The 278,752-nt window shown below is 42.6% G+C and overlaps 1 long non-coding RNA gene across 1 annotated transcript; it reads right to left on the reverse strand.

Moving 5' to 3' along the window:
* Positions 1-8,897: 8,897 nt before the first annotated feature.
* LOC124788073 lies at positions 8,898-214,762 on the reverse strand. Its single transcript, XR_007016056.1, has 4 exons — positions 214,547-214,762; positions 138,676-138,713; positions 26,393-26,430; positions 8,898-9,333 (listed from the first exon to the last, which is right to left on the reverse strand). It is a non-coding gene; the product is annotated as an uncharacterized LOC124788073 (long non-coding RNA).
* Between the last annotated feature and the right edge of the window lie 63,990 nt (positions 214,763-278,752).

Genomic DNA, 278,752 nt, shown 5'->3' on the forward strand with positions numbered 1-278,752 from the left:
TCCACAACTGTAAACATGGTGGACAATGTGGTCTCAAAATTCTAGTTTTGGATTTGTTAACATACCATCTCCTCCATTAATACTTATCAAGAACATTTGTATCAACTGCCTGAGTTCTGCTTCTTTCATTTAAATTCTAAGGATCTGGATACTGATAAGGTCAAAATACAGTAACAAACTGAAATTACATCAGGGGCAAACAGCTTATAGGATACGCAATTCACGTAACAAGGATTACCATAATATGATAACATTTTAGGAAAATTACATCTTGCCTTCCAAAATTAGGTTTCCTGCAGTTCCACTACATTGTGTGTAGTTTCTTATCCTACCGTTGTCAAGCTGAGCTAGTGCTTCATTTCAGAAGGGCTCAGTGTTGATGGAACCAAATATAAATTCTCCCTTTTACAAAATGAGACAGTTTAGACAGTAACAACTGATTTTTTACTCACATATGCCTAGCACAAACACAAATTGCTGTATACAATGTTCATATTTAAACTTTATGAAAGAAAATGTTACTGACTTTTCTAACATACCACCTCAGCTTCAGTAGTAAATGTTCAAGTACAGGAGACTACTACTATTCTTGTTGAATATTTTATTTGTATTTTTGTCATTTATAATGTGTCTTAGAAAAAGATGGAAGCTTTCAACAGCTCCCCTAGTCTTAAATTCAGTGGTAATGGATTGAGCCTCTATGTTTTCTGGCTGGAAATAGTAGTCAGTCATATCTTCATATCTGGCCAATATAATCAATAAGAAGAATTCTGATCTAATATGATACCCAGGAAAGCAAATGAGCTCATTACAAAACAAAATGAAATGGTGGTATTATTTTTACTATTTAGTTTTTTATAACTTGTCATATTCACTTATCCTGATGCAGAAAGAGATACTTAATCCAATAATTATATATTAAATCATAATTGCAGAAAGATGCTTGACGCTAATTTTCAATATTTCGTGTTCCACTTGATATTGTCACTTAATTTTAGCTGATTGTGATACTTTTATTTTTTCACATTTTTAAGTCATATTTCACCATAACCATATGGGCTCTTATTACCTTACATTGTTTGTACTTTAGTGCAGTTGACATAACAGTATTCGTATGTCAATCAGTTTAATGGCAAGGATAGTAAATATAATCTTTCATCTGAACAAATAAAATTACTCAATTAATAATCATCGTCAAAATCATGATGAATGGAGCAGAAGTCAGCTGCTAGAGACAAAGGCACAGAAATGAATTGCAGTAAAAGTTCATATACTGTCTAATGCCTCCAATGCATATTTTTCTACATCTGCTTTGGTATGGTTCGGATACTGTAACTGGCTATAAGCTGGCATTAGGGATGTGATCAGTTTTCACAGAAAGCTAATGGGAGCAAACAAAACCTTCCTACAATTTTCAGAACACTAGTCATTCCAACCTAAAATATGGTACAAGGCAGCACAAATAAATAATGCCAAAACCCTTAATTCATTCCTTTAATTGAACATATGTGCTAGTAACAGGATATCACAATGTAGACTTAATAAAAGAAGCTTCCGTGTTTCAGGGTCCTCCCTGCAGAGTTGAATGGCTACATTTTAAAGGGGTTTTAAGTTCGAAGAAGTCTATCTGTCTCACCATTGTCACAATGCCAAAAGAAAACTTTTCTTCTTCTCTGAAAACAATCAGCTGCCATTTATTGTTTGCTCTAGTCTTTACTGGTTTGCATTTAACTATGGAAAGGCTACCCATTGTTGATTAATTATGGTTTCTCTTAGCTGTGTTCACATCCCAGTTGGGACTTAAAAACTATGATTCTCCCTGTCCAGTTACTCTACACTGTTACATTCATTCATTAATGAAGAGCCACTCCAGTTGCTTTCATTAGAAATTTGTTAAGTTCACAGAACCAGTTTCAGCCTGTATATTATGCAATTATCCAGTGCACCTGAAAGCTATGCTGTAGAGAAGAAAAATCAAAATTTTATGTTGCTTCTCTACAGCATAAATTTCAGATGCACTTGATAAAGGCCTAATATAAAAGCTGAAACTAGTTGTGTGAATCTAACAAAGTTCTACGAATAGCAACTGGAGTAGGTTTTCATTAATTGAACATCAGTTGTGGAATCAGCAGCAGCAGCAGCAACATCATGCAGACATGGAGAAACTAACACTGTTGCACTGTTAAAACATTCAACAAAGATTCTTAAATCTACCACTGTGAGAAACTCTCAGACAGAACATCAATGGCAGCAATGAAAACTAAGTTGCGCAACTTTCTGACTGTCTTTAACACTTAAACAACTACTGTAAAGAATACAGCACATTAGTCTGCCGCGACAACGTTCTGCACAAAATTTAAACTGGACAAATTTCACATATTGCAACTAAACTGAGAACTTTCATATTTCAACCAAACTGAGAACTCTCACTGCAGTGTTCCTCCTCTTATTGTTTCTTTCACACTAAAATTAGCTGATTCCGAGCACTGCTGAAATATGTTAATTTCTATAATGTAATAATTATAGCAAAGATTTAAACATGCATGTTGTGTTGCAGCAGTAACAGCAGCAAGCAAGCTCACTTCTGGCATCAATTAGCGAAATGACAACAACATTTGTAACATAACATTAATGAGGGAAATTCTTATCTCGTTGCTGAAGAAAAGTTGGAAGCAGCTCATAAAACTCTTTTTCTTCTCATACTTGCTCAAGACTATGCAGGGAATATAATGCCTTCTGTGGCAGACGCTAACAGGAGTGTGCAATACAATAAAAGGAATTTCTTTTTCAATTTACTAATAATAAATTAACTGTAAGGGTACAAAGTGTATGGATGAAAATAACACTAACAGTCTACACTGTGTCCTGGAAAGGCATATGGTCCACACCAAGACAAAGTATCACCCACTGGAACATATGTAAGTGAATACAACTGATTTTCATTATAACTTAATAAACACATGGACATAAGCAAGTTTTTAATATCAAAAAAACATCCAAAGTGGTGCTCAACACTGAAATATTCTTGTGCAGTGCTGGAGTTGATGACATGCTGCTGATGAAAACATGGAAGTAATTGGAAACATTAGCCATCTGAGGATGAGAATGAATGCCCAGAATCTGTTATGAGACTGAAATAAATCAATTTAAATGTACTTGTCATTAGTTACAATATTAAGCAACAACCATTAGATGGGAACAATGGCAGAAGGGTGTCCACAATGAGGAAATCAAAGAAAAACTGGGGATGAACTCTATAGATGTAGCAGTCAGGGCGAACAGGCTTAGATAGTGGGGTCATGTTACACGCATGGGAGAAGCAAGGTTACCCAAGAGACTCATGGGTTCAGCAGTAGAGGGCAGGAGGAGTCGGGGCAGACCAAGGAGAAGGTACCTGGATTCGGTTAAGAATGATTTTGAAATAACAGGTTTAACATCAGAAGAGGCACCAATGTTAGCACTGAATAGGGGATCATGGAGGAATTTTATAAGGGGGCTATGCTCCAGACTGAATGCTGAAAGGCATAATCAGTCTTAAATGATGATGAACCATTAACAGCTGTTGAGTTCATGAGACACAGAATTGATAAAAACAACACAATATTGTAACTTTTTAGGGAAAACAGCTTTAGAAAACTGAGAAATCTGTACCAAAAAGGAAAAATAAGATGCAATCAAGTTCTCTAAAGAGCAATACAGCTTGTAATGAGAATACTGCATGCTGTTAATCATTGTGGGATCAGTCCTAACAGTATCTTGTGTTGATTAGTCTCTGGAAACTATTTTTTACCTTTGAGAATACCAGTCAAACACTAAAGAAGATTACCTATGAGCAATGACAAATTATGCTCAATACAAACACACTTTGATTTTCAGGTGTATGGTCAGAAACACACAAATTAGACATGGCACCTTCAGTTGGGACTACTGACTCAACAGTTCAGTACCTTGAGACATATTAATAATCAGAGAAATGAATGAGGTATGTCTACACAATCCAGAACAAGGATGACATGTCAAGGCTTTTCAGTAATGATGCAGGACACTGACTTATCCCCCGTCCCCTCCCGTTAAGTACATGTAAAAAATTACTACTAAGAAAACTGGCACATTTCTGAGACAAGGATTGCTTTTCACTGTATATGGAATCAATCCACAAGCTACAATTAATGTAGAAACTGTGCTTTTTGATGCCTGGCAATTGATAAATTTATCAATGGCACCAAGATTTCAGTGGCTGGAATGTTTCCACCAAACTGTCTTAATATTGTGGCATATTCATTTTCCAACACTTGTACTAATGGTCCTGCAGCTTATAAATCAGTGAAGGATGAATGTCAGCCTACCTTGTAACTTCAGCTTGTCTTCTTCCTGTCTCCAGTTGCACACCTTTACTGATCCAGAGGCATGTGTTAACTTCTGATAACAGCCACTAAAACTATGAGGCCTTACAGTACCCAATATCGTACACGTGTTGTGGAATATCATTGTCACTTGTGCCTCATGAAAGTTTTCTGATAAGTGCTTTAATGTTTTTCTGGAGTATGGATTAGCCTGCACTTTCCCAATTGTGTTGGCTCTGCCAACTGTTTGGCTCTGCTGAACTTACTTCTCTTTCCTTTTTTCACTCCTTAATTTACGGCAAAAACAAGCATGTTAAAACAATGCCTCACTCACTATTTGAAAATAGTACTGACAAAGTCTTTCCGCTATTTTCAAGGGACATGCAATCATAATATTATGTTGCCTGATTTAATTAACTTCTCAGGCAGTACTGAATTTATTTTATCTTATTTCAAAATACTGATTTTGGGACATCATATCCCATCATCACATGGGCGTGGCATTATGAGTACAACAATCAAAAGTATGGCTTTTTTCACCATTTTCAGACCACATCAAACTCCATTATCTCCCATGTGCACTGCCAACAGTCTGTGCTTTCCATTCATCTTACTTAAACTACAGTGGTGATTCACCATGTATGATATTTACGACACATTTTATTGCTACTACTTCAATACAAAAGAAACAAGCTGAATATTAAAGTTGAAATGGCTCCAGCCTTTATGATGGTCACTGATGGCACAAGACTTCAAGCAATCTGAATAACATACATTGGACTAAGCATAAAAAATATTAACCCATGTAGGCCATGTCTGTTATTAATAACTGTCAACTGGTATGTATCGATTATTTATAGAGGTCAAGTGGCTCATATTTCAGAGTAATTACCAGTTGAATAACAACTGTGTATACAGGATAGCTGCATATATGCATTCATAAATGTAACTGCAATATCACACACAATTTCTTTGTCAGCCTACAATTTCAAATTCTGGGGCTATTAAACCTCTGCTGTCATACTTCAGCACTTTCACAGATAAGAATCACTCTGTTATAAACACTTAAGTCAAATGTTACAAGACAAAAATTTGTCTTCATCATGGGTTTTGTATTTCTACAACACAAATCCCTCATGTACTTTGTTACCCATACTTTGTCCTGTTCTCTGTCTGTTATCTTAGTACAAATATTGCATTCCATTATTCCAGTTTTAAAATTGGATTTTTGTTTGCCATCATCTTCACCAACAGACCACTTAACCTGCCGCAGTTACACAGATCATCTCTTTCTGGGGGTTGCCACACTGTCTTTCTGAGGGGATGTAACAGTTACATTTGGTACATAATTTTCACTTATTCTCAGTTCATGTTTCAACCATTTACATTTATATTCATTAATTTTGCCTCCTGCAGAACACATGTCTACTACTTTTCTGGTGTACTCAATTCTTATGTCGTCTCTTTTGGAGCAGCCCTTAACTCTACTTAAGAATCACTTCTGCTGCTTGGATCTGGGATTTATCTCAGAGCTTAATCTCCAATGTCTTGCTCCCACACAACAGAGTTAACACAGCTGATTAAATGGAGTCTCTCCCACAAAATGCCATGGTTTTAGTTTTTGTCATCCAGATTTTACAACCACATCTTTCAGAAATTTTAATCATCAGATGAATGGATTCGTGCAGGTCATGCAGATTGTGTTCTGGTGACTTAGATGAATCCTTGGTGTCATTCCTGCTTTCAATGCTCAAGCCACATCATCAATGTGTACAGGTAACAGTACTAGTGACAAACTGCAGGCTTGTCAAGCCGTGTGCTATGCATGGTGTTTCCATAAGAGCGTGCAAAATTAACACGACATAGATGATGCTCCAATAAACAATTTCAGGTACAAACCTGGAGTCAGATGGGCCAGCTTAAAGAGATAATAGGAATAAAATTGCATAACTGTGAACTTTTTTATTTACATCAGTTAACTAAAAATACCATCACTGACACAATGAACATACCATTTATACTACATCTTACAAAATGTACTGAAACTGATGCCCATCAACAGCAATGCAAGCATGACATCAGCAAACAAGATTCTGATGCATCCTGACAAATATCCGTGGCATGCTTCGAATCACATCATGGGCAACTACAATTCTGGCAAACTAATTAAATATTTTATACCTGGGATTCACAGTCCACAGAACTTTATAGAAGACATCATATTTACGCCAGTGACTGTAACACTTTCTTTATTTCACGATTTCAATTTCAGCCATAGGCCATTATCAAGTGAAGATGTTATGGCTATTATTTTTAGGTTGACATGGCCTAATAGCCATAACATCTTCACTTGATAGTGGCCTAAGGCCAAAATTGCAATCATGAAATAAAGAAAGTGTTACAGTCACTGGCGTAAATATGGTGTCTTTTGTAAAGTCTGGCAAACTAATTCTATTTCCGTATCCACTGGGGCCTCATACACAAGTGACTTTCCACATCCCCACAGGAAATAATCAAGGGGATCCACGTCAGGTGACTTTGCAGGCCATGGAATAGGACCTCCCCTTCCAATCAAGCAACTAGGAAATACTGTACCAGTACTGCACCACTGTATTGTACTGTATGTCTCTGAAAGGCACTGAGCAGTTAATGGATCTGTCATTGATTCATAGTATTTTCTGTCATGGGACAATGTAAATGTTACACAACAGAGTCACCTTATGGACAAGTAAAGTAAACAAAACCTGCAGCATAACCTACTGGTAATCAGGCTCATCCTAGTTTCCTTGCAGGAAATAAAGGATTTACATGCATATTAGTTGTAAATAAGATAGAAAAAAGTAATGTAGACAAAGTGGTAGACAAGTTTAATTCCATATCTCCTTAAGTTGGCTTCTCCAACCCCAAGTTCCCTGCCTCGGATTATTCAATGACGCATTCTCTATGTCTTGTTACATATTTGCATGTTCTTATGGAAACACCTTGTATTGTTTTGAGTTTATTATCCTTGTAGGTGTTATTGTCTATTAAAACAGCAGTGCATTCATAGCTATAAGCAGGTTCAACCAAGGAGAACAAGTCTCAAACAAGGTACATATGAATTGGAAGGAGAGACAGCATTGGTCGTATTTTTATGTTTTATTAACCACATAATCGATTTTCGGTCACTTAGTGACAATCCTCAGTGCTTTAATATACAATTTAAATTGGTAGGCACTGGTGTCAACAAGCTTAGAGTTTGTGATCGCTCTAAGCTTGTTGACACCAGTGCCTACCAATTTAAATTGTATATTACAGCACTGAGGATGGTCACTAAGTGACCAAAAATCGATTTTGCGGTTAATAAAACAAAAAAATACGACCAATGCTGTCTCTCCTTCCAAGTATATCCATTATCTGGTCGTGGTGCACAGGACACTCCATGGAGTCGCTAGTCAATACATATGAATTGTCTCTGACAATAGGGTAGGGAGGATATGGGTTTTTGTTTGCAACTTCTGAAATTATGAAATAATGACACACCTACAAAGCAGAGGTCACTAATTAGTGCAGTGATAGTTAAGAGAGAATATTTCTGGCTCCTGGTAGTTGATGAAATTTTTGTTATCAGTATCAGCCACAAAGGGAGGAGAGTATTAGTTGTAAAGTTTCTGATAACCATATCTTGTGCAAATGCGGGCGGTTACATTCCGTACATCTTTCAATAGTATCCTATGTAGTGAGAGAATGTGACACTGTCCATAAAGAGCCATTTGTTGGATGAGGGCATTAAACAAGGCAGATCCCTTGCCATTAAGATTTTGTACTATCATTATATTTCATCCTCACCATTTCTTTAATGACGCACTCACAAATAAGACAAAATTATCTTGCAGAAGCATTCATCACAGATATCCACCTGTTAGAGATATATTTTGTATCAGGATGGAGACAGACATTGGCCTATCACTTCCACTAGCACCTTGTCCAAGGCAGAAATGTGAAATTTCTGCATTATTCCCAGTCACTGACCTCACCGTCACTGACCAACTTTGATGAAATAACACAAAAGAAAAAATTTCTATTCACAATTCTGCATGCAACAGCTACAATAACAACTACTGCTTTTATAATTTTCTGTTAAATTTGTTGAAGGGTGTTGGAAGCTGAGATTAAACATTAAATCATTCAGAAAATTGTACCTACCTTAACTTATTTCCATTAAGCCTACTAAATATCCCCACCCCTACCCAATACTTTCCAACCACCCTCTCTCTTTCTTGGCAATATTATCAAAAATGTTTCTCCTTCAAAAAGAAACACACAGACAATGCATAAAAGTATTGAGTTCTCTCTCTTGGATTCCATCTAAACTATAAAAAATTCAAACTGGTACAGGTATCAATTTCATTCAAAGAACTCCAATACATCTTTTTGTTCACATTTGTATAGGCAGCTCTTACAAAATTTTATATTTTCCTGTAGCACTTCTGATCTGTGAATAAATGCAACTACAGTAAGTTATTAATACCACTGTATACATAGGTAAATCATTCATCCATAATTATGAACTGCTCAAAGCTCCATAAGTTCAGTTTATTATCACCATTCAATACAAGCATTACGAAGTGCTACAGGCTGATCTTACATAAAACATATTTCACAATTGAATTTGAGCACATGCAGTAATTTGCATTTTCAGATAATCTATGGAACATGGAACTAATTATAATTTTCTTTTGCAGATTCGTTACTCTCCTCCAAATGTAAATTTTTTATTTTACAATAAAATAATTATTTCTGAGTTCTTAAGCTGTGTAAGACACTGTCCAGTTATTATGTCTCTTGATAATATGGGCTCTCAATATATATCTTCGTTTGTACTTCATTCGACAGTAAGGACACGGGAACTGAGGTTCCTGCCCACATTCATATCTAATGTGCCGTATCAATGTTTTCTTTGTCATGTAAGCTCTGCCACAAATATGGCACACGTAATTACCCCCAATGTCTGAAATAAAATTAGGAAAGATAGTTAGAAAACATTTAATATCCTCAGTATTATTATAATAAGACAGCAGACATCTTAAAAGCTAGACCAACATGACAGCTGTCCATGTTCATATACTAAAAAAGCAATGCTAATACTGGTACACCTACTCTAGTCATCTCTTTGCATCAGAACTGCATCAGATAAACACGAAAATTTTAACATGATTATTAGGTCCAGACATTCATTTTCATAGGAATATATTAATGAAATTATGTAAGTAAAACACACGAATGTCCAGATGTTTAATAGATCAAAAATCTCCGATCATTGCACTGTACACACTGACAAATATCCTACATTTAAAAATTTATCAACAGACAAAAAATGTTAGCATACTTTACAGACTATACTGCCAGCTGTACCGTGAGAATTTCTGGGACAATGCACAAAAAATCGCAACAAAAAATTCTGCTAATGGATATACTACAAATGTTTGGTAAAGTTGATGACGACTCATTGTATAGAAGCCTCTTCAAGAAATTCAGCAGCATTATTGCTCTCGAACAACATTACATTTGCTTCTTAATGGCATTTCCAGTGAGTAAAGAAAGGTAGTTTCTACTCAATCATGATCACACAGTTAGAAATTATGGTATAAAAGCTGTTTCAAAAAATAATTTGCATTCCTTATTCTATATTGAAATCTATTCTGGTGAAAAAATTAAAACTCATTCACTGATTGAAAGTAGGAAACTAGGAACCCTCAAAAATTTAAAAATGTAACTGAATTTTATTGACCACCACTCTAGCAAAACCCTGGGCGAATGGAATATTCCCAATACACTCACAGTTCACAGACAGCCACTTTCCACAGACAGCCACTTTCTTTCAACAAGGAATCTTTCGTATTCATGTACTCCCGAAATATGAGTTTAAAGGCTTATGTAGCTAAATATCATAACTGGGAGGGAAGTAGATCTTTTTCTATTTATTAAATATGATATACACCTGCATCCATTTTAAGTTTAAATATAGTGAAACAATAGCACAGCAATTTTCAGTGATGGAAAACGGATGGTCTCTTCTCTTTGCATTTGTTGATCCATCTTGGGCCCTCATTGAACTTCTGCTGTCTATGCTACACAGTATATGAATATAATAGAAGGAAACATTCCACGTGGGAAAAATTATATATAAAAACAAAGATGAGGTGATGGATGTGTGTGTGTGTGCGCGAGTGTATACCTGTCCTTTTTTCCCCCTAAGGTAAGTCTTTCCGCTCCCGGGATTGGAATGACTCCTTACCCTCTCCCTTAAAACCCACATCCTTTCATCTTTCCCTCTCCTTCCCTCTTTCCTGATGAGGCAACAGTTTATTGCGAAAGCTTGAATTTTGTGTGTATGTTTGTGTTTGTTCGTGTGTCTTTCGACCTGCCAGCGCTTTCGTTTGGTAAGTCACATCATCTTTGTTTTTTGATATAACAAAGTATTTAGGATGATATTTGCATAAAAGAGACTGACAGAGTGAGATAACTACTAAGAATGCCAGTACCAAGTTTCTGAAAGCACTGTATAAAACAACTATTACTACCATTACTCAGATATGTAACAAAAAATTGTCTGTGTCACTTAAAGCTAGAAGCTATTACAACTGCAAAGCTAGAAGCTATCAGAAGGGAATTCAACAAAGAAAATAATATACATCTACAGTGAGGACCTTCTTTTTGTATCAGTAGGACATTAGCACTCCATGTTTACAATTCTATTTCCAGCACCACACGAACAATCCAATTATCTACTGCATTTAGAATTACGTATGCAGCAATTATTCCCACGCAGGCATACAAAATAAACCATACATTGTCTACATTAAAAGTATATGAATAAAACATTTATGTGATTTCTATGGGGGTCTCTATGAGCAGATTCTTTATTAAAGAAAAATGAAATATTATATGAAGAGTAAAATTTAGCTTTTAGTAGTAGTAGTAGGAGGAGGAGGAGGAGGAGGAGGAGGAGGAGGACTTCACAATACAATTACTTTTTTGCTAAGAAATCGTTTACATACATGGTGCCTAGTGAAATGTACGTGAGTATAAAAATCCAAGAGGCGTAAGACTGAGCATCAGTGCCATACTTTCACCCATGGCATGTTCAAGAGCAGAAGCAGCAACCCACAGCAGAAAATGGGCTACTCCATAAAGAAACATCTTAAACTGTGTATTCTCCACCATTGAGATAAAATGACATCAATCCGTGTTACCCTGCCAAGAGGTTTGGAGTTAAGACTTGCTTCATAGTAAAGTCATTAAGAAATTTGTTCCACAACCTATCATTCCCTTGTCAGGTGAAAATTTCTTCTACTTGGATTCAATCAGGTTGAAGTGTCATCACACTAGTGAGCACACAGTCAGTGAAGAACAATAATAAAGTAAGAACACCTGCCAGGAAACGGAGGCTATGTTTACCACTCACCACTCCCCCCACCCCATCCCCTCCGCACTCAAGGAAAGGAAGAAAATATGGTGTAGTTCTTCTTTCGAGAAAAGATTTAAAAGTCGGTATTACGTACATTTTTAACAGAGTCGGAATCAGAACATTCTTATGGCTACTTACAAGTTGCCACTAATCTTCCAAAATATTGAAAGTACTCCACATCCCCATGTCTACACCCCCCCCCCCCCCACACACACACACACACACACACACACACACACACACACACACAATGTAGGACTTGAAAATCTTGGTGCCCAATCTCAAAACAGAGTCAATCAAGCACAGACATAGGCAATTGCTTAACATACAGGACAGCTCTCAGCTGTCTATAGAATTAGAATGTACAATAATAACAACTGAAAACCATTATCTTTCTTAAGTGCAACATGCATCAAAAAAGTATTCCCTCAGTTATTAATGTCATGTATGTTCACTGCAGCAACAATCATCAGTATTACTTTAATGTAGTATTTGCTGTTCCCATAAAACTAAAATTCAAGCAAATCACCCACAACTAAAAGCACTCCACAGTCAGTGTCTGATTCCATATATTCCTACCCTTTCCTAAGTATATTTATGATTAGGTATTTAAGCTATTTATGTGCCAAACCAGACTGAATAATGCCTAGACAGGACTCCAGCTAAATTGGCTGTAATTCAAAATTGGTGAGCGCTACATAAAAGCCATAATAACCGCATAAACAAGTAGGAAAATATGTGCTGATGTATCACACTTGTATGAATTGAACTATTTACTTGTATTTCTTATTTATAACAGTTGTACACGAGGCATCATATCATGATGTTAATATGTCAAACAAAGGAAAATAAAGGACGGAATAATATTATTTTATTAGAATTATTAATTTATTATAATTATTCATTTTACACGACTGAAAACAGGCGTAGTATGGCGACAACTGCACCAAAACGCTAATAAAGGTTGCAGAATTGTTGCAACAACCATAGAAAGGTTACTGACAAGGCTTCAAGAGCAACACCCAGCAGCAATACACCAAAGCAAAACACGAAAAATGCCGACTAGCGGCAGGAGAAGGAACATCAACGACTATAACTTGTTGCTGGTGCTCACTAGCAGCAGCGGAAGGAGCTAAGATGAGTATAATTCGAATGCTGGTGCATTAATGCGAGAAAATTGGGAGACCACGTTATCTCTGGATAATATTTATCGGCAAAACAGTCTATCCTGAGTTATCTCAGGACAGACAGTTAAGAGGTTAATTACTTAATGGAAAGCTATTATATCTTTTGTATTTTGAGTGAACAATATATATATACATGTGAATTTTAAAATTGTTTGAACAATATATATACACATCAAAAAAAGTTTTGCATCACCTCGGTTCCCAGAACTTCTGAAGATAGACATTGACTGTGGATATTATATCACAGACACAGCCCCTTTGACAGTTCAGAGAGGTCACTAAAGCCGCCCAAAGATGTAAACAACCATGCATGAGCAGTGCCTATTAGACAGAGGGGGTCCGACAGCTGACCAGTTCCAGTCATTCCACCAGGAAGGAGGTACACAGCTTGTGTTTTCTGTAGTTCAACCATGCCTAGACGGTCAATATCATGATTCAATCGCATCCACATAGTAACTTTGTGCCAGGAAGCGCTCTCAGCAAGGGAAGTGTCCAGGCATCTCGGAGTAAACCAAAGCGATGTTATCCGGACGTGGAGGAGATAGAGAGAAACAGGAACTGTCGATGACGTACCTTGCTCAGGCCGCCCAAGGGCTACTACTGCAGTGGATGACCGCTATCTATAGATTATGGCTCGAAGGAACCCTGACAGCAACGCCACCACGTTGAATAATGCTTTTCGTGCAGCCACAAGACGACGTGTTACGACTCAAACTGTGTGCCATAGTCTGCATGACGTGCAACTTCACTCCCAACATTCATGGCAAGGTTCATCTTCGCAACCATGACACCACGCAGCACGATACAGATGGGCCCAACAACATGCCAAATGGACCGCTCAGGTTTGGCATCACGTTCTCTTCACCGATGAGTGTCGCATATGCCTTCAACCAAACAATTATTGGAAACGTATTTGGAGGCAACCCGGTTAGGCTGAATGACTTAAGACACACAGTCCAGCGAGTGCAGCAAGGTGGAGGTTCCCTGCTGTTTTGGGGTGGCATTATGTGGGGCTGATGTATGCGGCTGTACGATACGTGAACGCCATCCTCCGACCAATAGCGAATCCATATCAGCAGCATATTGGTGAGGCATTCTTCTTCATTGGCGAGACACTTGTCTGCATGGACGACAATTCGCACCCCCATCGAGAACATCTTGTGAATGACGTACTTCAGGATAATGACATAGCTCGACTAGAGTGGCCAGCATGTTCTCCAGACATGAACCCTATCGAACATGGCTGAGGTAGATTGAAAAGTGCTGTTTATGGACGACGTGACCCACCAGCCACTCTGAGGGATCTACACCGAATCGCCGCTGAGGAGTGGGACAATCTGGACCAACAGTGCCTTGATGAACTTGTGGGTAGTATGCCATGGCAAAGACAGGCATGCATCACAGCAAGAGGACATGCTATTGGGTATTAAGAGGTACTGGTGTGTACAGCAATCTGGACCATCACCTCTTAAGGTCTCGCTGTATGGTGGTACAACATGCATATTGTGGTTTTCCTGAGCAATAAAAAGGGCGGAAATGATGTTTATGTTTATCTCTATTCCAATTTTCTCTACAGGTTCCAGAACTCCCGGAACCGAGGTGATGCAAAATTTAATTTGCTACTGTATTAACTATATTAAATTATTTGTTACCACTAAGTTACCATTTTGTTTAACTTACTTTGCAATATATTCCAAAATTTTTGTATGTGATTGGTGCTTACCAGATAAAGCCTAGTTTAGATTGCTGGGTGCTATTATTAGCGCATATGCATAGTGGCAGACGATGTACCACTTAGGCTGCAGAGCCACACATAGCCATCAGTGTTGTTCACTTGCCCAAACTGCAATAAAATCCTACATCCAGTTTGAGAACACAGACACTACACAATGTGAAATATTTTCTTGAAAAGGTGGTCACAGCTTACTTCAACCAATTTTGAGAGGCCAGCACAAATCAAGGGTTGAGTCCAACAAATGTGCTACCTGCAAAAGGTGTTTATGAAACTCTGACAATGGTTCCCCTCACAAAATTATTCCAGTACTATTGATAAAACCTGTGCATGAGTAGAGAAACATGAGTATGCTAATAAAAATGATTGAGGCAGAATAAGATAATATATAATTGGGACAGGGCAAAAAGTATTTGCAGATACAGTGAAGGGTGCAGAGAGAAGGAACACTAAAAGACATACTTAAAGAAATAGAGGAGTGGTGGAAAGAAAAAGTTGGTGGTCCTTGACTCGCAACCAGACCCAGAAACCTGGAAATGGACAATACAGAAGAAGTAACTCTTAAAAATTAAAGAGAATCTAGAATCACATACATTAGGTTTGTGCCATCCCCCAGGGGACCCCCTTAGAGGAAAACAGGTTGATTTCATACAGAACTTTTAAACACTGTTGCATAATAGTCAACAACATCTTTCATAAAATACTTGCCTCATGTTAACTGCAAATTTATTCTTGTGAAAGATTTCCCCTTGCCTTGGAGTAACATTTATGTGACAAGTGCTCCATGATACTCTAGTACTAATCATTATTCTATAACTTCTGAATATTGGGTGTGAATACAGTCACTGCCAATACACACACCCTACAGTTGGATGTAATGTTGGAAAAACAAAATGGAAATGTTACTCATAAATTATAACAGAAGAAATAAATGAAAATTCCAGCGTATCCAAGAGAACTGATGATTATGGGAAGTTAGTATTAGTAATTGAAGGAGCAGCTAATGAAAGTATCCCTTCATGAAGATGCTGCACAGGCATGCAATCAGCAGTTGTCTAGTGGAACACAAACTGTCCCAAGACCGTAGCAAAGTGAAGATCAGTTGTTATTACAATAAAGGAAGAGACTAATGCTAGATTTTTTTTAACAATACAAACGAATAGAATTAGAAATAAAAATATTTAAAAACACCCTAAAAAGTAAATCTGGCTTCAGATCATAAGATGATATGTTCAGATGTTTTAGAAGTAGCAAATCAATTAGAGAATTCATCGAGATGAGAGCATTGGTTTGATCCATTCCTGGTCAGTATTGCACCACCTTTGACCCATAACAAAGATGCTTATTTTCATGAAATAGAGCATGAACTGTATATCCCTTTTACAGAAAGGAACTTTATTATACCTCAAAGTACTCACTCAGTACATCACCATGTATCAACAGTATACATTATATCATGATGCGAAACTTGCCATATGAGGCACTACCTGTTCTATATAGGTTACACTACATGGGTGTGAGGTCCAATACCTCAAGACTGGATGATTAAAATTTTAATTCTTATTTGTAACCAGACAAAGATCCTCTTATCCCGTCCCCTACAGATCGGTAGTTTTATCTCGAAAGAACAGTAAAAAAATATTAGAATGGTGGATAGAGAGGAATCATATTCTTTCAAGACCCAGTTTGGATTTTTAGAAGGGAAGAGTGCTCTTGATAACACAGGAATTTGGACAAATGATTCCACAGGGACATTCACAAATAAATGTCTTCTTGTTTTCAGTATTAGGTGAAATAGCTGGAGTTTATGACAATTCGGAAATCACAGTTTTGGCAAGAAAGCATGTTTCTGTAAAACATATTAGTGGCTGTCAGCAAGAAGAATCTATGTAAAATACAATGGCAATACCACTGGGGCTTGGATAGTTGACAGAAGTCTTCATCAGTGAGCAATCCTAGCCGTCTCCTATACATAGGACGAAGATCTTGATAAGTGTTTCTCGCCATGAGTAACCACCTCAAGATTCTCTGACAACCAGCCTGTATTTGACAGATTATTCCAGTGAAAGAACAAAATAATAAATTATGTATCAGGCTGTATCAAATCATAGATTTACATTGAATGGGAATGGGCTGGCAATAATGCCACAAATAACCATCAAAAATCGTCATTACACGAAGAAGAGTTCAGCACTGCTACAATATTATGAATCCTGGTGGATAAATACCCCAACTAGGAGTTCAGGCATGAGAATGGACTCAAATCTAAACTGAAGACCTCATATACTGTAAATGAATTTTCTCCTAAAGCGGAAACAAAAGATGGGTGCACTGAGATGTGTAGCTGGAATATGGTGGGGACCTCACATGAAAACTCTGCTCACTTTGAACTGAATTATTCTTGGATTATGGAGGCATATTTCATGATGATGCTGTAAAAAATATGATATCCAAACTGGACAGACTTTAGTATCACTGCATTTGAATATATACTGGAAACATTCAATCAACACCTATGAATACACTTCTTTTTCAGGCAGGACAACCTGCACCGAGTATCAAGAGAGAAAAATGTGCAAATAAATTCATACTCAAATGAATGTCACAAACCGGACACTCTTTAATCAACTGATTAATGAAATATTGATCACACATTTAAGAATAAAACAATTTCAACAGAAGCTGATGATTATGAAAATGCTTGAATGGTGGACCTGACTGAGATAAAAACAAACCAATATACTGTAATGTCATACAACATATATTCTGCAAATCTGAAAATTTAAATCAGTGTTTGGATCAGTACCATCCTCCAGGATTCAATGAAGATTTATACACATGGTTCAAAGACTGCTGATGGCAATGAAGTATGCTGTACAAAACATTTTCATGCACTATATTTACCTTTTCCATATTTCCATATTCCAACTGATAGGGATAGGAGGTTGGGTTGGGTTGGGTTGTTGGGGGAAGAGACCAAACACTGAGGTCTTCGATCTCATTGGATTAGGGAAGGATGGGGAAGGAAGTTGGCTGCGCCCTTTCAAAGGAACCATCCCGGCATTTGCCTGTAGTGATTTAATGAAATCACAGAAAACCTAAACCAGGATGGCTGGACATGGGATTGAACCGCCATCCTCCCGAATGCGAGTCCAGTGTGTTAACCACTGCACCACCTCGCTCGGTATTTACCTTCCCTTCAGTATATTCTCTACCTACGGAGACAACTATGTACTACATGGAAGCCATCGCAATTGGAGTAGCAGTAAAATATGACAGATTCTGCACACGAAGCAGTATGGTGATACAGTAGTAAAGAAATCATTACGGACGGGAAGCAGGAATAGTAATGCATTTTTTTATGGACTACAGGACACAGTAGCATTTTTCATAATGACACAATGGACAGATTAGTGAAACAAGCCACGAGCTTAGCTGAAATCTTAAATTATAGGCTTTATTGCCAAGAAATGCTGAGCTTAAATAATGAAAAAGTGAGAGACAATTATCAAACACAATAGAATCGAAAGGAATGAAAATGCCTGGCTGCAACCTAAAATAGCGTTACCTCCATCGTTTATAACACTTATGTTCCTGCTCTTCAGTCATGGCAAATTTCCAGTCCACTTGTTCCAAATAGAAATGAAAGAATTTCCACTATGTGATTTATGTAACGAAGGAGAAGACATGAATCATCTATTTTGTGCACAATATGCAAGATATAACCACAATCATTTATCCAATCACTATTTATGGCAGAGATTTCCCTTCCATCATCGGTTGCAGTCTTGCTGTCAACCAAAGAGAACTGACTTTTATTACATGTAATTTTCAACTACTTTAATACAAGGTGACTTCATGTCAAATCATACAGGTGATGTCAACTCATAGTCATGAATTTCTCCGGAAAAATATATATTAGACCTCTACATCATAAGTGCTATGAAATAAAGTACTTTCATTTTATCGTAATTTTTGTAAATGGTAAGGCTCTTTGAAAAACGTATATTTTGTAAATAACTTAAAACAGTAGAGAACAAAAAGAAATGTAACTAATAATCCGAAAGTACTGAAGACCTGGCACATGTTTTACATTAAAGCTCCCTCTTAGTGTATTGAAATTTAGTTGACATCTGCACACTTATGGGCTTTCTTTAACTTACAAATTTAAGACAAAAAAATGACATTTAAGTTAATTTTTCCACTTGAGAAATTTCTTTTTCTAATTTGGAAAGTCACAGAATGCTATCTTTTCTGTCATATTACTAGATATTACTGATGTAATTATGAATAGTATCTTCTCTGGCCAGCTAACTGTATTATGTAAACATTTATTACCGAAAATGTAAAAAAATGCATTTTACAAGATTTTATGATCATTTACTTGAAAACCCCTATCCGAAAGTTTTTAAGAATTATACAAAACATTGTTTGGTTAATGCGTTAGTAGTCAGGGCAAACACAGTGGGCAATATTTTACTGTGTAAAGTCTTAAAAATTTTTCAACATTCTTCATATTTCACATCACTGAATTTCTAGTACACATATGCATGTTGGCAACACTGTTTTCAGCACTCTCCTGTTTATAGCAAATGAGTGAGAACTTACACATAAACCATCGAGTTTTGTTTGAACTTTTTGTTAGATACTATTTCAGTGAGGAAATACAGTAGTGCAAGAGTGAGGTGTGCGGACTGTGAAAAAGACACAAGAAGGTGGTGTTTAAGGAAAATGAAAAACACTTCACAGTTGTTGGAAATCTGTCAGAGGTATTGCAGAATTATCTTGGTCCTCAAGTAACGGTATTTGCATCACATCCACATTTATGTACCTGGGTTTGAAGTTGCTGATGAATTGAATGTTAGCATTTCTGCTGCAGCCCCTACTATATCCCCCCTTAAACATCCAGGAAAGGTAAGAAGCACAAGAAGAAAACAGCATGCAAAAGTAAAGTGGAAGAAAGTGAAACAAGTTTTACACAAGCAACATCTTTAAAACTTTGTGAAGTGTATAATGTAAACGCACTTTGTGCAGAACCTGAAGACAGTGATATGTGCCTGAAATGGGATGTGTGGTTTCAAAACCTGAATACGGTTCTTTCAGCAGCCACCTATACTGAGAAAGTACAGTTACTGACACTGATACCAGGTAGCTACTCTAAGCAGCAAATGTAGAAATACATACCCACTTCCTCACATTATTTGATTTCAAAAGCTCATAAAATAAAGAATGAGAAAGGTATTTGGGAATGCCCAGATTCTTACTGTGGGCATCCGCTGCAAGATGATATGCTAACTGTTGCTTGGAATATTACCTAAGTGAGTAGGCAAAGTCCTAACCAGGCTGTGTTATCTCTGTTAGTGAAAATGGTGAAAAAGGTAAAAAGATACATGAAACAATCAATAAGAGAAACAAATCTCCTAATGAAAAAGGAGAACCCAAATTTAAAAATTGGTCTCTCAAAATTCTACTCCTCCATTATTATTATTATAATAACAGCACTAATTTGAAACTTCTTTGTTTTGCCGTAAGCAGTGTCACATGAAGGAAGTACACAGAGATGGACCTGATGTTTTTGTGTACACATCAAGAGCTGCAAGATAAATGTTAGTTGCAGCAGTATGCAATGTGTCCTGGTGCTGAAGTGATGACAGCAGAAGCATTACACTTTCAGGATACTGACAATGATGTAACCTATGCATTGTGGGAGAGAGGAGAGTTAGTGAAAAAGACAGCAGAGCCAGAGAAGTTGCTTATAGAGGTTAGGCACTGGGTCATGAAAGGAACAGCTCACTATCATATCCAGAGGATTTAGTGTCAGGCCATAGCAGAGGTAAAGTCAGCTATATCCCCAAATACTGACACATCAGTTCTTCATTCTGACTTTGCTGAGAACTGGTCTGTTGCTTTGTAGGATGAAATTTAAAGTTACCACTTGCACACTTCACAGGTATCAATATTCACATGTGTTGCTCACTTCCCTGGAACATCACACTGCTTTGCTATTGTCAGTGATGATCTCATTCATGACAGTGCATGTACAGTACATTGTCAGACTGATAATTGACGACACAGCATCTAGAGGCCGCAGATTTTCTAAACATTTGTATGTGACTGATGGCGCAGCATCTCATTTTGAAAACTGCTTTCAGCTTTATGATCTTGTCAATACTGTAGTACAAGAATTAAGACAAAAAGATTAATAGTTTCAGCAACAGGCCATGGGAAAAGTGCATGTGATGAAGTAGGAGGTCTCTGTAAACATCCTGCAACAAGATTTAATCTTCAGCATGAAGCTATTGATACTATAAGAGGTGCTGCTGGATTTGTACACACCAATTCAACATCAGTAACAAACACGAAACTCTTAATTCTAAATGGAAGTATATTAAGGGAATTCTGTTTTTAAAAAAAGAGGGACGAGTGGTCTGCTATGAAGTCTGTGGTAGGAATTCAATCAAGTCATTAGTGGGTTGCATCCTGGAGTGGCAAATACATTGCAAGAATGGTTTTCCATGAAATGCAACCTGTTACAGTGTGCGAAATGCAGAGACCCCAGTGTACATTAGAAGACTTTGTAGTGAGCCTTTCATTTCTTGTGTGTATGACAATCAGTGGTGGGTTGGACATATCACAAGTCTCTCTCACGAGCTGTAAGATAGAACCGTCTCCTTTACGACACCTCATGGTCCTGAGAATGCTTTCAAATGGCCATCATCAAAAGATCAGAGTGCAGTTCCCATTTCCCAAGTGCTGCTCTTGTTGGATCATTCTTGTCCATGTGCAAATTCAGCTCGGCTATACAGGTTCAATGAGAAGCAGATGAAAAAACAAATGAACTCTTTTCAACAGTGCAGCGTTGATTTTAATTCATGGCAAGTCACGAGGAAGTAAAATCGTAACAGAAGACAGTAATAATTTGAGAATATCATAAAAAGAAATATGGGTATAAACATTCTATATCCCATTTTCGTTATAAAATGCTTTCAAACAAAATTATGAACTGTTTTCAAACTCCTTGATAATGTTGTAAAATAATTTATTTCAATTCAGAACTACCAGTTTAACATGACATTTACTTTAAATCAGCCATCAATTTAAATTAAGTGTCCTTGAGAGTAGAGCAACGTATACCTAAAAAATTTCTCACATTTTGTACAGACAAGTACTGCCCACTCTGACTGTACATTCCCTAAGTACGATCACCAATCAGTGTACCGTGAAATTTTTAGAACATTTAGGGTGGAGGTTTTTGAGAAAATTATTTCTGAGTAACCAAAAAAATTCAGATTCTTTTATCTTTATGCACAAATATTTTGACAGTTTAAGAATTTCATGGATTAATGTCTTGGCTGACAGTTGGCAATCCTTCCACTTTACCATTTCTCAAGACAGTTAAAATCCTGTGACTATTCATATTTTGTTACAAATATTCAGCGTGTGTGTGTGTGTGTGTGTGTGTGTGTGTGTGTGTGTGTGTGTGTGTGTGTGTGTGGTGTTGTTGTTGGCAAAGGCCATTGGCCGTAAGCTTTAAGTGTGAAAATCTTTATGTTGTGCCTATCTGTGAATCTGCATCTCCGCTAATGGTGAGTAGCAACTTTCCTTCTCATAATATTGTTACATTTCATCCTGGATTTTCCATTGTTTGAGTATTGGGAATAAAGTATTTATCGAAAATAAATTCAGATCTCAATCACTTTTGGTTTCTTTATTGCTATTTTTCGATTTTCCCTTACGTTACAACATTTTCACAAATACTCTCATTTATAGAGTCTGTAGCATTTTAACAAATCATCAGAACATCAAAATATTGTAGTTCTGGAGAAGTATAGTGGAAATTCAACATATACTTCTTTTCAGCATACTTTGAAATACTGATGACACATCCACTCTTGACCTGTATGATTTGGGATGAGTTCAGCCTATAAGTGATCTGTCTACTGACAGATACTGTCCACATGATGTGTAAATCTTTTGTATGAAACTATGGGGTGTGGTTTTCATGATGAAATTACTTTATCCATAGCTTATTGGTAGTGTCATGTTTCAATAACTTATTTGTATCATTTTTTAAGGGAATTAACACTGTGTGTTTTACAATAGCTATTAAGAATGATAGTATTTTAAGTATATTAACACTGTAGGAAAAGACAGATTGCTGCTCACCGTAAAGAAGACATGTTAGTTGCAGACAGGCACAGTTAAAAATGACTTAAATAAAGTTTTGAGCCGCAGCTTTCATCAGTGAAAGAGTGACACACACTGTTCATAAAAGGTGTGTGTTTCTCTTTTGTGTCTTTTAATTGTGCCTGTCAGCAACTTAACGTGTCTTCTTTACAGTAAGAAGCAATCTATCTTTTCCTAAACTGTTGATGTTCCTCCCTGGAGTTTCCATTGTTTGACTATGTTAAGTGTGATGGGTGTGTACATTGCAGCTGCAAAATGCCAGAACAAAAAACATACATCTACACAGTAACTGGTAATTATGTTTATTAGCTACAACAGTCAAAGCGAGCATATAATGGTAGCTGAGTGTGACAAAGAGGGACAATCACTACTAACCATTAGGGTCTTTGAACAATGAATTTAAGCCCAACACAATTAATTAGAAACAATGTCTTCAGAGTTTCATCTGGCACTAAAAACAATACAATGAGGAGTACTAATGCATTGATTGAGACAGACAATCTTGAAACTACAAAGGTCCATTATCACTATAAAGCGTCAGTTTCAACTACAGTAGAGAGACATTTCAACCATTACACAAATTGTTTCTCTCATACATATTCTTTCTCCTTATATTCTGTTTTCTTTCTTGCAGTCAGTTTTAAAATAAAACATGAAAGTTGTATTTATGGCTTTTTGGCTTACGATTATGATACTACTGCAGAATATGAATTGTGTAAAACTTTGTAATCTCACCCATTTACAGATTAAAACTATGCAAAGTACATCAATGAAGCTACTATCCTCACTGACCCAGCAGCAGGAGAAGTCTCTCACACCGTACATATATCAATGATCCCAACCAAATTACCCATTCTTCTTAAGCTAGGATAATTCCCAATCAAGGATTCGTTGTCAATAGCAATAAACAATGCTCAAGATTACAGAGAGAGAGAGAAAGGGGGGGGGGGGGGGGGAGATGGGCAGAAAGTGGGGAAGAAATGGATGTAGAGAGAGGGAAGGGAGAGATGGACAGGGAGAGGTGGGAGGAGGAGATGGAGGAAGATTTGGGGGGGGGGGGGGGGGGGGGATTGAGAGAGGGAAGACAAGTTGATGGACAGAGAGAGGATGGGGAGAAAGAGGATATGGATACACAGAAATGAGAATGAAAATTAAATCGTATATCCAACTGCCATACGTATTTAGCAATTTTGATGCACTTTGAACATTGTTGTGTCATGAGAAACCTTGTAACTGTGCGGTACATCAAAAAATAAAAGAAGATTATCCACAGTAATGTAAATTATGTACAGTTTTAATCAATTTATCAATGCTCAATGACGCATGTGCTCAATAAACATGCATCGTTGTCCTGGGCATTTGACATTTACACTTTTATAGTCGTTTTGTTTTTGCACATCATCAATTATTGAATCATTAATACAATTCAACCAAAGCATTTAGATGGATTATCACAATAATCATATCTGGAAAAACACAATCAACCTCAAATGATGCACAGCAAGCTGATGAAAAGACGAAAATTCAATTTAAAGTTTAATGAAAAGTCTAAACGCAAACAAATACGGTCCTCATTAAACCTGTGGCCATATACATTTGTTGAATCCAAAATACATTGTGTCACATTTTAAATGCTCATGATGACAGTAGTAAATAAAAATGCAGCTGATGATAAAAGTTTATTGCAGTTTCGACTGAGTGTGTTGTCTTTTGAACATGTATAATCTCATCTGAATTACAAATTCAGCAGCATCCCACTCTAGTCAGTTTCATATTGTGTCATACTTTTGGAACAATAAGAATAGCTTCAATTTCAAAAAATAAACAATCAAATAATACATCTGTATGTCCTTGGACAGAGATACCACAATCTATTTTGCAACCAAATTTTTCATTCTGTATGTCTTTTCATTCTCCACATTTAATTTATCACAGAAAACATTCTAAATGAAAAGTATCTTCCACACCCGGAAGAGGTTCCATGGCGATACCATAGCCGAATGACAGTGCCAGTATCATAGATTTACATTAGCAGAATAACTCTGTCAGTGTCATCGAGACATATGCAATAGGGCAGCACCCGTTTGATGGAGAGGCAATACCTATCTATCTTCCTCAGCACTTTATTTGCTAATGGTACAGGTAATAAAATTTTTCATAAAACAATGAATGATAAATTAAATAGCAGATGCAAACACAGAGCCTGCACATTAAATAAATGGTGTCACAACAATGTAAGTTTCTCTATACAGAAATCAGAAGAACATCGCTTATACAGTAATACAACAAATATTATATTGTGGGTAGATTATTGGTGCAACAACTATCCATCCTGCACAGAAAAGTAAGTTCAAAACAACAGAAAAGTTAATATCCATATTTTCATAACAAATATACTCTCTGCTAATTGTTTTCAGAAATAGCAAAATAAATAATAATAGCAATAAGGCATAAAATGAAATATACAACAACAATAACTTGTCACATTGTTCTACTGTGGTTATTTTATTCGATTACTTCACACACATCTTGTAATATACTGTACATTATACTTGTTTGTGATAGAAATAAATGGTATGACAGTAATGTGTGGTGGGTGGGATTGGGGGGGGGGGGGGGGGGTAGTTTATAGCATCAGTAAATAAAGTGTGAAGTCAGTACTTTTACAATCAAAGCCTCACAGTACCTCCGCCATTTCAAAAATCGATAAACTCTAAGTTTACATGCATTTTAAGTCACATATTTTAGACAGATTTACAAAGCATATATAATCTAAATTATACATGTTACTGCATCACTTTCTCTGACTATAAAATCAGTTTCATAAAACAATTATACATTGTGTCAGTATGTAATGCATAAATAACTGCTTTATTACTTTAACAACTTTACAGTTTCTATTACAATGTAAAAGGTTATATTCATGCATGCAGCTACCATAAACTTTTTTTCCTTTGGCAGAATGTGTTTACTATCACGCTCTGTGAAATGAAGAAAGTCAAGGCACCGAACAGCTCACTGATGTGTTTATGTTGACTCCAGTCCACATTCTCTTCTGGCAATGCTTATTGCACAGACACAATTACACAACATAAGCTATTCTTCTCACAATTGAGAAACTAGTTCAAAAAGATTACTATTAAACCTATCTGAAACAAAAATCAACACACACACAGTGACGCAATTACATTGCTACTTTTGTTATGAAAGAACATCTGCAAGCTGATGTCAACTGTGTCTAGTTGAAAATAAATGCTGTAATGTTTCATTTCAAACCAGAAAGTAACAACTGAGTCATGCTGAACATAAGAAAGAATATAAACAACACTGTAACAGAATGTAAATCATATGTTATTTGCAACCAAAGATTGACAAATTAATGATTAACACACTATTTTGAAAAAGAACAATTATGATTTGTAATTGGCAAAAGCAAGTAAGTGTGGAAGTATGGGAATCAATAAAGAAAAATGAACTAATGAATTGGGCTTACCTCTAATAAGCTGCCTTAACCCATGACTCTCGATTGGTCTGCAAAAGAATATTACAAACATTAGACAATGTATGAAACAATACTTCAGTTGTCACAGAATTGATGCACAAGTGCAAGTAGGCATGCATCCACACACTGTACATAACAATATTTGTAATGCAGCAAATATCTTTTCATTAAAGCATTCAACAAATTCTGAGACAATCAGATGATGCAGTTTTTTGTGTGATCAAACTGACTTTTCTCTCCACCCAAAACCAATGTACAATGGACCATTACAGTACAAGCAAAGGTGTCTGTCTGTGACATAATGAAGTAATTTAGCACCCACAAAATAAAATTAATTAAAAGTAGCTTGATTACCACACTGAAAAGAGAGCACTCCTTTCATGTTGCGAAATGGAATTTGGAATGTTGCATGGCAATGGTATAATCAGAAATGGTAAGTACTGTTTCACTGACAACAGCAACAGGATGGGCCAGAAGAGTGGGAACAGTTGCAGGGGATGTTCCTAGCCCCAGTTGTACATTGAATAAGATCGTCACCGGCCAGTAAATGGGTGTATGAACACCACCTCAACATTAGCTATACTGTCACTTTCGTGATCATTAACATATTGTAAAGTGTCAAGGAAGCTGAGATGTACTTCTCATAGCCAAAGTTAGATGTAGGGCCTGATGTGCACTCACCACCTTATGACATCATGCACTGCATATAATGAACTCATCATTTGATATGGACTAAGAAAAACTTAGAGAACTTGTACTTTCACAAGTTTTGTACAAGTAGCTTTCTAGATTCCAGAATGGCACATGTGCTGCCCTGAAACCTACAGATATATTAAAACTGTGTGCCAGACCAGGACTTTAACTGATCTACCCAAGCATGACTCACAACCTGTCATCACAGCTTTACTTCTTCTGCCATACCTCATCTACCTTCCCAATCTGCAGCTAAGCCATGCCTTCACAGTGCCCTTTCTTCCAGGAGAGCTAGTCCCACAAATTTAGCGGGAGAACTTCTGTGAAGTTTGGAAGGTACGAGATGATGTACCGGCAGAAGTAAAGCAGTGATGATGGTTGTAAGTCTTGCTTGACTAGCTCAGCTGGTAGAGAAGTTGCTCATGAACAGCAGAAGTCCTGGGTCCAAATATTGGTTGGGCACACAACTTTAATCTGCCACCAAGTTTCAGATTTCAAGTTATTTTCTGTTTTTCAAATACTGTGAGTCCTCTGCAAATGACAGCCAGAGACAAGAAATTTATGGTTCATCAATTATCCTTTCAATTCAATATACAGTAGAAATCCTCCGGCATCTGCCTTATTGTGTAATTGAGGAAACTGTACAAACTGACAAAAAAATGTTGTCAATGGTCTGCTTAAAACAAATTTCTATCATATGGTTCCATAGCGGTCAATTTGTGAGTTGCACAGTTTTCATTATTTTGAGCACTGTTCTTGAAGTAGAATGACGCACTTTTCTCATATTCTCTAGAAATTAAACCTACATAGGAAAAGTTACTATATAATGACACAGTACCAATTAGAAAAACTCTTAAGTGACATTGATTTACACCATGACTTTACACTGTGACCAAAACAGCAATTAAGTGCTTGCTCAATCTGTGGTGAGTCAAGGCAGAGCTGCTGGTACAGTTGTGACATGGACTCCTGTGCCAATAGGACATTTGCCTCAGATACCAGTGTTGGAATCAGTGAACTTTAAAACAGGTTTGGATTTATCACGATAAGTGCATTCACAGACTCAAGATTCTGCACAGAGTGTTTGTGCGGTACGTTTTGGACATGACAGAATACAATTCATAAAGGAAATCATTGAGGAACTGAGACTTAAATCAATTTGCCTTTCAGACTTCCAATGTTTTCATATGTTTACTGTGAGTTGTTCATGAATAAGGGGCAGTCGAAAGAAAATCACACACACACACCGATAGGGGACCATGGAATGGTTCCATTCGAAAGTAATCACCACACTTGTTAAAACAGCTATCCCACTGGGAGACGAGACGATCAAACTCCTGTTTCGCAGAATGCGGTGAGCCGCTGATGGGGTCCGCAGCTGCACCCACATTTACTCTTCCTCGTCCGACAGAAACTGAAGTCCATGCATGTCTTTCTTCAGGTCACCACCGATGTGAGGATCACACAGTAGAAGATATGGGTTGTAAGGAGGATGCTGCAGTGTTTCCAAACAAAACAGCTGAAGCGTAGCCTTAGTCTGATTGGTAGTGTGGGGGCAGGCATTCTGACTTTATGATGCATCACAATTTCTGTAAAGTGTCTTCATTGTGCTGCGCACTGATTGTAATTCCAGGCACTAGCAACTTCACGAGCAGAGCTTCACTGCATTTGAAGGAGGTCATTATGACTTTTCCATAAAATGTGTGAACAGCTTTGCTATTCTTTGGTGGTGAAAATGTGGGATGTTTCCACTGCTGGTTTTGACATTTGGCCTCAGGATGTTGGAATGCTGTAAGACGGAACCATCCTGTTGCATGATAATGTTTGCCCCCCACAATACAAGGCAGACAAAGGCTACACTTCAGTTTTTTGATTCGGAAACACTGCAACATCCTTGATACAGCCTGTACCTACAACTCCGTGATTTTTACATCTTTGGTGACCTGAAGAAAGACATGGATGATGTCAGCTTCAGTCAGACAAGGAAGTGCAGAAGTGGGTGAAGTTGTGGAATCCATCAGTGGCCGACCACATTCTATGAAACAAGACTTTATCATCTCATGATAAATGTCTTAATGGTCTGATGATTACTTTTGAATGGAACTACCATTCCATGATCCCATTGTGGTAGGTGTTCTGTTTTCATTTGAATGCCCTCATAATACTGAGTGCCAACTGGAAACTGATAGACTAACATTTTCTCTTTTAGGAAGAGCATACGAACTTTACCCGCAATAATTTTATTTATTTGTGCTGTGCCCTAGAAACTTTCATAGTTATTGATTCTGGAAAGATACACCCACAAAGAATTAGTAAATAGATCACTGGTGTGTACACAAGCAGTTACGAGTGGAGATTATTATGAACAGAAAAATATAGTTAGTTTTTAAGAAAGGGTGACATCCTACATATCCACACTGCCCCTTGCAGGAACAGAAATCCTTGTATTTAGTTCATGGAATATTCACACTCCACATTTGTGATTACATTTGTTTGGGTGCTTGGTATGGGGGGGGGGGGGGGGGGGGTATGTTTCAGTATTCCCATTCAGAGACAGTTGGGAAGTGTTATTCATTTTTAGCCAGTTTGGAAGTAGCTCATAGAGAGGAAACAATTGTCATTTTACTTTCATATTGGTTATCAGACAAGCTGCAATAAGAAGTTCTGCATAATGTTGAAAATTTGACATTAAAAAAAAAAAAAGAGCATATTCGACAAAAATTCTAAATGTGTGGTACGCATCATTTGAATACCACATTAATATAAGGAACCTGTAATTTTATGAACAATAGAAGTTAAGCATATGAGATTTCCTACACGATTAGGCAGAGGAGGGAATCTGATGATAAATTTTCCTGGGTGATTCCACTGTCACGACAGGAACAGTTGTGTTATGTTTTTCAATGATCAAAAGCTAATACAACAACAAGTATAAATAGCAATGAAGTAATGACTGACTCATGTTCATGTTGTTTTACCTCCCCTTTAAATGAGAATATCTGAAGTTTACAAAGTTAACACTTGATCATCTTTAAATTCTAGTCATGAGTGGGACAGCAAAGGGACATAACACTGAATGCCTACCAACATTTTACAAGGGCTCTGAGAATTGTGCCCTTATTTTCTTTTGAAAACTTCGAATTCACTCTATTAAAATTATACCTACGCCATGATATATAAATAAATGTAACATAATTAATATTAACTTATAAAAATTGCAATCAGAAATCATCATGCATAGAACAGGGAATAGTCACGAGTGAGACTTATGGGAAGTAGAATCTGTTTGTACTAGCTAAAATTAATTTTATTACAACATGGGGGTCAGTCAAAAAGTAATGTGTCCAAATTTTGTTTTCTCCTTAAATAAACTTTTTTCTATGAAAAATTTGAATTTTGTGCTATTTTACAAAGCTGGTTCTCCAATCCACTGGAATAGTAACTTCAATGTCAACAGATGTTGGTACCGCAGTCGCTTGTCAAATGACTGACATCGATGGTGGTATTAGGCAATGTTCTGCGATATAATTCTTGAATGCAGAAGGTAAACACCCATTTGCCTTCACGGAAGACTGAAAAATTTGTATGGTGACGCAACAGTTTGTATCACCACATTTAGACCTCACTTCCTATTTAAACGTCCTTGTAGGAAAGTTTTGCTATCTGTAAATAAGACACATATCAGTACAGTATTACTTTGAAGTCCTGAATACCTAATTATTTTAACTTAAAAACTGTGCCACCAAAAACTATGCAGATTACTTTACATCCACTATCAAAGTGTCTAAATTTCCTGAAAATTCATAGTACAAGATGTTCCTAAAATGTTCGATGACTGGAATTGAGAGAATAGCAGAAGATATTTAAACTCAAGGTAGGATACATCCTCCTTGTCAACTCTGAATATCTTCACTGAGTCCTTACCAGATCTCATATACATAATCCGTATTTCTCAGTTTCCCTGAGCCCTCTGTGCAATTGCAGAAAATGTGTATTTGGCTGATATCTTTCTTGCAGTTTGAAACTTGAACACAATATATGTTCTCGGAAAGATCTTTTAGAGAACTGGTTCTGACCCTGTAACTTCAAGATTTTATATATGTACATCCCCAAAATATGACTGTTCATTACTTGTCATGACTGTTCATCACTTGTCCCAGAGTCTGTATGGATGAGAGATGTGCAGTGGGTTTAAGTTGAAAAACTAGATTTCAGTATCTGAATATTCTTACTTAAATAAAAAAAAGAAATGCTTCCTTAAAAGAAAAGTTTCCTGTACTGTCACATGCATGTAATATTTCTGCAGGCTATTTTCCCAGTTGCTGGGCCTACAACAGACTTGACACCTGTAATACAAGGTAACTGCCTGCTGATTTTATGGCTTGCGGAAAAGTTTTGTATTTTGAGCAGATTATCACCTGTAAGTTCACAAGATGAAATTTTCTTGTCTTCTAAGAAAGTTTGCTTTCTACCTCTTTAGGCAGGCTTTCCATGTAAACTTTTTATTATGAACTGCGGCTTTTTCCTTCTTTGTCCATGAAACAGCTTTACTGATGGCCTGAAGACATTTGTGTGATCATATCTGGAAAGCACAGGTCTCCAACCCATTTTCAGTCAGTATAGATTTTAGTTTAAGCCTACACCTTCTTTTTCTTCCAGATGTGCAATTAGAAATTTTTCAACAGGGTGATGCCTTTATCTTCATGTTTCCCCCTCTTTTTCTATCCTGTTTTCTCTCTTTTCCTTTGTGGGTACTGTATTTGCTGACATCTTTCTGCAACTTTTCTTGAAGTTGGCTATTATGCTTTGTTTTCCCATTACCTGAATAAATAGTGGGTCAAAATTCGTGTCAACCATTAAAACACTTGTTACACCAACCAATATAACTAAAAAATGACAAGAAGTGTTAAATTCTTTACAATTCAGTAATAAACCAAAAGACTGTCATGGGTGGGACACAAATCAGGGCAGGTGTGTCACAAGGGTCCTTACTTGGCCACTGCTGTATATTCCACTCACTTTTGATACTGCAAGAACACTGAGGGTTGAACTGGCATTATACAACAACAACACTACACTTTTTATATCCAGTATAAATGCACACATCATGTGACATCATCTGCAACAGGCACGCGACAAGCTCGGAGCCTGGGCTAGGAGGTAGAGGTTGACGACGAATGCGGCAAAGTGCCATGCTCCGATTATCATTTGGAAAAAAACTTCCTCTGGATTTACTTTTGGTCCATATCATGGGAGGTCCAACCACATGGTCACAAACCAGAAAATACATACATGGGACCCTTGAGAGGCATCACACATGGGGACCACATATCTGTCAGGCCAGGCGAAAGTGATGGGACAAATAAAAACCACTTTACCCCTCCTAAAACACAACTCAATGTCACCACAAACTGTGGAGTTACAATACACCTGGCCCTTGTAAGGCCAGTATTGGAGTATGCCACTGCAATGTGGCACAGTGCTGCTAACATGCTCATTAACTAACTATAGAAGGTACAAAACAGAGCGTTAAGCCTTCTCTTCATCTACCAAGGTGCTACCCGAATGCCAGAGATGTTCATGAGTAAACAGGGTCCTGTTATTACAAGACAGATTCCTACATACTGCTCACCATGTGGTTGTTCATGCATTAAAAACTCCTTTATGTGTCACTATACGTTATTCATTGGGTTTCTCACTCCTAAGTTAAAATCAACAGATTTCCTATATTGCTAAGTGACAGAATATAAGTTTTTCATGTTGTTTGTCACCGGTGGGACACTACATGCATGACTGTTTTTGTAAATGAGCTGCATACTTCATATCTTAACTTTCTTTAAAAAACTGAAGTTCGTGTGAAAAATAATGTTGTTCTTTTGAAATTTAACAACTGAAACAACAACTATGGCTGCAACTTAAACATACACCAGTATAAAAAACAAACTTTTTGTCCTCCATCCTCATCTACAGAAGTGCCGACTTCATACAGCTCTATTTCATCAAATCATTTTTGTAGCTTTGATAATTTTTTCATTACACAAAAATTTAACTTCTGTAGATTCAGAAAACTATGACAAATTTAATTCAAAATAAACTTTTAAAAATGTCTCAGCCTCAGTTTTAAATGGAATCACCTTGCTGTAAAGGTTCCAAAATTCTGTATCACAACTCAAGTAAGGCTTCAAATAGATTAGAATATCAAAACGGCAGTGCTGAATTGGCCATGGAACAAAGATAACCAGTTTCCGATTAGTGGTCTCCTTCAGGTTAACTTTGGTACTACCATGGAAGGCACCAAGCTCCTCGGAACCGGCTTGGAGCAGATCTGATTAACTGGTTTAGTTAGAAAATCTCATTAATTGGCAAGTAAATCAGAAATTCCAACTAGCCTGCTGCATTCAGTAATCTACAGTACATTCACACAATAATGCGAGAAAATGGGCAAGACTGTCATTTAACGAAAGACAGACATTGACACTGTGTGTTCCACTCTACGTAGTGTTCTGAAAAAGAGTCATCTGACTTCACAAGATATCTTCTAAATAAATGAAGATAGCAAGTTTCTATCTTGGCACCAGCTGTTGATTGCCTGCTTATGATGTTGCTGGTAGGAGTCTACCTGGTGCAGCTAGTTCACTCATTCATTACACAATTGCAGAACATGTCAAAAATTTCATTTTCCAACAGGAAGGAGAACCACCACACTGGCAACTGCATGTAAGAGCATTTTTTACAATAAGCTGTCTCAACAAAGTACTGCACCATTGGCTCCTGAGGTCACCTGGTTTCACAGAGTATGATTTATTCTGGCGGGAGAGCGTTGGGGGTGGGGGGGGGTCTGTGAGATTTTGTTCACATGCCTTCCCTTCCAACAACTTTGAGTGAACTCCAGGGGTGCACAGCAACAGCACTGAATGCGGTAACTTCAGACTTGTTCACGAACTACGGGACATGTGTGTCTGATACAGGGCACACTGAACATTCTATAGAGTAAGTGAAAACTTTGATCCAAAACATAATCGTAAAAATTATTCCAGTGTTTTGCATGTGGCCAACCTCGTAAAATCAGGTATTTTAACTCTGTAGTCCTATGGCATAGTCAGGATGTAACCCTAGTTTCCATCTTCATTCATGTAGATAATGCAGTCTTGAGAAACTGGATATATCTTTTGAAACAGTCTTTACTTTACATGTCATACAGAGAAGTTGAATTTCATATCTATTCGCGAATTCTTCTTGCAAAACTACTTAAAATATGGGACAAGCTTCCACTTATCAATGTAGGATTTGTGTGTGGCCAGGCCCCCACAACCGCACGAGTGGTCGACTGTGAAGAGCGGACAAATTGAATAGCTGGCCGGCGGCCATTACAGTGGTAAACTGACGCGCGGAGTTCGAATGTTTATACATCGCTTTTGGTTATAAAATGCCTTCCCTAGAGTTAGGTCACAAAAATAATGCCTCATTTAAATACGTTACTACAATATAGTTTTTAATTTATGAATAAACAGCAACTAGTCACTGTTTATGAATTTATGTTACGTAGTACATGGAATCTGCCGTAGCTCAAAGTTATGCACTGGACCCCTAGCATTTTTCGTAGTTCATTTACGATAGATGTACGCAAAATGCATCAAAATACTCTAAGATTTGCCCACTATGTTAATAGATATTTTCTGACTCTACCTTGCTTTAGATTTTATGATGAAAAGTGCGTTATATATGGCGTAGTGCTTTGGCAACTCACGACCAAATTATCAAGTTTCAACCTAACCTAGACCATGAAACCACTACCGATCAGCCAGCTACAACAAACAAGACTTCAGGCAGGCATCCAGTATCGCATTAGTCACAATATTTACTTTCGAATATGTACACTTCAGTTTATATGTGTGGTTTTTTCATATAATAAATAAAACTCAACAACTGTTCCAGCGAGAGAAGTTGTGAAATCAGATTACAATTACACACATTCAGTTGCATTTTATAACGATAAAAAGCCTGCTAACTCAAATTTCGTGTTGCTTGCAACTCAACTTTTATAGTTAAAATAAAATGTGGTTCACAAAGAAAAATTTATCTTCTGCTGTATATGGAAAACGAAAGATGGATGGAACAGCATCATCTTTCAGCTTTCTGCGATTTACGTAATTTTCAAGGAAACAACTTTCTTCAAAATGATCGGAACATATAAAATGGTATTCTGTCCGTCGGAAATCTTGCCTCCTGACAGCATCCTGACGTACAGACAGTAGAATTACGAGTAACAAATCCTGTATGTACGCCCCAACAAATATACAACGTTAAATCAGGGTCTTCATAAACAACAGTACTACACAAGACATCAGACTACCACCACTATAATGGCGTTCAGCCGAAAGTTCAAATTATCCTGCGACTGCAGCGCCATCAGTGAGTCTAGTTATTTTTTACAAGGTCTTTGTGTGTGGCACACACAGTAACACAAAAACTTGTGTTAACCATTTTCTATTACATATTTCTGTACGTCGCGCACCAATCCTCTATATGTAACTGGTTGTCTTTCCCTTATTTAAGTATTTTTTCCATCTAGGAATTTCCATACTTGCTAATGTTATCTCAGAATATTACTGCAATTGTAATCAGAAATTAAATACTTTTTTTGTATGTTCTGATACATAAATATTTCAGATGTGTGACAGGTTTTGAAAGAGTGTGAATGTCATGTGTGATGTGTTGAATACCCACCACCCAGAATTTCAAGCTTCCCTCAACAATAAATTGCTTTGCTGAGATAAGAGATAATGAACAACTTGTGTTTTGTCCACCTGGATAATGAATGAAGTACACTGAAATAAAAGTCTGCATCTATCAGGTATGCCATAGGCATATGGCAAAGTTAATTTAATTTGAGATGCTTCTAAAATTTTGGTGTTATTTTTAAATATTTTTAGGTCTACAATTATGTTCAATAACGAAAAAAAAAAACACACACACACACACACACATTTGATTACTGCATCTTGGTGCTTAATAAAGCAACACTGTTCAATATTTTCTGAGGTCACAGTAGCAATATTTTATAGTATCAAAAGGTACCCAACATGAAATGAATGCCTCAACTTACGTAGGTTTCGAGAAGTGATGAATCCCAAGATAATTCTATATTCAACTGCATCAATTTGGAGACTTCATTGGAATTAAGTGAAAGCTCCACCTTCAGAAGAAACATTTTGCGACCAGCACTGTATTAGTAATAAATTATAGTAGCATTCACAGTAGAATGGAAAGATGCTGAGAGGTTTGAAGCACTATTAAAAAGCTGTGGGTGCACATATATTGCTCTGTAGTGAGAGTTGGCCGATGCCAGAAATTTACAAAAGCGAGATGCGCAGAGAAAATCTAAGTGTTTCCTGAAAAGGAATGTCCTACAATACTGGAGGTGGTGTGTTTATCTCAGTAGACAATAATTGGAAAAAAGTAAAAGAGGTAGTTTAGGCAAGAATAATACTCGAAAGGATGTGAAAGTTTTAGTTGTATCCATCTACCAGACTCAGTTCCACAAGTAGCTGATTGTCTCTGTTCCTAGAACAACATACAGGAGGCATGCAATAACAGCCGCAGAAGATTTCAATCATTACACATCTCATTGGAGAAATTACAATATAATAAATAATGGCCAATTTTTGAAAGCATTTTCTGTAGAATAAAACAGTTATATCAATGGAATGTTTTAAAATTAAAATAGTCTTGATTGCAACAGAGTATTTATTAAAAATGGCAACTGGTTTTGGTCAAATAGTGACTATTTTCAGACCATATGACTGAAAAGTAAGTACAATTTAGATTTAGAGAGACAGCTATTAATATCAGTAAATGTAAGATGTGTAAAAATGACCAAAATTAAAATAAGTTATACACACGATGGCACGTAGTGGCACTGAACAGAGCAGGTATCAAAGATACATGAACTTCGACTGCTGATTAGGGTAGAGGGACTATAAGTACTGGATGCTCCATCCATCGCTTATCACATTAAGTTAGTAATTAAGAGGGATAAGAACCAATTACATGAAACTGAAAATGAATTTTTTTTAATAAACAGTGCTTAGCTAAACATGTTATATCAAAATAAAACAAAATTAATATTAAGGTCAACTCTTATGTTACGTCATTTGTGCAACATAAGGGCAGCATTCTATAGATGAAGTCAGAAATCAGGAGCACTTTTAAGAGACAAAAAAAAGAAAATAAAGATAAATGTTAAATTGAGAAATGTGTAAGTTGCATCTATTTTTAAGTAACCAAATGTCTCTTAACTTTTTCAAAACTGCTCAATACTACAGATGACTAATTCACGTTTTACAATGTTGACGTTTAAGTTGCTACTAAACATTCACATTTTAGTAAATTAGAAATTAGTAAAAATAAATGAAACAACAAATCCAAAATAGTTAAAAATTCTGTAAAGCTATTATAACAATGGCAGACAAAGGAAATACTTTAGTAGTGGTTAGTGAAGATGATTACATTTCCAAACCTTTAAAGTTTTTCAGTGAAAATTGAATAATTGAAATCAATAAGGATCCAATGCCAAAATTTCAAATGATGGTAAAAAAGCTAGTCAATGAAAATAATTTTCCATTTTTACCTAAAGATAAAATGTCACTGAAAATTGTGACTCTGCAATTGTCAAAGTTAAGATCTCAACTAAAATTACACAAACCGAATATACCAATTCACCCAACTGTCAGCAATATGAATTTGTAGGAATTGGGTAATGAATATGATGTTCATGGTGTGTAAAGACTGTCAACATTACAGATTCACACACACAATATTTATTTATACACATTACATGGACAGATACAACTCGAAACTCTTGGTGTCTCAGAACACACTACCCGAGGTGCAAAGATTATGTTTTTGCAGAGATATTTTCTTGGGGCTGGAAGTCCATAGAGCTTGTGTCCCCACATGGCTCCCCCCCCCTCCCCCCCAAAGGCATGGAGTGCTTAAGTTGTGTTGCAGTGTGGTGCAGGTCGTCTCTGGAGATGCTGTCTAGCTCGTACTCATCTAGATGTCAAGTCGGCGCAGGGGTCTACCTATTTGTGACATCAGTACTAGCTAAGGAGGTGGTACTGGAGGTGCCATCTTTAGGTCATCCGCCGGTGGTTATATGTGATCCTGTGGTGGAGGCGTACTCGAAGACTGGGTGTTTGTGTTGTCCGCATCATTTCATCATCATTCACAAAAGTGGCGAGTATGGACTGTGTAAAGATTGGAACTTTGTAACAGCTTTGACAACCACACACTTGAGCACCCCACAATCCAAATATCATCATCATCATCATCATCATCATCATCATCATCTGGTACAATGTTCGTGATGCAGTGCTATTGCCAAAGTGTCCGTTTTTGTCTGTGACAGATACCACGATCATCATGTCATGTAGAGGTAGTGCTTGACATCAACTGTGACGGAAAAGGAGGTTGTGTCATGGAGTGGGGCCAAAGGGGTGGTATTGTTCCCCAGCGTCTCCGCCAAAGTCTATGCTGGCTTCAGTCAACTGACAGACACAGTAGTGGGTTTGCCGGCTAGCATGATTTTGAATGTGTTGGGTCCCTGTCTTAGTACTTTATATGGTCCACTGTACGCTGGGTGCAGTGCTGGCTTGATGGCATCTGTGCGTAGCATTACGTGAATGCAAGTCTGTAGGTTTTTGTGTACAAACACAGTGGGTGTTGTGTGGTGCGACGGCAGTGGGACTTCGAAGCTGCGTATCCGTTCTCTGACCTGTCTATGTGATCTGGGAGGTACTCGTTGCCTTCGTCCATTGTCTGTGTAACAAATTCCGTCGGGAGACTAATCGCTTCATCGTAGATGATCCCCGCTAGCAAAGCATCGAGGTCCTCTTTGTGGTCCATTCTAATACCCAGCAGCAACCAAGGTGGGGCCTCTGACCATTCACTATCGTGGCACACCAGTGCTATTTTCAGCATGCAGTGCCACTGTTCCACTAGACCATTTGACTGTGGATGGTTGGCTGTGGTATGGAAGTGGTGGTGGCAGCTGCAGAGGCAGCACAGTTCTGAAAATAGGGTCAATTTGAATTGTCTGCCCTTATCGGTTGTAAGCGACTCAGGGCAGCCAAATCTCACTATCAATCAGTCGATGAACGATGTCGCCACTGTCTCCACTGATATGTCCCTGGGTGGAACGGCCTCCACCCACTGAGTTGTTTGGTCGATGACTGATAGGATATAACAAAATCCGTTAGCTTCAGGAAGTCGCCCCACTAAATCTACATGTGCACGGCAAAAACGGCCTTGCAGGACAGGGAAGCTTCCTAACGGCAGCTGGTTGTGTCTTTCCCCTCTGGCAAGGAATGCATACTCATGTCCAAGTAGCACAATCTCTCTTCATATTGGGCTACACATAACACTCCGAAACTTGTTTTGTCGTGGGACACACTCCAGAGTGAGCTAAGTTCTGGAGCCAAGTCGAATATTGTTCGGCGATAGTTGGCAGAGACGAAAGGTCATTGTCTCCCTGTTGACATGTCGCACCAAACAAGTTCGCTGGTTCCAGGCACTGGAAATTGTCGTAGTTGTAACCCTGTGTTGCCACCTGACAAGAATCGTTCCAGGTCCGTATTTGCTGGCTGTGCATCCACGAGGTTATCGAAATCCAGTTGAGTGGTCACAGGGGCTAGGCGAGACAGGTAGTCCGCAACCATATTGTCTGCTCTGTGATGCAGCGACCATCTGTTGTGAACTGTGGGATGTGGTCCAAGTGCCTAAATCTGCATGGTGTGGAGTTGGCAGACAGATTCTTTAGTGGGTCAGCTAATGGTCTCCCTTCAATATCGTCACAGAAGCAGAGCACCATGTCGTACACGGCCAGTAGTTCGAGGTCAAAGGTCGACCACTTCCTTTGAGAGTGTCAGTTTTCTTGAGAAAAACAGGAGAGGTTCCGTCATCCCTGGCACTTCCTGCTGTAATACAGCACCTATCACTCAGTCGTTCGCATCTGATGTAATGATAAATGAGCATCTGGTGAAGGTAGTGTGAATGTGACAGTGTGGGCTAGTTGAGCTTTAATGTCATCGAATGCAGTTTGCATCAAGGCTTCCATGTTAGCTTCCTCTTTCCCGATGCATTTTTCCGCTGTAGAGCTGCTGTGATGGGAAGTAGAGTTTCAGCTGCGTGGGTAAGGTATCGTCGGTAGAAACTGACAAGGCCGAGAAATTTATGTAGTTGCTGGTAATTTGTGGGAGGGGACCAGTTAGTGACCTGTTCAATTTTATCCTGTGTCGGCCGTATGCCTGTTGTGTCGACTAGCTGGTTAACAAATGTTATACAAAACTGTTGCAGCTGGCAATTGTCAATATTAATTTCCACCCCGTGTACTTACAGCTTGTTGTATACTCCATGCAAGTGTTGTTCGTGTTCCTCTGTGGATTTTGAGAATATAATTAAATCGTCTAAATAGCAGTAACAGTATGACACATTGAAAAACAACCCATCAATGAATCTTTGCCAGGTCCGTGCTGTGTTTTTCAACCCCAATGGCATGAAAAGGATTTCATATAAACCAAATGGATTGGTAATGGCTGTTTTGTGACCGTCCCCTGGGGCCGTAGGTATTAGGTATTTGGGAGTACGCTCTTTTACAGTCCAGTACACCGAAGATGGTTGCCCCTGCCAACTCGTGTGTGATAGCTATAATCGTTCTGGCGTTGAGGTTCTGGTAGTCGCCGCGGAGGTGCCATGTACCATCATCTTTCTTTGGCCTCAACGTGATAGGTGGTGCCAATGCACTGTCCGAAGGTCTGATTATGCCGTCCTGGAGAAACTCTTAAATTCTTCAATGGCTGCCTTGGCCTCCTTGAGTTTGTGGAGGGGGGGGGGGGGGCGTAAGGGCGGTCCCGGAGCCGTATTAATTCTTGGACGGTGTTGCCCATAACTACGCCAACTGTTTTGTTTGGTAGGAGGGATGGTCCAGGGGACCGAACCCTATTGTCTGATCTGTCTGCAGGGGTGGCAGCTTTGTCGGTGGGTAACCCGCTCTCGAGAGCATAAACTCTGTCGCTATTCGACCTGCTCGCGAGAGCGTAAACACTGTCACTGTCCAACCCAGGCACTGTACTAACTTGTGTATCCGTGCTAGCGGTTGTATAGTTACCCTGTGGCTCTCGGGTGCGCCGGGCTGACTAGTTGCTGCCGGATTCGTTGCAGATGGCTGTGCAGTTCCTGATAGCGGCTGCGTAGCTGCTCATACATGTTTTGTTGTTCTCTTTGCAGATGTTCTCGTAGGCCGTGATCTTTTCGTGTCTAGTGGTGGAGGGGGAGTGTCTGTGGTGGACGGCAGACTGTCACCGCAGACGCCCCCTATAGAGTGAAGTCCGTCACTTTATAACAACGCGGTAATGACAGAAAGTCCGCTCCGAACACCGGCTCCACCGTTTCGGCCACAAAGGAAGTCCATGGACGTGGTGTATGGTCGTGTAGTCAAAGCGTCGAGGAACTTGTCCCCATTACCGGTATTACTGAGCCAGTTGTATGGATGAGAGCTTGTAATCTCCTGTGATGATGTCCGCGCCCGTAACGACTAGCAGGTACTGGTGTAGCCAGCGGTCGTGAACAAAAATGTGCGCGCCGTTTGCCCGTGTGTGTGTGGCGTGTTATATGCTTTCGTATCTCCAGTAGAAAGGCGGCTTGTAGGGAGGCGGGCTGGTGCGCCGGTTCAGTTTGGATAGCCGCACGGCTGTCGGCAGCGGCGTGCGTTGGCGCCGAATCGCGCGTGAAACCAACAGTAGCCGCTTGTCGTTTTGTTTTGGCTGGGCTATGTTTTGGCGGCCCGCGAGTCGGCCGTCTCCTTTGTTTATTTGCTGCAGGAGCTGGGTCTGTGTGCCGTGAATGTTGCGACGTGCAGCGGTCGCGGCCACCAAGAGGGTTGGGGGAAGGGCGGGGGGGGGGGGGGGGGGGGGGAGGTGGCCCGAGGCCTGCGCGCAGTGTTTAGCGCTGTCTCTGCCGTTGCTGTATATTGTGCACCGCATCCGTCGCTGGCGTGCGACTGCCAGCATCGTATCGGCCAGTTGTAGGCGCGTTTCCAAAGGTGTGTCCGCATGTACTAGAAGTGCCGTCTGTATTTGCTCTGGGAGCTTGAGTAAGCATAATGACCACAGGGCCCGGTCTGGTAGTAGGTTGTTATCAATTTTCAGGCGCAGTTTGCGCCATCGCGCCGATGGTGTGTTGCCCAGCGTCGTCTCGTTTATGACGAGGTACAGTTGTCGCTCGTGCGTGCGTGATAATCGTTGCAATATTAGTGACTACATCGTCTCACACTTGTACACAGTCGGGGTATTTAGCAGTAGATCGCTGACGATCTCAGATTGTTCACCAAGATGGTTGAGAAGTGTTAAGAGCTTGCTCTGGTCGTCCTCGATCCCTGCTGTCATCATCATACATTCGCTTACAGCAAATGTATGTGTGAACGAGCGGCAGGTGGAGTTAGATAGATGGTGGGTGGTTCCCGTAGTGGTCGTTTTGTTTTGTTCCCACAGTTGTCGCCGTGCAGTAGTTGCTTGGCGTTGCTCGGACCGACTGTGCTGGCCTATGAGGTATGGCCATTGTTTGTTGTACCTGTCGGCATGGTGTGGTATGATGTGACATTCCGGTTGGAGCTGTAGTCCGATGTGCGACGGCCGGGCGGGCGGTGACGTCACACCCGTGGAATGGCGAGTGTTAGCGGCGCGGATAATATCTCTGAAGCATCGGCGGACTGCAGAGAAATACAGTTCCGTTTGGATATCACAGTTTTATGGTGGTGTTTGTGTCTCAGTTGTGCACACTGTTTCGTTAGTCGCTTCGCTGTTGTGGTGGCGTCGGTGTAACGAAACGTAGCGCGCGGCACGGACGGTGTAGAAAGTAACTACTAGAGTTGTGGCGATTCGTGAATGAGTCGTTCATTTGAACGACTCTCAATAAAGAATCGTAAGAATCGAATCGTGATACGGACGAATCGTCGTTCAAAATAATCGTAAGAACGATTGCGTGTTTCCGAGTCGTGAATTCCAACGATTCATCGATTCTTAGTACGCTATGCTTCGAAGGCAACATCCGAATCATGCCGAGTCGTGCCGAATGATTACGACCGCCAGATGGCAGGCAATGCCTGTGAACAAAGGAAGCAATTGCACCAACTTTCGCACAAATCGACTCCTCTTTCCTGGCATACGGAAATAAAACAATAGATGCAATCAAATCAAACGTGACCTTTCATCAATTAAGTCATTACACGTATAAAACGAGAATCACACTTGTAACGTCATATGCATGTTTACTCATAAATAAAATATTTCTGGCATATCGTATCATGACAGTTCAATTCTAACCCCACTGACAATTTCAGACATGTCCTGCCACCTGTGAGTAAGATGTAGAACTTTTTGCATTCCGTAAGAACTAGAATGAATCGTGAACGAATCGTAGGAATCGATTCGCAATGTGAGATTGAATCGTAGGAATCGAATCGGGAAAAAGAATCGTGTTGCCCAACTCTAGTAACTACGCGTCAACGGCGTCGCACCCATCGGTCGTATAGCGTGTCGCGGTAGGTGGGATGAAGTCACCGGTCGGTCGGAAGCCATTGCAGCGCGGGAGCTCCGTGCGGTGTGCCCACAGGATCGGTGGCGTGTCGTGTAATCATCGTCGGCTGGATAAATTCGTGGTAAATCGTCGGCCCATTTCGTATGGAGTTCACTGTAGGCGTGGCGGTGATGTCTGGCTCGAGCTTTACGCCCTTTGCGGGTGGTGTAAAAGTCAGGTTGTAATTCTGATATCCAACTTGTTGTAGTAAAGCTGTTGACGCCTCTATTTTGGCATCCTGGTAGCTGTTAATGTCTGGTGGTGGTAGAACGGTCGTGTCATGCATCCTAACCAGCACGTGGCGGGAATCAGCGTATGCTGGTGCGAGCTGGGGTGTGGGGGACTGGTGCGGCCGGCAGTGCCACGATGTCAACGCCCGTGGTGTACCGTGGTACGCGGCGCAGCTGCCTTGGCGTCAACCGCGTGACGTGTGAGAGCAAAAGCGGAAACGTGTGAGAGACCGAAAGCGGTTTGCGGAAATATGCCACTCTGTTCAAAATCACCGTTAACCGTCACAATCTGTCCCCGAGACCACCAAATACACTGACCTGCATGTTTGTTTGTTGCCACTGATTGTTCGGCGTTTGTTACGTCACTGTGGTAGGTGTCCGTAGTTAAGACTGTCAATGCCTGAACCTCAGTAATGGTAGAGTCACAGAGTTGATAGGGATACTTACAAGTAGCATTAGTACTAGCTGAATGTATATCAATTGGAATACTGCACTCGAGAATGGCAGGGGCGGCAGGGTAGCACCATTGTTCATTACCGGTCGCCGTTGTCCCTTCGTTATGTAGTCTGATGAGGTTAGTGTCCACATAAGCACTCGTAGAACTATTCTGAGTGTTCGTTAAAGGCACTGTGGTCGAGGGAAGTTCAATATCGTAGTCTTTATGTGTGTCCAGATAAATGTCGCAGCGCAAATGTCAAAAAATGCGGGGTAACCGTTGTAGGAATTGGGTAACGAACATGATGTTCGTGACTTGTAACGACTGTCAGCGTTACCGATTCACATACACAGTGTTTATTTAGACACATTATACGGAAAGATGCAAAATTATTTTGCAGCGATATTCGTGGGGACGGAAGTCCATACAGCTGGTCTCCCCACAAATTGTCCCTCATATAAATTACACAAAACTACTTTATGACATATTTAAAGCTTCCCACAGTTTTGAAAAAAATTTGACATCAAGAACACTTACAAACTGGCGCAATTTACAAGATGGATATTCCTCGTAATGCAAGATTTGCTTCACTAGATATTACAAATCTATACACAAACCTACTGATTAATGAAACGACTGCTATTATTAAAAACAACTTACTTCAACATAAACTTATGAGTACAAGTGAAGTGAAGTTTATTGATTAACTTGAAAGAACTCAATTATTACATTTAACAGCCAAATTTATTTTCTAAAAAGATGCTTGGAAATGTGCAACTCATTAGCTGGCACTTTAGCTGTGGCATTCTCGTCAATCGCGTCGTGCTACAATTTTTCAAGAATTACTCTCAATTTGCAAGTAAAATTCTCTACTATAAAAGATTTATTGCTGTACAACGTCTCCCAAGACTAGTGTTACTCAAACATCGATAGCTGATCTATATAATGATTAACTATCGATTGTTTTGTGCAACTATTTCAAACGAAAATAACTTTGTAAAGTTTATATTGAGTAAAAACAACAATATAAAACATGCAAATTTTGTTTTATAAAAAGTAAGGTAAAATTCTTCCCCTTAGGTCTGTTGTTTAAATTACAACATTATAATTCGTTTCATAAAATATAAGGTATTTGAATTCTGTTAACAGTTACATTGATAATTGTCTCTTCTTTGGATTGGTTTGTTTATCTCTCTCGAGGTTTCATACCTCCTGATGCAGCCTTGTCTACTACTAATTTTATTTTATTTGTTTTGTTTATTAATAGGAACTTGTGTGGGCATGCTATTCCTGTTTTGTGTTAAAGGTTTTCCTGTTTGCTCTGTTGTTACTTATGTACTGTTCAATTTTTACTTTTTCATTGCATTACCACCACACTGTCAAAGATGTAACTTGCTGTATGTTTCTACTTCAGTTTGGACGTGTTACTTCTCTTCCAATGTTGTTTGCAAACATTGTAACTTCTTTGCTGATAATAGTCAGCAAATGTCTGATGATGGCCTTGTAAGCCGAAAACCAGTTAACAATAAAAGTAATATTGTAGAACAAAAGCAAACTGGTGCCTTTCATTTATTATTTGAATTCTTCTCCTTTAGTCTGTTATTTTTTTACTAATAATTCTCCGGCCTTGGAGAAAAACCTCTCTTTAGGACCTGAAGTCGCCGGACCGGTGCTGGTCTCCCGCATTGTCCACTACGCTCTGTCAAGGGGTTTGGGACACCACCACCACCACACTCAACGTACTATTAGGTTTTGCCAATATTCTAATACACAAGCATGCTTGCGTATTACAGGTTTTTCAAAATACTGACGCAGGTAAGTTATGGAGTCACTGACTGGTGTAACGATATCGATGTTAGGCTTTTGGTGATTGGACAAAAAAAAAAAGGAAATCATCCGATTTCAACCTGGTAGATATATCAAACGGTAGACGTATTACACTGCTCATGGATGCCTCTGTTTATGGTATCATTCTTGGTGTTGATGCGATTATAGCAATTTACTCTTTCTGAAGTAACTGTGCAGTGCTGTCTGCCTCCTGAAATGTCAGGAAACCAAGTTTCTAAAATTTGGGATCTAATAATGTCGCAAGCATATTAACAATTCATCTGTTAAATTGTTTCAGTCTTTCATTGACTGATTTAATCAAGGAATCCAGAACACTTAGTTCTTCATTAGTTGTTAAGGTGCTTTTCAAGTCTGACAACTTTGCAAAAATATCCGCGTATGAGGTACAATTAAGAAAGCAGTGACGCATGACTGCCCTGAGATTATTATTATTGTTGTTGTTGTTGCTGCTACTGCTTCTGCTTCAAAAGGTTCAAGAGCTTGTACAGCTTGGTAATTTTCTGCTGTGACAGAAAGCTGTGCTTTTGAACTTTCATTGATAGCAATCGCAAGCTCACTTCAAACTTCCAAAAATCATCTGAGCATGTAGCGAACTGTTCCATCGAGTCGACACCTCTTGTATCAGTTTTTTTAAGCACTGCGCAGATTGTCACTGGCTAGTGTAGAGTTACGGAAGGAAGTCACAATAGCCTTTGTTTTCAATAAAATTTCGGAAAATGATTCTATTTGAAACAATCTTGTGCTGTTAAGTTGATGCAGTATGCAAAACAGGGTGAACGTCGAATCCTTAAGATTTCAGGAGTTTTTTTCGTGACTGCAGCGTTGTCTGTAACCACTACTACTGTCTCATCACGAATATTGTATTCTAGTCAGACTTGACCGATGACCTGAAAAAATGTTATGTTAATTATGTTAATATTAAGTGCCAATACCTCCGAAATTTTGCTTAATATTCTAAAAAAAAAAATTTTTTTTCCAGCGTTTTCTTATGTGAAATATTACTTTCACATACAAAAAATAATTCTCAAAAAAATCGGGCCAATTTACTACTTGTCGATGATAATTGAGCTTCAGTGTCTTAGACGGCTGAGTGGCCGAGCGGTTCTAGGCGCTACAGTCTGGAACCGCGCGACCACTACGGTCGCAGGTTCGAATCATGCCTCGGGCATGGATGTGTGTGATGTCCTTAGGTCAGTTAGGTTTAAGTAGTTCGACGTTCTAGGGGCCTGACGACCTCAGCAGTTAAGTCCTATAGTGCTCAGAGCCATTTTTCAGCGTCTTAGAAGCATAGGAAAAGCTGGAGGAGGAGATGATGATGGTCCCCACAATGAATAGAGGCACGAGAGGAGAAATGTTTACTGGCCTGCCATGCAATGGAAAGCGCATTGAAGACACTAGGGGGTGTTTGTTGCGTTGAGACTCAACACAAAACAATACGGCCATCTCACTACAGTAATAAAAGTGATGGCCGTATTGTTTTGTGTTGTGCTACAGCTGCTACATCGCTGAGGTCGGCGGCACTCGGGATCTAATGCGGTCGATATAAAGTGTATAGCTTGTTGAAGTTTTCTTGAGAATTTCGCCGTCCGCCGAGAGAAACTCACGGAACAGTATCAAGAGCACAGTAGTGACAAAAGCTAAGGGTAGGTGCGGGGAGAGAGAGCTGTGCTGCCACCTGCACCCATCATATCGATGTATTCCTATAATATATATAACAGGTCGTACAGTCTATAGTTGACACTCTGGTACACAGCGTTTGCAACACAAGAGCTTCCGTGCACAGCACATAGGTATTGCACCATAATTTAAGAATGAAATTAAAAGTTACAAGTTGCTTTTCCTAATTTTGTCAGCATGTACTTTAGTATATTAATGTTTAAACTCAGACTGACCAGATCAATATCTTTCCCTAAATACATGGTTGTAAGAAAAAAATAAGTGGCGCTAAATAATAGAGCCAGGAAACCAAAAATTGGTCAGAATGTGCAAATGTATGTCAAAATTAACTGGTATAAGTTTCAACTTGATCGGAACAATTTTATTCAGAATGCAAGTTTTTACGAAAAATTGAAGACGCTAAATATTAGACTCACAAATATGAAAATTTATATGACGCTTGAGTTCAACATAAAAATAGTAACTACGTGATGTCCACTGAGCTACCTCTAATAGTTTTCGAGTAATTTACTGAAAACTAAATTTGGAACAAAACCGTCCTTATTTGTAGTAGATTAAGTATCTTATATTAATGCTAGAAAGTTCTGATTACAGCACCTGATGAAACCTATTAAATAATAGAGCTATAACAAATTTCAAGGCCTGGGTGTACATAATAACAAAGATCTCTTAAATTTGTAGTTCAACTGTCAGTTCAGTTCTAAAAATTCTAGACGGCAAAGTTTAAATGCACGCGGGCTTAATCTTTTTCTGTGATTATAGCTAAGTTAATTACATTCACACAAAAATTACGAAGATTCTAAATTAATACAAAACAGTGTTATAAAATATTGTGGGTCCAAAAAAGTGGCCGTTTAGAGGCTACTACCGTGGGCATAGAGCGGATAACAGCAAATGTTCCCTTGGTGTCAGCTGCGCCCGTATATAAATACGGCCTGAAAGGCATGACTTCACTTCTTCGCGCCATCCCCACCACCGTGCGCATGCCGCCGGTCCACCGCAGCCACCCGTCTAGTGGAGGGGGGTGACCGCGCATATAAATAGCCCGCTCTCCGCGACTCTCCGACTGAACCGACGCACATTCCCTATCAGAGGGGACACAGGCCAGGCGTGGTAGGCATGGCCCTCATCAAGGGCGTTACATCGACACTCAACGTTGCCATTGAAAACGATCTCCCTCAAATCACCAACCTGTAATACTATACACAGAGGAAACACTGCAGCACATGGAACAACGCAGGATGTTGGACTACGGGCATGCGAATTGGACACTGTTCAAGGAAACGCAAGATAGCCACATTTCACCCATACACGAAATAACGAAACAGCACAATACGACGAGGCAGAAGAAACCCTCACTAACGCCGTCCAGGACGCACCCCACCCCGAAAGCACCCCACAACAATACAGTGCTGCCCTGTCCCAGGAAATCCTGGGCCTAATCTCAATGAGAAACCGCCTCAGGAGACAATGGGAACGTACCAGGCGTCAGTACTTCAAACGGCACATTAACAGGCTACAGGGTACCAACACGACAAAATACAAACATACAGAACACAACAGTGGAACCAAAAACTTGAAGGGCTGGACACCACGCGTCCTGGCGTGTGGCATCTAGCCCGACACTTCACCAGGGAGAAAATGAACATCCCAACGCTCCAAGGGCCTGACGGACCTGCATATTCAGCGGAGGAGAAAGCAGAACTAATGGCCCGCACACTCGCAGCGTCATTCACACCGAACCTGGTACCATCACATCCACTTGCTACTGACCAGGAGGTTACACGCATTTTAGCCCAAACATCGCGCGACAACATTCGCGTGCTAGTACAGCTGAAGTCTCGTGGGTTATAATGCACTCCGCTGCTAGGAAAGCCCATGGTCATGATAGCATTCAAAACCGCGTCCTCCAGGAGTTCACGGATAAAGCCATAGAATACCTAACACACATCACGAATGCCATACTAAAACACCAACACTTCCCCACCTTTTGGAAGACAGCCAAGGTCCTGGTGTTCAGAAAGCTGGTGGAAGACCACAGCCTTCCACAAAATTACCGACCCCATCAGTCTTCTGAGCAAGATTGCTGGGAAGGTGATCCACAAACGCATCACTAGGCATTGCATAGCAAATGACATCCTGAGACCGGAGCAGTTCGGCTTCAGGAATCACCACTCCACAACACAACTACTCTTACGGGACGTTGAACATATAACACATGGCTTCAACACAAACAAAGCAACACGGGCGGTGTTCCTGGACATAGAAAAAGCTTTCGACCCTCTATGGCACAACGGCCTCATCCGCAAACTCAGCGACAGACAGGAGTTTCAACACTGACATACAGGGAAAACAGTCAACACGACACGGTATACATTCGGGAGTACCCCAAGGAAGCATCCTAGGGGACCTACTGTTTAACCTCTACATAATTATCTCCCAACCACACACAACACAATGATGGCAATGTACGCGGATGACACATCCATCCTCGCGCAAGATTGGAAACCATCAGACATTACGTCACGCTTACAGACTGCACTCAGAGTGGCTGAGCCTTGGTTAGAGAAATGGCGTGTTAGAGTAAACGTCGACAAGTGCGAAGCTGTTCTGTTCACTGTAAGACCGAAGCAACTGCGCAAACCTCGAGACTGCAGACCTACAACATTACATGCACGCCCAATACGTTAGCGTGAGAAAGGCAAATACCTTGGTGTCTGGCTGGACCGGAAATTACTCTGGGGGGGGGGGGGACCACATACAACACATGACCAACAGAGCAAGCGCGAGGCTCAAACAGCTCTACCCTATGCTCAACAGGCATAGCACACTGAACAGACGGTTGTCGAGGTCCATGTACATGACACTTATTCGACCCCTGATGACGTACGCAGCTCCTGTCTAGGGATACGCTGCGCCCACACGCCTGCGCCGTCCGCAGATCATACGACACACGCCTGCGCCGTCTGCAGATCATACGACACACGCCTGCGCCGTCTGCAGATCATACAAAACAAAGTACTCAAAATCATAAGCAATGCTCCACGATACACACGCATCGCGGATCTTCACCGGGAATTCCGACTTGAGACTCTCACGGAGGTAATCCACAAACTCACCACAAGACTGTACAGAAACTACAGACATTCGCAGAACCCGTTCATTCTGAATATGGGGAACTACGACCACAACCATAGATGGAAACATAATAGACCAAAAAACATACACTCCTGGAAATTGAAATAAGAACACCGTGAATTCATTGTCCCAGGAAGGGGAAACTTTATTGACACATTCCTGGGGTCAGATACATCACATGGTCACACTGACAGAACCACAGGCACATAGACACAGGCAACAGAGCATGCACAATGTCGGCACTATTACAGTGTATATCCACCTTTCGCAGCAATGCAGGCTGCTATTCTCCCATGGAGACGATCGTAGAGATGCTGGATGTAGTCCTGTGGAACGGCTTGCCATGCCATTTCCACCTGGCGTCTCAGCTGGACCAGCGTTCGTGCTGGACGTGCAGACCGCGTGAGACGACGCTTCATCCAGTCCCAAACATGCTCAATGGGGGACAGATCCGGAGATCTTGCTGGCCAGGGTAGTTGACTTACACCTTCTAGAGCACGTTGGGTGGCACGGGATACATGCGGACGTGCATTGTCCTGTTGGAACAGCAAGTTCCCTTGCCGGTCTAGGAATGGTAGAACGATGGGTTTGATGACGGTTTGGATGTACCGTGCACTATTCAGTGTCCCCTCGACGATCACCAGTGGTGTACGGCCAGTGTAGGAGATCGCTCCCCACACCATGGTGCGGGTGTTGGCCCTGTGTGCCTCGGTCGTATGCAGTCCTGATTGTGGCGCTCACCTGCACGGCGCCAAACACGCATACGACCGTCATTGGCACCAAGGCAGAAGCGACTCTCATCGCTGAAGACGACACGTCTCCATTCGTCCCTCCATTCACGCCTGTCGCGACACCACTGGAGGCGGGCTGTACGATGTTGGGGCGTGAGCGGAAGACGGCCTAACGGTGTGCGGGACCGTAGCCCAGCTTCATGGAGACGGTTGCGAATGGTCCTCGCCGATACCCTAGGAGCAACAGTGTCCCTAATTTGCTGGGAAGTGGCGGTGCGGTCCCCTACGGCACTGCGTAGGATCCTACGGTCTTGGCGTGCATCCGTGCGTCGCTGCGGTCCGGTCCCAGGTCGACGGGCACGTGCACCTTCCGCCGACCACTGGCGACAACATCGCTGTACTGTGGAGACCTCACGCCCCACGTGTTGAGCATTTCGGCGGTACGTCCACCCGGCCTCCCGCATGCCCACTATACGCCCTCGCTCAAAGTCCGTCAACTGCACATACGGTTCACGTCCACGCTGTCGCGGCATGCTACCAGTGCTAAAGACTGCGATGGAGCTCCGTATGCCACGGCAAACTGGCTGACACTGACGGCGGCGGTGCACAAATGCTGCGCAGCTAGCGCCATTCGACGGCCAACACCGCGGTCGGTTCCTGGTGTGTCCGCTGTGCCGTGCGTGTGATCATTGCTTGTACAGCCCTCTCGCAGTGTCCGAAGCAAGTATGGTGGGTCTGACACACCGGTGTCAATGTGTTTTTTTTTCCATTTCCAGGAGTGTACTTGCAAGGACCTACCATCTATGGCCAAGTACACGCAAACACAACGGTACAGGTGAGTCCCTGTTTTCAGCCATCATTACTGGATATCCAGTTAGAACACACCTGTCGACAAACCGGTATCACGCAGGGAAGCCGTACCGTACACTACATGCAGACAAGCTATACACACCCTCCTCATAGTGAGATGATCTATGGCCGATCTCTCACTAATATATAACGATCTTGACTGCAACGGCTGCAGCAAACCGGGATACATCGCAATCGCCTGCCACGGTAATGATGTATGATACCCACACTAACAAACACAACCTTACATGAACTATCGCAGCTAGCAAGCCACTACTGCTCCTACTACCCATCCCATTGTTGAAGAGGTTTTTTTTTCCCTCGGCACGAGCCTTGGCACTTTTTTCCCCTCTGCTCTTCAAATCGCTACCCTCATTCGTGTTTCGTCCACAATCTATCATCTGATGAACCGTGTTAATGCGTAATCTTACGCAGACGCACGGAACAACATCACAGCCCAGCATCCTGTGATCCACTGATTGGACAACTAACATGTTGACGGAGGTGCCAGTAGAACTTTTGGTTTGGTCACCACGTTGGTGCGGGCTTGGAGGGACACTTCGCCAGAAGATGGGTAGTATGACACTTCCCGAAATGTCGCGAGATATCAACGCTACCACCCGGCTGGAGACCCGAGAAACCTTCATCAATATTAATAATGTGTGTTTACAAACAGAATAGGCTTGCTAAGGCGCCACCAAAGTTGATGCTGATTAAACACCTCCGTGCAATCTACGTTCCCCCTGCACTCCACACACCATGGAGGTAATAGGACACGACAATTTTTCGCCTGCCAATTTAAGAGGATTTACGTTATAAACAATACTATTGTTGATAGTTAAACGGGACTAACGATAATGACAACAGTGCAGAGGCTATCGATTAATCGATAGTCGACTCACTTGCCATCATTCTAAATAACGTTCATCCTACCCTTGTTATAACCACGTTGTTGTTGTGGTGTTCAGTCCTGCTGAGACTGGTTTGATGCAGCTCTCCATGCTACACTATCCTGTGCAAGCTTCTTCATCTCCCAGTACCTACTACAACCTATATCCTTCTGAATCTGCTTAGTGTATTCATCTCTTGGCCTCCCTCTACGATTTTTACGCTCCACGCTGCCCTCCAATACTAAATTGGTGATCCCTTGATGCCTCAGAACATGTCCTACCAACCGCCCCCTTCTTCTAGTCAAATTGTGCCACAAGCTTCTCTTCTCCCCAATCCTATTCAACACCTCCTCATTAGTTATTTGATCGACCCATCTAATCTTCAGCATTCTTATGTAGCACCACATTTCGAAAGCTTCTATTCTCTTCTTGTCTAAACTATTTATCGTCCATGTTTCACTTCCACACATGGCTACACTCCATACAAAAACTTTCAGAAACGACTTCCTGACACTTAAATCTATACTCGATGTTAACAAATTTCTCTTCTTCAGAAACGCTTTCCTTGCCATGGCCAGTCTACATTTTATATCCTCTCTGCTTCGACCATCATCAGTTATTTTGCTCCCCAAATAGCAAAACTCCTTTACTACTTCCAGTGTCTCATTTCCTAATCTAATTCCCTCAGCATCACCCGACTTAATTAGACTACATTCCATTATCCTCGTTTTGCTTTTGTTGATGTTCATCTTATATCCTCCTTTCAAGACACTATCCATTCCGTTCAACTGCTCTTCCAAGTCCTTTGCTGTCTCTGACAGAATTACAATGTCATCGGCGAACCTCAAAGTTTTTATTTCTTCTCCATGGGTTTTAATACCTACTCCAAATTTTTATTTTGTTTCCTTTACTGCTTGATCAATATACAGATTGAGTAACATCGGGGAGAGGCTACAACCCTGTCTCACTCCCTTCCCAACCACTGCTTCCCTTTCATGCCCCTCAACTCTTATAACTGCCATTTGGTTTCTGTACAAATTGTAAATAGCCTTTCGCTCCCTATATTTTACCCCTGCCACCTTCAGAATTTGAAAGAGAGTATTCCAGTCAACATTGTCAAAAGCTTTCTCTAAGTCTACAAATGCTAGAAACGTAGGTTTGCTTTTCCTTAATCTAGCTTCTGAGATAAGCCGTAGGGTCAGTATTGCCTCACGTGTTCCAATATTTCTACGGAATCCAAACTTATCTTCCCCGAGGTCGGCTTCTGTCAGTTTTTCCATTCGTCTGTAAATAATTCGCGTTAGTATTTTGCAGCTGTGGCTTATTCGGTAATTTTCACATCTGTCAACACCTGCTTTCTTTGGGATTGGAATTATTATATTCTTCTTGAAGTCTGAGGGTATTTCGACTGTCTCATACATCTTGCTCACCAGATGGTAGAGTTTTGTCAGGACTGGCTCTCCCAAGGCCGTCAGTAGTTCTAATGGAATGTTGTCTACTCCCGGGGCCTTGTTTCGACTCAGGTCTTTCAATGCTCTGTCAAACTCTTCACGCAGTATCATATCTCCCATTTCATCTTCATCTACATCCTCTTCCATTTCCATAATATTGTCCTCAAGTACATCGCCCTTGTATAGACCCTCTATATACTCCTTCCACCTTTCTGCTTTCCCTTCTTTGCTTAGAACTGGGTTTCCATCTGAGCTCTTGATATTCATACAAGTGGTTCTCTTTTCTCCAAAGGTCTCTTTAATTTTCCTGTAGGCAGTATCTATCTTACCCCTAGTGAGATAAGCCTCTACATCTTTACATTTATCCTCCAGCCATCCCTGCTTAGCCATTTTGCACTTCCTGTCGATCTCATTTTTGAGATGTTTGTATTCCTTTTTGTGTGCTTCATTTACTGCATTTTTATATTTTCTCCTTTCATCAATTAAATTCAATATTTCTTCTGTTACCCAAGGACTTCTACTAGCCCTCGTCTTTTTACCTACTTGATCCTAGGCTGCCTTCACTACTTCATCCCTCAAAGCTACCCATCCTTCTTCTACTGTATTTCTTTCCCCCATTCCTGCCATTTGTTCCCTTACGCTCTCCCTGAAACACTCTACAACCTCTGGTTCTTACAGTTTATCCAGGTCCCATCTCCTTAAATTCCCACCTTTTTGCAGTTTCTTCAGTTTCAATCTACAGTTCATAACCAATAGATTGTGGTCAGAGTCCACATCTGCCCCTCTAAATGTCTTACAATTTAAAACCTAGTTCCTAAATCTCTGTCTTACCATTATATAATCTATCTGATACCTTCTAGTATCTCAAGGCTTCTTCCATGTATACAACCTTCTTTTACCATAGTACATGAAAATAGCATAGTACATGAAAATCACAAAAGCATTAATTTTTTAGATCTGACTATTTGCAATGTTGAAGATTGTTTCACCATATGTAGAGAGAGCTAAACACAACTGATGTAATCATTAATGCTGCTTTCTGCCTCTGATGAAATCCAGAATGAAAGAAATATTTTAAAACAAATTGCCAAAACCAATCGTTTTAATACCAATGAAATTGATATTTTGTTTCAAGTGTTGCAACAGCCGAATGACACTCTTTTATTTCCTAATCGTAAATTTAGTAAAATGACCAACAAGGACACAGTATCGGATAAAATAAATAAATTGTTGGAAAACACCGACTAACCAGTTTTTACTACCAACAATCTTTAACAGGATAGGTTAAAACACTCAACTGATCAAAGCAACAGCAATCATCTAGGTTTCAGTGTTTACAAAATATCATGTGATAACTGTGTATATGGACAACAGGCCGAAGCTTTAACATCCGTTTTAAAGACAGTGCATCAGGTACTACTCGCACTACATCAGTATTTGGCCAGCATTTAACACACCACAACCATTCTGAATTACCCATTATGAATAATTTGAAAATTATCCACTGCCCCGAAATGACTTTTACTGAGTACCTTGGAAGGAATAGAAACTTATTCCCATTATAAAAATAAACCTTTGTCCTTATTGAAAGAGCAGTTGGACTTCAAAGAAAGATATTTTTCGATCTCTTTGATGACTTACTATAGAATGCTTTTGCTTTGCTGGTTTTACATCTCAACAAGCAAGTACTTCTTACTTTATATTTCTGATTTTAATTTTCTTTGTATTCCGCTTCTCACGTGCTCTTCAACTATTTCATCCCGTATGTAACTTTAGTTTCGTGCCTAATAAGGACACTGTCCATATTTTTAACTTTTGATCTGCTATTTGCTAATTTCTGAGATTTTGGTAATACGTTTCCTTGGTGCTTTTACGGCAATCTACCACCTCACACCTCAGATTATGTACGCTTTAATCGCCAGTCATCATACTCAACACTCCTTTATGCTTAATATTATGTACGCTTCTGTCGCCAGTTGTCACGATGGTTACTTCACAATGTTCTTTAGCGTATCTGTGCACATCTCTGCGTTTCTTTCCTGCATGTTGCCGCCCTGCGGCGGTCAGTTATCACACGTTTGACATCGGTCTCCACCACAAAAATGTATGTCTGAGAGCTCCACCAGCCCTGTGTGGTACATATCGATACCTTCACGCCATCTCCATGGAAACCAAAGGCGTCACATAGCTCTATATTTGCTACGATTAGGCTCTATGAGTTTTCTTCAATTGCCCATGGAGGGCAATCCGTGTGCCGACCCGATTTCAAATGGCTATTCGCCTGTATATTCTCCTGTACCTCTTTAAATGTAGCTGACAAACTGCTTTATACGGCAGATACTCATCTAGTGTTATGTAACCTTTCTAATTAATCTTTGTGCAGTTGTTTTATCTGCTCATTATTTGTAACAATGCTTTTTACGTACTGTGTGCCTCGTTGGCTGTTACTGGCGTAATGCGATAAGCGGTGGGTGGAGCATCAGTACTGTAGTCCCTCTCCCCCTAACAGCAGTTGATTTTCGCGGATCCATGATGCCTGCTTCACTGATCGCCACCACCTGCCAGCATGGGTATAACTTACTTTAATTTCGGTCATATTTGACGTATCTTACATGGCAATGCTTTGCAACTGCTAATTATGTACTGGAATTGGACATATGTTGCGATCTCCTCCTCCTCCCACCTCTCTTTGTCTATCTCCTCCTCCCCCTCTCTGCGTCCATTTCCGTCCCCCCCCCCCCCCCCCCCCGTCGCTCTCATCTGAGATCTATTTCACTGTTATTGCAAACAAAACCTTTATTGGAACTTAAGTTGCTTAAAATTAGTGGGGAAATCTGTTGTGATGATTGGCACACAGCATATGAGACAGATCTCTCCAGTTGCTGGATCTATGTTGATAGTAGCTTCAATGACAGTACTTCGCTTAGTTTTAATCCACGACTGGGTAGGTTGACGAAGTTTCGAACGATTCAGATTTTGTACTAGTTTTCTGATCATAAGCCCATAAGCCGCTAATAGAACTTTCCTCTTTTCTGCTAAAACCAACTGCGAGAAGAAAACTAAACTACACAATTTCACAGTGAAGCATCTTCTCAGTCGGTTTTGTCAGAAAACCTGTACATTGTTATTAGAGTATCGTTTAAGATTAGAAGCAAATCGTCAAGAACTTTTCGGGATTTTCTATAACAACGTTAAACAACGCCTCGTCCTTACATCTACATCTACATCCACACTCTGCAAGCTACCTGACGGGGTGTGGCGGGGGTACCTTGAGTACCTCTATCGGTTCTCCCTTCTATTCCAGTCTCGTATTGCTCGTGGAAAGAAAGATTGACGGTATGCCTCTGTGTGGGCTCCAATCTCGGAGATTTTATCCTCTTGGTCTCTTCGCGAGATATACGTAGGAGGGAGCAATATACTGCTTGACTCCTCGGTGACCGTACCGAGCTACTGAGCGTCTCTCCTACAGAGTCTTCCACTGGAGTTCATCTAACATCTCCGTAACGCGTTCGCGATTACTAAATGATCCTGTAACGAAGCGCGCTGCTCTCCGTTGGATCTTCTCTATCTCTTATATCAACCCTATCTGGTACGGATCCAACACTGGTGAGCAGTATTCAGGCAGTGGGCGAACAAGTGTACTGTAACCTACCTCCTTTGTTTTCGGATTGCATTTCCTTAGGATTCTTCCAATGAATCTCAGTCTGGCAACTGCTTTGCCGACAATTGATTTTGTATGGTCATTCCATTTTAAATCACTAATGCCTACTCTCAGATAATTTATGGAATTAACTGCTTCCAGTTGCTGACCTGCTATATTGTAGCTAAATGATAAGGGATCTTTCTTTCTATGTATTCGCAGCACATTACACTTGTCTACATTGAGATTCAATTGCCATTCCCTGCACCATGCGTCAATTCGCTGCAGATCTTCCTGTATTTCAGTACAATTTTCCATTGTTACAACCTCTCGATATACAACAGCATCCTCCACAAAAAGCCTCAGTGATCTTCCGATGTTATCCGCATGGTCATTTATGTATATTGTGAATAGCAACGGTCCTACGACACTCCCCTGCGGCACACCTGAAATCACCCTTACTTTGGAAAACTTCTCTCCATTGAGAATGACATGCTGCATTCTGTTATCTAGGAACTCTTCAATCCAATCACACAATTTTTCTGGTAGTCCATATGCCTACTTTGTTCATTAAACGACAGTGGGGAACTGTATCGAACGCCTTGCGGAATTCAAGAAACACGGCATCTACCTGGGAACCCGAGTCTATGGCTATCTGAGTCTCGTGAACGAATAGCGCGAGCTGGGTTTCACACGATCGTCTTTTTCGAAACCCACGCTGATTCCTACAGAGTAGATTTCTAGTCTCCAGAAAAGTCTTTGTACTCTAACATAATACGTGTTCCAAAATTCTACAACTGATCGATATTAGAGATATAGGTCTACAGTTCTGCACATCTGTTCGACGTCTCTTCTTGAAAACGGGGATGACCTGTGCCCTTTTCCAATCCTTTGGAATGCTACGCTCTTCTAGACACCTACAGTACACGGCTGCAAGAAGGGGGACAAGTTCCTTCGCGTAATCTGTGTAACATCGAACTGGTATCCCATCAGGTCCAGCGGCCTTTGCTCTTTCGAGCGATTTTTATTGTTTTTCTATCCCTCTGTCGTCTATTTCGATACCCACCATTTTGTCATCTGTGCGACAATCTAGAGAAGGAACTACAGAGCAGTCTTCCTCTGTGAAACAGCTTTGGAAAAAGACATTTAGTATTTCGGCCTTTAGTCTGTCATCCTCTGTTTCAGTACCACTTTGGTCACAGATTGTCTGGACATTTTGTTTTGATACACCTACCGCTTTGACATAAGACTAAAATTTCTTAGGATTTTCTGCCAATTCAGTACATAGAGCTTTACTTTCGAATTCACTGAACGCCTCTCGCATAGCCCTCCTCACACTACATTTCGCTTCGCGTAATTTTTGTTTGTGTGCAAGGCTTTGGCTATATTTACTTCTGCTGTGAAGTTCCCTTTGCCTCCATAGCAGTTCTCTAACTCGGTTGTTGTAGCATGGTGGCTCTGATCCATCTCTTACGATTTTGCTTGGCACATACTCATCTAATGCATATTGTATGAAGGTTTTGAACTTTGTCCACTGATCCTCAACAGTATCTGTACTTGAGACAAAACTTTTTTGTTGAGCCGTCAAGTACTCTGAAATCTGCTTTTTGTCACTTTTGCTAAACAGAAAAAAACTTCCTACCTTTTTTAATATTTCTATTTACGGCTGAAACCATCGAAGTAGTAACCGCTTTATGATCGCTGATTCCCTGTTCTGAGTTATCTGTTTCAAATAGTTCGGGTCTGTTTGTCACCACAATGTCTAATATGTTATCGCCACGAGTCGGTTCTTTGTTTAACTGCTCAAGGTAGTTTTCAGATAATGCACTTAAAAAAATTTCACTGGATTCTTTGTCCCTGCCACCCGTTATACACGTTTGGGTCTGCCAGTCTATACCCGGCAAATTAAAATCTCCACCCAGAACTATAACATGGTGGGGAAATCTACTCGAAATATTTTCCAAATTTTCAAAAAAAAAAAAATTGTTCAAATGGCTCTGAGCGCTATGCGACTTAACTTCTGAGGTCATCAGTCACCTAGAACTTAGAACTAATTAAACCTAACTAACCTAAGGACATCGCATACATCCATGCCCGAGGCAGGATTCGAACCTGCGACCGTAGCGGTCGCTCGGTTCCAGACTGTAGCGCCTAGAACCGCACGGCCACTCCGGCCGGCCTCCAAACTTTCCTTCAGGTGCTCTGCCACAACAGCTGCTTAGCCAGAGACATGCAGTTACCATGTCTGAGCCTGCTTTAATCGTGACCTTATCCCAAATTATTTCACATTTCCGATCTCCGTCAATTTCCTTCGATACTATTGCACTTTTTATCGCTATAAACACGCCTCCCCCTTCACTGTCCAGCCTGTCTCTGCGGTATACATTCCAACTTGCGTTTTAAATTTCATTACTGTTTACATCTGTTTTCAGCCAACTTTCCATCCCTAGTACTATGTGGGCATTGTGACCGTTTATTAATGAGAGCAGTTCTGGGACCTTTCTATAGACGCTCCTGCAGTTTACTATTACCACATTAATATTGTTATTCCCTGTTGCGTTTTGCCTACTACTACCTTGCCGATCTCTAACCTAAAAAAAATCCCCTTAGACATTAGGTGATCAAAAGTATCCGGACACCTTGCTGAAAATGACTTACTAGTTCGTGGTGTCCTCCATCGGTAATGCTGGAATTAAATATGGTGTTGGCCCACCCTTAGCCATGATGACAGCTTTGGCAGCCCATTCTTCACAGAGTGCTGCACTGAGGAGAGATATCAATGTCTGTCGACGAGACCTGGCACGAAGACGGCGTTCCACAACATCCCAAAGGTGTTCTATAGGATTCGAGTCAGGACTCTGTGCAGGCCAGTTCATTACAGGGATGTTATTGTCGTGTAACCACTCTGCCACAGGCCATGTATTACGAACAGGTGCTTGATGGTGTTGAAAGATGCAATCGCCATCCCTTAATTGCTCTTCAACAGTGGGAAGCAACAAGGTGCTTAAAACTTCAATGCAGGCCTGCACTGTGATAGTGCCACGCAAAACAACAAGCGGTGCAAGCCTCCGCCATGAAAAACACAACCGCACCATAACACCACCGCCTCCGAATTTTACTGTTGGGCACTGGCAGATGACGTTCACCGGGCATTCGCCATACCCACAGCCTGCCATCGGATCGCCACATTGTGTACCGTGATTTGCCATTCCACACAACGTTTTTCCAATGTTCAATCTTCAAATGTTTACGCTCCATACACCAAGCGAGGCGTCGTTTGGTATTTACCAGCGTCATGTGTGGCTTATGAGCATCCGCTCGACCATGAAATCCAAGTTTTCTCACCTACCGCCTGATAGTCACAGTACTTGCAGTGGATCCTGATGCAGTTTGGAATTCCTGTGTGATGGTCTCTGTTAGTCAACAGACGAGGTCGCCCTGTACGCTTTAGTGCTCTATGTGTCCCTTCACGTTTCCACTTCACTTTCACATCGGAAGCAGTGGACCTGGGGATGTTTAGGATTGTGGAAATCTCACGTGCAGACGTATGACACAAGTGACACCCAATCAGTTGACCACATTCGAAGTCAGTGAGTTCCGGGGAGCGCCTCATTCTGCTCTCTCGCGATATCTAATGACTACTGAGGTCGCTGATATGGGGCACCTGGCAACAGGTGGCAAAACAATGCACCTAATACGAAAAACGTATGTTTTGTGGGTGTCCGGATACTTTTGATCACAAAGGTTTGTTAGCAATAATCATAAATAATGTATTTGAGGAGAGACTGGGACCAGGTATCGCGATGCAGCTGTAGTAACAATAGCACCTATGTGCAAACGGCTTCAACAGTAAGCAACACAGTCCAAACATTGAATATATAAGCAGGCGAGATCTAATTTCTAAGACACGAGTAAGAATTATCTTATTTGGACAAAGATATCTAGACATCCTATGGTTCAAGTTCAAGCTAGAAGTCCCAAAGCTCTGGAAAATTATGTAACTAGCATTATAATTAAATACGAGTTCTACCACCGTGTTATAAAGGCTGTATTAGGAAGTTTCTTATGAAAAAACACCTCCAGGCCAATATGTAAAAAAACAAAGCACGAATGTCCTGATGGGGAATGACAATGTGTTAATTTTTTTTTTTTTAAAAGCAATGTGTTAATTTTTTTTAAAAAAAGCAAGGTATCACAAAATTCATCCCAAAACACCACAAAACACGAAGAAATTCTTATAATATGTTCTCAGTGGTAGACATGTAGCTGAGATAAGAACTGAGATACAGTTCGCCTTTTGTTTTGCTATTTTCTGTTCCTTTAATCAGTAGTTGTACAAGTGGTAAAATAAATTACGTAAGCATCGGTGCAAGCGGTGTTGAAAGGCAGCTTAAATCAAAAACACAAAAACGGCTCAAGTGCCGATGGACTCTCTGTAAAGTTCTCTACAGAATTTATGACTGAATTAGCTCTGATCTTGAGCGTAAGTTACAACACATTTTTTGAGCACTGATACGTTACCCATGAATGAGAAAGAGCATAGGCCACACCTGTCTACAAAAAATTAAGGGCAACTGATCCACATGACTACTGTCCTGTATCACTCTCATCTATTTGAAACAAAATATTAGAGAACATATTCACAGTTCAAATATTATTACCTACTTGGAAAAAATAACCTATTCGGTGGAAATAAGCATGGATTCCAAAACCATTGCCAATGTAAAACTCAGGTTGCCCTCAAAAATATCCTACGTGCTATGGACAGAGGAAACCAGATTGATTTTGCGTTTATTCACTTTCAAAAAAGCTTTTTGATTCAGTGCAGCGATGTCCGCTAAGGAAAACGTGTTTCTATTGGGTGTCTAACCAGCCTCGCAACTTGATAAAAAAAATTTCTGACAGGCATGGCAAAGCAAACTATTCTGTTTGTTGCAATGTCGAGTTCTTTGCGTATGAAACTGTAGTAATATTTAGATATATCTTGACAAAGTACCAAAATGGTGCAATGTTTAGAGATGTGAATTGGAAAGACAGTATACGATCAGTTGCAGATAAAGCAAATGGCAATTTACCAGAGGATACTAGGATACACGAAATGCAACATGCCCGTAAGGATGATTACAGGGAAGGCGAGTGATTCGACTTCGGTTTATTGGGAGAATTCTAGGAAATTGTACCTCATCTATAAAGGAAACCACATACAGTACTGCTCAAGTGTTTCGGAGCCCCACTATGTTGAAAAAATTCAGAGGTTTACAGCTAGATTTGTTACTAGCAGCTTCGATGAACCTGCGAGTATAATGCAAATGCTCCCTGAATTCACAGGCTGCAGAATACGTCTGACACCAGGGTACATCCTTACATACGAACCGCGAAGGTAAGAAAATTCAAAATTAACAAAAAACATGAAAATGAAGGGCACTTGAAAATAGTACTGTCTCCCTAATTTTCGTGTTTCCTAAATGTATTAATTTACTAGAATAAAATGTTAGTTTATTTATGCCATGTGAGAAATACACATCCTACAGTTAACAAGATAACTTACCTGCTTAATTCTTTGTATTCTTAATTTTTCCTGTCTTTTACGTTAAACTGAAAGTAAAGTTACCTCTGTATAGTAGTGTTGTATAAAGGCTTTCTTACACGCCATCTTTAAATAGGTTCTGCGGGCTATGCAACAGTCACTGTACTTGGTGGTGGTGTGGTCTTTGGTGCGAAGAATGGTTTGATGCAGCTATCCATGCTACTCTATCCTAGCCGAGCCTCTTCATCCCCAAATAATTACTGCAACCTACATCCTTCTGGATCTGCTTACTGTAATCACATCTTGGTCTCCCTCTACGATTTTTACTCCCACACTTCCCTCGAATATTAAATTGGTGGTCCCTTGACGTCTCAGAATGCGGCCCAATCAACTGATCCCTCCTTTTGCTCAAGTTATACCACAAATTTCTTGTCCCCAAAATTCTATTCTGTACCTCCTTACTAGTTATCTACCATCAAATCTTCAACATTTTTCTGTAGCACCACATTTTAGAAGTTTTTATTCCCTTTTTGTCTTGACTGTTTCTCGCCCATACATGGCTACACCCCAGACAAATCCTTTGAGAAAAATTCTTCCTAACACTTAAATAAATATTCGATGTTAATAATTTCTCTTCTTCAGAAATGCTTTTCTTGCCATTGCCAGTCTACATTTTATATCCTCTCTACTTTGGCCATCATCGGTTATTTCGCTGCCCAAATAGCATAACTCATCTACTGCTTTAAGTATCTCATTTCCTAATCTAATTCCCCAACATCACCTAATTTAATTCAATTACATTTCATTAGCCTTGCTTTGCTTTTGTTAATACTAATTTTACATCGTATTTTCAAGGCAATGTCCATTCCCTTCAACTGCTCTTCCAAGTCTTTTGCCGTCTCTGACATAATTACTATGTCATCGGCAAATCTCTAGTTTTGAACTTTAATTACTACCTCAAATTTTTCTTTTGTTTCCTTTACTGAATTTTCAATATACAGACTAAATAAAATCGCAGATAGGCTACAACCCTGTCTCACTTCCTTTCAACCACTGCTCCCTTTTCATGCCCCTCGACTCTTTATAACTGTCGTCTGCTTTCTGTACAAGTTGTAAATAGCTTTTCGCTCCCTATATTTTACCCCTGCTGCCATCAGAATTTCAAAGATAGTATTCCAGTCAACATTGTCAAAAGCTCTCCTCTGGAACTGGAATCATTACATTATTCTTGAAGTGTGAGGGTATTTCGCTTGTCTCATACATCTTATACACAAGATGGACATTTCTAGTAGCTGGCTCTCCCAAGGCTATCAGTAGTTCTCATCGAGTATCATCTACTACAGGGTCCTTGTTCTGACTAAGATCTTTCAGAGCTCTGTCAAATTCTTCTCTTAGTACCAAATCTTCCATCTCTTCTTCACCTAATCCACTTTTCTTTCTATAAAATTACCTTCCAGTTTATTCCCCTTGTACGGACACTATGTACACCTTCCACCTTTAAGCTTTTCCTTTTTCGCTTAGGATTGGTTTTTCATCTGAGCTCTTGATATTCATATAGCCGCTTCTCTTTTCTATTTAATTTTCCTTTTCCCCTTGTGAAATATGATTCTAAATCCTTGCATTTGTTCTATATCCATTCCTGCTTAGCTTTTTTGCATTTCCTGTCAAACTTATTTTTAAACCTTTGCGTTCCCTTCCGCTTGCTTCATTTGCTGCATTTATAGTTGAGATTAGTGAATGATGGCGGTTGGCTTTAGGTTTGTTCTGCGCTTCTACGTCACGATTTCTCCGACTGCCAATGAGCGTTCAGGGTTGTTCTCAGCACTCTGCTGTTAATGTCGTAGCCAATGCGAGCATTAAACGTGATCGTAGCGAGTTATTTGGTGAATATCTATTCCATTCCTTGCGACTTGCCACGGCTAAGCGACAAATTCTGTACAAGAAAGCGAAAGACACAATTTGCATTATACACGCTTTCTTCAAGCGCAGAGCACGTGTATGCGCTTACCACAGCCGATGCTTGGAACCAGCAACAATACAATCAGGATCCGTGTCTCAAGTTGCGCAAGACGCAATTGTTCGGAAGTGCACTTAGCTTTCAATATTAAAAGTTCGCCAACTGTAAAAGCCAGCCGGTTTTAAGCAATTAGTATGTAAAGATCATGTTAAGCAATCAATGAATAATTCTCACGTTGTCAATTCAGTTCTGGTGCAGTATTCAACTGAGTACAGTACAGCTACATACAGTCAATCATCTGCATAATTATAGACTACCATTTGTTTAATCTAGACTTCTGTAAGTCTATATTGTTAAATTATCTGTCTTGTTGCAAGTATGAAATTGATTAAAGTTTGGCATCATCTACATGACACCCTCTGCAACTCACGTTTGTGTTTGCATAGAGTTCATAGAACCACTTACAGTCTATTTTTCGTCCACTCCTATGTTGAATAGCACTTTGGGAAAAATGAACACCTAAAGCTTTCCACGTGAATTTTGATTTCAATGATTTTATTACGATGGTCACTTCTCCCTGTGTAGGTGGATGTCAACATTTTGCAATTCAGAGGGGAAAGTTCGTGATTGTAATTTTATGAGACGATCTTGTCCGCAACAAAAAAATCCTTTATTTAATGCTTACCAACCCAAATTGCTTATCATTAGAAGACCGGATTTTATGCATCATAAAAAACCTTAAAATACGCTTGAAAAATGCATGAAAAGTGTCGAAATATGCCAAATAATAAAAAGAAACAAGATAATTACAGCGTGCATTATATCTCGAAATCGAACATGAGCATATCAATTACGAGGAAGATCGCTGGTCACACGAAAAATCAGTACATTTAGAACGCTGATATTTTCTGTTTACTTTCTGTTACAGGTTAGGAAGGAGGTCTTTCAGGGACTATTTTCTAAAAATTTGCAAAATGGGGACGCATACAGTGTTTCAAGAATTGCTCCTTCTTTGCTATGTTAGTAAAAGGATCATAAAAGAAGAAAGCCTAAATGACCTTAAAATAGCCCTGTCAAGTGTAAACTAGCTGCAAAAAAGTGCAGGAATGGGGGCCAGTGCCCCATTCGAATGTCTGTTCCAATCATTAAAAGCTAAATTTGATGATTTATTTCCAGAAATCCACAAGAAGTATCCTACAGGCAAAACTAAAGGAAGGGACAAACACACTAAAGGGAAGATGTGGTATACCCCTGAGCTAAACAAATTAAAATGCATTGTGCTAATTTTCAGGGACCGTATGAAAGCAGCTAGAGATCTCCCATCTAAAGACCTGCTTCATTGTAACTATGTAAGAGCCAAACGAATTTACAGAAAGCAAGCGGAGGAGGCAAAAAAGAGATACAATGATAGAGTCATTAAAGAGGCTCACAAACCATGCAAAGCAGCTTGGAATCTGGTGCAGAAAAAACCCACCTCAGCCTTAAATTCCGGAAGCCCTGACGCCTTCAATCAGTACTTTGTTAGGATAGTGAAAGATACTATTAATGAAATAGCTGACTCAGGCTTAGTCCCCGTAAGTCACATGAGAAACATAACCAGTAGCACTTTTGAAAACTTGAAGGAAGTGCACCCTAAGGATATCGTAAAAATAGTTAAGTCATACAAGAACTCTGAGAGCGAAGATATCTATGGTATGTCTTGCACAATACTGAAGAAAATTATTCTAGAGCTTGCTCAACCATTATCTATAGCAATTAACAAATGCTTATCCTCTGGTGTCTTCCCAAAATTTCTTAAACTAGAGTGGACAGTACGAATCTACAAAAAAGGCGATCCGTGTGAAGTGTCCAGCTTCAGACCAATTTCTATCATTCCTATTCTAGCTAAAGTTACGGAGTCTGTTATGAAACTCCAGTTACAGAATTATTTTGAAGTAAATAAGCTCTTCCAGGACACACAGCATGGTTTTCGCAAGGGAAAGTCAACGTTTGCGGCAGCACTGGACTTAACCAGAAAAATAAGGCAAGGATTCGAAGACAGAGAAAGTGTGGCACAACACACTCTGTGATCTTAGCAAGGCATTTGTCTGCATTTCCCACAAGATACTGCACAATAAATTGAAGTGTTACGGTGTCGGAGGTGGTGTTCTGGCAACTCTTCAGTCTTATCTGGAAAACCGGAGACAAGTGGTATCAGTTCATGGGGCAGCATCACAAGAACAAAAGCTGGAATATGTAGTACCCCAAGGGTCCGTCATAGCGCCTGCCCTGTTCCTTATTTATGTCAATGATATGGGTTATAACAACAATATGTTAACAGTTTGCTGATGACACCACCCTTTTTGCCAAAGGAAGAACTGCTGCAGAATCACTCCAAGAAACAGATGTACTGTTCCAAAACATTAAAGAATGGTTCATCAAAAATAAAATGAAGAAAAAACACAACATCTGATATGTACCCTTAACATCGGATGCCATGATAATATGGAGGCTGTCAAACTGTTGGGCTTCATGATAGGAAACTAACAATGAACGAACACACAGTGTGCGTGTGACCCAAGCTCTCCCGTGTCCAGAAAAGGACTCCCTGATTTCAAAATTAAATATTTCGAAAACAAAGATCGATAGAGGAATGCAGTAAACAGTATGTTTATTGTGAAAGCTGTAAGAAGTTTATACAGCACTTTGAAATAATAGTTACAAAAGCTGCTAACGGATGGCGCTGTAATCACCATACGTAATGCCTAGTATAAATAGTGATCCGAAGCCCAGAGCGATCAGTTCCACTATTGAAACGTGAAAGGAGGTTAGCGTACCGAAGGAAGAGATTAAAACCATGTACTCCATTGAACAACGCGTTTTTCTGGTGCTAGAGTACCACAGGTTAGAAGAGAGTCCTACGGCAACAAGGCGAAGTTTTCAAGCACGATTTAATGTTCCAAAAGGACCCGGTGCGAAAACCATTCGTACGCTCTTCGCAAAATTTCAACGAACAGGCAGCGTAACTGATAATCTAGTGGGGCATGTTGGCCGCAAGCAAACCGCAGTTACGCCTGAAAATATCGCCACAGTTTCTGGAATCATTCAGCGAAATCCAGTGTCATCCGTCCGTGGAATTGCATCTAGGACTGGTTTGAAGCGTTCCAGCACGCAGAAAATACTGAGAAACTGTTTCCATTCAAAATTCAAACGCACCAGGCCATACCCGTACGAGCTGTGCAACAAAGGGTTGCCTTTGCTAATCAGATGCTCACAATGATTGATAGTGAAGGATTTGATGTTGGCTGCATCTGGTTTACAGATGAAGCACACTTCCACCTGAATGGATACGTGAATAAGCAGAACTGGCGATTTTGGGGTTCCGAAAAGCCATATTGGTGTGTAGCGAAACCCCTGTATTCTCCTTAAGTTACTGTGTGGGCTGCAGTATGCAGCAGAGGCATTATTGGCCCTTTTTTCATTCGAGAATCGGTCACTGGTGCACGTTACGTTGCAATTTTGAAACAATTTGTCGCCACACAGTAAGCGTTAGAGGATCGACCAGGCACTGAATGGTTTATGCAAGATGGAGCCCGACCACATCGGACCGAACAAGTGTTTCGCTTTCTTGAGGAATACTTCGGGAATCGAGTCATTGCTTTGGAATATCCCAAATTTACTGGTGCAGGCATGGATTGGCCTCCATATTCGCCGGATTTGAATCCCTGTGACTTTTTTTATGGGGCACAGTGAAAGACATGGTCTACCCGAAGCATCCCGCCACGCTGGACGAGCTTGAATCGGCGGTCTCTGTGGCATGTGAATCCATTTCGGTTGAGACACTACGAAATGTGATGGCGAATTTCATTCTTCGTTTGCGCCACCTCTGTAGTGCCGATGGTGAACATTTTGAAAACATTGTGATGTGATTGTTTGCAAAGATTGTTTTCATACGATTATTTCACTTATGTATGCTGATATGAGCTGTACAGCGTACAGCGCCATCTGTTAGCAGCTTTCGTAACTATTATTTCAAACTGCTGTATAAACTTCTTACAGCTTTCACAATAAACATACCGTTTACAGCATTCCTCTATCGATCTTTGTTTTCGAGATATTTAATTTTGAAATCAGGGAGCCCTTTTCTGGACACCCTGTACCTTCTGAGGTGGTTAAAAGGTGTATTGAGTGACCAATTTCTCATAACAGTATCTTATGCCCTATTCCATAGCCACATCAATTATGGCCTACTGTTATTGGGACATTCTACAGAAAAAAGCTCTCAGAATAATCACATCAAGCAAAAGACAGGAGCACTGCAGGCCTATATTCAAGCAGTTAGGAATTATGAGTCTCCAGCCAGTGTGTGTTTTTATGTCTCATCAGCGTGAAAGAAATCCAAGGAGTCTTCAGCATGAGGCAAGATATACACAATCACAATACCCGTAACAAGAGGAGTACCGAAATACCCGGGTGTCGACTGACGGGAACGCAGTGCAATCCCTGCCGCTAGGTACATTCAGAAGGAGAGTATCACAGGACCTGAAAGAATGACCATTGTACTCCATTGGTGAATTCTTTAATAGAGACCAAAGTGAATGGACAAACAAATATTGTTTCTGTTAAGTATAATTGTCTTAATTTTGTGAAATTTTTTTAAGCCGGCCGGTGTGGCCGCTAGGCGCTTCAGTTCTGGAACCGCGTGACCGCTACGGTCGCAGGTTCGAATCCTGCCTAGGGGCATGGATGTGTGTGATGTCCTTAGGTTAGTTAGGTTTAAGTAGTTCTAAGTTCTAGGCGACTGATGACCACAGATTTTAAGTCCCACAGTGCTCAGAGCCATTTATTTTTTTAAATGTATATATGTAACTAATCTTGACGCAGTCTGTTAGGTCATGACTGGTAAACGACACAGATCTAGTAATAGTAATAGTAATAGTAATAATAATAATAATAATAATAATAATAATAATATTGCTGTCGGTAAGAAGTGGATGCGATGCGAGTGAGTTATAGCGAAACAATCAATTGTACAGGGCCAACGTCGACATATATCGCACACAGAGGGGCATGATCGAATACTCCATCATATTTTATTTAAAAAACAACAGACAATCATGAATTTTTTTGTAAAGCATAAACTTTTAATTAATACTATTGGATCAAAGCATCATTTATAATTTTTTACATTTTTCTACGATTGTAACCATAATGACCAAGCACAGTTCCAAATGTTCGGTAGTAAGATGGTGTCTTCGATCACTCAAAACATTTTTATAAACAGAAAAGGGCTGTTCTACATCAACTGAGATATCTGGGCAGTATCTGAATTTGGGTGCTATGTTGGCACTTACTGTTTATGGTAAAAGTTCACCTGTTTGATTAATAAAATTATCAATTTGGCACAAGGGTTCAAAGCCTAGGTTATTGTTTAAAAAGTTCTCAAACGTTCTTTAAATTATCTTGGAAATACCTCTGGCCATGTAGAGTTCACTAGACTAATTTTATTTATTAACTGAATAGATTCATTCAACGTCAAATCTTGAGTCTCAAGCTTTTAATACCTGCTGGATATGGGATAAAAGGGGAATTAATCACAGCAATGTCTTTTTTAATACCGGAATCATTAAAAGCTTCCTTGCACTGGCAAACTGCCAAAGCCTCTGCACTATCGAAGTCGTTTAATATCCTTCTAATGGCCTCGAAACGTTCATTGTAAAACAACACAGTTTCGATCAGTAGGGAGACCTACCCCTGTAGGCCACCCGCACTAACAACATGCGCCAGAAGGAACATTGTCCCCCTACTTGCATATAATTTGCAGCGGGAGGTTGATCTCCATGTCTGGATAAAGTAGACCATAATTAGAGTGCTTTGGGGTGTAGTGAATGCGGAGTGCATAAGGTATCAGCTGTTGTTGGCGCAAAACTCACAGCAGTGGAATCCCCATTTCTGCGAGAAGACTAATCATGGGGCTAGTCCGGAAGGCACCAGTCGCAAGTTGTACCCCACATTGGCGAATGGGGTCTAGAATCTGCAATGACGAAGCTGACGCTTAACCATGGACAGGACTCATGAAGTCCAAACAAGACTGGACCAGTGCTTTGTACAATCGCAGTAGTACAATAGAGCGGTCTGCACCCCAGGTGGTATTGCACAGATATTTAAGAACATTGAGATGCAACCAGCACGTCCTCTTCAGCTGGCGAAGATGAGGGAGCCACGTCAACCGGGCATCGAAGACCAGAACCAAGAAGTGATGGGTGTCCACCACCTCGAGGGATTGGCCATCAAGGAACAGGTCCGGATGGGGATGGACTGTAGAGCAATGGCAGAAATGCATGACACGACTTGGCCACCAAAAACTGAAAGCCAAGTGAGGGAGCCCAAGATTGTGCCCAGTAGATTATACCCATAGATGGCGTTCTGTAGCGCCCACGACGGCGGATGAAACGTAGATACAAAAATCGTCAGCATACAAAGAGGGGGACACAGTCGGCCCAGCAGCTGCCACCAGTCCATTAGTGGCTACGAGAAAGACAGGGACGCTGAGCATGGAACCCTGTGGAACCTCATTTTCTTCCCTATGGGCGGTGCTGTAGGAGGAACCAACTTGGACCCAGAAAGAGCGACAAGAGAGAAAGTTATGGATAAAAACAGGCAGAGCGCCACAAAGGCCCCATTTGTGAAGAGTGGTGAGGATGTGGTGGCGCCAGCTGGTGTCGTAGGCTTTATGCAGGTCAAAGAAGACTGCAATAAGGTGTTGCCGATAGGCAAAAGCCGACCGGATAGCAGACTCCATGTGGACCAAGTTATCCACCGTAGAGCGGCCACAGTGGTTGGTTGCTTTGTGGGACTGAAGGGACCAGATTACTAGGGCCATCAATGCCTTTTTCCACGAACTTTAAACACCCATAAAGAATAAAAACAAACAATGGAGATGACAAGAGTTGACACAGGACAAGAAACACACAGAGACCAGAAAACAGTAATTAAAATCACAATAAGAGTGACAGTGGTTGGCCGACCATAGAAACAAAAATGGAAAAGCCAACCACCATAAAACGCACTAAAAACCCCAGTCTAAAATCATAGGCCAAAACATAAAAAAGGACAAACACTTAGATCAAGCGATAAAAACCCCCTGCACTAATAAAACTCAAAACTAAATCTGCCATCGCAATGTCATCTGATAAAAGAGCAGGAAGTGTATTAGGCAGCACAAACGTTTGCCTCAATGGAGTTAAAAGCGGACAGTCCAACAAGATGTGGACCACCGTCACAGCAGCGACATAAAGATGGCTCCTCGCGGCGCAATAAATAGCTGTGTGTCATCTATGTGTGGCCAATGCGCAGCCAGCAGAGGACAACAGTGTCCTTGCAAGAGACCCGGAAGGAGGAGCGCCACGCAACGGTAGCCTCCTTGATAGCCCGAAGTTTGTTGGGTGAAGGAAGGGTGCGCCATTCTTCACACAATCTCCAAGGCTGGTGCACCAACAGCCTGTTTGGCCAGCGTGTCAACACGTTCCTTTCCCGGGATGCCGACATGACCCGGGGTTCACACAAAGGCCACAGAGCGGCCACAACGGGCAATAGTATGGAGGGACTCCTGGATAGCCATCGCCAGACTAGAGCGAGGGAAACACTGGTCGATAGCTCGTAAGCCACTCAGAGAGTCACTACAGATAACAAAGGACTCACCTGAGCAGGAGCGGATATACTCTAGCGCGCGAGAGATGACGACCAGCTCAGCAGTGAAAACACTGCAGCCAACCAGCAGTGAGTGTTGTTCATAATGATCCCCTAGAGTAGGAGCATAACAGACACGACCAGCAACCATCCAACCGTCAGTATAGACAACGTCAGAGCCTTGAAACGTGGCAAAGATTAAAAGAAAGCAGCAGCAGGGGGCCTCAGGAGGGACTGAGTCCTTCGGGCACTGTGCCAAATCGAGCCAAAGGTATGGGCTGGGCACACACCACGGGGGTATATGCAGAGAGGCCTGGAAAACATGTGGAAGAGGGAAAACCTCAAGCCCAGAGAGAAGAGCTCTGACGTGAACCGCGATCGTACACCCTGACCGGGGCCGCTGTTCCGGAAGATGGATGGCCGACTGAGGGAACAGGAGACGTTAATTGGGATGCCTGGGCAAGCCACAAACGTGTGTAGCACAAGCGGCCAGTAATCGTTGGCGCCGGAACCACAATGGAGGGACACCTGCCTCCATAAGCATGTCCGGAAAGCTGCAGTGGCGAGTCGGATCCCGCTGTGAAGGATGGGGTCCAGCAACTGCAATGCGGAAGGGGATGCTGAACCGTAAGCCACGCTCCCATAATCTAGACGGGACTGAATTAACGCCTTGTACAGCCATAGAAGGGTAGACCGATCGGCACCCCAGCTGGTGTGCCTCAAGCAACGAAGAGCATTAAGATGCCGCCAGCTCGTTTGTTTACGCTGCCAAGGGAGCCAAGTCAACCGTGTATCAAAAACCAATCCCAAAAACCGATGCGTCTCCACCACAGCAAGATAAAGCCGTGACTCAGGGTGAACAGTGCGTCGCCGGCAGAAATGCATAACACAGGTCTTGGCGGCCGAAAACTGGAAGCCATGTGCTACAGCCCAAGACTGCGCCTTGCGGATAGCGTCCTGCAGCTGCCATTCATTACACTATTTATAACTCAAGAACGGCTGGACCGATTTGGCTGAAAATTGGTGGAGAGGTAGCTTAGAACCAGGAGACGGACACAGGATACTTTTTATCCCGTTCGACTGCTATAAACGTGGTATAACAAAAGCGCATCTGGCATGGAATAACAAAACGCAAATGTCAGGTAAACGTCGCTATAAAACGTGGTATCTTAAAATGAATGAGGAGATACATAATTGTGCTTTACTCTTGATCGAAGACATGTGTCACCTCATTTGCGGAAGTTTATTAGGTTGGGAATGCCAGCGCCAAATCGTGAAATGAATGACGCTTGTAATCGAGAATTGGAACGGGAACGTGAATATGATCACCAGGAATTAGCTTTAGTAGTTCAAACGAATGTATCCCTGTTGGCTCACACTGAACGAAAAACGTTGGAAATGGAGGTCAAACCCCAAAGAGAGCAAAAACGCCTAAAAGGAGATGGAAACCGCAAACTAGACAATAGCACATACCAAAACAATGCTGGGAGGATAGCCAGGTCGATATAAAGAAGTCCACCAAGAGGGAAAGGATAGGGCAGGGAATAAGGAGCAAGGACAGGGAAGGAGAGGAACAGGGATGGAGACTGCAATAGCTGGGGGCCCCATGCGCACCACACGTGTACCCACAAAATGACTGTGGTCCCCCTGGGGGGTTATCTGTCATTGAATCTCCTGTATCTTGTTTATGTACAGTGTGGGGGGCTAACAGTACTAGCGGCAATGCGGAGTTCAACTTGTCTTCGTTACACATGATTGCAGCTTTCAGTGTCCTGTACCAGCATTCCACCAACCTGTTACTCGCTAGATGGCAGCTGGTTGCATGATGATAGCTGAACTGCACAGCTTAGCCAGTTCTAGGAACAGTGCTGATTCGGACTGTCGCCCCTGGTCTGTGTTAACGTGTGACGGATAGCCAAAATTTGCTATCCATGATGCTAAAAAAACTTTTACTACTGTCTCCCCCGAGATGTCAGTGATGGGTAGTGCCTCTGCCTACTGCGTATAACGGTCGACTGCTGTCAACAAGCACTGGCAACCTTCTGACTCTGGCAGTGGTCCTATAATATCTAAGTGAACGTGGGAGAAGCGGTCTGTTGTTTCCGGAAACTCTCCCCCTTGCTTATGGTCGGCTGTGGAGGGCAGAACCACCTTGCATTACTGACAAGCCACACATGATTTTGCCCACTTGCAGTTATGCTTATTAATGTCAGGCCATACGAACCGTTCTGTCAGCAGCCTAAGGCTCGTGTTTGCACGAGGATGAGCTAGACCATGACATCCACCAAAAACACATTTGCGTAGTCGTTCTGGTATGAAAGGTCTCGTTTTGCCTTGTGACTTACCACACCAGATCTTTACCTTAGCCCCTACTGGCTGTGCCTGTTTAAATTGCAGTCCTGTCAATTCACTTTGTAAGTATTCTTTTAGCTGCGCATCGGTAGCCTGTACTGTGGCCAGCTGTCCGTAATTTACCATATAGGAGATGGCTCCGACCCGTGGTAAAAAAGAAGAAAAGAAATCAGGAACTAGATTTTCAGCCTCTCTTATGTGCCTAATACCTGTACTGAACTGCCCAACAAATTCAAGTCGCCGAAATTGTTTTGGGGACCAGTTGTCCTTATGTGTATTGAAGGCAAAACTTGTTTGTGGTCCGTATATATGATGATGGCTTCGATATGTGGGCAAAAGTGCCGCAATGCTTCATATTCGGCTAATAGCTCGCGATCAATAGCGCTCCACTTGACTTGGGATGCCGTAGGCTTGCGGGATAAAAATCTCAAGGGCCGCCAACAATCGTCAACATATTGGTGGAGAGCGGCACCAACTGCTTGCTGGCTGTAGTCTGCAACTACTGCTAGAGGTACGTCATGTACAGAATGGGCTAACACAATTGCTTTCTGCAAGTGGCTTGTTGAAAGCTCGCTGCATTTCCGATATCCGCTGCAGTAGCCGCCAACCTGAGGCGTGTTTACCTGCTAGAACTGCTGTCAGTGGTGCTTGTATCTCGTATGCTCTGGTAGATGCCGCCTGTAGCAATTTGCGACTCCTAGGAATCTTCTTAGCTGATGTAAGTCTGTCAGGTGAGGAATGTCCTTCAGAATCTTTCCAAGGTCGGATGCTCGACGGTGAAGCGACCTGTGACGCAGAGTACACTTTGCTTCACTGACCACTATGCCATAGCTGCATATTCGTTCTCCATACTCTGCAGTAGTTGCAGAAAATACCAAGATGCAACATGCAGCCCAGTAAGGGCTTCGCCCACAAAACGCTGCCATATCTGTGCAGCATTTTTTTATCCGAAGAGCATTCATAAAAACTCGAACAACCTACTTGGAATTATTTTATTATTTCTTGCAATTGAATATGCTGAATATTGTGGATCCAGTTAGTCCGTTTGTGAAGTCTTTAATATTTGGAACCGGATTGGGATTGTGCGTTTTTTCAGTGCCCAGTAATCCCCGCAGGGCCTCCAAGAGCCATCCTACTTTATTGGGTGTAGTGGGGATGCCCATGGACTATCTGACCTGCGGATGACGCCCATTTCTAGCATATATTTGAACTCCACCGAAACGTTCGGGAGCCATTCTTCTCGGCCGTCGTGAGACCGGTCGTCCTTGTGTGGTCTTAATGTGATGTACTGTGCTATCACTAACCAGTGATGTTTCTCAGTCAGGCCAAATCCTATTGGCAGTTTGATAGTAGCTTCCTCCCCTGCGTTGTCTGTAATGGTAGCGGAACAATTCTTCGTTAATGACAAACTGCTCTTCCTGGAATGGTTGGACTGTACCTACGTACATACCTGTATGGATGAGTTGTGGTTTCTTGTGACAATTATTGATCCAATGTTCTCACCGTCCACTTAGAAAACTTATGTTGATTGTTAGTATGTACATTTCTTTTGTGAGATGAGTAGCTTTCTGCAATCGACAAAAGATTCACAGTTTAACAGAGCACCTTGACTGACAACAGGAACGCGTCTCGTTGATGAAGGTACGATAATGAAGTCTTCAACGGCGAAACACCGATACTGCAGACCAATAACTCTACATGCAGGCCCAATACGTTTCCGCGAGAAAGTCAAATAACTCGGTGTCTGGCTGGACCGGAAATTACTCTGGGGGGGGGGGGGGGGGGGGGGGACGACAACATACAACACATGACCAACAGAGCAAGCGCGAGGCTCAAACATCTCCACCCTATGCTCAACAGGTGTAACACACTGAACAGAAGGGTGTCGAGGTCCATGTACATGACACTTATTCGACTCCTGATGACGTACGCAGCCCCTGTCTGGGGATACGCTGCGCCCACACGCCTGCGCCGTCTGCAGATCATACAAAACAAAGTACTCAAAATCATAAGCAATGCTCCACGATACACACGCATCGCGGATCTTCATCGGGAATTCTGACTTGAGACTCTCACGGAGGTAATCCACAAACTCACCACAAGACTATACAGAAACTACAGACATTCGTAGAACCCGTTCATTCTGAATCTGGGGAACTACGACCACAACAATAGATGGAAACATAATAGACCAAAAAACATACTTGCACGGACCTACCATCTATGGCCAAGTACACGCAAACACAACGGTAAAGGTGAGCCCTTGTTAATCAGCCACCATTACTGGACATCCAGTTGGAACACACTTGCCGAATAACTGGCACCACGCAGGGAAGCCGAACCATACACTAGATGCAGACAAGCTACATACACCCCCCACACACTGAGATGATCTATGACCGACCTGCCACTAATATATAACGATCCTGATTGTTCCAGGATTGTAGCGGCTGCAGCAAACCGGGATACATCGCCATCGCCTGCCACGGTAATGATGCATGATACCCTACCCACACTAACAAACCCAATCTTGCATCAACTATCGCAGCTACTAAGCCACTACTGTTCTTACTACCCATCCCACTGTCGCAGAGTTTTTTTGTTTTTTCCCCCCACGGCACGAGCCTAGGCACTTTTTCCCCCTCTGCTCTTCAAGTTGCTACCCTCATTCGCGTTTCGTCCACTATCTATCACCTGATGGACCGTGTTAATGCGTAGTCTTACCCAGACGCACGGATAACATCACAGCCCAGCATCCTGCGATCCACCTATTAGGTAACTAACATGTTGACGGAGGCGATAGTAGAACTTTTGGTTTGGTCACCACGTTGGTGCGGGCGTGGAGGGGCCCCATATCTATTTAAAATTTATTTTAAAAAAGCCTACCGCCATGCACCCTCAGCCCCAGTGCTTCAGGTGCCAGGGCGAGGGCGATGTCGCGAAGTATTGCCGCAACGCGGTGCGGTGCGTCAAGTGCCCCGGCGAGCACGACAGGCGCGCCTGCGACCGCGGCAGTAATGTCCTGCCGACTTGCGTCCGGTGTGGAGGCCCGCACGTCGCCAGCTGGCGCGGTTGCCCGGCTTTCTCAGGCCGCAAGCGTGCCGAAGGCGGCGAGGCGGCCGCGGCCGCACCGACGCAGCGGAAGAAGAGACGACGACGTCGGCAACTACGTAGGACGCATACAAGCCCGGCGCAGCTGAGGGACAGCGCAGGAGCAGCTCCGCCTGCCAGGAGCGGGGACGACCGCCCGGAGACGGGCAGTAGGGATGTAGCTCGCGCTCCCGAGAAGAACTGTGGCCTCGAACTCGGCATAGCCGTGAAGGAGGCCACTGCAGCCCTCAAAGCCGTCATGGCGGCAGAGAGGGCTGCCTTCGCAGCCGCCGTGGCTGCAGAGGAGGAGGCCTTGAGGCAACTGCGTGCAGTCTTCGCCCAAGGCCTCCGTGCAGCAGTACCTGCGAACACTCCTTCGACCTCGCAGAAGGACTGTCGCGTACCTGTTCCAGCGGCTGCCCCAGCAGTACCGCAGGTGAAAGGTGCAAAGAAGACAACCGCCGCGCCAGAGGTACCGGCGGCGACGCCGACCGTCGCGAGGGCGGCCCCCGCAAGGGACCGAGAACACAAAAAGGCAGCCCTTATCGCACGATTGCCAGCGAACGGACTGCGTTTCTTCGACGCTGAAGCGGCACAGTTCTCCGACCAAATGGAGCTGCTCGAGGCTCAGGTGCAGAAGGGCTGCGCCGTGCAGTAGAGGAGGACGCCTAACGGCGGCCGGACGCCGCCGTTCTGCACCAGCCTGATGAAGCTGTGCCAAGTCACTGACGACACGACGCAGTAGAGGGCGTAATAGCTACGCTTGCGTTGCTGCACTGAATTCATTTGTTACACGGACGAAGCCACTGCAGCAGGCCCAGGAGAATCCACACGAGCCCAGCCGCAGCACCCGGAGTGACCCAGCTTTAATGAACACGCAGCAACATAGGTAACGCAATACCTCACACTAACTTTACGTCACCTTGCACGCTCCGTCGCAGCTAGCAAGCCGCTACTGCCCTTACTATCCGTTCTACTGTCGCAGAGGTTTTTTTCCCTTGGCGCTTGCCTTGGCACTTTTTTTCCTCTGCCCTTACAACCGCTACCCTTCGATCGTTTTCGACCACTTCTATCTCCTGATGGGCCATGTAAATGAGTAATCTTACCCAGACGCACGGATAACACCACAGCCCGCATCCTGTGACTCCTTATTTCAAAACTAAGGTGTTGTACGGAGGTGACGGTCACCACGTTGGTGTGGGCGTGGAGGGGCCCCATCCCAAATTTAAATTTAAAATGCCAGCGTGAGAAGCCGGCGGGACACAGCCCTTCTCACCTCTCTCCTAAGGGTCGCTCCCCAGAGGACGCTTGCGTCGCTAAGAGAGCTAGCATGTGAGAAAGGTTGAGCAGCAAGCGGAGAAGACGCCAGCGCCCTCACTGCTAGACAGTAGAGGAATCACCGAGGTAAACGAGAAGGCAGCTGCGCCAGAAGAATCCCCGAGATCGCCGAGCATCCAGAATCTCAAGAAGAATCTCTGAGACCGTCGAGATGACAGCAACATCAGTTCTCACTCTGGGACCTCGGTCCACAGAAGAGAAAGACAAATTGTCGTTGTTGCCAACTAGGTTGGCGCTCATCCCTGCGTGCACCTGCATGCAAAATTCTCTTCGGTTGACATTTGCCTTGTTCAGGAAGAAGGCAAAGTCACCTAGGGCTGTTAGATTAGGGAAAGACGTGGTCCAGGGCCCCCTTCGCACGGGACCAGACTGCGGCCACTAGGCAAAGGCTCTCTCCATCTTCTTTGCCCAAACTTCCACACGCCCCTGAAATGATAGGTACACAGAAAGTAGGAAAGACTCCGAACTTCCACCCCCGTCGCTGTCCCCAAGCGACCACCTAGAAGATCAGCAGGAGCTGCTGATAGCCGTACATGATGCTGCAAACGCAGAAATCATCCCTAACAGTTCCAGGCTCGAGCAGGGGCTGTACCCCAACCTCGACGCCATGGAGGAAGAAGACGTCCTGGACCCAGCACCTGCACCAGAACCCATGGACCACGAAGCGATCTCCCGGAAAAGGAAGACGCAAGACGCCGCCAGTGCAGAAGAAGAAGAATCCGCAAACAAAAGGGTCTGCGACTCACGCAGCCCCGGAAACGACGGATTCATATACCCCAAAAAGACCGCTCCAGCCGCCTCCCTTAACCAAGTAACCCCTGCCCCAGTGGTCACAACGAATAGCTTCTCATCATTAGCAGAGGCACACCCAGACCCCGTAGAGGCTGCTGCAAAGAGCGCCCAGTCATCAACCAACTCTAAAATTGCTGCCATCATAGCAACGTACAGTGGCTTCTACATGGAGCTGTACGAGAGCCTAAAGGAGATAACCACACACGTCTTCCGTGTAAAATCAGCTGTGGGGACACCCTCAAAATCTCAACGAAGAACGCGGAAGACTATGTCAAAATTCTACGAGAACTAAAACGCAGGAACATATCATTCCACAAGCACTCCTCAGGAAATGACAGACCACTGAGAGTAGTAATACGCGACATGCCGCACTCCTCCACAGCCGACAACATGAGGAAGGCCCTGACAGACATGGGATTCACGACAAGGGCAGTGACCAAGATGAAGTCCCAAATACACGAAGGCCCATGCCACTATTTGAAATAGTGGCCACTAACAACGCACAGAACAGGACAATATGGAATGTCAAGACCATAGCTGCCTGTGATGTGACAATCTAAGACCCAAGAATTAAGAAGAAGCAGGCACAGTGTTACAGGTGCCTCCAACCTGGACAGATGGCACGATACCGCGACAGACCGCAGAAATGTGTCAGGTGTGCAGGAGACCACCGCAGCAACAAGTGCCCCGTACCCAGCGAAGAACCAGCTAAATGCTTCAACTGTGGTGACGCACACCCAGCCAGTTACGGCGGTTGCAGGACCCTACTAGACGCCCAGATCAGACAGGAGTTCGCGCACAAGAAACCAGGAGCGACCTACGCCGACACAGCGAAGCGCCGCCGCCAGCCAAGGAACACCCCCAGCGCGAGCGCAGCAGCCCGCCAGCCCAGCAGAAACCCAGAAGCAGCGCCAAGAAACCAAGTGGAAACACAGAAAAACACACAAGCACCGCGACCGCTGCCCCGCCGCCACCTGCAGAAGCGATCAAGAACAGAATCAACACAAGAAAACCAACGAACACAAGAGAATCACACAACAGAGGCACAACGCCACGACCACCGCCAGCAGCAGGAAGCCACAGCAGACAACTGCCGCACAGAAGCAAGGCAAACAGTCAACACAACGACCACCAGAGGAGAAGCCGCCCCACAAACCTGGCAAATGCAGACATCGCATCCCTCATGGCAGTCATGATGGAAGCCATCGTCACGCTCAAGAGCGTGGCAGAGAAGCTAGGCATCTACATGGCCACCACGACAGCCGCCCCAAGAAACCAAGATGGTAGATAGACCCATACAAGGGCTAAGAATCGCGGTGTGGAGCGTAAAACGGTCTACCACACCAGGCAGGCGAATTCCGTCAGTTCATATACGACGAAGCCATAGATGGCTGTCTCATATGCGAGACATTCCTGAAGCCCGGTGTCAGACTAGGAGTACCTAACTACGAATGCCACCGGAAGGACCGACCAACACACAGGGGAGGAACGGCCATCTACATAAGATCACTCCGGCACCACCCCATCGAACTCCCGCGTCTCAACATGCTAGAGGCAAATGGAGTGGCAGTCGACAAGACGCTAGGAAGAATTAACTTCATCAATTAACTTCATCGCCGTCTACAGGCAACCCGGCAGGAACGGAGCACTCGACCCAGCCGACATAGAAGCCCTCCTATCACTCTCAGGAAACATCTATGCAGGAGGAGACTACAATGCGGAGAACCACGCGTGGAACTCGCGGGTAAACAACAACAGCGGAAGACGACTGCTGAACGCCGCCGAAAGGAGACAAGTAGTAATAATAGGACCCAACAGTCCGACCTACTATCCGAAGAACTACAACCCGGACATACTGGATGTGGCCATGGTCAAAGGACTTCCCCTAGCCATCCACGCCAGCACACGCAACGCGCTGGCCTCGGACCACAAACCAGTCATCTATGGCATCGCCCTGGAAGGACTCGCCCCGCCTAAAGACGGACTTGACCTCACTTGACCTCCGAGGCATCAGATGGTAGAGCTACAAGCAACAGCTAGCCGAAGACCTCGCCACACCACTCGATCCGGACGTCATCGGAGCCGAGGAAACCATCCGATACATGACAGAGAGAGCCACAGACGCAGCCATAGCAGCCACGCCAGCAAGAAGGGAAGAGGAGCAGAATACCGCACCACACCACCTCCCTCCACAAATACGGACAGCAATAGCAGATAAAAACAGACTCTTCCGAGAATGGACCAGAACAAGAAACCCAGCAACCAAGAGGCAAGTGAACAGGCTACAGCGAGAAGAAATAAAGGCAGCAGTGGAGGCGCACAAAATACAAACTTGGTCCGCCAGAATATCCGCACTTAGAATCGAAGACGGGACTGCCTGGAACACCACTAGGAACCTCCTACGCCATTAACAAAGAATACCCCCACTAACAGTGGCGAACAACGCCGTATGTGAGCCCAACAGCAAAGCGTACGTATTTACACAGAACTTTACACTAATAGAAGATCCCAGCGACCCGGAGGTACATCGAAATGGCGAACAACCGCCTCCACCAGTTCCAAAACGCACAAGAAGAGGAAGACCAGATACAAAAAATCACCACCGAAGAAGTCAAGATACAGCAGAAATACCTAAACCCACGAAAAGCGGGTGGAATAGACCTGTTCACCAACAAGATGTTCAAATAAATGCCAGACGAAGCAGCCGCAATCCTCGCGAAGTCCTTCAATACCATACTGAAGATAAAGATATTCCCTCGAACCTGGAAACACGCCATAGTCGTCCCTGCCCCCAAACCAGGAAAGGATCCCATCCAACCGTCAAGTTATAAGCCTATAAGCCTGCTACCGGCTATCTCAAAAGTCTTTGAACGCCTCTACCTAGCAAGACTACTGCAACACGTGAAAGCGGAACAGCTACTACCCAACGCACAATTCGGTTTCCGAGTTGGGCACTCAACAACACAACAGCTTCTAAGAGTCACGGAGGAGGCTATGGACGCCATGGAACGAAAAGAATTCTTTGGTGCAGTGTTTCTGGACGTATCCAGAGCATTTGATTCAGCATGGCATGAGGGCCTACTATTCAAACTACTGGACAGAAGCGTGCCGGTGTCACACGTGACACTACTAAAGTCATATCTTGAAGACAGAACATTCCACGTAAAGGTGCAGAACGGAGAATCTTCAAGGAGAAACATCCTGGCTGGGGTACCACAAGGCAACGTACTGGGCCCGGTGTTGTACACACTATCCACCAGCGACACCCCAACATCACACAACGTCCACACAGCCCTATACGCGGATAATACAGCGCTCTATGCACGCAGAAGGAGCGCCAGAATCCTCACAGACTACAAGGAGCAACGAATGAACTCTGCAACTGGGCGAAGAAATGGCGCCTAGCGTTCAACGGAACGAAAACGCATGCAATCGCCATTTGCAGAAGGAAGTCCCCGATGGACCTACCACCAATAGAGGTACGCGGCACCGCAGTCCCCTGGAGCAGGACTGCACTCTACCTAGGAGTCACCTTCGACAGACGCCTTATGTGGAAGGACCACGTGGTCAACATTAAAAACAAGGCAATGGGCAGACTCAGGATGCTCTACCCAATTCTCAACCCCAACTCCGCACTCCCGCAGGAGCTTGGCATAAAGTTATACCTCGCACTGGTGCGGCCACTCCTAGAGTAGGCCGCAGTGGTGTGGGGTAACGCAGCAGAACAGCACATAGGCAGCCTGCAGAGAGTCCTGAACAGGGCGCTAAAAAGGGCACTGCACCTACCGTGAGACTTACCAACAGAAGAACTGCACGAGCTGGCCGGGGTCCCCTGCCTCCGCGAGAGATACCGACAAGCAGCGCAGAACTTCTACGAGAGGCCGGCCGTAGCAGAGAACCCCCTCATCGCCGCCCTTGGTCACCGAGAGCACCTCAACGAGAACACGAGATGGCCGGACCTGCTGCGGAGATAGTCAAGAAAGAAGACAACACCCCCCCCCCCCCCCCATGAATCCAACTTATCCCAAAACCAAATGTAAATAATATTCCCCCCCATACAAATCTACATAAACACAAGAATGCCACCACTGTTAGTGTATGAATGGACGAGTAAATGCGTACCGAGATCACCTTTAATAGTGAGTGTGAATCGACGAGTGAATGTGTGTATATATATAAAAACCGGTAACCAGCAGCGAAGAAAGAAGCATGGCACTAATAAGTGTTTGTCAAAGAAGCCACTCTTAAATATATGTATACCCTAAACTTAATTCTTAAGCTTTGTCCACAGGAACAGCTTCACATCTCATACTGTACGACACCGAGGAAGACAGAAGAGCCTCCCTCATTAGAAGAAAGGTGCATGCCGGCCAACCCCGGCAGTCAGTGAACTCCTGACGACTATGGCGGAGATGGCCATCGAAAGCTCGAGGATTTTATTCGAACTGACGCGGCTGGAAAAACGAGAACGTTTTATTCACAAAAGCATACATTAAACTTTCAGCTCATTTCGAATCAGTCATTGGGGACCCAACTAAATTAAAAAAAAAAAAAGACAGCTAAAGCTTTATCTTTTGGATAGCTCTTTTTATTCTTTACAGAAATTTTTTGACGTTGTGTAACACTTTGCAAATGTGTTTAATTTTAAGCATTATATCTTGAACTTTCTACGTAGCCACTTATTGACAGAATGCTTTATATAAAAACAAGAGCGTAAGCCTCATAATTTACCTGTATTTATTTGAATGAACCTCAAAGTTTTTATTTCTTCTCCATGGATTTTAATACCTACTCCGAAGTTTTCTTTTGTTTCCTTTACTGCTTGCTCAATATACAAATTGAATAACATCGGGGAGAGGCTACAACCCTGTCTTACTCCCTTCCCAACCACTGCTTTCCTTTCATGTCCCTCGACTCTTGTAACTGCCATCTGGTTTCTGTACAAATTGTAAATAGCCTTTCGCTCCCTGTATTTTACCCCTGCCACCTTTTGAATTTGAAAGAGAGTATTCCAGTCAACATTGTCAAAAGCTTTCTCTAAGTCTACAAATGCTAGAAACGTAGGTTTGCCTTTCCTTAATCTTTCTTCTAAGATAAGTCGTAAGGTCAGTATTGCCTCACGTGTTCCAGTATTTCTACGGAATCCAAACTGATCTTCCCCGAGGGCGGCTTCTACTAGTTTTTCCATTCGTCTGTAAAGAATTCGTGTTAGTATTTTGCAGCTGTGGGTTATTAAACTGATTGTTCGGTAATTTTCACATCTGTCAACACCTGCTTTCTTTGGGATTGGAATTATTATATTCTTCTTGAAGTCTGATGGTATTTCGCCTGTTTCATACATCTTGCTCACCAGATGGTAGAGTTTTGTCAGGACTGGCTCTCCCAAGGCCGTCAGTAGTTCTAATGGAATGTTGTCTACTCCCGGGGCCTTGTTTCGACTTAGGTCTTTCAGTGCTCTGTCAAACTCTTCACGCAGTATCATATCTTCCATTTCATCTTTATCTACATCCTCTTCCATTTCCATAATATTGTCCTCAAGTGCATCGCCCTTGTATAGACCCTCTATATACTCCTTCCACCTTTCTGCTTTCCCTTCTTTGCTTAGAACTGGGTTTCCATCTGAGCTCTTGATGTTCCTACAAGTGGTTCTCTTATCTCCAAAGGTCTCTTTAATTTTCCTGTAGGCAGTATCTATCTTACCCCTAGTGAGATAAGCCTCTACATCCCTACATTTGTCCTCTAGCCATCCCTGCTTAGCCATTATGCACTTCCTGTCGATCTCATTTTTGAGACGTTTGTATTCCTTTTTGCCTGCTTCATTTACTGCATTTTTATATTTTCTCCTTTCATCAATTAAATTCAATATTTCTTCTGTTACCCAAGGATTTCTACTAGCCCTCGTCTTTTTACCTACTTGATCCTCTGCTGCCTTCACTACTTCATCCCTCAAAGCTACCCATTCTTCTTCTACTGTATATCTTTCCCCCATTCCTGTCAACTGTTCCCTTATGCTCTCCCTGAAACTCTGTACAACCTCTGGTTCTTTCAGTTTATCCAGGTCCCATCTCCTTAAACTCCCACCTTTTTGCAGTTTCTTCAGTTTTAATCTACAGGTCATAACCAATAGATTGTGGTCAGAGTCCACATCTGCCCCTGGAAATGTCTTACAATTTAAAACCTGGTTCCTAAATCTCTGTCTTACCATTATATAATCTATCTGATACCTTTTAGAATCTCCAGGGTTCTTCCATGTATACAACCTTCTATCATGATTCTAAACCAAGTGCTAGCTATGATTAAGTTGTGCTCTGTGCAAAATTCTACCAGGCGGCTTCCTCTTTCATTTCTTAGCCCCAATCCATATTCACCTACTACGTTTCCTTCTCTCCCTTTTCCTACACTCGAATTCCAGTCACCCATGACTATTAAATTTTCGTCTCCCTTCACTATCTGAATAATTTCTTTTATTTCATCATACATTTCTTCAATTTCTTCGTCATCTGCAGAGCTAGTTGGCATATAAACTTGTACTACTGTAGTAGGTGTGGGCTTCGTATCTATCTTGGCCACAATAATGCGTTCACTATGCTGTTTGTAGTAGCTTGCCCGTATTCCTATTTTCCTATTCATTATTAAACCTACTCCTGAATTACCCCTATTTGACTTTGTGTTTATAACCCTGTAGTCACCTGACCAGAAGTCTTGTTCCTCCTGCCACCGAACTTCACTAATTCCCACTATATCTAACTTTAACCTATCCATTTCCCTTTTCAAATTTTCTAACCTATCTGCCCGATTAAGGCAAAGTAATCGCATGTTGTGAACTGTACAAGGCAAGAAGAACCGCAAGATTATATGATACAACCTGGGGTATGGATGTAATTTGGGTTATTTTTCATGGAATATTTGGCTGGCCCAGTGCGACGAAAATCCGACCCTAGGAAGCGAGTTTTCACGGCTAGTTACACAGCAGGAGCCATGGATACTTTCGCCGCCATTTTTGAACAGCACAAGAGGCCGACTTTGATCTCTAATTACCAGTTGAGTACTGTATAATTGCTTGGACCATCTATGCGATTTCTTTTCCAATGATCAGTTTGTGTTGTGTAAACTTTGTGCTGAGCACACGTATTTTATCCCAAGTCGTTTACCTAGACAAGGTCCTACCCCAAGTGCAACATTTCCCAGTATCCTATTTTATTGAGCTGAGAAGTCATTACAGTACAGTTACAGTACAGTTCCACTACAGTTAATAAACTCTGTGAAGTAGTAAATTTCATAATTACTCAGTAAGCGTAAGTTTTGAATTTGGGTTTGGTTGTCTGGGGGAGAAGACCAGACAGCGAGGTCATCAGTCTCATCGGGTTAGGGAAGGACAGGGAAGGAAGTCGGCCGTGTCCTTTCAAAGGAACCATCCCGGCATTTGCGTGAAGCGATTTAGGGAAATCACGGAAAACCTAAATCAGGATGGCCGGACACGTGATTGAACCTTCGTTCAGTGTGCTAACCAATGCGCCATTTCGCTCGGTCATAAGTTTTGAATTACAGTCTAGTACAGTTTGAAGAGCCAGCGTAAGGACTAATTATTATGCAGTAACAGTGTTTGTAATTTCATATGTATATAGTTAATTGTGTTTCTCGTAAGGTGTTGTGACTAAAGTGTTCAACCTTCATTTGTGTCTACTGACAGCTTAGTTTCTGGGTCCCCATGTTAATAGCTGAGCTAGATTTAAATTTCATTTTACAACAACAGTAATCAAGGAATACAACTTTCATTATTATAACGTGTGTGTACTCCAGTAAGCAAACTATACTTGATTCAGGTATCACATTTGAGTCAAATAGTGTAAGTAAGTGACCGCCCTCTGAGAATGCAAATAACGATCACTACATGACAACTATTTCAATGGTAGTAATTTCCAATAATTAAACTGACAAAAGAACCCCTTGTCCAAGTTAGCAATGCTCCACCACTAGTAATCATTTACCTATAATGATCACTAGCTCCTTACTGAAATGTACAGATAGTACGTGTTATTGAGAACCAGTTGTTACCTAAACGTATTAATACTGCTCCTGTGCAGTTCATGTTGTTAACTTCCTTTATGAACCATTCTCATACTTGGTACAACTTTGTCTATTTAGGCTGGCGACCGTTTCCTTTTAGGTATTTACATGATTACTAATAGAACAATGGTTCGATTCCCCTTTGTTCTGCTACTTCCTCCTTTCAACAAAAAATCTTTAGAGAAACAAAAATAGTCAGATACTTTTCCATTATACACGATCACGGTCAAATAAGTATCCTTTCGCAGGAGTAACATTATCAGTGTATTGCTAATTCAATAGTAGCTCGTAGTGTTAATGAAGTCCTTTTTGGCAGTACGAGCACCCTCCAAGAAAACTTACATTATGACTGTGCCGAGCAGTCAGAAAATCTGTGACTGCTCTTATTTTCTCTGGATCGAAATGAACTCCATTGCAATTTACTAGGTGCCCCAAGATTTTTTACTTCTTGGGTGACACAGAGGCACTTTATTCAGATTCAGGCAGAAGCCTGCAGTCAGAACACACTGTAACACCGGCTGTCAGACGCCTTAGATGCCCTTCAAATAACTTTAAAATAAATAGATGTCATCCAGACAGCAAGGCCTCCATTCAAGATGTTGAAGCAGGCTGTCCATCATAATCTCAACGTTGGCTGCAGCATTACGTAGTCCAAACGGTGTTAACAATGACTTCAGACGTCGTCAGAAGTTATTAAAAGTCTTTTTCCGGTCAACTTCGACTTTTCAGCGACCCATCCGCAGGTCAATAGTTCAAAAACACTTTGTTCCTCTCAAGCAATCTAGGATGTTATCAATGAGTGACACCGTGTAGGCTTTTTTTCGTGATTTTGTCCAGTCACCAGTAGTTGAAGCAAAAATGCCATGTGCCATCCTTCTTCACAAGGACCACAGAAGAGGACCAAGCACACACTGATGATTCAATGATGTCATACTGCAGCTCCTTCTCTGCTTCTGGATTATGCGTGATTAAGCCAGCGACACTGTGTAAGAGCGCTGACTAATGGGTGGCTGAACCGCAGAGTTGATATGGTGCCTTACCATGAGCAGCTTGATTTGTCTTTTCTCCACTCCGTACTTGAAAGCATTCGAAACCTGACACAGCACTGCTATCACTAACCAGTGATGTTTCTCAGTCAGGCCAAATTCTATTGGCAGTTTGATAGCAGCTTCCTCCCCTGCGTTGTCTGTAGTGGTAGCGGAACTCAATTCTTCGTTAATGACATTAAACTGCTCTTCCTGGAATGGTTGGACTGTACCTACGTACATGCCTTTATGGATGAGTTGTGGTTTCTTGTGACAGTTACTGATCCAATGTTCTCACTGTCCACTTAGAATGCTTATGTTGATTCTAGAATGAAATTTTCATTCTACAGCGGAGTGTGCGCTTATATGAAACTTCCTGGCAGATTAAAAATGTGTGCCGGGCCGAGACTCGAACTCGGGACCTTTGCCTTTCGCGGGCAAGATCACTTGCCCTCGAAAGGCAAAGGTCCCGAGTTCGAGTCTCGGTCCGGCACACATTTTTAATCTACCAGGAAATTTCTTATGTTGATTGTTAGTAGGTACACTTCTTTTATGAGATGAGTAGCTTCCTGCAATCTACAAACGATTCACAGTTTAACAGAGCACCTCGACTGACAAGAGGAACGTGTCTCGTTGATGAAGGCGCGATAATGAAGTCTTCAACGGCGAACAACTGCCCTGGACAACCTCTGTTTGGTGTGCTTGTTAGAATAGCTTTGTCAATCTGGAGCTCTGATCTTCCACAGTCTATGATTGCTTATGATGGATGCCTGCTAGAAGTCTCATCCCAGAATGACATTACGACTACACCCTGATAAAGTGACAAATTCAGAGGGCCGTGTTCTGTTGCTCGTAGTTAGTCAAGCAATAATGTTCCTGTTGGCTGGACGTATTTCGCAGCTGCAACTTTCAGTGCAGTCGCTTCCGTATGATGGAAGATATGTTAAGTCTTCTTGAGGTGACGGCGATAAGCATCTGACACTACAGAAAAGGAAGCCACTTTGTCGACAAGCGACCGGACAGGCTGGCCACAGATGATGATGTCCATGACATTTCCTGACATCTTGGGGACTGTCTACCGTGAAGGATTCGCGTCTTTGGCGGTATCAACCCCACAGATGGTCACTGCATTTAGTTTTTCCTTGAGTATGACGGCTAGTTGAATGTCTAGTACTGGGGTATGGCAACAGGGAATGGCTACAGAGTGTTGGGAGTGACCTCACCCAGCGTACGGCGATGGGCCTCGTCCCACAGGTCTACTATAATCGTTTGCAGTTGACTGGCAGTAACAGAACTGTTGTGATGGACGATGTCTGGTCGCTTAGTAGTCATCAAAAGTTTGTCTTCTTTATTTGCAATAGTGCCCTAGGAGACTGCAATGAAAACATACCGGCATGTTTCTTCTGTCTTCCAAACATCTGTTTTCTGTAGGTCACTATAATTGGCAGAGGGCTGTATCTGCAGAGTCGGTTGCTGGGTTGGCGGAATCCACTCTCTCTGGTGCGCTCGACTGGTAGCGAAGATTAGCGCTAAAGATCGACACACGCCATCTACAACAGTATCTATTAACTCCTGCTGTATGGAGACGGCATTCATTCATAGCTGCTATCTCTTGGTTATTCTGTATCACAGTTCGGTCCGCCTTAAAATGTAGTTTGTCTTCTCTCGCCAGGCGGCGTATGCGAGAGGCAATATCATGGTTGTCTTGTACAACTGCCGTTGGGACCACTTTCGGCAGTCGGACACACCTCTTTCAACCGACTCTTTTTTGGTTGCATTTTCTTGAAGCACCAGGGTCACTTGATTAAGTCCTCTGTTCTATGACGTCATCTGCTAGTAGAACGTGGTACATGTCTTCTGCGACTCCTTCATTAAGTGAGACGTCTAGTATCAAAACCATCTAAGTCATAATTTTTACGAAAATGAGTTTTAATTATCAATTAGACGCAGAAGTTTATCATTATCAGGCGAAACAAGACTGAAATCACCCATTTCTTCATCTTATGTAGTACTGAATTCTTTGTCGTGCAACAAAACAGACCAAGTCTAGCAGTCAGTGAATTCATAAATGGCCATATCAAAGAACGAGCAACAATCTTCATGTCACGGAATTTTTGTTTGATCTTGGGTTCCTGATTATGCAAGAAGGAGACCACATCAGTAGGCAAGATAATTCCTTATACTGTATATGCTTCGACCTCATAATATTTCATTTGTGCATTGACAAAACCAATATTTTAGACTAATTTCCATATTCACAGGCTTCTTACAGTAATTGTCGTGAAACAGTCCTATAATGATAGTGCGAAGTATCAAAATCTGTGTAAAAGATGGCTCAAACGACACCTCACACTGTGATCAAAGGCATTACTCTTCCAGTCTATAACACAATATACATAAAAAGACTGCTACAGAAACATTCTGACCAGAAACGGGAAGATATATAGCCACTGCAGTTTTATAAAACAATAATCTCAGCTAGTGAATCAGCTTGCACGGGTAATGACAGTTCCAAGACAGTCTCCGAAGCCTGTGTCAATGGTTCCAGTGAAATGAGTGATTTTATAGTCTAAATGAGAGCAAAATGGAGGCTTAAAGGAACAGTATTACCAAGTACGTGTGAGCAGTGTTCGTCATAATAAAGATTCTGTTAACATATTTGGTTATTTGCAGATCGTTTTTTATTGTGTTCAGGATCTAAGTGAACTACAAACTTCTAGTGAGAGAAATCCATTTTGTGTAAGTAACTACCATACCGCTTGAATTTCATTTACCTGCCTTTTTCACAGAATTCTGGAATTCAAACAGACTACAGTTTTATTAAAGAAAGAGTAAATTTTATATAACCCAAAAAAAGGGCCAAGTCAAAACTTAAGTTTAAAAAAAGGCTACATTATTAATCAGATTTCACTAAACAACAGAATTTATAAACTAAAGCAATAAAGAAACAGGTATAAGCACGCGTATTCAAATACAGAGATATGTAAACAGGCAGAATACGGCGCTGTGGTCGGCAACGCCTATATAAGACAAGAAATGTCTGGCGCAGCTGTTAGAGCGGTTACTGCTGCTACAATGGCAGGTTATCAAGATTTAAGTGCGTTTGAACAGGGTGTTACAGTCGCCACACAAGCGATGGGACACAGCACCACCGAGGTAGCGATGAAGTGGGGATTTTCCCATACGACTATTTGTGTGAATTTCTAAGGGACCAAACAGCTTAGGTCATCGGTCCCTAGACTTACACACTACTTAAACTAAATTATGCTTTAAAAACACACACACACACACACACACACACACACACACACACACACACACACACACACACACACGCCCGAGGGAGGACTGGAACCTCCGGCGGGACGGGCCGCGCAGTCCGTGCAGGACGCCTCGAACCGCGCGGCCTTACGACCATTTCACATGTGTGCCGTGAATATTCTGAAGCCGATGAAACATCAAATCTCCGACACTGCGGCGGCCGTAAAAAGATCCTGCAAGAACGGGACCAACGACGACTGAAGAGAATCGTTCTACGTGACAGAAGTGCAACACTTCCGCAAATCGCTGCTGATATCAATGCCGGGCCATCAACAAGTGACAGCGTGCGAACCATTCCACGAAACATCATGCATACGGCTTTTGCAGTTGAAGGCCCACTCGTGTACCCTAGATGACTGCATACCACAAAGCTTTACTCCTCGCCCGGTCCCGTCTACACCGACATTGGACTGTTGATGACTGGAAACATGTCGCCTGGTCGGACGAATCCCATTTCCAATTGTATCGAGCGGATGGACGTGTAAGGATATGGAGACAACCTCATGAATCCACGGACCCTGCATGTCAGCAGGGGACTGTTCAAGCTGGTGGAGGTTCTACAATGGTGTGTGGGGGGTGCTGCTGGAGTGATGTGGGACCCCTGCTACGTCTAGATACGACTCTGACAGGTGACATGTACTAAGCATCCTATTGATCACCTGCATCCATTCATTTCCATTGCGCATTCCGACGGACTTGGCCAATTCCAGCAGGACAATGCAACAATCCACACGTCCAGAATTGTTACAGAGCGGACCCAGTAACACACTTCCGAGTTTAAACACTTCCACTGGCCACCAAACTCCCCACACATGAACATTACTTGGCATATCTGGGATGTCTTGCAACGTGCTGTTCGGAAGAGATCTTCAAACCCTCGTACTCTTGCGGATTCATGGACAAGATCCATGGCGTCAATTCCCTCCAGCACTACTTCAGACATTAGTGGAGTCCAAGCCAGTCGTGTTGCAGCACTTCTGCTTGCTCACGCGGGCCCTACGCGATGTTAGGCAGGTCTACCACTTTCGTTGGCTCTTCAGTATATATTAAACCATTAAGGATGTAACTATGAAAGAAAAACGTTTGTGACCATCACTGGTTTGTCTCTCGAGACTTTTCACTCATGTTGAAAATATGTCTTCAGTTGCTTGGCCCGTTTTGTTACGAGCTGCCTCAAGTGTGGGATTTTGTTGGCTTCTCATATTCGGATTCACAACGTGGCACAGGGCCAAAAAATTCTGTATGTATGACTGCGTCGTTTCCCTAAAACACTGGGCCCTGTTCTTTAATTGTTCCTCCACTACGCGGTCTCGCTGCTGACTGTCACCAAATGTTTTCTTCAGTTAGGCCTGGAATTTATAACAGCTATTGATCTCTCCGTTGCACTGAAAATGCTGTTGGGCTGTGCCGCCCAATCGAAAGCACACATTTGTCAAACAATATCATCCCATCTATTGCATTTGATGAATAGGTCACACCCTAACAGCCATTTTGTTGGGACCTGACCAATATCTCCGGCAAATACTGATGAATGCCTGATGTACAGCTGACTTCGTGTTGTTGCGAAACCCATCTGTCTCCTGAATGTATAGACCGTGGGAACAATGTACTGCTTAGGCCTGTATTCCGTTTCCTGTCCGTGTCGGCACCTGCTTTTACACTGCCTAATTGGAGCCACAGTAATGCAGGTATTTTGAACTACCGGCATCTGCACCAAATAATGTCACACCGAAACCACAATCAAATTCAAATCCGCAGGCAGGGTCGTCAATGAAGTACAGCACTTAGAAATAAAAGCACGTTTATTACGGACACCAACGTACAGACAGAACAGAGCTGTACTGGTGGACAGATAGTGCTGCTTTATATATACTGACGGGAAAAAATTCTTAACCAAGGAGGTGTTGTGCGAGATAAACGAAAAAGTTGACTGGCGTGTTTCTACAGGGTGTTACAAAAAGGTACGGCCAAACTTTCAGGAAACATTCCTCACACGCAAAGAAAGAAAATATGTTATGTGGACATGTGTCCGGAAACGCTTACTTTCCATGTTAGAGCTCATTTTATTACTTCTCTTCAAATCACATTAATCATGGAATGGAAACACACAGCAACAGAACGTACCAGCGTGACTTCAAACACTTTGTTACAGGAAATGTTCAAAATGTCCTCCGTCAGTGAGGATACATGCATCCACCCTCCGTCGCATGGAATCCCTGATGCGCTGATGCAGCCCTGGAGAGTGGCGTATTGTATCACAGCCGTCCACAATACGTGCACGAAGAGTCTCTACATTTGGTACTGGGGTTGCGTAGACAAGAGCTTTCAAATGCCCCCATAAATGAAAGTCAAGAGGGTTGAGGTCAGGAGAGCGTGGAGGCCATGGAACTGGTCTGCCTCTACCAATCCATCGGTCACCGAATCTGTTGTTGAGAAGCGTACGAACACTTCGACTGAAATGTGCAGGAGCTCCATTGTGCATGAACCACAAGTTGTGTCGCACTTGTAAAGGCACATGTTCTAGCAGCACAGGTAGAGTATCCCATATGAAATCATGATAACGTGCTCCATTGAGCGTAGGTGGAAAAACATGGGGCCTAATCAAGACATCACCAACAATGCCTGCCCAAACGTTCACAGAAAATCTGTGTTGATGACGTGATTGCACAATTGCTTGCGGATTTTCGTCAGTCCACACATGTTGATTGTGAAAATTTACAATTTGATCACGTTGGAATGAAGCCTCATCCGTAAAGAGAACATTTGCACTGAAATGAGGATTGACACAGTTGGATGAACCATTCGCAGAAGAGTACCCGTGGAGGCCAATCAGCTGCTGATAGTGCCTGCACACGCTGTACATGGTACAGAAACAACTGGTTCTCCCGTAGCACTCTCCATACAGTGACGTGATCAACGTTACCTTGTACAGCAGCAACTTCTCTGACGCTGACATTAGGGTTATCGTCAACTGCACGAAGAATTGCCTCGTTCATTGCAGGTGTCCTCGTCGTTCTAGGTCTTCCCCAGTCGCGAGTCATAGGCTGGAATGTTCTGTGCTCCCTAAGACGCCGATCAATTGCTTCGAACGTCTTCCTGTCGGGACACCTTCGTTCTGGAAATCTGTCTCTATACAAACGTACCGCGCCACAGCTATTGCCCCGTGCTAATCCATACATCAAATGGGCATCTGCCAACTCCGCATTTGTAAACATTGCACTGACTGCAAAACCACGTTCGTGATGAACACTAACCTGTTGATGCTACGTACTGATGTGCTTGATGTTAGTACTGTAGAGCAATGAGTCGCATGTCCACACAAGCACCGAAGTCAACATTACCTTCCTTCAATTGGGTCAACTGGCGGTGAATCGAGGAAGTACAGTACATACTGACGAAACTAAAATGCGCTCTAACATGGAAATTAAGCGTTTCCGGACACATGTCCACATAACATCTTTTCTTTATTTGTGTGTGAGGAATGTTTCCTGAAAGTTTGGCCGTACCTTTTTGTAACACCCAGTATGTCTGAAGATGATGATTCTTCGTATTTCGCGCCAGTGGCTTAAGAGTGGCGCTAGTAGTTACCTTGGAGGTGGCACGTAGTTAGTTGATGTTAGTCAAGAGTGCCTTTAAAATGACGAAGACGCCATTATTAACAGCTCACTGAGTTTGAACGAGGTGGTCATGGGAAGATACGGCGGCAAGAAGACCGGGCTCTGGACGCCCACGTGGAACCACTGAGAGGAAGACCATCGTGTTTGCTGTAGACTCTGGCACATAGTACTGCATCTGCACCAGCAAAATGAGCAGCAGCCGGCGCCACAGTGACACAACGAAATGTTACAAATGGGTTACTTCAAGAACAGCTCTGAGCCAAATGACCTGTACCGTGCATTCCACTGACCTTAAACCACAGCCATTTGCGACTTCAGTGGTGTCAAGCAAGAGTTCGTCTGTGTTTTCTGATGAAAGCCGGTTTTGCCTCCGTGCCAGTGTTGGCCGCGTGTTTGTTAAGAGGCCAAGTGAGTGGCTGTAGCCAAGTTGTCTGCGACCTATACACACTGGACCTGCACCTGGAGTTATGGACTGGAGTGTGATTTTCTATGGCAGAAGGAGAGGGAGCACACTCACTCATGGTTATCCCACGCACCCTGACTGCAAATTTGTACATCAGTCTGGCGATTCGACCTTGTCATGATCACAATGATTCCATGAGGTCCAGAAGGAAATTTTCACTCTGCAGCGGAGTGTACGCTGATATGAAACTTCCTGGCAGATTAAAACTGTGCACCGGACCAAGACTCGAACTCGAGACCTTTGACTTTAGCGAGCAAGTGCTCTGCCATCTGAGCTACCCAAGCACGACTCATGCCCCGTCCTCACAGCTTTACTTCTGCCAGTATACTAGCTCAGACGGCAGAGCAATTGCCCGCGAAAGGCAAAGGTCCCGAGTTCAAGTCTCGGTCCGGCACACAGTTTTAACCTGCCAGAAAGTTTAATTCCATGATGTGTTTTCCATCAGGATGATGCTAGCCAACATAACGCTGTTGTAACCCAATATACTCTACAAATTGTTGACATGTCTCGTTGGGCTGTTCGATCACCAGATCTGTTTCCAATCAAGCACATGTGGGACATCATTGAACGATAACTCCAGTGTCATCAACAAACAACCTTAACCGTCCCTGTACTGACTGACCAAGTGCAGCAGGTATGGAACTCCATATCACAAACTGACATCCGGCACCTGCAAAACATAATGCTTGCATTATCTGCATATTTACATTCTGGCGTTTACAATGGTTTTTAATATACCACAATTTCATATTTGCAAAGGTTTTTCTCGTGGTCACATTAACCTGTGAACTTGCAATGTTAATCACTTAAATATATTACCTAGACAAATATATTCTCGAAATTTCGTTACTCTACATTATCTCCTAGTATTGGGGACTTTTTCCATCAGTGTACAAAAATCGAATATTCCAGAAATGATAAATTATACGAAATAACAAATAACTGCTTGTGGCTAGGTTGCAACTGCCGACGCCACACTGCATACAGCAGGCTTACATCAACTTCTTACTGCTCACTTCGAAAGAATAAGTCTTTACATTAGCCAGGCTAGACTATCACCAAAGATAACAACACAAATCAGTAAAAGGGAGTGCAAATATGCAAAATAAGCCAACACATTTATCTCTATGATGACACAACGAAGGGTACTTTGAGATAAAAACACATTGAACTGAGCCGCTTCATGTGCTTATCGATGTTGATTCAATTTAACACATTATACGGCTGGGAACTAAGGAATTTTGTTTAGTTTATGGGCATTGTCCACATTCATATTCAGCAAACCACCTTATAGTGTATGGCTGATGGTCCTTTGTGCAGAATTGTCAGTCTCCCCTTTCCTGTTCCTGTACCAGATGCGGTCTCGCCCTTCCTGGTCCGGATGCAAAGGGCACAGAGGAAAAACGAAACGACTGCTGGTGAGCCTCAGAGTGATATTGAATCTCTCAATTATACCTTCTAGTCTTTTCGTGAGATATGTAGGAGGAAGAAATGGCTCTGAGCACTATGGGACTTAACTTCTGTGGTCATCAGTCCCCTAGAACTTAGAACTACTTAAACCTAACTAACCTAAGGACATCACACACATCCATGCCCGAGGCAGGATTCGAACCTGCGACCGTAGCAGTCGCGCGGTTCCGGACTGAGCGCCTTAACCGCGAGACCACCGCGGCCGGCTAGGAGGAAGAAATATATTGGTTGAACCCTTTCGCAACAAGCGCTGTCGGAATTTAACAGTAAACCACAATACGATGCACAATGCCTCTCTTGTAATGTCTGCCAACTGGAGTTGGATGAGCATCCCTGCCACCTTTCCGCAACATGAAACGCGCTGTTGTTCTTTGGTTCTTCTCTATTTTCTCTACCAATCCTATTTGGTAAGATCCGAGACTGGAGATAAATATTCAAGTACTTGTCGAACGAGGCTTTTGTTGGTTGGTTAGTTGATTTGTGACAGGGGACCAAACTGCAAGTTCATCGGTTCCATCGGATTAGGAAAGGATATGGGGAAGGAAGTCAGCCGTGTCCTTTCAAAGGAAACATCCCGGCATTTGCCTGAAGCGATTTCGGGAAATCACGGAAAACCTAAATCAGGATGACCGGATGCAGATTTGAACCGTCGTCTTCCCGAATGCGCGTCCAGTGTACTAACCACTGCGCCACCTCGCTCGGTAAGGGTTTTGTAAGCTCTTTGAAAAACCCTCAGAAATTTTTCCACTGACGATGAAGAAGGGTTCTGTAAGCTATCTCCTCCGTCAATGGAATACTTTCTGAGGATTCTTAAAATGAATCTCAGTTCCACTTGACTCTAGTGCATACTGTCATAATTTTAATGGATGTCTGCTTCATGTGATAGCAGATCCCTTTTGTTTGTTAGAAACTGCATCATATTAGTCGCTGTAACATTACAATTTCAAATGTTTGTTGCGAATAAGTAAGCCTATTCACCTATCATCTGAGCTGTGTTTGGCATGTATGAGGCTGGATGCGAGGGACTCGACGACACATATCATAGGGGCTAAGTAATTGAGAATGTAAAGTGACGATATCTGTCTACAGAGGTCATGCAACACGCTTCTGGCAGGCACTGGGTCATCACAAGCCACTGACTATTCTTTTTGTTCTCCAACATCAACAAACTCTGTTGAATAGTAAAACCACATAAACATCTCCACCATTTAATACGCATGAAGTTGTCACGTACTACAACAACGAAGTCGTGCGTAACGACGTGTACAAGTCGTGCGTAACGACGTGTATAAGTTGTCAAGCAGATATGACATCAGTCTACATTTGAATTTTTTTCTTTCTTTTTTTTTACATCCCTGGGTAAAAGGACAAAGCTTTTCTATGATTGAGTACCTCACTCCTTTCTGTTACACACTTTGACTGATGGACAATGGAAGTCATTTTCCCTACTAGTATTATACTTATGTTTTCAGACTGTGATTGATTGTTGAGAAGAAACTTCATAAGAGAGCAAGTGTACTGTGAGACTGTTGTCAGTACACTCAATTGATGAGAGCCTTCTACAAAAGGAGCTGGAGTGGGCACCACATATTCTTATTACATGCTTCTACGCAACTCAAAAAGCGAATTAAAATTCGAGTATTATCCGTAACACAAAAGTAGCGGAGCAGAGATGTTTAAGAAGATATACAACATGAGATATCAACATGAACATTTAGGAATTCAGAAAAATCTTGTTTTATGCACTGGTTTATGCTCATGCATTATTACTGATGATGTGGCAAGGCTACGTGCAGTCCATGGTTGCATAATTATGTTTTTTGCAAGTACAGTGGCTTTTCGTGTCTGGTGAGCTAGATATTAATTTTCAAGAAAAGTTTATTTTTATGATCCAGAGCAGCATAGACATCGACGGTCAGACTGATGCTATGGTCCTTGACTTCAGGAAGGCATTTGATACAGCTCCGCACTGTCATTTGGAGAGAGGGGGAGGGGGGAGAGAAGGAGTGAGGGGCGGGGGAGGAGGAGGAGAGGGAGAGGGAGAGGGAGAGGGAGAGGGAGGGAGAGAGAGAGAGAGAGAGAGAGAGAGAGAGAGAGGACCCAGCGGCGTAACGTGAGGGAAGAGAGCGATGGCAGTGAGACCCATGGCCCCTGGGTTATACAGATGTGGGGAATGACAGGCAAGCGGCTGAGCTGGATAATCATGTCTGCTGGTTGGTTTGGCTGGTTTTTCTGGAGTTAAATGGACCAAACTGCGGGTCATCAGTCCCTTCATCTTATACGTATTGAACCAGGAATAATCCACAAAGGAACGACACAAAAGGCAAATCCTCGGAAGCCCTATTGTAACCAAGATACAGTAAGAGAGATATAAGCAAGGAGAAGTAGGAGAGGAGTGAGACAGAGTAACGTGGATGAGCTGCTACGCCCAGAGTGCAGTTGCACATCCCCAGGGCATGGTATGCAGTGGGAGAGAGACCCACTATATCTGACCAGCAGTATTTCGTCCTTATCATCCCACGATAATAAGCAGAACAGACACAGCGATGAAGTTTTAGGAATGACAAAACATTAGAAATGGCAAATATAAAAGAATAAGAAGAATAAAAATATGGGAAGTGTAGGAGCCAGGCCCCACCACCGAGCAAGGGCCGCCGTAGGTCCACCAGGCCGGAGCAGGCGAAGGGTGTCCTTGAACCCCTCAGACAGCCAACGCTGCCAAAGCGGGCCACCTCACAGACACAAATAGAAACCACCTTCATGGGTGAAAAGTAAAATCAGGTTAGCCACTTTGGCGTCATCTGCTTGAAACAGACGTACCGTGCAATGATCACCATTCAAAGATAAACGGAAATTAGAGCTCGTACTGAGGCATTCAGACAGTCGTTTTTCCCTCGTGCGATCTGTGAGTGGAACAGAGGGGGGAGGGGGAATATGACTTTGGCGTGAATAGTGCCCTCCACCACAAACAGCTTGGTGGCTAGCAGACTATTTATGTAGATGTAGAAGTAATATAGTTTCAACAAAAGATCCCTAGTGAAAAAAACCGATCCCGTGCCTGACGCCAACGCTGGAGTCAGGGTGTATTGGTGGTCCCCGCGAAGCTACGACGCGACCGTTCAGTTCCAGCAAGGATAAGGCACCGCCATCTGTTTCATACTTGACATCTAAAAAATTTCTGTCGAAATACGTATTCACCTAGGTACTGTTGCTGGCACTATGACACATAGGGTCCAGTGCAGAGAGAGAGATGTTGCAATACTTCCCAGAATAACACAGGGTACAATGTTCCTTGGGATCCTAATGGAACTTGTGAGCTGTGTCTAGCATGCACGCGTACCCAGCAGTGCTAATGCTTCACGGCAAAATGTTCAACCTGCTGTCAATATACGTCAGTAATAGAGCTACCTTCGTAAGAGCGCATTTTGTTAGTGCAGGTTGCCTACATCAGGGCCAGGTATGCACTCAGGAGCAAACCTATTGTTCTGTTAAGTGCTTTTCTGTGTCACCCCCATTTCCTTTTGATTGACAGGCACTTAACCTATTGTCGCCCCCCTCCCCACCTCCTCCAACGCCCTCCTCCCTCGCTGCTACAGGTACACTTCCAGGTCTGAGTTATCGGAATAGGCACTCCCCTCTCACCCTTATCAATTTGATTGAATACTTAATTAAATTGATCAATTAATTAACCTCTCATGTGCACTAACGTGTACTAACATGCAGACTATCTATTCGGACATGTCCGAAAGAACAGACATCATATCCATATAGGTGTGTTAGAAAGGTTTAATCGTCATACAAACTGCCAGATATTAAAAAACCTGATCCCAACAACTACTGTCACATGCTTGGTTTTACAGGTGCATACAAGTATCCATGTTAAAAGATATACCCGCTTTACAAATCGAGGTACGACATTACCTCTGAATGAGGTGGATTTTTGTCCAGACAAATACCAAATACCGTGACAGCGATTGCTGGAGTCTTGGACCAACAGTGCATTTACACGGCGCTGACGATGCAACCTCGTAATAAAATTTCCCAATTTAGAAAGTGATTCGGCTAAGGAATGTGGTATGAAATCGGTATTTGCGAATCCCTCGCACCACCACAGCTAGATATTTCTACCGTATTTGTAACGCATTCTGTCTCACGGGCTATAGGTGATGGTTGATTGAGAAGGATCACAATCAGTAGATGGTGTGCTGATTGACGTCGTAAGAAATGTAGGCTAAATTTTCAGATCTCTAATGCTACGCTATCTGCCAGAAATGCTGTCTGGGATTTGGAATCAAATCTCTTCATTCAACCACATACCTGCGTTCAGTACTATGGAGAAGTCATTTAATGATTACAGCCACAAGTGAATCATATTTCTGGCACTCACATTTCTCGAAACGAGTCACCTTTCTCGAACCTGTCTGTCACAGTAAAATTCCAACGTGCTTTTAGTCAGTCCCTACACATCCCGCGTCTGCTGCTATTTCTGCATCTTTGCGCATTTGATCATTCCAATCTAAGTCGGAACTGGGTAGAAGTCGGACAAAGCCATATCCACCACCTCATGCAACCTGTGTAGAAACAGAGTGACCTGAATTAGTATGACAGGACAGTGTTTTAACCATTCGATGGAAATGGGCACAATGTGGCATGTCCCCAAACTAGATACAGATAATACAGACCCACGTCCATTTGCATCTATCTCCCCAACATGCTATCTTCATTATTCTGCACCACCCATCAGAGGAAAATCATGAACTATAAAAGCTCAACTAACTTCAACCAATAGAGAACTAGACAACATTTTTAACACATCTCTCCCCTCCCATATATTGAAAACAAATACCGCCTGCATGCAGGCAGCGAGCACATGTGACGATCCTATTAAATAAACAGGTATTGATCAACTGCACAGACCAGTTTAAAGTTCCATCACCTGTACTCTACGAGGATGATCATATGCCACAGACTATATGGTAAGTCGCAAGAGGCCATCTGGCACCCATAATGTTTGTGTTTGTATCATCAGAATGTAAAGTTGATGATAGATGGGGCCAATCTTAGAGTTGAATACAATGACCTTTGGGAAGTTATGCTATGCAATATTGACAATTACAATTGTATGATTAAGGGAAAATGTGAAGATTGTCCAGGCAAGCAAGCCATACTTGACGTGTTTGAAGAAGCCGAAGAAGAGGATTTGATGCCTGACTATATAAAATACAAACAATGGGTGACACAAGACAGAACTGAAATGGTGACAGTCATACAATCATGAGAAGAGTTTTTTAAAGTGTTGGTGGCTAACCTTGAAAATCTGAAAATGCATCATTTTCTTGCAAATTCTCACAGTAAATGTTAGCAGTGAGACGTATGTACCTTTTCACCACTTGGACTACGTATCAATTCTCTTGCAGTGTGGTGGTCCACCTACAACCACTCGCATGCTTTCGCATAGCACTTCCATCTTCAGCGGTCTTTTTTAACTGTGAGAATGACAATGTCGCACTAATCAGTTCCACACACAATCACCTTCTGCGACACAGCACTGCTTGAACTGTCGAAAGCATACAGGGTGCTTGTGTACAGGCTTTACGGCCATTAACATGTTCCACACTCTACATTTCCTTTTACTAACAATGATTGTGTGTTCTGTAGCAGCTGGAAGTTGTTTCTTAATGTGTGTCAATTCTTCATTTGTAATTGTCAAGCAATGTAGTTTGTACTGAGTATGCAAAAAGAAATACTGAATACAAACATTGAACACGCAATTAATAAAAAAGAGAATTACAGTAACAAATATTATAAATAAGTATTTTAAAAGTTGACATGATTTCACAATTACAGGTGCAGTAGCCATAATGGTACAAGTGTATTTAATAAACTAGGGATGTATGAGTAAAAGAACTGTACAGGGGTCTGTAGCACCATGCACCACAGCATGGAGCCCCTCCATGTAAAGTTCTGTGCCTTGGGCTTTACAAAAATTTGAGACCTATGCGTATTTATTGAGAAACGGAGATAGCCGATACAGAACTGTCATGTTTTGTACGTCAAGTGTGAGTTGTTAAATATTTAGACTGTAAACTGGATGTATGCAACCTTTTTACTTTTTAGCAGAAGTTGTGGTACATGAATAATGTTGGGCAACAGCAAGTGTTGACATACACAAAAAAATCACTTCAAGACTGTCGGAAGCCCCACACTGCACACCTTTGAACTAGCTCTAGTCAATATTTATGAGTTATGGGAGGCATTTAAGTACCCTTGGATCAGGGTGGCTTTCCAATACTTTCTGTTTCTTGTGGTGGTCTTGTCAAGAAATGCAGTTACTTCAAAAGAGGGCCTGCATACTACTAGGTAGATGTCTCTAATTAATTTGCTCCCAATGTATGTGATGTGTGTTCAATCGCATTCACCCTGTAGACGCCTCATAAAGGAGTTAAGAATTTTAACTGCAGCTACACAACACACAATGTCATTACTGAAACTCCTCATAAACAATCCATCACAGTTACAGAAGAACAATGATGTACTCTGCTACAAGACGAGAAAAAAAAATGACCTGCACTACTCATTACATAAGCAGTCAGTTCCAGAAAGGAATCTGGTCATTTGCTCAATAATATAAATTGTCTAACATGCAGCAAAGCAAATTTTAATCAACTCTACAATCACTTCTTCCATACAACTCTTAATTCACAGACAAAAATTTGTGAAAATCTGACAGCAAGTGAAGATTTAGAAATTTCAAATTCTTGGACCTTTCTTTCCTTGGGTTGCATCTAGTCTACACATAATAACTATGGGAATAGTCTACACAACTTGAAGGTAACTTATGTAACATATCTTCTTAACAAAAAAACTTTGATGTGTAAGGTCAGGACATATACATGGTAAATATGGTAATGTGGCATGGCCAAAGCATTGATATTTGCGGTTCCAAAGATTAGGGCTATAGGATTGTACTGTACTTTAAGGCAGAGAATTCCTGTTTTGATATGGTCATGTAAAAAAAAGAGAGTAAGTCCAAATCCAAAGGCAGGGTTGTCAATGGAATGCAACACTTAGAATTGAAAACACATTTATTAGCATCACCAACATACAGCCATAAAAGAACTGACTTGAACATCACATAGTACAGAATGTGGTATTAACACAAACATAAATTATTCCAGAATATACAAATATATTTCAAGAACCTTCTGGAAATGATAAACTTAAATAACAAAAAGTCACCCTCTGACACTGTTATTCCACACTACACAACAGTTTGTGGCATTGCTCTCTGTTCTCTCCCCCCACCCCCCACCCCCTCCAAGGAACAACAACCTGCTGTTTCATACGTTTTCACTGGAGCCGACTGCAGCATCCTGGATCTAGATCTTGTCAATGGTCCTCTGTACGATAGCCCTAATGGATTCTTATGTTCTGATCATGTTATTACATGCTCTTGACTATGATGCACATTAAAGACTGCCCCCGTCCCTTCCAAAGAAGCTTCGCAGTAATAGACTGGGTCTTCAGTTTCTTTGACCCCACATCAATGATCAGCACCTCTGGGTGTTGTAGGGTTTCATACTGTGCTTTTGTCTATTCAAGAAGGGTCATAATACTCTACTTCATACATGATGTCTAACAAGGGACGAAGTATGCAATACAGCCCACAGTAGCACTTCAGTAACTTTTGCATTAGCCACTTCCTGCACAGGCATAAAAATCTAAACCGAGTCACTCGTGCCGTATCTCACTGGCCAGTGCTTGGTATTATGTAATTCTTGGTGTTTCCCTGGTCATCCAGTGTCCGATGCGATCCAGCAGCCTCACTTATTTAGTCCTGGTTGGGGTTGGGTTGTTTGGGGAAGGAGACCAGACAGAAGGTCATCGGTCTCATTGGATTAGGGAAGGATGGGGAAGGAAGTCGACCGTGCCCTTTCTTAGGAACCATCCCGGCATTTGCCTGGAGTGATTTAGGGAAATCACGGAAAACCTAGATCAGGATGGCCGGACGCGGGATTGAACCGTCGTCCTCCCGAATGCGGGTCCAGTGTCTAACCACTGCGCCACCTCGCTCGGTCTTTAGTCATGGTGATGAAGTGTTAGTTCGGCTACATTTGCAGTACACATATAGGAGAAATAGGTTATTTAAAAATGAAGAAGTTACTTTATTTGACCTACTTTCATTCACTGATGAGCTAAAGAAATCATCTTTAGGGGAAACTCCTCTCACAAAGAGAACATTTTCAAAATTCAGAAACGAGTCATTAGAATTATATATGGTGTCAGTCCTAGATCACCATGCAGAGACCTCTTTAAGAAGCTTGGTATTCTAACTATTACTTCTCAGTACATATACTCACTGATGTCCTTTGTCATTTCCAACATTACTCCTTTTACACAAAATAGTGCAAAACATGATTACAATACCAGAACCAAAAAGAATCTGAATAAGGACTATAAAAGCTTCACATTAGTACAAAAAGGAGTGAAATACATGAGTACTCATATATTCAATAACTTACCAGAGCATATCAAAGGTCTTGTAAGTGATAAAGATCGGTTTTGGGGTGAATTAAAGAACTTCCTGTTGGCCAACTACTCCTACTCCATTGAAGAATATCTTCACAAGGATTATAGCTCATAACTCTGTCTGCATTAGAACTGTACAATACCCATGTATCTGAGAAGGGGGGAACTTTGACCCTTCCACATCCCAGAGACTCATCTCTAAGGGATCCATGGAAAATGATAAATGTAATGTAATGTAATGTAATAAATCATCCTTAGTATCATCCAGTCGAAACAGCAACAGTGCATCAATTGTCATTTTGAACTTGTGACTGTGGGAGAAAGAACAGTGCGAAGCCTGTAGTGTCCTGTTTCACTGTGTTGTATGTGAATGTCATGGCAAAAAGTATTGTATCCCAATACTTCTGTTAGATATCAACATATATCAAAGCATATATGCAAATGTGTTGTTAAAAATGTTTTGCGAGGCCATTTGTCTGTGGATGGTAGACATGTCATCATGTGGATGATGTCGCAATGTGTAATTACCTCTGATACCACTCTCGAATGCAACACTTTTTGACAATCAGAGGATACCAAATGGAGAGCTCTGACCTCCAAAATGATGTCTTCTACTAGGAACTTTCCAATTTCTGGAACTTGGACAGCTGGTACAACTTTGGTGACAGCATTGCTGTTAAGGCAGTCAGTGCAGACTATTAGGCAGAGATTAATGGATTCCACTTGGGTAGAGTGGTACTGCTGCAAGCAGGATAGCTATGAGGTGCTTCAGGAATAACTGCAGCATGTGCTTCTGTTGATGATGTTCCTTACAGCCACTCACATTGCGTCTCCCAAATCGTTACAGACACGTTGAGTGATACCTATGTCTAATTCTGTCCACAAGTATCCCAGATGACCAGAGGTTACAGTGCCATGGAAATACTTCACAATAACTGGCCAAAGACTAGTTGGGATGATGGCCAACCATTTATGCCCACCAGATCATGCTTTGTTTATCGTTTAGAATTCTCATTTGGTCCATTCCTCCTCTTTCAGGCTTCTACAGTTTGCAGTGCTGGATCTCCCCTCTGTTCAGAAGCAATGTCATGTAATGCAGCTATGACAGAGATTTCATTCATGATGTGCTCGGCCAAATGATTCTTTGATAGGCAGTCAGCAGCCTTGTGCTTCTAACTGCTTTTGCACACTGCTGTGCACCGTACATATTAAGTCTCAGTGACCACAATAAAATCGATGGATCCTTCACACAGGTCAGCCAGCACAGAGATCAATGGTCCATCACAATGGTGAATGGATTGCCAAATAAATATGGCTGGAACTTTGTGATGACCCAAACGACTGCAATGTTCTTTCTAATTTGCATATAACAGTTCATCGTAGACTTGCTGAGTAATGTAGAAGCGTAAGCTATCACCCTTTCAGCACCTTCCTGGATTTGCATCTGCCCCACAACCGCTAGCATCTGTGTGGTGAAGTTCTGTCTCAGCATTCTCCAATTCTAGGACTGGAGAAGATATTACAATCCCTTATGGGCAAGAAAAGAAATTTCTTGCATTTCATTTCAGAAAATCATGCCATCTCCCTGCATTAGTTCTTGCAAGGAACTTGTCTTGGTACAAAAGTCCTCTATGTATTGCCTGTTGTATGAGCGAATTTCAATTATCTGTGACTGCTCTCATTTTCTCTGGATCACATTGGGCTCCCCATCTTTTTGCTAGATGCATCAAGATTTTTATTTCTTGGGCAGCAAAGAGGCACTTTTTCAGATTCATGCAGAGGCTTGCAGTCTGAGCACTCGGGCAGCTTAGATGTCCTTCAAATGTCTTAAAAAAAAAGAAAAAAAAAGAAAGGCATCCTGATAGCCAAGCGAACCATTTAAGGTGTCAAAGCAGGTCGTACATAGTATGGATCATTACACAGTACAAATGGCATAACTTTAAACTCAGAGTATATCAGGAGTTATGAAGGCCGTCTTTTCCCAGTCAACTTTGTCAATCTTAATTTGCCAGAAGACTGTCTCCATGTCAATAGTTCAGAAAGTTTTGCTCCTTTTAAGCAGTCTAGGGCGTCATCAATGTGAAGGAATGGATAGACGTCTTCTTTGTAATTGTGTTCAGATGTTGGTAGTCAGCACAGATATGCCATGTGCCATCCTCCTCCTTACCAGAAGCAATGGAGACGACAAAGGCCTCCTTTAAGGTTCAATGACGTCATCTTGCAGCATCTTCTCTGTCTTCCAGATTCCCCTTTGTTATGCTGATGACACACAATGTACAGGGTGTTTCAAAAATCACCAGTATATTTGAAACGGCAATAAAAACTAAATGAGCAGCGATAGAAATACACCGTTTGTTGCAATATGCTTGGGACAACAGTACATTTTCAGGCGGACAAACTTTCGAAATTACAGTAGTTACAATTTTCAACAACAGATGGTGCTGCAAGTGATGTGAAAGATATAGAAGACAACGCAGTCTGTGGGTGCGCCATTCTGTACGTCGTCTTTCTGCTGTAAGCGTGTGCTGTTCACAACGTGCAAGTGTGCTGTAGACAACATGGTTTATTCCTTAGAACAGAGGATTTTTCTGGTGTTGGAATTCCACCGCCTAGAACACAGTGTTGTTGCAACAAGACAAAGTTTTCAACGGAGATTTAATGTAACCAAAGGACCGAAAAGCGATACAATAAAGGATCTGTTCGAAAAATTTCAACGGACTGGGAACGTGACGGATGAACGTGCTGGAAAGGTAGGGCGACCGCGTACAGCAACCACAGAGGGCAACGCGCAGCTAGTGCAGCAGGTGATCCAACAGCGGCCTCGGGTTTCCGTTCGCCGTGTTGCAGCTGCGGTCCAAATGACGCCAACGTCCACATATCGTCTCATGCGCCAGAGTTTACACCTCTATCCATACAAAATTCAAACGCGGCAACCCCTCAGCGCCGCTACCATTGCTGCACGAGAGACATTCACTAACGATATAGTGCACAGGATTGATGACGGCGATATGCATGTGGGCAGCATTTGGTTTACTGACGAAGCTTATTTTTACCTGGATGGCTTCGTCAATAAACAGAACTGGCGCATATGGGGAACCGAAAAGCCCCATGTTGCAGTCCCATCGTCCCTGCATCCTCAAAAAGTACTGGTCTGGGCCGCCATTTCTTCCAAAGGAATCATTGGCCCATTTTTCAGATCCGAAACGATTACTGCATCACGCTATCTGGACATTCGTCGTGAATTTGTGGCGGTACAAACTGCCTTAGACGACACTGCGAACACCTCGTGGTTTATGCAAGATGGTGCCCGGCCACATCGCACGGCCGACATCTTTAATTTCCTGAATGAATATTTCGATGATCGTGTGATTGCTTTGGGCTATCCGAAACGTACAGGAGGCAGCGTGGATTGGCCTCCCTATTCGCCAGACATGAACCCCTGTGACTTCTTTCTGTGGGGACACTTGAAAGACCAGGTGTACCGCCAGAATCCAGAAACAATTGAACAGCTGAAGCAGTACATCTCATCTGCATGTGAAGCCATTCCGCCAGACACGTTGTCAAAGGTTTCGGGTAATTTCGTTCAGAGACTACGCCATATTATTGCTACGCATGGTGGATATGTGGAAAATATCGTACTATAGAGTTTCCCAAACCGCAGCGCCATCTGTTGTTGAAAATTGTAACTACTGTAATTTCGAAAGTTTGTCTGCCTGAAAATGTACTGTTGTCCCAAGCATATTGCAACAAACGGTGTATTTCTATCACTGCTCGTTTAGTTTTTATTGCCGTTTCAAATATACCGGTCATTTTTGAAACACCCTGTAAATGCAAATTAACTAGTGGATGAAACCTAGTGTTGATAAAGTGTTTGAACATGGGTTACTTGGTCTGTCTTTTCTCTGCTACACATTTGAAAGCAAACGAATACCGACAGAGAATGGCTCCTTATTTGTCGACATTGTATTTCATTTGGGCCAGATCCTATTGGCAGTATAATAGTAGCTTCCTACCCTGCATTGTCTATAGTGGAACTGGAACACAATTCTTCATTGATGATACTAAGCTGTGCTTTCCAAATTTGTTTGGCTGCCTTATGCACATACCTTTAGGGATGAGTTGCAGTTGCTCATGACAGTCAGTGATCCAAAGTTCTCTTTGACGACCTACAATGCTTTGTCACATCATCATCGTCATCATCATCATCATCATCATCATCATCATAATCATAACCATTTAAGCCTGATTATGCCTTTCAGCGTTCAGTCTGGAGCATAGCCCCCTTAAAAAATTCCTCCATGATCCCCTATTCAGTACTAACATTGGTGCCTCTTCTGATGTTAAACCTATTACTTCAAAATCATTCTTAACTGAATCCAGGTACTTTCTCCTTGGTCTGCCCCGACTCCACCTGCCCTCTGCTGCTGAACCCATGAGTCTCTTGGGTGACCTTGCTTCTCTACCCTTGCTTCTCCCATGTGTGTAACATGACCACACCATCTAAGCCTGTTCGCCCTGACTGCTACATCTATAGAGTTCATTCCCAGTTTTTCTTTGATTTCTTCATTGTGGACACCCTCCTGCCATTGTTCCCATCTACTAGTACCTAGCTACTTTCATGTCCGTAACCTCAACCTTGTTAATAAGGTAACCTGAATCCACCCAGCTTTCGCTCCCATACAACAAAGTTGGTCGAAAGATTGAACGGTGCACAGATAACTTAGTCTTGGTACTGACTTCCTTCTTGCAGAAGAGAGTAGATCGTAGCTGAGCACTCACTGCATTAGCTTTGCTACACCTCGCTTCCAGTTCTTTCACTATGTTGCCATCCTGTGAGAATATGCATCCTAAGTACTTGAAACCGTCCACCTGTTCTAACTTTGTTCCTCCTATTTGGCACTCAATCCGTTTATATTTCTTTCCCACTGACATTACTTTCGTTTTGGAGATGCTAATCTTCATACCATAGTCCTTACATTTCTGATCTAGCTCTGAAATATTACTTTGCAGACTTTCAATCGAATCTGCCATCACAACTAAGTCATCCGCATATGCAAGACTGCTTATTTTGTGTTCACATATCTTAATCTCACCCAGCCAGTCTATTGTTTTCAACATATGATCCATAAATAATATGAACAACAGTGGAGACAGGTTGCAGCCTTGTCTTACTCCTCAAACTACTCTGAACCATGAACTCAATTTACCATCAACTCTAACTGCTGCCTGACTATCCATGTAAAGACCTTTAATTGCTTGCAAAAGTTTGCCTCCTATTCCATAATCTCATAGAACAGACAATAAATTCCTCCTAGGAACCCGGTCATATGCCTTTTCTAGATCTATAAAGCATAGATACAATTCCCTGTTCCACTCATAACACTTCTCCATTATTTGCCGTAAGCTAAAGATCTGGTCCTGACAACCTCTAAGAGGCCTAAACACACAGTGATTTTCATCCAATTGGTCCTCAACTAGTACTCTCACTTTCCTTTCAACAATACCTGAGAAGATTTTACCCACAACGCTGATTAAAGAGATACCTCTGTAGTTGTTACAATCTTTTCTGGTGGTTCATGGTGTGGGTTCCTGTAGTCATGTCCTAGTTCATGAACCACGGGCAACGTATGAGTGGCCAAGTAAGTGGTCCCGACAGTCAGGATACCAGTTACTTTGGAATAAGGCTGGGCATCTCGGACATATTCTGAGTCGTGGTGACCTTTATGCTCATACAGCAAAGACTACCAAATCCACTGGTTAGTCCCTCAACTGTTAGGGGTTAAACCCAATGGGACTCGGAGCAAGTAAGGCTAGCAACCTGCTTCCCTGGTACTTTAAATATGATGCTGGCAACAATCAGAGCAAAAAGCCTCGGACCTTTGGAGGTGACGGAGCCCCACCTCTAACTGACAAACCAGGGACTCCTAAGATACAACTTGGCAAACAAATGGTAATGAGATGGGGAGCTATTAATATCAATGGGGGCTACTCTGGGAAGAAGGTAGAGCTGGCAGAGGCTGCAAGTAAGATGGAGTTGGATGTTTTAGCTGTTAGTGACATTTGGGTAAGGGGTGAGAAAGAAGAGGAAGTGGGAGAATACAAGGTCTACCTGTCAGGAGTCAAAGTAGAAGTAGCACAATGGGGTGTAGGGCTTTACATCAGGAAAGAAATGGAACCCAGCGTAGTTGCAATAAGGTATGTAAACGAACGACTGATGTGGATAGATTTGACAGTGCCTAGCAAGAAAATTAGGATTGAGTCAGTATATTCACATTGTGAAGGGACAGATCAAGATAAGGTGGATAGTTTTTATGAGGCACTCAGTGATGTAGTTGTTAAAGTAAAGGACAAGGACAGTGTTCTGCTCATGGGTGATTTTAATGCCAGGATTGGAAATCGAACAGAAGGGTGTGAAAAGGTTATGGGTAAATTTGGAGAGGATATGGAGGCCAACAGGAACGGGAAACAACTCTTGGATTTCTGTGCCAGTATGGGCTTAGTAGCCACAAACTCCTTTTTTAAACATAAGAACATTCACCGGTATACTTGGGAAGGCAGGGGAACCAGATCTGTCATTGACTATATAATAACAGATCAGGAATTCAGGAAGGCTGTGAGGGACACATGTGTATTCAGGGGATTCTTTTATGACACTGATCATTATTTAATCTGCAGTGAAATTGGGATTGTGAGGCCGAAAGTGCAGGAGGTCAGGTCCATATGTAGGAGGATAAGGAAATCAGGCACAAGTACATAACAGCGATCACAGAAAGGTACCAGTTAGTTGAATGTAGTCAATTACAGTCATTCGAAAAGGAATGGACAAGGTACAGGGTCACAGTACTAGAAGTGGCTAAAGAATGTCTTGGAACAGTAGTGTGTAAGAGTAGGATGAAGCAAACAGCTTGGTGGAATGACACAGTCAAGGGAGCCTGTAAAAGGAAAAAGATGGCCTATCAAAAATGGCTACATACTAGAACTCAGGTAGACAGAGAAAGTTATGTTGAAGAAAGAAACAAAACCAAACAGATAATTGCAGCAGCCAAGAAGAAATCTTGGGAAGGCTTTGGAAACAGGTTGGAGACTATAGGTCAAGCTGCTGGAAAACCATTCTGGAGTGTAATTAGCAGTCTTCGAAAGGGAGGTAAGAAGGAAATGACAAGTATTTTGGACAGGTCAGGAAAACTGCTGGTGAATCCTGTTGATGCCCTGGGCAGACGGAGAGAATATTTTGAAGAGTTGCTCAATGTAGGTGAAGATACGATCAGTAATGTTTCAGATTTTGAGGTAGAATGGGATAGGAATGATGATGGAAGTAGGATCACATTTGAGGAAGTGGAGAAAATGGTCAATAGATTGCAGTGCAATAAAGCAGCTGGGGTGGATGAAATTAAGTCAGAACTCATCAAATACAGTGGAATGTCAGGTCTTAAATGGCTACACAGGATAATTGAAATGGCCTGGGAGTCGGGACAGGTTCCATCAGACTGGACAAAAGCTTTGTCACATGCATGTAAATTTCTTTTGTGATCCTGACTAGCATTTGGAAATCGGCAAAAGCTTCACAGTTTAACTGAACATCATGACTGACAATTGGAACTTGTTTCGATGATGATGATGATGATGATGATGATGACAGAATGACAACATCTTCAATGGCGAACCACCGCCTTGAGCAACTCTTGTTATGCGTGCTTGTTGGAACAGCTTCATCAATACAGATACCTGATCTTCCACCATCTATGACTGTTTGTGATGCCTGCAAGAAATCCCATCCAGAAATAACATTATGACTACATTCTGATAAAACAACAACTTCAGAGGGCTGTGTTCTGCCACTGATAGTTATTCTTGCAGTACATATTCCTGTTGGCTGGACACATTTCCCACCTGTGACTTTCGGCACAATAGCTTTCATATTACAAAATGTAGTCTACCATCTGGTGAGGAAGATGTGTGAGACGGGCGAAATACCCTCAGACTTCAAGAAGAATATAATAATTCCAATCCCAAAGAAAGCAGGTGTTGACAGATGTGAAAATTACCGAACTATCAGCTTAATAAGTCACAGCTGCAAAATACTAACACGAATTCTTTACAGACGAATGGAAAAACTAGTAGAAGCCAACCTCGGGGAAGATCAGTTTGGATTCCGTAGAAACACTGGAACACGTGAGGCAATACTGACCTTAAGACTTATCTTAGAAGAAAGATTGAGGAAAGGCAAACCTACGTTTCTAGCATTTGTAGACTTAGAGAAAGCTTTTGACAATGTTGACTGGAATACTCTCTTTCAAATTCTAAAGGTGGCAGGGGTAAAATACAGGGAGCGAAAGGCTATTTACAATTTGTACAGAAACCAGATGGCAGTTATAAGAGTCGAGGGACATGAAAGGGAAGCAGTGGTTGGGAAGGGAGTAAGACAGGGTTGTAGCCTCTCCCCGATGTTGTTCAATCTGTATATTGAGCAAGCAGTAAAGGAAACAAAAGAAAAATTCGGAGTAGGTATTAAAATTCATGGAGAAGAAATAAAAACTTTGAGGTTCGCCGATGACATTGTAATTCTGTCCGAGACAGCAAAGGACTTGGAAGAGCAGTTGAATGGAATGGACAGTGTCTTGAAAGGAGGATATAAGATGAACATCAACAAAAGCAAAACAAGGATAATGGAATGTAGCCTAATTAAGTCGGGTGATGCTGAGGGAATTAGATTAGGAAATGAGGCACTTAAAGTAGTAAAGGAGTTTTGCTATTTTGGGAGCAAAATAACTGATAATGGTCGAAGTAGAGAGGATATAAAATGTAGGCTGGCAATGGCAAGGAAAGCGTTTCTGAAGAAGAGAAATTTGTTAACATCGAGTATTGATTTAAGTGTCAGGAAGTCATTTCTGAAAGTATTCGTATGGAGTGTAGCCATGTATGGAAGTGAAACATGGACGATAAATAGTTTGGACAAGAAGAGAATAGAAGCTTTCGAAATGTGGTGCTACAGAAGAATGCTGAAGATTAGATGGGTAGATCACATAACTAATGAGGAAGTATTGAATAGGATTGGGGAGAAGAGAAGTTTGTGGCACAACTTGACCAGAAGAAGGGATCGGTTGGTAGGACATGTTCTGAGGCATCAAGGGATCACCAATTTAGTATTGGAGGGCAGCGTGGAGGGTAAAAATCGTAGAGGGAGACCAAGAGATGAATACACTAAGCAGATTCAGAAGGATGTAGGTTGCAGTAGGTACTGGGAGATGAAAAAGCTTGCACAGGATAGAGTAGCATGGAGAGCTGCATCAAACCAGTCTCAGGACTGAAGACCACAACAACAACAACAAGTCTACTTTAGCTGATAATGAAAAGCACCCAGCACCACAGAAAAGAAAGCATCTGTGTTGACTAACATTAGAACAGGATGGCCATAGATGATGATAATGGTATTTCCTGACATCTGGGTGACTCGATCATGGAGGATCGCATCTGTGGTGGCATCACCTCCATAATCGGTCACCTCAATTAGTTTCCTGAACTTGGCAGTTGGACAAGTGACTAATACCTCTGTATCATGATGCAAACTGCTAAGGCAAGCTGGGGAGTGATCTCGTCCAGGGTGTGGTAATGGACTTTGTCCCAGAGATCAACTACATAGCGTCGTCGTACCTACACTGGTCAGGTGATGGGTGGTTGTTTGATAGTTGCAGCATAAGTATGAATTGGCTGAGTCCATTCTTCCTGGTTCTTTCAGCAGGTCGCAGAGATTGGTGCTATACACCAATACACCTCGTTTGACATTCTCTAATACATCCAGATGTTTGCATGTCTACATTCATAGCTGCTGTTCTTTGTATGTTTGGTTTGACAGTTCTGGCTGCCATACTAAGAAGGTAAAAGAGAGTTTAGTTCTTAGTGGTCTTCCACAACTGCCATATGAACCACATTCAGCAGTCGATCATACTTCTTTCGCCGGACTCTTTTCTGTTGCTTTTCCTCTGTAATTATGACATCCTTTACCAGAAGAGCTTGGTACAAGTCTTTTGCGACTCCTCTAATCAAGTGTGACATTTTGTTGGCTTCTGTTATATTTGCATTCATGATCTGGCATAAGTCCTAAACAACCTGTGTGTGCGACTGGGTCGTTTCCACATGACAAAGGCCCTGTTCTTCAGTTGTTGTTCTGCTAATGGTTCAAAAATGGCTCTGAGCACTATGGGACTCAACTGCTGAGGTCATTAGTCCCCTAGAACTTAGAACTAGTTAAACCTAACTAACCTAAGGACATCACAAACATCCATGCCCGAGGCAGGATTCGAACCTGCGACCGTAGAGGTCTTGCGGTTCCAGACTGCAGCGCCTTTAACCGCACGGCCACTTCGGCCGGCTTCTGCTAATGGACTTGCTGCTGAGTGTTGCCAAATGTTTTGTTCCGTTAGGCCTGGAATTTATCCCAGCTATTGACCACCCCCTCATTCTTCTCAAAATACTGCTGGGCTGTGCCATCCATGCAAAAGCACACACTTGCCAAACACATCATCCCACCTGTTGTACTCAGTGATTTGATTGAATCCCTTCAGTCACTTTGTGTGGCCGTGACCAATGCCTCTGGAAAACACTGATAAATGCCTGATGAGCAGACGACTTACTGCTGTTTTAGTACCCATCTGTCTCATGAACATCCAAATCTTATGAATGGTGTACTGCTCGTATTTTGGTTCTTGGCTGTATAAACGATGGCTTTTATTTAGCCTAACTGGAGCCATGGTGAGGTAAATGTTTTGAAATACCTGACGTCCCCACCAAACAAAATCATGGTCATGAATGAAATACACTGAAAGTATGTATTAAGAACACCAACTAGCCAGAACAGAACTTGCCTAGATGGTGGGAGCAGCTACTTACACACACACACACACACACACACACACACACACACACGCACACACGCACACACACTGAATATTCTAGAATGCTGGTATTTATACAAACATGGAAAATTCCAGAACATACAACTGTTGTCCTCCCGAATGTGAGTCCAGTGTGCTAACCACTGTGCTACCTTGCTCGGTTGTATGCATTTGTACCATCTTCGTGATCTGCGTGGTTAAACTAAGGTTTTCATACACTACGTCAATGTTACAGCACCACACCCAAATGTGGTTGCAGAACTATGCTCAGAATTTATGGAAATAGAGAACAGATAATGTGAAAAACAGCCTCCAATGAGAAAACATGAAGTTCATTAAACTTTTACCCAACCATACATGACCTCTTTCCTCCTGAGCATCTGCAGTCCCAGTACACATTGAAATTCCCATGTCACAGTACCCTTTCATGTCACTTGAGAAGCCAAAACAAAATAGTGCACCCCATGACAGAGGAACATCCAATTGGAAGGGGAGTGAGGCAAAGCTGCTGTCTCTCCTCAATATTGTTTTGTTTAACATATATTTGGAGCATATCATTCAGAAATATCTGAAACAAAAAACAGGAGTGAGGGTTGGTGGTAGGAGGATACAATGTATTTGACTTGCAGATGATATGATGTCACTGACAGAGAGTGAAAGAACTATGACTGGACTGTTAAAAAGAATTAAATAAGACCAGAGAGGAAATCAGAATGAAAAAGAATAAGACAAAATGTATGGTGATACGTGCAAGAAAAGTAAAATTAGGACAGGAAGATGAAGAACAAGTTAGTGCTTTCAAATACCTGGGAAGCTTTATTCCAGATGACGTGAGATGTAGTAAGGATGTGAAAACACTCACAGCAATTGCCAAGGTACCATTTAATAAGAAGAGGAGGCTTTCCTGTGGGTGCATGGGCAGGGGCCTGAGGGAGGAACTGGCAAAGTGCTTCATGTGCACCAAGCTTTATACATAGCTGAAATATTGACACTGAGGAAAGAGGAAGAAAGAAGGATAGAAGCATCTGAGATGTGGATTCGGAGTAGGATGGAAGGGATAAAATGGATAGACAAAGTGAGAAATAAGATGCTGGAGAAGACTGGTGGAAGACCAAGAAATTTTAAAGCTAATCAGGAAGAAGAAACTCAATTGGCTTGGACACTGAATGAGAAGAGATTGTTTACTGATGGATGCTATGGAAGGAACAGTGAATGGAAGAAGTTCAGATGCTGGATAGTATGTGGATAGGAAACAATCATGAGAAAATGAAGAAGATAGCAAATAACAGGACTGCATGGAGAGCTACATGTGAAGACCTGCTCTAGGGCAGAACACTGATAATGATAACTTCCACCTTATCAATGGCCTGCGCCTTTTTGTTCTGGCTCATTTGACGTGATGTGGTAGTGGCTTGGGGACTTCAATGCGCACCACCAATGTGACATGTACCTGCGGAAAAACAAAGAAATAATTAGGTAATACATAATAACTAAAACTTTATGACTACTTCTCCTATCAACACAATACTGTCATCTCCTCTGTAGAGGAAAAAATTAACCCTTAAGTGCACAGTGTAGCTTATCAGTTACAAACCATTCCTCTTCGATTCATAGCATATGAATGCTTGTTTCTCACATGCAATATGTGCCATTTTCGTTTGTATACATTCTCAATTTGATACATAGTACAAGAAAACTGCAACAGATGGCACCATAAGGCTGCTACAATCGATGTTTTGTACAGTTGGGTTGCTGCTGAACTGCGCGTTTTCTTTGAGAAAACCTAAGTCCAGAAATTTCATGTTTTTGTACGCTGATAACTGGGTTTAAAATTTTTTTGGGGCATTACTAAGGAATGTAGAACTATTTAAATCATAATATGTTTAGGCCTATACTGTAACATTTAAAGTGAAGAAAATCATGAAATACTGTTTCTAGCTAATCAGCTACAACATGCATTTACCGTATTTCAGAATGCAACCCAACCATGACACAAAGAGATGGGGAGAAAGATATATTGGAGTGGCTGGACACCCCTTTATGCAGTTAAGATAGTCTGCACCTATCATCTGATGACTCTTCACAAGATCCAACTTACTTTACGCAAGAATGTGAAGATTCTGGCAACAGCAGTAATAATGAAAGATGAAGTACAGGAATGATGTAGACTTCACAAAGCTTACAATCTACTCCTGGGGCAGTGCTACCTACTTCTTCTGAAAATAGTGCACTGATAATATCACCATATAGTGAAAGAAATAATGAGGAATCTGCAAATACTAACAATGAATCCAATTTCAACATACGAGTGTGCCAAAGAAATGCAGAAATGTTGTTTGGAAAGAGAACCATTTAGTTATTTCTGAAAGCCAGTCAAAATTTCACAGAACCAGTTACCAGCTGAAATAATGAACTTAGATACTCTTTATCAGTTTTTTTACCCACGTTCTCGGCAGAATATTTTGAAATAATTGTTGAGGAATCACACAGTACAGTGTTCAGAAATATCCCAATAATCCACTAGCTATATCCTGTGATGACGTGAGAAATTTTATTGGTATCTGTATTGTAATGTCTGTTGTACATGTGCCCAACGCAAGAGATTATCAGAATACTGTCATTGGTAGGTAGGTTTAGCTCATCAGAGAAAAAAAAAAAACTTCATTTCAATGACAATGTTAATATGATTCCTAAGGGGAGAAAATGGCCATGATAGACTTTCCAAGTTGAGGGTATAACTGACCTGCTGAGATCTCGATTCCAAACAGTTCCTATTGAAGAATGCGTGTCTGTTGATGAGCAAATGTGTTCCACAAAAGTGAGGAGTTACCTCAAACAATATATGCCAAATAAGCCACATACATATGGGTACAAGCTATTCATTAATAGTGGAATCTCAGGGTCCGCATATGATTTTGAAATTTTCACTGGTGATGAAAACTGCACTGGGAAAAGATTGCCTTGGAGGAGGATTCAGGAGCCAGTGAAAATACTGTTATTCACCTTAGCCAAGTACTGCAAAGAAATGTAAGCCATAAACTTCATTGTGACAATTACTACACATTGGTACTGGGAGATAAAGAAGCTTGCACAGGATAGAGTAGCATGGAGAGCTGCATCAAACCAGTCTCAGGACTGAAGACAACAACAACAACAACTACTACTACTACTACTACTACTACTACTACTACTACTACACATCATTACCACTTTTAGTTTACTTATATAAACAGGGCATTTATTGTTTAGGAACTGTGTGAAGAAAACAAGTGACAGATTTCAAGTTCCAAAAAGAAGATGATTTGAAAAAACTGGAAAGAAGTACGTGTGTTAGATGCGTGGTAACTGGTGATGGAGTTGAAGTCTCCAATGTTGCTTGGAAATACATCAAAACTGTTATGCTTCTTTCTACTCTTGATGGAAAGGAACCTGTGGAAGAAGTTAGCAGGTACAATAGGAAAACAGAAACAAGAATAACAGCGCCATGCCCTCAATTGTTAAAGTTTTACAACAAACCTAAGGGAGGTGTAGATTTATTGAACAGTATTATGGGCAGACATACAATCTTTATGAGATTTCTTAAGTGTTACCTTAGAATATTCTATCATCTGTTAGATATGGGCATAGTAAATGCATGGATTTTATACAAAAGAGTAGCAGTGTGTAAAGGAAATCAGAAGACCATAAAGTTAAGCAAATTCCATAGGGAAGTTGCTGAATTTTTATGCCATGCTGGGACCACAACACCAAAATATGGGAGACCAAGCAATGAATTGGAACAACAGGTCCAAGCAAAGAAGAGTAGAGGACCAACTGCTCATATGCCACCAAAGGATGTAAGACTGGACCAAGTGTGTCATTTCCCATCTCACTGTAAAATAAGGCAGAGACGTAAATTTCTTGGATGTAATGGATTTACATGGGTTTATTGTGAAAAGTTTGTAGTACCATTATGCTTTCACAAAAATAAAAATTGCTTTAAGGAATATCATATGCAATAGGACTGTTGCACATCCTGCATTATGTTGAAAATTTTTAAATTAATTCTGTGCTACATTTAAGTGAATTTTTGTGTTGCTTTCGTAACCTACTGAAGGTTGTGTAATTTTTTTAAAATTTTATATTATCATCATTATTATTATTCCTTGCTTAATGTCAGTGAATAAGTCTCTGTGAGAGTGTATGGGCAATGTTCACTTTTGCAATTGACCAGAATTCCCAAGCACTAGTTGATGAAAAGTTGTCACTTCACTGTGGTATGTCAGTTAACCGCTAAATGCATGTTGTAGCCGTTCAGCTACAAACCATTAATTTGTATCTAAGAGCCTCAGATTTTGAAATAAATGTTTTTAACTATTTTTCTGGCTTTTATCATTCCTAAACACAACAGTGGAAATTTTTTTAATGAAAATAAATAACAATTCATACATTTAAGGGTTAAGAAATCTAGACCTCACCCCCTAGTCCCTCAAACAGCACTTTCAAAATTTTTTATGAAAAAAGTGCCTAACGAAGGACTGTATTACACAAATGTACAACCCGTGGAATACTTTAAGGGTGTCAACTTTTATGGATATATTACCATATTACAGATGAATGGAAAAACTAGTAGAAGCCGGCCTCGGGGAAGATCAGTTTGGATTCCGTAGAAATCTTGGAACACGTGAGGCAATACTGACCCTACGACTTATCTTAGAAGCTAGATTAAGGAAAGGCAAACCCACATTTCTAGCATTTGTAGACTTAGAGAAAGCTTTTGACAATGTTAACTGGAATACTCTCTTTTCAAATTCTGAAGGTGGCAGGGGTAAAATACAGGGAGCAAAAGGCTATTTGCAATTTGTACAGAAACCAAATGGCAGTTATAAGAGTCGAGGGACACGAAAGGGAAGCAGTGGTTGGGAAGGGAGTGAGACAGGGTTGTAGCCTATCCCCGATGTTGTTCAATCTGTATATTGTGCAAGCAGTGAAGGAAACAAAAGACAAATTTGGAGTAGGTATTAAAATCCATGGAGAAGAAATAAAAACTTTGAGGTTCGCCAATGACATTGTGATTCTGTCAGAGACAGCAAAGGGCTTGGAAGAGCAGTTGAATGGAATGGATAGTGTCTTGAAAGGAGGGTATAAGATGAACATCAACAAAAGCAAAATGAAGATAATAGAATGCAGTCGAATTAAGTCGGGTGATGCTGAGGGAATTAGATTAGGAAATGAGACACTTAAAGTAGTAAAGGAGTTTTGCTATTTGGGGAGCAAAATAACTGATGATGGTCGAAGTAGAGAGGATATAAAATGTAGACTGACAATGGCAAGGAAAGCGTTTCTGAAGAAGAGAAATTTGTTAACATCGAGTATAGATTTAAGTGTCAGGAAGTCGTTTCTGAAAGTATTTGTTTGGAGTGTAGCCATGTATGGAAGTGAAACATGGACAATAAATAGTTTGGACAAGAAGAGAATAGAAGCTCTCGAAATGTGGTGCTACAGAAGAATGCTGAAGATTAGATGGATAGATCACATAACTAATGAGGAGGTATTGAATAGGATTGGGGAGAAGAGGAGTTGTGGCACAACATGACTAGAAGAAGGGATCGATTGGTAGGACACATTCTGAGGCATCCAGGGATCGCCAATTTAGTATTGGAGGGCAGCATGGAGGGTAAAAATCATAGAGGGAGACCAAGAGATGGCTACACTAAACAGATTCAGAAGGATGTAGGTTGCAGTAGGTACTGGGAGATAAAGAAGCTTGCATAGGATAGATTAGCATGGAGAGCTGCATCAAACCAGTCTCAGGACTGAAGACCACAACAACAACAACAACAACAACAACCATATTGGCTCAAATATAAGCTGCAGTCTAACTGAAGCCACACCTTTAATTTTTTGGAGGGGGAAGAAAAATATGAACTCAATGGAGAGTATTTTATGTTGCACTACCCATTTACAAAAATTGTTCACAATATGGTCACACTTTTTTTAATGTTGTTATGTAAATAAATCACACAGTCTTCATTAATGTCACCATTAATTTCATCACTGGTATTTGTTATCCCACTGCCAGTATTTACATCACGCTCCTCCCATGGCACTTTGATTTCTTTATCATCCAGGGCACTGGACGTGCAACACTTCTTTAACCTTTTGGTAATAAAATCTGATGATACTGTTTGCCATGAAGAGAAAATCCTTTCACACATATGGCAGGAGTGATGCATGACGCCCTTCTAAACGCGAATCTGTATATCTTTTTGGGTTCCTCTTCAGTTACACAAAAGCTGTGTCAGTCATGCCATGTAAATTAACACACTGTGAAGACAATAACAGTCACTACATAAATGAAACATCAATAACTGAAGGCATGAAGGAAGGAAAAGATTTTACGTTCCATCGATATCAAGGTCAAGGTCGAGACAGCACACTGGCGAGATGGCACACAAGCTTGGCCATGCCCTGTAAAAGGATCCATTACAGCATTTCCTTGGAGCAATTTAAGAAAGTCACGGAAACCTAGATCTGGATGGCTAAATGCAGACACGAACTCTATTCCTCCGAAGTACAAGTCCCGTATGCTAACCACTGTGACACCCTGCTTGCTATCAAAAACTATGGCAGTTACAGTGTTATTTCACATACACCAATTGATTCCCAAACTCTCACTACATTGTTATTCCAATCCGAACCGAGAAATGAACTCTACAATTTGAAGTTTCTACTACGTAAAAGTATACCAGCAGAAGTGTCACACAGATAAGCCCCTCTCTAATATTTCATGGCCGAATTTTGGGGAAAAAGGGCAACTTATATTCAAGCCAATTCAGCATATTTATCTTTGATTGTTTATGTAAAGCTGGTAATGTTTTCTGACATAACCACACTGCTAACTGTGTAGTTACATGATCTCAGAAATGCTTTTAAATTTTTACAGTATTCAGTATTACAAATATGTACAGTAGTATCTGGCTGGCTATAGTGTACAACTTACTGCAATATCTTGCAAATAAGCATTTGAAATTGGCCAAGTAGTTTATTTAGAGTGAGCTTTTAAAAAATATTGTCATGAAGGGGAAATTGAAACAACAATTTCACATGGAAGTTCTTGTTGGATTTTTTTTTTTTTTTTTTTTTTTTTTTTTTTTTTTTTCCAAGACTTTTGTAAAAGCCTCACAGCTCAAACTGTTTCATTCCACATTTGATAATCAATCACCTTCAGAAAATGATGTTTACAATTCGTTTGCAGAATTTTGTCATGCTCATGCTTCTGCCATCGATAGATTTTGTGAAGACCAAACCAGCAATCAGTTGTTATTCCAGTGATGCAATGTGCTACATGAATGAAAAGGTTCAGCATTTGTTTTACCATGCCGCAGAGGCACCTTCGTGCTGCAGTACATTCGATCTTGCATGAACATTTAGCTGCAAATAAAGATCTGTTTCCAAATGGTTCTGTAAAATTTGACAGAAACTCAAAGTCATGTTTGTATCACTTCGTATACAGAAAACCTCAAAAATGAGGAAGTCCAAATTCCATATACAACACTGCAATAAGTGAAACTTGTACATGCACTGACACAATAAAAATTGCAACACCAAGAGGTGTGCTTCTACATCTGAAAGATGATGTCCATTCAAACTCTGCGCCAGTCGCATATAAGTGGCACTTAGTAATGCCACTATGGGGATGGTTGCTTGGTTGGTTTGTTTAAGGGGGTGGTAGGCAAGGGGCCAAACTGCTTGATCACCAGTCCCTTGTTCCTATAAAACAGGTCCACTAGGGAAAGAATAAAACAAACAAGACTTATCATACAAAACCTGGAGAAAAGAAAAACCACAAGAATTACAAAAGGGCAAAAAACACTACAATGGACAAAATAAGACAAAAAAACCAGGTAGCAGGGATTAAAACAGTAGAGCAGATGACCATGGCTAGCTGATCACAAAAATAAAAAAGGATAAGCCAGTCACTCTGCAACACACAAAAACCTCCAGCCTAAAAGCACTAGGGTAGAGAACACAGATGGACAAAGGATATGCACTAAAATTTAGATGGAACAATAAACCCTCCCCCCTCATGTATAAAATGTAAAACCATATCAGCCGATGAGGTGTTGTCAGCTGAAACTGATGACGACTGAAAATTCTGTCACAGGGCAGCTAAAGCTGAAGAGTGCAACAGAATGTAGGTCACTGTCAACCGGCTGCCGTTCTGACACTGGGGTGGGTCATCACAGGGGAGGAGGTAGCCTGGGTTAGCCAAGTGTGGCCAATGCAAGGCCGGCAGAAGACCACAGAGCCCTGCGAAAGGCCTGATTGGAGGACTTTCACACATTCGTCGTCTCCTTTATGGTACACAGTTTATTAGGCGTAACTAGATTATGCCATTCTGTACCCCAAAAACCTAGTGGCATAATACCAAGCACAGGTTGGTTTCAGAAATGTCGATCTCCAGAAGTAGTTTCCAAGTAGCCTGTTTGGCCATCCTGTCAGAAAGTTCATTTCCTGAGGTTCTGATGTGTCCAGGGGTCCAAACAAACATCACTGAATGGCCAAACCATTCCAGGGCATAGACAGGCTCCTGGATGGTTGCTACCAAAGGATGGCAAGGGTAGCACTGGTCAATAGCTTGTATGCCACTCAAGAAGTCACTACAGACAAGGAAAGACTGACCGAAGTAGGAACAGATACACTCAAGAGCACGGATATGGCCACCAGCTCTGCAGTGAAAACACTAGCCAACTTGCAAGGGGCAATACATCCTGTGTGAGCAAAAGCAATGCCAATGTGATCATCAGCGATTGAGTCAGACATCCACATTACTTCAGAGGCATGGAATGTTTCAAGAATCTAGATAAAGTGACAACTGAGATCCTCAGGAGGAACCGAGTCATTAGGGCCATGCAAAAGGTCAAGCTGAAGCTGTGGCCACGGATGTGTATGTGAATGGACCCAGAGGAGAGATGGTAAAGGAAAGGACTAGTTCAGACAGAAGGGATCAGATGCGAACAGTGATCATAATCCCTGACCTGGGCCACTGATGCGGGACAGGAACCGTTGTGGTTGGGAAAAGAAGACAGTAATTTGAATGCTCAGGAGAGCTACAAATGAGTGCAGCATAATTGGTGAGCAGTTGTCAGCACCTGATCTGCAACAGAGGGACCCCAGCCTCCACCAGTAGGCTGATTATTGGACTCATCCTAAAAGCTCCCGTTGCTAGTCGAACCCCACAGTGGTGCACTGGGTCCAGCAACCGCAATACTAAGGGTGCCGCTGGGCCATAGACCAGACTAACATAGTCAAAGGCAGGACTGAACAAGGGCTTTGTAGAAACGCAGCAGTGTAGAGCAATCTGCACCCCAATTGGTGTTGCTCAGGCAGCAGAGGGCATTAAGGTGCTGCCAGCACTTCCGTTTAAGCTGATGAAGACGAGGAAGCCAAGTCAATCAGGCATCAAAAACCAGTCCTAAGAATCTATATGTCTCCACTACAGTGAGTGGATCATCATCAAGGTAAAGTTCTGGTCTGGGATGAACGATACAACACCGACAGTAGTACATGACGCACAACTTTGCAGCTGAAAACTGGAAGCCGTGGGTTAGAGCCCATGACTGTGCCTTTTGGATGGCTTCTTGCAGGTGCCGCTCAGTAACACCACTACTGGAGGAACAATAGAAAATGCAAAGTCATCTGCATACAAAGAAGGTGAGATGAACAGCCCCACAGTTGCTGCTAGAATGTTAAATGCCACTAAAAATAAACAGACATTCAATACTGAGCCTACGGGATCCCATGCTCCTGGATATGGTGAGAACTACGAGAGGCACTACCTTGGACACAGGAAATAAGGAGCAATAGGAATTTTGGACAAAAATTGGGAGTCGGTCCCAGAGAACCTACTCATGTAATGTGGTAAGGATGTGGTGTTGCCAGGTCATGTCGAAGGCTTTTCTTAAATCAAAAAAGATAGCTGCCAGGTGTTGGCATCTGGGAAAGGCTGTTTGAGTGGCAAACTCTAGGGACACTAAGTGGTCAGTGGTGGAGCAACCCTGGCAGAAACCACCTTGGGATGGCGCCAGTAGGCCCCGCAACTCCAGGAGCCAACACAACCGCTGCCTCACCTTAAGTTCTAGCAGCCTAAAGAGAACATAGGTTACACTGAAGGGGCGATAGCTATCCACTTCAAGCAGTTTTCTACCAGGTTTGAGCACTGGAACAATGTTGCTCTCCTGCCATTGTGATGGGAATATGCCATCGTTCCAGATGGGGCTGAAGGTGACAAGGAGATGACAAGGAGATATTGCAGTGGTCCGACGAGAGACGTTTAATCACATAAGTGTGGATGCGATCTGGTCCAGGAGCTGTGTCGAGGGAATGTGCAAGGGCACGAAGGAGCTCCCACTCAGTAAATGGAGCATTATATGGTTCACTGTGGCTTGTAGTGAACGAGAGAGAAGTTTCCTTCCCATTGGTCATTTGAGGGTACAAAATACGGAGGGAGGGGTCGGGTGGTGGTGGTGGTTATTGGGATGTTTAAGGGGGACTAAGCAGCGAAGGTCATCAGTCCCCCATTCCAAAAACAGGCGAGACATAAATTCACGAAGCAGGTAAAACCCCAAGGGGAAGGAGACTCCCCCCAGGCCCTAAAAGAACACAAATGTGGCAACGAACACTACAGACATGAAGAGTACAGATGAACACCAGACAGAAAGAAACAGAAGAAAAGAAGATGGCCGGAGACTGGTTGACTGACCATGAGAACAAAAAAAAGGGAAAGAGTCAACCATCCGACAACACACCAAAACAGCAACAAATATTGAGAGACGCGAGGACAAAAGACACGGAAAGGGAAAGGTGCAGGACCTCCCTAAATGGAACCATAAAAAGGACTACCACGGATAAAATTTAAAACGTCATCAGCCATGGAGGCATCGTCACATAAAATCAAAGGGGAGATTAAAAGACTGCCGGAGGGTGCGCAGTCGGGGACACTCCAACAAAATGTGGGCGACCGTCAGCCGGGACCCACACCAACACAGGGGGGGTGGGGGGGGGGGGGGGGGGGTGGGGGGGGGGGGGGAGAGATCCTGCTGACGCAAAAGATGACCATGCGTCAGGTAGGTATGGCCGATGCGCAGCCGACACAGGATGACAGAGTCCCTGCAAGAAGCCCGCAGGGAGGAGCGCCACACATCGGTCGTCTCCTTGACAGCCCGCAGTTTATTCGGGGATGTCATGCCACACCACTCAGCAGTTCACATCCCAAGTACCTTACGGCACAACACCAGCTGCTGATCGCAAGCCGTGAGGCCGATCTCCAAAGCTGGGGCGCCGATCGCCCCTTTGGCCAGCCTGTCAAAACTTTCGTTCCCCGGGATGCCAACGTGACCTGGCGTCCAAATAAAGACCACCGAACGACCAGAGCGGGTAATGGCAGAAACAGACTCCTGAATAGAGGACACCAGAGGAGAAGAGGTACAGCAGCGGTCGATGGCCTGGAGGCCGCTCAGGGAGTCACTGCAGATGACGATGGACGTACCTGAGCAGGAACGCATATGCTCAAGAGCGCGCAATATGGCCACCAGCTCTGCAGTAAAAATACTGCAACCAGCCGGCAAGGAGCGCTGTTCAACATGGGCAGCATGAGCAAAAGCGTAGGCAGTGCGACCATCAACCAGGGAACCATCAGTCTCACAGCCCGAAAATGAGGCGAGGAACGCAAGAAAACGGCGACGGAGGGCCACAGGCGGAACCGAGTCTTTGGGTCCCTGTCCCAAGTCCAGACGGACGGACGGCTGGGGCAAACACCAGGGAGGCGTAGGTGCACGGACCCGGAAGGGAGGCAGAAGAGGGAATGACCCCAGTTCCGACAGCAGGGACTGGACCCGGACAGCTATGGAAAGCCCAGACCGAGGTCGCCATTCGGGCAGATGGAGGACCATGGCAGGGAAAAGCAGGCGACGATTGGGATGGCCCGGCGAGCATTGCACGTGGACAGCATAGTCGGCGAGCAGTCGATGGCGGCGAATCCGCAGCGGGGGAACCCCGGCCTCCACCAGTAGACTATCCACCGGGCTCATACGAAAAGCGCCAGTTGCAAGCCGAACCCCACAGTAGTGTATGGGGTCTAACAACTGCAACACTGAGGGTGATGCAGACCCATAGGCCAGGCTCCCATAATCAAGCCTGGACTGCACAAGGGCTCTGTATAATCGCAACAGCGTGCAGCGATCCGCACCCCAAGATGTGTGGCTCAGGCAGCGGAGGGCGTTGAGGTGCCGCCAGCACTTTTGCTTCAGCTGATTAATATGAGGAACCCATGTGAGCCGGGCATCAAAGACAAGTCCTAAGAAGCGGCAAGTGTCCACCACTTCAAGCAAGTGGCCGTCGAGGTAAAGTTCAGGATGAGGGTGGACCGTCCAACGCCTGCAGAAGTGCATAACTCGAGTCTTGGCTGCAGAGAACTGAAAACCATGAGTCAGAGCCCATGATGCTGCCTTGCGAACGGCTACTTGCAGCCTGCATTCGGGGACTCCCGTAGTCGTGGAGCCAAATGAGATGCAGAAATCGTCGGCATACAAAGAAGGAGACACCGACGACCCCACGGCTGCAGTCAGACCATTAATGGCCACTAGAAATAAGGAGACGCTCAACACCAAGCCCTGTGGGACCCCATTTTCCTGTATATATAAGATCAACTAGAGGCAGCACCCACTTGCACCCGGAAAGAGCGGCGCAATAAAAAGGTTTGAAGAAAAGCCGGGAGCTGACCACGAAGACCCCACTCATGCAACGTAGCAAGGATGTGATGCCTCCATGTGGTGTCATACGTCTTCCGCAGATCAAAAAAGACAGCAACGAGATGCTGACCTCGGGCAAAGGCCGTACAGATAGCAGATCCCAGCTGCACCAAATTGTCCGATGCAGACCGGCCCCGACGAAAGCCACCCTGGGATGGAGCGAGGAGACCGCGCGACTCAAGGACCCAACACAAACGCCACCCCACCATACGTTCGAGCAATTTGCACAAAACGTTGGTGAGGGTAATGGGACGATAGCTGCCCACCGCCAGTGGGTCCGCACCGGGTTTCAAGATGAGGACAATAACACCCTCTCGCCATTGCGACGGGAACACGCCCTCGCTCCAAATGCGGTTAAAGATGGTGAGGATGTGTGTCTGGCAGTCCCTGGAGAGATGCTTCAGCATCTGCGCGTGGATGCAGTCTGGTCCTGGTGCTGTATCAGGGAAATCTGAGAGGGCAGCGAGGAATTCCCTCTCGCTGAAAGGAGCATTGTATTGTTCAGAACGACGCGTGTGGAATGATAATGGCGTCTGCTCGGCTCGCTCCTTGAGAGAGCGAAAGGCGGGGAGATAAGTTGCAGTCGCAGAGCTCTTAGCAAAGTGCGCAGCAAGGTGTGCAGCAATGGCGGCAGCGTCCGTGCAGACAGCGCCATCCAGGGAGCTCCCAGGGACACCCATAGGGGTCTGGTATCCATAAATCCGCCGGATCCGGGACCACACGAATGAGGGGGAGACATGGGAGCCCAGGGATGAGACGTACCTCTCCCAGCACTCCTGCTTACGCCGTGCAATAAGACGACGGGAGAAGGCACGGAGCCTCTTAAAGGCGATGAGGGTCTCTAGAGACGGGTGCCACCTATGACACTGGAGAGCCCGCCTACGGTCGCGAATAGCCTCAGCAATCTCCGGCGACCACCAGGGTACAGCCTTCCTCCGAGGGAGTCCAGAAGAGCGGGGGATGGCAGCCTTGGCCGCCGAAATAATTGACGTGGTTAAGACACGGACCACCTCGTCAATGTCACCCTGTGGGGGAGACTCAATGGTTGCAGCGGAAGTAAAAGCCAGCCAGCCAGCCCTGTGGAGAGCCCAGCGGGGCTGGCGCCCAGAAGAATGACACTGGGGCAGTGACAAATAGATGGGAAAATGGTCACTACCACAAAGGTCAGGATGCACCCTCCAGTGGAGGGATGGGACAAGTCCGGGGCTGCAAAGAGAGAGATCGATGGCCGAGAACGAGCCATGGGCCACACTGAAATGTGTGGGAGCACCGGTGTTCAAGAGGCTAAGGTCAAGCTGAGCCAACAAATGCTCCATGGCACGACCGCGGTCATCGGAGACAGTCCCACCCCATAGAGGGTTGTGGGCATTGAAATCGCCCAGAAGCAGCAATGGTGGCGGGAGTTGAGCCAGCAGCGCAGCCAAGACATGTCGGGGGAGCTCCCCATCCGGAGGAATGTAAACAGAGCAAACAGTAATAGCCGGCGAGAGCTCAAACCTGACAGCGACTGCCTCTAAAGGCGTCAGAAGGGGTACAGGCGAGCTACAGACAGAGTGGTGAACAAAGAGGCAAACTCCACCTGACGCTCGTTGACAGGCAGTGCGGTTCTTATAGTAGCCTCGATAACCGCGAAGGGCGGGGGTCCGCATTGCTGGAAACCAAGTTTCCTGCAGAGCAATGCAGAGAACACTCAGCAGCATCCGGAGCTCAGGCAGGTGGCGGAAATAACTGCCGCAATTCCACTGGAGAATGGAAGCAGTAAGGGACTGGGAGGGCGTGAAGGTGACTAAGAGGCAGACGGCGCCTCAGAGCCAACTGCCGCCACCGGGGGAGAGTCAGCTGTGTCCATAGGAAAGGCCGCCGAGGGTTCCGTGAGGGCGAGATCCACGGCAGATGCGAGGATCTCCACCTCATCCCCGGAGCCAGAACTATTTATAGCAGGCGGTACTGAAACCACCGGAACGTCCTTCTTTTTGGACACGTTCCGTTCCTTCTTCTCGCGTCTGTCCTTAGGGTTAGAGGGCTGGGAGAGCTTCTCCGGAGGAGCGTCGGAAGCTGACGACGACGCAGAAGCCCTACGACCAGCAGGTGGTGGAACCTTCAGCCACTGGCTGACATCCAGCTGGGTAGGAGGAGAAACGGGGGAAGGGTGAGCCCCGAGGGACCCCTTCCGTGAGAGAGGAACCAGCAGAGGCAACGCCGGTGGACAAGGAGGGGGAGGGATCGAGCCCTCCCGGTTTTTGAGCAGATGTCACTAACGAAGTAAGCATGGGGGGAGCGACAGAAGAGGGTTTGCCCCCAACCGCTAAGGGGGCAACAGAGGAAGGCTTGCCCCCAGACACGAGAGGGGCAGACAGAGATGCACGGCCCCGAGGGTCCACTGAAGGCGGCACAGATGAGGCGACAACCGTCGCTCGCGTGGGCGACGATAACGTGGCTGCAGCATAAGATGTTCGAATGGAAGCAGGATACAACCTTTCATATTTCAGTTTTGCCTCTCGATAAGTAAGCCGGTCCAGGGTCTTAAATTCCATTATCTTCCGCTCCTTATGAAGAACGGGGCAATCCGGCGAGCATGGAGAGTGGTGCTCCCCACAGTTGACACATACAGGCGGAGGCGCACATGGAGAATCGGGATGAGAGGGGCGTCCGCAATCTCGACATGTAGTGCTGGATGGGCAACGGGAGGACATATGCCCAAACTTCCAGCACTGGAAGCACCGCATCGGGGGAGGGACGTATGGCTTGACGTCACAACGGTAAACCATTACCTTGACCTTCTCGGGCAAGACATCACCCTCGAAGGCCAAGATAAAGGCACCGGTGGCCACCCTGTTAGTCTTGGGTCCTCTATGTACACGATGGACAAAATGTACACCACGTCGTTCCAAGTCGGCTCTCAGCTCGTCATCGGATTGTAACAAGAGGTCACGATGGTAAATAATCCCCTGGACCATATTTAAGCTACTGTGGGGAGTGATGGTGACAGGGACGTCACCCAGCTTATCACACAAGAGCAACGCTCGTGACTGGGCTGGGGAGGACGTCTTGAGGAGGACGGACCCATTCCTCATTTTAGACAACCCCGCCACTTCCCCAAACTTATCCTCCAGGTGTTCCACAAAAAACAGAGGCTTCGTCGTAAGAAAGGAGTCACCATCAGTCCTGCTGCAGACAAGGTATTGCGGTACGTAAGGCTCCCGCTTGGCACTAGATCGGCATCCCTCCCATGGCGCAGCCAACAAGGGGAACGACTGAGGGTCATATTGCGCAGCATCAAACTCAACTCTGCCTTGCTTAGAGACGCTGGTGGCCGTGCGACCACCAGCTGGGTGTGATTTATTGCGCTTCATTGGGCCACATCCGCCCAGATGCCACCTACTCCGAACGAGGGCTCTCCCCAAGGGTGCCACCCAGTCAAAGCAACGGGTACCTGGACGATAACCCGTTGCCCGGAGTCCCCGTGCCCCAGACAAGATGGGCACATACTCCTTGGCATGCATGGGGAGGAAACAGCTCTGGCATCTGTAGTGCGATCCCTGCGTGGTCAGGGGGCTACCACCAAGAGGGTAGATGACGACCCCACCACAACGGACTGGCTACCGTGCTGGATTTTAGGTGCTGAAAGGCTCCACAGTTGTCGTGGGCGCTAAGAAGAGGATTGCGCATGAGACGAGGAGGGGACAACCCAGAAGATGTTGGGTGTAATCCCCCCCCCCACACACGACAATAGGTAACATGCAAGATGGTGGTGCATGATGGACCAATAGAAAAACACCACGTAAGGCGTCCTTTCCCAAATGGCACGCACTAACAACGGAAATTTGGAAAAAAGGAGGTCAAACCCAAGAGGGGACCATCACAGAAGGCCGAAACATTTGAGACTCCTTTTAGTCGCCTCTTACGACATGCAGGAATACCGCAGGCCTATTCTTACCCCCGAACCCGCAGGGGGGGAGGGGTGGGGTAATTCTCCAATGCAGAGGTCTGAGCATAGTTCTCAGCAAAGTGTTTCACAACTGCATTTGCACTGGTTGACAAAACTCCACTGATGGATATGTCACATACACCTGTTGGGGTCTGGTTGTAGTGCTTCGAGAATTTCAGCATAAATTCTAGAAACACTTGGCTCTTCACCATCTTGAACACCCGATATTTTAATGACAAGGGTGAGAGAGCCTTTTTACTGTGCCACACATGTCTGTATGAGCAGGAAGGACAGCTCTCACGAGGAGCCAGGAGCTGTGTCAGATGAGTGGCCTCGACAATTACTTACAAGCAGCACCTTAGAAGTTAGATCAAAAAGTCAAAGAGAATATGGATAATGTTCCATGGTGCGTGGTGGCGTGAGGATTGTTACAGAGACAGACGAAGCATGTGTTATATAGACTTTTACTTTATGTCTTGGGTCTGCATGAGGCAGAATGTATGTAACTGTATGAATGTATAGTAGATTCTGACTTTTATCTTGGACCAGTTGGCTTGCTGGAGTTTGTACATAACAATTGTTTCTTTGGGACAAGAGTCAAAAATATATGGTTGTTTATCTGACAAGAGCCAACAAGTACATAATTTATTTCAAGAATATAGAGCTGGTTAATAATATTCCCCTCAACCTGATACAGTCTTCAGAGAAGAATTAAACGGTGAGAGCGACATAGCTGATAACCCAAAGAAGAGGATAGACCGCACGCACAATTTGTAAACGTCAACTGGAAGAGATGTGCGAGTCGTACAACACAACACCGCACTGTCTCTTGTTGTTCAAGAAACCATTAGATGGTATCCAAAGACACGTCTGATCTTTGCCCAGCCTTGGGAAGGCTAAGTATGTGACCCAATGATTGAGACATGCCTCTCCCAACACTCCTGTTTCCATCTTTTTATGAGCTGGCAAACAAAGGCATGGAGACATTTAAAAGCTATTAGGTGTTCCAGTGATGGGTGCCGCTTGTTGCTGTAGAGTCCACCTACATTCTTTAATGGCCTTGATTTCCGGCAACCACCAAAGCACGGTCTTTTGCTGGGGGCACGCTGAGGAATGAGGGATCACATTTTCCACAGTAGAAATGACCAATTAGGTTTCTCTATGTACCATTACATCAATGTTAACATGTGGGAGAGATTCAAGATTGATGGCAGAGGACAAAGCTTCCCAGCCTGCCTCATTTAAAGCCTATTTTGGGTAGGCATCTGGGGGAATGACGCTGGTAGAGAGACAGGAAGATGGGGAAGTGGTCACTACCACACAACTCGTCGTGGGCTCTCCAGTGACAGATGAGAGAAGTCCTGAGCTGCAAAGTGATAAATTAATGGCTGAGCAAGTGCTATGAGCCACACTGAGATATGTGGGGCCACCAGTATTTAAGAGGCAGAGGTCAAGTTGAGACAGTAAATTCCCAACATCTCTACCTTGGTCATTACTGGTGCCACCTCACAAGGGGTTATGGGTGTTAAAATCTCCCAAATGTAGGAAAGGTTTCGGGAGTTCACTTCATTTAAGCCCTACAACCAGCTTCCTGCGGGCTCTTCAGCCACTGGCAAATATCCTCTTTCACATGGTAGGAACCTTGGAAGGGAATGACCCAAGTGACCCCTTCCTAGTAACAGGAGCCAAAGAAGACTGATGCTTCACTGGCTGAGAAGTGGGGTCTGATGTCCCTGTTGGTTGAGGAGGCCATTGCTCCCGAAGTAGGCGTTGCAGGAGCAGCAGGGGCAGGAGAGCATACAACCATCAAGGGGGCAGGTGTAGTCTTGCAGCTGAGGGCCAACCATGAATGGCAGAACTGATGGGGCTGTAACCGTTGTTGCAGCTGCAGCATAAGACGATGTCACATGCACAGGGTTTAGCTTTTCAAATTTCCTCTTAGCCTCTGTGTAGGTCAGTCGGTCCAGATTATCGTATTCCATTATTTTCCTTTCTTTCTGGATAGGAGGCCCGTCAACGGCCTGCAACCTACCTGTCTGCGTACTACACACACAACCGACACCTGGAGTTATCGCCTGGGAAGCGATTTCACAAGGCACTAGAATTCATCTTTAGCAACTGATTACCTGATACGATAAAAATCAGCGAATTGATGCCTTGTTGCTAATATTCACTTCATTTATTTATTGCCTAATGACGACTGTTTGTTTCTGTAAGTAAAATGAAAAATGTGTGAGCATTAATTGATGTGTTAGCAGGCCTTGGTGGTCAGACTGACTGTGTGTGTGTGTGTGTGTGTGTGTGTGTGTGTGTGTGTGTGTGTTCAATTCTGATGCAGGCCTGTTTGGCTGAAAGATTCTGTTAACAGTCTTTCTTCATTGTTCCTATCTATGATTCAGTACCTCCACTATACTGTGAGTAGAAACTATCCTTTTCGTAATGTTATCATTATTCCATCCTGGATTTTCCATTGTCTGAGAAACTGCTGAATCCTTCCTAAATCACATTTTTGATGGACCAACAACAGCATGGGAAAAAATGTTTCCAGAATCAGTTGAATGTATGCAGAAGTGTACATATTTTAAAGGTAAATACTTCATGTGGAAAAAAAATTGCATCTAAATATGTTTTCCTTTCATTGTTTATGTAGAAACTTATAAAAAGGCAATTTCCTCAACCTGAAAGTTGGTTTGAGTGCCACAATGCTTCACTAGTCATGATCTTATTGGAGGTGGTACGCCTTTGCCATTCTCGGACCTATGAAATAACTTCTCTAGATAGTTACAGGGGGACCTACAGTTTGATGTCAACTCTAAACAACAGAGCAAGTCTGCATTTACCACACAAAGCAACTTTGTATTTTCAACATACACTTATCTTTGCCAGAGGTCAAGGATGTCTATGTCATCCAAAGTTATGTGACTTTTGCAGAAAACTTACTTTAAATGAGAAAGGAAAGGATACGTAAGCGAAAATAGATATTTATCAAAGTGGTACTGAATTATTAATTGTTTTGTGATGTCAAATTTTTACTTTGTCCTAATAAATGTTGCTGGTGTCTGCATGAGAAAGAGAAATAATGTGATGTCCCAGACAACTAGTGGAGGAACGCCAGACTTTTCAGGGGCACTGGCCTGCCGCAAGACACTTTTGCAAGACACCTTTCCTGCCCCACAGAGCAAGCCACCATAAAATAATAGAAAAGAATAATATATTCATGTTTATCACTTACCAATATGTTGACTAGTCTTATCTCGCACTCTCTCCCTTCTGCAACAAAACAATAATATCAGAATGAACACTGAGTATGTATGTGTGTCAACATATAATACAAAACTCTTCAACACCTTGCGTTCCACATATAGGATGACATGAATATCCATTAGGGTCAATATATTTTTTTAAATATTTGTAATATAATGGATCTTATCTGTTAGTTGGTAATTTATATTTCACATTATTCTTGCGAGAATTCTTGTCAAATAGTTGTGTTCAAGTTTTAGTGACTACTGGTCTCATGGATCCACTACCTTTACCTTCCAGCACCTTTATTCCTTGTGAAGCCATAGTGTCAGCATACTATTAATTACTTATTGGCACATATGTCTTCAGCTATGCATGGCCAACAGTGTATGGTCTTCCGCATCAAGTCAACAGAGGCCTGCAAGTGCTGAGTTTTGCTCATGACATAATGCATTCCTGACTGATGATTAAACACTTCATAACACTTCCAGAATCTCTCTCTCTCTCTCTCTCTCTCTCTCTCTCTCTCTCTCTCTCTCTCTCTCTCTCTCTCTCATAGATAGTGGAATATTTTCTGCTGTACGAGTGTAAAACTAACAAAATCACTGAAAACAATGCCAGTTAGATGTTTAACTTTTTTTAAAAAAATTAAGTAATGGATTCTAATCTTGAATTCATTATAAATATGTACTGCATTCGGTATGCTCATGGTAGTCAGTATTTATGTACCATTTCATCCCCTGATCTGCTAACTCAGCAAACAGTTTGTATTTGTTATAAGGTCATTTCATGCCCAATCAGACAATTTTAGAAATGGTCCCCACGTGGCCATCTCCAGTTTTGTTAAAAACTTTTACCATAGTTGCAAGGCACTTTTGACAACAGAGCCATCAGGCTGGATGTCACTAAGCAGATGTGTATATCATCAGGAATAAATCATCATGTTTGTTTGACAACATTTTATAAGTTAACTGTTGCAGTGAGAAATCTGCAAACTGGTATTTCTACTCAATTTTTGATTCTAAGTTCAAATATGACATGAACAATGTCAATGAGATAGCAAATTATCCACAGTTACTGCTTAAAAAATAAAAAACTTAACACACTCAGACTTACCCCAGTTTCAATCACTGATCTCCAGCTTGCCTAAAACATTTCTGTGTCATTATATTTTTTCCCCAAGGAAGTCGATATAGGGCCACATGATAAACATTAACCTTCAAGCTTGTTTAGTTATTTAGATAGTTGGATGTAAACTGTATGTACAAGTTAATTGTCATATTTCACCAAAGTTTGGGGTCATATATATCAAAACAGAGGCCAACCAATTTTTTTCTAACTAATTTCATTAGATTGAGCAGATTCTTATCTTTTAGGAACTTGTTTTTGTTTGTTGGTATCTTTCGTTTAAGGGATATTATTTAGTTTCAAATGTAAGCAGCTTTGTCACAGTAAACTGGTATCTGATGTAAATGGATCTAAGATAATCCATTTGCTACGAAGGCCATATAAACTGGATATTATTCCAAAGCTGTGAACTTTATTTTATACACCTGCCTATTCATGGCATTTGACTTCACAAATAAAGAATAACCATTGCATTTATCTTTGCACGCATTCGACTTGAAACTTATACTGATAATTTATGCTATTTAGTCAAATTAATTAGCAAGCTTAATTACTGTGAATGCCTACATGGAACTTTCCATCCAGTTTCAAGATGTGGAATTATGCCTGCCACAGATCCATGTTCAACGAGTTGCTGCAACTCTTTTTTGAAGAAGAGTCAAAATAAAAAAAAGCCTTCAAGCAATCAATGACCCCAATGTCAAGAAGCTTGAAGATTTGACAGAGATTTGTGTGAAGCATGGTCAGAAGCTTGGTACAGCATGCAGAACAGAAGCAAATGCTAAATTCAAATCATAATCACCACCACCACCACAATTACATTGTGGTGAAGGTATGAAAGTAGCTGAAGCAGGCATGGTTACGCAAAGCAGAAGATCGCTGAAGCACAGGCTCTCGTCAGTAACAAAACCGACAACACCAGTGGTTTTGAGTTTGATGAAGTGATGCAACCAAGTAAAAGCCATGTGAAGATTGCCAAAAAGTTTAAAAAAGAAAGGGGAATACTTGCACTGTCTGAAATAAAGCAAAGAAACACATTTTGGACCAAATAGTCAAAAGTTATACAATTTTATGAAGATGGTGAGTATAGCAGGATGTATTGTGGGCTCAAAGATTAAGTTTCTACTAGAATTGAAGGACGGAAGTTCAAGAAGCACCAAAAAGAGCTATTTAAATTCTGTGAATTAAGTCCAAAACAGTATGTTTGTCAGTTGTTCTGGGACACATTCAGTTTCTGTATATACAATATATAAGAATTTCAGCTAATGATAGACAGAATTACACTCAGAGAAGATCCCAAATGCCTCCTCAAAACAACTGTCTGTGGCTTAGAATCAAAAATACTGCATGCTTCATCCATGAGAAAAACAGGTACCCCACCCATAAAAATATAGTCGGTGGAGACTTCAATCTACCTTTGATATGCTGGAAAAATGATATGTTTAAAGCTAGCAGCAGGCATAAAATGTCATCCGATATTGTAATGACCACTTTCTCAGAAAATTATTTTGAACAATTAGTTCATGAGCCCACTCAAAGTGTAAATGGTTGTGAAAGCATACTTGACCTTTTAGCAACAAGTAATACTGGACAAATAGAGAGTATCATTACAAATACAGGGATTAGTGCTGCTAGGCTGAATAACATAACACCCACAACCATCAAATAGAAATGTAAAGTACATCTATTTTAAAAAGCTAGTAAAAATGCTCTTATCACCATTTTAAGAAGTAGTCTTCACTCCTTCTGATCTGATCATGTGGAATGATTTCAAAGAGATAGTATCGACCGCAATTTAGAGAGATATACCACATAAATTAATAAGTGATGGTACTGATCCCCCATGGTACACAAAATGGGTCAGATCGCTGTTGCAGAAGCATCGAAAAAAGCACGCCAAATTTGAAAGAATGCAAAATTCCCAAGATTGGCAAAGCTTTGCAGAAGTTCGAAATTTAGCACATATTTAAATGCAAGACACTTTCAATAACTTCCACAATGAAACTCTACCTCGGAATCTGGCAGAAAACCCAAAAAGATCTGGTCATACATAAAGCACACGAGTGACAAGAGACAATCTTCGCTGCGCGATAACAACAGCGAAGTCACTGATGACAGTACCACTAAAGCAGAGTTATTAAACACAGTTTTCCAAAACTCCTTCACCAAAAAAGATGAAGTAAATATTCATGAATTCCAATCAAGAACAATTGCCAAGATGAGAAACATAGAAGTGGATATCCTCAGTGTAGCAAAACAGCTTAAATCACTTAATAAAGGCAAGGCCTTTGGTCCAGATTGTATACCAGTCAGGTTCCTTTCAGAGTATGCTGATACAATAGCCCCATATTTAGTAATTATACGAGGCCTGTTCAGAAAGTAAGCTCCGATTGATTGCCAAATTGAAACCACAGTGAACATCAGAAATGTTTTACTTGTAACAATTAGCTACACCTTTCAGCTACTTCTCTACGTAGTCGCCGTTCTGACTTAGACTTTTGTCATAGCGTTGTACCAACTTTTTAATAGCCTCATCATAGAAGGCAGCCGCCAGTGCTTTCCGCCAATTCTCCACGCTGGCCTACACCTCGTTGTCTGTGTCAAAATGTTGTCTTCAAAGACAGCGGTTCATGTGACCAGAGATGAAACTCAGGGGGAGACAATTGCGGACTGTATTGTGGGTAATCTCACATTTCCATTTGAAAACGATGCAGGAGCATCTTCATTGCCCCTGCAGAATGCGGCTGAGAATTGTCTTGAAGAAGAAACAGCACGACAGTTATGTAATGTTAGCTGCATAGCTTCAAGCGAAATTTCTCACCAGGCCCTCGTACTTGGCGGCAGACACTATTTTCTAGACATCTTTACGCACTCACTGTGAGCTCAGAAATGAGAAGAGCGACGTGATGCTAACTGGGGTTATACTAGAGACACTACCCAACACATCTGTGCAAAGCTTTATCGGATTTTCATAGTCGTTTCCATTTCGCGACCGATCGGAGCTTACTTTCTGAACGCCCCTCGTATACAACTGCTCTCTCACAAAGTTCCATGTAGTAGCAGACAGTTAAAAGACGATTAGGTAAATATCATGAGAATGCAAGAACCAGGCATTTAATACACGACTTGATATCAGAGAAAGAAGTACACCACAGTTCTAACATAAAGAAGGAAAAACACCAATTTTTTCCTTGTTATAGTGGACCATATACAATACTAAGTATTACCACATCCAAACCATGACTAACCACAGATCTTGCCACTGGTGGGGAGGCTTGCGTGCCTCAACGATACAGATAGCCATACCACAGGTGCAACCATAATGGAGAGATATCTGTCGAGAGGTCAGACAAACATGTAGTTCCTGAAGACAGGCAGTAGCCTTTTCAGTAGTTGCAGGAGCAAGAGTCTGAATGATTGACTGACCTGACCTTGTAATATACAACAAACGGCTGAAAGCAAGGGGAAACTACAGCTGCAATTTTTCCTGAGGGCATGCAGCTTTACTGTATGGTTAAATGATGATGGCGTCCTCTTGGTTAAAATATGCCAGAGGTAAAATATTCCCCCATTCAGATCTCCAGGCAGGGACTACTCAGGTAGGTTGGTTGGTTGGTGGGATTGGAGGGACCAGACTACTAGGGCCATCGATCCCTTTTTCCACGAACTTTAAACACCCACAAAGAATAAGAACAAACAATGGACATGACAAGAGATGACACAGGACAAGAAAGACACAGACAGAGACCAGAAAAAAGGAATTAAAATAACTCCGAGTGTGGCAGTGATTGGCTGACCATAGAAACAAAAAAGGAAAAGACAACCACCAAGAAACGCACTAAAAACCCCAGTCTAAAATCGTAGGTCAAAGGCCAGATTCAACACAAAAAAAGGATAAACACTTAGATCAAGTGATAAAAACCCCCTGCACGAATAAAACTCAAAACTAAATCTGCCATAGCAACGTCATATGATAAAAGTGCAGGAAGCATATCAGGCAGTGTAAACATCTGCCTGAGCAGAGTTAAAAGCGGGCAGTCCAACAAGATGTGGACCACCGTCAAAGCTGACCCGCAGAGACATAAAGGTGGGTCCTCGCGGCGCAATAAATAGCTGTGTGTTATCCAGGTGTGGCCAATGTGCAGCCAGCAGAGGACAACAGAGTCCCTGCGAGAGACCCGCAAGGAGTGCCACGCAGCGGTAACCTCCTTGATGGTTCGAAGTTTGTTGGGTGAAGGAAGGGTGTGCCATTCTTCACCCCAGGTGCGAAGTACCTTCTTCCGCAAAACTGACCTGAGGTCACTCTCCGAAAGGCCAATCTCCAAGGCTGGTGCACCGACAGCCTGTTTGGTCAGCATATCAACACACTTATTTCCCGGGCCACAACGGGCAGTAGTATGGAGGGACTCCTAGATAGCCATCACCAGACGAGAGCGAGGGAAACACTGGTCGATAGCTCGTAAACCGCTCAGGGAGTCACTACAGATAACGAAGGACTTACCTGAGCAGGAGCGGATATACTCTAGGACGTGAGAGAGGGCGACCAATTTGGCAGCGAAAACACTGCAGCCAGCCGGCAGTGAGTGCTGTTCATAATGATCCCCTAGAGTAAGAACATAACCGACACGACCAGCAACATCGAACTGTCAGTACAGACAACGTCGTCAGAGCCTTGAAATGCGCCAAGGATTGAAAGAAAGTGGCGGCACAAGGCCTCAGGAGGGACTGAGTCCTTCGGGGCCTGTGCCAAATTAAGCCAAAGGCATGGGCGGGGCACATACCACGGAAGTATACGCAGAGGGGCCCAGAAAAGAGGTGGAAAAGGGAAAGTGGAAGAGGGAAAACCTCAAGCCCAGAGAGAAGACTCTGGTGCGAACCACGATTGTACACCTTGACCAGGGCTGTCGTTCCAGAAGATGGACGACCGAGTGAGGGAACAGGAGATGATAATTGGGATGCCCAGGCAAGCTACAAACGTGTGTAGCATAAGCGGCCAGTAATCATTGGCGCCAGAACTGCAATGGAGGGACACCTGCCTCCACAAGTATGCTGCTGACAGGGCTTGTCCAGAAAGCTCCAGTGGCGAGTCGGATCCCGCTGTGAAGGATGGCGTCAAGCAACTGCAATGTGGAAGGTGATGCCGAACCATAAGTCAAGCTCCCATAATGTAAATGCGACTGAATTAACGCCTGGTACAGCCATAGAAGGGTAGACCGATCGGCACCCCAGGTGGTGTGACTCAAGCAACTAAGAGGGTTAAGACGCCGGCAGCTCGTCTGTTTAAGCTGCCGAATATGAGGGAGCCAAGTCAACCGGGTATCAAACACCAATCCCAAAAACCGATGCATCTCCACCACAGCAAGAGGTTCGCCATCAAGATAAAGCCGTGGCTCAGGGTGAACAGTGTGTCACTGGCAGAAATGCATAACGCAGGTCTTGGCAGCCAAAAACTGGAAGCCATGCGCTACAGTCCAAGACTGTGCCTTACGGATAGCGCCCTGCAGCTGCCGTTCAGCAGCTGCAATGACAGTGGAGCTAAAGTATAGGCAGAAGTCGTCAGCATACAAGGAAGCTGAGACAGATGTTCCCATGGCCACAGTGAGCCCATTAATTGCAATTAAAAAGAGGCAGACACTTAAGACAGATCCTTGCGGTAATCCCATTCTCCTGAACTCGGGAGGAAATATGGGAGGCTGCACCTTGCACGCGGAAGGAGCGAAGCGACAGAAAATTTTGTATGAAAATCGGGAGTGGACCCTGAAGACTCCAACCATGAAGCGTACAGAGGATGTGATGTCGCCGTGTCGTATCGTATGCCTTCTGCATGTCAGAAAAGACGGCAACCAGATGCTGATGGCAGGCAAAGGCCGTACGGATGGCAGACTCCAAGCGCAGCAGATTATCGGTGGCAGAGCGGCCCTTATGGAACCCACCCTGATATGGAGCCAGAAGGCCCTGAGACTCAAGTAGCCAACTCAACCTCTGGCTCACAATGCCTTCGACCAACTTGCAAAGAATGTTGGTGAGGCTAATGGGGCGGTAACTGTGCAATTCCAGTGGGTTCTTGACAGGTTTCAACATGAGGATTACGATGCTTTCCTGCCACTGCAACAGGAACTCAACCTCAACCCACATACAGTTGAAAAGGTCTAGGAGGCGTCGCTGGCAGTCCACCGAGAGGTGTTTGAGCATCTGACAGTGGATGCGATCTGGCCCGGGAGCCACATCAGGGCAAGCTGCTAGAGCACTTTGGAATTCCCACTTACTGAATGGAGCATTGTACGATTCAGGGTGGCGCATGTGAAATGAAAGCCTCCAACGTTCCAACAGCTCTTTCAGGGAGCGGAAGGCCAGTAAGTATATTGCAGAAGCAGAACTCTGAACAAAATGCTCCGCTAAGCGGTTTGCAATGTGTCAGAGTCAGTACAGACTGCTCCATTCAGTGGAAGCGCAGGTACACTGACAAGGGTCCGATAGCCATAGAGTCGCCTAATCTTGGCCCAAATCTGCGATGGAGAGGTACGGAGGCCAATGGTGGAGACATACTTTTCCCAGCATTCCTGCTTGTGTTGGCGAATGAGGCGGTGGGCTTGCGCATGGAGCCGTTTAAAGGCGATGAGGTGTGCCAATGAGGGATGCCACTTGTGACGCTGAAGTCCTGCCTGCGATCTTTAATCGCCTCAGCGATCTCGTGCGACCACCAAGGCATAGTCCTCCGCCGAAGTGACCCAGAACAACAGGGAATGGCAGATTCTGCAGCAGTAAAAATGCCCACAAGTTGTCACGCACACTCCATTGGAAAGATGGTAATAGGCTAGGGCTGCAGATCGAAAGGTCGATAGCTGAGTAAGTGCCATGCACCACACTGAAATGTGAAGGCACCAGTGTATAAAAGAGAAAAGTCAAGCTGTGCCAATACTTGCTAAATGATGCTGCCTTGGCCTGTTGCCACTGATCCACCCCACAGAGGGTTATGGGTATTGACGTCGCCCAGTAACAGAAAAAGTGGCGGCAACTGGGCTATCAGTGCAGCCAGGGCATGCTGCGGGACATCACCAACCAGTGGAAGATAGAGACTGCAGACAGTAACAGCCTGAGGCATCCACACCTGAACAGCAACAGCCTCTAAAAGTGTTTGTACAGAGACAGAGACACTGTAAAGAGAGTGAAGGACGTAGATGCAGGCAGCACCAGATACCCTCTCATAAGCTGCCCAGTTCTTATAATAACCCCGATAGCCACGGAGGGCGGGGGTTCGCATCACCAGAAACCAAGTTTCCTGAAGAGCAATGCAGAGGAAAGGGTGAAGGCTGAGAAGTTGTCAGAGCTCAGCAAGATGGTGGAAAAAACCAACCAACAGGGTACATGGCAGCCCCACCACAACGGACTGGCTACCGTGCTGGATATTAGGTGGCAAGCGGTCCATGGTTGTCGTCAGCGCAGAAAGCGACACTGCAGAGTGCATGGTGAAAATTGCACCCAGGAATGTGCCCTCGCCCAAGAGATGGCGAGCGAGCGGGACTGCAATGCAACGACGAATAAGCTGGCTAAAGGTCTCAATGCACGATGGACACAATGCACCAAGTAAGGCGCCCTTCCCCAATTGGCTCGCTGTTCAGAATAATTTTGAAATAAGGTGGTCAGACCCAAGAGGGGAATATCACATAAGGGCCGAAACGTTTGAGACTCCTTTTAGTCACCTCTTACGACATGCAGGAATACTGCAGGCCGATTCTTACCCCCGAACGCGCAGGGGGTGACTTCTCAGGAGGACGTCTTTATCAGGAGAAACAAAACTGGTGTTCTACAGATCAGAGTGTGGAATGACAGATCCCTTAACTGGGCAGGTAGGTTAGAAAATTTAAAAAGGGTAATGGATATGTTAAAGTTAGATACAGTGGAAACTAGGGAAGTTCTGTGGAAGGACGAACAAGACGTCTGGTCACATGAATACAGGGTTATAAATACAAAATCAAACAGAGGTAATGCAGGAGATGGTTTAATAATGAATAAAGAAATAGGAGCACAAATAAGCTACTGTTGTTGTTGTTGTTGTTGTTGTCTTCAGTCCTGAGACTGGTTTGATGCAGCTCTCCATGCTACTCTATCCTGTGCAAGCTTCTTCACCTCCCAGTACCTAGTGCAGCCTACATCCTTCTGAATCTGCTTAGTGTATTCATCTCTTGGTCTCCCTCTATGATTTTTACCCTCCACGCTGCCCTCCAGTCCTACATTGGCAATCCCTTGATGCCTCAGAACATGTCCTACCAACTGATCCCTTCTTCTGGTCAAGTTGTGCCACAAACTCCTCTTCTCCCCAATTCTATTCAATAACTCCTCATTAGTTATGTGCTCTACCCATCTAATCTTCAGCATTCTTCTGTAGCACCACATTTCGAAAGCTTCTATTCCCTTCTTGTCCAAACTATTTATCGTCCATGTTTCACTTCCATACATGGCTACACTCAATACAAATACTTTCAGAAACGACTTCCTGACACTTACATCTATACTCGATGTTAACAAATTTCTCTTCTTCAGAAACGCTTTCCTTGCCATTGGCTGTCTACATTTTATATCCTCTCTACTTCGACCATCATCGGTTATTTTGCTCCCCAAATAACAAAACTCCTTTTACTACTTCAAGTGTCTCATTTCCTAATCTAATTCCCTCAGCATCACCCAACTTAATTCGATTACATTCCATTATCCTAGTTTTGCTTTTGTTGATGTTCATCTTATACCCTCCTTTCAAGACACTGACCATTCCGTTTAACTGCTCTTCCAAGTCGTTTGCTGTCTCTGACAGAATTACAATGTCATCGGTGAACCTCAAAGTTTTTATTTCTTCTCCATGGACTTTAATACCTACTCTGAACTTATCTTTTGTTTCCTTTACTGCTTGCTCAATATACAGATTGAATAACATCGGGGATAGGCTACAACCCTGTCTCACTCCCTTCCCAACCACTGCTTCCCTTTCGTGTCCCTCAACTCTTATAACTGCCATCTGGTTTCTGTACAAATTGTAAATTTGAAAGAGAGTATTCCAGTCAACATTGTCAAAAGCTTTCTCTAAGTCTACAAATGCTAGAAACGTAGGTTTGCCTTTCCTTAATCTTTCTTCTAAGACAAGCCGTAAGGTCAGTATTGCCTCACGTGTTCCAACATTTCTATGTAATCCGAACTGATCTTCCCCAAGGTCGGCTTCTACCAGTTTTTCCATTCGTCTGTAAATAATTCGCGTTAGTATTTTGCAGCTGTGACTTATTAAACTGATAGTTTAGTAATTTTCACAACTGTCATCACCTGCTTTCTTTGGGATTGGAATTATTATATTCTTCTTGAAGTCTGAGGGAATTTCGCCTGTCTCATATATCTTGCTCACCAGATGGTAGAGTTTTGTCCTGACTGGCTCTCCCAAGGCCGTCAGTAGTTCTAATGGAATGTTGTCTACTCCCGGGGCCTTGTTTCGACTTAGGTCTTTCAGTGCTCTGTCAAACTCTTCACGCAGTATCATATCTTCCATTTCATCTTCGTCTACATCCTCTTCCATTTCCATAATATTGTCCTCAAGAACATCGCCCCTGTATAGACCCTCTATATACTCCTTCCACCTTTCTGCTTTCCCTTCATTGCTTAGAACTGGGTTTCCATCTGAGATCTTGATATTCATGCAAGTGGTTCTCTTTTCTCCAAAGGTTTCTTTAATTTTCCTGTAGGCAGTATCTATCTTACCTCTTGTGAGATAAGCCTCTACGTCCTTACATTTGTCCTCTAGCCATCACTGCTTAGCCATTTTGCACTTCCTGTTGATCTCATTTTTGAGACTTTTGTATTCCTTTTTGCCTGCTTCACTTACTGCATTTTTGTATTTTCTCCTTTCATCAATTAAATTCAGTATCTCTTCTGTTACCCAAGGATTTCTACTTGCCCTCGTCTTTTTACTTACTTGATCCTCTGCTGCCTTCACTATTTCATCTCTCAAAGCTACCCATTCTTCTTCTACTGTATTTCTTTCCCCAATTCCTGTCAATTGTTCCCTTATGCTCTCCCTGAAACTCTGTACAACCTCTGGTTTAGTCAGTTTATCCAGGTCCCATCTCCTTAAATTAGCACCTTTTTGCAGTTTCTTCAGTTTTAATCTACAGTTCATAACCAATAGATTGTGGACAGAGTCCACATCTGCCCCTGGAAATGTCTTACAATTTAAAACCTGGTTCCTGAATCTCTGTCTTACCATTATATAATCTATCTGAGATCTTCCAGTATCTCCAGGCTTCTTCCATGTATACAACCTTCTTTTATGATTCTTGAACCAAGTGTTAGCTATGATTAAGTTATGCTCTGTGCAAAATTCTACCAGGCGGCTTCCTCTTGCATTTCTTAGCCCCATTCCATATTCACCTACTATGTTTCCTTCTCTTCCTTTTCCTACTGTCGAATTCCAGTCACCCATGACTATTAAATTTTCGTCTCCCTTCACTACCTGAATAATTTCTTTTATCTCATTATGCATTTCATCAATTTCTTCACCATCTGCAGAGCTAGTTGGCATATAAACTTGTACTACTGTAGTAGGCGTGGGCTTCGTGTCTATCTTGGCCACAATAATGCGTTCACTATATTGTTTGTAGTAGCTTACCCGCACTCCTATTTTTTTATTCATTATTAAACCTACTCCTGCATTACCCCTATTTGATTTTGTATTTCTAACCCTGTATTCACCTGACCAAAAGTCTTGTTCCTCCTGCCACCAAACTTCACTAATTCCCACTATATCTAATTTTAACCTATCCATTTTCCTTTTTAAATTTTCTAACCTACCTGCCCGATTAAGGGATCTGACATTCCACACTCCAATCCGTAGAATGCCAGTTTTCTTTCTCCCGATAACGACGTCCTCTTGAGTAGTCCCCGCCCGGAGATCCGAATGGGGGACTATTTTACCTCCGGAATATTTTACCCAAGAGGACGCCATTATCATTTATCCATACAGTAAAGCTGCATGCCCTCGGGAAAAATTATGGCTGTAGTTTCCCCTTGCTTTCAGCCGTTCGCAGTACCAGCACAGCAAGGCCGTTTTGGTTAGTGTTACAGGTCAGTCAATCATCCAGACTGTTGCCCCTGCAACTACTGAAAAGGGTGCTGTCCCTCTTCAGGAACCACACGTTTGTCTGGCCTCTCAACAGATACCCCGTTGTTGTGGTTGCACCTACAGTACGGCTATCTGTATCGTTGAGGCACGCAACCCTCCCCACCAATGGCAAGGTCCATGGTTCATGGTTCATAGTGAACGCATTATTGTAGCCAAGATACACACGAAGCCCATGCCTACCACAATACTACAAGTTAACACGCCAACTAGCTCCATAGATGAAGAGATTGAAGAGATATATGATGTCATAAAAGAAATTATTCAGATAGTTACGGGAGAAGAAAATTTAATAGTAGGAAAAGGAAGAGAAGGAAAAGTACTCGGTGAACATGAACAGTGGGTAATGGAGGAAAGAGGAAGCCACCTGGTAGAACTCTGCACAGAGCATAACCCAATCATAGCTAACACTTGCTTTAAGAATCATGAAAGAAGGTTGTATATATGTGGACAAGGCCTAGAGATATTGGAAGATTTCAGATTGGTTGTATAATGGTAAGACAGAGATTTTGGAATCAGGTTTTAAATTTTAATACATTTCCAGGGCAGATGTGGACTCTGACCACTATTTATTTGTTACAAACTGTAGATCAAAACTGAAGAAACTGCAAAAAGATAAGAATTTAAGGAGATGGGACCTGGATAAACCGAAGAACGAGAGGTTGTAGAGAGTTTCAGTAAAAGCATTAGAGAACGATTGACAAGAACAGGCAAAAGAAATCCAGTAGAAGAAGAATGGGTAGCTTTGAGAGATGAAATAGTGAAGGCAGCAAAGAATAAAGTAGGTAAAAAGACGAGGGCTAGTAGAAATCCTTGGGTAACAGAAGAGATACTGAATTTAATTGATGAAAGGAGAGAACATAAAAATGCAGTAAATGAAGCAGGCAAAAAGCAATACAAATGTCTCAAAAATGAGATTGACAGGAAGCGCAAAATGGCTCAGCAGGGATGGCTAGAGAACAAATGCAAGGATCTAGAGGCATATATTACTAGGGGTAAGACAGATACTGCCTAAAGGAAAATTTAGATACCTTTGGAGAAAAGAGAACCACTTGTATGAATATCAAGAGCTCAGATGGAAAGCTAGTCCTACGCAAAGAAGGGAAAGCAGAAAGGTGGAAGGAGTACATAGAAGGTCTATACAAGGGTGATGTACTTGACAGCAATACTATGGAAATGGAAGAGGATGTACATGAAGATGAAAAGGGGATACGATACTGCGTGAAGAATTTGATGGTGCACTGAAAGATCTACACCAAAACAAGGCCCCAGAAGTAGACAATATTTCATTAGAACTACTGATAGCATTGGGAGAGCCAGCCAGGACAAAACTCTACCGTCTGGTGAGCAATATGTGTGAGACAAGCAAAATACCACCAGACTTCAAGAAGAATATAATAATTCCAGTTCCAAAGAAAGCAGGTGCTGGAAGGTGTGAAAATTACCGAACTTTCAGCTTAATATGTCACAGTTGCAAACTGCTATCACCAATTCTTTATAGACGAATAGAAAAGCTGGTAGAAGCCGACCCCAGGGAAGATCAGTTTGGATTCCCTATTAGATTCCATACAAATGTTGGAACACAGGAGATAATACTGACCCTACGACTTCTCCTAGAAGGTAGATTTTTCTTGTGTTTGTAGACTTGCAGAAAGTTTTTGACAATGTTGACTGGAATACTCTCTTTCAAATTCTGAAGGCGGCAGGGGTAAAATACAAGGAGTGAAAGGCTATTTACAATGTTTACAGAAACCAGATGGCAGTTATAAGAATGGAGGGGCATGAAAGGGAAGCAAGTGGTTGGGAAGGGAGTGAGACAGGGTTGTAGCCTCTCCCCGATGCTATTCAATCTGTATATTGAGCAAGCAGTGAAGGAAACAAAAGAAAAATTTGGAATAGGAATAAAAATCCATGGAGAAGAAATAAAAACTCTGAGGTTTGCCGATGACATTGGAAGAGAATAGAAGCTTCCAAAATGTGGTGTTACAGAAGAATGCTGAAGATTAGATGGGTAGCTCATGTAACTAACAGGGATCAGTTGGTAGGACACGTTCTGAGGTATCAAGAGATCATCAATTTAGTACTGGAGGGAAGTGTAGAGTGTAAAAATTGTACAGGGAGACCAAGAGATGAATACCGCTGTGGCCGCCCACTTCATACATGATTGTATCTACTGCATCAGCATCCCACTTCATGTCCAACCAACATGGGATACCTACATCACATGACGTATATTCACCAGGAAAACCTACGTTGTCTGCATTGTCAATAGTAATATTTACCAGCGGCCACAACACAGCACCAGGTCTCCACCAACGGTCGCCAGGAACCACTAACTGTTCGTGGAGCCTGCAGCTTCACCAGGGGTCACAGCTAGCCCAGGAACTACTTCGATACACCAGGCACATGATCACAAATATTTCTGGCAGATACATCCACCAAATGGGCTTTATAAGATGGTGCACTGCCAGCAAAGGGCAGTTCAAAACACCGATTGCAAGTATACAGAGCTGCCATTCCGGCAGCCATGGCCTGACGCCTCTTCTAGCTGACCGATCTCTTGCAGATGGACATGGTACAGTCGACGAACATCTTAACATTTTATAATTGTTTTATGGTGATCTCTCCCCGTGAAGAGTTAGGTCTTTTCTATTATTATACATTATTTTATATTTGTGACAATCCGCACTTGAGATCGAGTCTCTTGTTCTTTTGGAGATTGTATTATTGTTTCGTTTTGGTGAGTCTAATAAACTGTTTTCGGACTTGTGTTTTCCGCATTTCTATTCTGCTGGTGCAGATAATTCAGTGGCGAAGAGTTGGTTTAAGAGTTTCCTATACTGTTCCGTTGTTGTCCACTATGGCAGACAGCATTCCAGGTATTGACGAACCCTTAGTGCGAGTCATAGTGCTGTTGGAAAGTATGTAACAAATGAACAAGCTCATTATTCTGCAGTTACAGGGGATGTCCACCCTCCCCTGTGGGGTGACTATGCAGGGGTCCCACTCAGCTTCCCCGCTTCTGGGGCTCCATGCCGCACCCCCTGCCTTTCCCAAGTTCGACAAATCCCTTGAGCCTTGGGGGGACTACTTGACTCATCTGGAGCACCACTTTATTGCTCATGATGTCACAGGTGACATTCAGCATCGCACATTTTTTCTCGTCTATGTGGGCCCGGAAGTTTATCACCTTCTGCAACAGTTGCTTCCCGATGCAGAACCTCGTGCTCTCTCCTCCAAGGTGTTGACTTCTAGCCTATTGGACTCAGGTCTATGTGGCGGTGGCATGTCGGAAGTTGTTCTGTTGTCAGGGAATGGATTTCTACGCTGCAAGTACCTGGCACAGGTCTTAGCCGCCCAACCCCCCCCCCCCCTCCCCGACGCCGATTCACATATCACCACAGCAATTGCCTTCATCTCCCAAATGCTATCCCTGGCTCAGTGTAACTACAGCCAAATTGAGAAGGAGGCCTTGGCCATAATCTTTGGGCTTAAGAAATTCCACAATTTCATCTACAGTCGCTTCACCTTATGCACTGATAACAAGCCCTGGTCTCATTGTTCAGCACTATATCTGCCATCCCCACAAGGACAGCTCGCAGCCTCCAGCACTGGACATTGTTCCTCATGGAATATTCCTATGACATCCATTTTTGGGCCACAACTCTCCACGGCAATGTGGATCACCTCTCTTGTCACCCGGTGGGTGCCAACCCCGAGTTCGATGTTGACCCGGTTGCCTGTTTCCACCTGGATGACGCTGCTGTCAAGGCAGTAGCTGATTTTCCGCCGGATGCCTAGCTAGTCGCATGGCAGACGACCCGACACTCCAGGTGCTGATGCACCACGTTCAGGATGGGATGGCCAGACTGTCGTCAGCTGCCACAGCCAGAGATCTGGCCTACTGGCACCACTGCCAGGACCTGTCTCTCAGAGATGGGGTTCTCCTCATCTTGGGTGGTGGTGATTGTTGGCGAGTTGTGTTGCCACCCTCTCTCCACCAACGGGCCTTGGAGCTCCTGCACATTGGTCATTGGGGGATTGTCCTGACAAAATGGCTTGCTGTCCCTGTTGTCAATGGCACCAGTCAGCACCCCCTTGATGCTTGTTCCCATGGTTTCCTCCTCCTTCTCCTTGGTTCCATTTGCACTTGGATTTCACAGGCCTATTCCTCGGCTCCCCCTAGCTTATCCTTGTGGATGCAAGCAGTTGGTTTCCTTATGTCTCCCGCATGTCCTCCACGACATATGCCCACACCATCCAAGCTCTTTCCCGCATCATTGCAATTGAGGGCCTTCCGAAGACGTTGGTGACCGACAATGGCCCTCAATTTAGCTTTGCTGTATTTACGTCCTTCTGCACCTCCCTGGGCATCCAGTTGATTCATACCGCTCCCTTTCATCCTGCATCTAACGGATTAGCCAAACGGTTTGTCCAGACATTCAAAGTCCAGGTGTCGAAATTGTGTTCCTAACAATCCCTGGGTGACGCCCTTACCATCTTTCTTTTCTTCTACCGATCCACTGTTCAGGATGGGTCATCGACAGCTGAAAAACTTCACGGCCGCCCTCATCGGTCCCCCTTGTGCCACCTGTTTCCATCTTCTCCCCGCCCAGCTCTTCCGTGTTCCACAATGGCCTCATTTTTCTCTGCAAGATCTGGTTTGGGTGAGGGTGTTCACTAGCAATCGTTCCCGGTGGGTCCCTGCCAAGGTTTCATCGCTCATCAGCCGCGCTATGGTGGCAGTCACCCTCAATGATGGTACAGTGTGCTGGAAGCACAGCAACTAGCTTCACCCCCGGTGTGGCCCGCAGGTGGTTCCTCTGCCATCTCCACGGCTGTCAGTCCTCGAGGATGACAGTGCTCCTCTCCCAGCCCAAACACTACCTCCGCCATCGCCATCGATCACACCCCAGGCAGACCCTCCAGCAAGGGTCCCTACACCCATGGACTTGGATCCTGCACCTCGACCGCCCCCGATCTCCTGTCGCTGATGGCCCTGGGGCCCAACATTGAAATGAGCCTTCCACTCACCCCTGGAGGGTGGGAGCTGGGGAGGGAGGTCTGCTGTGGCCGCAGTTCATAGATTGTAATGCCTGCTGCACAGGCATCAGACTTCACGTCCAACCAACACGGGATGCCTGCATCACAGGGTGTACATTCACCAGGAAAGCCTATGTTGTCAATACAAATACTTACTGGCAGCCACAACGCAACACAACACCAGGTCTCCACGAACGGCCACCAGGGACTGTTACCCATTCGCGGAGCCTGCAGAACAGCTTCACCAAAGGTCGCAGCTAGCCCAGGAACTACTTTGATATGCCAGCATGCGATCACAAATAGTTCTAGCAGATAACTTCTGTCAAACAGGCTTTATAGGGTGGCACACAGCCGGCAAAGGGCAGTTTGACGCACTGTTTGGATGTATACAGAGGTGCCATCCCAGCAGCCACAGTCAGACACCTCTTCTAGCTGACCAATCTCTTGCACATGGACTTAGAGTACTTGACGAACATCTTGATATTGCAGAATTGTTTTACAGTGATCTCTGCCCGCGAAAAGAGTTGGGTCTTTTCTATTATTATTTGTTATTTTATATTTGTGATGATCCGCACTTGTGATCGAGTCTGTTGTTCTTTTGGAGACACTATTATTGTTTCATTTTTGTGAGTCCAATAAATTGTTTTATGACTTGTGTTCTCCGCATTTCTATTCTGCTAGCGCATTACTTCAAATACACTAAGGAGATTCAGATGGATGTAGGTTGCAGGTCAATCGCAATGACTATTAAGAAAATGGACTATACAAGGGATGTAGAAATACCGAAGACATATAAACCACTACCTTGTTAAAAGTAAAATAAAGAGAACATAATCAGAAGTTATTTCTGTTATGCAGTATAATGAACAAATCATAAAACACTACGAACTGTTATTGGTCAGCTGTTAAATGCACATAAGGTATAATATCAATGACACTGAGCTACATCAACTTTAAAAATTCATAGATATACAATTAATCTAATGATTAGTTTCTATACCATTAGATTTTATAATGTGTAGTGTTAGATCACTGTCTCCAGTGCAGTGAAGCAGAAAAAATCCACTCCGTAGGGCATGTTAACACTCTTCATTCTCCAGCATCTCAGTGAAGAGCTTATCCAGACGGGGTCTCTTCTGGGGTGGGGTGAGGGGGGGGGGGGGGGGATGTGGATCTGTCTTTGGAGTCTGTCTTTTCTTCTTTGGTTTCAACAAATCTATTCTTCTTTTGCCTTTCTTTCTTCTCCTTTGAGAGCTCCAGTCTTATTTTCCCCTCTTGCCATAAGCAATAGTCTCTTTGTGGAAACCTCATTTCCATTTACCTTCAACCTGTTGTCACACCATTGCCGAGATCGTTCTACTCCCGTGTAACATAAGACGTTGAAACTATAACAAGTAATTTAAGTGTCAGTAGGTTTAGGCATGTCACACATTTTTGGGGGAATACGCAAGTGCAAAGCAGAAGACATGTTAAAAACATTGTGATTTTAGTGTCATTTAGATGCATGGACCCAAGAACATACATTAATTAGAAACATGAAGTAACAATGTCTCACTTGTACTAACAAATAATGTCATTAATAAACTTAAACAGCGAAGAGCACGCACCATGGTAGATTATACAAAGGTAGGTACAAAGCTCTGAACTTTAATTACAAAGGTAAGTTGGAAAATTATTGTATAAAATATTATAAGAATGTGGATTTGCTTCAAGTAAAATGATATAATCAGAGCATAAAGAATTTTGCAATATGAAATGAGGAAGAGTATAGGTTGACATCTAGGTATTGTCAAGTGAAGGAACCTCTTCCAACCTATGTAAGAGGAAAAATAGCAGAAAAGTTGAGGAGGTGCTATCAACTGGTTTAAAATAAAAATACAGAAGTGAACATGCATTACAAGCAGGTAGAAATAAAATGGCGGATAGAGAGATCCATGATAGAGACTAATCTTTGCCATCGGCCAGGTACATTTGGGAAAGAAATGGTCTGCACCGTATATTGGTAGGGAATTTGTATGAGGCACTTTCACATGAATAAAAATAAGGCTGTACAGTACCTACCCAGAGAAAGGGGGTCAGCAATAATGCAAAGAGACGATTTAAAAGGTTGAAGTGACAACTGATCACACCAAAGATGAGGTTTCCTAGCTAGTCATGATAGATAATTTTCCTTATTACATTGTATGGATCTCCATGCATATTAATGCAGAAACATTTGAAATTTGGATGTGTACTTGAAACAAAGGAGGTACAGTCAATCTACGATTCCTCTGAAACAGGAAAGTGTAATGGAAGTACATAGAAGAGAATATATGCATGCAAAGAAGTTAGAATCACTTAAAGCAACCTCATCTCTTAAATGAGATAAAGTACAACACCCACCGAGCGAAGTTATATATATATATATATATATATATATATATATATATATATATATAAAAAGGACATGGTGTAAGGCTTAAATATGACATGTGATGTTTATAACGAACAATGTACTTTTTTCCAGGCTTCAAGACTTTGTAACCAAAAGTCTAAGAAGCTGACCTTGCCAAAGTAAGTTATTGAATGGGTCACAGGTGGTGGATAGTGAATGTTCCATCAGATACGGTGGACAGCTGTGAATACAGAATAAGCAGTCCCAGACCAAAGCAAAATAAAATAAAATCCACTTTGTGTGTGTCTCGTAGCAAGCAGCAAAGTGGTCAGTGACTGTTCACTAGTGGTGCGGATGAAATTTATATTCTGGAACTAAACCTTCCAGTCTTAATTATCTCAGTTCACTCAATAAGTCTACTCAACCCCACCTGATTCCAGATACAATCACCATGAAGCATTTTGATAATCACAATATTACCTCAGGCGGTCAATCCATTGCCAGTATTACTGGCACAACTGGTCTTTCAGATTCTGGTGCAGCCAGGTTAAAATGAAATGTGATTCAACAGCAGAAGTCTGAGTCCTCTGGCCAATTTAAAACCAACTCAAATGCATTTTTTGCAACAATTGACATACAAACACTTTTGCAACCGAGTAAACTTCATAAATTGGGAAATACATTAAAAGAACAGAAGATTCAAATTTTGGCACTTCAAGAAACACAAATGACGGACAATACCACCATAGATTTCGATAATTATTGCCTTTTTAAAAGAAAAACTGATAAAAAATACTTAATAATACACCACATCTGGGAGTTGCTTTTGCAGTCTCCAAAAATATTTTACATTCAATAAAGGAGGTAAAACCCATTAATAATAGACTTAATGACAATTTCCCATAAATGCGCAAATGAAACATACACTTTAACTAATGCCCATATGCCAGTAAAGGAGGATAACCATAAAAAACCAGAAGAAGTTAATGAAGCTTGGGAAACATTAGAAAGCATCATCCCAAAAATTCCCTCAAACCATGTTAAAATTTTAATGGGTGATTTTAGTGCTCAGTTACATAAACAGAAAAAATGTAAGAAAACAGTAAATGGATTTCCTACGCATAAATGGACAAAGCAAAATGGCCAAAGACTTGTTGAAACATGCAAAAATTTTAACCTTTAAATCATACGAACACATTTTAAAAAGAACCCTTCTAAACAAAAAAAAACTTGGCAGGCACCCAATACATCCATTGGGGGATTTCAAATCAATCATGTAGCAATTTCATACCCTCACTACAAAGAAATTTTAAATATCTAAGTTAGGAAAGAGGCTAACATTGATTCTGACCATTATTTAATGTGAATAAAAGTTAAACTTCAACCTCAAAAACTCTTCAAAACAAGAAATGTTATCCCAAAACGTGACATTGCTAAAATAACCCCAACTCTAACAAGCAAACCTGGCAAAAAACAATCCAACAATCGGCAAAGCCTAAAAGAAAAGCTCATCAAAAAACACAAAATTTAATTCCACATTGAAAGAAACAAAAACACACTTGGTGGAATGCAGATTGTGAAACAGCAGTTAAATCTAGACATGAGGCATTCAAAAAGTGGAAAAGTAACATAACTGAAAATACGTACAACACCTTTCTAACTGTAAGAAATGAAACATCTAAATTAATCCAACAGACTACAAGAAACTACGAAAATGCTAAACTTTTACAAATCAAAAAAGACTTCATACAAGAAACTTTTATAAAACATTCCAAAAACAAAACTAACCAGTTACCAACCTCAAAGTCTTTGCTTCAAAAATTAAAATGGCAGTTTGGCTCCTAACAACCAGGAAAATTGTAAGGTACTTGCTAATTATTTTGGAAAGTATTCAACTGTCCAGAACCAGTGAACAAATTCCAACCACGGCAAACTGATAACACCAACCCTTAATCCTAAAGAACCAGACAAAATCTAAATAATTAAACAAATTGAGAGACTTAAAAACAATAAAGCATCTGGAGAAAACAGGATAATTACAGAACTACTAAAAACAGTTGGCCCTAACACTATAAAAGAGATCATGCAACTAATAGGACATATCTGACAAACAGAGAAAATACCTGAGGACTGGATAATTGCCCTAATTCATCCACTCATAAGAAAGGGGACAGAACTGATGCTAATAATTACAGAGAAACCTCTCTTCTCCCGGTCACATACAAAATTCTCCCACAGTGTTTACTTGATCGAACGCAAGAACAGTTAGAATCTAAAACTGGTGAATACCAAGCACGCTTTAGGCCAAATAGATCATGTCCTGAACAAGTTCTTAATTTAAAACTAATCCTTAGGCACCAAAGGATTTTTGGTAACAATACTGTATGTACATTTGTGGAGTTTAAAAAGGCCTATGATCAGTTGCCTGTGAATCTTTTCCAAATTTTAAAGGAACAACAAGGGCTAGATAACAACACACTAACACTGATTAAAGAAACATTAACTGACACTAACTCTAAAGTTAAATTCATGGGGGAAATTTCTGAACTATTTGATATAAATACTGGTGTCAGACAGGGAGATGGGCTCTCCCCGTTACTGTTTAACTGTGTTTTGGGAAAGGTAATTACAGAATGGCGAGAGGAAAAGTTGAGTCAAAATATAGATTAATCATTCAAGTTAGGTAGAAGTAATATTAGAGCAGATTGCATCGTCTTTGCAGATGACCTGACAATTTTAAGTATGGATATTACCACAGCTTGAAACCAAACTGAAATTCTTAAAGAAGTTGTGGAAAAAGTAGGACTACAAATATCATTCGAAAAAAACGGAATATATGACATGCAACAAACAAGCAGCAAGGTTTTTGAACACAAAATATGGAAAATAAAAATGGTTTCTCAGTTTAAAAACTTGTGAAAAAGCATGTATTTTTTTTAAATATGTTTTTTCTTAAATATAGTAAATTATGAAATGGAGTGGAAGTCAATAATGAGGCATATAAACAAAATATGTGCTGAGTATACAAAATAGATAAATACTAATAGGCAATTTGGCATGAAATCTTTAGGTTGAGTGCGAGCATATGTAGTGTAACAGGTCATTTTATCAAATCCTCTGCTCCGCTATTAATATTCTGGTGCGCCACGAATAGGTACAGATTTGGAGAATTATTGTATATTTCCTGCAGCTGCAGCTGGAAGGGACCAACTGTCACATTGGATGGCAGATACAGGAACTGTTGGTATTTAGCAGACAATTCTGTGAGGCAGGTTTATGACACCTCTCACAAGTGAGAAGGCACGGTCCAGTGGGCGCTGTATACAAGTTTGAAGTAATCAGGGCAGCACAGGGCCCTGATATGCTGTGAAGAACCCATCTGTAGCAGTTACAACAGTGCCAAGTGTAGGAGCTGAAGCAGGCTGAGGCATACTGACTTAATTATTAAAGTGCATTCCATTTGTCCCCTCCAGAGGAACTAAATTGGAGGAGTAGGGAAAAAATGTATACATAAGTGAGCCCGGAGATTCTGTCCATGTCTAGAACTGGAGAGAATTACGACTGCATAAGTAGCAGGCCAACCACAATGACCTCTGGTGATGGATATCAACAATCAACCAGCCTGCTGAAACTATCACCAACCTCTGCTGTGTGTATGCGCATAGCTTTGGTGGCCACACACCTTAGAGCTGCACCGGTATGCGGAGCAAGAATATTGTTGGCCTCTGCTCTCTGGGTAACATTGTCCAGCAAACTGCAAGCCACTATCCACAAGGGTGGAGACGGGGTGCAAGCTGGCGGCCTCCGGGATGCAAAGCTGCCTGCGGTCACTGAACGAGCTGCCCTGTTTCCCTTTTGTGCTCTACAAGGGGTCCACAAGTTGCATTTGATGGACCAGTCAGCCATGCCCTGGGCTAATGGCGCAGCCAACACACATGGTAGCCACTTAGTTGTGGCATGAGTAGGAGCACTGTGTCTGCAAGGCTGGATGACTAGATGCCACCATAACAAATTCTGGCACTGTCATTGACGCTGACCCACACCCCCATGCTGTGTCGCCCCATCACCGTTATCAGCGAAAGGCCAATTGTGTATTTTTGATCCAATAAATTTAATGACATACTTGCCAGCATTTCTCTACATGCCTTGGCATGAATCACCTCTCTCCCCCATACCATACCTCTCAATTGTTCTGACATATTACAATCCCTGAGTTCGGGGTTTTAGAAATTCATACCATCTAAAGTGGATCGTAGTAACTAATATATGTTAAGCAGTGTAGAAAAAAGGAGCAGATACTGTGCACCCCGGGTTATATTTGTACAGAGGTTGTGCAAGCAGCAGAACCGTGAGCAGCGACAAGTCTTAAGGGGATCAGCACCACTCGCTTGCTGCACAAGGATACGGATATCCTTCGACACTTAGTTGGTACTGTCATGGATAGCTTGGAGTAAGAGGGCACCTAATATCAATGGGGACTTGAAATAAATGAATCACTTTCTGGTGTAAAAAGGTGGAACTTTGATGTATGGCCTGCAGATCATACACACAATACTGAGGCGAAAGTTTACATTATTTCGAGTTGTAATTAAGGGGATCTGTTGTCATGAGAGCGAAAGAATTTAAAATATAGAGAAGTGAATCTTAAGGGTTCGAAGTTTATTTCATAGCTCGAAACAGTCATTCTGATCTCATATTTTAGCATCACCCTGCAAACAAACAAAGCCAGAAGAAGAGAAAGTTTGTACATAGCAGTAGGACAGTGTAGCTGGACTACCAGAACAATTCAATTCATAAAAGCGACCATACATAATAAAAAAAAAAATGTAAAGGTCAGTAACAGATCCAACATGGCTAAATGTACCAAGTGCAAACAGCAGCTGAATTTCATCAGTATTTGGATTTATAACATTACACAAGCAATTCCCTCCCTTTTTCTGTCATGTGTGCTGCCTCATTTATCTTGTCCATGTCATATTTGAACACACCACCAAAAGTTGAGTAGAAATACCAATTTGCAGATTTCTCACTGCAATAATCAACTTATAATATAGTGTTGTCAAACACAATGACTTAATAGTGATAATATGCACATCGGCTGAGCAACCTCCAAGCTGACAGTTCTGGTATCAAAAGTACACCATATCTTGAGCTAAAGCTTTACAGAACTTCTGTTAAGACGTGCTTGCAGCTATGGTAAAAGTTTTAACAAAAGTGGAGATGGTCAGGTGGGGATCATTTCTAAAATTGGCTGATTTGATGTGGAATGAACCTATAACAAATACACACCATTTGTTGATTTAGCAGATCACAGGATAAAATGGTACTGAAATACTGGCAGCCATACAAATACTGATTCACATGAACTTAATACTGAATGCAGTACACATTTATTATGAATTCAAGAAAGAATCCGTTACTCAATTCAAGGAAACCATTGTTGAACAGGTAACTGGTGTTGATACCAATGATCTTGTTATTACTACACAAGCACAGCTGGGTACAGTCCACTACCTGTAAGAGAAGCAAGCAATTTTGGAAGTGTCATGAAGTGTTTGACCACCAATCAGGAATGCATTATGTCATGGGCAAAACCCCAATGGTCCTGTCTGAGAGAAATTCTACTTCATGAAGCTGCACAGAACTGTGGAGAGTTTAGAAAGCTAACACAGTTCAAAATATTTTTTCTAGACAACAACATGTAATATTTGTGATTATACCTATTGTGTAGAAACTTTGAAATGTGTTGTAAACTTCATGAATTGCAATGAGCCATAGACATTACGTCAATTAAACAAACACAGTCTGAAATGTGGGAAGTGCATGTGAATCCCCTGTGGACTCCAGCAGCCTGGTTGGCACTAAGCCCTGCATGTATATCCTGTCCTGTGTGATAGTTAATTTGTTGAAGCAAAATTTGATAAAAAATAAAAATGAAGACCATGTTTCTCAGTTTATCAAGTATACAGAACCAAAATCCATCTACTGAGAGAATGTCCAGTTCCATAAAGCAAGTACTCACTAACCTACAGTTATTGCTACCAAATAACATCAAAGACATTTTCTCTCATAAAGTAAATGTGTACCATATTGGAACCAACACTCAAAAGTTTGTTTTGAGTAACACCCAGTTCAAAGGCATGATCCATTTACAGATTGCAGGTACTCGTCTTCCTCTTATCTAAGATCTAACCTGCCTGTAATCCAAAGAACAAGCCAGGTTCATGGAGGGGAAAGTGGGCTTTCCCAGAACATCTTACCTGCTGTACAGAATGACTAAAGAATCAATTTCATCAAACAATGGAAAATCCAGGATGGAATGTAACAATACCAGAGAAGGAAAGTTGCTATTCACCATATAGCGGAGATGCTGAGTCACGATAGGCACAACCAAAAGATTCACACAATTATAGCTTTCCGCCATTAAGGCCTTTGTCAGCAGTACACACACACACACACACACACACACACGTCTGCAGTCTCACAGAGCTGAAGCTACACTTTTCAGCTCTCTGAAGTTGTGTGTGTGTGTGTGTGTGTGTGTGTGTGTGTGTGTGTGTGTGTGTGTGTGTGTCTACTGCTGACAAAGGCCGTAATGGCCATAAGATATAATTGTGTGAATCTTTTTGTTGTGCCTATCACGACTCAGCATCTCCACTATATGGTGAGTAGCAACTTTCCTTCTCTAGTAAAGAATCAGTTTCTGTATAGCAGTACAGAGCAGTGTCTGGTGATTTATGTAGACTCTGTTGATGTGCATTTCTTGCATTGTTACATTAGTTACTAATTTCTGTACCTCATATGTTGTTAACACAGTTTCCAGGTGTGCCTAACCACAGCAGTGCCACTCGTTGAAAAGGTGTGCTGCAGTAGCGTTTGTATAACCCTGTGAAACAGCCTTTAGGTGCTCCTAGTGAAGTTGTGGGTTAGAGAAAGCTCCTTAAGTTTACCAACAAACTATAGATTTGCAATTTAGTGTGTCACTTGTCATTTTTCCCTTACAATGCTAGAGTCAAGTAATGCACTAACAAGGTCAGATTTGAAATTCTTTCATAGTTAATTTTTGTAATGTCATTGTCTGTACAGGTAAAGAATTATGAAACCAGTGACTAAAATCTCATAAGGAACTACCAATTTGCGTAAAAAATGTCAAAAATTAAGGAAACATTTGAAACAAATATGATTACAAACTTTTCCCCATTACACATCCCATAAATGTTACATATTGTCGAAGTGACATGATTGTAGTCAAGACAGACATTACTGGCACTGTTCTCTATTTTTTAAAGCTAGTTGCAACCTCAGGTGATCATCACAATGGTGATAGTTCTAAGCTAGTCTTATGTTCAGGTTATCGTAACTGACTGTAAGTCAAACTCATAAATGAAAATACTCATGTATGTACTCAATTTGCAGTCAGTTATGGCTGTTCTACAACACACTATATTTTCAGTGTTAACAGGTCCCTTTTACTTTTAGATAATGATTACGGTTTGTTGGTTGGTGGTTAAGGGACTAAACAACAAGATCAGTCCCTCGATTCAGAGGTATTAGACACACCCCTGAAGTACACATTCTGATGATGAAAGTACATAGGAGCGATAAGACAGAGACATTGGAAGCAATACTGATGCCAGAGCTGATCAAAAATTGACAGAAGTGTATGGATCAGACCAGTACAGATGTCAGAACAAACCAGTGTTATCCCAGGGCTCACCCAATGGTAAGAAAACCCCACCCCAGCCCAATCAAGGGTGAATACAGAGACCAAAGGATGTTTTATAGTTGGCAAATTCAAAACAGAAAAACTGGGATGACTAAAAATGTAATGGACATCAGTTGGACTGTCAGTAAAAAGAACAAGTGGAGGGAAATGGGTAAGGCAGCAGGTAAGTTTCCCCAAGGCTCTGCATGCGACAGGAGTCGTCAGACCCACAGCCATCCCAGCCCTGCTCCCAGTTTATCAAGGTATTAAAGAGCAACAATCATTCAACAGAGTCCTAGAAAACAGGTTGTGACAAAAGAGCAAAACCACACCTAAAAACAATGAAGACAGAGTACGAGAGGGGTGGAACAGTGAGCTAGTCAAGGAGGTTTGGTTGGAGTCCCCCAGATCCAGCAAGCAGTGGGATAAGCCACAACCCCAAGTGCCCAGCCACTGCCCTGAATGTAGCTTCAAACCTTATCTCTGAAACCAACCATTTTCACAGAGAAAACAGTGAACCAATTCAATCATCTGCGAACTGTCTGCTAATATTTGAAGCAAAAGAAATTAAAAGGCCAAGCTTAGCATAGAGGGCCAGAAGAAGGGGGCATTCCACCAGGAAATGAGGCTTTTAGGATGTAAGGCTCTGCGACTACAATATGGTAGTGGCTCATTACATAAAATAAAACCACGAGTTAGCCTGTTACGATCACTGAAGAGGCAACGTGGCACTGTGGATTCTTTCCAGGAGGAACGGAAGGAAGAGTGCTATGTCGCATAGTCTCCTTGATACTGTGGACTCTACTAGAGGGGAGAATAGCCAACCAGGTCATTCCTTCTCCAAGTGAGCAGAGGTCTTATTTGCAGCCACAAATCCGCACCTGGGACTGACAAAGTGAATGGGGGATGAGTAATCGCTCCTTCAGCCAAACAGTTGGCCAGTTCATTCCCTGGGATATATACAACTTGGAAGACAGTGCTGTGGGAATCACAAGAGAGGACAGTGGGCAACTGGCTTTAAAAAAAAAAATGAGGTAGTGATGGCTGTGACTTTCCCATAACGGGATGCCATATCAATAGGATGTAATCATTCATATTTTTACACGTCCCAGTACATGACAGGTGCCCAATAGATTTATATTCCAGTTTTTTTTCTTTACTTTCTTGAAGACTGAGCAAAGAGGTGTACACAGAGGATGGTGTTTCACGTATCTGACACACAACAGTGATTGCTAAGAAGGTCTACCTACCTTCATGAAGTCATCATCTGCAGTTACCACATTTTGGGTCTGTCGTGCAGTAGGATGATGTATGGCACCGAAAGCACCTCATGTGCAGTGGGACATAAGGTATCATATAACATCTGTACACCATGCCTGACTTTTTTCCGAGAGGACACTCCCTTCAAAGGCTAAGGAAAAGGTGCCTGCATCTAGTCTATTATTCTAGGAACCTTCTCGGACATGTTGGACAAAATGTATGATTTGCCACTTAAGATTATCCCATAGTTCCTTGTCCATTTGGAGCATAAGACCTGGGTGGCAGGCGATTCCTTGGACTATATTCAAAGTCTCATGTGATGCAATGGTCACTGGTCTGTCACATAGACATTCACATGCCTGAAGAGCTGTAGACTGTGCAACACAAGGAGCACCATCAGTACCAATCCACTGCTTATTTTTGCGAATGGCTCAACTTCTCCAAAGTTACCTTCAATATGCTCCACAAAAAAATAATGTTTTTGTCACAGTAAAAGTATCCTCATCAGTTTCAGTACACAGTAAGTATCGAATAAATTGTTTTGCTCTAAGATGTATGGCTTATCCCTCTTCCCATGGGGTAGCCAGGGTAGGAAAAGCAGTAGGATTGTAACATTCAGCACTGAAGTTTAGATGCCTATCTGAAGAGATGGCTGGATCAAAACGGCCATTTTCTGGTGTAATTCACAATGAGGCGACTAGTCATGAGATGCCTCCTAATATCGTGTTAGACCTTTTGCCCAGCGAAGTGCAGCAACTCGATGTGGCATGGACTCCGTAAATTGTTGGAAGTCCCCCTGTAGAAATACCAAGCCATGTTTCCTCTGGTCCATCCATAATTGCGAAAGTGTTGTCAGTGCAGGATTTTGTGCACGAACTGACCGCTTGATTATGTCCCATAAATATTTGATGGGATTCATGTTGGGTGATCTCAGTGGCCAAATCATTCGCTCGAACTGTCCAGAATGTCCTTCAAACCAATCACAAACAGCTGCAGCCCAGTGACATGGTGCACTGTCAACAACAAAAACTGAAGTCCAACTATCCGAACATAACCATTTCCAGTCAATGATCAGTTCATGTAAATACATCTCACACCATTATGGAACCACCACCAGCTTGCACAGTTCCTTGTTGACAACTTGGGTACATGGCTTCGTGGAGTCTGAACCACACTTAAACCCATCCATAAGCTATTACCAACTGAAATCATGATTCATCTGACCAGGCCATGATTTTCTAGTTGTCTAGGTTCCAACTGGTGTAGTCACGAGCACAGGAGAGATGCTGCAGACAATGTCATGCTGTTAGTAAAGGCACTTGCGTCAGTCATCTGCTGCTATAGCCCTTAACGTCATTTTGCTGCAATGTCCTAACAGATACATTTGTTTTTCATTCCACATTGATTTCAGTTGTTATTTCATGCAGTGTTGTGTGTCTATTAGCACTGACAACTCTAAGAAAACAACACTGCACTCTGTCATTAGGTGAAGGCCTTTGGCCACTGTGTTATCCATTTTTAGAGATTATGCCTGATTTTTTGTATTCTCGGCACACTCTTCACATTGCGAATCTCTGAATACTGTATTCCCCGACGATTTCCGAAATGGAATGTCCCATGCGTCTAATTCCACCTACCATTCCGTGTTCAAGGCTGTTAATTCCCGTCATGCGGCCATAATACCATCGGAAATCTTTTCATATGAATCACCTGAGTACCATGACAGCTCTACCAATGCACTGCATTTTTATAACTTATACACACAATACTACCACCAACTGTATATGGGCCTATAGCTTATAGCACAAATAAGAGCCCACACAGATATTGTGTGCATATGATTTTTAACACTGCACGTAGTATGCACTATTTAAAATGTTCTTCCCCAGTCAGTCCATACCTTAAAAGGGGGGGGGGGGGGGAGGGGGGCGACGACATACTTATAAGGGCCCCACAAATTATTTTAACCAAAACATGGTGGATGAAAGAACATTCCAGAAAAGGAAGGCAGAATCTAGGGAGAGCCAGGTGGACATCAAAGGCCTTCACCATGAGGAAGAGAGCAAGAGAAAGAAGGCTAGTCAGAAATGAGAGATTTCCGAAATAGCGGCACAGGAAAGGAAGGAGGTGCTGCAATAGCTTAGGATGCTTTGCTCACCATGCACATACTGACGGAAGAGTCATAAGGACCCTGAGGGGATGATGATTATCGGTTTAAAGGGACTAGACTACTTGGTTATCAGTCCCTCAATTCACAGGAAAATTATTTTGAAAGGAAATGGAATGAGAAAAGGAGATCATCATTTTTTTGTTTTCTGTCTCCACGAGAAAAGGAGAATTGTCAACTCCCGGGTCTGTGGCCACGTCTGCTGGTTGAAAATATATGTGACAGTAGCTTTGGCCAGATAGTTAAAAGTTAGATAAAACTCAGGCAGCTAAAAACTGTAGCTTATCACTGAAGGATACACCACATCATAGCACAACTAAAATGGGGCAAGACATTGGAATGGGGTGAGAAAATGCAAACTGTATGGACTAGGGAGCTAATTCACTTAGGCAGTTAGCTAAATAAAACACATACACAAAAATTTTAAAAAGTACATAGTGTACGGAGAAGAAAGTAGCCTGAGGCCACTCGAGGCCAAACAGCAGTGGGAAGCACTGCACCCGTAACCACATCTGACGCTGAACGTGAAGATGCATTAAATTATGTTATAAAATCCACATTCCCTCAGGAAACATAGAACTTTGTTTCTTTTCTCAGATCAGCTAGCAGGGCACAAACTGCAAGTATATGGGCAATCACGAGATGACTACCACAGCTGCATTGAGGGGAGTCCTCTTGATGCAAAAGGCACCCGTGGGTAAATCTGGTGTGGCTGATACGCAGTCGGCATAATAAAATGTCATCTCACCGAGAGGCCTGGAAAGAAGTATGCCTTGCCCCCAGTTTTTCGAATTTGATATCACAGTTTCAACCTTAAGCCTGTGCCCAGTACTCCTGAGTTCAAGTTTGTCTCCCGTGATTGCTTCTCTAGCTAATACCCATGTGGCTCACTGTCCAGAAGAATGTTACTCTCATTCCAGGTCAAATGATAGGGCTTGGAATCAGTGACCAAAACGTTTCTAAGGAACAATTGAAATAAGCCTTTTAAGCAGCTCATGGAGTCAATACAAACCCGGAAACCCTCTGTGGCAAGAGTTTTAATGTACCTGCAGAGCTCGTAGTATGGTGACCAACTCTTCAGTGTATACACTGCATGCACTTGGCAGAGAGTACTACTTGCAGCCCCTTGAGTGTCCAAATGCAAAACTGATGCTATCGTTGACTTTGAACCCATCTGCGTAGATGTATGTCAAATTTGGGTAGTCACAGAGTACTGAACAGAACAGGCTTCTGAGACTGGTGGAATGAGCATTTTTCTTACGTCAATATAAGCATCTGTCCAAACCATAGGATTTGGTACATATGATGGGGGGTGCTGTGAGGAAACACTGTGCACACAGGCATGAGGGCACCTGCAGGTCCAACTGCAAAGCTTTCAATTGTATCCTAACTGGCCGACCCATTTTTGGGCGATTTGTACACCATCTGAAATTTTGGTTGTTGGTTGGTTGGTTTTGGGGTTTGATAGGGGCTAAACATCCGAGGTCATCAGTCCCCCGTTCCAGACAGACAAACTTGTAAAAGGCCTATACAGTAAAAGCGTAACCTCTGCACCCAGAGGGAGGGAACACCAATGGGTACAGAGCTAAAATGAACACTGCAGTAACACAAAATAGAGGACATTTAAAAGGAGCAGAGCAAAAAGTTGACTAGAGTAAAACAGACTACAGCAGTTGATGGATCAGGTAAAAGGTCAACCACTCAACTACAAATGAAGAACCTCCAGCTGGAAAGTGTTGATAGAGGCACCAACACAACTTGTTACCATAAAAGACACTATTTTGGTATCCACGTCACAATTAAAAGTCGCTGGAGTGAGTGTAGCCTGAGAAATCATGTGAGAGCACCCACACTAGAGCGAGTGATAAAACCCAGCTGCACGGATAAAACGTAAAACTGAGTCAGCTATAGAGGCATCATCACCTAGAATTAAAGGAAGTGCAGCTGGTAAATTAAAGGACTGCCGCAAGGGGGCTAAAAGGGGGCAGTCCAGAAGAAGATGGACCACTGTCAGCCCTGCATCACAGCGACACTTGGGTGAGTTCTCACGACGAAGGAGATAACTGTGGGTCAACTGCTGACGTCCACTTCGGAGATAGCAGAGAACAACTGAATCCCTATGAGTGCCCCTCAAGGATGAGTTCCATACGGCCGTGGACGACTTGACCATGTGGAGCTTATTTGGCGTGTTCAAGACAGACCATTCAGAGCTCCAAACATCGCGGACCTTGCGATGTAGGGCTGACCGGAGGTCGCTTTCCACGAGACCAAGCACCAGGGGAGGTGAAGTGGTGGCCTGCTTGGCCAACTGATCATGGAATGCCGATGTGGCCCGGGGTCCACACAAACGTCGCTGAACGACCACACTCAGTGAGAGCAAAAACAGCATCTTTAATACCACGCACCAAATGGTCCCGAGAAAAACACTGGTTGAGTGCTTGCAATCCACTCAGGGAGTCACTGCATATGACAAATAACTCCCCAGGCGAGGAGGAAAGGTGAGCAAGTGCATGATAAAGAGCAACCAGCTCCGCAGTAAAAACACTGCTCCCACAAGACAGGGAATGCTGCTCAACGTAGTCGCCATGGATGAAAGCAAACCCAGTGCATCCATCGACCACAGAACCATTGGTGTAGAGTACATCTGCATCGCGAAACGAGGCAAGAAGAGCCAGGAACTGTTGACGAAGACTGGCAGGTGGAATGGAGGACTTGGAGTCGCAGGACAAATCCAAGCAAAGCCGCAAGCGAGGAAGGGACCAAGGAGGGGTAGAAGAAGAGGGCCGGAAGGATGGAGGAAGGGGAAAGGACTCTAGTGACAAGAGAAGGGAACGAATGCGGACTGCGATCGGGAGACCCGACCTAGGCCGCCGTTGTGGGGAGGGGAGTGCAGAAGATGGAAAAAGGAGCCTGCGGTTTGGGTGGTCGGGCAGGGCATGGATGCGGGCGATGAATGACGCAAGCAACTATTGTTGGCGGAATGGTAGGGGAGGGATTCCAGCTTCTACAAGAAGGCTAGTCACTGGACTAGTGCGGAAGGCACCTGTCACCAGTCTGACACCACAATGGAGAATCGAGTCGAGGATCTGCAACGTTGAAGGTGCTGCTGAGTCGTACACCACGCTCCCGTATTCAAGACGGGACTGGACTAAGGCCTTATAGAGCTGTAGGAGGGTTGTTCGTGCAGCCCCCCAAAGTGTGTGGCTGAGGCAGCATAGGATGTTGAGGTGCCACCAGCACCGTTGTTTAAGGTCGCGAAGATGAGGTGCCCAAGTGAGCTGAGCACCAAACAGCATGCCAAGGAAGCGATGCGTCTCCTCAATATGAAAGAGTTCATTGGCAAGGTAGAGGTCTGGATAGAGGTGGACCGTTCGACGACAACAGAAATGCATCACTCGGGTCTTGGAGGCTGAGAACTAAAAACCATGGTTGGATGCCCAAAAATGTGCCTTACAGATAGCTCCTTGCAGCTGCCGTTCAGCGACACTGATGTTTGGGGATATGTAATAAAGACAAAAGTCATCAGCATATAGAGAGGAACAGACCGATGAGCCCACCGCAGCCGCAAGACCATTAATCGCCACCAAAAAGAGGGGAACACTGAGAACCGAGCCCTGCGGGACACCGTTCTCCTGAATATGAGCAGAGCTAAAATAAGTGCCAACTCTAACCCGAAAGGAGCGATTGGAGAGAAAATTCTGTAGAAAAATCGGAAGTGGACCCCGTAAGCCCCATTCCTGCAGCGTAGCAAGGATATGATGGCACCAGGTGGTATCGTACGCCTTCCGAAGATCAAAGAAAACAGCAACTAGATGTTCTTGCCAAGTAAAAGCTGTACGAATAGCTGACTCTAGCAAGACTAAATTGTCGATCGCTGAGCAGCCCTGACGGAAGCCCCCCTGTTGCTATGCTAGGAGGCCCCGAGCTTCGAGGATCCACACGAGCCGTCGACTCACCATCTGTTCCAGGAGTTTGCACATAACATTGGTAAGGCTAATAGAGCGATAGTTATCAACCACCAGCAGATCTGCACCAGGTTTCAGCACTGGGATTGTGCCCTATAGTCGCGACACAGCCCCAGTTAACATTTTTTTTCGCTCAGCTGCAAAGAGACCTAAAAGGAAAGTATCTCGGTGGATGTTGTCAAAGCTACTTCGACGGCTTCCTTCAACAGCATCCCAGTTGATGGTTCCAGGGACCTTATGATGCACGGAAATCACACTGACAAAAATGAATTGGAGCACAAGGATCATACTTCAAAGAATTTTAAGTTGTTGAACCTATTTGATTAAAAAAAAAGTGACATTACCTACTTTCCCTATACAAGAAACAATTTTTCTTTATTCCATTACAATTGGAACAAACATGGGAATAACTAAATAACTAATAGTGGTACAAAGTACCTTCTCCCATGCACTGGCAGTAGCATGTGGAGAATGTATGTATGCAAATGTACATTGTGGAACAATAAGTACTGTGGAGGCCTCCTTGGCTGCTGTATCCAATCCATTGGCACAAATTCCCAGATGTACTGCTATGCAGCAGGATATCACCTTCTCCTCTAGATATTGTATGTGAAAGAGGCTGTCTTGGATGGTTTGGACAGATTCTTGTGCTAGGTGTACTCATTGGATGGTTTGTACTGCAACCAGGAAGTTGAGCAGATGAGGAATTTTGTGGGTTGGGTTGGGTTTTTTCAGGGAGGAGACCAGACAGCGAGGTCATCGGTCTCATCGGAGTAGGGAAGGACAGGGAAGGAAGTCGGCCGTGCCCTTTCAAAGGAACCATCTCGGCATTTGAATTATAGATGTGTGAGGCTGGCAAATTATTGCTGCTGATTTTGATTTCATCGGCGATGTCTGCTCGCCTCCACAGCCAAACGGTCAATGAGAGAGATCCTCATGCAGGAGACCAAGGTTTGATTCCAGGGTTTTTTTCCTTGCTGGGAGGACTGGACCTGGCTGCACTCAGCCTCATGATTCCAACTGAGGAGCTCCCTGATGCAGTGGCTCCAAAGATTGGAACATTTACAACACATCGGGAGGCAGTGTACTGACCCAGTGTCCCATCATATCACATACAACGATGAATGACAGGATGACCAGGCAGTCTGTCGATTATTATATGGTCATCAAGGCATGATAAGTTTACCTTTTATCCTTTCACTGACGTCTAAACACTGATGGTCAGTAATAATGGAGCTCAAATCATTGATTTCAAAAGACGAGTTTATAGAACAGCGTAAAAAGCAACACACAAATACACTTAATATCGAATTTATTAATCAATAAATGCAGCAATAATTTAGTACACTTCATGTCACTTTATGGATACAGACTGTGAAAATAAGAGTTCTGAGAACAGTTTCCTCTTCAGGCTCTTGCACTGTTAATAGAGAACGAACACTGCTTTAGCAAACAGTCTCTCAGAAGATGACAAAGAGGCTGTACGGCTCAAGTATTAACACTATGCTATCCACACATATAATCGAGATTCTTTTGTTTGGTGCCAGCAGTACTGACTCTGATTACGTTGCTTGTCAGCTGTGGGTTTTCAAGGTCTTTGGGAGTGCAAACATCCTCAATTTTGCTAATCTCATTGTCAGTTCCCATAAGGTCTCAATCCTGCCCCTCTATTTTCCCATAATCTGAAGGATGTGTACTCATAACTGGTTTTGAGGGGTCCTATTTATTTTGTGCAACTTTTTTATTCATTCTCTCTCCACCACATAACAATTTTCTGTACTATGTTGTAAACAATTATTTGTTGTTAACTATTTATACCAGGGCCAGCCACAGCACACTAAACTTCATGCATGCAGCACTTGCGGGTTGCAGGCAAGCTCAGGCCCAGCCTGTCACTCGGGTTTGCTGGAGCCTTCTCGGAAGTAGCCAGAGCAGTATGACATTTCATTTAGCATTGTGCTGTGGCATTTTTTGGTCAGACAACTCAAGTTTGGGAGAAATGCGGTGCCAGTGCTGTTTATCCTTCACTATTTGTTCGTGGTATGAAGGACACTCACAGGTCCAGTGGCTGCAAAAAGAGGCCCTCTAATGATCTGTCACCACAATACTTTAAAATGAATGGGAATGACAGAAGAGAGGGATGAGAATTCTCAATTTGCATAAGCGATGAGTACTGCTTATTTGCTGTGAAACAACATTACAGTATCACACAGATAGAATTTAAACATTTAGATGTCAATGAAAGATCAAAAAATTACAACAGTCAACAGACAGGATTTATTGTTCTGTACATCAAGAAGTACTTTGTGCTACATTTGTTGGCATGGAGCATTTGAAGAAACTGGTGGTACGAATGGTAAAATTCCTGAGGTTGCATCCATTATCCTATTCGTCAGTTGCAACACTTTTCAATGTAAATGAACGAAGAGAATGGAGAATTCATATATTACAGCAAAGTACGTTGAAGTCAAGGGGTATGCCTAGAACCATTTTTCAATTTAAAACCCACAATTGATGAGTGTATAAATGAAAAAGGAGTGCAGGAACAAAAACTCGAACACCCAGAATGGGTTGCAGACTTCGCATTTTAAGTGGACTTCACTGCACACTGCCCTCAGTAAGACAATGCAAGGTGAGAAACCACTTAGTTCTGACATGATGGGGATGCATTTAAAAAGAAAATTGCATTATAGAAGGGACACATTCTGACAAAGACACTCCAGTTCTCTAAGCTCGCTGGCATTAAAGAAAGTGCAAGGATAGAAGAATTAAAAGAATAGTTTTATAAAGATTCTGAGGACACTGTCAGTCTTAGATCTCTTTTCGAGACCATTTGATGTTTCAGTTGAAAGCACCCTGTGCTTATGCAGACACAAATGATCGACCTGCAAGGTACGTTAAAGCTGTTCATGAAGTGTATACTTGCTTTCCTCAGGGAGATTTCCCAAGTCTCCCTAATGTGGTTGCAAAAAGGCTACAACATTTTGATCAAAATATTTGTGTGAAAGATCTCTTTTCAATTTTGAGACTAAATAAGTCATGATTACATGACAAGCTGAGTGGGAAACACTGTGAAAATGTCAGCATCTGTCCGTGAGCTGACAGTCTGCACCAGATAAAAATTAAATTATGTCTTTAGCATGCCAAAAATAATTAATTAATACTGAAATCAAACAATCTAAAATTCAGGATGAAATGTAACAATATCACAGAAGGAAAGTTGCTACTCACAACACAGCAGAGACGCTGATTCGCGATAGGCTCAACAAAAAGATTCACACAATTATAGCTTTTGGCCATTAAGGCCTTTGTCAGCAACACACACACACACACACACACACACACACACACACACACACGCGCAACTGGCAGTCTCAGACAACTGAAACCACACTGCAGTGTATTTTCAGTTGTCCGAGACTGCAGAAGTGTGTGCAAGTAGCGTTTGTGTGTGTGTGTGTGTGTGTGTGTGTGTGTGTGTGTGTGTATTGCTGACAAAGGCCTTAATGGCCAAAAGATATAACTGTGTGTATCTTTTTGCTGTGCCTATCGCGACTCAGCATCTCTACTATATGGCGAGTAGCAACTTTCCTTCTGTAATATAAATAATACTGAAAATTTGTTTTGTTTGTAATCTATGTTGTTGAGAAATAAGAAAAATAAAAGCAAGTCACATGCAGTGCAACTGCACTGTCATTTAAATGCGGCATGTTCACTGTATTCCCCTCTTCCCCTCCCCATACGCCGACAGAATGGCATGGCAGTGGTGGAAATGTGAATCAAGGCTGAGCACTTTGGCACTCAGGCCTGGGCATGGTCCCGAAGTCTTGGCCACCCATGGTTTGTAGTTTCTGAACAGTTTTCTTATCGGTTGCTGTTTATGCAGTCCCAATTTATCCCACAAAAACAGGTTTGACTGTATGTAACCAAAGCAAGATTTTTCGTTTCATACATTTATTTATTGTACTTTCTTGAATACTATGTATTTCTAACTTTTCTGTTTGTGTAAGATACATGGCATCTTCATTGTTTAAAATTGTTGCTTTTGGAAATGTGTGTCAGCTGGTGTAGCTTTAGCTTCCCAGAAACTCTGTTGACTGAATCACAACTGGGAGCAGATGATGTAACAACGACCTCCATGTTCTCTTCAGAAGCAGGTAAATGATTCTTGAGGAAAGATTCACATATTTTCAGTAAAAAAAAAAAAATCATTAAAGCGGAGACTCTTGCATCTTGTATTGTAATGTTGATACAGTATGAACACATTATATAAAGGGCAATCAAACTGTATAACAACAATTTTTTTAACTTTTTGTAATAGTTTTCCTAAATATTGTGTAGTAACTAAGTAATTGATAGGGTCCTTTCCCTATTCCTCCACTGGGGTAATTCCTGTCTGGCGCGTCCACGTCGCAGGGGTGGGCATCCTACACTTCTATAGGCCGGAGTGCTAGGATAGCTGCGTTCGAGCAGGGACCCAATCCTGTGGGGTATAACACGGAACCCATGCCCAGGGTTAAGGGTGAAGACTTCAAAGGCAACGACGGCGGAGAAGGAAGACTTCAGAACAGCATAGCTGGCAGATGAGGCAACCCTCCTTTCTGGGGATTAAATGAGTAGGGAACCACTGCCTTGTGGTGGGAGGATAAACTCCAAAGGCTAAGGGAGACAACGCCAACAGAAAATCCTTTCTTGCGTTAGGCCTAACAAGCCAGTAGGAAAGTCTTCATATATTGCTTTCAAAACACAGACAAGCCTCGGAATGAACCATTCACGATGTGACCCCACTGCTTCTTCAAGTACTGGTGCGAATGATGGGAGACCTGATGATATGGCAGTACAAGATGATGAAACCAACCAGACTAAAAATATCCTAAATATTGACACCCTTAATATATTAACCCTCAATGGAAAAATGGAAGAAATGAAAGATGTACTAACAGAGAGAAAGTTAGATATATTGGGATTAAGCGAAACAAAGTGGAAGGGAAAAGGTGAGAATAATTTGAGAGGAGGAGGAAAGCTGTACTGGAGTGGGAATAACAGGTTTAGAAGAAATGGTGTGGCAATGATGGTGAATAAGAATGTACAAGTACGTATTGAAAGTGTGAGATATGTATTAGACAGGATCATAATCTTAAACCTGAGATTCCAAAAAGAAACTGAAAGTTATCCAGATTTATGCACCTCAGTTGGGATGTCGCGAAGAAGAGAAGATGGACTTCGAAAATGAGTTAGAGAACCATACAGAGAGTGCTAATATAGCGATGGGAGATTTTAATGCACAGGCAGGTAAAGACAGAAAGGGATTTGAACAAGTGTTGGGATGTTTTGGATATGGAGGCAGTAATGAAGATTGGGAAATACTCCTGGATTTGTGCCAGAGGAATGGAATGAAAATAGCAAACAGCTGGTTTATGAAGAGAGCAAGTCATGTTATCACCAGATAAAGTGGGGATGGAAGAACCAAGAGCGTAATTGATTATATTCTAGTAGATAGGGAATGGGGAGATAAAGTAACAAATGTGAAGGTAATTTCTAGTGTGAATGCAGATGTAGACCGTAGATTACTGGTGGGGCAATGGAAAATGAATCAGTGTGTGAAAAATAGAAAACAGAAGAAAGTGATGAAGATATGGGATTGGAAACTGAAGGAGAGTGAAAGTGCTGAGAAGTATAGAGAATCAACCACACAAAAATTTCCAAAAGAAGTTTTCTGTGATGTAGAAAAAGAATGGAATTTATTCAAAGACACTTTAGTCGAAGCAGCACAAAAAGTATGTGGTAGAACACTGGAAAGGAAAAAGTAAGACAGACAAGTTGGTAGGATGATACCACAATTCAAGTAGTTAGAAGAAAAAAATGGAACATGGAGAACGTGGTCGAAAACTAAAAATGACGAAGACCATAAAAGATATACAGAGGAAAAGAAGAAATGCAAAGAAATAGTGGAAACAGCAAATAACAAGATGTGGGAAGAGTTTACAAAAAGCTTGAAGAAGATGTAAAGAGCGATAAGAAAATGTTCTATAAAATGATGAAAAATAAAGGGAAGGCTTTGAAGTACCAGTAAAGATGGAAACAGAGGAAGGTACTGTGATTTAAGATCCATTGAATATAAAAGATCTCTGGAAAGAACATTTTAAGAAACTGTTAAACACTGAGGAGCAGGTACACGAGTAAACAACAAATAATGGAGAAATTGAGAGAAGTTGAGAAGCAGAATTAGGACAAAGTACACTGGAAAAAATGGAAATAGCTGTGAAGAAGATGAATTGGGGGAAAGCTCTAGGACCTGATGAAGTATCAGTGGACATGATAAGAGCAGCAGGTCCAGTGGGAATGCAGTGGCTGTATAGAGTACTATCAAGTGAGTGGAGAAATAGTACAATACCTGAAGACTGGAGAGAGATACTGTTCCCATCTTCAAAAAAGGCAGTAAAAGACTTTGTAACCCTTATGAGTCATACAGCCAAGATTTTTGAAAGAATTTTACTAAATCGAATAAGTGAAAAGATAGAAAAGGAGCTGAGTGAAGAACAGCATGGGTTTAGGAAAGGAAGAAGCACGATCGACCTGATACTTTCTACCCGTCAACTGATGAAAAAAAGTTGGGAGTGTAACAAAAGGGTGATAATGGTTTTTATAGACATAGAAAAGGCATGTGACTCAGTTAACAGGGAAAGACTCTGGGAAGAAATGAAGAAGATATATATAGAAGATGGATACATTAATGTAATAAAGACAATGTATAGAAGACACAATTGTAGAATTAGAACACCATGGGGAACTCTGAATACTTCAAAATAAGACAAGGACTTAAGCAAGGAAGTATTCTATCTCCTGCACTTTTTAATGTTGTGATGGAGGGAATGAATAGGGCAGTTAAAGATATAATAAAAGAAAAAGACAAAAAGATGATTTTTGCAGATGATATGGTATTATGGGGTGATAAAGAGGTAGATGTACAGTTACAACTTGATGTGTGGAAGGAAATAATGAATAGGTATGGGTTAAAAATAAATAAAGATAAGAGTGAAGTAATGGTATTTGGAAGAGACAAGGCGATCAACGGAAATATTACTTTGAATGGAGTACCCCTCAAAGTGGTAGAAGTTTCACTTATTTAGGGAGTGAAATATCTAGTGAGGGAAGAATAACCAACAAAATTAATAGGAGGTTGCAGAAGGCAGGCAATTTCTACCAAACAATAAAACACCTGATTTGGAATAAGTAAATTTCAGAAAAAGCAAAACTCCTTATTTATAAGAATTGTCACTTCTCTATTGTCACCTATGGTGGAGAAACATGGACAACGACAGAAAGGGACTGGAGCAGACTGCAAGCAGGGCAAATGAAATTTCTCAGAGCAGTTAAGGGAAAAAACAAGAGTAAGGAATGTAGAGATTAGAAAGGACCTTAAACAAGAAAGTATCAGAGAAGAAATTGAAAAAAAGAGAGAGAGAGATTAAGAGGGTATGGGCATGTTAAGATGATGCAGGGCAGAGACTGCCCAAAATCATGGAAGAACTGAAGATGGATGGGAAAAGACCTAGAGGGCAACCAAGAAAATGGTGGAAAATGGGAGTGAGAATATCTGTGGAAAGGAGAGGTGTGGCCTGGCAGCAAGTGGAAGAAGAAAAGTGGTGGGAGGACCAAGCCAAATGGAGTGGACTCGTCAGCACCCAGACCCGGCAGTAGCTGGAGCGGGATCCGAATATAGATAGATAGAACTAAGTAATTGGTCTACCTTATCCACTCGCTTTGTGTATTTATTATAATACAATACAATTTCAGGTTTTTGAATCAGGACAGTGGATTCCTTGCGAGAAGCACAAAAGGAAGAGTGCCACATGGCACTGTCTTCTTTACTGCCCTCAGTTTATTTGAAGCTCCAAACCTCCAACAATTAATCTCATGTTGTCGACTGAATGTCCAATTCTGTGACGTACATTTCCAAAAATCAGCATCCTACTAGCCAATATTGCCAACTGGTCAGCACGTTCATTCCCTGAGGCCCCAATAAAGATGACTGTCCAGCTTGATGGAGGGCAGAAAGAAGATCCTGAATTAACATGACTAATGGGTGACAAGAGTAGTAATGGTCTATAGCCTGAAAGCTGTTCAGGGAGTCATTGCAGATTTGAAGCATCTTGCTGGTGCAAGAATGAGCATGGCTAGGGGCTCATTCGATGGCCATCAATTCAGCAGTGAAGACATTGCATTCACTCAGCAGGGAATGTATTTCAATCCACTTTGCATGTGTGTAAGTAAAACTGGCTCATCCGCCAACTGTTGAGCTGTCAATGTATACCACTTCCGAACACGGAAATACATCAAGGACAGCCAGGAGCAGATGGTGAAATACCATGGGGATCAGCTGGATCTTATGGTCCACAGGATAAATTAAGACAGATCCGAGGTCGAGGTACACGCCATAGATGCTTACATGAACGCTCCCTGACCAGAGGTGAGGGTGTGGGAAGTTGTAGTGCAGAGCAGATGATGATGATGATGATGACGACATTTGGTTTGTGGGGCACTCAAATACTGAGTAATCAGCAGCGGTACAAATTCCCAATCTTTTCACAGTCCAGTCACGCCACTTTTCCCAAATGATGATGAAATGAGGAGGACAACACAAACATCCAGCCCTCTGGCAAAGAAAAAGCTCGACCTGGGATCCTGAAAATCAGAGGCAACAATGCTAGCCACTAGACCACAAGCTGCGGAGTTCAGAGCACAGGCAAAGTAGTCGAACTGCAATTGTGACCCCAGATCTGGGTCACTGTTGTGGGAAGTTACCTCCCTACTAGGAAAAAAGGACAACAGTTTGGATGCTTCGGTGTGCCGCAAACTTGTGTAGCGTAACTGAGCAGCTGTTGTTGGGGCCTGATCTGTAGTGCAGGGACCTCAGCCTCCAGGAGTAGGCTGTTCACAGAGCTAGCTCAAAAGGCTTCTGTTGCAAGTCCGATCCCACAATGGTCATCTGATCCACTGACTGTAATGCTGAGGGCAATGCCAAACCACACGCCAAAATCTCATAATCAAGATGGGACAGGAGGAGGGTTCCTTAAGGCTGCAGAAGGGTATTGCAGTCTGCACCCCAGCTGGTGTTACTGAGGAAGCCAAGTGTATTAAGCTGTAGCCAGCACCTTTGCTTAAGTTGATGAAGATGAGGAAGGCATGTCAGCCGGGCATCAAAGGCCAGTCCCAAAAAGCAATATGTTTCCACAACATTGAATAACTGGTCATCAAGATAAAGTTCTAGTTGTGGCAAACAGTACGACACAAACAAAAGTGCATCACACACATCTTGGCAGCTGAAAACTGGAAGTCGTTTGTGAGAGTACATGACTGCACCTTTCGAATGGCACCCTGCAGTCTGCGTTCAGCAACACCCACGCTAGAGGGGTAATAGTAAAAGCAAGAGTCATCAGCATACAAGGAGGGTAATACTGAAGGCTCCGCAGTTACTGTTAGACCATTGATGGCCACTAGAAAGAGAGGGACACTTAATGTAGAGCCCTTCAGGACCTCATTCTCATGGATATAGGGGGTACTGTGGGAAACACCAACTCGTGCTCAAAAAACATGGCGCAACAAGATGTTCTAGACAAAAATCGGAAGCGAACCCCAGAGACCCCACTCATAAAAGGTAGTGAAGACATGGTGTCCCCATGTGACATCATAAGCATTTTGTACATAGCAGAAGGCAGCAGTAAGCTGTTGATGTTGGTGAAAAGTCGTCTGGATGGGAGACTTCAGACAAACCAAATTATCAACAGTGAAACGGCTTTGGTGAAAACTGCCCTGGGTTGGAGCCAGAAGGACCCGAGACTGAAGAAGCCAACACAGCACTGGCAACTTACACAGATCATTGATGAGACTAACTAGGTGATAGCTGTCCATCTTCAGGGGACACTTAACCTGCTGGTTTCAGTAATGGGACGATGATGCCTTCTTGCCATTGAGATGGGAACTCCCCACACTCCACATATGCTTGACGATGGTGTGGAAATGATGTTACCAATCCACTGATAAGTATCTGAGCATTTGGTTGCGGATGCAGTCTGGCCCTGGGGCTGTATCAGCGCCAAGGGCTAGAGCACTGAAGAATTCCCCCTCACTGAATGGAGTATTATAGGGCCCCAGGTGGCATATAGTGAAAGGTAAGTGTAATGGTACCATCTGCTGTTTACAGACACAAAAAGGAGGTTGATAGTTCTCAGATGCAGAACATCAAGCATGACATAGAGCAAAATGTTCAGTGATGGCACTAGGTTAGTGAAAACTGCACTGTTCATGGAAATATCAGGTACATCTGCATGGGATTAGTATTCATACATGTATATGATTTTCGCCTACACTTGTAAACGAGGCGTATGTTGTCTAATGGTTGAAATGTACCAATGTACCGTTCTCAGCATTCTTGCTTCCGTCTTTTTATTAAGTAGTGACCCAGGCACCGAACCATGTAAGGGCAATGAAATGCTCCATTGATGGATGCAACTTATCGCGTTTGGGAACCTGCCTGCAATACCCAACTGCCTTTACAATTTCTTAAATCCAGCAAGGTACTATTTTCCAAAGCAGGAATCCTGAAAAACAAGGGATTGCTAACTTGGCTGCCAATAGAACACCTGTTGTTGCAGCCCGGACAAGTGCAACAATGCCCCCATATAGTGAGTAGCTAAGAATAGGAGGTGAAAGCATCCCTATCAGCACTGTGGATAGCCCATCTGGGCAGGTGTTCACATGAGTGATGCTGAGGAAGCTACAGTAAGACTCGGAAGTGGTCACTACCACACAGGTCATCATGGACACTCCAATGGATGGATGGGAGAAGACCAGGGCTGTAAACAGAAAAATCAATAGCTGAGTAAGTTCCATGTACCACACTGCAGTGTGTGGGGCTACCAGTAAGTTTTTGATATCTTCACCACCGCCAGAGACAAGTACACCCCACAGACCACTATGGGAATTGATGTCACCCAAAATTAGGATAGATGGAGGAGAGCCGAAAAAACAATGCAGACAATACATTCTGAGATACTCCACCATTGGGAGGGGGATAAAACATTACAGATGCTAAAACCCTAAAATTCCCCTTACCCAAACAGCCACAGCCTCCAAAGTTTTATCAAGAGGCACATGTTCGTTATATACATAATCCAGAGCATATGTGGAAACTCCACCCAACACTGTATCATAGTCAGCATGATTCTTAAAATCGTACTGCCATCTGGTTTATATCTCCCGTGCAGCAAGCTACATAAATTTAAGTATTAACTATGGTTATAATAGAGGGAAACATTCCACGTAGGAAAAATATATCTAAAAACAAAGATGATGTGACTTACCAAATGAAAGTGCTGGCAGGTCGACAGACACACAAACAAACACAAACATACACACAAAATTCAAGCTTTCGCAACAAACTGTTGCCTCATCAGGAAAGAGGGAAGGAGAGGGAAGACGAAAGGAAGTGGGTTTTAAGGGAGAGGGTAAGGAGTCATTCCAATCCCGGGAGCGGAAAGACTTACCTTAGCAGGAAAAAAGAACGGGTATACACTCGCACTCACACACATATCCATCCACACATATACAGACACAAGCAGACATATTTAAATATGTCTGCTTGTGTCTGTATATGTGTGGATGGATATGTGTGTGAGTGCAAGTGTATACCCGTCCTTTTAAGGAAGCTTTAATTTTCGAGTACTAGTAATAGTGTTCCATAGATTTCGTGTTTGTTCTGAATACAGTCCAGAGACAGTTAGGGCTTATTTTCATTGTTTCCAACAAGATGTTTCTATCTAGTAACCACAGTTTAGTCAGCTATCAGCCGCCTTTAGTGAATTACCAGTCTAATTAAAAGTTGATTACTTAACTCTCTACAGTAAACTGTTGATTTTTTAGGATAGATACGATGTGTGAGTGCTGTGTGCAGACGCAGGAGGGGCTGGCCACTGTTCGCGAACAGCTGACCATGCTGATGGCCGCGGTCAGCCGTCTTCAGGCTGCTGCCTCTGAGTGTGGCAGCAGTGGGGAGTCTGGTGCATTGCATGGTCCACCCCAGGTGTTACATGCTTCACCCACAGTCCCTGCTGTCGAAACATCTTCGCGGATACTGAGCACGTGGTCCACCCCAGGTGTTACATGCTTCACCCACGGTCCCTGCTGTCGAAACATCTTCGCGGATACCGGGCATGGTTGGGCCACCCTCTCCCCAAGGGGAGTGGTGGGTTCAACAGTGTTCGTGTCGCCCGAGGGAGAGTGTCAATGTGGAGGCTGGCCGTGTGGCATCACCCGCTCTGCCTGTGAGTGGACATGTGGCCAATCCTTTAGCAAGGTCCAAGCAGGCACACAGGGGAGGGGTTTATCAGTGATTGGGAACTCCAATGTTAGGCGGGTGATGGAGCCCCTTAGGGAAATAGCAGAAAGGTCAGGGAAGAAGGCCAGTGTTCACTCTGTCTGCTTGCCGGGAGGTTTCATCCAAGATGTGGAGGAGGCCCTTCCAGCGGTAATAGAGAGCACTGGGTGCACCCGACTACAAATTGTTGCTCATGTCAGCACCAATGACTCCTGCAGTCTGGGTTCAGAGGTCATCCTCAGTTCATACAGATGGTTGGCGAAGTTGGTGAAGGTGGAAAGCCTTGCTCATGGGGTGCAATCTGAGCTAACTATTTGTAGTGTCGTTCCCAGAACCGATCGCGATCCTCTGGTTTGGAGCCGAGTGGAATTCTTAAACCAGAGGCTCAGACGATTCTGCGGAGATCTGGGGCGCAAATTTCTTGACCTCTGCTATTGAGTGGAGAAGTGTAGGGTCCCCCTGAATAGGTCAGGCGTGTACTACACACAGGAAGTGGCTACAAGGGTAGCAGAGTACGTGTGGAGGGTACATGTGGGTTTTTAGGTTCGAGAATTCCCTCCCTAGGCCCAACAAGATGCCTCCTGAGACGTGACAAGGTAGCAGTAGGCAAAACACAACAGGGAATGACAATATTAATGTGGTAATAGTAAACTGCAGGAGTGTCTATAGAAAGGTCCCAGAACTGGTCTCATTAATAAATGGTCACAATGCCCACATAGTACTAGGAACGCAAAGTTGGCTGAAACCAGGTGTAAACAGTAATGAAATTTTAAACTCAGATTGGAATGTGTACCGCAGAGACTGGCTGGACAGTGAAGGGGGAGGCGTGTTTATAGTGATAAAAATTGCAATAGTATCGAAGGAAATTGACGAAGATCCGAAATGTGAAATAATTTAGGTGAACGTCACGGTTAAAGCAGGCTCAAACATGGTAACTGCATGTCTCTATGGGCCCCATGGCTAAGCAGCTGTTGTGGCAGAACACCTGGAAAATATTTCTAGTAGATTTCCCGACCATGTTATAGTTTTGGGTGGAGATTTTAATTTACCAGATTTAGACTGGGAGGCTCAACCGTTTAAAACAGGTGGCAGAGACAAAGAATACAGTGAAATTTTTTTAAGTGCTTTACCTGAAAACTACCTTGAGCAGTTAAACAGAGAACTGACTCGTGGCGAGAACATATTAGACCTTCTGGTGACAAACAGACCCGAACTATTTGAAACAGTTAACGCAGAACAGGGAATCAGTGATCATAAAGCGGTTACAGCATCGGTGATTTCAGCCATAAATTGAAATATTAAAAAAAAAAAAAGGAAGATTTTTCTGTTTAGCAAAAGTGACAAAAAGCATTTTTCAGAGTACTTGATGGATCAACACAAAAGTTTTATCTCAAGTACAGATAGTGTTGAGGATCAGTGGACAAAGTTCAAAACCTTCATACAATATGCATTAGATGAGTATGTGCCAAGCAAGATCGTAAGAGATGGAAAAGAGCCACCATGGTACAACAACCGAGTTAGAAAACTGCTACGGAGGCAAAGGGAACTTCACAGCAAACATAAACATAGCCAAAGCCTTGCAGACAAACAAAAATTACACGAAGTGAAATGTTGTGTGAGAAGGACTATGCGAGAGGTGTTCAATGAATTCAAAAGTAAAGTTCTATGTACTGACTTGGCAGAAGATCCTAAGACATTTTGGTCTTATGTCAAAGCGGTAGGTGGATCAAAACAAAATGTCCCGACACACTGTGACCAAAATGCTACTGAAACAGAGGATGACAGACTAAAGGCCAAAATACTAAATGTCTTTTTCCAAAGCTGTTTCACAGAGCAAGACTGCACTGTAGTTCCTTCTATACATTGCCGCACAGATGACAAAATGGTAGGTATCGAAATAGATGACAGAGGGATAGAAAAACAATTAAAATAGCTCAAAAGAGGAAAGGCCACTGGGCCTGATGGGATACCAGTTCAATTTTACACAAAGTATGGGAAGGAACTTGCCCCCCCTTCTTGCAGTAGTGTACTGTAGGTATCTAGAAGAGTGTAGCATTCCAAAAGATTGGAAAAGGGCACAGGTCATCCCCATTTTCAAAAAGGGGCGTCGAACAGATGTGCAGAACTATAGACCTATATCTCTAATGTCGATCAGTTGTAGAATTTTGGAACACGTATTATGTTCGTGTATAATGACTTTTCTGGAGACTAGAAATCTACTCTGTAGGGTCAGCATGGGTTTCGAAAAAGACGGTCGTGTGAAACCCAGCTCGCGCTATTAGTCCACCTGACTCGGAGGGCCATAGACACAGGTTCCCAGGTAGATGCCATGTTTCTTGACTTCCGCAAGGCATTTGATACAGTTCCCCACAGTCGTTTAATGAACAAAGTAAGAGCATATGGACTACCAGACCAATTGTGTGATTGGATTGAAGAGTTCCTAGATAACAGAATGCAGCATGTCATTATCAATGGAGAGAAGTCTTCCAAAAAGAGTGGTTTCAGGTGTGCTGCAGGGGTGTGTCATAGTACTGTTGCTATTCACAATATATATGTATATAAATGACCTTGTGGATAACATTGGAAGTTCACCGAGGCTATTTGCGGATGACGCTATAGTATATCGAGAGGTTGTAACAATGGAAAAGTGTACTGAAATGCAGGAGGATCTGCAAAGAGTTGACACATTGTGCAGGGAATGGCAACGCATTGTGCAGGGAATGGCAATTGAAACTCAATCTAGACAAGTGTAATGTGCTGTGAATACAAAGAAAGAAAGATCCTTTATCATTTACCTACACAATATAGCAGGTCAGCAACTGGAAGCAGTTAATTCCATAAATTATCTGGGAGTAGGCATTAGGAGTGATTTAAAATGGAATTACCATACAAAATCAATCGTCGGTAAAGCAGATGCCAGACTGAGATTCATTGGAAGAATCCTAAGGAAATGCAGTCCAAAAACAAAGGAAGTAGGTTACAGTACCCTTGTTCGCCCACTGCTTGAATACTGCTCACCGGTGTGGGATCCGTGCAAGATAGGGTTGATAGAAGAGATAGAGAAGATCCAACAGAGAGCAGCGCACTTTGTTACAGGATCATTTAGTAATCGAAAAAGCACCACGGAGATGATAGATAAACTCCAGTGGAAGACTCTGCAAGAGAGATGCTCAGTAGCTCGGTACAGGCTTTTGTTGAAGTTTCGAGAACATACCTTCCCTGAGGAGTCAGGCAGCATATAGCTCCCTCCTACGTATATCTCACGAAGAGATAATGAGGATAAAATCAGAGAGATTAGAGCCCACACAGAGGCATACCGACAATCTTTCTTTCCACGAACAATACGAGACTGGAATAGAAGGGAGAACCGATAGAGGCACTCAAGGTACCCTCTACCACACACCGTCAGGTGGCTTGTGGAGTATGGATGTAGATGTAGATCCCAGTAGCCATAAAGTGCAGGGGTCCACATTGTTGGAAATCAAGCTTTCTGAAGGGCAATGCAGAAAGTACAGGAACATCTTAAGACATGTCATAATTCAGCAAGGTGGTGGAAGAAACTGCTACATTTCAGCTGGAGAACCATGCTGTGGGTATAGTGTGAGGGCGTGAAGGGACCAAGGAGGCATGTTACGTCCCAGGGTCACCTGTGGCCACCAGGGGAGAGGTGATGGTATCAAGACACACAGGTTCCAAGACATGGTGTGTGTGGTGCAATCTGGAGCCTCAGGGGCCACCAAGATATCCTCCTTGGCCACAAAAGCAGAACATGTGAATCCAGCTGTGTGGCGGCCACTGGTATCTCCTTCTTCGAAGACTTTCTTTCGTCTTTTTCCTCCAAGGGGGTTTGGATGGCTGGGAGGGCTTTCCTGAAAGAGTTTCAGTGCCTGAGGGAGATCGCAAAGCACTATGACCTTCCTTCAACCACTGGCTGGTGTCTGGTTGTACATCAGCAGAAACTTTGGAGGGATATTCTGAAATGACCTGATTTGACACAGGCCACTAATATACACTATGTGATCAAAAGTATCCGGACACCCCCAAAAACATACGTTTTTCATATTAGGTGCATTGTGCTGCTACCTACTGCCAGGTACTCCATATCAGTGACCTCAGTAGTCATTAGACATCGTGAGAGAGCACAATTGGGCACTCCGTGGAACTCACGGACTTTGAACGTGGTCAGGTGATTGGGTGTCACTTGCGTGATACATATGTACGCGAGATTTCCATAGTGCTGAACATCCGTAGGGCCACTGTTTCCAATGCAATAGTGGAGGAACACGTACAGCACAAAAGCATACAGGCCAACCTCATCTGTTGACTGACAGAGATCGCCGACAGTTGAAGGAGTTCGTAATGTGTAATAGGCAGACATCTATCCAGACCATCACACAGATATTCTAAACTGCATCAGGATCCATTGCAAGTACTATAACAGTTAGGCAGGAGGTGAGAAAACTTGGATTTCACAGTCGAGTGGCTGCTCATAAGCCACACATCACACTGGTAAATGCCAAACGATGTTTCGCTTGGTGTAAAGAGCGTGAACATTGGACGACTGAACAATGGAAAAACGTTTTATGGCATGACAAATCACAGTACCCAATGTGGTGATTGGTTGGTTGGTTTACAAGAGAGGGGGAAAGAGACTAAATTACGTCATCGGTCCATTGTTCCTAATAAAACAATGCCAGAAGTGTGGGAATAAAACACACATGACAACACAAAACGGAAAGAAAGGAAAGACCACAAGAACGAAGGAAAGGCAATGAACACTAAAAGGAACAAAAGAGGACATGAAAACAACAGAGAGATGCAAGAAACAGTTAGAAGAGAGTAAAACAAGGAAGCAGATTACAGTGGCTGGCTGGCCGACTACAAAAATAAAAAGGAAAAGTGTCACCCTGCAACACATTAAAACACCCACCCTAAAAGCACTAGGGTGGAGGACACAGATGGACAAAGGACATGCACTAAAACTCAGATCGAATGATAAAAACCACCCTCACAGATGAAATGTAAAACTAAATCAGCTGATGAGGCACTGTCTGCTAAAATCAATGATTATGAGTCCAGCAACCGAAGATAAGCCAAAGGAGGACAGAGCAGAACAACATGGGCCACTGTCAACCGGGTGCCGCACCGACACTGAGGTGGGTCTTCACAGAGCAGGAAGTAGCCGTGGGTCGCGTAGGCATGGCCAATGTGGAGCCAGCAGAGAAACATGGAGTCCCTGCAAGAGGCCCTCATCGAGCACTTCCACACATTTGTGGTCCCCTTAATGGCTCACAGTTTGTTGTGTGTACTGAGATTTTGCCATTCCATCTCTCAAAGCTGAAAAGCCTTGTGGTGCAATAACAAACACAGGTCACTTGAACAGATGTCCATCTCCAGAAGTGGTTTCCGTGTAACCTGTTTGGCCAGCCTGTCAGCAAGTTCATTTCCTGCGATTCCGACGTGACCAGGGGTACAGACGAACACCACTGAACAACTGTTCCAGGACACAGATGGACTCCTGTATGGACGCTACCAAAGGATGACGAGGGTAGCACTCATCGATACGTTTTCAGGCTGCTCAAGGAGTCAGTACATAAAAGAAAAGACTGCCTAGGGCACGAACGGAGATACTGAAGTGCACGAGAAATGGCCACCAGCTCTGCAGAGAATACCCTGCAGCCATCAGGTAAGGAATGCTGTTCAATACGGCCGCCGTGAACATAGGCAAAGCCAACGTGACCATCAGCCATCGAGCCATCTGTGTAAACCACTTCAAAGCCCCGGAGCACATCAAGAAACGAGAGGAAGTGACAGCGGAGAGCCGCAGGGTTAACGGAGTCCTTAGGGCCATGTTTAAGGTCCAGCCAAAGCTGCGGCCGAGGCATACACCATGGAGGTGAACATGAATGGACCACAAGTAGAGGTGGTACAGGGAAGGACACCAGCTCGGAGAGAAGGGAACGGATGTGAACTGCAATCGTTAACCCCAACCTGGCCCACCGACGCGGGAGATGGACTGCTACGGGCGGGAAAAGGAGACGGTAATTTGGATGCTCAGGAGAATTACGAATGTGTGCTGCATAACTGGCGAGCAGTTGTGCACGTCCCCTCTGCAATGGAGGGACCCCAGCCTCCACCAGTACACTCATCACCGGATTCGTCCTAAAAGCTCCTGTCGCTAATCGAACCCGACAGTGTTGCACAGGGTAGAGTAAATGCAATGCTGAAGGCGCTGCCGAACCATAAGCCACACTCCCATAGTCAGTTCGGGATTGGACAAGGGCTCTGTAGAGCTGCAGCAGCGTAGAGCAATCTACACGCCAATTGGTGTTGCTCAGGCAACAGAGGGCATTGAAGTGCTGCCAGCACTTCTGCTTAGGCTTACGAAGATGAGGAAGCCAAGTTAATTGAGCGTCGAAAATCAGTCTTAAGAATCGATACTGGTGGAGCAGTATGAAATGCAGAAGTCGTCTGCATACAGAGAAGGTGAGACGGATGGCACTACAGCTGCTGCTAGACCATTAATGGCCACTAAAAATAGAGACACTCAATACAGAACACTGCTGGACTCCATTCTCCTGGATATGGATGGAACTATGGGAGGCACCAACTTGGACATGGAAAGTACGGTGTGACAGGAAGTTTTGGATAAAAATCAGAAGTGGGCCTCTGAGACCCCACTCATACAATGTGGCAAGGATATGATGTCACCAGGTTGTGTCGTATGCTTTATGTTCAATCAAAAACGATGGCAACCAGGTGTTGCCATCTGGAAAAGGCAGTTCGGATGGCTGACTTGAGGGACACATGATTATCAGTGGTAGAGCGACCCTGGCAGAAGCCGCCCTGACATGTAAGCCAGTAGGCCACGTGACTCCAGGACCCAACCCAACTGCCAACATACCATACGTTCCAGCAGCTTACAAAGGATGTTGGTGAGGCTGATGGGCTGATAGCTTTCCACATCAAGCAGGTTCTTACCGAGTGTGAGCACCAGAATAATGGTGCTCTCCCGCCATTGTGATTTCTGACGCAATCGCACCAGATCCGGTTGAAGACGATGATAAGATGTTGCTTGTAGTCAGATGAGAGATGTTTAATCATCTGGCTGTGGATCCGATTAGGCCCACGAGCTGTGTCGGGGCAATGTGCAAGGACACTGAAGAGCTCCCACTCTGTAAATGGGGCATTATAGGATTCACTGTGGCATATAGTGAATGAGAAGAGACCTTCCCTTCCAGCCGCTGTTTGAGAGTGAAAAAGGCTGGGGGGTAATTCTCCAATGCAGGGCTCGAGCAAAGTGCTCGGCAATCACATTTGTGTCAGTAGATAACACACCATTTATGGTAACAGCAGGAACACCTGTTGGGGTCTGGTACCCAAAAAGAAGTTTCACCTTTGCCTAAACTTGGGAAGGAGATGTATGGCACCAAATGGTCGAGACATATCTCTCCCAACACTCCTGCTTCCATTGTTTGATAAGTTGGCGAACGCAGGCATGGAGCCGTTTAAAGGCTATGAGATGCTCAAGGCATGAGTGCTGCTTATGCCGCTGTAGAGCTCCCTGACACTCTTAATTGCTTCAGCGACTTCTGGCAACCACCAAGGGACTGCCTTACAACTCTGGCACCCTAAAGAGCAAGGGATCGTGTTTTCTGCCGCAGAAACATTTGTTGTAGTCACCTGCTCAACCATCACATCGATGTTACCGTGTGGGGGAGATTCTGTGGTTACAGCAGAGGTGAAAGTTTCCCTGTCAGCCTTCTTTAAAGACCATAAGGACAGGTGTCCAGGGGCCTTACACTGGGGCTGTGGCAGGAAGATGGAGAAGTAGTCAACTACCACACAGGTTGTCACGTGCTCTCCAGTGAGTAGATGGGAGAAGTTCTGGGCTGCAAATTGATAAGTCAATGGCCGAGCAACTACCATGAGCCACACTGAAATGTGTGGTGGCCCCAGTATTTAAGAGGCAGAGGTCGAACTGATACAGTCAAGTTTCGACATCTCTGCCTCTGCCAGTAAGCACAGTGCTACCCCACAAGGTGTTATGGGCGTTAAAATCTCCCACAAGGAGGAAAGGTTTAGGGAGTTGATCCATCAGTGCACCTAATACATTCAGGGGTACTGCAACATCTGGAGGAAGATATACATTGCAGACAGCCATTTCCTGCATCATCCTTATTCTGGCAGCCACAGCTTCAAGAGGGGTTTGAAGGGCACAAGTTCACTACAGACTAAGTTTACGACTTACACGGAAACTCCACCTGCCTCTCTATTATAGTTGCTACGGTTCCTGTAATACCCCTTATAGCCGCAGAGGGCAGGGGCCTGCATTGCCAGGAACCAGGTTTCCTGGAGGGCAATGCAGATAACAGGTGTAAAGCTTAACAGTTGCCATAGTTCAGCCAGGTGGTCGAAAAACCTGCCACATTTCCACTGGAGGATGACATCATCATGAGACTGGGAAGGCATTGAACATTCAATGAGGTAGTTTACACCTAAGAGTCACCTCTGCAACCGACTTTTTGTCTGAGCAGTCTATATCCATTGTGTCTGAGGGTCTGGCGAGATCCAAGTCCTCAGCGGACGCCAAAATCTCTACCCCATCCTCAGATGCAGAGCTTGTAGGTAGCAGTGGTGTGGGTGCCACTGCAATTTCCTTGGTCTTAAGGGTTTTCTTTTTGGATCTCTCTTGCTGCTCCTTGGGTTTCCCTGGCTAGGAGGACTTCACTGTCTCAGTCTCCGGGGCTGTGGATGAGTGCAAAGCCCTAAGACCAGCTGCTTTTGGGCTCTTCAGCCACTGGCGGGTGTCTTCTTTCCCACTAGCAGAATCCTGGGAAGGGAGTGACCCAAGGGACCCCTTCCTAGCGAGAGAAGCCGAAGAAGACTTATGCTTCTCCAGCATAGAAGTGGGGACAGACGTCCCAGATGGTTGATAGGGGGGTGCTCCCGAAGTAGATGGTGCAGGAGCAACAGGGAGGGAAATGGCCCCCCACCATCAAGAGTGCAGGTGTAGTCTTCCAGCTCTGAGAGGTGACTGGGGTTGGCAGAGCTGATAGTGGTTGTAGTGGCAGCATAAGACGATGTCATACGCACAGGATGCAGGCGTTCAAATTTTCTCTTAGCCTTAGTCTAGGCCAGTAGGTCCAGGGTCTTGTACTCCATGATTTTCCTTTCTTTCTGGAGAATCCTGCAGTCTGGTGAGCAAGGCGAATGATGCTCTTCGCAGTGGACACAGATGGGAGGCGGGGCACATGGATTATTGGAATGTGATGGTGGAAGTACAGCGGAAAGACATGGCTGAATTTCCAGCACTTAAAGCACCACATTGGGGGAGGGATATAGGTCTTTACATCACAGTGGTAGACCATCACCTTGGCCTTCTCGGGAAATGTATCACCCTCTAAGGCCAAGATGAAGGCACCAGTGGCAACCTGATTATCCCTCGGACCCCAGTGGACACGCCGGACGAAATGTACACCTCGCTGCTCTAAATTGGCGCGCAGCTCATCGTCAGACTGCAAAAGAAGGTCCTTGTGAAATATGATACCCTGGACCATATTTAAGCTCTTATGGGGCTTGATGGTAACACGAACATCCCCCAGCTTGTCACAAGCGAGTAACACCCTTGACAGGGCAGAGGATGCTGTTTTGATGAAGACTGACCCAGATCTCATTTTGGACAAGCCCTCCACCTCCCCGAACTTGTCCTCTAAATGCTCAACAAAAAACTGAGGCTTCATCATCATGAAACATTCCCCATCAGCCCTCGAACAGACAAGGTAGAGGGATGAATAAGATCTGCTGCCATCCTTAGCCTGACATTCTTCCCATGGTGTGGCCAGGGAGGGGAACGATTAGAGGTTGTACTTCTGTGCATTGAATTGAGCTCGTGAACGCTTAGAGACTGCTGGTGTTTCACCACCAGCAAGAGATGATGGACTACGCTTCATCACGTGTCATCGGCCCTGATGCCTGCCACTCTGACCAGGGATCCACCCCATGGGCGCCCCCCAGCCGCAGCAAAGGCCACGTGGCAGGATGGCCATTGCCGGGAGTCCCGATGCCCCAGGGGGATGGGCATCTAGTCCTCAGCATATGTGGAGAGTTAATGGCGCAGGCATCAGCAGAGCAATCCTTGTGTGGTCACGGGTCTACAACCAACAGGGTATACGGCAGCCCCACCACAACGGACTGGCTACCATGCTGGATATCAGGTGCAAAGAAGTCCATGGTCCTCGTTAATGCAGAAAGTGCATGGTGGAAAACACTCCCATGAAAGTGTCCTCACCCAAGAGATGGAGAATGGGTGGAATTGCAATGCAAAGACAAGAAAGTGGGCTTAAAATGGGCTAAAGATCTCAATGCACGATGGACACAACGCACGATGGACACAATGCACCATGTAAAGAGCCCTTCTCCACTTGGTTCGCTCTTCGGGAAAATTTTGAAGAATGGAGGTGAAACCCTACAGGGGACCATCCCAAAGGCCGAAACGTGTGAAACTCCTTTTAGTCGCCTCTTACAACAGGCAGGAATACCTCGGGCCTATTCTAACCCCCCGGATCCGCAGGGGGTAACGCAATGTGGCGATATGATGGCAGAATGTGGATATGACAATTGCCCAGTGAATGTATCTGCCAGCGTGTGTAGTGCCAACAGTGACAGGGTGTATACGTGGTCAAGGAAAAAAAAGGTCCCGAATTTCCCTGTTAAAAATACACTTTCTCCCGGGTAAAAATACACTTTTTCCGTGTTAGGTGACAGTACACTCTTCCTCGGCACCGTAAAAGTCATCAATCCTTTGAATTAGGGGTAAGATAGATACTGCCTACAGGGAAATTAAAGAGACCTTTGGAGAAAAGAGCTCAGATGGAAAGCCAGTTCTAAGCAAAGAAGGGAAAGCAAAAAGGTGGAAGGAGTATATAGAGGGTCTATACAAGGGCAATGTACTTGAGGACAATATTATGGAAATGGAAGAGGATGTAGATGAAGATGAAATGGAAGATACGATACTGCGTGAAGAGTTTGACAGAGTACTGAGAGACCTGAGTCGAAACAAGGCCCCGGGAGTAGACAACATTCCATTAGAACTACTGACAGTCTTGGGAGAGCCAGTCCTAACAAAACTCTACCACCTGGTGAGCAAGATGTATGAGACAGGTGAAATACCCTCAGACTTCAAGAAGAATATAATAATTCCAATCCCAAAGAAAGCAGGTGCTGACAGATGTGAAAATTACCGAACTATCAGTTTAATAAGTCACGGCTGCAAAATATTAACGCGAATTCTTTACAGACGAATGGAAAAACTGGTAGAAGCCGCCCTCGGAGAAGATCAGTTTGGATTCCGTAGAAATATTGGAACACATGAGGCAATACTGACTCTACGACTCATCTTAGAAGCTAGATTAAGGAAAGGCAAACCTACATTTCTAGCATTTGTAGACTTAGAGAAAGCTTTTGGCAATGTTGACTGGAATAATCTCTTTCAAATTCAAAAGGTGGCAGGGGTAAAATACAGCGAGCGAAAGGCTGTTTACAATTTGTATAGAAACCAGATGGCAGTTATTAGAGTCGAGGGACGCGAAAGGGAAGCAGTGGTTGGGAAGGGAGTGAGACAGGGTTGTAGCCTATCCCCAATGTTGTTCAATCTGTATATTGAGCAAGCAGTGAAGGAAACAAAAGAAAAATTTGGTGTAGGTATTAAAATCCATGGAGAAGAAATAAAAACTTTGAGGTTCGCCGATGACATTATAATTCTGTCAGAGACAGCAAAGGACTTGGAAGAGCAGTTGAACGGAATGGATAGTGTCTTGAAAGGAGGATATAAGATGAACATCAACAAAAGCAAAACAATTATAATGGAATGCAGTCGAATTAAGTCAGGTGACGCTGAGGGAATTAGATTAGGAAATGAGACACTGAAAGTAGTAAAGGAGTTTTGCTATTTGGGGAGCAAAATAACTGATGATGGTCGAAGTAGAGAGGATATCAAATCTAGACTGGCAATGGCAAGGAAAGTGTTTCTGAAGAAGAGAAATTTGTTAACATCGAGTATAGATTTAAGTGTCAGGAAGTAGTCACTGAAAGTATTTGTATGGAGCGTAGCCATGTATGGAAGTGAAACATGGACGATAACTAGTTTGAACAAGAAGAGAATAGAAGCTTCTGAAATGTGGTGCTACAGGAGAATGCTGAAGATTACATGGGTAGATCACATAACTAATGAGGAGGTATTGAATAGGATTGGGGAGAAGAGAACTTTGTGGCACAACTTGACTAGAAGAAGGGATCGATTGGTAGGACATGTTCTGAGGCATCAAGGGATCACCAATTTAGTATTGGATGGCAGCATGGAGGGTAAAAATCGTAGAGGGAGACCAAGAGATGAATACACTAAACAGATTCAGAAGGATGTAGGTTGCAGTAGGTGGGAGATGAAGAAGCTTGCACAGGATAGAGTAGCATGGAGAGCTGCATCAAACCAGTCTCAGAACTGAAGACCACAACAACATACCAACGTAGAATTTCCTGGCACTTTAGAAAACGAAACTCAGGCGGGGAAAACACATTTTGAAAGACCTTTGATGTGCAGCAACATGTACGCTGCATATTTTCGTATTACGAAGGTACAAATTTGAATTCCACCAAACAAAGCAAGTCACTTTCCGAAGCATTGGAATCGAGAATGCGATGTGCTTTTGTAAGCATCATAGCTCATTCACGTGATCTCGCCAGCTCATGACAGCAATAGGACACCTGATGTAGTCACCCAATAACAAGATCACTCTTAAGTAGCACGAATACACAAATAAGAAAAGTTAATGGTTTAAATTAATATACATAATATTCACATATAATATTGATCTCGAAGATTAATAAGTTGGAAGAGAAGCTAAGCTTCCACATATAACGTTGATCTTTTTTGCGGGTGTTACACTTTAAGATACATCACACAAATGTGCCAGTAAAATTTTTAATAACGACGATAATGTCTCATCATCTGGGCTTGAAATTCTTCTAAATGGTCATCCTCAAAGAGTTGATTTTTAAATGAGAGTAAAACGCTTTGTGATTTAAGAAATTCATCGTACATTCTCGCACATAGTTCATCTTGCGTAAAAGGAAATCTGCTTTGAATGTAACGCTTTTCAAACCACCATTCACAATATTTTCCCGCGACCTGTTAGAAATAGGTTCGTTTCAGCAGTTGCAAGAAAGCGCCAGATAACTGGCGTCACTGCGCTTGCACAGCTACGACAACACAGGAAGCCCATATGTTCGTACGTGTAAAACATTAAAAGATCTTACATTATGTCATGAAAGAAACAAGACATCAAAGGATACTTCAAGAGCGTTGGGATTTCGCGAACCATACTAAAATGCATAATTAGGCTTAAAATGCACATCCGTATGTAAATTTTCTTGGAGTACCAGTACACATGTTTGGTTCTTTATTATAGCATTATGCCATACGTGTACTTGAAATGCAGCAAACAGTTGAAACTAGCGAATAGTGTGAAATTAAACACTTGGTTTCAAATAAATTGACTGCCTCAGTAGAAAGGATTAATAAAAGCCAAATTTCTTTAGCAAACCGGCAAAAATTAACCTAATTGCTCTGTAAGGCAATTAATGCTTGACTGTCAAAGGTGGAAATAAAATCTGAATCTATTACCATATTTTAGCCTGTTGTAATTATGCAAACGTATAATTCATTTGATAGCTCCCGGCCACAAAAATCTGTTTTGTTATCATTTAACGTGAGAGCAATAAACGAAGAAGATACAACAAAATCACTGAACGTAAACATAGGTCACGTGGAGACGACCCACCTCCCCACCACAACTCGAACTGCTCTGTGCATCAGCCCCGGATCTACGATATTTCCAAACAGGGGCAATATTAAGTAGTGGCGCCCAGCCACACTTCCATAACCAGAAGCGGGAGAAGGTACTACTCATACGTGACTCAACTGCGTATGCGCAAGAGCCCGCCCACAACTGCTCAAACGAATCTAATTTAAACAGTTGTCACATCACACTCATTGGAGGCAATTTGTTGTTATAAAGCACTGCAGTGTTCCTAAAGCCTTTGACACACTTTACGGCGCATTTCCTAGGCAACTTAAGTTTTATTTTCATTTTTTTTTTCTCCCATTCATGTTTTGTTGCTGGAATATTATTCTGCAGTAGCGGCATACAATAATATCCTTTGTTAGAGTATTGGTTCTTGCCAGTCAAAATTACAAAAAATTAACTGAAAACTAAAACAATGTAAAATTCCAGCAATTCTAAACAATTCCCGGGTTTTTCCCAGTTTTCTCCCGCATGAAAAAATTCCTGGGTTTTTCCTGGATCTCTCGGTTGTCCCGGGTCGTATACACCCTGACTGAAATTTGGAGGCAGTGGAGTTTTGGTGTGGACGTGTTTTTATAGAGGGGGCTTATTCCCCTTGTTCTTTTGCGTGGCACTATCACAGCACAGGCCTACATTGATGTTTTAGGCACCTTTTTGCTTCCCACTATTAAAGAGCAATTCAGGAATGGTGATTGCATCTTTCAACATGATCGAGCACCTGTTCATAATGAATGGCCTGTGGCGGAGTGGTTACACAACAATAACATCCCTGTTATGGACTGGCCTGCATAGAGTACTGACCTGAATCCTATAGAACACCTTTGGGATGTTTTGGAATGCCAACTTCGTGCCAGGCCTCACCGACTGACATCGATACCTCTCCTCAGAGTCGCACTCCATGTGAATAATGGGCGCCATTCCCAAAGAAACCTTCCAGCACCTGACTGAATGTATGCCCGCGAGAGTGGAAGCTGTCATCAAGGCTAAGGGTGGGGCAAAACCATACTGAATTCCAGCATTACTGATGGAGGGTGCCACGAACTTTTAAGTCATTTTCAGCCAGGTGTCTGGATACTTTTGATCACATAGTGTCGTTATTCAAGATTATTATTATCGTCATTGTTGTTGTCACTTGATCTGAATCTCTTCATCGCAAATTGCTAGTGTTGCCCTGAATCATATTTGTTTCTTTATTTTAGGCTCTGCTGTATGGTACTATTGTTCTGAGCTTTTAAGATTTTGAAAACTGTATTAACTGTTTCTGAGTTAATTTTTGATCAAAAGTCATTGAATCTTCCAACTAAATTGAAACCTTTTGCTGTTCAGAGATTTTTTTATTTAAGAGGTAATAAATTTTTATTTATGGAAATACAATTTTGCTGTGTGCTGTTTATTTTCGTTTTCATTTCAGAGAATTGTCAAAACATGGACAGTCAAGCATCAGAGACAAGTCTTCAGAATATTTTATCTTACAAAAGCCCAATTGCAATATGAGATAGCTACATGTGGTGCAGAGAGAAAGGACAGTGTGGTTGAACTGGATCAACGCTTATGAAGGGCGTTGGTCTGAAGGCTTATCATTACAACTGACACTATGGATGAGGAAGTGGCAGTTGCTCTATTTTCAACTGACTCTAGATGGGTGTGCAGGCTAACATTGAATTAATACAGGCCAATGTTCCTACATGTGCTCAGGTATTTAGAATCCAAGCCAAGCTTAATCAATTAGGCAACCGAAACCTATCTCAGTTTAGTACACTCAGATTCTAAACAGAAATCAGCAATTACGGAATTGCTGGATAACATTATCCATCCTCAACTCAAAAGTAGCTTACTGAATTGGCAAGAAAGTGCAACACAGAAAGACAATTGTGCCTCTGGGCAGGTCAATCAGCAGCAAACATCCAAGCTCATAAGGTGGGGTCCAGCAGAAGGTTGCGGATTTTTAACAAATTGCCTCGCCTGTTTTGGTCTCTGGTAAGGAAATCATGAGCCTATCCACTGATGTGAATGAATAAGTGAGAGGTTATATGTGGCTGTGTGCTTGTGGGACGAAGCAGCCACCTTGCAAGTCACTGACGGAGTGACATTTCAGGATATTTACTTCAACTCATGGTAAATTAACCAGAATAGTGTCAGTAGCACTTGAGAAAAGTGAATCATATTAAGTGGGTTCCAAAGAAGACTGAAGGAAATTTGTCTAGCCAATTCTGCAATGCTCTTATGAGTCAATATTCTTATCAGGTTCAAGGACATACAGAAACCCTGGTGCAGTACATTGAGGATACCCGTATCGCCACGACAGCTTTGTGCCTTAAAGAGTGGGAGTTGGAAGCCATAAATAACGCATCACAAGGGATACGACTACATGGATGAGGATTCCATTTTATAGCAAGCCTCCAATCATCTCTGAGCTAGATAACTTAGGTTAGTGGTGAGCACTGAAAATGTCTGTTTCAGTGATGAAAAGTATCGTAAGGCATCATCTTCTTCTAACCTAAGGGTGCAAAAGTCAACCATTCAGTACAGCCAACCTAATCCTACATCAGACAAAGTGAAGTTGAGTTTTCGGTGATACCAGGCAGGGCATTTAGCACAGGATTGCCCAGTACCCTAAGAGGAAGGTGATCCAGTGTTGGCGTCATTCTGGTGCAGGCGAGTGGAGGAGCGTGCACATGTTATCAAAATCCTGTGGTAATATCTTGTGAATTCAAGGGTGCAAAATAAATTCTCTCATATTTGTATGCTTCCTTGTGTGGAGACGTCACATGTCATGTCACACGGTAAATGGAAAACGATTACATGTTGTGGGGGAAGGTTCAGCTGCATCTTAGCAATTCGGTGGCTGTCCTGTACCCTAGAGTTTACCATAATGGAAGGGTTGAGCACAGATGTGCTCCTGAGATGCAATTTTCTCAAGTAAACTGGGTATGTACTGAATTCTGTAGATAGCGTAATCACGTTCAAATTTAGGCTATGTGAGAAGTATCTTTTGTGTAAATATAAGTGATGCTGTGAAGTCGATCTGTGGAAGCACAGAGATTGCACTTTGATATTTCTCATTAGGCATAGCGCAGGGGTGGGCTCTGTTGGAGGTTTCAGCACGATATCCAGAGGTAGTGACTGATAGGTTGGGGGTGACCAATAACACATAGTACAAGATTTTGCTCAAGGATCAGGTTCCAGTATGAAAGTCTCCCTATAGAGTGTCACCAGCTAAGACGAGACCTGAGCAAAGTTACTGACCAACTTTAGGCTGACGGAGTAGTCTGGCCTTCACTGTTCCCCTATGCATCACCAATGTTCTCAGAACCCAAACCCATTGGGGAAGGATGCCATCCAATGGTTGACTATCAGGTCCTCAATCAAAAGGCTGTTCTAGAATTAGTACCACTGCCTGATCTGCATAATTGCTTCACATGGTTTTCCAGTGCACAGTACTTTATGATATTCAAGCTGAACTAGGTCTGCCACCAGGTGCCTCTCACCAAAGAGATTGTGTTCCATTCAGATGGGCTAAAGGGGCAGCTGTACTGTCTTGAGAATGTAAAATTCGATACTGGGTGACCTAAATTTTAAATTTGTCTAAAACTACTTGGGGAATGTGGTGGTTTACTGCAAAACCTTTTAAATGAGCACCTGGATCACATATGGCAAGTCCTTTGCTGTCTACATAAAGTAGGGCTGATTGTACAACCATGGATCGAAAGAAGATTTTGTTACTGTGTCGTGCCGTGTTCGATGAAGGTCTGAGAGTCCAAAGAAATTTACCTGTTCCCCAGACATAAGGACAAGAAACATATAGACATGCTAATTCTTTTTTCATAAATTCATTCTCAATTTGCCCAACTGGCTGCCCCTCTTAACCAGCTACAGTGGAAGGGAGAACGTTTCCAATGGGGTGAAAGTCAGTAGGCATCCTTTGATGCCTTGAATGCAGCTTCGGCTAGCATACCTGTCCAGGCCATGCCTTATTTCAATGGAGAATTCATTCTGCATATGGACCCATCTAATTCTGGTGTCACAGCTCTGCTTCTCCATGACAAGGAAGGGGGGAGAGAAAGCCTATATGGTACACCTACTGGTCATTATCAGCCATGGAGAGCAAGTATTCTGTGTACAAATCAGAGGATCTCACTGTATTACTTGGATCTGAATGTTTAATGTTTTATCTTGAGTACAAGCCATTCAATTCAGAGATGGAAAACCACACAATGACTTGGGTACTAGCTGTACCACTGAAGATGGGGAGAACAGTCAGGCGGACTTTGACGATCTTCACCTTCCCTTTTGATGTGTGACCTATAATAACAGTAAATAATCATGTGGCCTATGCCCTTAGTCGAATGTTTCACCCTGAGGACGAGGTCGAGGCCTAACGGCAAAGTGCCGTGGAACCTGCTTGTGTGCCAGCAATCCTTGGAGAGATTATAGGTCTGTTCAGAAGTTTAGCAGAGGTACAGTACGCTGAAGCTCAGCTACATGACATACAGCACTTAGAGAGGGAAAAAAGTTGCCAGGGTACTCACTCAAACAGGGAATACTCTGCTATCACACCCGCTATAGCAAAAAGGAAAAAAAAATCTGCCTGCTTCGGGAGCTGATTCATCCCTTATTAAAATATTTTCATCATTCCTTATGTGGAGGACACCTATGAGTATTCAAAACTATCATGAACATTAAGGAACATCTCACCTGGTCTACGTTAAATGATGATATCTGAATTTTAGTTGGCCAGTATGAACAGTGCATTAGAGCTAAGCCCAACCCTGACACAGACAGGGGAACTTAGCTCTGATAGGTTGGAGTACCCAATGAACAAGGTTTTTCACTGATTACATAGGTTCCCTACTCTGCACAAAACAAATCAACAGTTACATGTTAGTAATGGTGGACACATTTACCTGATTCGTTTGGCTACTGACAGGCAGGTCAGGTATATATAGCGTAACTATTAAACATCTGTCACATTTTTTCTACTTTTGGGAGCCCAAGAGTTCTAGTTGGTAAGTATTTACCAGTTTTGTGTCCTGGGAATTTCAGAAGTTTCGTTTTACCAGCGCTATAACACATGTAACCGCAAACCCCTCCTAACCACAGCCTCCCTTTGCTGAGCATGTTAACTGTATTTTTAAGTCAGCCCTGATCATCTACCCCCAGAGTCTCAGATGAAGGATGGCTTAATTTCACTTTCCACACTGCTGTACACGAATCTCATAGAACCACTCTTGACAAGTTAATTGTTACCTTCCCTGTTAATTCGCCACTGTCAAACTTTTAGTCTGTCAATGACCTCCTGGCTAAGAATAATGATCCCAAAGTCATCAAGAATAACTGGGAAACTGCCAGGAATGACATCACACTTGCACCACACTGGAGGTAGGGTGGCCAATATAACAAGGGTAGGCATCCAACTTCACTACGGCCAGGATGCTGAGAGACCCCCAACACTTCATCACCTACACCTACACCTGTTCCAACTTAAGGTGACAGGATCGAGCCATGCATGTTCCGTATTGGGTCTATTCACTTATATCGATAATGGCCATTCACGGCGAATGTCTCTGACCAGCTGGCAGGTAATCAAAGATTACCTTCCTGCCAAAAGACAGGGAGGTAGCAAGCAACAATATATGGACAGCACTGAGACACTGGTTGGAGTTCAAGCAGTCAGCCACTCAACCATATGGGAATTCATCTCACCTCAAGACAGTGGACTTTATCGTGAGTGGCCATCTACCGCTACAGCAGCAATTTTGAATTTGGTAAACAAGTGTTCAGACCCCCAAACACTCTGGTTCCCTTTTTAGTGTGCAAGTGATTTTCTGTAGCTGGCTCGATATACTGTAGGGCATGTATGCACTCGTTTCTTTCTGTAGTGGGTTATCTTTAGCCGCTTTGAACACATTTCATGACTTGCGCCAAATGTGTGCTAATAATTAAATTTGTTATTGGCATTTTTGGTATTCTACATCCATATTGAGTGGAATGGTTTACCAGTGTCTGTACAAGCTCTGTTTTTATATTGTCTATGGAGTTGTATGCTCGAGTAGCTGCTCTAAAATCTTGTGTCTTTTAGAGCTTAAAGGCACTCAATGGCGAATTAGTCAGTGCCCCAACACATATTAGACGAAATGAATGTGTGTAAAATGACAAATTGCTGATAACTTGCTGTTGCAGTATTGGATGAAGTGCAGAAGACCACAAAATCATCCACAAATAAGAAGCATTGGACAGGACTCTACACTGTGTATGTGATGCTATTAATGGATAGTGACAAAGAGAGCAACACTTAACATTTCACCAGTTTCCTGCAAACAACTCTCTGACAGCACCTCACCCACGCTGTACCTAAAAAGGCATCTTGAGAGGAAGGACCAAATGAAGATAGGGAGATGGCAATGAAAGCCCCATTGGTGTTACCAACTGAGAATAATGTGCCTCCAAGTAGTGTTGTATGTCTCACTGATGTCAAAAAATATCCTTAGACAATGCTCATTACATAGGAAAGCCAGCTGGGTTTCTGACTCTAGCAGGGCCAGGTTGTTGGCAGTTGTCCGACATCTCCTGAATCCACACCGACAGCAGCTAAGGAGCTGCCCGGCCTACATCCAAACCAAATTATGGTTGATCATGTACTCTAGGGTCTTTCCTACACAGTTCATTAATGCAATGCTCTGGTAACTACTGGGACATATTCAGTATTGAGAAACACAGCAGTCTCAGTCTGCCAGGTCCTCCTTGCGATGAAGGGTACAGCCCTGTAATAGAGAGGTATCATATGCTTCCTGCAAACGCAAGCACAAGGATCATTCCTGCACCAGGAGTTTCAGTTCCTCCACATGTTATGGGAGCTATTTATCATGGGGATTGCACTTTCACCCTCTCCTTCTGCCAGCAAAGGGTGCCCGCAATGAGTGTCCTAAGCCTACATCATCGTCCGTCGGCTCCGAAAATGAATCATGAGAGATGTCAGAGAGCGACATCAGACTGCTTATTTCCCATCTCCATTAGCAGCAGATTCTTTGCCTTTGACTTTTTTGCCTGGGGAGACCTTGGCACCAAAAGCGCAGACATGATAGTGGCAGCGCTAGACCAGACTGGAGGAGCAGGGAGCTCCACAACATGGGTTATTGCAGCCTTGTCTGATGTTTTGGGAGGAGGCGTGGTCTTCAAAGTAACTGCTGCAGCACAAAAGCATTGACAAACACAGGTACAAGTGCTGACACTAGCAACCCCATGTTCATGTAGCAGCAACGGTTTCATGAAGCTGCTGTTTAACAACTGAAGTAAAGGATGTGGCATATGTGGGTGGCTATACAGCCACTATAGATCTTTTTAGCCTCACCATACAGGGTGTGTTTCATTGCTTTGATCTCTTGTGCCTTCCTTTCTTCAAGGAAGACACTGCAGTCCCTACTCCAGACAGGGTGATTCCCAGAGCAATGATAATGCCTTTAAATCCTTTTGTAATATCCACTTCATTATAGAAAGTGTAGCACACGTCTTAGAGCCATTTCATCATGCACTAGAATCTCTGACAGATTGTGTCTTAGGTCCATCTGATGTCAAAGATCTTGGTTAGTCGTACACTCTTCGATGACACAGTGAACCATTAATGTGTCACCACAGACGCACTGTGAGTGGTGTCTTAATAGAAATTCACTAATTATTTTGGAATGTTGAATTCTGAGATGGCATAAGGCAACGTCTTCCCTTCTTGAGCTTTGTAGTGAAGTCTACCACACCTCGGCAGTGTGTGTAACAGTCAGCAGTTTATTGGACTGTGTCCAATTTGTCTTCCCATTTCTTCATGATATCGTGTTGAAATTCAGTACTTGGAATATCTAGTTAGTGTTTTTCCATTGTCACAGCTTACCTGGAATGATGGTGGAACTCAGCAAGCAGGGTATCCTTGTGCTGCAGAGGATTTACCATTGCTCATGGATAGCAGATACCAATGGATGTTTTGGATAGCACTTGCATTGTCTGCAAAAAACTCAAGGAGTCACTGCATATAATGAAATTTTGTCAAGGTAAAGTCCTTTTTTTAAGTGCTTTATGGATGGGAATTAACCCTACAGTATGAAGCTTGAATTCTTTTAATACAGGAAGTTGTTCTTCATTTCAGATATCTATGTTTGCTGAGCCAATTCTTTCATTATCTTTGGCTTCATCTGTGTAAAGGGAGAATAAAATTATGATACTCTTGGATGACTGAATAAAATGTATAGTGATAAAAATTGGGAGTCATCTGTCTTTGGTATCACATCCTGGGTCCATCTTAACTACTGGTTGGGGAAGATACCATGGAGGCATTCGTGACCAAGTACTGCATACAGGTAATTGAACGAAACCCAAGTTCACACTGGAAATCTTCCAGTTTTACTGCCGTCAGCTGGTTTGTTCTAAGACAGTTCACCAAGATGTTAAAGCATTTAATTATGAATGCTGTCTGGCACTGGGGATGTATCTGTACATTGTTTCAAAGCATTATTTAGTTTATAGGTTGATGTAAAAGATATGGATATGGTATTGCATTCTGTTAAAAGCTGATGCTGAGCAAAAATATGATGGTAATTCGTGAATGCAAACATTTCAGCAATGTCTAGGCAATGAGTGTTAATTCCTGCTTTGTCGACAATTTTCCAGATTCTATTAGTGGCTTGAAACTCACTAATTCGTCATAATCTGGACCACACTTGTGAAACTGGGGTACGTATTGTCACTGAAGAAACATGTTCCCAACAGTCCTCCTTTGTGTCATTACGTAAAGTGCTTTTGGCCTTTGCCTATGTCACTGTGGAGTCCTTTGTCATTCTCTGAAGGCATCTGCAATTTCTTTACACCACTGTGGAACAGCCATCTGTCTTGATTTAGAAGGACCTGAAGAGAACATTACTATAGTGTTCGCAGTTTGAATGATTATTTCTATCGTGTCTTTTACTACCTTTACTACTCTCCCCTGTATTTATTGTGACCTATGCTTTAGCAGTGAAAGCATTCCAATTGCACCTTCACAGTGAGCAACATGATAAAGAATCTGTGTGGTGTAAATTTGGAACCAATGCAGTAATCACTTAATGGTTACTATCACAAAAGTCATTGTGAATGTTCCACTGGTTCACAAGTGCAAGATTAGGACTATAGATCGTCAAATTTATTGCCGAATAGGACCTATAGGTGGTGCTGAAATGTGTTGCGGCTCCCAAATGTATTAGGCAGAGATCAGTGCCTGAGAACAGCCTCTCTAGTAGTTGGCCTCTATGAGTCATTAGCGAACTGCCCCTTATGTAATTATGGTAATTAAAATTTCCCAATACAGTCAAAGATAGGTTTAACTATTTAATTATCTCTTCCTTTTCTTGGTTAACAATTTATTTATTTATTATGGGGAGGGGATCAAACAGCACGGTCATCAATCCCATAGGGGGAGGGAAGGATGCGGAATGAAATCAGCCATGCCATTTCAAATGAATCATCCCAGCATTTGCCTGAAGCAACTTTAAGAAATCACAGAAAACCTAAACGGTTTGAACGATCATCCTCCCGAATACGAGTCCAGTGTGCTAACCACCGCGTTACCTCACCCAATCTTCTGTTTCTCTGTAGATACTATCTCAACAAGGTGTACTGTAGAAACTACAGATTGTCATCAGTATACTCAGTTGTACTCTAATGGTTACTGCTTGAAGTGTAATGTTCATAGCTATTTATTCACTGAAGGTGTTTGAGTTTACCAGAGTGCAAACATCTCAAAATGTTTTTTCTGTGTTTATCCTATTTTTGCCATATGTGTTATATCCTCTAGGAGTAGGAAAGTCTTGATTCTTGTATTATCGCACTGGATTTTTTAAATGCACATATGAATTTAAGAAGTTACTGTGCATAAGGGACTATCAACATAGTATGCAGCAATTTAAAGCTTTTAAGTGACACTACTAGATACATATCAATGGCAAACAACCGGAATTACCATAATTGTTTTTTCCTCATTCACTCCTATGAATATTTACTACCCCATACCTCATGGTAGACTTAAAAACAACATAATAAACTGACCAGGTTTATTCATTACTATCTCCAAAGAGGAACATACTGCCATGTATTTCACTGTTGTGCTGAGAAAAACCTTTTGCTACTTAAAGGGTTAAGGCATTCTTCCTCAGTCAGTCCACATCAAAGACTACCATCATGGAGTAGAGAGTAATAAGAGAATGGTAGTTTGAGGTTGGTTGGTTCGTTGGTTTGTGGGATTGAAGGGACCAGACTACTAGGGCCATCGGTCCCTTTTTCCATGAACTTGAAACACCCACAAAGAATAAAAACAAACAATGGAGATGACAAGAGACGACACAGGACAAGAAAAACACAGACAGAGACTAGAAAAAAGGAATTATAATCACACCAAGTGTGACAGTGGTTGGCTGACCATAGAAACAAAAAAGGAAAAGCCAACCACCATGAAACGCACTAAAAACCCAGTCTAAAATCATAGGCCAAAGGCCAGACTCAACACAAAAAAAGGACAAACACTTAGATCAAGCGATAAAAACCCCCTGCACGAATAAAACTCAAAACTAAATCTGCCATCGCAACATCATCTGATAAAAGTACAGGAAGCGTATCAGGCAGCGCAAACGTCTGCCTTAGCGGAGTTAAAAGCGGGCAGCCCAACAAGATGTGGAACACCGTCAAAACTGACCTGCAGCGACATAAAGGTGGGTCCTCGCGGCGCAATAAATAGCTGTGTGTCATCCAGGTGTGGCCAATTTGCAGCCGGCAGAGGACAACAGAGTCCTTGCAAGAGACCTGCAAGGAGGAGTGCCACGCACTGGTAGCCTCCTTGATGGCCCGAAGTCTGTTGGGTGAAGGAAGGGTGCGCCATTCTTCACCCCAGGTGCGAAGTACCTTCTCCCGCAAAACTGACCTGAGGTCACTCTCCGAAAGGCCAATCTCCAAGGCTGGTGTGCATGTTCCAGGTTTTTTTTTTTTTTTTTAATCATCATTTTTAGTAATTTTGAGTAGTTTTCATTGTGTTCAACTACTGCAGGATCCCTTCTCTTCTTTTTCTTTACATGGCTGTTTAGTTCCTTTCTGGTTAGCTAATGTGGAAAACTATTTTCAAATAATGATATGAATTTATCATGGAACACTTTTGCACCTACTAACTAAACTCAAAATGAAACAAGCTGCTGCTTTTTGTATCTTTTCTATTTCCTCTATCAATACTACCTTCCAGGTGCCCAACACTGAGAAGCAAATACTCAAGTATTGGTCAGGTGCTGCAAGCAAACTCGTTCGCAGATAGACTACACTTCCTGAGTAGTTTTGCAATAAATCAGTCTGGTATTTTACTATACTATCATTATTTTTATATGGTTGTTCAACTTTGAACCACCACATATTCACGGTCCCAGGAATTTAATGGATATGACTGTCTCCAGTGATTTATTGACAATTGTGCAATAAAACGACAACAGATTTTCTCACCCAGTGATGTATTTAATACTGCATTTCACCTCAGTGATTGGGTGGGGCTGCACCATAGCCAGTTAGTTTACACAATCAACTTGTCTCATTTTCTGCCAATTATGTATCATATTCCAAAATGAATTTTCACTCAGCAGCGGAGTGTGCAATGATATGAAACTACCTGCCAGATGAAAACTATGTGCCAGACTGTGACTCGAAAACGGGACACTTGTGTTTTGCAGGTAGTGCTCTAGGAATGAACTGTCCAAGCACGACTCATAACCCGCCCTTGATGCTTCCCTTCTGTCAATACCCCATGTCCCGATTTCCAACCTTCACAGAAGTTCTCCTGCATACATTTTCGGACTAGCTCCTGGGAGAAAGAATACTGCAGACTATGGACACCCACGTGATTGACCCTAACAACATAATACTGCCCCTACTGGCCCACATCTGTGACATGGTACACATTTCAAGAAACCATTTGCCTTCTTAATGGTGTATCCTGACACTACCATCAACATGATGTAACAAGGAACATGATTAAGCCAATCAGGTAGTATGTTGCCATTGATCCATGGTACAATACTGATGATCCCAAGCCCACCGCAACCGTAACTGGTGACACTGTAGGACAAATGTAGGAACATACAACTGTCTACCATGAATCCCTTCAACAACGTGCACTGGATGTTGTGCTCTCAAACACTTGAGCCTGCATCAGTGTTGTACTCTTTCATCAGTCCACCACTTTGTCGCCTAATCTTTGTTTCATTATCCTTCTACCATTTTCCTTAGATGCTCACAACAGTAGCATGCAAATAGCTTCACTCTTTCCAAGATGCTAGTTCCCAGGTGCCAGGCCATAACAATCCGCTCTTTGTCGAAGCAACTTATTTCACTGGATTTCTCAATATGTGGCCTAAGATTCTACATTGATCTCTGCTCCACTTAAATACTTTTCATACTGCATTACGTGTCCACAACACTAGATAGTATTCACTCTCACAGCTGTTAGTTGCCATAAATGCAAAATTTTACATCAACAACTCTTCAGGCTTTATAAATGTTGACAACTTAGTGTATTTAATGTAAAAAGTTAGGTCAATTACCCAGGCTATAAAAAGTGTTCCAATATTTTTATAGTCTGACAAGTTTACATAATGATTTACATTAAATAGCCCCAGTCTTCAAAACATACGCATTTGAACTTTTAGAGGGTTTCAATAAAAGAACATAAGTTAGTGGCAAACAGCAGCAATTGTCTCTGGTACTTACAAAAAATGGATTGTAAACTTGAATAAAATGGTGATAAAATCTGGCATGTCAAAAACTCCAACCCACATTCAGAACTTAACGAGCCCAATGATAATTGTTAATATGCAGCAGACATAATTAGGCCTAATGAAAAAACTGACCTATACAAAAATTTTGCAGGAATTCAAATTAGCCTAAAATGAAATATTTAAGTTACTTCTTGTTTAAATTCCATCATCGCATTTTCTACCACTATCTGCTCATGGAAATATGACTGATTCTGGAAACCCAACACTACACTTTAATAATATACTGAAGTGAAAAAGTAAGCATCTCATACCAAACAGCTAAAGCGAGATAAAAATATGGAATGTGCCTGTTTTACCACCTTCCAAGATCATTCATTTGTAAAAGTCTCCACTCATGTAGAACTAATGTTTGAAGGCTAACAAATGTAAAGTTGCTAAAGACTCGATACCATGTAACAGACAAGCAAGTTATTAGATTCACAAGTCATAAATGAGGTACTATTTGGAAAAAACCTAATAATTAGATCGAAATACCACATTTTAACATGTGCACTACTTACACAGACATATCTCCCAAAAGGGAAGTTGTATTATTAAATATTTTTCCTTTAGGCCCTATTTTGTGATCAAAGTGTAAATATGGAGTTTCAATTAAGTGCTTAAAACACAGTGGAATTGAACAGTATGAACACTTGACACGGTCAAAAAGTAGACATGGCACATAACTGTTCGGGTATCTGCACTGTAGTAGTCTAATGCCAAAAGTGACAGTGATCATATTATCAAATGATACAACAGGAATATTAACTTTGCAACCAGATGTTTGCCATGCATATATACCATAGTACTGCATCAATGTGCAGGAAGTTTGTTGTCTTCTTCTCTCTTTTTTTTTTAAAAAAAAAAAATAACAGAGCGAAGATATAATATGATGAACGTAACGTGACTGATTTGTCAATTTGAGAGTGTACAAAATCAGAAGTTGTTCTTTACCAGTTTCTAGATTCAGTAACCTTCAAACATAAAATGTAACCAAATGACTGTTTTCTTTGCAGTCAAAATAATCTTGATGTGTGGTAGAACATATACCTCCATATTTTAAGAATTTTTATGCATGTTTTGCCTTTCAGCCTGAGATCTTCCTATTTAAGTAAACAAGCCAATTTAGTATCAACAAATGCCTGACTTAAATTCCATACTTAACCTTTCCCAGTGGGGAATAAAATGTATTACACCAAGTCAGTCACCATAGGCCCATATAATTCTGAAGAGAAATGTAAATCCAATATTTGGAATTTTTGGACTGCGTAAACATGTCATTGACTTTATGATAGAGCAAAGAGTAATAGGGCCTAGTAAAATAACCCGTAATATAAATGGTATGGCCACCTATCTTATATATTGGGTTCGACCTTAACACTTTTTACATTCTTAACATTTTTAAGATAAAATTAACTCGATATTTCCAAACAACAGAGTAAATTCTGGCCAAACACTTACGAGACTGGCGATATGTATAATTATTGCTGCAAGGGTGCTAGTGAAACAACATTACTGATGCCCAATCAACAGATAAACCAGACATCGGAATTCAGTTAGCGTGCACAATGTCATAAAACAAATCGGTTGCTTCCTAATTTCTCCAATGCTAAAATACTTGGGTGAACGCAAAATCTTAAATTTCTCTTTCCTGCAACATCCAATTTAACGTTTACGGATCATTTTAACTGTTTCTCCGAATAAAATGCAAGCATTTTGTAGAATTACTTCACCGGTCTAAAAATGCGTCAACAAGAATATGGAATTTTGGCATATAAATTCATAAACAGGAAATACTGCGATGTTGGCTGTTCCACCAATATTAACATACTTAATATACATTCAACGTAGTAGTAGGGTCTAGAAAACTACACAATTAAATTTTGCAGTACATCGGATGTTTTATTATCGATCGAGGAAAAGTTACCGCTGCAAAACTCACATAAAAAGACACCATGATAGAGCCATGACAAGCTTACAACTTCAGCTACAACAAGTACATCAATAAACTTGGCAGGATCTTACCTTCTTCTGATCATTTTAATTCATAAGCCGCAGCTTTAAATTGTACAAACGTTTCACTGCCAATGTCACACTTTAGTGTAACATAAGCCCTACATTACTATATAAAAAAATAAAAATACCAGCACAGCACAACACGCAAACGGACTTGTTGTTTTAAGTGGTTCCAAACAACTGTTTTAGTCTTTACGCCGCGCACAAACGCCATGTTGTTTACCTTCTTTTATCATCTTTGCACAACATACATACCTCACGAACTGAAAAATACTATCATCCTTGCTCGTCACTTGACAGCATTTTGTTACTTTACTGTTGGCTTGTAGCATGCAAGCCTTTTAGCCGTCATAAATTAAAAGGATTTACAAATATGTCAAAACTCAAGAATCTTTATTCACCGTAAATCAGTTCACAATGATATAGGTTTCATCAGTTTCATACAAGATAAAGTATATACAATGCACGGTAGTACAATGTGTAGCGTTAAATATTAGTTCTAAAAAGTTCATGAAGTACATAATAATACAATTAAAAGTAACAGTTTCTAAAAGTTAATATAATAATCTGGTAAATCAAAGTATCACACAAATGGTACTGCACAAAGTGTCATATTGAATGGACCGATTTTTTCCGTGGATGTCGAGTTAATTTCAGTCTTGACATTGCCACAGGGAGTACTGGAAGTGAATGGTTTACTCTCGCTATCGTCCGATGTGAAAATGCCTCTTTACCTGGATTGGAATCATTCGCCAACCGAGATATCATCGCTTACAAGACCTGGCATTGTGGAATAGATGCTAAGACCCAATCTAAACCTAGTTATATATATAGTAATATGCCTTTTACATTGTATACCCGCTCCTGTCGTAAGAGTAACGATGAAAAAATGCATGTATGGATTAAAGGACTTGGTGATCTGTTAACCAGTTGTACAACTTATGTTTAAAACTAATTATATCCATGGCCCGATGAAAAGACTGGTAACGTATTGAAAATTCTGAGTGGGTTTACTTCGTGAGAATTTCCAGTCATTGCTAACCTGTACCCAGGTATATCTAACTTCGACTTAACCCTAATATTGTGGTCATGAACTTCCCCCCAACAACAAGTTCTGTCATATTATTTTTAATATGAAGTTCTGCAGCACACACACACACACACACACACACACACACACACATATATATATATATATATATATATATATATATATATATATATATATATATATATATATACATACACAAAAGTAAGTATGTTGAGCCTGGTGAAGACTGGACGACAATATATGTATTGCGAAGGTACTGTGAGGATCCAGAGTTCCTTAAATAAATAACTGAAAGGTGATCTTGGGTGGGCTCCAGCTATTATTCTGATTACACGCATTTGTGCAATGAATACTTTCTCTCTTAATGACGAATTGACGCAACATATGATGCCATATGAAATTAGTGAATGAAAATGGGCATATTAGGCTAATTTACTGATATGTTTATCTCCAAAATTTGCAATAACCCTAATGGCATAAGTAGCTGAACCTAACCTATTCAGCAGATGTGTTTCTTCCAGTTCAATTTCTCATCAATGCACATACCCAGAAATTTTGAGTATTCTACCTTAGCAACAGGCTTCCGTTCATAGCCTATATTTATCAATGTTGTTATGCCATTTACTGCACAGAATTGTATAAACTGTGGTTTCTCAAAAGTTTGTGAGAGACCATTTGAAGAGAACTGCTTAATAATTTTCTGAAATACATTATTTGCAATTTCCACAGCTGATTCTTGCTTGTTGGGTGTGATTACTATACTTGTATCAGCAGCAAAAAGGTACTAACTTTGCATCTTCATGAATATAGAGTGGCAAGTCGTTAATACATATTAAGAACAAAAAAGGACCCAAGACTGAACCCTGTGGGACACCATTCTTGATACCTCCTCAGTTAGAGGACTCTGCTGGTTTTTGTAGACTATCTGTACTGTTAATTTCAACCTTCTGCATTCTTCCAGTTAAGTATGAATTAAACCATTTGTGCACTGTCCCACTCATGCCACAATACTTAAGCTTATCTAGAAGAATTTCATGATTCACACAATCAAAAGCCTTTGAGAGATCACAAAACATCCCAGTGGGTGATGTATGGTTATTCATTGCATTTAATATTTGACCAGTGAAAGCATATATAGCATTTTCTGATGAAAAGCCTTTCTGAAAACCAAACTGACATTTTGTTAATACTTCATTTTTTACAAATATGTGATGCTGCTCTTGAATACATTACTTTTTCAAGAATTTTGGATAAAGCTGTCAGAAGTGAGATTGGGTGGTAGTAGTTAGCATCAGATCAATCCCCTTTTTTTATGCAATGGTTTAACAATAGCATATTTCAGTCTATCTGGAAAAATTCCCTGTTTCAGTGAGCTACTACGTATGTGGCTGAGAATCCTACTTATTTGTTGGAAACAAGCTCTTAGTACTCTGTTGGAAATGCCATCAATTCCATGTGAGCTTTTACTTTTGAGTGAATTTATTATTTTCCTAATTTCAGTAAGAAGGGTGGGTTGGATTCAAATTTTATCAAATTGCATAGGTACTGCCTCTTTCATATACTGCCTTGCATTTTCTAATGAATAGCTCAAACCTATTTACTCTACAACACTTAAAAAATGATTATTAAAAGTGTTTTCTACTTCTGACTTCTTGCTGACAAACTTTTCATTGTTTGATAGAAATACAGTCCTCGTGTGCTCTCGGTTACCCTGTTTCCCATTTCACAATATTCCAAATTGTTTTAATTTTATTATCAGATGTGGTAATCTCAGACATAATGCACATACTTCTGGACTTTTTATAATTTTTGTTTCTTACAATTATATTTCACTGTTTTCTTAGGGAAACTGTTTTCAAATATACTCACAGAGGTATCATGCAATATGTTAAATTTTAGATTAGCATCATGTTCCCTGTACACCTCAACCCAGTCTAACTGTTGCAAGCTTTCCCTAAAATTTTGAAATGTTAAATCGTTAATGGAACACACTATTTTGGAGGACTGTTTTGCAATACTGTATGAAGCTACATCATATACTGTAACTAGCTTTGCATCATGATCAGACAGACCATTCTTAACAGCAAAAGGTTTTATTTGATTAAATTTATCTTGGTCTATGAAAACGTTATCTATCAGTGTGCTGCTTTCCTGTACCACCCGTGTTGGAAAATCAATAACTGGTGTCAAATGCGAAGAACCAAGTAATACTTCGAGGTCAAGCTTTCTATCTGACTCTGTCAGAAAATCTACATTGAAATCCCCACAAACAATAATTTGCTTTCCTTTTTCTGACAGGTAGCACAATAAAGAATCCAAGTTTTTCAAAAATAGTTGAAAATTTCCCAATGGGGACCTATACATAGCTACAATTATAAAAGTGCCTTTATTTAGTTTAAGCTCAGATGCACATGCTTGTATGTGTTGCTCTACACAAAATTTTCTAGTTTTAAAATTTTTCACACTATTACTGATTTCAACATATATGGCAATTCCTCCTCTCTTCATAGTGTCTCTACTTACATGTGCTGAAAGCTTATATCCACCTACATTTACCATTTCCATACCTGTGACTATATGATGTTCAGACAGGCATAGTACATCTATTGCACCCTCAGTTTCTAAATCTTCTATACAAACAAGAAGCTCATCTACTTTGTTTTTTAATCCCCTGATATTCTGATGCAATATATTAACATTATTTTTATTGTGCTTTTATGTGAATCTTGTGACATACTAACATTATTTTTCACTTTACTGTTATGAGAACGTTGTGATACTTTCACATCTCTAGTACCTGCCTGTCTGAACTTTTCATTAAGCTTAATTTCAATCAATGTAGGATGATTGGATACTGATCTTAGCCTAAAAAAGTACTCCCATGAGTTTCAGTGCCCCCCCCCCCCCTTAAATATTTTGCTATCATGCCAGCCAGTTTACCCTTCCCTTTCCTATTGAGATGCAGGCCATGTCTTGGGAAGTCCCACCTACCAATACCATCAACAGGAACCAAACCTATGCTTGACAAAGTAGCCGCCCGAAACAGCTGATCTAGCTCCATATTGAACCTCCTGACAAAGTTGTTCAATTGGGGCCAGTCATACAGCATGAAAGCAGGAACCAAGCCAAAATTTGTATGGTTCGTTGCAGATTCTATTTTCACCAGGTCAGGTTTCTGATTGAATGCAGAGATGTTCTGATGAGAGCTAAACAGTGCAGTATCATCTGTGTAACATATGACAGGACGTGGTATGTTGTAAGGCAGGTGACTGATTGCAACAAGTAACATTTGCCCGTCTTCATGCATACATTTTAGGACACACATTCTTAAGTCACTCATCAGACTGAAATTGTATAAGAAGCGATCAAGTTTCCATTTGAGGGCGTTGCTGCAGTGTACTTTCAATGTAGCTGGACTCTGATGTGGGTATATAAGCACTGATATTTAACCCATGTGAAGGTGCGCTATGAGCATTTCTCTCACATAAAAATTCATTTCGATAACTGTTTGTTATTAACACGATAGCACAGTGAGCATCTGAGCATCTCAGTACCTTCCTAAGGATTCATTACCTCCCCGTGCAACACACTTTCGCGTTGCTCAGTGTGCCTGTAACCTTGCAGCGAATTGGTTGTGCCATCGCGCTGTTAAGTGCATTTTGCTCGTCGTGCTCCTATCCGTGTAAGTATTTTTTTTTTCTTGTTGTGTAAATGTTTATTTCTTGCTTTATTACGTTTTAACAAGCCGAAGGTGATTTTATTTTTAGCAATAATGTTCTTTATTAAATACAGCTTACAATAATCAGTATTGATGACCGAGAAACAAAACAAATACTTGCATGGCTGGAAAACCCTGATTTGGACGAAGAATGTATATTGAATCTGGATGATACAGATGACAATCATGTAGACAACCCTGAAAGCAACTGCTCTGATACTGATAGTCCCCATCAGACAGATATGGAACAATCTCCGGATGAAGCTGCACATGAAGAGCCACACAAACCAAGAGGTAGGATACCATTTTATACTGGAAAAGATGGGTCTACAAAATGGCTTATACACAAACCCATAAGTAATATGTGTACTAGGACTTGGAATATCGTAATTCATTTGCCAGGGGTCAAACAAGCAGCTAAGAATGCACAAACTCCCTTACAATGTGTTTCTATGTTTTTGGATGATGGAATGATTGATAAAATAGTTATATACACAAATATATAAATCACAAAATTACAAGAAAAATTTTCACGAGAACGAGATTGTAAGCTGACAATCGTTGTTGAAATAAAGGCATTCATTGGATTGTTGTACATGGCTGGTTTGAAGAAAACAAATCATTTGAATGTGAAAGAAATGTCGACTGATGATGGTACAGCCTATAATTTTTTTGCAGCAACAATGTCTAGAAGCGCTTCTTATTTTCGAGTATTATGTTTTGATGATGTTAATACTCGGGAGGCAAGAAAGTAAGTTGGTAACCTAGTGCCTATCCGAGAAATATTTTAGGGCATGTTTAGACACTGTAACGACAATTATACACCTGGAGAGTACTGTACTACTGATGAAATGTTGGAGTCGTTCAGCAGCTGCTGTAAGTTTCTGGTATATATTTCAAATAAACCCGCGAAATACGGAATAAAAATCAACATCCTCGTAGATGCGAAAACCTTTTATACGTGTAAGTTGGAGATATTTGCCGGAAATCAGCCTCTAGGGACCTTATAATTTGAGCAACGCGGCTGTTGACGTGGTTAAGACGGTTGCTGCTCCTGTATTGAACAGTGGTAGGAACATAACACTGGACAATTATTTCACGTCCATTCCACTACTCATAGAATTGAAAAATGTCTACAGAACAACAGCAGTCGGCACATTACGCAAAAATAGAAAAGAAATCTCTCCATTATTTTTGTCAACAAAGGGCAGACCGTTGCTAAGTTCCTTATTTGGTTTTGGTGAAAACAATGTTATCGTATCTTAGTACCAAGGAAAAAGACGAAGAAAATTGTATTTATATTATCCGCACTCCACAACGACGATAATTTCGATCAAGAGACAAATACTGAAGCTAAACCAGAAAGTGTTATATTTTACAACAGTACTAAAGGAGATGTGGACGTTGTTGACCAAAAGAAAGACGATTACTCTGTTGCGCGAATTACTTCATGGTGACCAATGAGACTGTTCTTCACTATTTTGATTATAACTGGGATCAACGCGCAAATTATATACACATAAACCACACAAAATGTAAGACGTGTATTCCTGAAATATTTGGCTCTAGAGATGGTGAAACCACATATTTCAAGAAGAATAACATTGCAGAACATTTGATCGGATCTCAAGTTACGAATGTGCGGTTTATACCGCTTCCTAATATGGAAACAGAGACAGGACCCAGTGGCTTTTGTGCGCTATATCCAAGAAGGAAGAATAGATGCTCTAAAAAAGCATGTACTTTGTGTCACAAATCACTCAACACTGGGCATATAACATTCATGTTATGCTATGAAAGACACAATTCTCCAGATTCTATGGAAGACTGGTTAATGAAAATATATGCACTTTTTGATTTTTTATATATTAAATTCGTTATATGTGCCATAAGTAAATAATCAAAGTTCACAAGACTTTTTTATGCATAAGACTGAAATTTTTTGTTACTTATACCTTAATAAATACTAAGATTACATAGAGAAGTGCCTTTCATTTCATATAATGATTTTTTATGATAGTGTAAGGGTCTAGGGATTGCGCACAACCGTGCAGTACGTTAACACGCGCTCGCCAGCCGACCTGTCTGGAATGCTGAAAATTTGCGTGGTCAGTAGACACTTGTCCAGCCGCACTGCAACGAGGGTATGCGGCTGGCCACCGTCTGCAGCAGGCAGTATTAAGTTGATTTGATTAGATTAGTTTTTCGTTCCATAGGTCCGTGATGAGGAGATCCTCGTGGACGTGGAACATGTCAATTTTTTTAAACCTGAAATAACAATACTAATAGTATGAATATATACAATACATCATTTGTTTCTATTAAAAAATTCGTCAATGGAGAGGAAGGAATTGGCCACTAGTAAGTCTTTCGGGCTCCTTTTAAACTGATCTTTATTTGTAACTAAATTTTTTATGTTTGCTGGCAAATTATTGAAGATGAGTATTCCTGAGTAGTGGACCCCTTTTTGAACTAAAGCAAGTGCTTTTTTTAAGTCCTTGTGCAGGTCATTTTTGTTCCTGGTATTGTATGTATGAACTGAGCTGTTTGTTGGAAAAAGAGATATATTATTTAGGACAAATTTCATTAAGGAGTAAATATACTGAGAGGCAGTAATTAGTATACCCAGTTCTTGGAAAAGGTTTGTACAGGATGTCCATGAATTAACTCCACAAATAATACGTATTACACGGTTTTGGACACTGAAAACCTTTCTTTGACTCGAAGAGTTACCCCAAAATATTATACCATATGACATTATGGAATGAAAGTAGGCAAAGCATGCAAGCTTTTTCATTTTTTTGTCGCCTATGTCTGCTAACACTCGAATAGAAAATACAGATTTGTTAAGGCGTTTCTGCAGTTCTGTGGTGTGCTCCTCCCTACTGAATTTATTATCAAGTTGTAATCCCAGGAATTTAAGACTGTCAGCCTCTTCTATCTGTTCTTCTTCATACTTTATGCATATGCTGGGTAGAAACATCTTACAGGTTCTGAATTGCATATAGTGAGTCTTTCCGAAGTTTAATGTCAGTGAGTTGGCTTTAAACCATTTATTAATATCCATGAAAATATCATTAGCAGATCTTTCTAGAACTACACTTGACATACTATTTATTGCAATACTTGTGTCATCTGCAAACAAAACGAACTCTGCTTCTGGCAGTGTAACTGATGAGAGATCATTAATGTACACAAGAAAAAGCAATGGCCCTAAGATGGATTCTTGTGGGACACCACATGTAATTTCGTCCCATTCTGATGATGACTGATGACTTAATTCACTAGTCCCGTGCACTGACACCCTCTGTTTCCTGTTAGCGAGGTATGACTGGAACCATTTCGCAGCACTGCCCATGACAACATAGAATTCTAATTTATTTAAAAGGATGTTGTGGTTCACACAATCGACAATGCCTTTGACAAATCACAGAAAATACCTGCTGTTTGTAACTTGCTATTTAATGAATTAAGTACATTTTCACTGTAGGTGTAGATAGCATTTCTATATCAGAACCCTTCAGAAATCCAAACTGTGTGCTTGATAATATGTTATTTGTGGTCAGATGGTTGAGCAGCTGCCTGTACATTACTATTTCTAAAATTTTTGAGAATGCTGGCAAAAGTGAAATCGGTCTGTAGTTTGATGGTATCTCTTTATCCCCTTTCTTGAATAGAGGCTTAACATCTGCATATTTTAGCCAGTCAGGAAATGTCCCAGTTATAATTGACTGGTTACAAAAGTAACTTAGAATTGTACTAAACTCACAAGAACATGCCTTAATTAACTTTGTTGAATTTCATCATGAGCACTAGAAGGCTTTGTTTTTAATGATTTTATTATGGAAGTTATTTCTTTTGGTGAAGTGAGAGACATATTCATGTACCTGAAGCTATTTTTAAAGGCTAGTTTCAGATATTCAAGGGCATTATTTACTGACCCTGACAGTCTCATTCTATCAGTAACAGATATAAAGTACTTGTTAAATAGATTTGCCACACTATGCTCATTGTTTACTAATGTGTCATCTACCCTTAGTGCTATTTGCTCCTGTTCCTTTCTAGTTCTACCAGTCTCCTCTCTCACTATATCCCATAGTGTTTTTATTTTGTTCCCTGACATTGCTATCTTCTTCTTGTAGTGCATTTGTTTAGATGTCTGAATTACTTTTTGTAGTATTTTACAGTATTCCTTGTATTTAGCTAAATCATCAGCATTAGAGCTATTCTTGGTCAACAGATACATTTTCCTTTTTGTCTTACAGGAAATATTTATTCCTTGTGTAATCCATGGTTTTATTATAGAATCTGTTTAATTTGAGTAACTTTTAGAGGAAAATAGTTTTCAAACATGGTACTGACATTGTTCATGAGTGTGTTATATTTTTCATTCATGTCCTGAGCACTATAAACATCTTTCCAGTTCATATCTTTGAGCAGTTTTCTAAAACACTCGATTTTTGGTTGATTGACTACTCTCCTGTACTCAGATTTAGCAGTCTTGATAATCTGCTTAGAATTTACATCTAAAACAAGGAGCTGCATGTCGTGATCTGATAGTCCATTTATAACGGGTTTTATGATATGATTTTGTTCCTTTGATTTGTCTATAAAAATGTTATCAGTGGCTGTCCTTGAGGATTTATTGATCCTAGTTGGAAAGTTTACAGTGTGAGTTAGATTGAAAGACAACATTACTAACTGCAGTGAACGTTTACTGGAAGATTGCATTAGAAAATCTGTATTAAAGTCACTAGCAATCAAAATTTCTTTGTTTCTTCCTGTTAAATAACCCAAAAGATTATAATTTCCTGCAGGTGCTAGGTAAATTGTTACTATTATATAGGATCTGTTATGGAACTCTACTTCTGTTGCACATGTTTCTAGATGCTGCTCTAAACAGAATTTATTAATGTCAATGTTCTTGAATTTATGGCTGTTTTTAATAAATGTGGCAATTCCTCCTCCATCCATATCTACTCTGCAGAAGTAGAGAGCTAGCTTAAATCCTGAAATGTCTAACATATCTATACCAGTGGTCACTTGATGTTCAGAGAGGCAGATGATGTCAATTTGGTTAGATGAATTCATTTCTGCGACACAAAAGAGTAGTTCATCAACTTTATTTCTGAGTCCCGGAATGTTCTGGTGTAATAAAGATAACTGATACTGAATACTAATGGGATTATAACTGCTTTGGCGAAGATGAACTGGCAGTTTCTGATTACTTTCTGTTAAACATTGTTTAAATGGAGGCTGTATGCTAAAATCTGACTCCTGTTCATCTGTTTTCTCAAACTGAGTGTGTCTGCCAATCTCTCTTAAGACTCGTTTTCTTTCCCCCTTCCCTATCCTAAAAAAGGCATCCCTCTGACACCTGTGACCACTGGTATTTTACCACTTGTGACAGAGTCCCCCCTTAAGTTTTCTGCAATCAACCCAGACAGTTTTCCCTTCCCTTTCCTATTGAGGTGAAGGCCATGCCTAGTGTAGTCCCACCTATCGATAACATCCACAGGAAACAAACCAATATGGGATCCTATATCTGTCCTAAGTAGCCACTCCAACTCCAAGTTCACCGTCCCTACGGAAGAGTTCAAATGAGGCCGTTCATGGCGTCTCAACACAGATACAAATCCCACACTCGTATGCTTCATTGCTGATGCTATCTTCACCAGGTCACTCTCTATGGAATATTCAGAGTCTCTGTCAATGCTATTTCCCGGACCACCCACTATAATCATGGCATCCTCCTTTGTGAAATCCTTGCATAAAGAACCTACATCCTCTGTTACCTGACCCAGATCTGCACTAGGCTTGAAAAAGTTTGTGACCTGGTACTCTGGACCTAGATTTTCCTGCAGTAGTTGGCCAACACCTCTACCATAGGAACTACCTAACAACAGAACTTTCTTTCTCTTTCCAAATTTCCCTAACTTTTTCAAGTCCTTGAAAGCTTGTTGTGCCCTTTCTACAGCTTCAGCTACATGAGGCTCATCCGATTCTGACTGAGGCAACAGGTCAAATCTATTTTTAAGATTTATGACAAAGCTGTCTGATGCTCTCCTTTGCCTGTTCCCCCTATTATCTGTTGCCAATTCTCTCCTCTGTTCACCCTTCTCCCTCTTTAACCTGTCCAGATCCTCCCTTACCTTGTCTAGGTCAGCTTGAAGAGCTGCAATTTTCCCTTCCTGTTCCAGTATTTTCCTATCTCTGCTGCAGATCCTACAATACTACTGGTGAGCCTCATTTATGTCCCCATTTCCCACGCCACTACATTCGCCCCATCACACCATACCCTGGAACTAACGATCCTACGGCATGTCACACACTTCTCACTCATGGTAAAAACAGAAATCGTGTAAACTGATTTAAGTACTGACTAAGATTAAGTACTGACTAGCGCAGACTCGGGCGCGAATATGTCTCTTTTCTTAGCTCACCATGGAGCCTTTCAATACGACCGTAATTAGTTGGTGTTAGGATGGCAGACACAGTGATACTGGGTGCATGTAGCGTACGTGTTTTATAATCAACCTTTTGTTAATAAAACTGTTTAAACATACTTCTCGGTGTTCGCATATTGCCGTACCTTGAGGACCCGCCACTTACAAATCCTGACAAAATATTCGGGTAATCATCATCCGGAGCAACAACACAAACCACCCCCTTATAATAGTATTATATTACCTTTTTCTAAAAATATGATTTAAATAGCATGAGCATTTTGCTCCTGTGCACCAAACTGTGTAACTTTCTAAGGTGCACCTTCTCATGGGTTAAGCAAGGAAGTTCTCCACACCTATAAAACCATGATCTGACACTTCCTCTGCCATGCAAATGTTGCTTGATATCAGCTCCACCAAATTTCTATTAGTTCTTCCTCTCCCAGGCAATGAGACCCATCCTGAAATTTATCCTTCCTACCAACTTCAACTTTCCTCTCTCCCCATCTCTTTCTTCCTGTTTCCACCTTCTATATTTCCACTGTCCACCCAAATGCCTACCTTCATCTCCCCAACTCCCCCCCCCCCTTCCCAGGGGGCTCGCCACTCTTTGGTGGTTTCATGCTTGGCTACTATGGGGCCCCAGCCTTTGCAGCATTTTTCCCATCTGTGCTGCATGTCTATCCTCTTGCTATTCTTTATCCCCTCCCTTGGTGAACGTGTCTGGGATGCTTTTGGGAATGTTCTTCATTGTGTGCAGCTGACATAGGAACATTCTCATGACTGTTTTTCGTTCCCTTTCCCTTTCTTTGTTCACCTTCTCCTATCCTTCCTCGGCTTCGGCGTTTGAGGCTCCTCTTTTTCTTCTTCCTCCCTGTGCGCTCTTGAAGGCCAGGCCACATGTCGGATGCGTTACAGGTGACTGGGTGAAGCGTAATTCCCAGCCCTGGGTCGACAGGTAGGGTTCACACGTACACCCTGGTAGGCCAGGCCCAGGGAAGGGTGATTACCTGAGCTGCTACCTACCCTAATTGCCAGTTGGTCCATCTGTCAGGTGTTCAGTACATGCGACCTGAGGTGTGAGGTGTGAACAGCCACCTAAGATAGTTGCGCCCCCTTGTGAAGGAGGTCTCCAGCTGGAAGGGGCGTGCCATTGGAGACACTGGCAATCATGGGGGATTTTCTCGCAATGAGTCAGTCATCTTCACAATTAATGTCTACAAATTGTAAACACAATGAGGCTAACGATTCAAAGGCCTTTCCAACTGCACCAAGTTCTGAAGATGGTCAGTCCTTCACGACAGTAAATCCTTTTATTATACAGAAGGGTGTTGATGCAATTGCCAGACCTGTGAAATTCTGCTCTCGTTTACGGAATGGCTCTTTGCTTTTGGAGCTACTTTTGATTCTCAAGCACAACAACTGGTTGTCACCTTAATTCTCCATCGCTATCCCGTTCGTGTTGAGGCCCATAGAACCTGAACTCTTCCCATTGTGTTATTGACACTAGGCTGCTCGAGGGTCTGACTGGCAGAAATCCAAACATATGTCTTTGATCAGGGCATCATTGCCATCCATCAGGTGATGAAATAGGTAGATGTCTCCTTAGTGCTCACACATATACTTTTTCTCACCTTTGATCGAGTGGTGCTTCTCTTCAAGACCAAAGCAGGCTACGAAGTTATCACAGTTCGACTGCACATTCTGAACTCAATGCACTGCTAACAGTGTCATCATTTCAACCACACTCAAATGTCTTGTCGACACCTGGCCAAATGTTAGCCTGTGATAGGGACATGCACGAGGGTGATTGTTCACCTCCTTCTCCCCACTGTATCAACTGCAATGGCGACCACACCGCCTCTTCTCAAGATTGCCCATGTATCTCTGTAAGTGAACCATCCAGGAGATCCAGGTAAAGGAAAAAGTTCCTTACCCGGTCGCTCGCAAGTTGTTGGCTAGTCGCAAATCCTGTGTTCTACTGTCTGGCACTTATAGTACTGTTCTTGTTACATCTCGCTCCATGAAGGACATGGCCATGGAGACATGCGACCTGAAATTCAACCTCTGAGGATGTGAAATCACCCAGAATCATTTTAGCAGCGCTGTCCCCTCGTCCAGCTGTGCAACAAGCCATCAAACTCTCGCCTCAAGGGGTGATGTCACCAGCTACAAAACCAACAGACCAGGAAGGACAGAACGAATACTCCCGTGAAGACTTCCTATGTCCTTCTAGCCAACCAGCACCCAAGTCTTCCTCTGCTAACCGGAAAGGCTCGAAGAAGTCCAACAAAGACAAATGGTCTTCTCCTTCACCGACTCAAAGATCGTCTTTGACGGTGTCGCCATGTGATACCTTCACCCGGCCGGCCTCTGCATCGCCGGTGGGCACCAACCATTTCTCTGCATTGGATTCCCCTGCTGGTCGACAGCACAAGAAAGCCGATACTTCTGTGGACCTCATGTAGTGGGATGGTCCTGGCTTCAGGAAACAAAATTTCGTCTTCATGACTGCTTTGACTTTCACATTTTTTCCTGGTCCGTTTTGACCTTCCCCCTGAGGTCAGCATGCCATCTCATGGGAGAGTCATGTTGCTGATACGGGATGATGTTTATAGTCAACCCATTTTCCTGGCTACCCATCTTCAAGCTGTTGCAGTTTGCCTTTTTCTTCCTCACTTGACCTTTTCCCTTTGCACCATTTATATCCCTCCATCATTTGATGTCACCAGGGCAGACTTCCTCCAGCTTACTGGGCAGCTACCTCACCTATTTCTGCTGCTCGGTGATTTTAATGGGTACCATCCCCTTTGGGGTTCTCCCAGAACCTGTAAGAGAGGTGCCATCTTGATTGACTTTCTTAATCAACTTAACCTCTTCTGCCTTAACACAGGAGCACCCACGTTCCTCGCACACCTATTCCCATTTGGAACTAACCTTCTGCACTGTCCAGCTTGCCCATCATCTCGAGTGGTCTGTTTTTTCTGGCACCTACTTGAGCGACCATTTTCCATGTGCTATCTATTTGCTGACTCCTACCTCACCAGCATGCACATCCAAATGGCAGTTAAGGCCGACTGGTGGCTTTACTCCTCCCTGGCGACCTTTGATGAACAAGATTTCCCCAGTTGTGATGACTAGGTGGAATATCTCACAGATGTTATCCTTACCGCTGCAGAGCATTCCATTCCTCGCATTTCCTCTTTACCACGCAATGTCCCAGTCCCTTGGTGGATTGAGGTATGCCGCGACGCAATTTGCGCGCGGAGACGTGGTCTCCACGTTTTTAATTGTCATCCTACGACGGCAAACTGCATTAATTATAAACAGATGCACACAGAGTGTCGTCAAGTTCTTCGGGATAGGCAAAAAGCTAGCTGTATTTCAATCACTTGTTCTTTTAACTGTTCTGCCCCCTCCTCTGTCATGTGGGCCAACCTCCAACATCTCTCTAGGACCAAGGTCCATTCCCCAATTACCGGCCTTACAGTAGCATACGATATCATCACGGACCCTATTGCTACCTCCAACAGCTACCTCCAACAGCATTTTGCGGAAATTTCGATCTCTTCCCACTATTACCCTGCCTTCCTCCATTGGAAACAAACGGAGGAGGCTCTTATCTTGTCAGAATCGTGAGTGCTACAATGCCACCTTTACTACGAGGGAGCTAGATAATGCTCACACTTCATCCCAATCCTCCTCCCCAGGGGCAGTCGCTGTTGCCATTCAGATGTTGCAGCACCTTTCTCTTGTAGGCAAGCACTTTCTGCTTAATACGTACAACCGCATCTGAGCAGAGGGCACGTCTCCCAGACTCTGACGTGAAGCCACTGCCATGCCCATACCAAAGCCTGGTAAGGAAAAACGCCTTCCTTCTAGCTACCACCCCATCTCACTCACCAGCTGTGTTTGCAAGGTGATGGAATGTATGATTCATGCCAAGCTGGGATGGTGGGTCTGCACAGTGTGGATTTCGAGCAAGACGTTCTGCAGTTGACCATCTCATCACTTGGTCCACTTGTGTCGTGAATGGTTTTCTGCAGAAATCCCAGACTGTGAGGTGTTTTTCGATTTGGAGAAAGCCTACAATGCCTGCTGGAGGACTAGTTGCATTGGGTTGTTTGGGGGAAGAGACCAAATAGCGAGGCCATCGGTCTCATCAGATTAGGGAAGGACAGGGAAGAAAGTCGGCTGTACCCTTTCAAAGGAACCATCCTGGCATTTGCATGGAGCGATTTAGGGAAATCACAGAAAACCTAAATCAGGATGGCTGAGAGGACTAGTATCCTCTGTACTCTACATATGGGGCTTCCGTGGCTGCCTGCTCCATTTCCTTGAGGGATTTTTAACAGACCAAGTTTTCAAGGTCTGTTTCAGTTCTGCCTTGTCAGACACCCTGTTTGTACTGGTCCCTTGTCTGTTCAAAACTAGACTGTGGGTGTTTTGTTTATGCATGTGCACATCCGTCCCTCTTACACTGTCTCACTACTACCCACCACCATGGTATCCATTTGGCCGCTGGTGCCTTTTATACTCGCACAGTTGAGAGCCTGTATGCAGAAGCTGCTGAATTATCACTGTCCTACCGCGCTGACCTTTACTCAGCAGCAATACGATGTTTGTCTGCCATGCATAGCCACCCATCCTATGCCTCCTTCTTTGACGACTCCTTTGATCGCCAGTATGGAGCGCATTACTCTGCTCTGTTATGTCCTGGAGTTCGCTTTTGGCCCTTGCTCTGGCTGCTTAAACTCACACTACCTGCAATTTTTCCAGTTGGTGTGAACCCTTTACCACCTTGGCTTCATGCAGTGGCCAGTGTTCACCTTGACCTTCATTCCGTTCCTAAGGACACTACTCCAGCCTCGCTCTATCGCCTTCAGTTTCACGACCTTCACAAGGAACTTCGCAATAGCACCTTTGTATACATTCGTGGCTCTTGGACTGACTGTGGTGTCAGGTGTGCCTTCATCATTGGCGCTGACGTTTTTCGGTATCAGCTTTCAGCACACTGCTCAGTATTTACAGCAGAGCTCTTTTCAGTTGCGTCCTCACTCAGACTTTCTCAGTGCCCTTCAAAGCCTCTGTGCGCTGTACATTGCCATCCCCTAGTGCAGTGGGTCCAGGAAAACTGTCACTTGCTCACTGTTGATGGAGCCACTGTGATGTTTATGTGCATTCCTGGTCATGTCAGTCTGCCAGAAAACAAGCTGCTGACGCTGCTGCTAAGGCTGCAGACCTCATACCTCAGCCCACTATTCCTTCAATGATCTCTGTGTTGCCGTTTGTCAGGACGTGGTCTCACTTTGGCATCGTCACTGTTCCTCCCATCATGGGAATAAGCTCCAGGTTATTAAACCTCTCCCAGCGGCTTGGACGACGTCCTCTCAGAGTCCTGTGGCGAGGTGGTCATTTTAACTAGGTTGCGTATTGGGCGCTGCCTTTTTAGCCATCACCATTTGTTAAGTGGCGCTTCCCCACCACTTTTTGCGCATTTCAGTTTTAACTGTTTGCCATTTCCTGATGGAATGCGCACTTTTTTAACCATTTATGTTCCCGCTTGGGTTTGCCATTCGAGTTATCGGCCGTTTTAGAGAACGACGCGTGACCTATTACTGCATGTTACTTTTTATTCATCGTAGCAATATGGTGAAGGCCATTTAATTTTTAATTCTGGACCTCCGTTTCTCTATGGTATATTTTTAAAGTGACCTAGGCTGGAGAGTAGTATACTGTACTGCTGATGGCCCACACCCTACTTCTGTGGGCTGAGTGGTATGAAATAGCAACAAAGCAAAAAAAAGGCAGGGGTTAGTGTGGAATTCATGTTTTTCCAGTGTGCGTGCGGTATAGGCAGAAATGTGAACTGTGGAATTGTTGTTATCAAATGCGTCCAAACAGGACTAACACTCTTGTTATTCTTTTCTTGGTTATCGAAGGACAAACACTGGTAGACATCCATAGGAGAATGAAGAATGGCATGTCGAAAACCACGGTTGTGGAATGGTGTGCCAAGTCCTGTGCTGGTCGCTTCATGATAACACACATCCCCATATCGCAAATGTTGTAACACAAAAGTAGGAGACCCTCGAGCACCTGCCCTACCATCCTGTCCTTCCCCCATGTGATTATCATGCCTTCTGACATTTAAAGAAGGCCTTGAAGTGTAGATAGGTCCTGTCAAAAGAGGATGTGCAGCAGGCAGTTACAGACCTCTTCACACTACAGGACACATTGTTTTACCAAATGGTTATCTTCAACATGATGCATCAGTGGGATGACTGAATCCATGCTCATGACAATTCTGCCTGATTGACATACCAATTCTGGACTGTGTGGCCTTTGAAAAGTAACGTTTTGATCACCCCTTATATATATTTAATTACTCTACTAGACCCATATTGACAGCTAATGGCTTGTTCATATAAAAACATATAATTAAGCTCTGTAATTAATATTAGTGTCTATCATTCCTTCTTGACTTTTATGTCTTTTTGTGCTGTAGTTCTCGCTTTTACATTATATGCACTCCTAGTTGTATCTCCAAGAATTGGTGAAATGCAAAGCGGCAGGCACCATATTTCGAAAGCTCTTTTAAAAATTGACGCTGCTTTTCTCATAGTGCTTGCACTGAAATATGATTCACATCATAAATTTTTGTAATATCACACTAACAGTAAAGTGACTCTATTGGGAGATACTGTTTCCACCCAAAAGGTGGCCAAAGGCAGGAACACCATACTCATGTCGCCCATTTGCAATTTGTGTCAACTGGTGATTACAAGTCGAGTTCTCGTGGCAGTGGCATCTAGATGTGCTGTCTGTTGATCAGGCAGCAATGATTTTCCATATGTGATGAATTTATAAATGTGTGGTCATTATTGTATTTCTTGTAATAACATTCAGAAATAAAAGCCAAGTTGTTAACACATGGATAAATCATAATTTATTCTGTCATCATATTAGAATTAATTATACTGTCTATACTGATACATCCAGGGTACAATATCCATTCACTATGTTTACATGGGTCTCTCAAAACTGGATTTCATAATGATTAATTCACATTGGCTGTCACAGCAGCGGCACATCATGGCACCATCATTTCAAGGTGTATTCACACTGTTTGTCACATTACGGATGTCAGATCAATTCAGATCACATGACTCAACTGGCATTGCTGTCCTCAACTGCTTGTGAGATCATTTTTAGGTGTTTTTATGCGAAATTGCACATAAATAATGCAGCAGCTTATATACGTGGATGCTGGACTGCACATTTGTATAAAAATGACATTTATTGGTCTCAAATGGTTTACAGCTTGTATGTTAAAAGAAGGAAGACAGAAGTGCAAAACAATGCAAAAAGCAGTGTGTTGGTCCAAAAAATGGCATTAAATGTACAGAAACGGAATTTCACACACTATACAAGGAGCTTGAGAAATAGGACAAAGCACCAGTCTCATTAGTTATGTCAAATTGTACCCAAAATCACTGAAAGCAACACAATGTTATGAGCTTATATCGCATCCTCTGAAAAAATGGTTTGTTTAAGGTTAAGTTTAGTTACCAGTCCAGTGCAATTTTTTTGCAGAATAGTGATATCTCCCTCAGTACCTTTCCCTTCAAGATTTATATCTTTATATATTGTATTCGGCTTTTAACAGTTCAAGTGCCTTATTTGTACTGGGGCTAGATACTGCAACTACACAAATATTGACAAATGATGCTTGAAAATCTGTCTCACTCACAAACAATGCACCTGCTTAACAATAAATAAGTCTGCAGCAAACACATATTTAAAGAAACAACTCTAATATGTTACTCCTTTTGTGCTTCACAAAAAACCATTTTGCTATTGTTGCATTGTCTGAAGGTATCTGTCCATTTCCCTAAGAAACATTACAAATGCATGACAAAATACAAATAAATTCCACTTACTCATCAATATGATTCTATGCTCAGTACTTTTTTCACTTCAAGCTGCAGCCATACAGCAATCCATTTCCTTATAAAATATTAATACAGTACTGGTACATATAAAAAAACCACTTTATAAATGTAGTAGATGGTAAGTAATTTAATATGCTCATTTCATACAGTTAAGACTGATGCTTCACTGCTTCAATTACTCTTTGGTTAATTGTAATAAAATTATAAATTTTTAACAAAATAAATAATGAAACAAAACAATTTCTAATAAATAATAAAAATAAAAACAACATGCATCAACCACAAACACTATGATGAAATGAATTAAGGAGATCTGCAAGTGGCCATGCATCAGGAGGAATTCTACTTGGGAGTCACATGATCAAAAATGGATGGATGATGTCAGCTGTCAAAACTTTCTCCCTAAGAAACCTTGATGGAGCCTTGACAGGACATGATATCACAGGACAGCCAGGTGGATGCCGCCATTTGAAATGCATTGCAGAACGTTTTGAGGGGATGTAATGTGACCTGACGTGATGGCCAGTGTGATTTGGCCTTAAATCGTAATCCAATTTCCCAATACCGCTTTGGTTGGTCATGTACACACTCCAAAATCGGTTCTCGAAATCCGGTTATAGCTGCCAGCCTTCCACTTCCACAACCGATTTTCGTTCCCATGTATTCACACAGTTGTTTTTGAAATATGCTCAAATGGTTAAAATGGCTCTCAGCACTATGGGACTTAACATCTGAGGTCATCAGTCCCCTAGAACTTAGAACTACTTAAATCTAACATAAGTACATCACACACAACCATGCCTGAGGGAGGATTGGAAACTGCGACTCTAGCGGTCGCGTGGCTCCAGACTGAAGCGCCTAGAACCGCTTGGCTACACCGGCCAGCTTTGAAATATGCTTGGGTTGCCAGGCTATGTCTTGTTTTTAAAAATTCGGATGGAGTGACATTTTGTACCGTGATGGAGAAGTAGAAATATTAGACTAAGCATGAAGCTGTCTACCTGCAATATTTAATTTATGAGAAATGGAGGTTGTGCAGACTAAATTAGGAACTGGAACAGCTATTTTCCAGACGCCATATTTAAATGGGCTAGCAAATCCGCTTCCAGCCTTAAGGTATAAACATGCCAGTGGAAAAAAAAATTCCGAAATTCAGTTTTCGTCTTCCGGAAGAAGTATTATATGTAAATGTAGTGCATATATGTGATCCAGCTATATTTACAAAATTTTATGTACTCACTATATATGAACAATGAAATACAGACAAACTGTATGCTGAATCCAAAAAATTGTTCAGATGCTTTGGCAGAAAATGTTACAAGACAATTTCTTGCAGTTTTATTACCTGTGAATCACTACTTGTAATTTCTTGCGATCATGATAATCTTTGTGATTAACATACAATAGATGAGGCCAACAGCATTAGATTAACTGCTTGATGCAGTCTTCTTAACTTCCTGTTATTTAGCACATGAGCAGTGCAATTTAGTATTTAGGAGGGCTCAATACTGAGATGAGTGGAACAGAACTATTTACCTAAAAAAAAAGGTCCTGAAAAGTTCACTCAGTAAATACATTATTATTCAGCAGCAACTTCCATGATATTACGAGCAATGCAGTGAATAACCAACTTTGTGAGAACTTCACAGATCATGACATACAGAACTGAATTTCAAGTCTAACAAAGAAATTCTGACAAGTGGAGGGTGTGATGTTAACTGCTAATTAACACTCATGAAATAGTTTGCCTTGAATCATGGAAGTGTGATTATTGAAGATAGTCTTGTTAGAGGACAAAAACAAATTTTAATCAGTTGTTATTGAATTATTACACAGGAATCATCGACGAGGGGCAGTAGATTTGTAATCTGGCTTCACACACCATATCGTTGACATGGACGGCAGGATGTATGGTGAAGGAGTAAGCATTATTTCCACTGTGCTATGCAGTATTTGAACAGATTGCATGCCAAAATTTTTGGTGAGGAAGGCGGAATGAGGACCGAGGCAAATGGTTCCTCATTTTTCTGTCAGAGTCTTTTAAACAGGAAGATATTCGCTTTTCTGTGCTCCTGTCAGCGGATTTTTTTGCTGGTTCCATTTTTACCTGCTACAGCATGTTGTACTGCATAGATAAAACGAATTCTATAGTCAGTAAATTATTTATTGTACTTCGACACATTTATATACTTTGACACACATAAACAGTAAATAAGAACACACTATATAAGGTTAACACAAAATCGTTTGTTTTACATTTTTTCTGGATTCTTTTATCATTGATCCCAGTTCATCGAAAACAAACAGCTTGTGATTTGAATTTTAAAAGATTAAAAATGTTCTTAGAGATATTTTACTGAATATGTAAACTTTCCAGTTTTATGTAATTTTTGGCAGTCAGTTTAAGTTTTTTTAAAGGCATTTTAAGACAATTTATAGCCAGTTTTTCGTCACTGCAGTACCACTTTGGGCATAATTATATAGGTGCTAAGTGCCCATCGTAAAGAGACAGTGTGACATAAATTTTATTGGTGAAAAAATGGTGCCTAAAAACATAGTTTGGTTACTTCAGAAACCTTGCAGTGATCTTAGAACCCTTAACATCTGTTCAATACGTCCATCAAAACTACATTTACGCCTCAGATTGGATATTACATGCATAGTAAACATGCATAAGTATGGTAACTTTGAACCTGTGGATCTAGGATAATGATATTGAAAAAAGTTTCAGGGTTCCCTGAGAACATCATCTTGAGAACATATGGTAGAAATTTCGACCGTTTACACTGAACAGAAGTTATAGAAGTCGCCATCCCCGCAAATGGTACTTTTGGTAGCCAAAAACCTCGATTTTCAGGTTTATCTTGATAATGGATATGGAGCTTCGAAAATGGGGAAATGGGTTCCTACATGAATGTCTAAAGATTGCACAGATAAAATTTGAATCAATTGCTATGCTTAGTTATTTAGTTAACAGCAACTGATAATGATATATAAAGTCTTGACGGGTTGTCAGTTGAGCAGCGTAGTTATCTCATAGCACCGTTTCGATGGAATCCGTCTCCATCATCTTCGTCTGAAGATGATGGAGACGCATTCCTTCGAAACGTTGCTACGAGACGACGACGCTACTCGGCTGACAACCCGTTAAGACTCCATATATGAAATTCGCCGAGAAAGCCTGCACTCACATATAAATGATAATGATATCAAATGAACAGCTACATAATAGAAGCAATGATAAAGATAAATGGCCGGCAGTTGTCTGATGGAACACAGACTGGTCCAGGGCTTTAGCATGAAAATTACCTCTGTTGCAATATAGAAAATCACCAACGTTAGAAAATTTTTTACATTACGAGCGAACAGAAGCTACAATAAAAAAAGTTTTGAAGGCGCGTAAGAGGGAAAGTTATATTCAATACAAAAAGATAAGATCAGATCATATGTTTTAGAAATAGGAAATCAAGGACAAATTCATCGAAAAACAAGTGCTTTGGTTAGAGTAGTTCCTGGACAGAAATGCACCAGCTTCAACCTGCAACAACGTTTCTTTCCTGACGATGGAACACAGCAAAAAATGTGTACCCCTTTTACAGAACAAGAACTGATCATTGTCCTCCAAAATTCACCCAATACAGCACCAGGTATCGATGGAATACATTACAACATGATCCAAAACTTGTCATATGAGGCAGTTTCTATACTACTTAGGCTGTACAATGAAATATGAATGTGTTGCCCAGCACCTCAAGAATGGACAATGCAGATTTTAATTCCTGTCCTTGAACCAAACACCAAATTCTAAACCCGCCATGTTACAATACCAATATCACTAACTTCACATTTTCAAATACCATTGAAAGAATGGTTAAGAACAGATTAGAATGGTGGATGGATAATGTTCTTCCCAAGAATCAGTTTGTTTTTTGGAAGGAAAGAGTCTCTTGACAAAATAAGAATTTTGACAATTGGCCTTCATTGGAGCTTCATGTACAAATGTTCCCTGTTTTTGGTATTCTGTGATAGTGTCGGAGCTTATGACAATGTGAAAATCACAGTATTGTAAAGAAAATCTACATCTACATTTATACTCCGCAAGCCACCCAACGGTGTGTGGCGGAGGGTCCACCAGTCAAAGTTTTTCATAATCAATGGTTTTCTTCTATTTCCAGAGAAATAGTCAATTTTTTCAGTGTCTGATCCATACTTCATTATGCCATTGATTAGAGAGTGTCTTTGTGGACTTAAATCTTTGCTCTCAGAAATATGAATCTATGTTAAGAACAATGGACATGCCATCGGGTTTTGGATACTTCTCCCTCAGGGAGTGACGCTGGGTTCTCTCCTGTTCATAGTGTGTATGCAAGGCCCTGAAAAATGTTTCTCGCCAAGAGTATCTATCTTACAGTTCGCTGATTATCTCTGCCTGTATTCGACCGCTTATTCCATAGGAACACCAAAAGAAATAAAGGATCATTCTGTATCAAACCTTAGATTTTGGCTGGAGACAACACTAGAAAAATCATGACGTAGTTATTTTTATACAAAGAAGAGTTGCAAATTGCCTACATAGTATGAGGGTTGGTGGAATAAATATCTCATTCAGGACTCAAGCGAAGTTTCCAGGCATGAGAATTGACTCGAGGCTAACAAAGTGACCTCATAGAAACGATATTTCTTCTTAGATAGAAGCAGTGATGAATGCACTGAGATGTGTGGTCGGCATGTGGTGGGAAGCTCACCTAAAAATTCAATTTGTATGGGGCTCATCTGAGATCAGTCTTGGAATATGGATAGCATATTTTGTCATGATGGGACAAGAAATTTGATATCAAAGCTGGGCAAACTTCAGTACCTAGTATTCGAGTATGCACTGGCGCTGTGCCATCCACACCTACAAATGCCCTTCTTGTTGTGGCAAGGGAACCACCACCTAGTATCAGAAAACTTGCAAATAAATTTATTTTGAAGCGAATCTCTTAGACAAGACACTCTCTAATCAATGGCATAATGAAGTATGGATCAGACACCGAAAAAATTGACTATTTCTCTGGAAATAGAAGAAAACCATTGATTATGAAAAACTTTGACTGGTGGACCCTGTATGAAAATAAAATACAGAAATACATCTTACCTGAATTCCTAGGCCCAGTCAGCTGTCGAGAAGGAAATGTATTAATCCCTGGTAATATCTTACAATATAAAGGTCCTGAAGACTGAAATTAAAATCTTGCTGAATATAATTTTCCTGTACTAGACGAAGATTTATATGGATGAACTGAAGAACATCTATGGTGACAAAATAGGATGTGCAACATACAGAAAATTGTCAAGTCCGATGTTCTGTACCTAAGGAAGTAGCAAGTTATTATGAAGAAGCATCTCAGTTAGGCAATCAGTAAAATACGGCATATCTTCCACAAAAGCAGTATGGTGGTATTAACCAATTCCACGAGTGTACTAAAGAGACTAATAAACCAAAATGGAACAAAGGTGTGTCGTCTATCATCATAACTCTTATCAAAGAAGTCGTTACAAACATGCAAATTTCTTCTGGATTTCAGGGCACAGTAGCATCTTACATACTGAAATAGTAGATAGCTTAGCGAATTGAGAAATGAACTTCTGCGAAATCCCAAACTGTAGATTTCCTGATCAAGAAGGCTGAGCTTAATGAATGAAAAAAACGAAAAATGACTGGCAGACGCAATGCGATTCGACCAAGATATCAAAAGGTGTACAATGGAGCCAGCTGAAACCTAAAATAGCATTATTCCTTTGGTTTATTGAGTGGAGTAGGAGCTGACGATTCATAACAATGATTATGCACATGCACTTAAACCAAGGAAATCATCTACTCACCTGTTGTGAACAGGACTGAAGGAATCCCCATTATGTGATTTATGAAATATAGAAGGAGATATGAATCATCTACATCTACTATTTTTGTGAGTCAAATACAAGACACAACAAAAATCTTTTATCAGCACATTGGTTAAAGCAAAAATTCCTCTTCCAGCATCGGCTGCAGTTTTGTTGTCAACCAGAAAGAGTGCATTAGTATTAAATGCGAATTTCAGCCATTTAATAGTGTGACCTAGCTGCCTAGAGACAGTGTTTACATGATGTGTGATTTTTGTATGAAGCTATTTTTTATTTTGTTACTTTCGTATTGACCAACTAAGATCATGTAACGACTTAAATTCGTCTTCTACCCTTATAGTTTCCTATTTTGCCAGTATTTCTTCATCTTAGTTTATCCCAGAAGTGTTCCTCAGATTAAAACGAAAGGAAGGCAGAGACAAATAAGGTAAGTGATGAATTAGATATGCCAAGCAGAAACCCCAAGTTTATAATTGGTCCATCAAAATGTGCAGTCATTGCAGAATAAAATTAATGAGCTAGAAGTATTACTGTCAGATCAATTAAAAGAAGTATCTGTAATTTGTTTTAGTGAACATTGACTAACTGATAGGATGTTAGCAATCACAAGTATATTGGGTTATTGCCTATTGCTTAAGCCATATTTCTGCAGTGTTTCTGAAGGCATTCAGTGACACACCTTCTGTTTGTGTTGGTATCATGTTAAATAACTGAACTGGTACATACATACAAGAGTTTTGTGTTTTTTTAAGTCTCGTAACTAAGATTTCTGCCATGGTTGTGCGTAGATTGTCGCTGCCTCTGTTTATGGGGTAGCATTAATTTCACGCTAGGTGAGGAGAACCCTACGTCATAATGACGTAACGGTACGTCATCGTGACATAAATAACCTAAATCGACTAAATGAGTATGTATATCGATCTTTGCAGTTGTACCGATAACGTCAGAGCTAAATGTAAATACATGTGTACAAACGAAGTGGCAGGAGTTGTTTGATACACTCATCCCAGCTGAATGAATTGCTAAATGTAATCCGAACAATTTGCGATGTTATTGTGTATTTTTGAACATAATGAATGTCTGAGCGAAGGAGCCATAACGAAATAAATCACAGCTGAATGAACTGTTAAATGTAATCCCAACAATTTGCGATGTTATTGTGTATTTTTGAACATAATTAATGTCTGAGCGAAGGAGCCATAACGAAATAAATCCCAGCTGAATGAACTGTTAAATGTAATCCCAAAAATTTTGCGATGTTATTGTGTATTTTTGAACATAATTCATGTCTGAGCGAAGGAGCCATAACAAAATAAAAAGAAAGCTTGTCATTCTTTTTAAATCTGACGAATCGTGCATAAATCGTGTGGACAGAAAAGTGAAGTAATTAATTATGAAGCTGCAATCCAAAGAATGTGGGATGTTATTGTGCGTTTCATGAACGTAACGAATATCTGAATGAAGGAATCATAACCATAACGAAAGTTAAAAAAGTGTCTAGTCATGTTTTCAATCCGATTAATATTGAAAAAATCATGTGAATAAAAACGTGAAATAGGAAAAAATTAAAGTGTTTCGTATTTTTATAAGGTCCAATGAATTGTACATAATTCATGTGGGCAGAAACGTTAAACTGAGAAATTAAAGTGGTTCTGAAGATAGTTCCGAATGTTGTTAGAAACATTAACCCATCTAGTTCCATTTAATTTTGCCTTCGTGTTTTAAATCAACTAAGAAAGATAGTGAAATCTTTCAGACTATCTTCATGGATCTGCTCGAAAGTTCTCTCATCTCCGTTAGAGCCCATGTTCAGAACGACGTACACGCTAACAACACCGGACAATAGGACAATGAAAGCACATAAACAAATAACAATGCAGATTGAAGACGCACTCAGCAGTCGATATATACAGAATGCACACAACAGTCGATAGGACAACTCGTGAAACTCATGATGACGCGTGCCTACATCACTATGACGTCGGGCTCTCCTCACCTAGCGTGAGATGAATGCTACCCGTGTTTATGAAGATTGTCTGTGGTATGCACCAAGCAATTAAGTACATAAATAAGGTTACAGTCGGTATATACCCTTTTTAAAATACATTCCGCTGGATTCGTGATTTCCCCTGCCACAATCGTTGTTCAGGCTCATGTAAACGCTCAACCGTTTATTTTAAATATATTTGAGTTGTAAGGATCTGTCCTTTTTTTTAAATCTGGACAGAGTCACATTTTGTGTAGTGAAGGAGGAAAATACTGGACTAACCAACAAATCATTCGTCTCCTGTAATTAACGGAAGAGAAACAGTTATTGCGCTAACTAAACAGGCAACCGGAACAGCTGATTTCAAGAGACCATTTATGAAACACAACAGACGATCGGAAAACTGGTACTTCTTCGGACTAGGAAAAGCGATTTAGGATTTTGCATGTAACTTGATCAGCGGAACCTGGTATTCTACAGCTGTTTTCCTTCTTCTTTCGCTTCAATTGGTCCGTAAACCCAGCAGCAAATCGATGCATCACACAGAAGTAGAACATTGCTGTCCCTGTGGATAATGGAAAGCAAATATTTTGGTAAGACAAATATGCCGAACTGGTAATAAAACTACAAACACAAGGTTTCTACATCTGCATAAACGCAAATACTCTGCAAGCTACTGCACAGTGCACGGTGGAGGGAGCATGGTGCCGATATTATCAACTTTCTTTCCAGGTCCATTAGCGTATTGGGCGACATGACTGTCTATATGCGTTTGTTCGTGCCCTAACCTCTCTTATCTATTTCTCATGATCCTTACGCGAGTTTTACGATGGTGCCAGTGTCATATATAGGGCAAATAACACGAACTGTGCAGGAACGCATTGTGGAACACCAACGGCATACTTGCCTTCTCCAAGCCACCAAGTCCGCAATCACCGAACATTGTATTTCCACAGAGCATTCCATGAATTACAACGACACAAGAATTTTGGCCCATACATCAAACTTTTGGAGTTCGATTACCAATGAATCTGTGGAAATAAGATTGTCTGACAACGAGACTCTCATCAATCGAGATAGTGGTTATCAGCTAAACTCTGCTTGGAATCCTGTTATAGAGAAACATCGTAGTCGACGTAGTTATTTGCATAAAGATGAATATCGACTTGATATCGATACGCCAAGCTTTCACCGTGAAGGGCGTGAGGCGCAGCGCACGGAGCTGTTATGAACGAAGACGCTGAGCAGCGTATGCGCAATGTCACCTCAGTATGTTTTTAAATAGCGGAGCTCAGCGCATACTCGCCCCCACCTTCTCCTTTTCCTTGAACACATCCGCACACTATGTATTGTCCGCCGCCTTGATCCCCCTCACCCCCTGGTGTCTCCCTTCCTCTCCACTCCCAACCAGTTGCCGCGCCTTTACCGTTGTGTCCCTCCCTCTCTCCATCTCCATACCCTCCATCTCCTTTCCCAACACAACTTCCACCGTCTACCACTCCCGGATGATGAGCTTCGCCCTGACATCTACCCTTCCTACCAACTCTAACCCCCTCTTCCCGCCTCCTCCTCAGGGCTCCCTCTCCTCCCCCTCCCTCCTTCTGAGCGGATTTCCCCTCCTACTCCCCGTCCATCTCTTGTGCCTTCTTTCAGTGTCTCTGCGCTCCCTCCTGCCCTGTCTTCCCTTTTCCTCTCCCGCCCCATGTGTCTCCTGCCTCTTCGTGAACCCACGGTTGCCCCTCCTCTCTTCATCCCGCCACTTCCCCAGCTGCCCCATGCTCTCCCCTCCTTTTCCATCCTCTCTGACCTTTCCCTCGGCAGGTCCCGCCTGGTATTTTATTCTTCGTCGTGTGTGCTCCAAGTGGGTTTTAAGTGTGTTGTTTCGAAGTGTTTTTAATACTGTGGCCAACTTTTAACCTGTGCATGCGCGTCCAGTGTCTTCTCTGTGTTTTAAGAATCGCCAACTGTGTTTTTTAACTTTCTGGTGACTTTTTTAACTGTTCCCAATGAACTTCTACATGACAGTGTATTTTTACCTCCATTTTCTCCCCTTACTCTGTTTTATGTTCCCCTTTTTTATCTCCTTATGTTTGTATTAATTTATTCTTGTTTTAGTTATCATGTCACTCGGCTGAAGAGCGGCGGATTGTGCTGCTGACAGCCCTCCCCTGCCCCTATGGAGCAGGGGCATGAAATAACAATAAAAAAAAGAAAAGAAAAGAAGCATACTCGCCAGTACTACTACAGTGGCACTCACGTAAAGATGGCCAGGAAGACTCTGCGCCGAAATATCGTGGCAGGACGCAACTGATATCCAGCAGTTCTCCCGTGTTTTTATGGAACAATCAGTACGCCGGAAAACTTTAAACATCACAAAGTCGTAATAGTTAGTTACAAAAAAATGGTTCAAATGGCTCTGAGCACTATGGGACTCAACTGCTGAGGTCATTAGTCCCCTAGAACTTAGAACTAGTTAAACCTAACTAACCTAAGGACATCACAAACATCCATGCCCGAGGCAGGATTCGAACCTGCGACCGTAGCGGTCTCGCGGTTCCAGACTGCAGCGCCTTTAACCGCGCGGCCACTTCGGCCGGAGTTAGTTACATGTTCCACGGATCATTTGAACGGCTCTTTTATAACATTTTAAGTTAAATTTAAAATTTGCTGTACTACCTGTCAGACATTTTATGTTGCTAGGTGATTGATCAAAAATTTTTGTTTATGTATATTGAACTCCTTTCTGAGTCACTTATAGGAGAACTTTAATAATGGGTAATAAAGGTTATTTTTCCCTCTAGTGTTGTGTTCATGGACTTCGCTATTCTTCTGAAATTGTGATGCATTATGTCCGACGAATTTCTTTAGCGAATAAATGTATTGTGACGGTGCAGTTAAAATACCTAGCTCCTTGAAGAGTTACCAACACACCGTTCGTGGGTGAACACCAATATTGTACTTTTGTGCGATCAGTACTTTCTTTATCTGTGACGAGTTATCACAGAAAATCATATCATAACACATTATTTAGTGTAAATATGCAAAGTATGTCAGGACGTTGATTCGTTCGTTTCCAAGATTAGCCTCTATACGACGAGAAAAAGTAGCTGGACTTAATTGTTTGAGCTCAGTAATACGCTTCTTCCAGTTCAAGTTTTCATCAGTGAGTGCACTCAAAAATTTGGAGCGTTCTACCCTATTTGCGAACTCCTGCTCAAGTACTGCATCAGTTGTAGGTATGACTTTGCGTTGTACAGACCTAATATGGTTTATTTTTTTCAAAATTTAGGGAGAGTCCCTTTTCAGAAAACCACTTTATAATTATCTTCTGCTGTTTTCTTTCTGATGGGAGGATTTATTGTAACAATAGCATAGTTCATTCATAGTCCGAGTATTTATTCAGCACAGCCCCTTGCATTCTTTTTGTGAAGTATGATTAAAACCAGCCGTGTGTATAGCCAAACCTTGAGTTTTTCTTAGACAGCAACAATTAAACCTCTTGGAAAGATCACAAAAAATACCGAATGGCTATATTTTATTGTTTAAGGCTTCTACAATAATATGATACAATACAACTTTCTCTCACTTGCAGATGTTATATTAATCCACATTTAAAGCGAGCTACCCTTGACGACACCAATGGGAAATATTGTCCAAGTCTTTCTGCAATATCTTACAATCGTCCAAAGCTGATACTTTCATGTTAAGAAATCTAGTGGTGTTGCTGATCCTATCTGACAAATCGTTTACTTGCATTGAAAACATTAGAAGTCGTATTACACTTCCTTGGGACATACTCGATTTTAATTTCATCTGTGTGGAACTTATTGTGCTGGGTTCTATTTTCAAATGTTTCTTGAGACAATCACATTTTTGCGAAGATACTCCACCTGATCGTATTTGGTTAGTAGTAGGCTTGATGGTTCATTATGTCCATCTTTATACCTGGGCTCCTTGCTAATCAATTTCTGTCTCTCAAGCCGGTGGTAACTGCGTACCGTTGTTGCAGACTGAATATACACAAGCGAACAGTTATTTGTTTTTCGTTTTGGGCAACACTCTTGGCAAGAACCACTATGCGCTCTTGACGCGAACGTCTCGGCAAGCAACCGAGTGGATTATTTTTGTGCCTCGCTCACGGGCGAGATCTATTGATACAGATCACGGCAGCTAATTAAGGGGGCACTATACGAACGACAGTTGAAGAGAATTACGTAAGTTCGTGAGTTAGAGGAAAGCAGTCGCGCTCGATAGGCAGAGCATTCGTAATTGCTGTAGGTTGACGTTAACTTCTAGAATTACGGTTGCATGTGCTAACTTGTTCAAACTGCAGTTTCGCCGTCTTTCCGCATTTACCATTTCCCAAAATTAGTGAAACCCCTTTTCTCCTGAAGACCTACACTGTCGTAATCCCGAGTGATTTGCATATATAAGCTTGCGATTTGTTGGCAGCAGCAACACGAAAAGTAAAGGGGAAGATAGCTCCGACTATGTGAAGTTCTTCTGCATTGTCTTTTAGCGGCTGCTGCCTAGCGTAATTCTGACCTAATTACCAGAGGACCCCTGTTGCCAAAACGTAGTATCGGTTACAGACAATTACTCGACATATCACGATGCAACACGGAATGAAAATCATTAGGCCAACACAATCGCACTGGGGCTAAAACGTGCAAATTCTATAGTAAGAAACATCTTCAAGATATTTACGAAGATGACAAGACCACAACAAGAAATTTCTGCAAGGGCAGATATACTGATTTACAGAGAGATGCAATAACTGTTGGAAAGTTATAGCTGATTGTTTACTTCAGTCGCAGCTGTGATGTGATATAGTCAATAACGCCATATGAAACAACACTTCCTCAGCTTGCTAAGGAGAGACATTGTTGTACAGGAATAATCACAGGCAATGATGGATGTCATGAAACAAAGTACATACGTAATAGAGATGTAGTGGTAAATTTACGATGAAAAATGTTACAGATTTTACCACATTGGAAAGCAGGAGAACAGACGTAAATAACTTTCATGTTTGACGCAGGTCAGACTCCCAACATAAATGTCGATATCGTACTCTTAATATATGCAATATGTCCTCCTCGGGCACTAATGCACGTTTTGCATCTGTCGTTCCTGTGGGTACGAAACTGTTGAGTCCTTGGGGACATTGTCCTACTCATCTTTCAAGGCGGTTTTCAGTTCTCGCACGGTTCAGGCCAGAGGTGTTCGTTGAAGAAAACGTCTGCCAAGAGGATCCCAGGCTTGTTATATAAGGTCTGAATCTGAGGAATGCGCAGGCCATTTCATAGTTCAATATCTTCACTTTCCAGTGTGTGCGACACCTCAGTGGTTCAGTGTGGGCGGGTATTGACATCAATAAACGGAAAGTCGGGACCTACAACACGCATAAACAGACGGACATGGTCCAGAATAATCTGCCTGCAGTACCACTGTGTTGTAAGGGTACTGCGCCCAAAGATACGCAGGGTTGTTCGGCCTCTATGCATAATGCCTGCTCGCAACGTAACGCCTAGGCCATACCCAAGACATTCGTGAACATTATCTGGTGTGTAACGTGTTCCCCTCTCTCCACACACTAACCAGTGGCCAGAATCACTTGCCACAGTGAAGCGGCATTCATCGGAGGACATCACTCTGGGGCCACTGTTACCGAACCCAACCAACATGCTCCAGGCAACAACGGATTGTTTCTCGGCGAAATGGTGTGCATTCAACAGGCTTCTGAGCCTACAAACCAGTCTGGTATCATCGTCGCGATGTGGTTCTGCAAAAGATAGATGTACCGGTAATAGTTGCTAGGTCTACAGCGATCTGCCTAAGAGTGAGGCGTCTGTTCCCATTCGCTACTAGGGCTACGTGTCGATCCTCATGTGGTGTGATGGTCCGTCCACGACCACCGACATGTTTTCGCATAGCATTTGCACCTTCAGCGGCCTTCTTCAATCGCGAGAAGACAACTTTTGGGCACACCCATTACTGTGGCCACAGTAGTGACACTTTGCCAGCTTCGGGCCATTAAATTGCACATCCAGCATCTGAAGCACTGAAATGATGTCTTGCAGTCATTGCTGTACCACGTGGAGTGCCACACTAACAGGTTCTACAACAACCTTCGTCACACACCGTGCAGCATGGCCTGTGGAATGCACACAAGCATTCGTGCACACTGCAATTAACACGTCCCGTCCTCTAAATTTTCTGTTACTGTCATTGGTCGGGTGTTCCAAAGCAACTGTCAGTTGTTCCGCAGCAATTGGCAGAGATTCCTTAGCTAGCATCACTTGTTACTTAGTGCTGTCAACAGTGTATATCACTGAACGCTAATGGGCGAGATGTTATGTGGTCTTTGAGAGCGGTAGAAATTTTCTTCTGGCCGTTACGTGTGCAGGTACTCCCTCCATATGAAAAGATCCGAGTACTACACAGGTCTTCCATACGTTCAATATCTTCACTTTCCAGAGCGTCCAACAACTCACTGTCTTTGAACGTTAAAGCATCACTTGATGCACACTATTGCAGACTCTTTTCTTGAAGTATGAGTTCAACATTTGCAAAAACACAGATATATCTGAGACCTGAATAGTACTAGGTGTCTAAGTATATGATGTCAACTACTTCATCGGAGGTCGCGAATTGGGGTAGAGTGAGTCCACGGTCGGCTCTACATCGACCTCCGTGTGATGGCGCTGCGGTGCTAAGAGAGAGGACATGGTCATTAAAACTGCACCACCATGAAGACGACATGCAACAAAAGACACACTTACTTGAAATGTACAACAAGATTTTGACATGCAAGTGAATGCTATTTCAGTGCAGGAATACAAAGAAGGTAGCAATAATGCCATTTACATCGCACAGCCTGCAACACAGAAGGAATGCACGGCACTTGGTAAGAGCAACTGTCATCTGTCAGCGCCGTCTACCGTGGCAACATTGCATTTCTGGACACATGTTCAAAGGACCTTTTTCCCTCCATTTCCAGTCTGGAATGCGTCCGTGCAGTTCGTCTGTTTTATTGATGTTCACCTTGTATATCGACCTCCGTGTGATGGTGAGGATGCGCCTCCGATTAGTCGTTACGGATTGCAGCGAGATATCGCTAATGTCTGCAGTATAGATGCGCGTTGCTGGCTTGGTGTGGCGCCGCGATCTTTGGACAATACCGCAGTAGCCATTCCAGTACTTAATTAGAATTATATTAATACTGTCAGCTGCTAACAGGCGTCGCTATATATTAACGGGGACAGGTGATCATGTGTGCTCCGACCGGGCTCGAACCCGGGATCTCCTGCTTACATGGCAGACAATTTATCCATCTGAGCCACCGAGGGCACAGAGGATAGCGCGACTACAGGGACTATCTCGCACACGCCTCCCGCGAGACCCACATTGTCACCTTGTATGTCCACACACTATATTCGTAGTGTCCCACCCCAACACACTCATTACTCGTGGAAGATATTCTTGCCAAGTACCGTAAGAGTTCGAGGAATATGTGTGCATCCGCACAGAAGAAGAAGGTCATGGCCAATATTGCCAGAGCTATATACTTATATGGATATGGTGTCTGTTCTTTCGGACATGTCCGAAAGAACAGACACCACTGATGACCTGCAGCCGTCTAGAACGAAATTAGAATTATATTAATACCTTCAGCTGCTAACAGGCGTTGTTATATATCAACGGGAACAGGTGAAAATGTGGCAATACTGGCCATGACCTTCTTCTTCTGTGCGGATTCACACATATTCCCCGAACTCTTACGGGACTTGGTAAGAATGTCTTCCACGAGTAATGAGTGTGTTGGGGTGAGACACTACGAATGTAGTGTGTGGACATACAAGGTGAGAATGTGGGTCTCGCGGGAGGCGTGCGCGAGGTAGTCTCTGCAGCAGTCGCGCTATGCTCTGTTCCCTCTGTGGCTCAGATGGATAGATTGTCTGCCATGTCAGCAGGTCATCCCGGGTTCGAGTCCCGGTCGGGGCACAAATTTTCACCTGTCCCCGTTGATATATAACAACGCCTGTTAGCAGCTGAAGGTATTAATATAATTCTATTTTCGTTCTAGACGGCTGCAGGTAATGTCCGAAAGAACAGACACCATATCCATGTAAGTATATCCCAGTACTTGTCCGGAGCGATTTAGAAAAATCACGGATGCCCGGACGCGGATTTGAACCGTCGTCTTCCCGAATGCGAGTCCAGCGTGCTAACCACTGTGTCACCTCGCTCACTAAATATCAACGGTCCTTCGCGATTAGCAGCCGGGAGGGAGAGGTGGGGGACAGACACGATGTTTGTTCCGCCACGCAGGATCGTACCCCGATCAGGAAGTGGGCTTGTTTCGCACCATACGGACAGTGCGACGAGGTGTGAAGCACCACGGACTGTCAGCACGGGGGTCATTCTTGCGGCTTCCCTTGAGGCGGAAGTTGAGGGAGGCACACCTACAGTGGTGTGCCCAAAAACAACAGTGGACCTTGACGCAGAACTGGCGAGAGGCACTGGTCCCAGTCTTCGTACAGCAGTGGTTCTCAAATTATAGAGAGGGGGGGGGGGGTTGAGGGAGAAGGGCGTGCAATGGGTGTGCAGTATATTTTTCAAACATAAAAAAATCTTAATAACAAACAATTCCGTTTATCTTTTCCTTCGAACAAAGAAGATGGCGTTGACCTGGGTTGCATTTCGCCCAATATCTGTGTTATGCCAGACGCTGTCGACAACTCCTGAAACTGTGGCCATATTTATACCACTGTTTGAAATGTTGGGGCGAGCTGGGCGACGTCGGCCGTCGGCAGAATCGCCCGTTGTGGGCTGCACTGTGAATATCCTTAACCTCCTATTTCTACTGTTGGGCCTCCCGTACCCAGAGCTATATTTGGTAATTAATTTTTATTACGTTTACAGCACTGAAACTGTGCCACGTTTCGTGTAGCTTCTTATGTTTCATTGTTACGAAATTTGATTGTTGAGCTTTGGTTGATGTGCATTGTATAAGAGTGTTTGTCACATGTCTGGGTCTGTCATAACCGATGGTAGCAAGCAGGTAAGTACTGTGGTTCAACAGGACCAGCAGTAATAATGGTGGTATCATTTTTCATAACACAAATACGGTTTTAGAACGTATTCAAAACACTGAACCAGCTTATTTATTTCAGGAGAATACTAAAAATGGATGAAACAAAAGATCTATGTAAGTGTGTGTTGCTAAATGAAATGGTTACTGAAAAATCACGTGAAGACCTAGTCTCAGACTTTGAACTAGATATCAGTGAACACGTTATAGAAAATGAAGAAATGGGGATGACAGTGACACTAATCAGAATGATAATAATTTTTTCCATAAATTGATGAAAAGCATTTCCTGTCCTAGTTATCAGAACTGTGTACATAATATTGTACCACATATTCAAGGTGTGAGGGTAATTACAAAGAATAAAAAGTCAGAAACAGAAACATGGCGGTTGTTTTTTACTGATGAAACAATAGATGAAGTGATGTTATGTAATAATTCCTAAATGCTCTTCTACACTGTCCTTCATTCATGAGATAAATAGAGCTGAAATCGAAGCCTTTATTGGTCTGATGTATTTTGGTGGAATGCACATGGTTGACTGGATAAATTTAGAAGTACTCTGGAGTGGTACAGGTTTAGAAATATTCTGTTCCACAGTAAACCTACAGAGGTTCTGGATTCTGGCGCAGTGTCAAGATTTGATGATAAATCAGCTGAGTCCGAGAGATGGAAAGAATAAATGACTCTTATACGAAATTGATTTGTTCACTAAAAAATGAATGGAGCTCTACCCTGTTCGAGAATATGTGATGGTAGATATTACGCTTGTAAAATTTCTAGGACGATCTAGCTTTCGAATCTAAATTCCTTCCATGCTTAGCAAATACTGAATGACAGTATTCAATCCAGATTATGCAAGAACAGCTTACACCTCAAATTTGGAAGTTTGTTTAGGAGAGTAACTAAATGCACCTTATAAGCTGAGCGGCTGCACAGCTAACATTGTGAAAAGATTGTGTAAACAAGGAAAAGTTTACTCTACACAAAGCAAAATGAGTTTGCCTACTTTATATACACAACATAATTCAATGTCAAGCGCTTCTGTATTCGAGGTCAGTAAAAAATAGGAGACAGAAGCAAATTGGGTCCAAGAGACCCATCGTAGCAGAGATAATGAAATGTGTGACGAGGGCCTCCCGTCGGGTAGACCGTTCGCCTGGTGCAAGTCTTTCGATTTGACGCCACTTCGGCGACTTGCGCGTCGATGGGGATGAAATGATGATGATTAGGACAACACAATACCCAGTCCCTGAGCGGAGAAAATCTCCGACCCAGCCGGGAATCGAACCCGGGCCCTTTGGATTGACAGTTTGTTGCGCTGACCACTCAGCTATCGGGGGCGAACGTAGCAGAGATGATACATCGTAGCGATGCAAGGTTAACTAGCAACTATTGCACGAGTGTAAGCTATGGTTCGTGTATCTCAATGACCCTTTACAGTCTTTCAGACTTCACGAGGAAGACTTGAATGCATTATGAAGCGGTTACTGGTTAGTGACAGACACGAAAATATCAGTAGTCCATCAACTAGAGGAGGGGGGAGAGATACTCCAAAGGCGGAAACGAGAAAGTATGATGAGAATGATTTATTGCTAGGCTCCACGAAAACTGCAGTCAGTGGTGAAAACATCCACAAAGTGTAATTTTTTTAACCGTTTTCGCTGCTGATCGCATTAAGCCTAGCAAATTAAAGCGACGTCTTGAAACAAAACATCCTGAATTAACGGGAAAATCAAAAGAATTTATTGTCAGGAGACTATAAATGATTTATTGTCTACACAAAAAAACTTTACTAAAATGGCGAATGTGATTTCTAAGGCCTTCTTAGGTTCTTATCATATTTCGCATACTTCCACTAAATGCAAGAAACTACACGCGATTGCAGAAACTTTGGATTTACCAGTAGCGATCGATTTAGTACCAACAATGTTTGGTGACTCATTTGCTCAACAGTTGAAAAGTATTCCTATCTCTAATAACACAATGTTTCTAAAAATTAGAGACATTTCTTACGACTTACTCGAGTAGTTAATCGATAAACCACGTAAGCCGTCCAGAGTGGCCGTGCAGTTCTGGGCGCTACAGTCTGGAACCGAGCGACCGCTACGGTCGCCGGTTCGAATCCTGCCTCGGGCATGGATGTGTGTGATGTCCTTAGGTTGGTTAGGTTTAATTAGTTCTAAGTTCTAGGCGACTGATGACCTCAGAAGTTAAGTCGCTTAGTGCTCAGAGCCATTTGAACCATTTGAGCCAAACCACGTAACAAATATTTTTCACTTCAAGTGGACAAAGTAACTGATTATGAAGATGCTTATGGGATTGCTTTCATTCGTATCGTTGCTGAGTTTAACATTCAATAGGAATTACTTTTCTGTGAGCCAATACTGAAAACAGCTACGGCTCAAAGCCTTTTTGCCGTGATCAGTATTTTATTAAGTAAAATCAGGATATCATGGAATTGGTGCTTTGGACTATGCCCAGATGGAGCTCACTCAGTGTCTGGAATTCATGGTGGACTGCAAGCTATAGTCAGAGCTATAGCTCCTAATGCGGTATGGACTCACTGTGTGATGCACTGGGAGGTTCTGGCAGCTAAAGAACTTAGCCCACACCTTAGAGAAGTGCTGCAAACGCTTATACAGACAGTTAAAATTTTTAAGGTAAAATCCATAAATTCAAACTTTTAAAAGTGCTATGTGAGTAGATGGGTGATGCGCACACTCAATTGTTTTTATTTTTTTCAGTAATGCCCGATGGCCTTCGAGGGGTAAGCACTAAAAAGAATATTTGAACTCAGGATTAGGTGTTCTGTTCCTTAAAGAAGGGAAGTCACTCTCTGGCAGAGAGTTTCAGCAACTTAGAATTTCTATTGCAAATGGCTTATCTCACTGAAATTTTTGAGAAACTTAACACTTCACTTCTAGCTAATCAAGCGACTACAGTATCTTTGAATAGAAAAATGAAGGCGTTCATAAAGCAATTAGAGCTGTGGCCAAACCGAATGGAAAGTAGCATAATACACTCCTGGAAATGGAAAAAAGAACACATTGACACCGGTGTGTCAGACCCACCATACTTGCTCCGGACGCTGCGAGAGGGCTGTACAAGCAATGATCACACGCACGACACAGCGGACACACCAGGAACCGCGGTGTTGGCCGTCGAATGGCGCTAGCTGCGCAGCATTTGTGCACCGCCGCCGTCAGTGTCAGCCAGTTTGCCGTGGCATACGGAGCTCCATCGCAGTCTTTAACACTGGTAGCATGCCGCGACAGCGTGGACGTGAACCGTATGTGCAGTTGACGGACTTTGAGCGAGGGCGTATAGTGGGCATGCGGGAGGCCGGGTGGACGTACCGCCGAATTGCTCAACACGTGAGGTCTCCACAGTACATCGATGTTGTCGCCAGTGGTCGGCGGAAGGTGCACGTGCCCGTCGACCTGGGACCGGACCGCAGCGACGCACGGATGCACGCCAAGACCGTAGGATCCTACGCAGTGCCGTAGGGGACCGCACCGCCACTTCCCAGCTAATTAGGGACACTGTTGCTCCTGGGGTATCGGCGAGGACCATTCGCAACCGTCTCCATGAAGCTGGGCTACGGTCCCGCACACCGTTAGGCCGTCTTCCGCTCACGCCCCAACATCGTGCAGCCCGCCTCCAGTGGTGTCGCGACAGGCGTGAATGGAGGGACGAATGGAGACGTGTCGTCTTCAGCGATGAGAGTCGCTTCTGCCTTGGTGCCATTGATGGTCGTATGCGTGTTTGGCGCCGTGCAGGTGAGCGCCACAATCAGGACTGCATACGACCGAGGCACACAGGGCCAACACCCGGCATCATGGTGTGGGGAGCGATCTCCTACACTGGCCGTACACCACTGGTGATCGTCGAGGGGACACTGAATAGTGCACGGTACATCCAAACCGTCATCGAACCCATCGTTCTACCATTCCTAGACCGGCAAGGGAACTTGCTGTCCCAACAGGACAATGCACGTCCGCATGTATCCCGTGCCACCCAACGTGCTCTAGAAGGTGTAAGTCAACTACCCTTGCCAGCAAGATCTCCGGATCTGCCCCCCATTGAGCATGTTTGGGACTGGATGAAGCGTCGTCTCACGCGGTCTGCACGTCCAGCACGAACGCTGGTCCAACTGAGGCGCCAGGTGGAAATGGCATGGCAAGCCGTTCCACAGGACTACATCCAGCATCTCTACGATCGTCTCCATGGGAGAATAGCAGCCTGCATTGCTGCGAAAGGTGGATATACACTGTATTAGTGCCGACATTGTGCATGCTCTGTTGCCTGTGTCTATGTGCCTGTGGTTCTGTCAGTGTGATCATGTGATGTATCTGACCCCAGGAATGTGTCAATAAAGTTTCCCCTTCCTGGGACAATGAATTCACGGTGTTCTTATTTCAATTTCCAGGAGTGTACATATATTCCTTACTCTAGTGACACTGTTAGAGGACACAGGTAATCCGATACTTCAACGGATGTAAAAGCGAGCTTTCTCTATCATCTTGCAACACTAAAAGCCCACTTCTAAAAGTATTTTAGTGACACTTTTGATAAATTTAACTGGATTAAAAAATCCACTCAAAGACGCTCGTGTACCATCAAGTCTAAATATAAAAGGGTAAGAAAAACTAATGTATTTCGCTAGTGATATTTCACTGAAGAATAAATTCAATATACACTCCTGGAAATGGAAAAAAGAACACATTGACACCGGTGTGTCAGACCCACCATACTTGCTCCGGACATTGCGAGAGGGCTGTACAAGCAATGATCACACGCACGGCACAGCGGACACACCAGGAACCGCGGTGTTGGCCGTCGAATGGCGCTAGCTGCGCAGCATTTGTGCACCGCCGCCGTCAGTGTCAGCCAGTTTGCCGTGGCATACGGAGCTCCATCGCAGTCTTTAACACTGGTAGCATGCCGCGACAGCGTGGACGTGAACCGTATGTGCAGTTGACGGACTTTGAGCGAGGGCGTATAGTGGGCATGCGGGAGGCCGGGTGGACGTACCGCCGAATTGCTCAACACTTGGGGCGTGAGGTCTCCACAGTACATCGATGTTGTCGCCAGTGGTCGGCGGAAGGTGCACGTGCCCGTCGACCTGGGACTGGACCGCAGTGGCGAACGGATGCACGCCAAGACCGTAGGATCCTACGCAGTGCCGTAGGGGACCGCACCGCCACTTCCCAGCAAATTAGGGACACTGTTGCTCCTGGGGTATCGGCGAGGACCATTCGCAACCGTCTCCATGAAGCTGGGCTACGGTCCCGCACACCGTTAGGCCGTCTTCCGCTCACGCCCCAACATCGTGCAGCCCGCCTCCAGTGGTGTCGTGACAGGCGTGAATGGAGGGACGAATGGAGACGTGTCGTCTTCAGCGATGAGAGTCGCTTCTGCCTTGGTGCCATTGATGGTCGTATGCGTGTTTGGCGCCGTGCAGGTGAGCGCCACAATCAGGACTTCATACGACCGAGGCACACAGGGCCAACACCCGGCATCATGGTGTGGGGAGCGATCTCCTACACTGGCCGTACACCACTGGTGATCGTCGAGGGGACACTGAATAGTGCACGGTACATCCAAACCGTCATCGAACCCATCGTTCTACCATTCCTAGACCGGCAAGGGAACTTGCTGTCCCAACAGGACAATGCACGTCCGCATGTATCCCGTGCCACCCAACGTGCTCTAGAAGGTGTAAGTTAACTACCCTAGCCTGCAAGATCTCCGGATCTGCCCCCCCCATTGAGCATGTTTGGGACTAGATGAAGCGTCGTCTCACGCGGTCTGCACGTCCAGCACGAACGCTGGTCCAACTGAGGCGCCAGGTGGAAATGGCATGGCAAGCCGTTCCACAGGACTACATCCAGCATCTCTACGATCGTCTCCATGGGAGAATAGCAGCCTGCATTGCTGCGAAAGGTGGATATACACTGTATTAGTGCCGACATTGTGCATGCTCTGTTCCCTGTGTCTATGTGCCAGTGGTTCTGTCAGTGTGATCATGTGATGTATCTGACCCCAGGAATGTGTCAATAAAGTTTCCCCTTCCTGGGACAATGAATTCACGGTGTTCTTATTTCAATTTCCAGGAGTGTACATATATTCCTTACTCTAGTGACACTGTTAGAGGACACAGGTAATCCGATACTTCAACGGATGTAAAAGCGAGCTTTCTCTATCATCTTGCAACACTAAAAGTCCACTTCTAAAAGTATTTTAGTGACACTTTTGATAAATTTAACTGGATTAAAAAATCCACTCAAAGACGCTCGTGTACCATCAAGTCTAAATATAAAAGGGTAAGAAAAACTAATGTATTTCGCTAGTGATATTTCACTGAAGAATAAATTCAATATACACTCCTGGAAATAGAAACAAGAACACATTGACACCGGTGTGTCAGACCCACCATACTTGCTCCGGACATTGCGAGAGGGCTGTACAAGCAATGATCACACGCACGGCACAGCGGACACACCAGGAACCGCAGTGTTGGCCGTCGAATGGCGCTAGCTGCGCAGCATTTGTGCACCGCCGCCGTCAGTGTCAGCCAGTTTGCCGTGGCATACGGAGCTCCATCGCAGTCTTTAACACTGGTAGCATGCCGCGACAGCGTGGACGTGAACCGTATGTGCAGTTGACAGATTTGAGCGAGGGCGTATAGTGGGCATGCGGGAGGCCGGGTGGACGTACCGCCGAATTACTCAACACTTGGGGCGTGAGGTCTCCACAGTACATCGATGTTGTCGCCAGTGGTCGGCGGAAGGTGCACGTGCCCGTCGACCTGGGACTGGACCGCAGCGGCGCACGGATGCACGCCAAGACCGTAGGATCCTACGCAGTGCCGTAGGGGACCGCACTGCCACTTCCCAGCAAATTAGGGACACTGTTGCTCCTGGGGTATCGGCGAGGACCATTCGCAACCGTCTCCATGAAGCTGGGCTACGGTCCCGCACACCGTTAGGCCGTCTTCCGCTCACGCCCCAACATCGTGCAGCCCGCCTCCAGTGGTGTCGCGACAGGCGTGAATGGAGGGACGAATGGAGACGTGTCGTCTTCAGCGATGAGAGTCGCTTCTGCCTTGGTGCCAATGATGGTCGTATGCGTGTTTGGCGCCGTGCAGGTGAGCGCCACAATCAGGACTGCATACGACCGAGGCACACAGGGCCAACACCCGGCATCATGGTGTGGGGAGCGATCTCCTACACTGGCCGTATACCACTGGTGATCGTCGAGGGGACACTGAATAGTGCACGGTACATCCAAACCGTCATCGAACCCATCGTTCTACCATTCCTAGACCGGCAAGGGAACTTGCTGTCCCAACAGGACAATGCACGTCCGCATGTATCCCGTGCCACCCAACGTGCTCTAGAAGGTGTAAGTCAACTACCCTGGCCAGCAAGATCTCCGGATCTCTCCCCCATTGAGCATGTTTGGGACTGGATGAAGCGTCGTCTCACGCGGTCTGCACGTCCAGCACGAACGCTGGTCCAACTGAGGCGCCAGGTGGAAATGGCATGGCAAGCCGTTCCACAGGACTACATCCAGCATCTCTACGATCGTCTCCATGGGAGAATAGCAGCCTGCATTGCTGCGAAAGGTGGATATACACTGTACTAGTGCCGACATTGTGCATGCTCTGTTGCCTGTGTCTATGTGCCTGTGGTTCTGTCAGTGTGATCATGTGATGTATCTGACCCCAGGAATGTGTCAATAAAGTTTCCCCTTCCTGGGACAATGAATTCACGGTGTTCTTATTTCAATTTCCAGGAGTGTACATATTAGCAAGGAATTCCCAATGCTGGGCTAAAATGCAATGAAGATGATGATTCCTTTTCGCAACGACATAAAATTGCAAGCAAAGAGGTTTGAGTGGCACTTTCCGTTACAACACCACGTCCTGACAAACTTTCTTCTCAAAAGCAAGCTCATCCATCACATCGACCTTTTTGATTTATGTTTTTAATCCTTGTTTGCTAAATTGTAAATATTATTTATTTGTTAGTTGTTCAACAGATGAAAATGTGAAACAGTTTGCTCTATATTTTCGTTACAATAATTCATGCAGTTTTGGTTTTTTTTTTTTTTTTTGCATAAAACCTTTCTAAATTGAAGTCGATAAAATAGAGAATAAGGGGAATAAAACATAAAAAATGACTACTTTTATTATGAAATAGATTATGGGGGAGTGATACTTTTAATTTTCTCGTGTAGGGGCCCAGAGGAAAAGAGTCTGATAACCACTGGTGTAGAGCATCACGCTGGACACACCTGTATGTTTGGGCCGAACGGTGCCAGATTGCATACGTCAGCGTCATATGGGCACAGCACCTGGTGTGACGGAATGGGTTTTCCAAGGGATGCACGACACGAGCACATCTGGTTCTCATAGCTGGTGATTTGGACAGCGGGAATTACATTTATAACGTGTTAAAGCCGATGGCTGTGACCTACCTTCGACGCATGGGGGGACATTCTTTCAACAAAACAGAGCAAGGCCAAAAAATGGTTCAAATTGCTCTGAGCACTATGGGACTTAACTGCTGAGGTCATCAGTCCCCTAGAACTTTGAACTACTTAAACCTAACTAACCTAAGGACGTCACACACATCCATGCCCGAGGCAGGATTCGAACCTACGACCGTAGCGGTCACGCGGTTCCAGACTGTAGCGCCTAGAACCGCTCGGCCACCACGGCCGGCAGAGCAAGACCGCACGTTGCCTGTGCTGTCCTGACCTACCTCGATACATATGGTGTTGGACTATTGCACTGGTCAGCATGTTCTCCAGATCTCTCACCAGCTGAAAATACCGGCCATATGGTTCCGACAGCAGGCACGCTTCAACTGGCCAACAGGGTGCGGCAGTAGGAACTCCCTCATTTGAGTCTCAGTGTGCAGTGGGCAACTACAGGGTTGAGTGGTGTGTGTGGGGAGCGGTATCGTGTCCTTGAATAGCTGCACAGGTACCACTTTCAGTGTAGACAGTGGCTTGGTCAGGTGAACATCGCGCTTTTGACGTTGAACTGTTTATTCAAAATGGCCGATCGCCAATAACTACTCAACGTTTCTTCTGTATTCGCTTCGCGCTGATGGACAGAACCCTGTTCCTGATACGAAAACAATTTATTTGTGGGTTTCGAATTTTCGAGAGACACTTTCTGCATTGAAATGCAAACGCCAGGGTCGACGGCGGACAGCTACAGGCCCAGAATATGTTGCTGCAGAGAGAGACTCAATTCAACAACCTCCCCAACATTCTGCGAGAAAGCATGCGTTAGTCTTGCTATTATCGGATCGAAATGTGAGAAGAATCCTGCGTCGAGATTTGAAAATGCATTCCTGCAAGACTGTGTTGGTTCAAGAACTGTGTGGATGAGATTACAAAATTACCACAACGTTGTGTCAAGACATGCTTCAGTAACACACGGGCGCTGCACGGCATGACGGGCTCAGCAGTAGTAGTCGGAGTTGGGTATTGGTCTGAGCAACACGTTCTGGGTCGAGGAGGCTCTCCTGGAAGACGTAGTTTCATTGGGCCTCGGATATGCCGTTCCGACGCCTATACAGCATGGCAAAATTCCATAGGCACTAAATGGAAAAGTATTGCGACGCTATGAAGAAGTAAAGTGCCGATACATCAAGAGCTATAGCTGTGATTGTATGTGTGCTCTGTGCCTCGCCATCTCGCCGCTCGCCAACCGTCACATCGATACAAACAGGTTGAAACTTTTAGTACTGTATTCGTGTGGACCAGTGTTACTTTTGTTCCATACTATTCAATAACAACTTAAATTTTACCAGAACTGTCGTATCATTTAATTGTCCTCACAAGTAACCTAGACAGGTCTTATTAGTAAATAAGGAAATGGACTGCCATTCAATGCAAGCAGCAACAAATTGTTTTATAGTATATATAGGTATTTATATATGCTTTTGTAGTTAAGTGTTCGTGTTCTAAAATTTGATTTTATTTTTCTGAGAAATTTAATAATAACGAGTAATTTGCTATTTAAATTATGTTGTGATAGGAGGATGGACTGTGCCAAAGGCACTTACGTAATGATAGGTAGATATTATCGATACATTAAAAAGTATAGACCTCTATAATGTGAGTAAAAGGGAGTTTGTGGTATAAACTTTTATGATGACACATTCATGCAAAGATTCAGAACCCCTGTATAAATATAAAGTTCAGTGTTCCCATCAAATTTGCACTTAGTGAAATTTACTGGAAACAGGGGCATGTGTAACAACAACAACGCTGTACTATTGTACATATAATAATTTTTTCTTCTGATTTTCAATAAATTAGTGTAATCGATGTTCTGATTTCATTTTTTTTGTTTCATGTCATTGTGTTAAGAAAACTGTAAACAATTTCAATGTTTATGTTTATGTCAAATTTCAAGCAATATTGTAATAGACTTGAAGTGTAACAAATGTTGAAACTGTTGTAAGACGTTAAAGTTGTAATTGCGCGTCTGGTCCATACGTAGGCAATGTATTAGGATAAGTAGAATGCAAAACCTCTGGTGAATACCCTGTCTGTAAGGGAGCGGTAAAAGGTGGATGGCACGAGCGGGCAAAATGCACACGGGCGCTGCACGGCATAACGGGCTCAGCAGTAGTAGTCGGAGTTGGGCATTGGTCTGAGCAACACGTTCTGGATCAAGGAGGCTCTCCTGGAAGACGCAGTTTCATTGAGCCTCGGATATGCCGTTCCGACGCCTATACAGCATGGCAAAATTCCATAGGCACTAAATGGAAAAGTATTGCGACGCTATGAAGAAGTAAAGTGCCGGTACATCAAGAGCCATTGCTGTGGTGTGCAACTACACGTCAGGACGGACAAGAAACAACACAGAAGATGCTACCAATTTGTCAATAATACGGTCGCCAGCCTAATTAGGCATTAACTGAGTTTCTTCCCTGTACAAGTTGATATACGTTCATGCAAAACCACACTTAATAACACTGCATAATATGGTAAATTTTAGAACCAGAAAATCTACTGAACTGATAAATTCACTTTCTGTACTAATATTGGTAAACCATAAATACATAACATTACACTATAATGTATGTTCGTACTGTCTATTGATCTGATTAAAATCGGGCATAGGTTACCCTAGAAATAGCACTTTCGAAACACACACACAATGTCAATTTTGATAAAGGGAAAACACTGATAAATTTTGGTTTCTATTTTGGCTTTGACTTTGCTGGTCAAATCAGTTTAGAACACTTCGGAATTCAAATGAAGGAAAAAGGGGGGGGGGGGGCGACCCCGAAACTGTTATGATCACTGTATTAAAACAATTAATTACTGAAATCATTATGCCCTCAAGATTTCCAATATATGACTTACTACTCTTTTTGTCTTATTTCCTGCTCATTTAAATACCATTATATCTGCCTCGGAATAACTAAGCTTCATTACTAAATCAATATCAAAATTATCTTCCCACTTTGTCAGACCTTTGTTATTCGTCTATTAGTTCATTAACAAAAAAGTTCTTTAAACGTCATTCTAACATAGCTAGGTCTGCCGGTAATTATTATTAACATAAACTTTAATTCTTCATTTCGGGACACTCGGATTGCACAACATTTGGAAAGGACCCTGTCTAGGTTAGCTGTGAGGATAATTAAATGATAGGACAGTTCTGGTAAAATTTAAGTTGTTATTGAACAGTATGGAACAAAAGTAACACTGGTTCACACCAATACAGTACTAAAAGTTTCAACCTGTTTGTATCGATGTGGCGGTTGGCGAGCGGCGAGATGGCGAGGCACAGCACACATACAACCACAGCAATGGCTCTTGATGTATCGGCACTTTACTTCTTCATAGCGTCGCAATACTTTTCCATTTAGTGCCTATGGAATTTTGCCATGCTGTATAGGCGTCGGAACGGCATATCCGAGGCTCAATGAAACTACGTCTTCCAGGAGAGCCTCCTTGATCCAGAACGTGTTGTTCAGACCAATGCCCAACTCCGACTACTACTGCTTGTAACGTGCGCGTGGGGCACACAATACTCATTACAGCCTGTACTATGATAAGTTGACGGGCTTCACCTTATGAGAAAGGATTTTTGTATAGAAATTGACCGCGTGTACCTGAATGGAGGCAAATCAGACTTACACCCACTCGGTAATAACAATGATACGTCAAGTAAGTGCGAAATGCAACTACACGTCAGGACGGGCAAGAAACAACACAGAAGATGCTACCAATTTGTTAATTATACGGTCGCCAGCCTAATTAGGCATTAACTGAGTTTCTGCCCAGTACAAGTTGATGTACGTTCATGCAAAACAACCCGTAATAACACTGCATAATATGTTAAATATTAGAACCAGAAAATCTACTGAACTGATAAATTCACTTTCTATACTGATATGAATAAACCATAAATACATAACACCACACTACAATGTTTACTACAAAACTTCGTAGTGGCTATTGATCTGATTAGAATCGGGCATAGGTTACCCTAGAAATAGCACTTTCGAAATACACACACAATGTCAATTTTGATAAAAGTGAAACACTGATAAATTTTGGTTTCTATTTTGGCTTTGACTTTGCTGGTCAAATTAGTTTAGAACACTTCAGAATTCAAATGAATAAAAAGGGGGGGGGGACCCTGAAACTGTTATGATCACTGTATTAAAACAATTAAGTACTGAAATCATTATGCCCTCAAGATTTCCAATATATGATTTACTACTCTTTTTGTCTTATTTCCTACTCATTTAAATACCATTATATCTGTCTCGAAATAATTAAGTTTCATTACTAAACCAATATCAAAATTATCTTCCCACTTTGTCAGACCTTTGTTATTCGTCTATTAGTTCATTAACAAAAAAATTCTTTAAACATCATTCTAACATAGCTAGGTCTGCAGGTAATTATTATTAACACAAACTTTAATTTTTCATCTTGGGACACTCGGATTGCACAACATTTGGAAAGGACCCTGTCTAGGTTAGCTGTGAGGATAATTAAATGATAGGACAGTTCTGGTAAAATTTAAGATGTTATTGAATAGTATGGAACAAAAGTAATACTGGTCCACACGAATACAGTACTAAAAGTTTCAACCTGTTTGTATCGATGTGACGGTTGGCGAGAGGCGAGATGGCGAGGCACAGAGCACACATACAATCACATACAATCTTGATGTATCGGCACTTTACTTCTTCATAGCGTCGCAATACTTTTCCATTTAGTACCTATAGAATTTTGCCATGCTGTATAGGCGTCGGAACGGCATATCCGAGGCTCAATGAAACTACGTCTTCCAGGAGAGCTTCCTCGATCCAGAACGTGTTACTCAGACCAATGCCCAACTCCGACTACTACTGCTGAGCCCGTTATGCCGTACAGTGCCCGTGTGCATTTTCCCGCGCTCGCCTGCCATCCCCTTTTACCGCTCCCCTACAGACAGGGTATTCACCCGAGGTTTTGCATTCTACTTATCCTAATACATTGCCTACGTATGGACCAGACGCACAATTACAACTTTAACATCTTACAACAGTTTCAACATTTGTTACACTTCAATTCTATTACAATATTGCTTGAAATCTGACATAAACATTAATATTCACATCGAAAATTGTTTACAGTTTCTTTAACATAATGGCATGAAACAAAAAAGAAATGAAATCAGAACATCGATTACACTAATTTATCGAAAATCAGAAGAAAAAATTATTGTATGTACAGTAGTACAGCGTTGTTGTTGTTACACATGCCCCTGTTTCCAGTAAATTTCACTAAGTGCAAATTTGATGGGAACACTGAACTTTATATTTATACAGGGGTTCTGAATTTTTGCGTGAATGTGCCATCATAAAATTCTTGTATTCACAGAGACGATGTTGTGATTTTCTTAGACGAGGCACATTTTAATCTGCCAGCTGCAGTAATCAAACAAAATTGCAGTTACTGGTCTGGAAACAACCACCCGGAACTCCATCAACGATACTCCATAGTCCCGAAGTAACAGTGTGGTGTGCTGTTTTTAATTTTGGTGCGACTGGTCCGCATTTTTTTGAATAAAGTTGTGAGAGTGTTACTGTAAATAGCAATCGGTACTGCGCTATGCTATGTGACTTCCTACAGCGAAAATAGGAGAACTGTTTAACGACCTTAAGAATGTTGGTTCCAACAAGACGCAGCTACAGGACACACAGCACTTCAGTCACGAGCGTTGGTGAGGGAAATATTTCATGGACATGCCATTTCTTTGTGTAGTAATATCGCGTAGCCACTACATTCGTCAGACTTGACACCCTGTGACTTCAGTCATGGCCGACATTATTCACAGTGTAATGAACAACTTGAGAGAGCAGCTATTCCAACGCATCAACAATGGAGACAGCCATTTGAGTGAAGTATTGTTTAAAACTGTAATATTACGTATTCTTAAACGGCATTATGAGTGTTCTTAGATGATAAAAATTGAGGTATCCTGTCTTAGCCGGCCGAAGTGGCCGAGCGGTTAAAGGCGCTACAGTCTGGAACCGCACGACCGCGACGGTCGCAGGTTCGAATCCTGCCTCGGGCATGGATGTGTGTGATGTCCTTACGTTAGTTAGGTTTAAGTAGTTCTAAGTTCTAGGGGACTTATGACCACAGCAGTTGAGTCCCATAGTGCTCAGAGCCATTTGAACCATTTTATCCCGTCTTACTTGTTTTCGTTTTTCTTTGTGTTCCTCACAGAGGAGTTCCATCTGCCACGCCCTGTAGCTGGAATCTGGCGGAGAGTTGAAGCAGAATGGAGTGATACACCCCTGTGCTCAGCTAGGCTAGGCGTAAATTGAGACGCGTATAGCACGTGTGACGTGACACAACACTACAGCACGACACGCACGTGCCGCACGAGTCGCGCGGGTGTAGCGCATATTGCTACGCGTACACCATACTTCGCATGCGCCGACTGGCGACGCTCTGCGCTGACAGAACCGAAGCGCGGGCTCCCTGTTATCTTTCTCAAACGATTTTACAGAAACTATTCACTGAAAATATTTGATTTTTGTCTTACTTGTAGCGTTATGTGTCAGCTTCGTGGCGAAGTCCCCAACATCTCGCTAATGACCATTCTTATTGTGACGCACACATTTTAGTAAGACGCTACGCAAAATTCAAAAAGTTTGCAACCAAAATTGGGGGTCGCTATGATTTTGCGTTTGGTGCATAGTACACCATATGTTGCTGGGTATGAAATTTAGCTAACATGTTGAATTTTTGTTTAGACTTGGGAGGAGGTCTCTATCTGCCTCCGATCTCCAGAAAATGGATCCCATGTAGCGCGCTCACTTCCGACCTCACGCCCGCGAGTATGAAATACTCGCAACATCTCTCATATCTCCTAAGCCGCTCGAGACATCGAAACGAAAGTTTGGCGAATGATAGCACACAAGGAGGAGAGTGTTTTGCCAATTTTTAAACACACGGAACTTTCTTATCTAGGGCGATATATCAGTACTTATACTTTCCTTTTTATTTATTTCACTCCAGTGACTGTAATTTTTTAAGAGTTATCGACAGCTAGCGAAACAAGAGCTTCCTAGTTTGAAAATAAACATGAAATTTCTTCTTTTATGTTACTGTAAACCGACACTGAGATTTTTCGTAAGCTATTGAGCTCTGTGATTGCCAATTACTTGTTTAATGAGACACTCCGTTTTGGAATTCTGTCGCAATAGCTGCTGTGAGATGAGTTTGGCAAATTACACTGTGACAAAGGAAGTACAATTAAACCAGTCACCAAGAGAAATGTGACCGTTACTCACAAACGGTGATGTTTCTTTGAATGAGAAAAGGTTAACAAATCACACAAAAATAGGGTGCCAATTCTGTTGAAATTTTGGTGGAATCCCCGCAACTCATTGTATTTTTAACTCTGAGCGACTGGAATGGAAATTTACCAAAGGATTTTATTGCTTGATCTGAGCAGTATTAAAATAATGACGAGCGTTCCTTCAGGCGGAATGATAGGCACATGCCAGGTACTGGTTACTCACCTACGGCTTGCCAAACTGACAATGTGTGATCGCGAATGAAATAGTTGTTATTGAGAAAAATAAACAATTTATCTGTTGCACAACACAATGGTCAATGTATTGTCAGCAGCGGAGGATATTGCGCGCGACAGGAATGCACAAGCTAGCCATGCGTGCCTTCTGAGTTCGAGTTCGAAAAACATTGTCATCAAAGTAGATCTACCTTTGTCAGCAGTGCATTTCAACAAATTAAATATATCTAATCATAACACTCTTTTAGGATATTCCTACTTTCGTGATAATACCGACAATTTTCTTCATTTGTGTAGCCTGTTGTATAACTAGTTTATTAATGCTGATAATGTGCATGGAACAATTGAAATGTTTTTTCTCATCACGGCGAACAAATTGAAACATTGTTATTTGCGACTGCTTTTCGACTGTTTCTAGCTTGCAGTGGAAATAAGATGTTCAGATGCATATACACTCCTGGAAATTGAAATAAGAACACCGTGAATTCATTGCCGCAGGAAGGGGAAACTTTATTGACACATTCCTGGGGTCAGATACATCACATGATCACACTGACAGAACCACAGGCACATAGACACAGGCAACAGAGCATGCACAATGTCGGCACTAGTACAGTGTATATCCACCTTTCGCAGCAATGCAGGCTGCTATTCTCCCATGGAGACGATCGTAGAGATGCTGGATGTAGTCCTGTGGAACGGCTTGCCATGCCATTTCCACCTGGCGCCTCAGTTGGACCAGCGTTCGTGCTGGACGTGCAGACCGCGTGAGACGACGCTTCATCCAGTCCCAAACATGCTCAATGGGGGACAGATCAGGAGATCTTGCTGGCCAGGGTAGTTGACTTACACCTTCTAGAGCACGTTGGGTGGCACGGGATACATGCGGACGTGCATTGTCCTGTTGGAACAGCAAGTTCCCTTGCCGGTCTAGGAATGGTAGAACGATGGGTTCGATGACGGTTTGGATGTACCGTGCACTATTCAGTGTCCCCTCGACGATCACCAGTGGTGTACGGCCAGTGTAGGAGATCGCTCCCCACACCATGATGCCGGGTGTTGGCCCTGTGTGCCTCGGTCGTATGCAGTCCTGATTGTGGCGCTCACCTGCACGGCGCCAAACACGCATACGACCATCATTGGCACCAAGGCAGAAGCGACTCTCATCGCTGAAGACGACACGTCTCCATTCGTCCCTCCATTCACGCCTGTCGCGACACCACTGGAGGCGGGCTGCACGATGTTGGGGCGTGAGCGGAAGACGGCCTAACGGTGTGCGGGACCGTAGCCCAGCTTCATGGAGACGGTTGCGAATGGTCCTCGCCGATACCCCAGGAGCAACAGTGTCCCTAATTTGCTGGGAAGTGGCGGTGCGGTCCCCTACGGCACTGCGTAGGATCCTACGGTCTTGGCGTGCATCCGTGCGTCGCTGCGGTCCGGTCCCAGGTCGACGGGCACGTGCACCTTCCGCCGACCACTGGCGACAACATCGATGTACTGTGGAGACCTCACGCCCCACGTGTTGAGCAATTCGGCGGTACGTCCACCCGGCTTCCCTCATGCCCACTATACGCCCTCGCTCAAAGTCCGTCAACTGGACATACGGTTCACGTCCACGCTGTCGCGGCATGCTACCAGTGTTAAAGACTGCGATGGAGCTCCGTATGCCACGGCAAACTGGCTGACACTGACGGCGGCGGTGCACAAATGCTGCGCAGCTAGCGCCATTCGACGGCCAACACCGCGGTTCCTGGTGTGTCCGCTGTGCCGTGCGTGTGATCATTGCTTGTACAGCCCTCTCGCAGTGTCCGGAGCAAGTATGGTGGGTCTGACACACCGGTGTCAATGTGTTCTTTTTTCCATTTCCAGGAGTGTAGTACAGTGTGTCGTATTACATTATTACACCCATATCCAAGTAATCACAGTGAGACTTCTACACTTCAGATCTTGGACACTTTTTACCAGGAGCACAAAGGGATCACACCTGTGGAGATTACCACTTTCTAAATTTTTTAACAGATCATACAGATACGCCAGCATACTAGGCAGCGAGAAGATAACCTTGTTTTACTTTCCTGCCTTGCTTCTTAATCAAATGATTTTATAATATTCCTTGCACTACCCTCTGTCCCTTATTGCGATCTGAAAACATCGCGGAGGCGTATGATACAATTCCAGCGGCCAGTGGCTCATAAGTTACTGAAGTATGCATTTTTCTTGATAGAAGAAAAACAAAACAAAACGAAACAAAACTATACACATATAAATAACAGAAAAGTATAATGTACTAACAAAGAAACCTGGAGCGTTTAAATGGCGAAAAACGAAACACTACCCAAAGGCAATTAACTATAGTACACAGTAAGGCAAAATATATCGTATGGGCAATACTACCACTGCTCATATGCACCGTTCCGATTTGAGCATATGGCCGGGCTACTTTTCCGCTCCCCGCCTCAAATTTCCCACGGTGCTAGCGAGGCACGCGCGACGCGCGGCGCGAGAAACTGTGCCTCAACCACAACGCCGCGCCACCTGGCGCAGGCGCGTGTCGCGTCCCAGTCGCGTCGCGTCGCGTCGCACTTTGCGCGGTCCCATTTGAATGTGTGAAGTTACAAAAACGCGCGCTGCGCTGCGTCGCGCCACACGCGCTGTACGCGTCTCAATTTGCGCCTAGCCTTTTTAGACTCAGTGCCCAGCCCGTTCAGATTGGGTGCTGCTGCCGCAAGTGGCAGCTCTGTGTACTAGATGTCACGCCCTGTGGAGCCCCAAATTACCTACACATTTAATCGTGTAGTCTTCATACTACACTGTATAAGTGCAGCAAGTAACATTTCCTATACTTCCTTGAACTGCAGTTTTAATGGCTTTAGCGCTGTTTCTGAAATGTACATGTTCTGGTCTGGGAGGAGAGTGCCTGTGCTGGGTTAGGCAAGAAACTGTTTTATGTACTAATGGCGAGCATAAATTGATAATACAGGCTCTTGTAGCTATGCAGTGACTGTTGTAGTTCTTACGATGTAATATCATTTGACGCAGCGCCTTCTCAAATAATACAGCCGATTTCTACTGACCGTAAATAGTTTTTTCTTAGTTTGGAAAGTTTGAAAAAGTTCTCCATCGAATTGGTATGTTAGTTCAGCATGAGATTACGTGGTAACATGGCTGCCAAGTACAGAGGAAAAGAAGGGACGCCAACACACAACCGTTATATGAGTGTGTGGTGTCTGTTCTTCCGGACATGACCAAGAGAAAAGACACCATGCGTTCATATAATTGATTCGTCTATGTGGGCAGTGGAACCACCTTTAGCAGTGCGAGTGTAAAAGTAGGTTCGACCTCGTGCGGGAATCTCAGAGTAGCGAGCATGGAGGAAATGGACAGGGACTGTCGATAGGTGGCGCTTGGTAGGATTGTGGGGCGGCCTTGAGGCGTGCCGAGGTAGCCAGCGCAGTTGCGACAACACTGTGTCCCGGAAGGTGCAGTCGTTAACGCACCTCCCTAGTAGGCAAGAGATCTCAGGTTCGAATCCTCGTCCTGTAGACACTGTCACTCGTCGCCGTTGATTCTGCGTAATGTCCCGATGCAGCTGACATCAGCATTCATTTCCCTTTCCTTTGCTTTCTCCCTCACTCCAGCTTTAATTTACATATAACACAGAACCCCGTTTCAGACCGCATGACACTAATCACGGTGACCGAGCGAGGTGGCGCAGTGGTTAGCACACTGGACTCGCATTCGGGAGGACGACGGTTCAATCCCGTCTCCGGCCATCCTGATTTAGGTTTTCCGTGATTTCCCAAAATCGTTTCAGGCAAATGCCGGGATGGTTCCTTTGAAAGGGCACGGCCGATTTCCTTCCCAATCTTTCCCTAACCGGAGCTTGCTCTCCGTCTCTAATGACCTCGTTGTCGACGGGACGTTAAACACTAACCACCACCACCACTAATCACGGTATTTTAAAATTAATGTGTTTTAGTGTGTGGCAACCTACATTTCACGTGTTTTAAAAAAAATCCCATGACAATCATGCATTATCGCTTAAACTAATCTGGATATGGCAAGCACATGAAGGTGGACTCACAGGTGCGAAACAGTGGGTTCTGCAGACACAGGTCAGTAACGAGAGGTGCTGTAAATGTATTATATGCTGTAGAATCATTTATTCAGCTCATGTTTTCAGACTCTTAAACTGGAGAAAACGTAATACGTTTTTACGGAACGTATTTTAACCATTTTCGTTTTGTTGATGACATGTTATCCTCTAGTACAGGTCAACTACAGGAACGATTAGGAGAATTTAACTGAACAAATTAGAAGTAGGACTGAAAATCAGTTATTGTTAGACTAAAAATATATAATCGATTCTTCATAGAGTATGAGAAAGAACTTGTCTCTCTTCTACGAACGCTGTAGCGAAGGTCTCTGAATGAGTGAAGCGTTCCTAACGATTGGGAAAAAGCACAGTGGTTGAGACGTTGAACAGACGCACAGAACAGTAGGACTATATCTCTGACGTTAGTCTGTTGTAGATTGCGGAAGATGTTTTATGCTCGCGTCTTATGACATTTCTTGAGACCTGAAATCTCTTCTGTAGGTATTAATATGGGTTCCGAAAACAATTATTGCGTGAAACCCACCTCTGTTCGTCCACCAGACCCTGAAAGTAGTAAGTACAGGCGGGTAGGTAGACGTTAAGTTTTGTTCCTAGACTTACGGAAGGCTTTCGAACTATATATATATATATATATATATATATATATATATATATATATATATATATATATAAAACTGACCTAGCAGATAACGTCAGAAGTTTCATGAGTTTCTTTGTCGGGTGATACTGTTGTATATAGAGAAGTAGCAACGCAGAGGGCTGACGCTTGGTTCAGGGAGTGGTAATTGACCCTCAACAAAAACAAATGTAGCATATTTCGTATACATATAAAGAATAATTATTGTATGACCAAACGATTGCAGAACAACCACTGGAAGCAGTTAGTTCCATAAAATACCTACGAATATGCGTAGAGAGCGATTTACAATGGGATGACCTTATAAAATTAATTGTGGGTAAAGGCAGATGCCAGACTGAGATCCACTGGAAGAATGCTGCTGAAATGTAATCCATCAACAAAGGAGATAACTTACGAAACACTCATTCGACCAGTACTTGAATATTGCTCGTCAGTCTGGGATTTGTATCAGATGGGATTGATGGAGGAGATAGAGAAGATCCTAAGGAGAGCGGCCTGTTTCGGTACAGGGTCATTTAGTAAGAACGAAAGCGTCACATAAATGCTCAGCCAACATGGCAGATGCGACAAGAGAGGCGCTCTGCATCACGGTGCGGTGGAAGAATCAACCAGTAAGTTGCTTCCTCCTACGTGAATCCTGCAAAAAGACGACGAGGATAAAATCTGAGAGATTCGAGCCCACACAGAGGCTTACCAGCAGGCGTTCTTCCCGTGAACCTTTTGTGACTTGAACAGGAAAAGGAGAAAATGGCAGTGATGCACAAAGTACACTCCGTCACACACCTTGATGTGCACCCCAAAAAGATGATATTATAAACTAACTACGAAGTCATAGAACCAATCGATGAGATATCGTGTTTAAGGTGATTGTAAGTAAACAAAGAAATGCTTTCTAGGCCCTGTTCTACAGCAATGGGTGCACCTCTGCCTTGCTTCGACTTTTCAGCTGACTTACACAGGCAAGCAGTTGTAGAAAGGCTTATAGTTTAGCGTGGCTTCCAGACTACTCCTCAACTCCACGTTGTACACAGGACAAATTAATGTCACACGTGACAAAAGCGATAAGTGACAGAAAAATTCCCGGTACTGGCTGAGTATTAAGGTCTGTCACCTGCCCACTGGACCACCAGATTCTGAAAGGAATAAACAGAAGATAATAAATGATCTGTAGTGCTTCTGGTAAACAAAGTAGGGGCTTTTAACGTAATTTCTGGCGTGTGCAGTTAAGAGTCTAGCGTGTATTACCGGTTCTGAAATGTGGCACTGACACACGGATTTTTAATGCGGATATCGTTCAGAAATTGAGCGAGCGACAGAAAAATGCATTTTGGGAATTGCTAAGAGCGACAGGAAAAGACACCTACATCATCTACACGATCACTCTGCAATTCACAATTAAGTATCTCGCAGAGAGTTCATCGAAATATTTCTCTACCGTTCCGCTCTCGATCAGCGCGTGGGGAAATCAAACACTTCTTCATTCTTTCAGTGCGAGCTCTGATTTTTCTTATTTCGTTATGATGATCATTTCTCCCTATGTAGCTGCGTGCGAACAAAATAATTTCACAGTCTGGGGAGAAAGCTGGTGATTGAAATTTCATGAGAAGGTCCTGCCGCAGGGGAAAACGCCTTTGCTTTTATGATTGCCTCCCCAACTCGTTTATCATACCCGTGGCACTTTCTTCCTCATTTCGCGATAGTACAGAACGAACTGCCATTCTTTGAACTTTTTCGATGTCCTCTGTCAAACCTGTTTGATGCAGATCCCACACCGCACAGCAGTACTGCAGAAGAGGGCGGACTAGCGAGGTGTAGGCAGTCTCTCTAATAGACCTGTTACATTTTTTAAGTGTTCTGCCAATAAGTCAAAGTCTTTGGTTTGATTTCTGCGCAACTTTATATGTGTGTTAGTTTCAATTTAAAATGGTCGTAATTGAAATCACTAAGTATTTAGGTGTATTAACAGCCTTCTGATTTGGGTAATTTATCGTGTAACAGAAGTTTAGAGAATTAATTTTAGTACTCACGAGGATGACTTCACACTTTTCGTTACTTAGAGACAATTGCCGCATTTTGCAACATCTTGTCTAAATAATTTTGTACTACTTGAGTATCAGATGGAATTGGTTGGTACGGCGCATACTGAGACGTTAAGTAATAGTTATAATTAATATGATAACGGAAGTAAATGTAGACGATAACAGTTATAGAGAGGGATGAGTGATTGAATACAGAAATCAAATCGAAGTGAATGTGGGTTACAGTAGTTATGCAGAAAGGGAGAGGCGCAGGTAGGGTAGACTAGCGTGAAGAATTGCATTAAATCAGTCTTCGGACTGAAGACTACGACAGCAAAAACCGTTAACAGTCTCTTTTGTCAATTTTAAAATTAAAATGATTACCACCTTCCATGCTGTACTCTGTGCGTGGGTGTTATAATGACTTACTGAAAAGCAAATTTGCATAGACTATTGATTTGGTGTGCAGGTTCGTAGCGTTTTTCCATAAGTTTAATAAACACAACAGAGACTTTAGTCATCAATAATATATTTTCCTTCACTATTTCCGACAGTCTGCCAACGAAGGGAAACTTTTCGATTCCGCGATTGTAAAAATCACATAGTTTTCAGGCAAAGAACTCGTCGAGGCATGTTCGGAGCGGATTTCCAATCGGAAAGAAAGTTCTTCGAAGGCTGTTCCGTAGGGAGTAGAAAAGGTGAAAATCTGAGGGCGCAAGATCAGATGAATAAGGTGGATGCGGAATGACTTCCCAACCAGTTTAGCAGAATGCAGACGGGATTTAAGGTGGAGCAGCATCACTTGACGAAGTCTTCCTGGTCGTTGTTCTTGGACTGCGTGTGCATGACGTCTCAGATGTCAAAAGATGTCAGCGGTGACGGTTACACCTCGGGAAAGCAATTCGTAGCGCACCACACCGCCGCTGTTCCACCACATGTATAACATCATCTTTGCTGGATGCGAGCAGGTCTTTATACTGGGAGTTGCTGCTTTGTTTGGGCTCAGCTATTCCTTTCTGTTCCTTATATTACCGTAAAGACTCCATTTCTAGTCATCAATACCGATACAGGATAGGAATGGTCGGTGTTGTTCACCAGCCAATTGATGACGAGTAACCAGAGATGCACATATGGTCACCTGCTGTTTTTTTTAAGTTTTATTTTAACTTACAGCATGCAGTACCAGATTTTTGAACCTTTCCCACCATTGCATGAAAATGTCGCGCTATGGTGAAGTGATTGCATTTCGTCACGTTTGCCAGTTGTCGAGTACGCTTGGATTAGATTAGATTAGTTTTTCGTTCCATAGATCCGTGCTGAGGAGATCCTCGTGGAGGTGGAACATTTCAATTTTTTTTTTCTTATCCCAGGAATTTAAGACTGTCAACCTCTTCTATCTGCTCTTCTTCATACTTTATGCATATGCTGGGTGGAAACCTCTTACATGTTCTGAATTGCATATAGTGAGTCTTTTCGAAGTTTAACGTCAGTGAGTTGGCTTTAAACCATTTATTAGTATCCATGAAAATATCATTAGCAGATCTTTCTAGAACTATTTATTGCAATACTTGTGTCATGTGCAGACAAAATGAACTCTGCTTCTGGCAGTGCAACTGATGAGAGATCATTAATGTACACAAGAAAAAGCAATGGCCCTAAGATGGATCCTAGTGGGACACCACATGTAATTTCTTCCCATTCTGAAGATGACTGATGACTTAATTCACTAGTCCCTTGCACTGACACCCTTTGTTTCCTGTTAGCGAGGTATGACTTGAACCATTTTGCAGCACTGCCTGTAACACCATAGAATTCTAGTTTATTTAAAAGGATGTTGTGGTTCACACAATCAAATGCCTTTGACAAATCACAGAAAATACCTGCTGCTTTTAATTTGTTATTTAATGAATTAAGTACATTTTCACTGTAGGTGTAAAAGCCTTCTCGATATCAGAACCCTTCAGAAATCCAAACTGTGTTCTTGATAATATGTTATTCGTGGTTAGATGATTGAGAAACTGCCTGTACATTACTGTGGATCATTGTGAATTAATGCGTTTAAACGATCTTCATCAAACCCCGAAGGGTTTTCTGAACGTGGAGATTCACTAATGTCAAAATGATGCTCCTTAAAACGAGAAAATCATTTTCTTGCCGTGCTCTGTGCAATGGCATCATCCACCACACATGGCGCAAGTGCTTCTGGCTGCCTGTGCTGCTGTCACGCCTCTACTGAAATCAATCAGAAAATAGGTCGGAAATGTTTCGATTTCTTGGCTTGCCACTACATTTTCTAGAATGCGCAGCTCCACTCACTACCTTCAGGTGACAAAATTACTATATGTAAACTCAAATAGCAATAATGAACTATAAATAAAAAATGACAATCGATAAATAAACCCATATCAACGGGAATACGAACATGGAAAACAAAAACGCTACGACCTTATGCACCGACCAAATACGAGGGTGAGTCAAATGAGAACCTTAAATATTTTTTAAAAATATTATTTATTGTGCAGAAGTGGTACAAAACTGTATCAATTTTCAACATAATCTTCCCCACGCTTAACGCAAGTCCTCCAGCGCTTACAAAGTGCATAAATTCCTTTAGAAAAAAATTCTTTTGGTAGTCCGTGCAACACTCATGCACCGTGTGGCGTACCTTTTCATCACAATGGAACTTCTTTCTTCCCATTGCGTCTTTGAGTGGTCCAAACATATGGAAATCACTTGGGGCAAGGTCTGGTGAGTTTGGTGGGTGAGGAAGACACTCAAAATGCAGGTCTGTGATTGTTGCAAGTGTTGTACGGGCAGTGTGGGGCCTTGCATTGTCATGTTGCAAAAAGACACCTGGTGACAGCAATCCACGTCGCTTTGATTTGATTACAGGCCGCAGATGATTTTTTAGATCTGTGTATGACGCACTGGTGACAGTGGTCCGTCTAGTCACAACTCGTTGTGTCTGACCTGGACGAGGAGCATCTTCCACTGTACCGGCCGGTGTGGCCGAGCGGTTCTAGGCGCTACAGTCTGGAACCGCGCGACCGCTACAGTCGCAGGTTCTAATCCTGCCTGGGGCATGGATGTGTGTGATGTCCTTAGGTTAGTTAGGTTTAAGTAGTTCTAAGTTCTAAGGGACTGATGACATCAGAAGTTAAGTCCCATAGTGCTCAGAGCCATCTTACAATGAAGTCATACCATTTGCGAACTTCCTATTCGATTTGTAGACTTGCTGCTGTGACAAGCATGCATCACCGTACTGAACCTTCATTCGTCGATCAATTTCAATAGGTTTCACACAAAAACCGAATAACAGAACGCTGTTCTTCCCTGGTACAACTCGCAAGTCGGGCGGCCATCTCCATACTAATACTGCGAAGGTATGTGTGCATCTGCACTATGCTGCCACCTACAGGCCATTCTGCACGCTGTTGGTAGCACGCTTACCAATTTACAGGATCTCTTCTTTATCTTCATCTTCATCTTCACGCGATCAGGCCCAGAGGACCGCGCGCCACCACAGTTAGAGCTCTCCATCCGTCTCTGTCTTCTGCTATCTGTCTCCAGTTTTCCGTGACTCCCAGCTGCAACAGGTCTTCTCTCACTCCATCGATCCACCTCTTTCTAGGTCTTCCCACTGTTCTGCTGCCTGACGGGATCCAGTCCATTGTGATTTTGGGCCATCTTGTTGCCTCCATTCTAACAACATGTCCAGCCCATTGCAGTCTTTTGCTTCTCATCACTCCCAAGATGTTAGGCTCAGTGTTATGGCGTCTTCTCCATTCTCCAGTAATCTGATCTCTGACTGGTCCAAATATTTTCCTGAGGACTTTCCTTTCAAATGTTAGCAGTCGCTTAAGGTCTCGTTTTCGAGTGCTCCAGGTTTGAGAACCATAAAGTACTACTGGCATTACTAATGTCTTATACAACCGTAGCTTTAGTTGTTGCGAGACACTTCTACATTTTAATATAGGGTCTAGAGAGTGATAGTATCTGTTTCCCGCCTGCAGTCGTGCTTTTATCTCTGCTTCAGTTGATGTTACTTCTGTAAAAAATGATCCAAGGTATTTGAACTCTTTCACATGTTTATACCTGGTGTTGTTCACAATTAAATCTTGAGAGTTCTGGATCTTTCTTCCTATGGTCTTATACTCTGTCTTTTCAGAGCTAATTTGTAGACCGATCCTAGCTACCAATAACTCCAAGGTCTGGATACTTCTCTTCAGATCTTCTTGTGTGCATGCTAATAGTGCAATGTCGTCTGCATAGGCCAGATATGTAATGTGTTCATCACCAATTTGAATGCCCTCGATGTTTTCTTTGTTGAAATCCCGCATTACCTTCTCAAGTGCCAGGTTGACAGGTGATAGCCCATCTCCTTGGCGTAATCCTGTTACAACTTGGAAGCTTTCTGTCATTTGATTGCCTACCTTAACCTTAAGTTTTGTGTCATTTAGGCATACCTCTACCAGTTTGACCAACTTCTTTGGTATACCAAATTCTGTCATAGTTCTAATCAGGCTAGGTCCATGAATACTGTCGTAAGCCTTCTTGAAGTCTACAAACAGGAGATGTATCTCTCGTCCGTATTCGTACATTTTTTCACAGACCTGTTTTAGGAGAAAAATCTGGTCCGTGGCTGATCGCCCTGCCTGGAAACCTCCTTGGTATTCTCCAATTATGTCTGTTGCTATAGGTTTTATTCGTTCTAATAGGCAGTTGGAGAAGATCTTATAACAGGTGTTGAGTAGCGCTATGCCCCAACAGGATAACGACTGGAAATTTCGATTTGTTATTACAAATTTAAGGTTTTCATTTGACTCACCTCGTAGTTCACTGTGACCTCAGCGTTAATTTGTGTAGAAGTTTCAGTGGTTAACAGTAGTAAGGTTAAGTTGGGTTGTTTCGCTGGTATTCTTCGGTGCGGTTTCAAGGTTAAGCTAAAAAGGGAAGTTGGGCCGTATATCTCTTCGATTTTACTTTCGCTGGCGTTATCGCCGACAGGTACAAATCTGGGCAGGGAAAGTATCGAAGAACGCGATCGTCGCGTCTGGTCGGAGCGATTTGCGAGGTGTCTCGCGCCCGGCGGAAGGCCGGTTGCCACGGGAAACGATGTAACAACCCTCTCTCCAGCGCGTGCCGCCATATCGAATCCGTGACGTTCTCGGCGGCGTAAAAAAAGCGAAGAAATCGAGGCGCAAGCGCGTTTC

This window comes from Schistocerca piceifrons, chromosome 3, assembly GCF_021461385.2.
Source record: "Schistocerca piceifrons isolate TAMUIC-IGC-003096 chromosome 3, iqSchPice1.1, whole genome shotgun sequence".
NCBI classification, from domain to species: domain Eukaryota; kingdom Metazoa; phylum Arthropoda; class Insecta; order Orthoptera; family Acrididae; genus Schistocerca; species Schistocerca piceifrons.